Genomic DNA, 288,358 nt, shown 5'->3' with positions numbered 1-288,358 from the left:
GGAAGAAGAACAGCTACATAAATATAACCAGAAAGGATCCATGGAAGGCATATGCCAAAAGCTAAGATAGGAATTTGGTGATACAGAAAAGGGAGAGATAATGATGAATCTCAAAGGAAGCTCCCACTAACCACTGGAATACAGAAAATGCCCTTGAATAGTTGGAATTATTGAGCCACTGGGCCTGCACTCATGACCCATGCCACTGCCTGCAAAAATAACATGAGGGCAATGCACAAATGAAGAAAAAATGGCAAGAAATTGTGTAATTCACCCTGATCCACCTCTAGTCCAGCCCCTAGCAAAAGTTCCTCTATAAACAAACAAACAAACAAATAAATATATGTGTGTGTGTATGTGTATGTGTGTGTGTGTGTGTGTGTGTGTATAATTTTTAATTTTTTTTGGTACTGGGGATTAAGCCCGGAGGCACTTAGCCAATGAGCCACATCCCTAATTCCTTAACCCATTTTATTTTTTATTTTGAGACAGGGTCTTGCTAAGTGGCATAGGGCCTTACTAAGTTGCTGAGGCTAGCTTTGAACTTGAGATCCTCCTGCCTTAGCCTTCCAAGTAGCTGAAATTACAGGCATCTGCCACTGCATCCAATCTCTTTATAAATATTGACACCCCACACCAACAGGTTGCTGCTTCTTCCTTTGGAGATAGCCTGTTTTCTCTCTTCAACTTTTTAAAAATTTTTTTAGTTGAACATGGACACAATACCTTTGTTTTACTAATTTATTTATTTTATGTGGTGCTGAGGATTGAACCCAGTGCCCCAGTGTGCAAGGTAAGTGCTCTGCCACTGAGCCACACCCCCAGGCTCTCTTCAACTTTTTATTCCTGCTTTTACTGCCCCCCGCCCCCACCCCAAAGTGTCTCTCTCTCTAGACAGTTTATGTTGTCCCTGGAACATGCCTCTTCTTTTCTAAATAAACCTGTCTTTGTTGTGTGCTGAAATTTCATGTATGCCTAGAGCCCCACTGGTCCTGAGTCGAGTTGCCCCTTCTCTCCAGGAACTCCCTGGACTCTTCTTCAGACACTTCTACACCAGAGATAATACTACTAAATCTCACCTGGCTTCTACCCCTTTGGGGGCCATTACTCACTATTATCCTACTTTTGAGTTTCTGGCTCTGCCTATTTATGCATGCTTATACGATTTTCATTGTCCAGACTTCATTTCCAAGTCAAGCTGAAGCTTGCTGGCAGTTTTCAACCCGTTCCAGACCAGAAGCCTATATTGCAAATCTTGTCCCCCTTTTTAGATCAGGGAGTGAGATTTGATAACCTCCAAGGATAGGTAGGATTGACATCCACGTGTCAGCCTGAAGCAATTACAAGAAGACACAGACCTCTGCCCTTTTCCCCTTAAGAATAAAGAAGATAAAAATCTCTCAGTGGGGAATGAGACAGACAGAGACCAGAACAGGGGACAAAAGGGCACATAAACTCTCAGGCCTTAATTCATAAGCTGTTACTCTGTAAAAATCTCTCCTTACTCCCCCACTCTTTCAACAAAGTGTGGACCATGCCTTCTCCACCCACCTGTTCTTAATCACATCAACCACAAGCACCAGGCACAGGATGACACCAGAAAATATTATCAGAATCTTCCATAGGAAGAAAATCCTTTACAAAATCAGCACAAAAATGAAAGACCCTTCCCCACTGTAGCTAGTCCCTTCCTTTGTTCAGGGGCAGCCTGATCTCTCTTCCAATCAGTGCTGCCTCTCTTTTCTTTTCTTTTTTTTAAAATGTACTTTAATTTTTTTTTTTAAAGAGAGAGAGATAATTTTTTAATATTTATTTTTTAGTTTTCGGCAGACATAACAATTTATTTGTATGTGGTGCTGAGGATCGAACCTGGGCCGTATGCATGCCAGGCCAGTCCACTACCACTTGAGCCACATCTCTAGCCTGTTGTCTCTCTTTTCAAGGTCAAACCCCCTTTCATTTTCCTCCTCCAATAAAGCCTTGTGCTCACTTGACCTCGATTTTACTGATGCCAAGTCAGAAGTTCCCATCTCCACTGTCAAAAGTCCTTCATTTATTATAGGTAACAGACACCTTTGAACCAGTATCTGAACTCTGACAGTTTCACAGGTACAATAATAATAAAGTCCTTGGCTTCTAAAAACATGGAACTCATTAAGGAAACTTAGGCTTTTTTTTTTTTTTTAAGATCTGTTTCATGACTAAGTAGGCAAATCTTGTGTAAACGGGATTGTTCATTTCAACTTTCTGAACCTAAGGCTTGAGCTAGCATAGCTCCATAGTATTCATCACATGCCAGGCACAGTAGTGGAAATAAAATAGTCAAAATAAAATATAAAAAGAAATGGGGATATACCTCAGTGATAGAGAGCCCCTTGTTTCAATCCCCGGTGTCACAGAAATAAATAAATAAATAGAAATAAATACAAAAATAATGGTGTATGACATAATTTTTTTTTTTTTTTTTTTTTACTGGGGAGAGTGGTGCATGCCTGTAATCTCAGCGACTTGGGAGGCTGAGGCAGGAGAATCACCAGTTAGAGGCTAGCCTCAGCAACCTATGGAGTTCCTAAGCAACTTAATGACAGCCTGTCTCAAAATTTAAAAATAAAGGCGGGGGATGGGGGACGGCGGGGAGCAGCTGTAGCTTGGCCATAGAGCACCCCCGGGTTCAATTCCCAGTCGTCCATCCCCAATTTATTTTTTTTTTTCTTTTAGAGCACAGATAAAAGCTTGGTCAGTTTGGTCTTTGGGTTGTTTTTATTTTCTCTAGTTATACCTTTCATGCATACCAAGAACATAAAACCATGTACAATAGCAAAATGAGCCTTGAGAACTATAAAAACTCTCAGCACACTGTTCAAATCCTTGCCCTAGGAGACTTGAATGTGGTTTCTGGAAGCATAGTGCCGCACAACCACTTTTCTTTGTAAAGCACCCAGCATCAGATATTGTGTTATAGCAACACAAAATAGACTCACAAGCATACTCTAAGGGTAGGGCTGAGCCAAAGTAACAGAGAGTCTATGGTCTGAAAAGCCTAAATATTTACCATCTGGCTTTTTACAGAGAAAGTTTTCCAGCTCTGGTAATAAACAGTTCCTGATAGACATGCCAGTTACTAAATGCTACTTTTTCAGCATGGTGTCAAATGCCGGACTCTGGCTGGGCACAATTCAGGAGCCACTTGTCAAAAGAAACAAACTTTATTTTTAGAACTACAAACACCAAACAAAACAGCTCCTCAGGAAAAAACCCTCAGAGCCCAACTGCCACCACCGGCTTCCCACAAGCCTCTCACCCACACAAGCCTCACCACCTCCCACAATCCTCCTGCTCTTGAGGCCGATTGGCTGGGTCACGTGGGCAGAGCCAAAGAAGTCCCCCAATGAGCAGCTCCGTGGTCTGAAAGGGCAGGGAAACAGCCCAATGAACATCACCGCAGAGGAGCCAATCAGCTAGATGTTGCTGGGCCGCTGTGAGCCAATCATCAGCTTTGCAGTCTGAAGGGCAGGGAAACAGCCCAATGAACATCACCGCAGAGGAGCCAATCAGCTAGATGTTGCTGGGGCCGCTGTGAACCAATCATCAGCCGGCAGCTGGAAGTTTGCTGGCAGCTGGAAGTTTGCTGGGGCCCCTTTGGCTGTGGCTCTCAACAGTCAAATATCTTGTTTCCACCATCAGATGATAAAAAAAAAAATCACTTCTTGGCACATTCTTCTGGATTAGATAAGATAGTTATTACAGTATCTGGCAAATGCTATGTTTAATCACCAAAAGTGAAGAAAGAAGTTCCTGACTTTCTAAAGCTGAAACCAAAGCAAAGGCTTTCAGAGCCAAGAAGGCAATGTTGAAAGGCCTCCACAGCCAGAAAAAGATCTGCATGTCACCTACCTTTCAGTAGCCCAAGACATCAAGGATCTTGAGGCAGCCCAAGGATCCTCAGAAAAATGCCCCTAAGAGAGACAAGCTTGATCACTATGCCACCAAGTTCCCCTGACCACTGAGTCGGCCCTGAATAAGATTGAAGATGACACACTTGTGTTCACCATGGATGTCAAGGCCAACAAACACCAGATCAAACAGGCTGTAAAGAAGCTCTGGGGGCTGGGGATGTGGCTTAAGCGGTAGCGCGCTCGCCTGGCATGCGTGCAGCCCAGGTTCGATCCTCAGCACCACATACCAACAAAGATGTTGTGTCCGCCGAGAACTAAAAAATAATTATTAAAATCTCTCTCTCTCTCTCTCTCTCTCTCTCTCTCTCTCTCTCTCTCTTTCTCTCCCCTCTCTCCCCCCTCTCACTCTGTCTTTAAAAAAAAAAAAAAAAAGAAGCTCTGGGACATCAGTGTGGCCAAGGTCAACACCAATGTGGCCAAGGTCAACACCCTGACCTTAGAGAGAATAAGGCATATGTTCAACTGGCTCCTGATTAGATGTTGCCAACAAAACTGAGCTAATCTAAACAGAGTCCAGCTGCTAATTCTAAATATACATTTTTTTTTTTTTTCAACATTAAAGCAAAGGTCACTGGGCACAGTGGCTCTCACCTGTATTCCCAGTGACTCGGGAGGCTTAAGGCAGGAGGATTGCAAGTTCAAGGCCAGCCTCAGCAACTTAGCAAGACCCTGTCTCAAAATTTAAAAAAATTTAAAAAGGGCTGGAGATGTGGCTCAGTGTTTAAGAGCACCCCTGGGTTCATCCCTGGTACAAAAATAAAATAAAAATGGAAGTACATATAATTTAATTAATTCTCACAAAATAAACAGATTTGGGCAAAAAATACATCATTGTCCCTTATTCTGCCTCTGCGGTCTCTACCCCTCTGCATTTCCTAAAGGTAACTACTATCTTGACTTTTTTCTGTGGTACTGGGAATTGAACCCAGGGATGCTCTACCACTAAGATAAACCTTCCCCCTTTATTATTTTAAATTTTGAGACAGGGCCTGACTAAGTTATCAGGCTGGCCTCAAATTTATAATCCTCTTCCCTCGACCTCCCAAGTAGCTGGGATTACAGGTGATTGCTCACAAGCCCACTTAATCGTCTTGACTTTTAACAGCACAGATTAGTTTTGCCTACTCTGAACTTTATATAAATGAAGTTTTAAAAATATTTATCGGGTATCTGACATTTGTGCAAAATTGTATTTGTGAGATCTACTCATTTATTGTGTGGGGGGCTATGTTTTTTTTTCGTTTTTAATTGTTCTTTACTATTCGTTGCTTGTCACAGCTTGTCCATTCTACTGCTGAAGGGCATTTAGCTTTCTAATTTTTGGTTATGTATTTGTAAATAATGCTGCCATAAACATTTTTAAAGATGTCTTTGGGAACACACCTGCATGTACTTCCATGGGTATGCCTAAAATGTGAAATTGTTGGTTATAGGAGTTCTATAGATACCACCAAAGCAATTTTCTGAAGTACTTGTACCAATTTGTACCTAATAACCAGCAGGGTAGGGGATGCAGTTGTCTACCACCAGTCTTTTTAATTTTTGTTATTCTGATGGGAATAATAGATGTATACATTGTGATTTTAATTTGTATTTCACTTTTTAAAAAAAATTATTGTTCTCACTCTTTGGCTTACTTTTTACTTTTTTAATGGTATACATGGTACTTTCTTTCATTGCAGAGACAAAATGGCTCCTAGGCATTCTGGGCATCTTTTTGGAGACAAGACTATGTCTAAAGGAAAAACTGCAGACAGATCAAGCAGACAGGCCAGAGCAGAGACCTAGCAGGCCCTGCCTGCAGTCCCAGACCAAGTGCCAGTTACATATAGAAACAGCAGATCATAAAGACCAGAACATCACCAATTCCCTCATCTGATCCAGTACTCAGACCTCCTGGGCATGCATGTGCCCACACAGCAGTGTGCACACAGCCCCTGGGCAAGCCTGTGCTGTTGGGTCTCACAGTGCCATGCAGCACCCTCCAGCTGAGAAGGCAGGAAGGAATCAACTGCCTGAGCCTGAGGGTAGAAGGGCAGCCCGCCACACCCCTCACTGCAGGGTCCTGGGATTAATCATGCACAGCCCTGTTGGCTGCTCTACAGTCTCATAGCAGGACAGCTGTCCCTCATCCCCAGTGGCCAGGTGGGAGCCCAGAGAGATTCTGCTGGGCCTCCATCTGGTGGGCAGCACAGATGGTTGTGGGACAAGCTCTAGTTCTCCTTCTGCATATGTAAAGGACAATGGAAAAGCTCCTTAAACTCAACAAGCCCAAACAACCATTTACCTGTCCGAGATTTTATTAGCAGGACCATAGCGGCCAGTCGCAGAAGAGAAGGGAGAAGAGAGAGAGAGAGAGAGAGAGAGAGAGAGAGAGAGAGAGAGAGAGAGAGAAGAGAAGAGAGAGGGGGAGAGAGAGAGACAGGAGAAGGGGAAGAGAGAGAGGAGGGGGAGAGAGAGGAGAGGGGGAAGAGAGGGGAGGGGGGGAGAGAGTAAGAAGGGGAGAGAGAAGGGAGGGGGAGAGAGAGTAAGAAGGGGAGAGAGAGGGGAGGGGGGAGAGAGAGTAAGAAGGGGAGAGAGAGGGGAGCGGGTAAGCAGAGGGGAGAGAGTAAGAGTAAGAGCAAGCACGAACAGGGTATTGATATTTAAGGGCTTAACACAGGATGAGGAGGAGCAAGGCCAGTGGGCTGTTAACTTCTTCATTGGCTGAGAGTTCGCGCCAGTTCAGGGACTGGAGGTGCGCCATTCAAAGTTCGCGCCATTCACAGGGATTGGAGGTGAGGGTTCGCTCGCCATTCAGTGGGTCATGGACCTAAGCTCTTGGAAGAGAAGCGCTCAGCGCCATCTTTACCAACAGCATCTATTTCCACTCCCTGACCTGACCACTTCCCTCTCACCTTAGGTGGAAAAATGCTGGGATCACAACTGTTCCTGCTGCACTCCTGCCTCACATCAAGCCCCCAATGAGGCCTAAAATGTGAGGCACAGCTGGTGTCACTGTGGCCTCTAGGGATAGAGATCGATAGCACTGCCCCATCTCTGCAGATCTTTACTTTCTTTGGGAAAACATTCCTCCGAACTTAGTCTTGTTATTTCTCTGATAAGGTTCAATATTGTGTGTGTGTGTGTGTGTGTGTGTGTGTGTGTTGCTGGGAATTGAACCCTGGGCCTTGCGGGATGTGAGGCAAACAAACACTTGACCAACTGAGCTATATCCCCAGCTCAAGGTTTGATTGTTCTACTGCACTGAATGTTGCCTTTTAAAAAGTTTGAAAACAAACAAATTAACAAGGGTGCCAGTCCAGCCTGGCGTGGTGGTGCAGGCCTGTAATCCCATTGGCTCAGTAGGAAAGCCAGCCTCAGCAAAATCAAAGAACTAAGCAACTCAGTGAGACCCTGTCTCTAAATAAAATACAAAATAGGGCTGAGGATGTGGCTCAGTGGTTGACTGCCCCTGAGTTCAATCCCTGGAACCCGCCACCCTGCAAAAAAGAGTTCATCCAGAAATTGGAAATGAAGTCAAAGAGGAAAACTTTTTTTCTTTTTCTTTTTTTTTTAACCATACCAGATCACTGTCTCAGAAAGCCCTCAGGATCACTTGACTTTTAGGAAAATTAAACATGCTATTTACCACAGATCGAGCCCAGTCACAATCTTCAATAATACTCACCAATTCTGTAACCAAACCAGCAACTGTATTTTAGTATTCCTTTTATGCATTCATTACAAAAATCTGGCATTGTCATTCTAGTAAGTCCTTTTTCTTTAAATATTTATTTAGTTGTCAATGGACCTTTATTTATTTATTTATTATTTATTGATATATGGTGCTGAGAATTGAACCCAGCGCCTCACACATGCTAGGCAAGTGCTCTACCACTGAGCCACAACCCTAGCCCTCTGTTAAGTCCTTTATTAATGAGCTAAATAACATGACATGGACTGTTTGCATGAGAATTATACTTCTGTCACCTTTTGGTGGTTTTTGGATTTTTTTTCCTTCCTCCTGCCACCCTGCCCCCCCAGGGCCGAGGACCAAACTCAGGGCCTTGACCTTGCTAGGTAAGTGTTCTGCTGCTGAGCTAAATCCCCAACATTGAGAATTATACTTCTAACATTTTGGGAATCACACATGAATGGTTGGTCAAAATATTTTTCCCAAAAAACCATGTTCAGTTAACAAAATTTGGAAAATATAAACAAGCATGAAAATACAAAAATAAAACCTTGTAATCCTCCTACTTGGTTCTAAGTACTATTGCTTGTTTTTGCTGTATGTTGGGTCAGGCTTTTTTCTTTCTTTTTTCCCCCCTCTATTCTGTACCATTGGTCTTACAAGTCTATTTTGGTGCCAATACCATGGTGTTTTTGTTACTATTGCTCTGTAGTATAGTTTAAGGTCTGGTATAGCAATGCCACCTGTTTCACTCTTCCTGCTAAGGATTGCTTTAGCTATTCTGGGTCTCTCATTTTTCCAGATGAGTTTTCTATTTCTATGAGGAATGTCATTGAGATTTTGATTGGAATTGCATTAAATCTGTATAATGCTTTTGGTAGTATGGTCATTTTGACAATATTAATTCTGCCTATTCAAGAATAAGGGAGATCTTTCCTTCTTCTAAGGTCTTCTTTAATTTCTTTCCTTAGCGTTCTGTAGTTTTCATTATAGAGGTCTTTCACCTCTTTTGTTGATTCTCAAGTATTTTATTTTATTTATTTATTTTTTGAGGCTATTGTAAATGGAGTAATTTTCCTAGTTTCTCTTTCAGAGGCTTTGTCACTGATATACAGAAATATCTTTTATTTATGGATGTTGATTTTATATCCTGCTACTTTGCTAAATTCATTTATTAGTTCTAGAAGTTTTCTGGTGGAATTTTTTGGGTCTTCTATGTACAGAATCATACAATCAGCCAATAGTGCTAATCTGAGTTCTTCTTTTCATATCCGTATCACTTTAATATCTTTCATCTGTCTAATTGCTCTGGATAGTGTTTTAAGAACTATGCTAAATAGAAGTGGTGAAAGAGGGCATCCCTCTCTTGTTCCAGTTTTTAGAGGGAATGCTTTCAATTTTTCTCCATTTAGAATGATGTTGGCCTGGAGTTTAGCATAGATAGCTTTTACAATGCTGAAATATGTTTCTGTTATCCTTAGTTTTTCTAGAGTTTTGAACATGAATGGGTGCTGCATTTTGTTGAATGCTTTTTCTGCATCTATTGAGATGATCATATGATTCTTTAAAAACATTTTTTTTTAGTTATACATGGGCACAAGATCTTTATTTTGTTTATTTATTTTTATGTGGTGCTGAGGATTGAACCCAGGGTCTCACAAGTCGAGGCGGGCGCTCTACCACGGAGCCACAACCCCAGCTCCACCCCCATCATATGATCCTTAAGTCTGTTTATGTGATGAGTTACATTTATTGATTTCTGTATGTTGAACCAACCTTGCATCCTTGGGATGAACCCCACTTGATCATGGTGCACTATCTTTTTGATATGTTTTTGTATTGAATTTGCTAGAATTTTATGGAGAATTTTTGCATCTATGTTCATTAGAGATATTGATCTGATGTTTTCTTTCTTTGATGTGTCTTTGCCTGGTTTTGGAATCAGGGTGATATCGGCCTCATAGAATGAGTTTGGAAGTGCTCCCTCTTTCTCTATTTCATGAAATAATTTGAGGAGTATTGGTATTAGTTCTTCTTTAAAAATCTTGTAGAACTCAGCTGTGTATCCATCCAGACCTGGGCTTTTCTTGATTGATAGGATTCTGATGGCATCTTCTATTTCATTGCTTGAAATTGATCTGTTTAAATTGTGTATATCATCCTGGTTCAGTTTGGGCAAATCATATAACTCTAGAAATTTGTTGATGCCTTCAATATTTTCTATTTTATTGGAGTACAAATTTTCAAAATAACATCTAATTATCTTCTGTATTTCTGTAGTGTCCATTGTGATATTTCCTTTTTAATCATGGATGTTAGTAATGTGAGTTTTTCTCTTCTTCTCTGCATTAGCATGGCTAAGGGTTTATCATTTTTATTTATTTTTCAAAGAACCCAACTTTTTGTTTTGTCAATTTTTTCAATTGTTTCTTTTATTTCAATTTCATTGATTTCAGCTCTAATTTTTTTAAAAAATATTTTTAAAGTTGTAGATGGACATAATATCTTTATTTTTATTTGTTTATTTTTATGTGGTGTTGAGGATCGAACCCAGGGCCTCAAGCGTGTGAGGCACGCACTCTACCACTGAGCTACAACCCCAGCTCTTTAGTTCTAATTTTAATTATTTCCTGTCTTCTCCTACTTTTGGTGTTGATTTGTTCTTCTTTTTCTAGGGCTTTGAGATGTAATGTTAGATCATTTGTTTGTTGACTTCTTCTTCTTTTAAGGTATAAACTCCATGCAATGAACTTTCCTTTTAGTTCTGCCTCCATAGTGTCCCACAGACTTCTATAGGTTGTATCTGTGTTCTCATTTACCTCTAAAAATTTTTTAAATTATTTTTTAGGTGTCGATGGACACAACACAATGCCTTTATTTTTATGTGGTGCTGAGGTCCCACCCGTGCTCAGTGAGCGCTCTACTGCTGAGCCACAATCCCAGCCCTCTAAGAATTTTTTAATATCTTCTTTGATGTCTTCTGCAACACATTTGTTCATTCAATAGCATATTTTTTAGTCTCCAGGTGTTGGATTTTATTTTTAATTTTATCATAGATTTCTAATTTCATTCCATTATGATCTGATATAATGCAGGTAGTATCTCCACTTTTTTTTGTATTTGCTAAGAGTTGATTTGTGAAATAATATATGGCCTATTTTAGAGAAGGATCCATGTACTATTGAGAAGAAAGTGTATTCACCCATTGATGGAAGAAATATTCTACATATATATGTCAGTTAAGTCTAAGTTATTGATTGTAATATTGAGTTCTATAGTTTCTTTGTTCAGCTTTTGTTTGGAAGATCGATCCAGTGGTGAAAGATGTGTGTTCAAGTTACCCAAAATTATTGTGTTGGGGTCTATTTGACTCTCGAACTTAAGAAGTGTTTGATGAATGTATATGCTCTATTCTTTGGGGCATATATATTTATAATTGTTATGTCTTATTGATGAATGGTTCCCTGGAGCAGTATGAAATGTCCTTCTTTATCACTTTTGATTAACTTTGGCTTAAAGTCTACTTTATTTGATTTGAGGATGGAGACCCCTGCTTGTTTCCACAGTCCATATGAGTGGTATATTTTTTTCCCAAACTTTCACCTTCAATCTGTGGATGTCTTTTCCTATGAGATGAGTTTCTTGGAGGCATACTCTTTATATTAATAACATATTCTTTAGTCTCCAGGTGTTGGATTTTATTTTTAATTTTATCATTAATCCAAACTGCCAGCCAATGTCTTTTGATTGGTGAGTTTAGGCCATTAACATTCAGGGTTATTATTGAGACATGGTTTGTATTCCCAGCCATTTTTGTTTATTTTTATATTTAACTTGACTTGGTTTCTCCTTTGATTAGTTTTTCCTTTAGTGTAATCTCTCCTTCTGCTGATTCTCATTGTTGTTTTACATTTCCTCTTCATGGAATATTTTGTCAAGGATGTTCTGTAGTGCAGGATTTCTAGCTGTAATTTTTTTTTAACTTTTGTTTGTCATGGAAGGTTTTTATTTTATCATCAAATCTAAAGCTTAATTTTGCTGGATATAAGATTCTTGGTCGATATCCATTTTCTTTTAGAGCTTGGTATATATTGTTCCAGGATCTTTTAGTTTTTAAGGTCTGGGTTGAAAAATCTGCAGATATCCTAATTGTTTTCCCCCTATATGTAATCTAATTCCTTTCTCTTGTGGCTTTTAATAGTCTCTTCTTATTCTGTAGATTGGGCATTTTCATTATAATGTGACTTGGTGTGGATCTGTTGTGATTTTGTACATTTGGTGTCCTGTAAGCCTCTTGTATTTGGTTTTCCAATTCATTCTTCATGTTTAGAAAATTTTCTGGTATTATTTCATTAAATAGAGTGTTCATTACTTTGGTTGTATGCCTTCCACTATCCCAATAACTCTTAAATTGGTCTTTTTATGTTATCCCATATTTCTTAAATGTTCTGCTCATGGTTTCTTACCATCTTCACTCTGTGATCTATATTCTTTTCAAAATTATATATTTTGTCTTCCTTGTCTGAGTTCCTGTCTTCCAAGTGGTCTAATCTGTTGGCAATGCTTTTTATTGAGCTTTTAATTTGGCTTATTGTTTCTTTCATTTCAAGGATTTCTGGTTTTTTTGTTTGTTTGTTTGTTTGTTTTTTCAGAACCTCTATCTCCTATTTGAAGTAATCTTTGGCTTCCTGTATTTGCTTATGTAGCTCTTTATAGAAATGATCTTTTGCTGCCTGTATTTGTTCTCTTATATCATCTTTTAATTCACACAATATTTTAATTATGTACATCCTGAACTTCCTGTCTGTAATTTCTTTTGTTGTGCTAGCCATGGATTCTAATAATGATTTGATTGGGGTATTTTTTCCCTTGTTTTTCATGTTGTTCACGTGTCTTCCCTTCTAGCACTGCAGATCCGAGGCATTACCATTTTTACCCTATAGGCTTCTGGTGCCCTTGCAGGGTTCTGATACCTCTCCTTTGAGGGGAAGAACAATGTGAACAGATCTCAATATTAACAATATACAACCTTAAACCAAATAGTTGCTATTCAGATGTTTCCAGTTTTGTCACAATATAATAAATGGTAAGTTCAATTTTTATCTACAATATAAACAGTAGGTTTGCAAAAGGGTTTACAGTTTCTGATGGTGGACAAAGAACAGGGGGTGAGGTTTAGGATGAGATGTTAAGGGGGTAGGAGGTGAGGACATAGAGTTATTAGATCTTGGAAGTGTGAAAGAGAATCTAAAGAAGATGGTTAGTAGCAGGAGAAAAGTGAGGAGGTGATTTTTGGGGACACAAGTAAGTGGAAAGACAATAGAGTACATAAAACAAACACACATAAGTATTAAGAAAAATAAAAAATGTAAAAATAGGAGATAAAATAATATACAACACAGTAATATACTATTCAGACATCCCAGTCCTCAATATCCTAATTCATGCAAAGTACTTGGTTTCACAAATGTTGGGGATGTGAGGGTAGGAGAATGGAGAGATAGAAAAAAGAAAAAAAACTTGAATAAACAAGAATTGTTTTTGTTGGAGATCAGTATCTTTCCTGCTTCCCTTCTCATCCAATAGGTGGGGTTGTCTGTTTTTTTGCTGGTATCTCCACCCTCAGGATGGTGAAGGTTATCAGGGTGGGAGGGTTGGTCTTGGGTTCAGGGCACATGGAAGTGAGCTATGGCACCAGCTAGTCCCCTATGGGAGCCTGTACCCCAAGGATCTCCTTTGTAGCCTGTAGCTTGTGGGATGTGGGTGCCTGGTCTTATCTCCTAATATCACCTGTAGACCTCACAGTTTCTGGTCTCTAGTCTCTAAACTACATCTCATTCTCTCCCTTTCTTCTTCCTAATTGGGGACCTTTCTCTCTGGAGGGCTTGTGGGTTGCACTCTGGGGGCTGCACACCTGTCTTAGAGAGCTGTTTCGCATTGGGCAGTCACTGTGCTGGGTTAGCGACTACAGGGGAGAGAGGGGAGTTGGGGACTATCGGTACCTGCCCCATCAGTGCTCCAAGCCAGGAGTTGCCAACTAAAGATGGAGAGGAAAGTGTCCCAAGATGGAGGAGGCTGCTTTCAGCGATGGAGTGTTAGGTGTGTGTGTTGGGGGGTGGGGGGTGGCATTGGATGATGTGTTCAGAGATGCAGCTCTGTGGCATGCAACATTGTGGCTGTTGGCTGTCTCTGGACCCAGCGTGGGTCAGCGGGCCTATTCTGGGCCTGCCTGGTCACCAAGGGTGTCAGTGGGGCTGTCCTGGGCCTGGTCAGTCTTTTTTCTAGATACACATTCCACCCTCCCCTTCTTTCTTTCCTTAAAAAAGGATAAAAGTATACAAGTTGCTTCTTTTTTTTTTCTTTTTTTGGTGGGGGGGTATACTGGGAATTGAACTCAGAGGCACTCAACTACTGAACCACACCCCTAGCCTATTTTGTATTTTATTTAGAGACAGGTCTCACTGAGTTGCTCAATGTCTCACTTTGGCTGAGGCTGGCTTTGAACTTGAGATCCTCCTGCCTCAGCTCCTGAGCAGCTGGGATTACAGGCCTGTACCACCGTGCCTAGCCTGCTTATTTTCTTTAGTGATGTGTTCTTACATTTACTCTGCTAATTCTCTCCCAGGTGGTTCTGTAGGGCTGCAGAGACCTACCACAGGGCTGTGCTCCCATTTATCTATTCAACACCCTAAGGTTTTTCCAATTTTGATCATAAAGCATTCTGTAGTGAATATCTCTGAGACCACCCAGAGAACCTGCTGTTTTAGCTCTTTTCAGGGAAACTGGATACTCAGGGAGATCTTCATAATAGAAAGAGCTTAGAAGAAGAGGACCAGTCCATCAGTGTCGTTTCCGAAACTAGGGCCTGGGGGCCAAGGCCAGCAGACTAATGCTATTTCTGAAAGGTCCAGACTTCTACACTTCCTGGCAGTGGCCCCAGTCTGGCGTGTCCCCAGGGCCCAGTGCCACCAACAGCACTGAGTACAATTTTTTAGTTGTTTTCAGGAAGAAGTTTTAGAACCCTCTAGCCAAATAGTGCCAAAGCCAGAGTGTTCCCTCCCATCTCCTCCCCTCTCCTTGAGGTGGGATTTCACTTTGTTGTTCAAGCTTCCTTGAATTCCTTGGCTCAGGTCATCCTCTTGCCTCAATTTCCCTTAGAACTACAGGCACACACAGCCACCATTACTGGCTCAGTTTCCTATTTTAATTACTAAATTGTGTTCCAATAATGGATGTATCATGGTGAAGACTGAATCATTATCAACAAGAAATAGTTTGAAAAGCTTCTGTCAAAAGATAATGAGTTGAGAAAGAAACAGATCCCAGAAAGGAAGTTTTAATGAACCATGAGATGGAGGGAAAAGCAGGATCTGAGTGGGTCCCTGGGCTCTTCAGGGATTTGTGGTTTTCAGGGACAACTGGCATTCATGGGAGGAAGGAACCTTAACTGGTTCTTGAGATAATTAATGAGAAAATATGTAACAAAAAAGTATCAAAATCAGATTGAAACTACTTGAAAGTTTTGCCCAGGGCTAAGTCCCAGCATGTGTGTGTGTGTGTGTGTGTGTGTGTGTGTGTGTTGCATTTCTTTGCTCAGTACATTCTGCCTCATCACAAGATTCACACAGGAGCTGGGCGTGGGTGGTGCCACCTGTAATCCCTGCAATTTGGGAGGCTAAAGAGATGTGCAATTTCTAGGCCAGCTCAGCAATTTAGTGAGGCTCTAAGCAATTAGCAAGATCCTGTCTCAAAATAAAATAAATAAAAATAAAAAGGTGGTAAATTACATTGGGTTGAATTCTCAGTACCAAAAAAAAAAAAAAAAATCAACAAACAAACAAACAAACACCCAAGAGTCACACAGGAAAGGTTTACATTTAGATTTAGATATCTTTTCTTTGAATTTACTTATTTATTATTTGTTCTAATTAGTTATTCATGACAGTAGAATGCATCTTGACACGTTGTACACAAATGGAGCATTACTTCTCATTCCTCTGGCAGTACTCGGTGCTGAGTCACACCAGTAATGAATCATACGTGTATATAGGGTAATAGTGTCTGTCTCATTCCACCATCCTTCCCATCCCCACAGCCCCCACCCCCCTTCCCTCTGCACAATCCAGAGTTCTTTTTTGGGTTGATCATCAACTCCTTGATGATCTTCACACTGGAAGGCATAAAAGGGTGGAAGATTATATAATTTGCCTAAGTAGAACACTTTCTTCTTCTTTCTTTTCTGGTATTGTGGATTGAACCCAGGGATGATTTACCACTGAGCTACATCCCTAGTCTTTTTACTGTTTTTGAGACAGGATCTCACTAAATTGTTGAAGCTTGCCTGGAACTTTCCACCCTCCTGCCTCTGCTTCCCACTAGGATTGCAGGCATGCACCATCACGCTCAGCTCCATCACTTCTATTTCATGGCTGTCTCATAGGCAGAGTGACTATTCAGTATACAGAACTGATTTAGAGTTTCTATCTTACTGTTTCTTAACTCTAATTGCACATTAAAGTTGGCTACAAATTATTTTGTTTTGTTTTTTGGTACTAGGGATTGAACCCAGGGGCGCTTAATCACTGAACCACATTTCCAGCCCTTTTTATTTTTTTATTTTGAGACAGGGCCTCACTAAATTGCTTAGGGCCTCGCTGAATTGCCTAGACTGGTTTTGAATTTGGGGATTACAGGTGTGCGCCACCTGGCCAGGCTGTTGGATTGTTTATCAGCACGGTGGTGATCCTAATGCACAGCCAGGCTGCTGTACAGCTGACATTGCAAAGTTAAGATCGCCCACCAGATGGAGACAAAGCACTTCTTAGCTAAAGGCTCCACACGACTACCCTCATTCTCTTTACATCTCCCTCTTTACATCTGCACCAATTCCAATTTATGTAATATACCAAGCAGGGCAAAAATGTGGGAAGGTAAGTAAAATTATCTTTGGGATTGTTGCTTGCCAACCAAAGGAATTCTTGCCCCCACAGTGGAAAATTTGAGAAACTAACTCAAAAAAATAACGTGGCTAAAAATATTTTATTTTCCCAATTACTTGAATTTGCATATAAAAATATTTTCAATCATTTTCCCATTTCACTCTTATAAAATAGATCATATAAATTGACACAAAGTCTGAAAATAGCTGGGGATGTAGCTTAGTGGTAGATTGCCTACTTAGAATGTACAAGGCCTGGGGTTCAATCTCCAGCAACAACAACCAAAAAAAGATAGCAGACTGGGGAATAGGGCGCTCAGTGACAGGGCACTTTCCTAGTACACATGAGGCCCCTGGGTTCGATCCCCAGCATTGCAAAACTAAATAAAACAAACAAATAAACAACACCTGAAAATAGAGAGGGGATAATACTTTTCAAATATTACATAGTGGAAATTTTTGAAATGAGATCACCCCAGGAATTATGTAAATAGAAGTCAACATCTGCAGAAGTAAATCAGCTTAACATATGTTGCTCACAGGATTTCAGAAAATATGCAGATGTAATGATGTGGTTCAGACTTATTCTTAAGTAACTGATTGGCAATTCCCACTTTCAATTTCTTTCATATCTCTTGCTCACTTGTGGATTTTTATTATTGAGGTGCTGGAGATTGAACCCAGGGCCTCATGTGTGGTAAGCACACACTCTTCTACTGACCAACAGTACCCCCAGCCACCTTTCCCTCTTTCTTGTCCAGCTCTATCATGGAAACTATAAAGGCTGCAGACTCCATCTCTCTGCCTTGTTGTAGGTGGAGATGGCCAATGAGATGCAGGTGGAAATCACTGGGGATGCTCACCTTCCTGAATCAAGTGGCAAAGCCTTACTGCAAGAAATATCTTACCTCCCCTGTCCCCCCTGCTCCTCTCCCCCCATCTTTCTGGAGACCTGAAACTTGCAATTGGAGCAGCCTTCACCATGATGGCAAGTGTGAGGACAACAGCCATTGTAACTAAGGATGGCAGAAAGGACAGGCAGGAGGATCCCAGGTCCTCCATTGATGTCCACCCTGAGCAGCTGCTATGATAGGAACTGTCTCTAAGCTTGTTTTGAGGCAGGAAAGCCACAGATCAGTCTTCTTGTTGTTGACATACAAATGTATTCCTAGCTGATCCATCACTGAAAGTTACTATATTAGCACATGGACTATAGTATAAAATAATTATAATGTTGACTTTTATTTTGCAGTGCTAGAAATCAAACCCAGACCCTTGTGTATGTTAGGCAAACACTCTACCACTGAGCTATATCCCTAGTCCCTATAAAAACCAACTTTAGACATTATCTTTTCTAGCTAAAACAGCCCTGTGAAAAAGCTAAGATTTTAGAAATTCAATTTTGTTCTTATTGTCGTTATTATTTGTAAAAACTTTGTATTAAGTGTCTAATTATAAATACTAGGCAATCAGCCAAGAGTTCCTGCCCTAACATTTTCCTTCCTTCCTTTTGCTTTTGTTTCTTTTGTTTGTTTGTTCTTGTTTTTGTTTTTGTTTAGATGTTGGTGATTGAACCCGGGGTGCTCTACCACTGGGCTACATCCCCACCCCTTTTTCTTGTACTGGAGATTGAACCCTGAGGCATTAACCAGTGAACCCCATTCCCAACCCTTTTTAATTTTTGAGACAGGGTCTCATTAAGTTGCTTAGGGCCTCACTAAGTTGCTGAGGCTGGTCTTGAACTTTTGCTCCTCTTGCTCTAGCCTTCAGGGTCACTATTCCTCCTTCTTTTTTTGAACCTGAGTCTTGCTATGGTGCCCAGGCTGGTGTAACTCCTGGACTCAATTGATCCTCTGCCTCAGTTTCTGGAATATTGGGACTACAGGCACTTGCCACGGAGCTGGGCTTCCTTTTCTAGCACATGAATTCAATGCTATAAGGTTCCTTCCAGCAGTGTGTTTGCTACATGTCACAAATTTTGATAAGTTATATTTTCATTTTCATTTACTTATTTTTTAAAATTTCTGTTTGACTTTGTTGACCCATGTGTTGTTTGAAAGTATGCTTAATCACCAAATATGTGGGGGTTTTCCACTAGCTTTCTGTTTTTTGTTTGTAGGATTTCCTTTCTTTTAAATTTGCTAGTGTTTTATGCCCCAGAATATGATCTATATCTTGGTGAAGGTTTCATCTGGGTTTGAAAATGACAAGAATCTCCTGAGACATTTTGGATGAAGTATTCTATAAATGTCAATAGATCCAGTTGATTAATGGGTCTGCTCAGTTCTACTATATCCTTACTGATTTTCTGCCTGTAGATTTGTCAGTCACTCTTAAAAAGACTGCTAATGAAGTATCCAGACCTAGTGGATTTGCCCATTTTTTCTTGCAATTCTAGGGTTGTTGCCTCATATATTTTCATGTTCTGCTGTTTGATTCATACATATGAAATTGTCTTTTTGAAGAATTGACTCCTTTGTCATTTCTTAATGCTCCTCTCTATCTCTGATAATTTCCCTCATGCTGGCTCTGCAGCTGAAAGACTGAGTTTGTGCACTCTGAACCCTGTCCCTGAAAGCTCCCATCCCTTTGGGGAGGAGATGGATGTGGGGTCCTGTGAGGCTGGGTCAAAGCATCTTGTGATCCACAGAACAGCAGCTAGGGACTAGTGATAAAGTGCAAAATGTCTGAGGATTGAACCCAGGAGTGCTTTATAAACACTAACCTACATCCTCAGCCCTTTTATTTATTTATTTTTATTTTATTGAGACAGGGTCTGGCTAAATTGCTTAGAACCTAAGTTGCTGAGGCTGGCCTCGAATTTAAGAGTCTCTTTTTTCAATACCCCCTCTAACCTACCCCCTCTAACCTTCCCCCTCCCCCGCACCAGGGAGGGGATCACAAGCTTGTGCCCCCCCATGCCGATGCCGGCCTCCTCTACCGTTTAATCTAACAGGGTGAAACCATGGGCCTTTTCCTCTTAACTGTATTCGGCAATAGCCTCTGCATCTGGAGGCAGCCTCTAAGATCTCTTTTTCCTTGTTGAGCAATTTATAAATGAATTTTTCCTTGCGCAAATGTCTTTCCAGACTCTCCAGCGCTTCCTCCAGCTCCACAGAGTCCAGGAGCCGGGGCCTCAAGCCTCCAGCCCAGCATATCTGGCCAAGGCTGGCAGGTGGAGCACTCAGCTGCGGCCAGGTAAGGGATTCCAGGGCCGTTACCAAACCGCCATCCAGAAAGGAGTCACGATTTGAATTTTGTCAAAAATGGATATTGCAGAAGGACTGATTCTCATTTGGGTTACCTACTTTGCTCTGTTTAATATTTGATGGAGGGTGAGTTTTTTTTTTTTGTTTGTTTGTTTTTTTTTATTCTGTACCAGAAAGTGAGATCCAATTCCTAGTACTGAATCTGCCCCAGACTTGTGGATGGGCAACTCGTTGAGATGACAGAAGCACTAAGGTCTTGTGGTTCAGGATGTGGGCTTAGACTTTACAGCCAGACACACTTGAATTCTGAACTGACATTTATTACTTATGTGATCTTAATGGCAATTGTTTCCACTTAATGTGTTTAGGCTCCATTATGTCTACACAAAGAGCAGATGGCTCTTGGTCAGTTTAGTTGTTCCAGATGTTATTTCATTCTTTTTGTGATGCTGGGGACTGAACCCAGGGCCTCACACATTTAAGGCAAGAGCTCTAGCGCTGAGACACACCCCCTCCCTGGATATCATTTCATTGATTGAGCAAATCACATGTTTAGGCCTCTGGTATACCTAAACTGGAAGTCGTTTACCTCCTTAATTCTGTTTGTTTACATAGTAAGTAATACATGTCATTGTAAAGATTTCAAAACAAATGGAAGAAAGTAAAGGTGGCCTGAAACCTGCACCCTAAATTAAGCATCAATATTCTGGCAGCCTAGAGGACGAAGGGGCCAGAGGATGTCACTCTGTGCTCTCACTTGTCCCCTTGTTTTCAGTATAGCCTCATTTCCTTGCTGGAGTGACTTGGGTCCTAAAGTCTAAAGCTTTGCTGAGTTGACATTTAGTACAGAGAGGACATGGGCTTCTAAGCATAGGAAATTCAGACTTCGAATGAATCCCCCTGTGGTTTTATTGTGTTTGTTTCTGTTTTTTGTTTTGGTACTGGGAATTGCTCCTGCGGGCATTTTACCACCCAGCTACACCCCCAGTCCTTTTTATTTGTTGAGACAGAGTCTTGCTAAGGTGCTGAGGCTGGTCTTTACTTGCAATCCTCCTGTCTCAGCCCCTGAGTCCCTGGACTTATAAGTGTGCCACCACTCCCCGCCCCCTCCCCCCACCTGTGTTTTCATCCACCTTTTCTGCCACAGGTACCTGATGCCTCTTTTTTTTTTTTTTTTTTTTTTTTTTTGGTACCGGGGATTGAACTCAGGGGCATTTAACCACTGAGCCACATCCCCAGCCCTTTTTTTGTATTTTATTTAGAGACAGGGTTTCACTGAGTTGCTTAGTGCTTCACCATTGCTGAGGCAGGCTTTGAACTTACGGTTCTCCTGCCTCAGCTGTTGGAATTACAGGTGTGTGTGCCCATGCCCTGATACCTGATGCCTCTTGATCAGAGCTCTTGAGGGATCTGCATCAGGAATGAGCTGCCCATAGTTCTTCCCTGTAGGCTTAGACTTGGACTTTCTCATGTTTACTAAATACTCATATGTCTGCATTCTTGCCTCCAATACTGTATTACAATTGTCTCCTTGACACATGTGTTTATTTTGTGGTTTGACTTTTAAAATTATTCCCTTGTCCTCTTTTCTTTTAATATGCTTATTTTTTATTTGTAGTTGGACATAATACCTTTATTTTATTTATTTATATGTGGTGCTGAGGATCGAACCCAGGGCCTCACACGTGCTAGGCGAGGGCTTCACCTCTGAGCCACAACCCCAGCCCCTCCCTTGTCCTCTTAATGGAGTTATCCAAGGGAGTAAAGGTAAATGGCCATGTTCATTCTTTGATGATTATTGGAAAGTGCCTCATAGATCTTCCCCCGACACCCCAGAACTGGGAATTGACCGTCAGGGTGCTTTACCACTGAGCTATGTCTTCAACCCTTTTTGCTAAGTTGCCTAGGCTGGTCTTGAACTTGGAATCCTCCTGCCTCAGTGTCCCGAGTAGCTAGGATTACAGGTGTTCACCACCAGGCCTAGCTCTCAAAACTTCTTGTACACATTTTATACACTATGTAAATTTAATCTACTTTCGTTCTAAGAAGTAACTGTTTTATGCATGTGTGATTTGAGGATAAGAGGGCATCAGCACTAGTCTTATGTGCTCTGTTGAACCTTAATTTTATGTGATTACTCTATTTAATCACATATTTTAATCTCCTTTATTCCCTTGCCTCTCATAAATAGCACAAGTTTTAAAATTTGTTGCTTCATACATTAAACCAACATCAAAGTTCTTTCCTTTCCAGAAACAAAAAGTATTTGCACTGTATGGAATTTAAAGATTTTTCAAATTATAGCAAGACCTCATTCTTTTTTTTTTTGTTAAACATACTTCTGTCCCATTTACATACATTACATACATAGAAAAAACTAAAAAACTAAGAAATAATTGTAAAAAGTTTATTGAAGCTCTCACAAGATGGAAAGTTATAAAAGTCTACAATCATTTCCTGACTTGGTCCCCATTTTGTTCTCCTAAGACTTACGTACAGGAGCCCAAACAAGTACAAAGGAGTAAAATTAACAACATCAATTAACATAGGCTAAGTGCCAGGGGTTAGTGTTGTTTTGCTTTGTTTTTGAGCTGGTATCTTGTTCTGTTCCCTAGACTGGCCTTGAACTCCTCCTGGGCTCAAGCCTTTCTCCTGCCTCAGCCTTAGGGGTAGCTGGGACTACACTGGGCAGGGGCTGCTACCATCTGATGCCCAGAACCACCTGCTCCCACACTGGCCTTGAGGTTAGCACATGCGGAACCACTTTGTCCTGCTCATTCCCTAGCCCACAGACCAAGAGATGAGACAGTGTGGGACCCAGGTTAGTGCTAACCAAGAGAAAAGCAAGAACAGGGAGCTGGTAGTGGCTGCTTTCAGACAAAAGCCTGTCCTAGAATGGAGAATGCTTAGTGTCCCAGGCAGTGTTATGCTCGAATTTGAGACCCCCAAAAGACCACCAGAGACCCAAGATCGATGTGAGCAGCGAAGAGGTGTTTATTGCGAGCTAGCTCAGTCCTCCGTGCACACACAGCAACTGGTGACGCTGAGAGGCCCTGAGCCCAGGGTTTGCAGCAGTTTTATACATTCTTTGGAGAAGGCAGGGACCCCCACATACATCATAGCATCTCTTAGCAAATCATCACACACCGCGGGAAAATCAAATAACAACTCTAAAACATGATTAGCACATTCACTGGCGGGAACAAGTCGGATAGGGGTGATTGGTATTCATTTGAACTGATTGGTTTAAGCCAAGAGGGGTGTACGTGCTGAACTACATGGTTTCCCAACATGTTATCAACCACCATAAACTACTGGGAGGGTCATCTGGCATCCCAGGTATTTCCCTGACTCATGCTGATTGGTGGCTGCTAGGGGGTTGCTATGGGTCCCCACCTAGCCTGACTGAGTCAGGGACACCTGGCGCAGCAGATCTCTCCTGTTATTTGTAGATAAACAATTTAGCAGGGTGGGAATGTGCCTAGGAGTGCTCTGTGGGTCTTTCCAAGGACAAAGGTGATGTCCCTTCCTTGGACAGGCTTTGCTCTGAGGTAGAGGCTGGTTTTTCAGCAGCAGGGAGACAGTGCAGTCTCCACTCTCCACCAAGCAGGGAGGAAACATGGTGGAGGGGCTCAGAGCACACGGGGAGCTTTCTCTTGGCCTGGAGCTTTCCAGATCCCCTGCCCACCTTGGGGACCCTACACTACACACGTTCTGGTGGCCGACTCCACCCGGAAACAAGCTCTGATCAACAGTCCAGTTGTGCCCGTCTGATGTGTCTGTTTATTTTACAGAACAAAGCGGAGCGAAGGCTGGAGGCCCCTCCTTTCGGCAGGCAGGCGATGGGGACGCAAGAGGCGATGCTGGGAAGGCCACGGAGGTGCTGGCTGTGCATTTCCATGGAGCCCGTGGGGAGGCTGCTTGGGGCTTGCTACGTGCGTGGTCCTCCAGGACCTTCGGCCAGGCTCCTCTGGGCTCATTGTTCTAGTGCCAGCAGGCGGCCATCTGCTCACCTGCTCGGCAGACCCCCGGAGCTCGGGATCCTCAGCCCCACCCACAGCGCACTGAGCTGGCTTGGCCTCTGGGAATGACTTCATTTTTAAATCATTTCCTCCACTGGCCGCCAAGGGCGGTTTGTAGTGTCTTCCCTCTGTCTTTGCTTTCAGGTTCATTCAGGTTCCTCTGGAAAACCTGAAGTAGATTTCTTCTTGTAAATGTGAACCTGAGTCCAACAAGGCGGCGGGCGCAGAGAGATCAAGTCTCTGACCTCTTCAGCTGTGCAGGCATAGGGAGTCGTAAACAACCTAAATCTGTTTGCTCAGGATCACTAGGCAATGCTGAGCTGACGTGGATCTGGAGCGAACAGTCTGGGCCTCTCAGAACACACACTGAGCCTGGATCGGCTGAATTCAAGCTCCCGTTTGCCTGCTTCCCGCAGACAAACAGCTGTGACTCAGCACTAATCCATCCGGCTGAAACAACTGGTCAGCCCTTCTCATCATACGAAGGTAAATGCCTACCGAGCCTTCATAGGTAGTGGCCACAGGTTTGAAACGGGGCTTGGGAGAGACAGTAAGGACCCACCCGTTGCATTGGTCACCCGGCAAAGGGAAACCAACTGTTGCCATTTGCAAGAGATACCACCATGGCAGAGAACTGACGTCATCAGACTGCGGCGGAGGAGATAACTTCATTGAAACCTGTGGCTACAGGTGTGTAATTCCCTAGCCTTCCCTCTCCACACATCGGGGAAACCTTAAGGGCCCTTCCCAGCTCTCCCGTAAGGGCCCCTCCCAGCTCTCCCGGGAGCACGATAGCCAGACCCAGGGAATCAGAGGTGGCGCGGGACCCGTGGCGCGGAACTACCGCTGCCACCAGTGCTGACAGCTGAGGTCTCTTGCACCAGCTACCAGAAGCGTGGCTACCGGAGGGCAAGTAAAATTCGCTGAGGATACTCAGCCCCAAGCTCTACAAACTTAGGGTCTGAGGGAAAGGCAAACTGGAAGAGTGTGCCCAGTCGTTCATGAAAACAGGGCTCCCGGGAGCAGCAGACCTGGCGTGTAGCCAGTATTGTGGTGAGCGGCACCCGTGAGAGGGGCCTGGCTAGAGGAAAAGTGGGAAGTGACAAGACACAAGAGGAGGCCCTAGGCACTCAGGATTGGAGACTCGCCCAGTCTGGGAGGAGGAGCTGCTGCACAGTGATTGGTTCCCGCGTATTGACAGGAGAAACTTGGCCTGGTGGGCACAGCGCCACCTACTGGAAGAGAAGTTAATCAAACTCTAAGACTGCATTTATTAGTTTTTTTTTTTCTTTTCTCTTTTTTTTTTTGATTTGGGTTTTTCTTTCATTTTCATTTTTCTTTCTTGTTGTTTTTTTAAAATTTTTTTTACTATTTTTTTTAAATTTTTTTTCTTCTAATTTTAATTTTAATTTTTTAATTTTTTAATTTTAATTTTTATTTTTTTTAAAGAGAGAGTGGGGGGGGAGAGAGAGAGAGAGAGAGAGAGAATTTTTAATATTTATTTTTTAGTTCTCGGTGGACACAACATCTTTGTTGGTATGTGGTGCTGAGGATCGAACCCGGGCCGCACGCATGCCAGGCGAGCACGCTACCGCTTGAGCCACATCCCCAGCCCTTTATTATTTTTTTTAAATTTTTTTTCTTTTTTTTATTTCCTATTTTTTTCTTCTTTTGTCTTTTCATTTCTTTTCAATTATCTTATCCCCCCTTCCTTGAATTCTACCTGCTTACTCTCATTCTCTTTAGTGACTTCTTCCCTTCCCTTCTAATAACTTTCCTCCCAAGCATCTAATAAATTTATAGGAGTAAACAGTAATTCATCAGTCAAACAGAACAATAAGTAACATGAGCAGCTTCAAAAAGCAAGGAAGAAAAGGAGTACAAACAATGCAGGACAGCCTAAATATTCAGGAGGACCTAGAGTCATCAGAAAAATGGTCATATAAAGAACTCAAGGAACATCTTAGACAGATGGAATGGAACCTTAAAGAGGATACAAGACAGCAAATTCAAGCAGCGAAAGAACACATTGAGAATGAATTACATAAACAGATAAAAGAAGAAGTTAAGCATCTCTATCAGGAGATAGAGATTATAAAAAATAATCAAACAATAATTCTAGAAATGAAGGAAATGATAGACCAAATTAAAAACTCAATCGACAGCATCACTAACAGAGTGGAGCAAGTAGAAGCCAGAACGTCAGATAATGAAGACAAAATATATCATCTTGAAAAGAGTCTAGCCAACTCAGAAAGGCTGGTAAAAAATCACTAGAAAAACATCCAAGAGTTATGGGATAACATAAAAAAACCAAACTTACAAGTCATCGGGATAGAAGAAGGTACAGAGATTCAAACCAAGGGAATGAGTAACCTGCTGAATGAAATAATTACAGAAAACTTTCCAGAAATAAAAAAGGAAACAGATATACAAATTGAAGATGCATACAGGACACCGAGCACACAAAATCACAGTAGACCAACGCCAAGACACATTGTTATGAAGATATCCAATATACAGAACAAAGAGAAAATATTAAAAGCTACAAGAGAAAGGAGACAGATTACATTCAGGGGTAAACCAATAAGGTTAACAACGGATTTTTCATCACAGACACTGAAAGCAAGAAGGTCATGGAACAATGTATTTCAAACACTGAAAGACAATGGATGCCAACCAAGAATTCTGTATCCAGCAAAATTAAGCTTCAGGTATGACAACGAAATAAAAATCTTTCATGATAAACAAAAGTTAAAAGAATTTGCAGCCAGAAAACCAGCATTGCAAAGCATTTTGAGCAAAACACTACACGAGGAAGAAATGAAAAACAATAACCAAAACCATCAGTAGGAAGTGACTCGGTAAAGACAGAGGGTGAGGGGAAAGATAATCATGGAGAAACAAACTAAATTTTTTTAAAAAAGGATAAATAATCAAACATGGATGGAAGTACAAACCATATATCAATAGTAACTCTGAACGTTAATGGCTTAAACTCTCCAATAAAGCGACATAGGCTGGTATCATGGATTAAAAAAACAAATCCAACAATATGCTGCCTCCAAGAGACACATCTGATTGGAAAAGACATACACAGGCTGAAAGTGAAAGGATGGGAAAAAATATACCATGCACATGGTCCTTGTAAGCAAGCAGGGGTGGCCATCCTCATATCGAATAAAATCGACTTCAAGACTAAGTTAATCAAAAGGGATAAAGAAGGACATTATATACTGTTAAAAGGAACCATTCACCAACAAGACATAACAATTATCAATATTTATGCACCAAATAATGGTGCTGCGACATTCATAAAACAAATTCTCCTCAAGTTCAAGAATCAAATAGACCACAACACAATAATTATGGGTGACTTCAACACACCTCTCTCACCATTGGACAGATCCTCCAAACAAAAGTTGAATAAAGAAACTATAGAACTCAATATCACAATCCATAACCTAGACTTAACTGACATATATAGAATATATCAACCATCATCAAATGGATATACTTTTTTCTCAGCAGCACATGGATCCTTCTCAAAAATAGACCATATATTATGCCATAGAGCAACCCTCAGTAAATATAAAGGGGTGGAGATAATACCTTGCATTTTATCTGATCATAATGGAATGAAACTGGAAATCAATGATAAAAGAAGGAAGGAAAAATCCTACATCACATGGAAAATGAACAATATGTTACTGAATGATCAATGGGTTACAGAAGACATAAAGGAGGAAATCAAAAAATTCTTAGAGATAAATGAAAATACAGACACAACATATCAGAATCTATGGGACACAATGAAAGCAGTTTTAAGAGGAAAATTCATCGCCTGGTGGTCATTCCTCAAAAAAAGAAAAAAACCAACAAATAAATGAGCTCACACTTCATCTCAAAGCCCTAGAAAAGGAAGAGCAAACCAACAGCAAATGTAGCAGAAGGCAAGAAATAATTAAAATCAGAGCGGAAATCAATGAAATTGAAACAAAAGAAACTATTGAAAAAATTAACAAAACTAAAAGTTGGTTCTTCGAAAAAATAAATAAGATCGACAGACCTTTAGCCCTGCTAACGAAGAGAAGAAGAGAGAGAACTCAAATTACTAACATACGGGATGAAAAAGGCAATATCACAACAGATGCTACAGAAATACAGAAGACAATTAGAAATTATTTTGAAAACCTATATTCCAATAAAGTAGAAGATAGTGAAGACATCAATAAATTTCTTAAGTCATATGATTTGCCCAGACTGAGTCAGGAGGATACACACAATTTGAACAGACCAATATCAATGGATGAAATTGAAGAAGCCATCAAAAGACTACCAACCAAGAAAAGCCCAGGACCGGATGGGTATACAGCAGAGTTTTACAAAACCTTTAAAGAAGAATTAATACCAATACTTTTCAAGTTATTTCAGGAAATAGAAAAAAAGGGAGCTCTTCCAAATTCATTCTATGAGGCCAACATCACCCTGATTCCGAAACCAGACAAAGACACCTCAAAGAAAGAAAACTACAGACCAATATCTCTAATGAACCTAGATGCAAAAATCCTCAAGAAAATTCTGGCAAGTCGAATACAAAAACACATCAAAAAAATTGTGCACCATGATCAAGTAGGATTCATCCCTGGGATGCAAGGATGGTTCAACATACGAAAATCAATAAATGTTATTCACCACATCAATAGACTTAAAGATAAGAACCATATGATCATCTCGATAGACGCAGAGAAAGCATTCGACAAAGTACAGCATCCCTTTATGTTCAAAACATTAGAAAAACTAGGGATAACAGGAACTTACCTTGACATTGTAAAAGCTATCTATGCTAAGCCTCAGGCTAGCATCATTCTGAATGGACAAAAGTTAAAGGCATTTCCTCTAAAATCTGGAACAATACAGGGATGCCCTTTATCTCCACTTCTATTCAATATAGTTCTCGAAACACTGGCCAGAGCAATTAGACAGATGAAAGAAATTAAAGGCATAAAAATAGGAAAAGAAGAACTTAAATTATCACTATTTGCAGATGACATGATTCTATACCTAGAAGACCCAAAAGGGTCTACAAAGAAACTACTAGAACTAATAAATGAATTCAGCAAAGTGGCAGGATATAAAATCAACACGCATAAATCAAAGGCATTTCTGTATATCAGCGACAAAACTTCTGAAACGGAAATGAGGAAAAACACTCCATTCACAATATCCTCAAAAAAAAATTAAATACTTGGGAATCAACCTCACAAAAGAGGTGAAAGATTTATACAATGAAAACTACAGAACCCTAAAGAGAGAAGTAGAAGAAGATCTTAGAAGATGGAAAAATATACCCTGTTCATGGATAGGCAGAACTAACATCATCAAAATGGCGACATTACCAAAAGTTCTCTATAGGTTTAATGCAATGCCAATCAAAATCCCAACGGCATTTCTTGTAGAAATAGATAAAGCAATCATGAAATTCATATGGAAAAATAAAAGACCCAGAATAGCGAAAGCAATTCTAAACAGGAAGTGTGAATCAGGCGGTATAGCGATACCAGATTTCAAACTATATTATAGAGCAATAGTGACAAAAACAGCATGGTACTGGTACCAAAACAGGCGGGTGGACCAATGGTATAGAATAGAGGACACAGAGACTAATCCACAAAGTTACAACTATCTTATATTTGATAAAGGGGCTAAAAGCATGCAATGGAGGAAGGATAGCATCTTCAACAAATGGTGTTGGGAAAACTGGAAATCCATATGCAACAAAATGAAACTGAATCCCTTTCTCTCGCCATGCACAAAAGTTAACTCAAAATGGATCAAGGAGCTTGATATCAAATCAGAGACTCTGCGTCTGATAGAAGAAAAAGTTGGCTCCGATCTACATATTGTGGGGTCGGGCTCCAAATTCCTTAATAGGACACCCATAGCCCAAGAGTTAATAACAAGAATCAACAAATGGGACTTACTTAAACTAAAAAGTTTTTTCTCAGCAAGAGAAACAACAAGAGAGGTAAATAGGGAGCCTACATCCTGGGAACAAATTTTTACTCCTCACACTTCAGATAGAGCCCTAATATCCAGAGTATACTAAGAACTCAAAAAATTAGACAATAAGATAACAAATAACCCAATCAACAAATGGGCCAAGGACCTGAACAGACACTTCTCAGAGGAGTACATACAATCAATCAACAAGTACATGAAAAAATGCTCACCATCTCTAGCAGTCAGAGAAATGCAAATCAAAACCACCCTAAGATACCATCTCACTCCAGTAAGATTGGCAGCCACTATGAAGTCAAACAACAAGTGCTGGCGAGGATGTGGAGAAAAGCGTACACTTGTACATTGCTGGTGGGACTGCAAATTGGTGCAGCCAATTTGGAAAGCAGTTTGGAGATTCCTGGGAAAGATGGGAATGGAACCACCATTTGACCCTGCTATTGCCCTTCTCGGACTATTCCCTGAAGACCTTAAAAGAGCATGCTACAGGGATACTGCCACATCGATGTTCATAGCAGCACAATTCACAATAGCTAGACTGTGGAACCAACCCAGATGCCCTTCAATAGATGAATGGATAAAAAAAATGTGGCATCTATACACAATGGAGTACTATGCAGCAATAAAAAATGACAAAATCATAGAATTTGCAGGGAAATGGATGGCACTAGAGCAGATCATGCTTAGTGAAGCTAGCCAATCCCTAAAAAACAAATACCAAATGTCTTCTTTGATATAATGAGAGCAAGTATGAACAGAGCAGGGAGGAAGAGTAGGAAGAAAAGATTAACATTAAACAGAGACATGAGATGGGAGGGAAAGGGAGAGAAAAGGGAAATTGCATGGAAATGATGGGAGACCCTCATTGCTATACAAAATTACATATAGGAGGTTGTGAGGGAAATGGGAAAATAAAAAAGGAGAGAAATGAATTACAGTAGATGGGGTAGAGAGAGAAGATGGGAGGGGAGGGGAGGGGGGATAGTAGGGGATAGGAAAAGTAGCAGAATACAACAATTACTAACATGGCATTATGTAAAATTCTGGATGTGTAACCGACGTGATTCTGCAATCTGCATTTGGGGTAAAATTGGGGGTTCATAACCCACTTCAATCTAATGTATGAAATATGATATGTCAAGAGCTTTGTAATGTTGTGAAAAACCAATAAAAAAAATGTGAACCTGAACTTGTTGAAAAAGCTCTGATTGGCCCCCTGCTGGCTAAGGCGGTTACCATGGGGTGACCTTGGCAGAATCCCCAGAGCTAGCACAGGTCAGGGCTGCTCTGTAGGGATGGAATTTCCTTTGGACACACCCCGCAGAAACTAGTTTTTCCCCCCCTGGGATCCCACCATCTCGGTAGACATCATGGGTAGAGAGAGAGGCCACAGAAAGGGCTTAGGGGCTGTGCCAGGCAGTCGCACCTCACAGCTATTCATCGTGGGACACAGACCAGACCCTGGCAGGTTAAGCTGACTTTACCTTCTGGATGGAGGTCTGGTCAAGGTTGGCTCCGCACAAAGTGGGGTGTTCCTGCTCTGATGTGTGCTGATAAGGTTACTGGTCACAGAGGTGACAGGGTGGTCTTCTCTTTAAGCTGGCTAGGGCTAGCTGGCACATATGCTGGGCTGCTTGTCCTCTGCCCTGTCTCAGGTCCTCTTCAGGATCTGTGTTGCTCTTCTGAGTATTCTTAGAGTGGCAATGAGAGGTGGGGATGGCAGGCTGGAAAACTCAGCTTTAGGGGATTGGCAGAGACCTAAACTGTTACCTAGTGGGATGGGGAGGTGTGCCATTGGTCAGATCAACTGAAGGGCAGGGCTTCAGGTGATGGAGTGGCTCTCCAGCGTGGATCTGTTAGAACTCAGTCGTAGACAGAAGCAACCATTTTGTTCCACTTTTGCCCTTCAGCGACACCAGGATCTCTTCCTGTCTGTAACCCATGGGTACCATGAACTTAGTCTGCCTGGGGTCTTTGTAGTCAGGAAGTAACTCAACTAGCACTTAAATTCTTCATGTTCAGAATCTATATTCATCCCTGGATCCTTCATAATGTGCTCTAAAGTGCCTCTCTTGCTGGGACTGAGAATGACATTTCTTGAGCAAGTCTTCAGCCTCCATGGGCTTATAGGATGAATACATTCTGCTCAATACTCTTTTGGCAGCTCCTTAAAATTCTATCCATCAAAAGGCAGATATCTGCTTACCAGTGCATATGATACCTAGATTCCATGTATCAATCAGATCATACTCTTGGTCCTAGAAGATTCCAACGGGACAAAAGGAAGACTGCCACAGAAAGTATCCAGCTTGTTATAAAAGGTGAGCTTGTTGCTGAAGCCAAAGTCTCATGATGTTCCTTCAGTATCCAAGAACAGTTTTTCTGCCTTTAAGTCTCTATGGACAGGGCTGGGGATGTGGCTCAAGTGGTAGCACGCTCGCCTGGCATGCATGCGGCCCGGGTTCGATCCTCAGCACCACATACCAACGGAGATGTTGTGTCCGCCGAGAACTAAAAAATAAATATTAAAAATTCTCTCTCTCTCTCTCTCTCTCTTAAAAAAAAAAAAAGTCTCTATGGACATAGCCCTCGGGTAGCAGCTTGCACAAGAGACACTATTTTCTTTTAAAGAGAGAGTGAGAGAGGAGGGAGAGAGAGAGAGAGAGAGAGAGAGAGAGAGAGAGAGAGAGAGAGAATTTTTAATATTTATTATTTTTTAGTTTATTTTTTTAATATTTATTATTTTTTAGTTTATTTATTATTATTTTAGCGGACCCAACATCTCTGTTTGTATGTGGTGCTGAGGATCGAACCCGGGCCGCACGCATGCCAGGTGAGCGCGCTACCGCTTGAGCCACATCCCCAGACCCAGAAGAGAAACTATTGATGAATTTGCCTCGAGTCTGTTTTCTTTCCTACCACCATGAGGCAGTAGGCACTCAAATATCTTTCTTCCACTAGCATACTTCACAACAAGGCAGGATTTTTTTTTTCAGTCTTGATCACATCAAATATTCCACTCGGTTCAGGGTAATCTGAGCCTCCATGATTCCTACTTCGCAGATGGTCTTTGGAGGCTGGAAGAGTTCTGCTGAGTCTCCACCATGAACTTCATGCCTACTGCTTTCCCAGGGAGGATATGTCGAGCCAAGTTTACCTCAGCCAGGGTTGGCTGAGGGTCTCCAGGAGCCTAGTTGCCAATATGAATCTCTTCCTCAGCAGATATAACCGAGAGGCCCAGCAGCACATTGGACTTAGTGCCAGGCTTGGATTCAAGGTGTACCAAGGTCAATTTAAATTTGGGAGAAACTGGTGAGAGCTGGCTCAAAAGAAACTCTGAAATTCACTTGATGAACTTATCTTAATAATGGAATGAAAACACAATACTGGAGAAAATTTTAAATAAGCAACACATTTAAAATGAAAAAAAAAATGATTACAAAAATAAACGGAGAAAAAAGAATTAGAGGGACTGATAAACTTGGACCAGTTAGGGACTTCTATAAGTGCTTGCAGTGCTAAAATAATGGCTTCAGATGAGGTTATGGGAAAAAAAAAATAAACCTATTGACCAAATTGGAGATAATCCACAGTGATTTTGCTCAAGAACACTTTACTCTCTTTTAAAAAATATATTTTACAGTACCCTAAAAAGCTTTTTGTTTATGTGGGTTATAGTTATGAAAATTTATCTTATTAGAAATCATAACATGTAGGATGTTTCTGTGGCCTTTTCATTTCTAATTTGAAAAGGTATCATAATTTTTGGCTTTGAAAGGGCTCATAATAGCTACATTCGAATACACCATTCTTTGTAAACTCTAAACATTTGGTTTCAAAATGATGCCACAACTGAACCGGCATTATGATACTATGCAAAATTGTTCTGTTGTATAAGATGCAATAAAGTAACATCTTGATTAGTAATGCCTATAATACTTAGGGGAAGATCACTTTCATATCATATTGTTTATAGCTTTTTCACAGTTTCTTTGGAATGGATTCCTCCCTTTCAAGAGCATTTCCATAGTTTACATGAAGCCAGGTGCAGTGGTGAGTCCCTGGAGTCACAGCTACTTAGGAGGCTGAGGCCAGGAGGATTGCAAGTTTGAGGCCATCTTGGGCAACATGATGAGACCCTGTCTCAAAAAATAAAAAATTTTAAAAATGTAGAGGAGGTCGTAGCTGTGAGTAGAGAAAGTGTGTGTTCTGCCCTTTCTTTTTAAAGCCAATAATCCATTTTTCCCCTTGCCCCTCTTATTCTGAGTGGGATAGGTGTACCATTAGTATCTCAAGGGACAAAACCAAGATGCCCCTTCATAATTTTTAGAGAAAATTTTTAGAAGTATGACATCAATACAGAAAAGTACACAAATTGTCAGCACATGGTAACTGCTCACAAATTCTATTTAACTAGCATCCAGATGGAGAAATGGGGCATTACATCTTCCCAAAGTTCTCCTCTCCCTTCCCAGTCATTCTCTCCCCAGTAGTTGCCACTATTCTGTTTTCTAGCAGTGTAATTGTGCTTATTTTTGAGATTTACATAAATGGAATCCTACGGTATTGAATTCTTTGATTCGGTTTCATTTGCTCAATATTTTTGTGAGATTCATCTATATTGTTTATCATTCTAAATGCTCCCTGGGAGACTATAACAATTTGTTTATCCATTTTACTGTTACTGGGTATTTGGGTAGTTCTTGGTTTTTGAATACTAAGCAGAGTTCTGCTCTAAATGTTGAAAATACACATGGTTTTCTGTTGAATATGTAAATTAAAGAGAGGAATTGCTGGGTTGTGAAGTGTTTTTAGTGTTAGTACAACTGAAAGCAGTTTGTACCAATTTACACATCCATCAGGAGGATAGGAGACTTGTGTTCCTCTTGTAATACCTGGTATTGCTTAGCTCTTTAAATGGTAACCTATCTGTGGGTGTGTGGTGGTATAATATTGTGGTTTTACTTTGCATTTCCCTGATGCCTAATGATGAAATGGCTACTGCCCATTTCCTTTTCTGTGAAGTGCCTGTTCCTGTCTTTTACCCATTTTTTTTCAATTAAATTGCCTGTGTTTTTCTTATTGGTAGGTATTCTTTGTATATATAGTCTATGTCCCTGCATTCCTCTTCTCCCCACTCATCCCTGTTATCCTTCTGATGCCACCTCCTACTGTTTCACCCCTTGCTCATCCCTTTCTGCCATTGGGCTTCTTGTTTCTTGAACATGCCAGACACACCCCCACCCTGGGCTATACGCTGGCTCTTCTGCTGGGACATTCTCTCAGATATCCATATATTTCTTTGCCTACCTCCTTCAAGTCTTTTCTCCCAATGTTACCTTCTTAACGAGGCTTTCTTGGATCTACCCATTTGGCCTCATAATACCCCTTGCATATCCCATCTGTTACCCCATCCATCACTTTCTTAAAACAGAAAACTTTTTACTATGGGACTTTCAATTTTGCAGGGTTATTGTGAGAATTCGATAAAATGTGTATAGTGTCTAACCTCTACTATACTCTCAGAGTGGCTACTAAAAATAAGCAGATAAAAAGGTGTATAGTAAAGAATTTGACCTTGCCTTAACAAAGGTATGGCTCTTGGTTTTCTGGAGATAAACCCCTAAACCTTTGGAATTTCTTGAGTGACATGAATGTCTTTGTTATTTATGGTGATCCTCAGCCATGTTATTATAAGGGATCCTCAGCCCACTCCTGATGTTTATGCTAAGCAGGTAACTCATGACAGGACCCTAGGCCAGGTGATCTCAACCTGACCTTTAGGGAGTGGAGCTAGGGATAGAAACTGAATTCAATCATTTGAACAACAGATCCATCACCCACATCCTAAGTAATGAAGCTTCAGTAAAAACTCTGGACACTGAATCTCAGATGACCTTCCCTGGTTGACGATATTCTATTGATGTTACCGTCAGTATTGGGAGGGTAAAGCATTCTGAGGACAATAAGAATTTCATATTTAGCACCCTTGAGACTTTGTTCTCTGTATCTTTTCCTTTGGTTAATTTTGATCTGTATACTTTCCCTGAAATTAAAAAAAAAAAAAACAACTGTGAGTATAACAACTTTCAAAGAGTTTGTGATTACTTTGGGTGAATTATTGAACCTTAGGGTAACTTTGGAAAGTTTCTCAAGTTGCAATTGGATCAGAAGTGAGGGCAGTCCTGAGACTGTGCTCTGTAACCTTGTAGTTGGATCCCATCTCCTTGCAGATGGTGTTAAAAGGCTGGACAGATTTAGCTCTGGTCCTGAACTGTGTCCCCCCAACTTCAACTGTCTTCAGGTAGTGACAAGTGGGATCCATTAAATTGTCTCTGATTCCTAAAGCATGGCTTGCAAGAGAGGGCAGGGGTTGGCAAAACTTTGATTCCTGGATAGCCATGAGGTCATCCATGGAATGAGGTGATTGCTTTGTTGTGATCAGTTATTAGAGTTAAAAAGTTATCAATGGAATTTAGATGTGATAAGCCTAACTCCCAAGGAAATGCATAAGCAAAATATACTATCCCTTGTTACCTGTATTAGCTAAATGAAAATACGGGAAAATGTTAGGGCAGATACCAACACTGAACCAAGCTTGGATTCTGGTTAGTCTCAGATAAAGCCACTTCTAACAGTGGTCCACTTTATGCTTTGAATATAACCCTTGCTCCTCTGCCATATTTAAAATGGACATGTTTCTTTCTCTTTCTCTCTCCCTGCTCCTCCCTATTCTGTTCCTCTCTCTAATCTTAGGGAAACAGGATTATCTTTCTTCCCTGGCCTAGGCTGAGTTATCTGTCCCCAAGTACATATCAACCGTAGGAAGGAAGTAATCCAAATTTTGGGGATGGTACCAGAAGATCTCAGAAATGACTATTTCCAAAATTAACAAGTGAAATACAACTCCAGCAGAGAACAAGTGGAATGTAGCCTTTGAGTCTCCTTCTTAAAAAGCCCCCTGTTCCTGCTGATGGGTAGAATCACAGCCTCGGGGACAGGAATTCCCTGTGTTTCCCCTTTGTTAGCAAAGCAATAAACTTTCTTTTTCCTTTTCCCTAAAACTGTGTCCTCATTTCTGGATTGGCATCGGGGACAATGACCAAGCTTTCAGCAACACACTGACCTCAGAGTCTCTTCCAATGGGAAAAGTTTTGCTGCTAAAACACCAGATCACAATGAGGACTGGAATGACTCATGAGAGAATAGGGCAAAGGAGGGACAGAGAAAGTGGAAAGTCAAGGGATTCATCTAAGCAGAGTATTATTTTTTTTTTAAAGAGAGAGTGAGAGAGGAGAGAGAGAGAGAGAGAGAGAGAGAGAGAGAGAGAGAGAGAGAGAGAGAGAGAGAGAATTTTTAATATTTATTTTTTAGTTCTCGGCGGACACAACATCTTTGTTGGTATGTGGTGCTGAGGATCGAACCCGGGCCGCACGCATGCCAGGCGAGCGCGCTACCACTTGAGCCACATCCCCAGCCCCAGCAGAGTATTATTTTTATTTTTAATTTTCTGGTGCTGGGGATAGAACACAGGAGCTCTTAACAACAGAGCCACATCCGAATTCCTTTTTAAAATTTTTATTAATTTTTTTTAGTTAGGGTCTCACAGAACAGAAAGTAGTACACCAATTTGAACCTCTGAATCATTTCTTCAAGCCAAGGAAACACACTTTACAGTTCAGGATGTTCAGCCCAGGGCAGAGAGAGATCCTCAGAGTAATAGTTTGGTCGATTTGGAGGACCACTGGAATATTTGCCATCTAAAACAGGTAGATAAGGGCAAGAGGGCTGGTTTATATGGCTTCACCAGTGTCTGCTTACACTCAACTGGGGGTTCAGAGAGGGTCCCCACCAGATATTTCCCTCTACTTCTCTAGTGAACTTGGTGGAGAGAATATTGGAGATGATGCTGCACAATTTCTTCCCTCAGTGGGATGATGCAAGTGGGACTATCTAATTCTTCCCATGGCAGGACGATGGTGGTGGGACCATCTTTATCCGCCCCCCCCCCCCGCCCCAGCTCCTCAGCTTTCTTCTTTTCCTACCATACAATAGCAGGGATGATTCCTAAGCAAGAAACTCTCGTTATCTTTTTAAACCTCTATGGCTCCATTTCTTCATCTGAAAATCAAGGAGCTAGGGGCAAAGATCTCTATGTCCTGCCATGGAAAATGTGCCTAAATGCAGGCTACAGTCCCATTTCTGACTGAGGACATTCAGTACCAACTCTTAGCATGCTGGCTTTGAGATAAAGCTGCAGCAAAAATCAGGACAAAGAAGTGCCAGTATGACCCACATTCCCCCACACTCTCGTTTAGAGAATGTTGTGATGTATTATGAATGAGTCCTTCTGAAGTATGGTTTGAACACTTAGTTAAATAATAATTCATTCTTGGATATGAGACATTTTGAATGATAGGCTCTAATAGAATAATATTATGAATTGCAAATTGGAACATTAAATTAAATATGACATTACATTATTTTCTGTCATGTCGAGCTTTCTTATTGGAAAAAAAAAATGAATTTCTATGGAAAGCAGAAGTTCCTGAGCTTTTTTTTTTTTTTTTGGGGTGTCATTAACAAGCTAGTCTTTGTGGGGTGGGAATAGGAGGAGAAACAGAATCCTGTTGCAGAATTTTTATTCACATATTAAAACCTGACCCTCTGCAAATGTCTTAGTCTGTTTAGACTATTATGATATCTAAAGTACCATAAACTGTGACTTAAATAATAAACAATTTACTTTTCCCAGTGTGGTAGCGTATGCCTGTAATCCCAGCAACTCAGAAGTCTGAGGCAGGAGGATCATAAGTTAAGACCACCCTCAGCAATTTAGTGAGGCTCTAAGTAACTTAGTGAGACCCTGTCTCAAAATTTAAAAAAAAAGAAAGTGGGGAGGACTAGGGATGTGGTTCCATTACCAGTACCAACGCATATACATTATATAATTATAATTATTTAATATAATATATTAATTATATAATACATTATATAATACCTTATTAGATTATATATATATATATATATATATATATATATATATATATATATATATATATATTGGTACTGGGAGTAGAACCACATCCCCAGTTCAATATATATAATATGTATATTTCTTACAGTTCTCAAAGCTAGGAATTCCCAAGATCAAGGTATTAGCAGGTTTGATGTCTGATGAGGGACCACCTGATTTGCACATAACCTTCTTCTCATTGAATCCTGACATGGCAGAGAGCAGAGAGAGGAAAGCAAGCTCTGATGTCCCTTTTATTTTTATGTATTTATTAATTTTTGTGTTCCTGAGGACTAAACCAGAGGCACTCTACCATAGAGCTTTATTTCCAGCCCTTTTTATTTTATTCTAATGTTGTGTCCCTCTTTGTTTCTAGTGTTACTTTTTGTCTCAAAATCTACTTTGTCTCTGATATTAATCTAACCACTCCAGCTCTCTTTGGGTTATTTACATAGTTTATCCGTTTCCATTCTTTTACTTTCTGAGAAGTTTATTTTTCTCTCACTGTTCCCACCCCCCGCACCCTGCCCCCAGTGCTGGGGATCAAACTCGTGGCCTCAGGCATGCTAGGCAAGTGCTCTACCACTGAGCTACACCCCCAGACTTTCCTTTCACTTTTGAAGGATCATTTTACAGGATAATAATTATATGATTATAGATTGGCTTCCCTCTCCCCTCTACACTTTAAGCATTTCATTTCATGCTATTCTTTGTATGCATGTGTGTGTGCATGCGTGTGTGTGTGCGTGTGTGCGTGCGTGCGTGCGTGTGTGTAAGCACCCACATGCTATTGGGAATTGAACTCAGAAGTGCTCTGCTACTGAGCTACATACACCCCAGCCATTTTAATTTTTTAAAACTGTATTTGGCTCTGGGGATTAAACCCAGGGGCAGTTTACCACTGAGCTACATCCCAGCCCTTTTTATTTTTTATTTTGGGATAGGTTCTCACTAAGTTGCTGAGGCTGTCCTCAAACATGTGGTCTCCCTACCTCAGCTCCCTGAGTCTCGGGGACTACAAGAGTGTGCTACTCACCCACTTTTTTTTTAAAGTTGGAATGGACCTTTATTTTTTATTTATTTAAATGTGGTGCTGTGGGGTTGGGGTTGTAACTCATGGTACAGCGCTTGCCTTGCGTGCGTGAGGCACTGGGTTCGATCCTCAGCACCACATAAAAATAAAGAAAAATAAAGATATTGTGTCCATCTACATTTTTAAAAAAATTTAAGGGGGCTGGGGATGTGGCTCAAGCGGTAGCGCGCTCGCCTGGCATGCGTGCGGCCCGGGTTCGATCCTCAGCACCACATACAAACAAAGATGTTGTGTCCGCCGAAAACTAAAAAATAAATATTAAAAATTCTCTCTCTCTCTCTCTCTCTCTCTCTCTCTCTCTCTCTCTCTCTCTCTCTCTCTCTCTCTCACTCTCTCTTTAAATAAATAAATAAATAAATAAATAAATAAATAAATAAATAAATAAATTTGGTGCTGAGAATGGAACCCAGTGCCTCACAAGCGCTCTACCACTGAGCCAGAGCCCTGGCCCGATTCTACTCTATTCTTGCCTGCATGGTTTCTGCAGTAAACTTGGATGTAATTCTGTGCACCTGTACAGGTGAGGTCCTCCCCCCACCGCCTTTTGGCTTCTTTCAGTATTATTCTTTATTGTTGACATTCTGTAGTTTGGAGGTTGTGTGCCTACGTATAGTTTTTTTGGCACTTGTCCTTGTTGATGTTGTCTGAGCTTCCTAGATCTGTGAGTTTGGATTTGACATTAATTTGGGAAAATTCTGTCACTGTTGCTTCAACTGTCATTGCTTCAAATATTTCTTCTTTCCTTTCTCCCTTTCTTTTCCTGGTGTTCTCACAATGTGTCTAGTTGTCCCACAGTTCTTGAATATCTTCTTCTCCTCCTCCTCCTCTTTGCCTTCTTCCTCTTCCTCCGCCTCCTTTTTTTTTTTAAATTAGTTGTTGATAAACCTTTATTTCTTTATTTATACACAGTGCTGAGAATCGAACCCAGTGCCTCACACATGCCAGGCAAGTGCCCTACTGCTGAGCCCCAACCCCAGCCCCCTCCTCCTTCATAATTTTTCTTTTTGCTTTTCAGCTTTGGAGATTTCTATTGACATATCTAAAATATGAAGATTCTTTCCTCAGCCAGGTCCAGTCTCCTAATGAGCCCATCAAAGGCATTCTTTCATTCCATTACAGTATTTTGGATCTCTGATGCTTCTTTTTGGTTATTTCTTAAAATTCCACACTCTGCTTACATTCCCCATCTGTTCTCTTTCCCTTTTTTATTTTTTGAAATGGAGATCTTGCTATGTTTCCCAGGCTGGGTTATAACTTCCAATCCTCCAGCCTCAGCCTCCTGAATAACTGAGATGTGAGGCGTGCTCCACAACATCTGAGTTTCCCATCTGTTCATGCATGCTATTACTTTAAAATACCAGTCTGATAATTTCCACATCCCTGCCATATCTGAGTTGTTTTTTTTTTTTAATATTTATGTTTTAGTTTTAGATGGACACAACATCTTTTTTTTTAATATTTATTTTTCAGTTATCGGCAGACACAACATCTTTGTTTGTATGTGGTGCTGAGGATTGAACCCGGGCCGCACGCATGCCAGGCGAGCGCGCTACCGCTTGAGCCACATCCCCAGCCCCAGACACAACATCTTTATTTTTATGTGGTGCCGAAAATCGAACCCAGTGCCTCACACATGCTAGGTGAGCACACTACCACTTGAGCCACATCCCCAGCCCGGGATTGTTGTTGTTATTGTTGTTGTTTTCCTAGAGATTGAACTCAGGGGCACTCAATCACTGAGCCACATCCCAGCCCTATTTTGTATTTTATTTAGAGACAGGGTCTCACTGAATTGCTTTTTCTGAGGATGGCTTTCAGCTATGAACTCTTGCCTCAGCCTCTGGGATTACAGGCGTGCGTCACCATGCCTGACCTGAGTCTGTTTTTTTTTTTTTTTCTTAAATATTTATTTTTTTAGTTATTGGCTGACACAACATCTTTGTTGGTATGTGGTGCTGAGGATCGAACGCGGGCCGCACGCATGCCAGGCGAGCACGCTACCGCTTGAGCCACATCCCCAGCCCCCTGAGTCTGGTTTTAATGGTTGCGCTGTCTCTTCAAATTTTTTATTTTTTAAATTTTTTGTCTTTTAGTATGCCTTGTGATTTTTTTCTTGCTGGTCAAACGTGATATATTGGATAAAAGGAACTGCTATAAATTGGCTTTTAGTGAAGTGGTGCTAAGATGTGGGGTAGGAGAAGCATTCTAGAGTGCTATCACTAGCTCTCAGCTTTGTTTATTTGCTTTCTTGCAGTGCTAGGGATTGAACCCTGGGCCTTGCACCTGCTGGGCAATTGCTCTACCACTGAGCTACACTCCCAGCCCAGGTCTTACTCTTGTAGAGTCTCAAAACTCTCAAAACCCAGAAAATTGTGGGGACACTCACTCCTCTTCAAGTTACTGCAACCCCCTGGAGCTTTCAACTCAGACTCCACACTGAGCCTCCTGCAATGCATCACTTCCAATTTCCTTCCCCCAGGTGCTCCTTCCTGAAGCTTGAGCTTCTACCCCAGTGAATGGTGAATTGTGATTCCACCTGCCTGTGTCTCCGGTTTGGGGGGCCGCGGTTTGCCCGTGTCTTCTCTTTACAGATCTATGAAGAACTGTTGGTTTTTCAGTGGGTTCAGCTCTTTACTTGTTGTCAGATTAGAATGTTGATTTCCAAGATCCTTACAAGCCAGACCTGAAAGTAGAACTCCTCGCTCAGTTTTTTAACTCTTATATGCGTTTTCAGCCTGACTTCCCGAGGGACTGCCCTGTGTCTGCTTCACTTAGTGACCCTCCATGGATGTGGGCAGAGGTTGTGTTTAAACATCTTGAGCCCTTGACACTTTTGCCCTCTGCTGGCTGCCACTGCGTGGGGCACGGAGGGCAGAGTTACTGGGGTTCTCAAGTCTACTGCGGCTTTCCCATTTCCCTGTGTCTCCCTGCACATCTGCGGAGTTTCCTAGTCAGCCAGAGTCACGCGGAGAGCTTATTTAGACCTTCTCTTGCTCTATCATTTCCAGAGTCTTCCTATTAAATTTCTGGCTGACTGATCACTCACCCCACTGGGGCCACAGCCTCAGGCCAGCAGAGCTGCAGGATTCTATGTTCATTTTCCACTGAGCTGGCTACTTCCACTGACGATGCTCTCAAGCGCACACTTTTCACTCTTCATTCCAATTCAGGTTTGCCCCCTCTTGCCACCACACTGGCTTTCTAGTCTTGTCCTGCCCTGAGAAAAGGACTAAAGCTGTCAAGCTGGGCAGGGGGTAGGTGGGTAGGAAACAAACACCAGCAAGAAGACTGGAGATTCCCACTGTTCCTACCCAGAGTTCCAGCAGCTTTGATTGATCTCCAGAGCCCTGAAAAAATTTTTTTGAAATGGTCATTTTTGACAATTTCCCCCCAGTTCTGCTCTTGTTTAGGGGGAGAAAACTTGTGTTTGTGTTTGTGTGTGTATATGTGTGTGTGTGTGTGTGTATACACACATACATATATATACATGTATATATATACACATATATGTATATATATGCATATATATTATATGCATACAATTTTATATATTTTATATAATCATTTTAAAATATTATATAAACATTTTATATAATTTTATATATATATAATTTTTTTTTGTATTGAGGACTGAATCCAAGGATGATGCTGTACTGCTGAGCTACATCTCTAGCTCTTTTTTTTTAAAATTTCAGTTAGGGTCTTGCTAATTTGCTGAGGCTATTCTTGAACTTGTGTCTCAGCCTCCTGAGTTGTTGGGATTACAGGCATATGCCCCTCATCTAGCTTGCCTACATCTTGATATTGCCATAGTTGATGTCCCCATTTGGCACATTTTAAAGTTTTTAATCCCTATAGTCAAACATCTCTCAAAAGGCTTCACTTTGTACCAGCAATATTTAAAAAGGAGACAGACTTTAATATTTTGTCCTAGTCCTAGCGATACAGACCTTGCCTAGTACTAAAAAGGACTTGTATTGTTTTAGTAATAATACTGTTGCTCTTTAATGGCAGGATAGAATTACTCATTTGCCTTTCTTTAAGTATTCATGGAGCATAAGTGGAAATCAGAGAATGAGTTTCAAATAATCATCAATCAGCCAATCAATTTTCTTTGCTCCTCTGCTTCTCCTTCCTGGTCTCTTATTTTTTCGTTTCCATGGAAATGTGGGTTTGGGAAGAAATCTAATCACACTAGCACATGTTCTTAGCTTGGAGAGATAGGAACATTAGGTAGGGAGGAAATGGCTGGAAAAGAGCATATCAGTCCTAGGAAGCTTTGGTAAAATGAGCCCAGATTTTGCAAGACAAATATATTTTGGTAGCTTAATAACATTCTAAAGATAATGCATTCACGTTATTTTAAAAATCTCAACCAATGCCAAAAATATACATGGTAAAGCATGAGTCTTTCTTCCAACCTTTACTGTCAGGCTCCCAGTTCCTCACCCCAGTGGCAACCACTATAATCAAATGCTTGCATTTTCTTCAAGAGATAGCCAATGTAAGGCAGGGATGTAGCTCAGTGGTAGAGTACTTGCCTAGCATGTGTAAGGCCCTGGGTTTGATCCCTAGCACTTCCACAAAAAAAAAAAAAAAGCTTATATAAATTTAAGTACATGAGTGTGTATATTTATCACCTTATCTTACACAAAGGGTGACATATTTCTTTATGTGACTTTTCCCTTGCTTTTTTACTCAATAATATATTTTAGAAGCTGGATGTGGTAGTGCACACTTGTAATCCCAGTGGCTCAGGAGGCTGAGTCAGGAGGATTTGGAGTTCAAAACCAGCCTCAGCAAAAGCGAGGCACTAAACAACTCAGTGAGCCCCTGTCTCTAAATAACATACAAAATAGGGCTGGGAATGTGGCTTAGTGGTTGAGTGCCCCTGAGTTTAATCCCCAGTACCATCCCCTCAAAATATATAATGTTTTAGAGACAATTACCAATCCATATCAGTACTAATGAGCACTCTTGTTTTATTTTTAAGTAAATTTTGAATTGTGAAGTAACATAAGGCTTAAAAATAATATTGCAGGCTGGGGATGTAGCTCAGTAGTAGAGTTCTTGCCTAGCATGCACAAGGCCCTGGATTTGATGAGTAGTACTGTTTAAAAGAAAAAAAAATACATAAATAGTACAAATAATTCCAGTATATCCATTCCCCAGCTTCCCCACATGTTAACATCATACATAGCCACAGGACAATTACCAAAACCAGGAAATTAGTATTGACATAACACTATGAAGTAATCCACTGACCTTATTAAAATGTTTCCAATTATCTCACTAATGCCATTTCTCTGGCTCAAGATCAAATCCAGCATCATACATCACATTCAGTTTTCATGTCTCCTTAATGTCCTCCAGTCTGATAGAATTCCTCAGTCTTTCATGACCTTGACGCTTTTGAAGAGCACTATCCAGTAATTTATAGACCTCATACATGCTAGGCAAGCACTCTATGGCTGAGCCACATCCTCAGCCTTTCTTTAATTTTATTTCAAGACAAGGTCTCTTTAAGTTGCCCAGGCTGGCCTTGAACTTGTGATTCTCCTTCTTCAGCCTTCCCAGTTCCTGGGATCACAGGTGGCATTGCAGGTGTGCACCACCGTGCCCAGTCAGATTGTACATTAAAACCACAATGATGCTGGGGTTGTGGCTCACTGGTAGAGTACTTGCCTCGCACGAATGAGGTGCTGGGTTTGATCCTCAGCACTACATAAAAATAAATAAATAAAATAAAGATGATGTGTCTATCTACAACTAAAAATATTAAAAAAAAAAAAACCACAATGACCACAACCATAAAACCCACAGAAATGACGCTGTGCCTTTCTCATTGTATCGTATCAGGAGGCAGATGATGTTGACATGGCACATTAGTAGTGATGCTCATGTTGTATAATTAGTTAAGTTGGTATCTGGGAGATTTTTCCAATGTAAAGATGCTCTTTTTTCCTTTGCAAGTACCTTATGGAGGTATACTTTAAGTCCTGTTTCTATCATACATCTATCCACTGATTTTAGTATTCATGATGATTCTCGAAGTCTGCTTGGGCTACTGTTACAAAGCACCACAAATTAGGAATATTATAGATAACAAAAATTTATTTTTCACAGTTCTGGAGTCTGGGAGTCTAGGAGCAAGATGCCAGCAGATTTGGTGTCTAGTGAGGGCCCCTTTCTGGTTTATAGAGGGCAACTTCTCACTGTCCTCACATGGAAAGAGCAGGGAAGCTCTTAATAGACTCTCGTAAGAGCAATAATCCCAAAGCCCTCATAACTTAATCACCAACCAAAGGCCTCACCTCCTAATACCATCACACTAGTGTTAGATTTCAACATAGGAATTTGGGGGGACCTAAACATTCAGTTCATAGCATCCTGGCTTATAATAATTATTACTGTAGTTGTTTTATATTTATATTTTTTCTTCTGTTTTTATTAATTCAAATCCTATTGAAATAGTTTTCCCTTCTCCAATATTTTAAAATTCATTCAACTATTTGCATCACTGAGGACCCATGGATATTTATTTTTCTGTGGGAAGGAATCCATTACCATCGATATTTCTTTTGTTGCTCAAATTGTACCAGATTTGACCACTGGGAGCTCCTTCAGGGTGTCTCTTGACCCCAATGTTTTTCCGACTTTAAATCTCCTAATGATTTTAAATCATAGTTAGAGTAACTTAAATATGCATTTGATGATTTCTAAAACAATTTCATAATTCTGTCGTGTGATCCTAGTCAGATAAGGTGTATTATTCGGGCATGAGATGCACTTCATTGCCTCCTCCAGTCAAGCCTCATCCAGGACATTCTTGCACTCTTGCAACCACTGGACTAGTGAGGATACTTTAGCCAAACTGAGCCAATTCGTTTCATCTTGAAATACCCTAACACATATGCAATAATCAAACGTCCTCAGGAGCTGAGTTGAAAGACCAACAGGTCACATTGAGCACTCAAATTGTGAGGTCAGGGTTCTGAGGAAAGAGAATGGAGCAATCCTATGAGAAGTATAACCATTCAAAAGACACGCTTACACTGCCCCGAGAGAGACAAATGGGAGAAAAGTTTCCCCAAGCCCTACTCTGCTTCACTTCTAGTACTTGGCCTCTGTGAGCTCATCCCACCTCCACACTCAGTCCCAGCACATTTACATTTGACCTGGATTGGCCAGGTGTGGTGGTGCACACCCGGAATCCCAACGACTTGGGAGGCTGAGGCAGGAGGATTGCAGGTTCAAGGCTAGCTTCTGCAACTTAGCCAGGCCCTGTCTCAAAATTAAAAAATAAAATAAAAAGAGCTAGGGATGTATCTTCCTGGTAAAGTGTCCTTGAATTCAATTCCCAGTACAAACAACAACAACAACAACAAAAAATTAACATTTTGCCTGATTTGGCTTAAATTGTAATAGCCTTCTCACATCTTAAAGTCCCTAGAGTGGAATAAACCCCACTTGAAAGTGGAAAGCCAGGGCTAAAGATGTGAAGTGCCTTGATTTGAACTCTACAGCTATATTAAACTACAGAGTGAGAACCCAAGTCTGGACTGCTATTCTGTTCTCCTCCAGTCTCCAAAATAACATGCAGGAATTCTAGAGAACTCTTTCAAAGTTCTGTGTTCCTCTGACCTGGGATGTAGTGAGGAAGTGTGCAGGTACTGGGAATTTTCCTCAGCTAAACCTCATCATGAATGTTCTCTTTTGGAAAGACAACCACAGGGCTGCAGATGTATCTCAGTGGTAAATTACTTGCCTAGCATGCTCAAGGCCCTGGGTTAGAGCTTTAACAATGCCCCTCCAACACACACACAAATTGAAAGACAACCATGGGTCAAGTTAATTAACAAGATTCAAAGAGAAAATTTTGGTTTTAAAGATATGATAGGTTCAAAATATTTCTATACTGGTGATTAAGCCAGAGAAGTTTTTTGATTTCCAGTACTGCCAAAGTTTATCTCCTTACATAGGATCCAAGGGTTGAGTCACAGGATTTGCTCCTGGCCAGCCAACTGGTGAGACAAGGAGGTGATCCCACTGCAGAACAGAATAGACTCAGCTAGGTAGGTACATCTTCCTGTCCCAGGGTATGGCATGATCCCCAATTCACCCTTCCCAACTTTCCCCATTATCAAGCAACAACACTAAAAACAAATAAAAAAGAAAGGGAGAGAATAGCAGCAAGTCATGGTCCAAAAGGAAAATGTTCCGATTATGAAAATGTCCTGCATCTTGACCTGGGGTTGTTCTAATAAATAAGGCCTACTTAAACCATGAAGCCAATCTAGGAACATTTTAAGTAAATCATAAATTTTGTCCGGAACTTATTTCCCCAACAACATAATTAATCCCCACTTCATAGATAACAAATATTGAAGCAATTTGTCTATTAGTAAGTGGCAAAGGAGGGATTGGACCCCCAAAACCTTAAACATGCTTTTACCCATAATACCATGTTTATTGTACCAAACCAGCTAGTGCTTACCAAACCACCTCTCTTCATATTAGGGAGAGAATGTGAGGTGTGTGGTGATAGCACCTCTGGTTTCAATCCTTTTCTCATACATATTGTTTTTATAGATATTTTACACATATACTTGTAGTCTTTTTCATTTCACACCATATCATCAACACTTTCCCAAATAAATACTTCTTGTAGATAAGATTTATTTTTCTTTTTTTTTTGTTGTTGTTCCAAAAATTGAACCCAGGGTGCTCAATCACTACACTACACCCACATCCACCCCTCCACACCCCCCCCTTTTTTTTAAAGAGAAAGAGAGAGAGAGAGAATTTTTTAATATTTACTTTTTAGTTTTCGGCGGACACAACATCTTTGTTGGTATGTGGTGCTGAGGATCGAACCCGGGCCGCATGCATGCCAGGCGAGCGCGCTACCACTTGAGCCACATCCCCAGCCCCTCACACACCCCTTTTTAAAAAATTTTTTGAGATAGGATCTCACTGAGTTGCTTGGGGTCTCACTAAATTGCAGAGGCTGGCCTTGTGATCCTTTAGCTTCAGCCTCCTGACTTGCTGGTATTACATGCATATACTACCACACTCGACTATAAACAAGTTTTATAATACCCATATAATAACACCTCCTTAGATGATGCTCCATCTTTTCCCCTGACTTCCTTTCCTTTTTCAATGACTCAGAATATTTCTCTGCTAGCACTTGACTATTTTTTATGGTTTTATTATGAAATAGAAAAGTCTAAATAGCACCAAGGTATAGTTTAACAAATGATTTGAGGTGAGCTCTCTTATAACCACTCCCCAGGCCCAGAATCAGATCATGATGAGCCCCCAGAGTGTGCTCCCTTTCTCCTCCTGATTTTCAGCTGTGACATTTTAAAAGGTCAGTGTAATATGATGTTCATGATCTAATGACTTTGTACCCAATTAGAAGTGCAACCTTTGTCCAAGAAGGGATATATCCTTTTCCTGAGTTTTGCATATAGCTCAGGGCATCTGGCCACCCAGAATTGTTAAAAGTTGCACATCTCTTGACAGTCATTTAAAACACCATAACTTTTCCTAACACTCTTTTCCTTTCAACCTTTTCTAACGACCATTTCCAGATGCCTAGATCTGCTTGTCCTGCAATCCGATCACATTCCTAAAAATAGCTTCCTTTCATGTTTTATCCTGGCTTTTCAGATCTCCTCAGAAGTCTCTCATCTGGGCTCTTGCCTTCTGTCTAATTACCTCTGCCCTGGAACTTCTGCCAAGCAATTCTCCCTTCTCTTGCAATGCCAACATTGACCCACTTTAATGCCTGCTAATAAGAACTTTTCCCCTACCCCAGGCAGACAGGGATTCTCTCAAAATCACATGGAATGGGATACAGGGATTTTGTTCTGCTTCCTTACTCCCAAATATTCCTCCTACTCAGAGAAACGATGCTCTAGAATTATACCACTGGGGGATTATTCCCTTCAGTCCCGAGGCCTTTGATCTTTCAGGATTTTTGTAGTGCATCCAATACTCCTGGGAATGTAAATATCCCTCAGACACAGGAGGGAGCTAACCTTAAGCCCAGTGTGCTGATGGAGGGGACCACACTGCCCCAGGTCCTTAGAGAAGACACACAGTAAATGTCAGAAACAAAGCTTCAGTGAGATTATCCATGGAAACCAGGTAGCGGAATCAAAGAGATCAGGGACAGAGCAAGAGTAGCAACAATTTTCAATGAGATGGAAAATAAAAATGAAGAACATCTGTGAACAATTTGGTAACAACCCAGGACACGTCTGCTTGTGGTATTTGACACTGATACTGTCAGGGCCCCCTAAGCCCAGCCATGTTCTTATTCTCTCCCAGTCAAGTGATGTTTAGATCAGGGTTGTTTGAGGTTTCATCCTTGGTAAAATTGTTTTTTTAAAAAAAGCATTCAAATTAGAATCATTTGTCCCTGGCAACATCCTGCCTAAACCTGAGAGTGTTGAAGGGGTCATCTTCCTTAGGAGAACCAGTGTTCATAGAATGGATGCTGGTAGGGGTGAAAATAGGTAGCAGATGTCCACTTACGAGCTTGCAAACACTAAGCATACTGCATCAGAGTGATTGCCAAACTCTAATCCATGGGTTGACTCTCAGATGCACCTGGACTCCTGCTGTTTGAAAATTCAGGAACTGGAGCTGGGTGCAGTGGTGCACACCTATAATCCCAGCAACTCAGCAGGCTGAGGCAGCAAGATTGCAAATTTGAGACCAGCCTCAGCAACTTGGCGAGGCCCTAAGCAATTTAGCAAAACCCTGTCTCAAGATTAAAAAAAAAAAAAAATTCAGGAAATGTCTAGTCATGGGGCACACACCTGTAATTCCAGGTGCTTGGGAGGCTAAAGCAGGAGGGTAGCAAGGAGGCCAGCCTGGACAATCTAGTGAGGCCCTTTCTCAAAACAAAAACAAACAAATAAATAAATAAAAACGGGTTGGGGATGTATCTCAGTGGTATAACACTTTTAGCATGTGCAAGACCTGGGTTCAATCCCCAGTACTGTAAGGAAAAAAAAAGCAGAGACCCATTGAGGCAGGCTGTCTGGGGGCAAAGCTTTGCAACAAGTCCTTTTATGACACTTCCTCATTGATTCTGTGAGGTTGTGAATTATTGCCACAACACATGAGGATGGTTCAGGACCAAGGATAGCGGTCCACACGCCCTACTCTGACAGCCCATCTGTGGGCCTGGATGCAAAGAGTAGCCAGGTTTCTGAAGGGGCAAAAAATGTTCAAAAAGGTCCTCCTTATAGAAGACTCCTGTTGAGGCAGGGCCAGATGAAGGCAGGTGGGGCTGCCCTCCTTGGCAGTTCCAGTGTTCATGTCACTCTTTTCCCATTTTGGAGCCTTTGTGTTGTCAAAGCCAGGTTCTTGCTTTGTCCCCTGGCACCTGGATTCAAGCCCTGACAAAACTTTCATCTTCATCATCCCCTTAATATAGCAATGAATCTATAGCTGATCCCTGGGAGAGAGGCGCACTGAGAAAAGGAACGCAGCTGCTGGCTTAGCATCCCTCCATTGTCCAAAGAGTTGTGTAAGAGGAGAGGAAAGGGTTTCTAATGTTCAGCAGTTTAAAAAGATCAAGGATTTTACAGCAAAAGCTTCTCTCAGATCTTCCAGGTGTCAGAAGCCCCTGATAAATCCAACCTAGAATGAAAAAAAATTTGTTCTTGTGCCAACCGGAATTGTCTGTCTACGTGCCCTGACTGCAGATGGGGGAGGCAGGCTGGCGGAGACTGGCCAGTGCTGGCATCCAGGGCTGCCCACATGGGCTCTCCTAGAATCCATTTCTCTTCCTCCTGAGAGCAGCAACACGTACTTCCTCTTGAGAAATCATGAGCTCTTCCCTGTGGGGAAAATTATCAGGGATTAGGTGTTCATTAGGGGCTCTGCTGAGTGTGCCTCAAATTGTAATATGCACAGATCTGGGGGGGTCTGTTAAAACGAAGATCTGAGTTCAATAAAGTCAGGGTGCATTCTGCAATTGTGCATTTCTAACAAGTTCCCAGCTTCCCAAATTCCCAATGCTGCTGGCCTTGGTGTCTGTTCTCAAGAACTTGGCAGTTCAATGTTTCCTCCCTGGAACTAGAATCTCCGTAGTGTATTGAAAAACAGCAAAGCCTAGGCTACACCTTGCTGCTCTTAGACTGGGTTCTTGCCTTTGTCCAGTATATGCCTGCGGGATCCTACCTATTTCTGTTCCAGGCTCCCCAGCTAGCCCTCCTCCCCTGCCGCTGACAACCTGCCTGCCTGCTTCCCTGCCCCTTTACTTCAATCTGCCTCTCTTGTTTTCTGAGGATGTAAACCAGAAAGCCTAAGTGACTTGATCTCTGAGCCCCAGTTTCCTAAGCTATAAGAGAGATAGTAATCACTGGTGGGAGGATATTCATTATATATGTGTGTGTGTGTGTTTGTGTGTGTGCATGTATTTTAAACCCACACACAAAACCCTATATTTTTAGTTGAAAAATTAAACACACCAGGCTGGGGTTGTGGCTTAGTGGCAGAGCTCTTGCCTAGCATGTGTGAGGCACTGGGTTTGATCCTCAGCACCGCGTATAAATAAATAAAAAATAAAGTTACATCAACAACTAAAAAATATTTAAAAAAGAAAATTTAAACACAGACAATTGTGGTTTTAAATCTGTGATACTTCCAGGGTCTCTTGATCAGCTGGGGGCCACAGCAGGCAGGAGAATAAACACAGAGGCCAGTCCAGTTTGTCTGACTCAAGACCATCACCCAGAACAAGGGATTATCTGATTCAGTCTTGGTCTGGACTATATCTCTTTACACTATATCTCTACCACATGCAGCTTGGGCTTATTGTTGGGGCCTGTGGGAAACTTCTCAATCTTTTTAATCACAAGGAATCTATTAATGGTTTTTCCAAGCACTACAAATGCTTCCCACCAAGCCAATCACACTTATAGCATGTGATGAAGAACTGGTGGTTATTTGCACTGGGACCACTGCTTACCATAGAAAGAGGCCTGGAGCCAAGTGTCTAAGTTTAAATTTTTCATCAGCAAATGGCCCCCAAGTAAATACTGACAACTCAAGTACTACCTCCATTAACAATATCTCTACCCTAAATCATGAAATCCTTTATGACTACGAGGAAGGTGCTCCCCCTTTGTTTCCTATGGGCACCCCATCTTTTCTGAATTCTCCAGTACAGAACTGCCTAAAGTTCTTGGTGGTCTTAGGTACAATGTCTGCAAACAGCTGCATCTTCATGTGACCAACTTCCTGGTTGAAAAAGCTGACATCAAAGAACACAATGTGTTGACAGAGCTTGAATTTGCCACCACCATGTCCGTGACCCCAAAGCAGAAGGATATTCATGATATTAAATTGCCAGGATACAGGCCCTGCCTTGGGGTGTTGCCAGTCCTCACAAGGTCCTAAGTGGAACCCACATACTTCTGCTCTGTCTCCAGCTTCTGCTTCAGGCCAGAGGATACAAGAGCAAGTGAAACTGCTAACACTTTCAGCCAAGGGGTGCTGGGGTAGGGCAGTGGGCTAGCATGCATGCCACACAGGGATCAACCCCACCAGCACTGCAAGAAAACAAAACAAATCGAGCAGAACCCCAACATATACAAAACACAACCTTTCAGCTAAGAGATTGATTTTTCTAATTACTAGTTAATGTCTTCCTTTTGGGGCCTCAGAGAGCCTGTTCACAACTATTTAAAATGCAAATTATTTGAATTTTCTCATGTAACTAGCTCAATATAAAATTCTCCACACACTAAAATAAATTTTCATTAACTGACCTGTCTAGTAGAGTCATTGGCTTTAAGTGATAATGATTTAATTTCTCTTAACTAATTGGTATCTTCTAAATTAATCCTATTTTTGCTTTCTCAAAAAGCAATGTAAATTATAAGGACCATTTATTAGTTTTATTGATACAAATAAAAATTAAAAGTTAATATTTAATGAGTAATTAAGTGTACCAGGCAAAAAGCTAAGCATTTTATATATTTAATTCTTTTTTTTTTTTGTACCCTGGATTGAACCCAGGGGTGCTTTTTCCACTGAGTCACATCCCCAGCCCTTTTTATTTTTTGAGACAGGGTCTTGCTAAGTTGCTTAGGGCCTTGCTAAATTGCTTAGGGCCTTGCTAAATTGCTGAGGCTGACTTCGAACTTGTGATCCTTTTACCTCAGCTTCCCAAGTTGCTGGGATTCCAGGCGTGAGGCACCACGTCTAGCTATCAATTGAAGTTTTTATAAGCAGCATATAATATTGGTGAAAAGAGGAGAGAAGAGGGCAGGGCAGAAAAAAAATACTTTTCATTTTTTCCTGTTTTGTTTGAAAATTTAAAATCATAATACATAATACTGTCATAATTTATTTTTATAAATAATAGACAATAAATTTATATTGTATATATGGTATTTTTAGAACCCATGGTATTCTGAGGCTTTCTTAGTTTGTGTCTAAGTTGGCAAAGTAAAAACCTACATGGAATTTTATTGTTTCTCCAATTTCCTGCATTTTTAGAAAATGATTATATTCTGCAGAAAAGGTCAGGTTTGTCAGTATCCAAAGAAAGTCAAATTCTAGGAGGAGAGAGTAGGATACAAAAGAAATCCTCCATTTTCCTAAGCTCTATATTCAAAAGTATAGGCAGAATTCAGGAAATCTAAAAGAGCTTGGTAACCATGGCATGTAAGGGAGTATATTCTCCAATGTCATTTTTGGTAGGAAGTGTAACAACCTAAATAAAAGGAGAATCCCTTCTCGATGGAATCCAGGAAACAGACTGGGAAGCTGGACCCTCCTCTGTGTTTCCCTAACCAGCAAGCATGAGGCCTGGCCACCATGCCTTCAAGCTGGGGGGACATATAGGATAGGTTGCACAGCCACTGTACAGGTGGGTTTCCCCAGATGTTTTATGAGCAGCACATTCTTTTATTTTATAGCCAAGGTCACTTTGATTTGATCCTCACCTGAAGATTGTAGATAAGGGAAGTGGCCTGCTGCTCCTCTCCATTTCCCTTATTATCACATTCTGTGGTGCTGGGGATTGAATCCAGGACCTTGTGCATTTGAGGCAAGCGCTCTTCCAACTGAGCTATAGCCCCAGCCCTTGTTATCACCTTCTTTAGAGTCCTTACCTCACTGCAAGCTTTCCTAGGCACTGATTAGTGTTCACCCCAATAAAAATTTACCCACAATGTAGACTCCTAGATGGATATTGGACTCTAATCTTTTTTTTTTTAAGAATATTTCTATGGGCTGGGGATATAGCTCAGTTGGTAGAGTGCTTGTCTTGCATGCACAAGGCCCTGAGTTCAATCCTCAGCACCAAAAAAAAAAAAAAAAAAAAAAAAAAAAAAAAAAAAGAATATTTTTAGTTGTAAATGAACACAATAACTTTATTCTTTTTATTTATTTATTTTTTATGTGGTGCTGAGGATCGAACCCTGTGCCTCACAAGTTGGAGGCAAGCACTCTACCACTGAACCACAACCCCAGCCCTAATCTTTTTAAAAAATATATATATTTTTAGTTGTAGATGGACACAATAACTTTATTTGTTTATTTTTATGTGGTGCTGGGGATCGAACCCAGTGCCTCACATATGCCAGGCAAGCACTCTACCACTGAGCCATAACCATGGGCTCTAATCTTGATGTCATCATTTACAGGTTTACTAGCCTTAGCTAAATTACTTCACTTCATTTAGTTCCCAATTCATCATCCAAAAAATAGGTATAGTTATACCTAGTTCTTAGAGGTTTTATGGGGATAACGAGTGTAAATTGCTTAGCAAAGTTCCTGATACATGGCAAGCAATTAACAAATAATAGCTTTAAAAATTGTGTTTAGGGGTCCGGGGTGTAACTCAGTGGTAGACTGTTTGCCTGGCATGCATGAAGCTCTGACCTTGATTGATGTCCAGCAACACACACACACACACACACACACACACACACACACACACACACTTGCATTTTCCCCCTTGGCTTTCCAATATTAAGGTGGAGAGTAAAATACCTTGATATCTTCTCTATTGATTGGAATTAACTGCAGAACAAGACAAAACAGTGAGGAAAGAAACACCACGAACTTCATCTTTGAGGAAATGTAAATCCAAACTGCTCCATATGAGGACAGAAAGCAGATGATGGAATGCAACCAATTTAGCAGAGAAAAGAAAGACAAGAATGCAAGCAGGTGGAGATGGGAAGCTAAGGAGGCAGTCTGGCAGGCACGGACACCTCAGAAGATGGGGTGAGAACAGTGGGCACTTAGACCCACACCACCTCCAGCAACCACACAGGCTCCCTCCTTTACCCCCACAGGACACCAGAGCTGTATTCTTTGGAGAAACAGAATGTGAGAAACTCAGGAGTTAACACAAATCATGAGGAGGATAGCAGAGAGCACTAGATTGGAAACAGGAGCAGAGAAACACTGCTGTTATTGGTCAAGGAGAGTCAGAAGCCCCTCCTCTACCTCACCTAAGAACACCTGTAGCTTGGCCTATCCCCCTGGCAGTAGATTAGAAGATTGTTTTGGAGAAATATTGAGTGGCTTGAGATAAAAGAGAATATTAGAATGGTTTATAGAATTCAGTTCTTAACTCCTCTGTAATAGAAGTTCACATGCCTATCTTTCTCATGGCCTCATGTTGGGGAGAATATACTGCTTCACCTCTTGGCTTTACGGCTGACCATGTGAATTGCTTGGCCTTGTTAGCAAACAAGAAATATGCAGAGACTTGACATGGGTTTGCATGGTTGGTTTGGTCTCTTGTTCTGTTTTTTATCATGAGAAGAATATACCATGTGTATATATTGGTCTAAGGTAGATCAGAGGCATGTGGAGCAGACCTGAGTCAAGCCCAAGAGAGCCCTGCCTGCAGATGGGGAAAGCAAGAAATAAGTGGTTACACTATATGCCACTAAAATTTTGTGGTTTCTTGAAAAAGATGACTTACTACAGATCCTGACTTATGGATACTTTCCTCATAAGAAAAGCTGGCTTCTTACACTTTCCCCCTACAGTGAAGCCCACCAATTGACAGTGTCTCATCCCTATAGAGCCCCCAGTCACCTTTTTAGTGCTTTACTCTTTTTTGGGGGTGGGTATCTTGGATTGAACTCAGGGGCACTTGACCACTGAGCCAAATCCCCAGCCCTATTTTGTATTTTATTTGGAGACAGGGTCTCACTGAGTTGATTAGCACCTCACTTTTACTGAGGCAGGCTTTAACTCATGATCCTACTGTTTCAGCCTTCCAAATTGCTGAGATTATAGGTGTGTGCCACCATGCCTGGCTTAGTGCATTACTCTTAAATATGGAAGGACAGCCAAGGATTACCAAGTACTTGAAGCAAAGAAATAAGGCAGCACAAATGACAGAATAGAAGGACAAGGACAGGTTGCTACTGCTATATATATATATAAAAAAAGATGTAAAATTCAGAAAATAATCAAGCACTCATGGGAATTCAAAATGGACAGCCAACATGGAAATTTCTGTAGAAGAGCTGGAAGTCATGTTTTTGAGTAATTAACATAAGAGGGAAGAGAAAGAACCATTAATTGACATAAATTTCACACTGAGGTAAACAACTAATCAAATCTGGACCCGTAGCAGGGTACAGAAAAGCTTAAAGCCTTTCAGAAATCTCAAGTTGTTAAATTAAATTAGTGATTGATTGTATTCACAAGTAAATGACTTCTTATAAAAGTAGTTCAAACTCCACAAGGGCAGAAGCCACATCTTCTTTATTAAGGTAGCACAGGATCACCCACAGTAATTATCCGTGGACTCAATGAAATGGAATATTTGTTCTAAATGCTAATCTTTTCTGATTTTAATATATTATCTCAGGATTTTAGTTAGCTGTATAGCAGTAGATGTTTTCATATTTGCAAGTGAGAAAATAGTTTCAATTTGAATTATCACTGTCAAAATAATACAAAAATCACAGCTGCTTGATTTATTCAGCCAGTCATGAAACCCTTGCTACTTGCCTCCTTTTAGCAGTCTGTGGACAGAGGCAGCACATTAGCTGCAACCTCAACAACCTTTGTTAAGAATTATATCATATAGTGAAATGCTACTCTACTCCCACCAGAATGGCTAATGTTAAAAACACTGTAGGTACATGTTAGGAGAGGGTTGCCTCTGGGGGATATATTGACTGGGAAGAGAGAGGTGGGGGGAGGGAGAGAGAACTGCTCTTTCTAGGGAGATGGAAATTTCTAAGTGGTATAGATGGTAGTCACACAGAAGTATATATGTATGAAAATCCACTGAGTTGTTATCCTTTAAGGATTTGTATTTACGTAATTAAAACTCAGTGAAAAAAGAATGACACCCAATTTAACATCAGAGCTATGTGGTGGTTATTATAGCCTTGCAGAATGAACAAATGAAATAGAATAGAGGCACTCAACCACCATGTTCTCATCGGCTAAATGCGGGATAACGAAGAATAAAGAAGTCAACAGAAGACAAGTACACAGATCTTGTCCTCAGACGAGTCCTCTCAGAAAAAAGCAGTTGAAGCTGGCCTTCTGCTCTGAATGCTCTCTTGCTCTCCGCAGTCCTTGAAGAGCAACTAAATAAAGATTTCCCATAAAATGGGAGGTTTCAGAATGCCCACTTATTAAGTTACAGTGATAACTACAGCTCTTTTGCAGGCATAAGGACAGGCTAGTATCCTTGTGGCTCATAATCAGCACATTCTCACCTAGTGATCAAATTTCAGGAAAGGCAAACAGATCATTTTACTAATTCACCATGGTTGCCAGCAAGACCAGGATGAAACATACAAGACACAGGCAGTGTCTCCTAGGGACTGGTCTCTGAAAATCTGAGGTGCCTGGTGGACATGGTATTAGAATAAGAGGAACAGCAGAGTTCCAAAGTATTTTAACTTCAGGCTCAGCCATCCTCATGCTTCCGTCACCATAGGGATGCCCTTGACAATTGAATCAGAAATACTTAAGGTTGCCAGGCATGGTGGTACTCACCTGTAACCCCAGCAACTTGAGAGGCTAAGGCAGAAGGATTGAAAGTTCAAGGCCAGCATTGGCAATTAAGTGAGACCCTGTCTCAAAACATTTTTTAAAAAGGTTGGGGATGGGGCTGGAGTAGTAGCTCAATGGCAGAGCGCCTGCCTTGTACATGTGAGGCACTGGGTTCCATTCCCAGCACCACATATAAATAAGCAAATAAAATAAAGGTCCATCAACAACTAAAAACAAATTAAAAAAAAATTTGGGGATGTAGCTCAGTAGAACACCCCAGAGTTCAGTCACCAGAACCATAGTGATGATGGGGAATACCTGAGGTTAACCTTTTTAGATGCCTCATGCCAGTGACTAATTGTTATCACTAGGCTTCTCAGTTATCTATTTTTGCATAACAAAGTACCCCTTTTTGTTTTGCTGGAGATTTTGTGGGTAAGGAACTCAGGAAGAGCTTAGTCAGGTGGTCTCTGATCAATATGGCATTAATTGGGGGCTCACTCACAAAAAGGTGCTCCTTTTTCTTCCTCTCCCTCTTCCTTTCCTCCTCCAATCCTTTGCTCTCCTCATGTAACTTCTCACTCTCCAGGGACTCTCCACACAGCTTGGGATAAATCTGAAATGTCACTCTTTATAGATCTATATCTATCTATCTATCTAAAATATCTCTCTATAAATGAAGGTACTGACAGTTAAATATTCAAGTTGGGAACTTTGGGGAGCAGTCTTGGCTAATGATGCAAATTTGGAATTTTCATATTATAGATGATAGATCACCTGATAGATGGTCAGGGGTCTAGATGAGTTCACCTAGGCAGTGTAGAACAAGAAGATAGAGCTAAGCACTGAGCCCTTGGATTCTTCAATACTTACAGGTAAAGAGATGAAGAAGATCCAACAAAGGATACTGAGAAGTAGCAGCCAATGAGGAAGAGAAGTCAGTGAAGAAATGGTTTCAAGAATGGTGGAGCTAGGGGCTGGGGTTGTGGCTCAGTGGTAGAGCGCTAGGCTAGCATGCACTGGGTTCAATCCTCAGCACCACATAAATATAAAATATATTATGCCAACCTAAAAACTAAAAAATAAAACTTAAAAAATAATATACTTAAAAAAAAAGAATGGTGGAGCTGACTGGGTCAAATGTTTAATATATCTCAAGTAAGGTGAAGACCAGGAATTGACCTTTGGATTTAGCAATGAGATAGTTGATGATTTTGATTAAAACAGTTCTGGTGGGGCTGGGGATGTGGCTCAAGCGGTAGTGCGCTCGCCTTGCATGCGTGCGGCCCGGGTTCGATCCTCAGCACCACATACCAACAAAGATGTTGTGTCCTCCGAGAACTAAAAAATAAATATTAAAAATTCTGTCTCTCTCTCTCTCTCCCCCTCTCCTCTCACTCTCTCTTAAAAAAAAAAAAAACAGTTCTGGTGAAGTATAAGGGTAAAAGTATGATTGAAGTAGGTTCAAAAGAGAATACCCCCTCAAATTCCATCAACTAATGAATGAATAAATAAAATGTGGTATGTTCATGCCACATTGGATATTATTCAACTATAAAAAAATGAAGTACTGGTACATACTACAACATAGATGAACCATGAAAGCTAAGGAAGGTAGCCAGACACAAATGGCCACATATCATATGATTTCCTTTATATCCCGAATAGGTTAATGCAGATGGAAAGTTGATAAGTGGTTGGCAGGGACAGGAGGAGGGGTAAACTCAGACTGCTGCTAGATATGGGGTTTCTTTCTGAGGTGCTGGAAACATTCTGGTATTGGTGGCAATGGTTGCACAACTCCATGAAAATACCAGTATATTTCTGCTATGCAGTCTTTCCAAAACTCCCATGTTGAAACTTAACAGTGTGATAACATTAAGAGGTGGGTCCTTTAGAATGTGATGGAGTCATGAGGGCAGAGCCCTTATGAATGGATTAGAGACCTTACAAAAGAGTACAAGGGAACATTTGCCCCTTTCTGCCTTTCAGAATACCTATTATTATTTTGTTTGCCAAGGATTGAATGCAGGGGTGTTTAGTCACTGAACCATATCCCCAGCTCTTTTATGTATTTTTTATTTAGAGACAGGTTCTCCCTAAATTGCTTATGGCCTGACTAAATTGTTGAGGCTGCCTCTGAACTGGCTATCCCCCTGCCTCAGTCTCCTGAAGCCACTGGGATTACAGGCATGTGCCACCACACCTGGTTTATTTGCTTTTGTATTTTAGGAGGATGCAGCAATATGGTGCCATCTTGGAAGCAGAAAGCAGCTCTCACTGGATACCTAATCTGTCAGCTCCATAATCTTGGATTTCCGATTCCAGAGTCCGACAAATTTTTATCGTAATGAAGTTACTCAATCTCAGGTATTCTGTTATAGCAGCAACAGATTACAAGGACTTCAGTATCAGGGACTGAACTGTATGCTTTAAAATGGTTAAAAAAAAAAAAAAACCCTCTCAAAGCAGGCTTATTCACTATTCTACTCCAGGATTTAACATAGCTCCTAGGATGTAAAAGTGGCCAACAAACATCTGCTAGAGTAGTTTATGTTGCCTGGGCATGCTCTTACCAATAAAATGCTTGAAGCTACATGGGTTGACCAGATGGTCTGTTACTTGTACACAAGACTTCTATAGGTATTCAGCTACAAACCCTTCCTCCCTCCCTTTTTGCCTAGTTGATTAAATAAGATTTAGTCCATCACTTTTTGCATTTCTGATGAGCATGGGGAGGAGTGACAGCAGAGAAACAGCAAATTTTGATTTCAGAGAATCAACAAAAGCGATGAACAAACCTCTATTATCAGCTAGAACATGCATCTAGTACCTTTCAACTTCAGGCCATTTCCCTGTTAGCCTCTCAGAGAGAGGTAACAAAATTACTTAGATCCAATGCAATCAATCCCTTTAGCATTTATTTGACTTAGTCATTCCAGAAGATTCTATTTCAGAAACTTAAGTTCTCAGTATGTCAGAGGAAGCACTTTGTGTTTCCAACTCACTTGACTACTTTGTAAAATTCCATGGTACAAGACCACCACAATCCTTGCCTAGTTACTTATCTAATCATATTCAGTTCAAGAGGCTCTGAGGAAAGGAGGAACATATGTTAATCACTACAACTCACTTGGAATTTAGGCTAGCCTGATTACCAAAAATTAAGACAAATGCCTTTATACTTTTTAAATTGCAGATTATTTTTATATTGAGAAGTCTCACTAGAATTCTGGTAACAAATTTAAAAACAATTACATAGGCAGGTACAGAATTAATGAATAGTTCTGGGATTTGTTCAACAGACAAAGAACACCTAGAGAACATAAAAATTCTTTATTCAACTTAATCCAGCCAGTATTGAGATAGTCCGCTATATTATATTAAAAACAAGACATTTGAAAAAATTACAGCAGAATTAGCAAGGCAGTGACTAAGTCACTAAGTTTAATTTTATATTCTTCATAGTCATTTGATAATCATGTAATGATGAACAATATTTTCAGCCACTTAAATGGAGATAACTTCTGCAAAGAATAGATTTCTAATAGTTGTTGAATTTTATAAAAGAGGTTTAAAACATTAAAGTTTCTGGAAATAACAAAAAAGCAATATGAAAATAAACTAGAAAACAAAATATACCCATCCATCTCAAAAGGCTACATCATCTCTTGAATTTGTATTCTGCTGCCTTTCCTTTACCTCTTCATTCTCTTTTCCTAGAGTGTAAAAACAATAACAATTAAGAAACTACTCCTTAGGGGGTATTTTGTGCTCAAAGTGCCTCTGTTCCCTTCTCAGTTAATTGCAGATAGTCTTCTAAGTATTATCTGCATTTCAGTATGAAGAGAACTGTGGGGAAGAAAAGTTAAGTTACCTGGCAAAGGTCATATGCAGTTATGAAAAGCTGAATTAGGATCTGAACTCAGGTCCATCCAACTTTCAGTTTGCCTACATTCTTTGTTGCTTCATGGCAGGGCAGGCTACCTTCCCGGAACAACTGGCACATGGTATTTCTTAAGCTAAGGCTCTGTAAGTGTTCCATTCCAGGTCTAGAGGTCACTCTGGTCCCCAGGCACTTGTAGTTCCTTCTGCATAGCCTTAGAAACACCTCCCTCCTGCCCTCAAAGGATTATAGTTGTTGCTTCTCTGGCCCTCCAGGGCCTTGATGCCAATAAACCCAAGAAGTTATTCTCCATCTTGGGCATTAAAGGAATAAATGGGGAACTGTGTGCTTGCGTAACATTAGTAAATGCTGCCTAGAAGCTGTTCTGTATAACAAAACTATGCAGGAAATGTCTATTTAATATATCTTTTCATATTGAAAATTAAAGAAAAGCCAATATATTTTATAATTACAGCTATATAACCTAAGATTTTATATATAGTCATAGATTTTATATTTCCCCTTCAGAATGGTAGCAGTGTTCTTAATAAGACTCACTCAGTCAAATCTTCTTTCCTCCCCAAATAATTACAACTTTTAACATTCAACATCCATTCACAAAAATGCCATACAACTCAAAATTAAGACATTTATACTACAGAATGATACCAGTCTTTAATTACTAAAATTAACAAACATTATTACAATCTAACATAGCTCAACCTATATATGCTACACTCCTAAAGGAAGTGGCCACTTATCAGTAAGAAACATTTACTATTATCATGCATTAGATACTGTGAACAAAATAATAATAAATAGGGTTTTTATAACTACCTTTAAAAATTAATTTTAGCTAGTGAAAATAATTGAAAGACCACTCAGATTGCTGGACATTAAGATGGCCACTCTATTGAAAATGACTTAAAATAAATAATTACTTTTGAAAAGTGAACACAAAACTACTTAAACAATGATTATTAAGGTGCTAGCCTCAAATATGACAAGCAATTAAAATCTAAAAACATTAGTATTGGTTTTCTATAATAAACTGACAGAGTCAAAAACAGTGACCTCAATATTTACTCAGGACTTGTTTTCGTAATTATCTCCTCATTGACTGATAGTAAAGCAAAGAGTTCAAGGGCTCACCTTGGTATACTCACTGCTGTTTTTCTATCTGCTGACACTAAATTATAAACACTGTAAGAGCTAGGACCAACTCTCTTGTTCACCACTGTATTCAATAGCACTCTGTATAGTGCCTGGGGTAAATATAAGGTGATCAACAAATATCTGAATCAATGAAAGAGGAGAATAAAATAATTTTGACTTTTTTGTTTTCATTTTTTTGCAAATCATTCTGTTTAAACTACTATAAACTGGCAGCTCTAATTTCTACAAATATGGATTTAAAAATCTTACTCCAGAGATCAAAGGATCTGATCTCTCTCTCACACACACACATCCTCTCTCACAGACACACACAAATATACACACACTATAATCAAGACTACATGAGTCAAAATTACATTATGAATTATGAGATGTCAACATTGTACAAATAAAATTTAATAGTGAAAAAGTGATCTGGAAGCCCTGTGAACTTTTACCCTACACATTTGGAGGACATCACATGAGTTAAGGAAAACACAACAAAATTTCATTTGTTCAGATAATTATTTGATGTTTACATACATTTTTGGTTTGTTACTTATTCATAACTAATTTACATTTCCTCAAATTAATATGTGTTCCTGTTTCGCAAGTAATCAAATTATGTCGGTGAGAAAAATCCTCATAGTACCTTCATTAAGTTGCTGATTCTAAGAAAACACTGAACATGAACATGTACAAAAGAGGCATTAGAATAAAACAGCATGTGCATTTTTAATATTTGTACAGTTTGATCTTTACATATCTGGAGAAAATATGAACAAACTCAGGTTTACCATGCTAAGATAATGGTTTAGATGACTGCCACAAAAGAAGTACATACAAAACCATGAAAACGAATCACATCCTTAGGTTCCGTGATTACTGAGAGGATTTCCCCTGCCCTAAGTGCTTTATTATATTTCTTAAAAATATAGGAGCAGCAGCTTATAACAAGTCTCCACTAGTGCATTAATGATGGAATCAAAACGACACAACAGACTCATAAGGATGAGAGGACTGCAGAACAAACAGAAGTTACAGTTTTATGCTTCTTCTTGCTCTGGATAATTTAGAATTTTGCGGTGTGCCTGACGTAAATATTGCTGCTGTTTGAAGTAAACCTTAAATGCTCCTTTTATGGCAACAAAAGCAATTCCACCCTAGAATAAAAAGGAAAATTAGCTTTTTATAATGCAGATCTAGACAGTAAAAAGAATTTTATTTAGATCACCAAAGACATAGGTTTTTATGCTAACCTAAATCAGGTGATTGCAAGTGAATGGTTATCTTTTCTAACAGGGATTGAGAGAGAGAGACATTATAAAAGTAACAGAATATGGAAATGCCTTCCCCATTATCCTACCTGAGTAATTTTCCTTCCATTTAGTTCTACATCCATTCTGATATAGTAAGAAGAATGTCAAGGCACTATGTGCAAAGTAACAGAGGGGGAAAATGGAATAATAGTAATGAAAACAAGGGGCTTGGGGTTTGGCTCAGTGGTAGAGTGCTTGCATAGCATGTTTAAAATCTGGGGTTGATCTGAGTCCTCCCCTATCTCCAAAAAGACAGTAAACAATAGGAGAGCTTACTATGTGCCAGTATTTACCTGATTTAATCCTTGTAATTATTCCAAGATAGCCACCCATTCTACAGGCACAGAGAAGTCAAGAAATTTGGTTTATGTTTCATAGCAAGGCTATTTCTGGGTTAGGATTTAAATCAGGATAGGGCACAGTGGCACATGCCTGTAATCCCAGTGACTTGGGAGGCATCACAAGTTCAAGGTCAGCCTCAGCAATGTAGCAGGGCAATTCAACTTGGTTGAGACCCTGTCCCAAAATAAAAAAATAAAAAAGACTATGGCTAGGGACTGCTCAGTGATAAAGCAGCTGTAGGTTCAAACCTCAGTACAAAAAAAAAGGGAAAGAAAAAGCATTAAACCAGGCATTCTGACCCTACAGCAGAAGCTCTTTACCATAATCCAGTTTTCTGTAATTTACTTTCAAAATAGTTCTAGAAAGACAGAACTACTATAGCGGCTTTTTTTTTTTTTTTTTTTTTTTTTTGGTGGTGGTGCTGGGGATCGAAACCAGGGCCTTGTGCATGCGGGGGAAGCACTCTACCAGTTGAGCTATATCCCCAGCCCTCTTTCCTTTTTTATTCCACTCAAGCTAGTGGATGACAGTGTGATGCTTAAGGCACAGGAGCCATGAATCCAATATTTGTATACCCTCTCCTCTTTAAAAGCAAATATAGTTAATTGTCTTTTGTATGTCACTTGAAAAAGTAACAAGCATTAAAGCCATCTTACCAAGATTGTCCTTTGTAAATTAGAGTTAACACTACTGAACATCAATTTACCAACTATTGTCGCAATAGTAGGAAAGACAAGGGCTCCACACAAAATTCGGGTAGCAGAGACATGATCTGCTAAAGGATTAGCTTCGGCTGGAATTCGGGGAACAGGACAACCAATTCCTATAGAAAAGATGCAGTATATTAGTGCTAATACTTCAGAATAGCTACAAAAAATCTTCAAACATTTCTCTAAAATGTTATGTTCTTTTATAAGGTCAGTTTGACAGAAAACCTTATAATCAAAATTCAGGACCTTACCTGGAAATATACTGTTCAAAATTTGTAGTTTATTTGAGTATTTGCGCCATAGTCTAAGCACATAATCCTCCCAGCGAATCATCTTGCCTAATATCAGCATGACAGGAATAGTAGGAAGTCCAATTAAAAGAAATAAAGGATCAGCTCTCTCCATAACATCCAGCCCTTCTTTATGGCCTACAACCTATGAAACAGTTAACATTTGTTAGAATCGTTTTCTTATCAAATGAAGTGGTGCATGTTTGAGAGTTTAGTTCACTTTATAGGAAATGCTCAATTTCAAAAGATATAGAAATAAATATTTAAAATAAACTGGAAAGCTACTGGTCTGGATTTTTTAAAATAAGAAATCTCTTTATTCAAGGAAAAAACAAAGTCCATGCTGTTTCATATTACACTGAAATTAAAAATGGCTGATTACATTTCAGTGGAGGAGCGGGGGCTTGGTGTTTGCTTCTATTTCTCTTTTGATTTTGTTGGAGTGGGATAAGATTCTAGGTCCTATCTGTCTTCAAAGAACATCTGTATTCCTGCTATTCCTTCTAGGAGGTAAGCACAGTCAAGAGAAGGGGTAGGACTGGTTGTCTTTGAGAGATGGCTAAAAACTCACTTCTTCAGTGATAGAACATGTGCTGCCCATGTGCAAGGCCCAGGGCACAGTGGCACATGCCTATAAGCCCAGCCACTTGGGAGTTCAATCAGCCTGGGCCACATAATGAGATCCTGACTCAAAAAACAAAAACAAAACAGCAGTAGCAACATAATTAAAAAAAAAAAAAAAGAAGAAATAAAATTAAGTTCCAAAAGTAGAAACTAGGCTGGATGTTAAGGTTCCTCTGTTCCAGGATGAACTGCTTCAGCTGCCTGTGTTCAGATTAAGAGATAGGAGTCCTAATGCTTCTTTCTTGCTATATAGCACTGGACATGTAAAATCTCTAAGCTAGTAAATTAGAAATAACAGTTTCTTTGTCACAAAATTGCAATTTGAGAAATATCATGAATGCAGAGGAATAAATTACAATAGGTAGTAAGTAGCTGGTAAGCTTCATGGAGAAAGAGTAGCTAAGCCTATAAGGAAGGTTTAGATTTGGGTAAGTGGAGAAAAGACTGGAAAGGCAGGCAGTAGGCAGAGAAGATGACATAAGCCAAAATACAGAGGTAAACTAGACAAAATAAGGATGGAGGGCTGGGGATGTGCTCAAGCAGTAGCATGCTCGCCTGGTATGCGTGTGGCCTGGGTTCGATCCTCAGCACCACATACAAACAAAGATGTTGTGTTCACTGAAAACTAAAAAATAAATATTAAAAAAATTCTCAAAAAAAAAAAAAGGATGGAGTGGAGGACACAGGTCAATAGGCTTCAAAGTAGGATGGCGTATGACTGTGGAGGACTCTGCATTTTTTCCCAAGTCAGTGAATCTCAACTTTTTTTTTTTTTTTAAGAGAGAGAGAGAGAGAGAGAGAGAGAGAGAGAGAGAGAGAGAGAGAATTTTAATATTTATTTTTTAGTTTTTGGCGGATACAACAACTTTGTTTGTATGTGATGCTGAGAATCAGGCGAGCACGCTACCGCTTGAGCCACATCCCCAGCCCTCAACTTTTATTGATTATAATCATGACAAATGATGTTTTACTATTTGTGATTCATTCCAGTGACTATATCTAGATTTTTGGGATGCCATCAACATTTTATGAAGAAGCCTCATAATACTTTATTTCACCATGATTATTAATGGAACAATCATAAAGACTGCTTACTATTCATAGGTCAATGCAACTTTTAGAATATTAGATATAACTCTGTCCCTTTTTATGCCATGCACTCTCTATATTATAGAAAAGCAAATTACATCATTTACAAACCTAAGTGTGTTAACTACTACTGGGTTACTTATGAAATATTTAATCAACTAGATGTGTTGGTGCAGGCCTTTAATCTCAGCAACTTGGGAGGCTGAGCTCAGCAGAAGGATCAGAAGTTCAAGGCCAGCCTCAGCAAGGCCCTGAGCAACTTATTGAAATCCTGTCTCCAGGAGGAAAAAAAAAGGTTTGGGAATGTAGCTCTGTGGTAAAGTGGCGCTGGGTTCAATTCCTAGCATCAAACCACACCTCCCCAAAAAACCAAAACCAAAACCTAAAATCCCCAAAAACAAATACTGGGGAGTAAGCTGTTGAAGTTGAAGGTACTTTAAAAAGATTCATTTGGAAGGATGGATAGAAAAGAATGAAGTCAGAGAAATCAATCAAGAGGGTCCTTTAGCCATCTAGGTATGATGAAGGATTGACAAAAAGCCAGGTGGTAAAGATTATAGAAAGAAAGCTATAGAAGCAAGGCCAAGGCCTATCAAAACAGAAAAACTACTTAGACTTGGTTAGTGGATTGGATAGGGGGCCATCAAGTAGGAAGAGCAAAGGCAATCTAAGATTGTAGGATACAAGCTCAGAATGGAAAGACAGTAGGAATCAAAGAGAAGTTATAATTTGGAATAAATTTAGGTTTCCAGACAAGTCTGGAATCCTCTGAAAGAGAAATTAGGAAAACTACTTCATTTACAATAGCCTCAAAAATAAAACACTTGAGAATCAACCTAAAAAAAGAGGTAAAAGATCTCTACAATGAAAACTACAGAACACTAAAGAAAGAAATTAGAAAAAGCAATCATGAAATTCATCTGGAAAAATAAGAGACCCAGAATAGCCAAGGCAATCCTTTGCAAGAGGAATGAAGCAGGTGGCATCACTATCCCAGACCTTAAAACTCTACTAGAGAACTATAGTAACAAAAACAGCATGGTATTGGCACCAAAATAGACTTGTAGACCAATGGTATAGGTAGAGGACACAGAGACAAACCCATGTAAATATGGTAATGTCGTACTAGACAAAGGTGCCAAAAATATTCACTGGAGAAAAGATAGCTTATTCAAAAAATGGTGCTGGGAAAACTGGAAATACATATGCAGCAAAATGAAATTGAACTCCTATCTCTCATCATGCCCAAAACTCAACTCAAAGTGGATCAAGAATCCAGGAATAAGACCAGAGGCCCTGAGCCTAATAGAAGAAAAAGTAGGCCTAAATCTTCATCATTAGGCTCTCACTTCCTTAAAAAGACTCCCAAAGTGCAAGAAATAAAATCAAGAATCAATAAATGGGATGAATTCAAACTGAAAAGCTTCTTATCAGCAAAAGAAACAATGAGGTGAAGAGAGAGCCTACAGAATGGGAGCCAATTTTTACCACATGCACAATAGATAGATCTCTAATCTTCAGGATGTTTAAGAACTCACACAACAACAACAAAAAACAAACAAAACAAAAAACCCAATCAATAAATGGGCTAAGAAACTGAACAGACGCTTCTCAGAAGAAGTTATACAATCAATCCATATGAAAAATCTCTAGTAATTAGAGAAATGCAAATCATAACTACTCTAAGATTTCATCTCACTCCAGTCAGAATGGCCATTACCAAGAATATAAACAATAAGTGTTGGCAAGAATGTGGGGAAAAGGTACATTCATGTATTGCTGGTGGAATGCAAATTGGTGCAACCAATCTGGAAAGCAGTGTGCAAGCTCCTTAGAAAACTTGGAATGGGCTGGGCATGGTGGTGCACACCTGTAATACCAGCCTCAGAAGGCTGAGGCAGGAGGATCATGAATTCAAAGCCAGCCTCAGCAACTTAGTAAAGTAACTCTGTGAGACCCTGTTTCTAAATAAAATACAAAAAAGGGCTGGGATTGTGACTTAGTGGTTGAGTACCCCTGAGTTCAATTCCCAGTACCAAAGAAAAAAGAAAACTTGGAATGGAACCACCATTTGACCCAGCTACCCAACTCCTTGGTCTATATCCAAAGAACTTAAAATCATCATACTGCAGTGACGCAGCCACATCAATATTTATTGCACCACAATTCACAATAGCTAAACTGTGGAACCAACCTAGATGCCCTTCAATAGATGAATGGATAAAGAAACTGTGTTATATATACACAATGGAATATTACTCAGCATTAAAAGAGAATAAAATTATGGCATCTGCAGGTAAATGGATGGAGTTGGAGAAGTAAGCGAAGTAAGTCAATCCCAAAAAATACCAAAGGCTGAATGTTTTCTCTGATAAGTGGATGATGATCTATAATGAGGAGAGCGGCATAGGATGAATGGAGGAACTTTGGATTGGGCAAAGGGGAGGGAGAAGAGGGGACGGGGCATGGGATAAAAAAGACGGTGGAATGAAACAGACATCATTACCCTAGGTACATGTATGATTGCAGAAATGGTGTGATTCTACTTCATGTACAACCAAAGAAGTGAAAAATTGTGCTCCATTTGTGTACTATGAATTGAAGTGTATTCTGCTGTCGTGTATAATTAGAACAAAATTTAAAAAAACCCAACTTAACTGCAAAAACAAACAAACAAACAAACAACAACAACAACAACAAAAAACCTAGTCTGATTTTAGTTATGTCTGAAGTCAAAATAGGTCACTGAAGAAGACAGGTTAAGCTGCAATTACATGACTAGAAACAGGATGAGAGGCTGATCTGAAAACACACACACACACACACACACACACACACACACAGAGTAAAACAAGACGATAGCTGAATATCTTTAAGGAAGAGATGAAAAAGAAGAGAATCAAGTGCTTGGGAATGAATCTTGAAATTTTAAGTCTCTTTAATCTTCAGAAGTTACTGATTGTAGCAGTTTATAATAACATAAGATTGGAAGCAATTAATTGTCCATCAATAAGAGACTGGTTGATAAACTGTTGTAATTCCATACACAGAATACTAAATTTCTGTATAGTCATATAAAAAGACCCCCAAGAGGGGAGGACTGGGGCTATAGCTCAGTTGGTAGAGTGCTTGCCTTACATGTACAAGGCCCTGGGTTCAATCCCCAGCACCACAAAAAAAAAAAAAAAAAAAAAAAAGAGCGCAGCCAAGCCAATTACAGTGAGTGAAGTAGCAAATACCTGTAATCCCAGCAGCTCAAGAAGCTGAGGCAGCTGAGTTCAAAGCCAGCCTCAGTAACTAGTGAGACCCTGTTTCTAAATAGAATATAAAAAGAGCTGGAAATGTGTCTCAGTGTCCCTGAATTCAATTTCTTGTACAAAAAAAGAAAAAGGGCTACAGGTGCTGGGGATATAGCTCAGTGGTACATGCTTGCCTAGCATTCATGAGGCCCTGAATTCAATCCCCAAAACCACCCAAAAAAAGAAAAAGAAGAAGAAGAAAAAAAAAGCTACAGTTATATTTCAGGAGATAGGAGAGAAGAGCAACAACAACAAAAAACCTGTTTGTTTTTTCTTATACATAAAGTCAAACTGGAGAAATATACATGAAACTAACAACAGCGGCTACCTAGAGATGAGATGGGACCTGGACAAATGAAGAACAGGAATAGGAAGACTTCTCACTAGATAGCTTTTTATATCTTTTCTTATTTTAAGTCACATCATTACTTATCCAAAATAATAAATTAAAAATATTTAATAGATCTTCACATCAAAGGTAGTATCACTGAATAAAGTAAAATAATAAACCTGCATCACTGTTACTGCTCCGTAAGTCACAGCTGTCCAATAGATAGAGCCAACCATTATTCCTGCTGCAGCAAACGGACAAGCTTTTGAGATCAGTCTATCTGCAAGATCCAAGACATAAACAACTGGACCTGTAATAGGAAAAAAAAAAAAAAAAGTTTCAACATAAGGTGGATTTTTAAATTGACTTGTTCAATATTTCCTATAGATCTAAAATACTTTTATGAAATCTTATATTCTGATGTTTTAAAAATTTGGTGGAAACTCAGATTTGAACACTTTAGCATTTCTCAGTCACTTGTATGAATAGCAAATATTACTTCCTAAATTCTGGGAAATAGCCTGTTCAAATTTTTATCTTTGTTATTGAACCTATAATTAGAGCCTCAAATACAGCTGCTCCTTATGAAAGAACAAGTCCTCTTACTTCCATTTCTTAATCACACTGGCTACTGCAGAGTGAAAGGGCCATTTTAGCTTGCTCTTTTCAAATAGTTCCTGGCAACCATTAAATTCTGTAGTACTTGGTAAGAACATCACTTTCTCTGGCTTCCCTCATTGTGTATCTTGGTACAGTGTGGAAAGGTAACCAAGGCTATTTTCTTGTAGCTACACACTTTATTTTACCTGATTTTCAATATGCTATATTTAGTTGAATATTATTCTTGAAAAAGCTTCTTTTTATGATTACGATGCTGGTTTTTATGGCTTTTGAACAACTTTAGATGCCAATTATGCTTCTATTATGTGCTTACTATTTTGGAGATATTCTTCTAACTGCCATTAAGTCAATAATTTAGCTCCAGAATTTTTTATAGAAGTGGAAAGGTCTCAGGTTTGTTCCACACAAGACCAAAGAACTGGATAGCTAAATTTAACCAAAGGTAAAGGAAATCTCTTGATTTAGTCATCATTATATCTATTGAAGATTTCCTCTATATACAAACTTACTTCAGACATTTTCTTAGAAATGTATTAGAGTTACTACCTACCTTTGGGGGTTTTAAAATCTAAAGGAGACTATACACAAAAGAAGTTATCTTCACCATACAAAAAAATTAACAAAACAATCTGGTAAAATAATTCAACATTTAAAAATAAAGTATCTTGTGGATCCCTTGATCAAGATTCCCCACTGACTGCAGAAGCCAGTGATATTGTAACTGTATAAAGAGAGACTATGATGTGGGGCTGGGGTTGTGGCTCAACAGTAGAGAGCTCGCCTCTCACATGTGAGACCCGAGTTCGATCCTTAGCACCACATAAAAATAAATAAAGAAAATAAAGATATTGTGTCCATGTATAACTAAAAAAAAAAAGAGAGAGAGAGAGAGAGAGAGAGAGAGAGAGACTATGATGTGAAGGGAATATTAGGAGAGATGTCCAAGGACCTTTGATTTAAATGTAGCATATTAATTTATCATTGTCAAGTTTTAACTTAAAAATGTAAAAACTATGATAAGGTTATCTTTGGGGACCAAAGAGAAAGTAAACCTAATTCAGTGCCTACTGACTAACAATAGGTAGCATTTTTTGAGTGACTCTTACAGAATACCAGGTGCACACAGGCATTACATGCATCATTTAATCTCATAAAATAGTTTAATTCTTGAAATACATAATTTTACTGGGTTAAGTTTATAATTCCCTCAGAAAGTACAATAAAAATCATCTTAGTGAGTTACCAAAGATCCCTCAAATGCTAATACTAGAAGACCATGGGTGTACATATATAACACCTCTACATTTCAACTGCCATATTCTTTTTCTTTTTTTGATATTGAGGATCAAGCCCAGGGGTGCTATACCACTGGAGCTATATCCCAAACTTGGTTTTATTTTTCATTTTGACACAGAGTCTTATTAAGTTCCTAAGATGGGCCTCAAATCTGCCTTAGACTCTAGAGTTGCTGGTATTACATGAGTGCACCGCTGTACTGGCCTTTCAAATTCTTTTTTTAATATATATTTTTTAGTCATTGATAGACCTTTATTTTATTTATGTATCTATATATGGTGCTGAGAATTGATCCCAGTGCTTCACACATGCCAGGCAAGTGTGCTACTGCTGAGCCACAGATCCTCAAATTCTTTATTGAAAATTTTTAAATCAGAAAATTGAAGCCACAAAAGAATATCTAGAGACTCCCCAGCACATGTACCCATCTGCCCATCTGCCAATATTCCATTTATTGAAGGTCAATTCCATCACTTGTAAACTATATTTCATCACCTTACCAATTCTTCCAGGTCTCAGTTCTAGCCAATTCTTTCTGACTCTCTACATCATTTCCCCCCTACTTTTTAGTGGTTTACTTCCATCAAACAAACTTGTTATTATTTCTTCTGTCTTAATAAAAGAACTCTTGACCCTTCTTGACCCCTTAAATATATTTCTTTGCTCCTTTGTAAAAAAAATTCCTCAAAAGAATTGTATCCTTCCTTTAAATTCTCTCTTGGACTCACTCCACCAAAACTGCTCATAGCAGTTTCACAACCTCCACATATCTAAATTCAATGGTCTAAGTTCACTCCTCCTCTTATTTGGCCTATCAGCAACATGACACCTTTAATTCCTAACATATGGTTCTTCAATTCACTTCTAGGACATCACCATCTCTTGCTTTTTATCTTACCACTTATTTTTCAACTCTTTAGTTGGTTCCTCTTCTTCTTGACCTCAGGAAGCCCAACCTCCTAATCCCTACTTCATCATACTCCCTATTCGATTACTTTGCTTTATTTATATTCTCTTTTTCCAAAAGTGCTTACCATAATATACTCTAATTTACTTATTAAATCTACTTCCACTTACTATAACAAGGGTTGAGTAACTATTACCTGTGGGCCCAATCCAGCCAGATGACTTTTGGTAAATAATGTTTTATTGAAACATTCCACATGCAAAGTTTAAAATAATACTATCTGGTTCTTTACAGAAAGGGTTTGCTGATTATTACATTAGAACATAAGCTCCAAAGGGAAAAGGATTTCTTTGGTTTTATTTACTTAAAATATTTTTTTTTAGTTATGCATGGATACATATCTTTGTTTATTTATTTTTATGTGGTGCTGAGGATCGAACCCAGTGCCTCACATGTGTGAGGCAAGTGCTCTGCCACTGAGCCACGATCCCAACCCTGGTTTTATTTATTAATGTATCCCAAGTTCCTATGATTCTCAAATAAAATGAATTTTCTATTGAGGTACTTATAGTAGTTGGAAATATCTATTACTGAAGTGATAGAATTTCTTTAAAAAAACAACCCATCATAATACTTTTATCTATCACAAACAATGGCAATCTAGATTTTTGAACTGTTTTTCCTTAAAAGATTGCAGAGGGCTTTCACAAAATGAGCTCATTGCCCCCCAGTCCCCTGAATCACTGGGTATCATTTTTTTTTTTTGTACAAGAAATCCTTTTGGAAGTTTTCTGTGCATTCCATGGGTTGAAGATTTGCCAAATACATACAGACTGCATTTTATACCACTGAATTCTAGTTTGTTGACAAAATTCTGCCTTGGCTTTTGCCTTAAGTTTACTTTGCCTAAATCTTCATTGCACTTCCAGACATACCATTCCAAGATTAGTTTAATATTTAGAAGGGGGTGGACAACAAAAAACCCAGTGTTAAACATGCTATTAGAATAATAAATTGCCACCAAAGGGAGGCACTTTTGAGAGCTAACGATTATATAGGCAAGATATTTGGTGACTAAGAACAATCACTAAAATCCTCTTGATAACAGTCTACCTAACTCATACTCTTCTTATCAGGGAGCTTATGTGCCCTATCCTATGGCTTAGGGCCATAATCTTAGGAAAATAACAACAGTCACTAGCTGCTTCTTATTGTCAGATTATAGCATAAATAATTATGGAAATAAGGAAAGGCAAGACCCTAGCCCTTGAAAAGCTCCATTCTAATGGAGCAGCAGCATAAATATATGTATCATGAAAGGTAAAAATCTAGGGGCATACTAATTTCATTATTTTAAAAAGGCATTATTGGGGGAAAAAAGACATTATTGAATTTTTAATGCTGTGGTGGGCCTTACCACTTATTATACTCTCCACAGAAATGATGACTAAAGAAGTTTTATGTAAGTTTTGAAAATCCAATAATTTAAAGGGAAATAAAGAAGTCTACAATTAAAAGGAAGTCTATTTTGTGAATTCTTTTGTACAATAAAGAAGCTTTTGCAAAGATAACTATATCCTAATATTTTGGGTAAACTCAAGATTTTTACATTTCAGATTTCAGTGACATCAAAAAGTAAACTGAAAATATTTTGGAAACTCATTAGTTCATGTCTATTAAAAAAAGAAACAATCAGTTTTGTCTAGCAGATACTGCAAAAGTAGACTTTTGAATGACAACTATTTTTTTTTGAATGACAACTATTGTCATTGTCATTCAAATTCAAGTCTATGCATGCATGGTTGTTAAAGGTACGTTTTGGACTGTGTGCAGTGATGCCAAACTGTAGTCCCAGCTACTCAGGAGGCTGAGGTGGGATGATCACTTAAGCCCAGAAATTTGGATCAGGCTGGGAAACACAGTGAGACCCTGTCTCAAAAAACAAAAGAAAACAAAAAAGCCAGGTCTTGTGCACACCTGCACTTCCAAGGACTCCCAAGGCTGAGACAGAGAATCACAAGTTTGAGGCCAGCCCTGTCTCAAAATAAAAAGGATGTTAGATGTAGTTCAGTGGTAGGATGTCCTTGGGTTCAATTTCCAGTACCAAAAAAACCCCAACAACTAAAAACCCCTAAACAAACAAAGAGTACATCTTGAAATTTAAGAAATTAGAGACTGAAGGGCAGGTTGTTGATAGTGTTCAACATCTGTTGGCACAGCTTATAATAATACCCAGAATTTCCAGGGCCTATTTCTGGGATACAAAGAATATCCTCAAAACACCTATGATCAATTCTTGAGAAATGTTATCACTGTGACTTGTCAGAGTGCAAAAGTCTCTTAAAACACAGCATGATTTAATGAGCACACACAGGTGCTTCACAAGACAACCTCATGTAAAGTTTCTGTAAAGACTGAACAGCTCCCATGAACTCCAAGGTTTCTGGTAAGTGGCCAACAGTTTATCACATAGATTTAACAAGTAAAATAGATAGCACACAGAAGCCACTCAAGTTCCTGTTTTTTTTTTTTTTTTTCTTTTCTTTTTCTGCTTTGCACTGAACTGGTTTTGACTAAGACCCAAACTCAAATGCCAACCAGCTAGGATAAGAACACCAATCCTATTTTCAGTGCTATCCACAAGTGCAGATTTTTGAGGTCACTAAGAGTCTCACAATATAGTTCTAAACTTTTCTCTTTGCTCCAAATCTTTTTGTAGCATTCTATGTCTGAAATGTTCTGTTCCTAACATTGATTAAATCTGTATGAAAACTCAACTTCCCAGCAAAAACTAATCTAACTTGATAAAGGCTCACTGGTTTCCCTGGCCCACCCTGGTCATATCCCCTGAGGCTTCCTTTATATACTACTCCACAAAATGCACTTACCCCTTTGCTTGTACATAATATTAGTACTTTATGTTCTTGTTCAATGTTTGTTCAGTTGTCTCAATATCCTTTATGTCTGTCCATGTCAGCATCATCTTAAGACTGAAAACTCCCAAGGGACAAGGGCCATGTCTGTTTAACTCGTTTTGTACAGTGCCTAGGACAGAACCATGTACAGATAGGTGCTTAAAAAATGCTTTTTGATGATGATTGACATCACTCTCAAGGACCCTCTAGGCCACAGCTATCTCAGAGCATCAGCACATGGTATTTGGCTGTATGTTGGAGCACTTTGGTCTACTCCACAGGGCAATGGAATATAATGGCATAGGACCTAGCTGCAGTACCCCGTGGCAAGTATTTAACTCAATCTGTTATTAAAATGGACTTTTTAAGGCTGGGGCTGTAGCTCAGTGGCAAAGCACTTGCTTAGCATGGGTGTGGCATTGGGTTCAATCCTTAGCACCATATATAAACAAAGGCTTATATTCATCTAAAACGACAAGAAATAAAAATTAAAAAATGGGCTTTTAAAAAAAGTAGTAATTACATGGTCAACAAATGTGGATTTTATTGAAGACATGAAATAATACCAAACAACCAACTGGATTAAAAGTTCAAAGTAGCTGGGTGCATTTGGCAAACGCCTATAATCCCAGTGCCTCAGGAGGCTGAGGTGGGATGATTGCAAATTCAAAGCCAGTCTCAGCAACTTAGTGAGATCCTGCCTCAAAAATAAAAAATAAAAAGGGCTCTGCATGTGGCTCAGTGGTTGAGTACTCCTGGGTTCAATACCCAGTACCAAAAAAACAAACAAACAAACAAACAACAACAACAACAAAAAGAGGTGGGGAAGTATATGGGAATGTTGATGGGACAAAAAAAGTTTTAATTCTTTAGGACTGGATTCATCACTATCTTAAACACTAGACCTTTGGATGCTACATCTAAGAGTTTATTTAAGCTTCATTTTTGATTGCTCTACTTGTAGGCTGAGATTTTTATCATCTTCATGCAAGAAAAAACATCTGTGAATTCAGGCTGTAAGTTGCTTTGCTTAATAACAAGAAGTCAGTCATTAGATTATATAGAGAGAAGGGTTAATTTTATTAGGTAGTTTTTTTGATAACCAAACTAATAGTAATTGATTAAAAAACTCAAACAACCCCATAGAATGAAAGATCTAGGGTATGGTACTCATCTACTTTGACCCTAGGTGTACATTACATTGCCATAACTAATAACTAAAAATCAATATAGTAGTTATGATTATTATAGTTTGTGCCAAGGTAAAGCTTCCATTTTTTTTTTCCCCTCACAAAAACAGAATAGACCATAGAATACTTGTGGGCTATAAGGTCAAGTACTAGGAATTTATTAGGCATGGAATATACAACAATTTCTCATAAATATTCTTTAAATAATTGAAAAATCTTATAGCAAAATTAAGAAATGTATGATAGTATGGTAAAAACTATACAGATTGTTAAGGTAATTTTAGGTAAAGATTATAGAGGGGATAAGATCAGAAAGTTTTTTTAATTGCTTTTTTTTTAAGTCTCTGATGTGAAAAAGGAGGCCAATTCTAAGCAGAGAATGAAAAGTACAAGTAAATAAAGTCAAAACCAAACAGGGTTGTCAAGACCCTTTTAATGAGAGCTGACTGCTGAAAAAACCTTTAAGGTGTGATAATCACCACCATTGATTATCTTTAATTAATAAATAAAAACAGCACTATTTATTATGGGAAGCAAGCCTTTTCCAACTAGTACTCCCCCTTCATGTTTTAAAGTAATGCTTTTTTTTTTCTTCCCCTTTTTGAAATGAGATCTTACCCTGTTTCCCACAATGGCCTCAAACTTCTAGAGGCTCAAGTGATCTTCCTGAGTAGCTGGAACAATTGGTATGTGCTACCAAGCTGTTTAAGTAATGCTTCTAAATTTAATGTATATAGAAATCAACTGATGATCTTATTAAAAATGCAGATATCAATTCAGTAAAATCGGGGAGTGAGTAGGTGGTGCATTCTGAACAGCTCCCATAGGATGCCAATCAATGTTGCTCATCCTCAGATCATATTTTGAATACCAAGGTTTTTAAGTCAGTACATGTGTACAACTGGCTTACCTCACTAGAAAAAAAGAAAGCAAACCCCAAGATGGGGTTGGGGTAGCAAATAGTGAGAAGGATGCAACTGAGCTTCCTATCAACAATGAAAACATACATTCAACATCATTTATTCATTCATTCCTGCCACCAATAAGTCCTAGAAAAGAAGCAGAATTGGCCAGATAGCCAGTCAGAATGAAGCTAAATCCATATGAAAACTTAGGGGGGAAAACAACAAAAACAAAAAATTTCACCCCCACCCCAAAACACAGACATCATCCTGTAGAATGTTAGCTATCACTTTTTCCTTTCTGCGTCTTTTCTTGTCTCCTATTCCTCTTTCTAGTTAGTGCTCCTCAAGTGTTATTTAGGGACAAATAGCAGTTCCTGGTAATCTATTAATTGATTTACAGACAGTTTTAAGACGAAATGATAAGAGTTTTGACCCTGAAGAGATCTTTTTTTTTTTTTTTCTTTTGGTGGTGCTGGGGAACGAATCCAGAGCCTCAAGATGCTAGGGAATTCTCTACCACTGAACTACATCCCCAGCCCACATTTCACAAATTTGAAAAGATTAATTAGGACTTTCAAATAAATTATTTTAGGTTTTTAATTGTTGCTATATTGCAAGGGACATCCAAGATTTACAAGAATATTTAATAATATTCACAATAAATGAATCAATAACTCAAGAATATTAATTCAAAGAGTAAAAATGAAAATTACATTTAACTCACAACGTCATAAATGATAATAGCATGCTCTTAGAATGAAGACTGTAATCTCAGAGTGAGCTCTAACCAGTGAATCAGAAATAATTAGTCTGCACTAGAAAATATTATTGTTTCTATTGTATTGCAATACATTGTATTACATATACCAACAGGAACAAGCCACTGAAGTATTCACATAATTTTCAACCCCTCCAGTAAATCAACCTAGTCTCTCTTATGAATTTTGTCATTAGAAGCAAAGATTAAAACTATAGTCAAGGTATTTGATCTTCTTTTAACAAAACAAGTATAATTACTGTCAGCTGTAAAACTAATGACAAATATACTAAAAAAACAGAACAATATACTGGCAAAATTCTAAAAGATGATAACAACTGGACATTTTATATGTCTGTGTTAGTTTTGTATCACTGTGACCAAAATACCTGACAAGTACAACTTAAAAAAGGGAAACTTCATGGTTTAGTCACAGATGGCTAAGTGCATCGCTGTGAGCCCAGAGGAAGGAAGCACAGCATGGTGGATGGACACGGCAGAGAGAAGCTGCTCCATGTATAGCAGCTAGGAAGCAGAGAGGGGAAGAAGCCACTGGGAAGATAAACCCTTCGAGGGCACACTCTCTCCTCCAGCCATGCCCCACCTGCCTACAGTTAATTCAAACTCTGATGGACTGATTAGGTTACAGCTCTCACAATGAAATCATTTTACTTCTGAACATTCCTGCATTAACAAAGGAGCTTTTGGGGGACAACTCATATCTAAACCATAACAATGTGTTATATAGTGAGGAAGAGTAATTACCACAGATCTATGCTTTTAGGTATTTGTTTTATGGCTGCATGAAACCACCAGTGTACTGAGTTTGGATCAACCTTTGGCATATCCATTTATAATATGTAAATCAAGAAAAACTGACAACTTTTTTGGGGGGATGGAACCAGGCCCTTGAATATGTTAGGCAAGTGCTCTAACATGGAGCCAGCACCCCCAGACCCCAAATTTTTAATCCTGATTATCGAAAAACATGATTGAGAGGGATTTTCTGATCCAATAACTATTTTTAAACCTTGTTTTGAAAAGGTATACTGGGATCAATATAGCCAGGGCATTAATTATGGGGGTAACAAGGAAGACCCGCTAAGAACAAATTCACACGACTTCATTTATTGACCACAGCTGACATTTAACAATATTCCCTCATAAATCAGTATTAAAAAGACTACAATGGAAATTATGATGTAATTCAAATTATCCTTGAACAGGTATCTTCATGAAAAAAGAAAAGCAGCAGCAAATACAGATTATGCTTCTCTATCTTGCATTCAGACTCAAGATTTAAATTTTATGACATTGCTGTAAAATATTTCTATGATTTTAAATAGTTTCAGTGCTGTATCTACATGACATACACTACAGTGAATAGCTTGAACCTATTATTTGGCATGAAATAAACAATTTTTTTTTGGTGGGGGGTGGTACTAGGGATTGAACCCAGAGGTACTCTATCACTGGGCAACTTCCCCAGCCCTTTTGATTTTTCATTTTGAGACAAGGTCTTACCAAGTTGCCCATGCTAGACTTGGACTTGCTATCCTCCTGTCTCAGTCTCCTGAATCACTGTAATTATAGGCATGTACCACTGCACACAGCAATAACATTTTTTTCCCCCAGTACTGGGGCTTGAACCCAGGGCCTCAAGCATATTAGGTAAGCACTGTCACTGAGCTACATCCCCAGCCCGAATAATATAATTCTTAAGGATAAAATAATATAGACCCAATCATGATAATCTCTTTGGCCTAGCCAAAGAGTTTCACTCTTTTCCACATAGCATCTAGGCATTTTCCTTCCTTGTTGTTGTAGAAAGATATCAATTAAAACCACATTCAAGTTGGGTACAGTGATGCATGCCTGTACTTCCAGAAACTCAGGAGGCTGAGGTAGGAGGATCTCAAGTTCAAGGCCAGTCTCAGAACTTAGTGAGACCTTGTCTCAAAATAAAAAATTAAAAAGGCTGGGGATGTAGCTCAGTATAAAGCACCCCTGGGTCCAATCCCCAATACCACAAAAATAAAACAGAACAACCTTGCTCCCGGCCAGAACCCACAATTACTGCCTGAAAACATATATCCTAAAACTGAACTCAAACAAAAGGATAGATCTACCCTACTACCATCTTCCAAACTGAATATTAAGCTTTCCTGTTAAATGGCATACATCTGTCAACTTAGTACCTGATCAAAGACCACATGTAGATTTTAATAATAATTCTTATAATAATTTTTATGTTCACCATCTGAATATCTAAAACACCCAAAAGAATCACCTTATATTTACAACTTTTCTAATAACTTATAACTAAAAGGTAAGCTTATCTCATTTAGTAGAAATAAAAGAGTAAGAAAAAAACCCTGGGTTAAGTATGAAAATCTAACTCTGACTTTGTAAGCCAGATATAAACATGGTGAGAGACTAAAGCAATAACTGCCTTTTACTAATGTTCAAGTTTTTTGCAATACTGTTTTGATTTTATAATGTAAACATTTTAGGTCATTCCTTTGTGTTTATCTAAAATTGGTGATGATTGTGAAGACCTATCATGGGTCCAAAAATTCCAAATATTTGAGAATACTATTTTTCCCATTACTTAACTTTCTTTTCGTACGAAGCTATAATTTCTTCTTATGCATCATGTTAGAGGAAAAACAATAAGGGAAATTGCCCTTATTAATAATCTTTTTGCATTAGAAAAGCATTTCATAAAAAAAGTATTTCATTATCTGCATTTATAATACCTCATTTAGAAAAAATATGGTTTGATTTCAGTAGGAACGACACTTACAAAAACCAATATATCTAATAATTTCTAATTTCCCCAATCCCTCCCTAAAATCATTCTTTCCTTTGGACCTTCCCAGAATCCAGACTGTCTTTCTATACCTCTTGGTTATAACTAAGGGTGATATCAAAAGCAATTACCAGTTATCATGGCATAAACACCAAAGAATGATACCAGCTCATAAACGTATAGCTATACTGGAATAGGTTCACTAAATATTATCCTTAGTTACAGCTTCTTTTAAGCAGTCTGCTATACTTTTTCCATGCTTGCCCCATTCTCAAAGACCTTCGGTTATTCCTTGACTGCCAATTCCCAGAAAGAGATAGCAGTTTTCAAGAAAGACAACCATATAATTGGATTCCAAACATAAATTTAACTCAATATCTTATTAAATCTTTAATTTCCCTACATTTATTCCTTAACAAAATAATTAAGGAGAAGTATTAGAAAGAACTGCTTTCTTTCTCTTTTAACAACTTTCTTAAGAGAATGTGGTTCTTTAAGTCAGCTTTTTATTATAGCTTTGTTATTTGATAATATTTACACAATTAGATATTCATGTTCTTTTTCCTCTCAACCACATGAAAATAGTTAACACATAGATAAAGGAATGATTTGGTCATATATTAAGGATGCTGTCAACTGTTAGCAAAATAAATGTCTGACATTTAGAGAAGAAATAACAGAAAGGGATTGTAAAAATTCCCAGAATGCCAAGATGGGTCATTTAAAAATAAATCTGAGGGGCTGCGGTTGTGGCTCAGCAGTAGAGTGCTTGTCTAGCATGTGCAAGGTCCGGAGTATGATCCTAAGCACCACATAAAAATAAATAAATAAAATAAAGGTAATGTGTCCAACTGCAACTAAAAAACAAATATTAAAAAAAATAAATTTGAGCTCATAGAGTTATGTAATAACATCAAATGTTATTTTTAAAGACATTCTTACCCAACTTTGGAAAAACTATTAAGTATTCAGCATTGCACTGAGGGCATGCCACTCTGGCTGTACTGTTTCCTCTTTGTTTTTCATCAACCCAGCGCTGCAGACAAGCCTGATGAACCCATTTGGTAGATCCTCGGCACCTGCATGGTCTCACCCATTCAGCTGTTCTATCATCTTCATCAGTGGCAAAACAAACCCAGCAACTTCTGTAAATTAAGAGAGAAAATGATGTTTATTTTTAGGATTTCAGTCTCTTCTACACTGTAGCGCTTACTTAAGGGGATGAACCTACTTTGTTATATGATAGAACCTCAATCCTGCTGAAAGACTATGAATACAGAACAATCAGTATATTCCCAGTAGAACGTCTTTAATTTTTGTTTTTCCTCATCATCTTCTATAACATCTTTTTTCTGAAATTTGTTATTATGTAATTTCCTCCATCTTTCTAGAAATTCTTCACTCTCACCAGTGAACCAGAGTTCAAACAGACAACCCTTAAGCTGCTTTTGTTTTACATAAGACAGGATAGTTCTTTAAGGACTGGTAAACACAGGAATGTGAGATTTAGTGTTCTCCCTATTGTAACACTAACCTCTTCTGTGTATTTGTGTGTGTGTGGGGGGGGGGCAGCGGGTAATGAGGATTGAACTTGGGCCCTCTACCACTGAATATATTCCTAGCTCTAAAAAGTTTCCCAAGTTGGCCTCAAATTTATGGTCCTCCTGCCTCAACTCCCCAAAGCGGTGATTATAGGCATGTGCCAGCATGTCTGGCTAACACCAACCTCTTGAATTTGGAAAAAAAAAAAAAAAAGTGTTACACAAATGATTTCACATAATTTCATTCAATTTTCAACTAAGGGAAAAAAACCCCACTATTTTCCCTTTTTGGTAAAGTATAACTATAATGTTTAAAAATTTATGAAACTACAAAGGATAAGAAGACAGGAAAAAATGTAGTGATGATAAATTTGGGACTAGTCTACATGTTTCCATTGTAGGTATGTTTGGTTTTCCTTTTTCTGGAATTAAATTATATTATTTATATTTCAAATCTAGAAACTTTAAGTTGGAGATGCTTATGTTTAAAAAAAAAACCTATTGCACTGATTAATTCAAAAACATTTTTTTTACTTTTCTTTAAAGGTACTTTATGAAGTCTGATTTTTCTTGTAGGATAAGGCTACAATTCCTTATTATTATTTTTTCTCCCAATTAATACAAGTTTTGACATTGATTTTCACTAGGGTAAATACAGTTCAATTCAATGAGACCATTCTCTTCCCCCCTTCATCCATTAAAAAGTTTGTGAAAATGGAAACTGCAAATTAAAGCTTATTATCTACTACACAATTTTTACTTAGTTAGATAAGTGGTTCCTATCAGAACTACAAACTTAAACTATGCTCAGAGATAAAGACTGTACAGTCAGCTACCAAAGATGGGTAAGGTCTCCAGTTTTTGAACAACAGGAATAGAATAGGGAAAATAATGAACTGAATCCATGGCAATAATACTCAAAACTATAATTTTATTCAGCTTTCAAACTGAATAACATTTGCTTAGCACTCTGACCCACTTCAGCTAAGCTGTTTTGGCCTTCATGCTACTTTCATTTTTCTTTTAAAATATGATCGTAGCCAGGTGTGGTGGCGCACGCCTGTAATCCCAGTGGCTCGGGAGGCTAAGGTAGGAGGACTTCGAGTTCAAAGCCTGCCTCAGCAATTTAGCAAAGTCCTAAGTAACTTAGCGAGACCCTGTCTCTAAATAAAAAATACAAAATAGGGCTGGGAATGTGGCTCAGTATAGAGTGCACCTGAGTTCAATCCCCAGTTCCCTCCCTCCACAAAAAAAGAGGGCTGGGGATGTGGCTCAGAGTTTAAGCGCCCCTGGGTTCAATCCTCAGTATCAAAAAACAAAACAAAAAAAAACCCAAAAACAACAACAAAAAAACAAAAACAAAAAAACAAAAACAAAAACAAAAAGCCAAAAACCCTTCAAAGTTCATCCCCTGCAAAGGAAAAAAGAGGTTATAAATTTCTGACCAAACTTTTAAGAGTTTCTCTTTTTTATTTTTTGTCCTTCTTCTCTCCAATGTCTCTCAAAGGTCAATGTGATTAATTCATAAGCATTACTTAAACTTGTTAGAAATGGGATTATCACACCCACCCCCCAAACCTACAGAATCAGAAACTCTTTAGATGCCTGACATTGTTTTAACAAGCATTTCTCAGGTGATCCTACATCTAAAGTTTCAGAGGTCCTGCTCTAAGTCTGTCTTCACTTTTTCATTATTTCTTCCCTTTGTAAGTCTTCTTAACTCTCCATAATATGAAAATGAAATTCCATTTTACTATAAAAATTTAAAATTTTATGAAACTAGAAAGGATATGAAGACAGGAAAAAACGTTTTAGGAAAGTGATATGATAAATTTGGGTTAAATACCACTTAACTATAAACAAAAACTATTTGATTTTTAAATTTAACAGCAAGTAAAATGCTTAAGGTTTTCTTTTTTTAAAAGGAAAAAATGCCAAACTAGTTTCTGGAAAAGATTGAGTTCAGGATATTCTAGCTGGTTCAAGAACCTGGACTTTGATTTTGAGTTTATATAAAACAGTCTTCCAGAAAAATTGACAAATACCCAGGTGTTAGTTTCTTCATTTATTTTTTATTTTATTTTTGTAATGCTGGGAATTGCTTTCAGGTCCTTGTCATGTTAGGCAAGTGATCTACCACTAAGCCATATCCCCAGCCTCTCTTTGTTTATTATCTTTAATCACAGACCTGATGGGGAATTGGAGATAACATATAAATATTTCGCTAGTAAAGCTGAGTTGAATTATACATTTGTTAGAGATTTTAGTAGTGATTTAGCAAGGGGTTTCCCCCACCCCTTGCTATTATATTCAGCACATGTGGAGGCTTTCCTATTATAGCATCTATTAGAAATTACATTAAATACTAAGTTAATCCAGACCTGCATAGTTGTCCTATGGTATTGATAAAGTCACCAAAGAAAATGTATCATGTACAATTCAGCAATACAGTAATTGTCAATACAGTTGAGAATAATAATGGTAGTTTCTAATACTCTAGAATTGGAACTTACCTGATATATTATATATAATCTCATCATTACTTGTAATATGAAACTGGCTTGAGCAGGACTCTACTTACTTGCTGACTACCAGACATTTCTAAACCAATTGGTGTTTGTGAGTTTTGAGAATCTACACTGAATTTTACTTTTGGAAAAATCTGTTTGTAAAAACCGAGTCTCTGAAAATGTAACTTTTCAAAAAATACTACCTAAACTAAAATAAAATGTAAACATGCCTGGTATGTGAGGTTTGTTTCAGTGATGTGTCTGGCCTCCCCGTATTAAGATATACTGCTGAATTAAAATTAGGCCCCTTACAGATTTTTTTTGTTACTTCTATCACTTGAATTTAAATTTATGTTAAAAGTAAAATAATGGGATGTGGCTCAAGAGGTAGCGCGCTCGCCTGGCATGTGTGCGGCCCAGGTTCGATCCTCAGCACCACATACAAAGATGTTGTGTCTGCTGAAAACTAAAAAAAATAAATATTAAAATTCTCTCTCTCCCTCTCTCTCTTAAAAAAAAAAAAAAGTAAAATAATAATGGGTTGATGGATGTAAAACAAGTCTTTTGAACCAGATTGCCTAGATTCAATCCTGGTTTACCACTTGTTATATGTTTAATGATAGAATCTCTTTCACAAAGTTGTTGTAAAGCCAAAGTTTGTTTATGTTTTGTGATGCTGGGGATTTAACCCAGGGCCTGGCACATGCTAAACAAGTGCTCTTATCATTGAGCTCTGGCCCCAACTGGGTTCAATGAAAACTTTAAGAGGGTTGGAAAATTTGGTAGGAAAAATATTAGATGTTTATTTTCACTAAACTGTAAATAAAATTTAGCTCTTTTCTTCAATGATGAATCAAGCAAACTATCTGCAGTACAGCAATTAGAAATTAGTACATGAAGCAACCAGAAATTTTCATATTATTTTACAGCTGCACAGATCCCAAAATAATACTTGGCCCATCATTAATTTGAAATCAGTTATTAGACTGATAAATCTTGTATTTGAATGTGTTACAACTCATATTACTATACAGATTTTTAATATTTTGATAGCTGTATTTTACTATAATTGGTTTAATTCCTAAGCATATATATTGTTTTATTCTTTCAAAAACATTCTGAGAAGGAACCCATAGGCTCAATCTGACTGCTAAAGGAGTTTTCAGGATAAAAATGGTTTGATTTTGCTGGGTGCAGTGGAGTATGTCTATAATCCTAGCAACTCTGGAGGCGGAGGCAGGAAGATTACAAATTCAAGGCCAGCTTCAGCAACTTACTAAAACCCTATTTCAAAATAAGTAATAAAAATAAAAAGGGCTGGGGATGTACCTCAGTAGTAGAGCATACCTGTGTCCAACCCTAGTACCATACCACCCCTTCCCCAAAAGGTTTTCATTTTAAGGTCCCCTACTTTAAAAAACTAAATATATGCTAAAGAAACTGCTTAAGAATTATCTGGCACACAAGTATAGTGGTGCATGGCTGTAATCCCAGCAATTGGGAGGCTAAGGCAGGAGAATCACAACAAGTTCAAGGCTAGCCTCAGCAACTTAGTGAGGCCCTTAGCAACTTAGTGAGATCCTGTCTCAAAAAATAAAAAGGGATGGGAATGTGACTAGGTGATTAATGCCTCTGGGTTTGCTCTCTGGTACAGGAAAAAAAAATTACCTAGCATATATATAATCTCCAAAAACACTGGCAATAACATTGATTATGATAGCAATGATCATGTCAACTTTACATCTATGCCTAGAATTTATGGATGCAATTTTCTTACCATTCTACTTGGCAACTTGGTATTCAGTGGAAAAAATCCTGGATTTTTTGTTATCTCCCAATTTTTCAACATGCCCCACCTAACATTACTTAAGATATTCATTCAAACTCTTTCAATGTATTTTTTTTCATTCTTCTTTCTTTCACTTGCTCTTCTAAATGCCCCCTGCTTGCTGATAAATACACCATTTACTCCCACACCATGCCATCCACCAAGTTGGAGCACAGTGGAGTAAAGGAAGATACACGAAGAATCATGATTAGCTTAGAGATCAAAGAACAAATCACTATTATTGTATGAAGATAAGAAAATAACTGGGCACAGTGACACATACTGTAATTCCACTGACTCAGGAGACTGAGGCAGGAAGATGGCAAGTTTGAGGCCAGCCTTAGCAATTTATCGAGATTCTGTCTCAAAATAAAAAATTGGCTAGGCCAGGTGGTGCATGCCTATGATCCCAATGGCTCAGGAAGCTGAGACTGGAGGACCAAAAGTTCAAAGCCAGCCTCAGCAACTTGCAAGGTCCTAAGCAACTTGGTGAGACCCTGTCTCTAGATAAAATACAAAATAGGCCTGGGGACATGACTCAGTGGTTAAGCAGCACTGGATTCAATCCCTGGTACCAAATAAATAAAACAAAAAATGGGACTGAGGGATATAGCTCAGTGGTGGGGCCCCTGGGTTCAATCTCCAGTACAAACAAAACAAAACAAATACATAAAAATAAAAACCCCAATAAACCCAACTAAAGGAGACATATCTAAAGAACATTATCCCTGCTGGACATGGTGGCACACACCTGTAATTCCAGCTGCTGCAGAGGCTGAGGTAGGAGGAATCTAAATTCGAGTTCAGTATAGCCTCAAGATATAGCCTTAATATTAAAAAAATAAAGGGCTGGGGTGTAGCTCAGTGATAGAGCACTTGCTTAGCATATGCCAGGCCCTGGGTTTGATCTGAGTACTGAAAAAAGATAAACAAGCAAAACATCTTTAGAATAAATGTATAGGCTTACTGATATTGCAAATATCACTAATGTGTATGTATAACCTGTCATCCTTTTATATTTTGGTGCTGGGGATTCAGCCCAGTGGCATTCTACCACTGCGCTACATCATACATCCCCAGTTCTTTCTTTCTTTTTTGAGACAGTGTCTTGCTATATTATTGAAGCTGGCCTTGAATTTGTAATCCTCCTGCCTCAGACTCCTGAACAGCTGGGATTATAGGCATGCGCCACTGAGCCTGCTATAATCCCTCTGAATAGCAAAGTTTATATATGTTTAAGGAATGTATACAGCTTGGTCACCTTAAATCTAAGATTATTTAATTTCTAATCAACTTGAGTATCTGTTGCCACAAGAAACAATATTTACAAAACTTATAGTCTAGTTAAGAAAAAAATGTACATACAAGGATCAAACAAGTCCACCACATAAAACATTAAATGCTAAGAAAAGGCATTAGAAATCATAAGTAATACAAAAATGTGATGAGAGTAAGAAATATAGGATAAAACCATTTAAGTCTCATGAATCTCATGTAAAGTAGATAACCATAGAGGAGCATACAAGCTGACTGGAAAGAAAAAGGATACTTAAGAAAAACAGCAATATACAAGATTAGAGATGGAAATAAGCATATGTTCATGGACCAATGTTGTTGGAGCAGAAAGGTTTTATTAATTCAGATACTACAGCCCCTCAGATATTACAGGCAGCCCATACCTGTAATCCCAGTCCTCCAGAGATTGAGGCAGGAGGATTATAAATTTGAGATGCATACAAGGTTTGTAAAACCTCAGATATTTAGTGAGACCCTGTCTTGAAAGAGAAAAAAAGGGGGGGGGGGCTGGGGGTGTAACACAGTGTTAGTGCACTCCTGGCTTAAATCCCCAGTACCATGTGCAAAAAAAGCAAGCTAGATATTACCAACCAGTAGGAAAAAGATAAATAAATAACAAAGACAATCTTACATCATAGGGTTCATTTGTGACTCAACCAGTTTATCTGATGAAGTTAATCATAACTTTTTTAAAGTATAAACACAAATGCTTGGGATTATTAATAAATAAAATTATTAATAAAACACCTCTTTACGGGCAAATAAATTAACTAAGGAAAACAAGTATGATTATCTAAAAAACAGCTGGCAGGAATGCCTTATCTCTGTAGACTCAAATTACAAGTGTTTATTTTAGATTATTAGAAAGATTTGGAAAATCACAGGCTCCTGCCCCAGAAATCACTGTGATAAACTGGAGTGTAGCATAATACATTCTAGAATACAGGAGAGAGGAACAAGCTTGAAATTGTTTCTGTTACATTATATATGGTGTTATAACAATGTACTTGCATGACTCCTTTAGGGAAAGAAAACTAGCAGTCCTTAAGTCAGAACAGACTTAGAGATGTGCACTCTGGATAATGCAAAGAAGGCCCTATTCAACAATGGAAAACATTGCACATTGCTTGTCTTATTCAGGATTAAAAAATTCACATCTCATGTATTCTGGAGCAGGAAATTATATTGTAGACCAAAAATCCCTTCCACGTTATTTGTCCAAGTAGAATGAAAGTTAAAGACTCTGAATCTATCAAAGAGATAGAATCACAATCATGACACATTACCAAAGTGCAAAGCTGAAGGAAAATATATCACAATGAAAGCAGTAACTTGTTGTGTGTATATTCATGTGTACCCTTTATTTCTGATCTTCACAACTCTGAAAACACAACTAGTTCTATCTTAAAGAAGGAAGTAAAAGCCTAAAAAAGTTAAGGGATCTGTTCAAGGCAACACAATAAACAGAGAGGCATGGATCCAACCCTAGGCCTCCAAAACACTGTTTTTTTTTTTAATTGTACCATGCTGCCATATGTGTATTCTGAGAAAAAAATTTCCATTTCTTAGAATATTACACCTAGTTCAAGAAATTATGTGTTTCATTTTTGCCAGGGTACTTTTAAGCAGCCATATGGAGCTTCCTCCAGAAATCCAAATTCCTTCCAGTTTACTCTGAAGTGCCATGTAAATATTATCAACTTCTATGTGAACTGTGGCATGTAGAATTAGAAAGCACCAGAGAGGAATTGCTACATAATCCTGGAGAACAGGGGAAAGTATTCTGGCTGAAATGGTCAGAAAAACTTTATAAAGTAGAACCTTTATAAATAAGGTTCTTTGAAGAATGGGTAGAACTTTGAAATAAGATGCTCAAAAAACCACCATGTGTTTGAAGAAAAGTGAGCAAACCAGTTGGCTTGGGCAAAAGACTTATAAGTCTTCATAAAGAGAAGAAAGGCATTTAAAGGTAGTCAATGCTAGCCATGTGCTCACGGAGATTGGACCTAGGGGCAATTATCACCAAGCTACATCCCCAATCCTTTTATTTTTAGACAGGGTCTTGCTAAATTGCTAAAGCTAGCCTTAAACTTGCAATCTTCCTGCCTCAGTCTCCCAAGTTGCTAGGATTACAGACATGTGCCACCATACCTGGCTGAATATCTTAGGGAGTATGATAAATAAATGTGAATAATGATGAGATAGTGGGACATCCTAAAGATTAGGCTAAAGAATTTGAATTTAATAAAATAAGAAAATACAGACGGTTTGGAGCAAATTAGATGATTTTTTTAAAAGTTGTTTCTACAAGATTATTCTAAGCACTGATAATGTCATAAAGAATGGAAAGAGCTGGGTGTGGTGGTATACCCTTTTAATCCCAATGACTCAAGAGGCTGGGGCATGATTGCAAGTTCAAGTCCAGCCTGAACAATCTAGCAAGACCTTGTTCCAAAATAAAATTCTAAAAAGGACATAGGGATGTAGCTCAGAAGCAGAATGCTTTGGGTTCAATACCAAGTCCTGAGAAGGAAAGAGAATGAGATGGACATGGAGAGGTAAAAGAAAAAACATACTGTGATTCAAAAGAACGTCTCCTGTGGCTGGGTGCGGTGGCACACTCCTGTAATCCCAGTGGCTGTGGAAGCTGAGGCAGGAGGACCCCAAGTTCAAAGCCAGCCTCAGCAACTGCAAGGCATTAAGCAACTCAGCAAGACCCTGTCTCTAAATAGAATACAAAATAGGGATGGGAATATGGCTCAGTGGTTTGAGTGCCCCTTGTGTTCAATCCTCAGCAAGCCCCCTCCCCAAAAAAAGAATGTCTCACATATACTGTCTGTGTGGTAAAATAGGAAAAGAAATATAGGCAGTTTCTGTTCTCAAAAGAATTTCCAGTTAAACACATGTGGAAATGGTGGTAGAGGGTGTGTTGTGTGTGGAATGCTTTAAGACATGTGATGTGAAAAAATAAATAAGGCCTGGGGATGTGATTCTGTGGCAGAACACTTAGCTAGCATGCACAAGGCTCCAGGTTCAATCCCCAGCATTGGGGGTGGGAGGGTGGTGGTACACACATGTACATATACAATGACATACTATAATAAATGAATAATGGTTCTATGGACACACATTATTATTAACTCTAAATGGGGTAGCTGCACGAGGCATCAATGTGATGATTTGAGCTAAATTCTAAAGACGTGGTAAGAAATGGCCAGGTGTTAAGAGGGAAGAAGGCATCCAAAACAAAACTGAGATGAAATAGCAAGATAAATTCAGGCGACAATGAAAATGCAAGGATACATTAGGCTTTTGAAAGTTTAGAGTTCTGTTCTTATCAGTGACAGAGACTGGTAGATTTTCAAATATGGAAATGGGATGATAATCATGTCTTGGCCAATTGTGGTGCTACTAAGCCAAAGTGAACAAAGAGAAAAACTGGTGCCAGGGTGGTGGGGTAGGGAACCTACACTATTTTGATAAGTGAGTAAATTTGGAAAGAAGAAAAAAAAAAAAAAAAAACAGGCTTAGGTTTTACAGCTGGTGAACTAGAAGAATGGCCATATCAAAGATTAAAAATTGAGAAGTAAAGATAAGTAAAAGTTGGGGAAGAATCAGTTTGTTTTAGATAAATGGTAATACTGGGGCTGGGGATGTGGCTCAAGTGGTAGCGTGCTTGCCTGGTGTGCGTGCGGCCCGGGTTCGATCCTCAGCACCACATACCAACAAAGATGTTGTGTCCGCCGAGAACTAAAAAATAAATATTAAAAAAAAAATTCATTCTCTCTCTCTCTCTCTCTCTCTCCTCTCTCACTCTCTCTTTAAAAAAAAATGGTAATACTGTATTATATACAAACAGAAATGTCCACTGGGTAGCTAGAAATGAGGTACTGAGTGGAATGAAGGAAAGAGGTCAGAAATAAAGATAGATCTGAGAACTCACTCAAATAGAGATAGAAGCAAGATAGTATACCTTTTCAGAAAGATAAATGCAAAGGACTGAGCCACACTTAAGAATTAAAGAAAAGGTGAGACAAGAAGAAAAAGCAAAAGAAACAGAATGGTATAATAAAACATAGTTTCAAGAAGTAAAAGGAAGCCAGCCATGATGAAGCAAACCTAGCTACCTAAGAGGCCAAGGCAGGAGGATCACAAGTTTGAGGCCAGCCTAGACAACTCAATGAAACCCATTCTCAAAAATAAAAACAGTTGGGGATGTAGCTCAGTATTTGAGTGCCCCTGAGTTCAATATCCAGTACTGGGACAGGGGAATGGGGAGGAGGTGCTATCAGCTTCATTTCTATTACATACATGTCAAGGATGTGAGGACAAATAAAAAATCTTCACTATACTGATTTAAGAAATTATTGGTGACCTTTGGGATACATTAGTACAGCTAAGGACAGGAAAGGGAAATGAAAGTCAAATTATACAGAGATAAGATGAAACAATAACCTAAATGTCTTAACAGGGAAATGGATTAAGGGAAAAAAATGGCATGCTAATACTTTTATATACAAAAGTATTTATCAGAAGACTGGAGAATAAAAATTGACTTTATGATATTAGAGCGGGGTTGAGAAGACTTGAGAATAGGGATAGTGGTCAATGGAGTTTTTATAGGTAATGTTTCTACTTTTTACTCATAGATGGAAGTAAATATAATGAACTAATGGTTTTCAATTCCAGGTATTGGTCTGTAATTGTCAAAATGAGATGGTGATATGACTGAGGAAAAAAAATGTCACCTAACAAAGAGAATGTGAAGTTGTTCTAATGGAAACTAAGACACAGTTACCCATACAAAGCAAAAAAAGATTTAACGCTTCCATCAACATAGTGTTCCTGGCCTCTAATGGAATATACATCTGTGGAAAATAATATGCTCAAAGAGTGAGGATTTTTATTCACTTTGCCATTGTGGGAGTAGACCATACTCCCCGCTCTTTCTCCTATCTGAATGTTCGAGGGACACTCTAGATACATTCCTGGCGTTATTTGTTAAAAGCAAGTAAGTGATACAAAACAACCTCAACAAATTCTTGATGGCTTATTGTGAGATGGGGGAAGCAAAAGTCCAGTTTCCAGAAATATCTCTAAGCAGGCCCAGACTTCAAATCTGAGATCCACTCCTACAGGATTTTTTTTTTTTTAAAAAAAAACAATATTCCTTGTATTGTCTTTATACATTTAATTGAAATTTAAGAGAAAAATGAGAACATAGGTGGTGATAAAGCAATATATAATATACTTCAGCTGACCAAGTTTCCAAGGGTCTGATACTAAGGGTTTAAGCTCATGAGTGGTTACAATTTCAGTTTACTCCGATGTTCCATGTAAATATTATCAACTTCTATGTGAACTGTGGCATGTAGAATTAGAAGGCCCCCAAATTTTTCATGGCTCTAGAAAAATCACTTCCTTTCCAACTATTCTCAAACAATTGTTCACCCACAAGAATTTACAAAGTTTGATAAACAAGTGGATTTGGAAAGAAGAAAGTAAAAAATAAAAGAAAAAAAGACATTTAATGATCAAGATGGGGAGAAGCTAAATTCACAAAAAGTTCTGGGCCCTAACAGGCTGACGTATTTTGGTCTGTTGGGCCTATCAGCTTTCCTCAAATGAGGCATGTTGAGTATCTTTGAGTTCGGTTTTTATGTAGGGCCAGTGCAGACTAAGATGATAGTAAATATGAAGGAGATGGAGGGAAATTGCCACACTGGTTACGGTAGTCATAAGTACTTTCTGTCTGCCTAACATATATGAATAGTGTTTTATAACGATGCTTGGTCTTCTTTAATACAATCCTATGGGAAAGGATATTTCCATTTTATAAATTAGGCTACGAAGCCTCAGAATACAAAATCCAACCTATTCAAATAGTTATCAAGTGACAAAATTACAAGCTAGTTTCACTAAATAATACTACCTCATATTGTGAAATTATCCCTTAGGGTTTAGGGCAATTGTTTTTACACACATCAGAAACATCTAGAAGGCCTCTGAAAATACAGATGCCCTGGCCCTGTACTCCAGAAATTTGTGATCTCACTGGTCTTGAACAGGGTCCAAGCATCGATCCATAGTTTTAGATGTTCCTCAGGTGATTCTAATGTAGAATTAGGTTGCAAACTACTGACTAGGCAATACATCTTCTAAAGTCATGTTAAGTAAGAATCTACCTTTAGGGCAGGGAATGTAGCTCAGTGGTAGAGCACTTGCCAAGGATGTGGGAGTCCCGAGTTCAACCCCCAGCAGTGCAAAAAAACAGAACTAACTTATTGTATGCCCAAAAGGCAAAAATGTGAGTGTTACAGTCACCTGCTTCATGGCAGTCAGAATTTCTGTTACTGTGAAGTTTGAAATGCTTCATTAGCACTACTTGACTTTTTGCTTTTATGGAAATCTGTAAAAATTGTATGAAAAGCCAGGACAGCTTTTGGATAAGAATTTTTCTAAAAGTTACCACATAAAAGTAAAAATGAAAGGATTCTTAGAGGAAAAAAAATTCATTACAAAATATCCTGCAACAGACCAAGGTCTCATTTGATGGCAGGAGACAGCCTCTGGCATATTTTAGTATGCCATAATTTAGTGTGCTAAATTACAATGAAGGGAAAACATGGTAAATGATCAGATCCCTAAACAATTTGGAAAACTGACATAAAAATTCATCCAACAAAAACTTCCTGAATGGGGCTGGGGTTGTGGCTCAGTGGTAGAGCGCTTGCCTAGTGCATGTGAGGCACTGGGTTGGATCCTCAGTACCAAATCAAACTGAAACAAAGATATTGTGTGTCCATCTACAACTAAAAAATAAATATAAAAAAACCCCAACTTCCTGATTACCTGCTGAATACTGTTCAGCAGGTCTCTTTTAAGATTTAAAATAACAACGAATAAGTTTTGCATTATAAAAAAAGTGGTGCACAGAACAACTGTTGGAATGTTGATCTGAAACAAGGGCTGCACAATTCCCAGTCATCCCAACTGAAAAAAAGTCAGTGACATAATTTCTATCAACTTAGATGTCTCAAAATTCTAAGCTCCAAAGGAAATGCCTGTCACTCCGGGAGGTGCATTACTCTTGGTGATTTTTGTTCTGGGTGTGGCAGACCCAAACAACTTTAACAGGGTATAATCTCAATTAAGGGAGGATCTTCATTCAACACCTTACAATTGGACCTTTACTCAGCACAAAAAAGCTGTACCACCTGCTGAACAAGGTGGCCAGTGATGTCCACTGAGCTCTGTAAGCAACCACAAACATTATGAACTGGCTTGTTCAATTGGGCCGCGACAGGAAGCAAGACTTGGCTAGGAGAAAAACTGGATTTAGTCTCCAAAAACTCTGGTAGAACCCACTGACTAGAATTTGAACAGCAGAGGGCGGTGCAGCCGACTTCACCAAGCAGTTTTTACTGATTGGAGCCCCCCAGGAATGGGACACTGGCCCCGGTAAAAGCTGAAACTTTCTCAGAGAACTCAACGATCATCAAGTGTGCTAAGTGTTTGGTGTTAGACTCATGTGGCTGTTTTCCATAACCTCTACTCTGGTATGACCGTTAAGACTCCCTTGCGGATACTCTGACCTAAGTTTGGGGGTGGGGATGGGATGGGATGGGATGGGGGAGGGAGAGAGGAGTGAAATCAGCCTATCAGGCTTTCCAAAAGAATGCTTATCCTTGGTTTTTGAAAAGAGGCTTAAAATGATAAGGGGCTCACTCCCCAGAACGATAATCTGGTGGTTCTTCCCAGGGACCGCTGACAAACACTTTACAACATAGTTGCAGGGAGTGGAGATGGTTTAAGAAAAAGAAACTAATTCTATGGGTTTACACCAGCACCTTTCGTTTCAAAACGCTATTCCAACAAAACTAGAAGCCACTCTTTAACTAAGTTTCTAAATCTATGACCCAGGCCTCTTGCTCTGGCCTCCCGCAAGTGCAGACTCCAAACTTTCTGCGCCCCTCACCGCCAACCAGCCGTGGAACTCTTCCCCGTACACCGGGCTCAACTCACCAAGAGCCTCGAGGCCCAGCGCCGGTGGGGTCAGAGCGAGGGTCGCGGGCCCCGTCCGCCCCCCAAAGCACCCTGTACCTGTCCAGCATCTGCTGTAAGGCTTGGTCCGGCATCTTCCGCGGAGCCGGCGCACTTGGCGCTCCCCAGCGGACCGGGTCGGTGCCCGGCCCAGGGACAATAGCACTGAGAGGCGGCGGAGTAGGCCTCAGTCCCGCGGCAGCCGCGGACCCGCCACCCAGCCTCCCGGGGCGGCTCCGCAAGGCCGGCGGCAGCGGCGCGCGGCCAGCGGGCGTCCGGAGGAGGTGGTGGGCAGCGAGGAGGAGGAGCCTGGGGCGGGGAGGCGGCGAACGCGGCCCGGGTTCCTGCCCGTCGGCCAGGGGTTCCGGTCCATGGACCACGGGCGCCGAGCTGCTGCCGGCGGAGGAGCTACCTCTGTGAGGTAAGAGTCGCCGCCTCCGTGCGCGCCGGGGTCACGACGCAGGGCGGCCCAGAGCAGCCTGGGAGATGTAGTCCTCGGACCGTCCCCGCTAGAGGCTGCACAGCCCGCCCGGACCACCGCCGCCGCCCGGCCGGCGCCCTCCCGTTTCCTTCCTCCAGGGGGAAAAATGTCCTTCGGGCCGCTTTCCGGGAAGCAGCAGGATGTGCCGCTCCACTGTCAGTAGCAACAAGGTCAGTCCTCCCTGCCTGTTTCTTTTCCCCTCAGCTCTCGCTCTCAGGTGGGACGGAGCCAGGTGAGGGGAAGGGGCTGAAGGGCCATTTCTCGTCAAGGTCCTCAGTCCCGGTTGTGGCGTCGGGGCGGGCCGGGGCGGCGGGGGGAAGCCCCCCGCTCTGGAGCCAGCCTCTCCCACGTCAGAGCCGGTTTGGAGGGAGTTACACAACCCCGGCAAGGGTCGGATGCTTCAGTGCGTGAGGTTATTCCCAAGGGGCGGTGGGTAGGGGCTGCCGCGACCCGACCGTTTCCACCCGAGCGTCGGTGTGTTTTGAGGGTGGGGGGAGAAAAGACGATTCTCTCCTCTGGGAGCCTTCTCAAATGCGCCTTCAATGAGCTTTCAAGGGCTCGCCGACGGTCTCCAAATGGAACACGTTCGTGAATAAACAGCGCTTGCTTACTCAGCTGTGGGTTGTCAGGGATGTTTGTTTCTCTTTCTGCTGCTGGTCACTGTTAACCATTTCTTGTCTCCTTGACACCTCTAAGCAGGTGGATGGCGGGGAGGGGATAAAAAGAGAGAAGTCACAAATCACTCGATGGGCTATTCTCTGACGTTCTAGGAATAGCTTTGGTGGGAGGGGAAGAGCAGTTGACCAAAGCGAATGCGTATTTTGGGCTACCTGTGGCGTTCTTTAGTGGTGTGATTGGCAGGACATTTCATAGCTTTTGCCTTGACTGTGCCTAATTTTTGCTGCAAGATGTTGGCTTTTTCTTTAAATGAAAATGTGTTTTTCACGTTCTTATTTAATGTAGAATTTTATAATCAGGTCTTAATTAATGTGTTCGAGGTTTGCTCTCTGAATATATTTGCAGTAGAGTGTACATTGCCAGAATAAATAAATAAATAACATATGACTAGAAGTTTATTTGTTCCCCAATTTCTGAAATATGCTTTTATGAAAGCATATTTCAGCATATGCTTTTATGAGTTTGGGGTATTATAATTAATGTTCATCTTTTCATCTTTTTCTCAAGCCCACCCTAGAGAAGGAAAATAAGTGTTTAATCAGGATATATAATATTTAAATATTAAAATAAGTGTTTAATCAGGATATATAATATTTAATTTTTTTTCTTACTTTCTCATTTTTCCTCCTTCTCCTTTTTCTGTTTTTGTTTTTTTTCCATTTTCTTATTTGATACAGAGTCTAAGTTGCCTTGGCTGGCTGGAACATTTAATCCTCCTGCCTCAGTCTCCTAAGTAGCTAGGCTTACAGGTATACACCACTGCGTCCACCTAAAATTTTAGATTCTTATTTTTTTTGTTCCTTGTTGTGTGTAAGCCCTCCTCTGCTGTGTTTATCTCTTAAGCAGTTGTCAGCCATAAGGATTTGTATATAGACATCTGACTTAAAAACAGAATTTAACCTAGTGCATTGATTAGACTAGTGCAGACTCCATTTAGCTTGATGATTTACACTAAAAGGAATTTCATCCCAAAATTTCTATTTGACCCTACATTAGAAAATACAATATAATTATGCTAATAGAAAGCCTGTGCAGATTGGCCTTATTATACCAAAAATGAATTTTATATTTGCATTTTTATGAAAAGTCAGTTTCCCCAGCTATTTCAAAAACTCCTTGAAGTAGAAAAAAAATCTGTTATAGGGTGTTGAGGGTGTAGCTGAGTGGTAGAGTACTTGGCTAGCATATATAAAGCCCTGGATTTGCTTTCCCCAGCATCCCCTCCCTCCAATTCTGTTATTCACATCCAAGACATGAAAATTCAAATCCATCAACTGATAAATGGATAAGATACATGTAGTATAGCAATATAATATAATATTGTTTAGACAATAACAAGGAATGAAGTTCTGATGCATTCTATAACCAAGATGTTCATGGCATCATTATTCCTAACATCCAAGACATGAAAATTAGCCCCTGTCAGTTGATTCATGTCTGTAATCCCAGCTACTTGGGAGGGAGGCAGGAAGATCATAAGTTGATGGCCAGCCTGGGTAATCTAGGGAGAAATTATATATACATATATGTGCATGTGCATAGGTATATTTTTAAAGGACTGGGGATGTAGATAAGGGGTTGATAAGTGTAGATAAGTGGTACTCACTTGCCTAGCTTGTATGAGGCCTTTGGAATCCATGGCACTTCAAAAAATAATAATAAGAGTGAATGATCAGCTCTGACATAGTAATTTCATGTCTAAAGATCTCTCAGGAGAAATGAAAACATATATCTACACAAAGATTTGTTTGTGAATGTTCATGGCATCATTATTCCTGACATCCAAGATATGAAAATTCAAATCCATCAACTGATAAATGGATAAGCTGCATGTAGTGTAGCAATATAATATAATATTGTTTAGACAATAACAAGGAATGAAGTTCTGATGCATTCTATAACCAAAAAACAAACAAACAAACTTGAAAAACATTATGCTAAGAGAAAGGATTTAGCCACAAAGAAGACATATTGTCTGATTCCATTTATACAAAATGTCAAAAATAGGCAAATCTAGCTGGTCATGGTGGCTTGGGAGGCTGAGGTAGGAGGATCGAGAGTTCAAAGCCAGCCTCAGTAAAAGTGAGATACTGAGCAACTTGGTGAGGCTCTGTTTCTAAATAAAATACAAAATAGGGGTGGGGATGTGGCTCCATGATTGAGTGCCTCTGAGTTCAATCCCTGGTACAAAAAAAAAAAAAAAAAAAAGGTAAATCTAGCCAGATTTATGCCTGTAATCCCACCAGCTCGGGAGACTGAAGCAGGAGGGTTGTAAATTCTAGGCTATCCTGCTCAATTTAGGCAAAATCCTATCTCCAAATAAAAAATTAGAAGGTGGGGTGATATTGGCCAAACAATATCATTATATTGTGTATATGTTTGAATATGTAATAACAAATCCCATCAATATATACCACTGTAATGCACCAATTTTTAAAATATGGAAAAAAGTGAGAATTACTGAGGGTGTAACTTCATGGTAGAGAAGCCATGGGTTCAATTCCCAGTACAAAAAAAAAAAAAGTAAATCCATAGAGACAGAAAGCAGATTAGTGCTTCTATAGGGCTGGATCGGTTGGGGAGATATGGGCAATGACTGTTAATGAATTTCCTTTTAGGATGATGTAAAGGTTATACAATTAGATAGTGGTGATGTTTACATAAATTGGTAAATTATATCATATTTAAGATAAAGCAAAAGAAACTTTTGGTGATGGTGACTTTGTAAATATAAATCCCCAAACCATTGAATCATACATTAAAGATGGGCAAGCCAGGCTCAGTGGCTGGCTCCAATAATCCCAGCTACTCAGGAAGCTGAGGCAGGGATTACTTAAACACAATTTGAGCCCAGCCTGGACAACATAGTGAGACCTTGTCTCTGAATGAAAATAAGCTGGGGGGCATGGTGTATACCTGTAATCCCAAAGGCATGGGAGGCTGATGAAGGAAGATCACCAAGTTTGAGGCCAGCCTCACAACTTAGTGAGACTCTGTATCAAAAAAGGGTTAGGGATATAAATTAGTGGTAAAGTGCTCCTGGCTTAAGTCCCAGTACCCACCCCTACAAAGAAAGCAATGGGGATATAAGTCAGGGGTAAAATACTCCTGTCTTCTATACCTAGTACTGCTAAATAAATACAGGGTGAGTTTTATAGGACAAAAATTACATCTTAATAAAGCTGTTGAAAGTAATTAGATTCACATAAAATGCTTATGAGGACACATAAAAAGAAGTTGATAAACATAACTAGTAATTATTATTATACTTTGTATTTTTATTAGTATAGGCAAAAAAATCATGATTGATAATGAAGTAAATGAAATCAATCCTTGCATTTGAGATGGGTAGGTAACACATATAGCCTGAATTTCAATATTGTCTGTCAACTTTATCTTCTATGACACTTGCATTTTCCAATAAGACTTTAGAGATTTGGAATTATAACTTTTCTGATATTCAAGGGAAAAGTATTAATTATGTAAATTGAATTTGAGCAATTGGGTACAGTGTTGCATGCCTGTAATCCTGCTACTACAGAGGCTGAGGGAAGGATTGCAATTTTTTTTTTTTTTTAAAGAAAGAGTGAGAGAGAGAGTGAGAGAAAGAGAGAGAATTTTTTAATATTTATTTTTTAGTTCTCGGCAGACACAACATCTTTGTTTGTATGTGGTGCTGAGGATCGAACCCAGGCCACACGCATGCCAGGCAAGCACGCTACCGCTTGAGCCACATCCCCAGCCCGGAAAGATTGCAAATTTAAGGCCAGCCTGGGCAATACTGAGAGACCCAGTATCAAAAATAAAATAAAGCCGGGCGCTTTGGTGCACGCCTTTGATCCCAGAGGCCGGGGAGGCTGAGACAGGAGGATTTTGAGTTCAAAGCCAGCCTCAGTAACGGTGAGGCGCTAAGTAACCGAGTGAGAACCTGTCTCTAAATAAAATACAAAATAGGGCTGGGGGTATGACTCAGTGGTCATGTGCCCCTGAGTTCCATCTACCCTACCAAAAAATAAATAAAATAAAAAGTACTGGGGGTATAATCCAGTAGTAGAGCATTCATATGTAAGGTTCAATCTCCAATACAAAAAAAATAAAGTTTTACTTTAATATTCTTCCAGGACCTTTGATTTGAACTGTCTACCAAAAGGGGCCCTGAAGATATTCAATACAGAAATACTATAATATATTTAAGGCACCCTCCAAGGAGAATTGTCAGTGACCAAATTTGGTAATAAACTTCAAGCTGAGTACTTTTTGCAGGCTATAGAAAGTTCTTCCTTAATTCCTTTAGCAGATGTTTTCAGAAAATTTATGATGGATTTGGGTACTTTAGTAGCAAATTAAACTGTAACTACCCTTTAGGAACCCTAAAAAAGTTTGTATTTAGAAAAATACATATGAAATATTATATAATGATAAAATGGCAGCATATGAGAAAGTGCCAAATCAATGGTATACAAAATGATGTAGAAGTTCAGAGGAGACTCGTTTGGGCTGGCATGTTGAGACGAACATCCTCATCTCCAGGAGAAGGATTATAGAACTTATTGAATTTCTGGAAAGATTAAAAAATTCATTCAAATTGTTCAGTACAAGGCCAAACATATGGTTAGGAACTCAGTTGATGTTAACTCTTAATTATTATTACTGAGAGTAAAGATGTTGTGCAGGATTGAAAATAGAAGTTAGGCCTGCATTAGTCTCAGTTAACTTGGCCATGGTCTGTAAGCATTTTCATAAGTTTATTTTATTACTCTAGTAGTTCTTGAAGATCCTTAGATACACTAAGGACATTTTTGGGAAGACTTTGATCCTTAATATGTATTTTACTGGTTTAGCATCTATAGAATTACTTTTTTTTTTTAAAGAGAGAGTGAGAGAGGAGAGAGAGAGAGAGAGAGAGAGAGAGAGAAAATTTTTTAATATTTATTTTTTAGTTCTCGGCAGACACAACATCTTTGTTGGTATGTGGTGCTGAGGATTGAACCCAGGCCGCACGCATGCCAGGAGAGCGCGCTACCGCTTGAGCCACATCCCCAGCCCTATAGAATTACTTTGAATTGGCTTTGTTTTCTTATTCTAGTTAGAGACTTCACTGGCCACTCACAGAGGATGGTGTAAAAGTCTATTTAGAATGAAATCTATTCATCTTCATTTGTATCCTAAAGGATAGAATTCTGTCTGCATGCACGCACGCACACACACACACACACACTCTCTCTCTCTCTCTCTCTCTCTCTCTCTCTCTCTCTCTCTAATTGGGGAAATATTTGCAGAAGATAAATAATTTTACAAATAGTCATCATTGACCAATTTGCTTTCTCTTAAATATGGTTGAAGATTCTTTCTAGGTTTTGTTTCCCTGGGATATGCAGCAGTGTGTCAAAGGGCAAGGAAAAAAAAATCACAATAACATGTCATATTTCCCTTTCTGTGGCTTGTTCTTGGAGTATCAATTATATGCAAAAATGTATATATACAAAATTATTTTCCATTTTAAACAAACATGGACCAGATATGGAGGTGCACACCTGTAATCCCAGTTACTCAGGAGGCTGATAAAGAAGGATCTAAGTTTGAGGCCCACCTCAACAATTTAGTGAGCCCATCAGCAATTTAGCAAGATCCTGTTTCAAAAAATGAAAAGAACTCGGGAGATGTGGCTCATTGGTAAGGTGCCTGGGTTCAATTCCTAGTTCCAAAACAAATAAACAAAAAAACCATAGATTTCATATAGCTTCAATTCTCAAAATGTAGTATTACAGACTCTAGGGCTTCCTGAGACCTTTTCCAGGGAGCATGGGAGGTCAAAACTCTTTTCATAATTGCAGCAAAACATTTTTTGCATTTTTACTGCATTAGCATTTACACCGATGGCACAAATGATAATAGATTAAAAAACAAAAACAAAACTTTAGTACCATTTAAGGCAATGACACCAAATTCTAGCTACTCAGGGAACTGAGGCAGGAGGATTGCAAATTTGAGACCAGTCTTGGCAACTGAAAGAATGAAAAGGTCGGGGAATGTAACTCAGTGGTAGAGTGCTCCTGGGTTCAATTCCCAGTACCATACATATATACAGGCAACATAATAATAATTTTAAGAGATAAATAAAAATGGATAAAGGATCTGAATAGACATTTCTCCAATGATACACAAATAGTTCGCTCATGAAAAGTCATTATCTATTAGCCAAACGTTTATAGATTGGGGAATTTTTTGTTGTTGTTGTTGTTGTTACCAGGGATTGAACACAGGGGTGATTAACCAATGAGCCACATCCCCAGCCCTTTTTGTTTTTTATTTTAAGACAGGGCTTCATTAAATTGCTTAGGCTGTCTTTGAATTTGTGATCCTCCTGCCTCTGCCTCCTGAGTTGCTGGGATTATAGGTGTGCATCAATACTGCTGACTAGATCAGGGAATTTAAAATTTTTAAACCTGAAATTTTTAGATTCCTTAATGATCTAGGTGGTGATGGCTCTTGGGTTTTTTTTTTGTTTGTTTGTTTGTTTTTTTTTGTGTGTGTGTGTGTGTGTGTGTGTGTGTGTGTGTGTGTGTGTGTGTGTTTGGTGCTGGTGATTGGGCCCAGGACCTTATATGTGCTCTACTATTGAGCAACCTCCTCAGCTTTTGTTTTTATGTATCCAATTCCCCCCCCCCAACCCCTCCTGGGGAGGTTCTCAACTGCAAATTGATTAATAGCTGTTGCTCTTGGAACTTGACTTTCAAAGATTGCTATTACCCCAAACCTGTGTTGATCCCAAGTCTTCACAGAAATTAATAGTGGTGCCTGTTTTTAACAATGGCAGTTTTTAACAATGGCAGTTTTTCCTGCTGGAAAGAATGAAGGTGGCAATGAACCTGAAATATGAAGTGCTCTAAATAGACATGCACTGGTGTACTATGAAGGAAAAATGAAAGTGGATTATCAAAGGGAGAAGAGAAGAACACACATTATAACCATTGTGAATTAGTGAGAAATCAAATAGGAATAGAATTTGCCGAAAAATAAGAAAAATCAAAAAACATTTTGGGAATGTTTCAAAAATCAAATATTGAAACATTTTTGTGCTCTAAGAAGCTGAAGTCAGAAGTTTTCTAATCTTTCTTTGCTTTCTCAGTACTGGGGACTGAACCTGGATTGCATTTTTACCACTGAACTACATCCCAGTCCTTTTTATTTTTTATTTTGAGGCAGGATTTTGTTAAATTGCACAGTCTGGCCTCAAACTTGAAATCCTCCTGCTTCGGCCTTCTGAGTAACTAGGATTATAGGCATGTGTCAGCTCTAACCTATTATTTTCAATCTCAGGTTTCTTATAAGAAGAAGATTAAAAAGACCACTCAACTAGAAATTCTAGTCTTTTTCTTTAACCTGATAAGTGTATCTATGAAAAATCCATAGCCAATATCATGTGAAAGACTGAATGATTCCCCCTAAATCAGGAGTAGAACAAGGTGTGCTCTTGCAACCTCTATTCAACCTTGTACTGGAACCAAGACGATTAAGCAAGAACAGAAATTAGTCTTCCACATTGGAATGGAAGAAGTAAAGCTATCTTGATGACCTAGTATTTAGAAAATTCCAAGGACTCACAAAAAACACAAATAACTATTAGAACTAATAAACAAGTTCAGCAAGGTTATAGGATATAAGGTCAATATGCAGAAATGTTGTGTTTCTGTACATTAGCAATAAATAATCCAGAAATGAAAGTAAGGAGAAACTTAATTTATGAAAACATTAAAAGGGATAAAATATTAATGAATAAATTTAATAAAAAGTATATAATCTATCTAAAAACTAAGAAACATTATAAAAAATTGAAGATCTAAATAATTGGAAAGAATCTCATACTCATCAGAAATTCAGTGCAATTTTTACCAAAATCCCATCTAGCTTCTTTGTAGAAAATACAAGCTGATCCCAAATTCATACAGAAATTCACATGATCCAGAATAGCCAAAAAATTTTTGTAAAAGAATAAAGTATAAGGATTTACACTTCCTGATTTATAAAATGAATTACAAAGCTACAGTAATCTAGATAGTGTGGTGGTGGCATACAGGTATAAATTTATGTATTTATTTATTCTAATTAGTTATACATGATAGCATAATGCATTTTGATTCATACACAAGTGGAGCACAACTTTTCATTTCTCTGATTGTACATAATGTAGAGTTGTACCATATATGCAGTCATATATGTACCTAAGTTAATGATGTTCATCTCATTCCATCATCTTTCCTGCCCTCATGCCCCCTCCCCTCCAAGGTTAAAAATTTGGATCAGTGAATTAAGAGTCCAGAAATAATCAATTTCCATTATCAAAAAAAAGTTAAATATAGAGTTACCATCTAACCCAGTGATTCCATCTCTAGATGTATAACTAAGAAAATTGAAAACATACCTACCCAAACACTTGTACATGAATATTAATAGCAGCATTATTCATAACAGCCCCAAAGTGGAAACAACTCAAATGTCCATTGACTGATGAATAGATTTAAAGAGGGTGATATGTCCGTATTTTATTATTAGTCAATAATAAAAAGGAATAAATGTGATACTACCACATTTGTGAACTTTGAAAACATATTGCCAAATGATGGGAATTGCAGAAGATCACATGTTTTGTAATTCCTAGGTAAAACTATAGAAACAAAGTAGATTAGTTGTTGACCAGAGATGGGGAGAATTTAACAAAAGCAGTACATAACATATCTGAAAACTAAGGAACATGTAATAAATTAAAGATCTAAATAATTGGAAAGAATCTTATGTTCATCAGAAAACAATATTTTTAAGATGATAATACTCCCTAAAGTAATCTGTAAATTCGGTGCAGTTACTTTCAAATTTTCATTGAGCTTCTTTAAAGAAAGTGACAAGCTGATCCTAGAATTCATATGGAAATGAGGTTTAGGGGTGACAAGGTATGTGGGGTTTCTATTTTGGGATGAAAATGTTCTAAAATTGATTGTAGTGATGGATGGTTGTATAATGATATGAATATACTCAAAACCATTGAATTGTGACAAAAATACTACCATGAGTGAGTTATATGGTATGTGAATTACTTTTCCATAAAGCAGTTATTTAAAAATAACACCAGCTGGGCATGGTGGCTCACACTTGTAATCCTATCCAGCAATTTGGGAGACTGAGCGAGACGATTGTAAGTTCGAGGCTAGCCTTAACAATTTAGCAAGACCTGTCTCAAAATAACAAGTAAAAAGGGTTGGGGATGTGGTCCCTGGGTTCAATACTCAAATACAAAAAGAAAAAAAAAATTAACACTAGGTACAACATTGCTTGTAGACTGATTCAACTTACAACATCTATGTAATATAATATTATATAGCTCAGTAATTAAACAAATGAGAAGCTGCATGTGGTGGTGCACGCCTGTAATACTAGCTACTTGAGACGTTGAGGATTGCAAATTTGAGGCCAGCCTTAGCAATTCAGTGAGATCCTGTCTCAAAAAATAAAAAGAACTAGAGATATAGTGCAGTTGTAGAGCACACTGGGTTTAATCCCCACTACTGCAAAATATAATAAATAAATAAATAAATAGAAAAAGTCCTTGGTACAAGTGAAGGATGATTCAAAAACTTCTTAAAAACTCACAATATTGTGGTGTTTTACTTATTTTGGAAAAGAAGAAAACAGCTGACTGGAAATTGTGACCTGTAATCATTCAACAAATATTTTTTTAATACCTACCTTAGCTGGGCATGGTGGTACATGCCTGTAATCCCAGCTACTCAGGAGGCTCTGGCAGGAAGATTGCAAGTTTAAGGCCAGCCTTGGCAATTTAGTGAGATCCTGTCTCAAAATTAAAAATAGGGTTGGGGATGTAGTTCAGTGGTAGGGTATCCCTAGATTCCATCCCCAGTACAAGAGGTTGGAGAAAAAAAAACTCTACCTGCTTTTAATCTGTTTTGGAAAGATGAAGTATAAATAAAATATCAAGAGCAGCCAGCTGTGTGTGCGGCATTATGTTCTTTTACTGGGAGTGAGTTGAGTCTTGAAAAAGATGACAAGTGCCTCAACAGGCACTTGTTGGTACTAATTGAATATCTGCTATGGGCATATGCTGGGCTCCAGACATACATTATCTATAGACCTAACAACAACTTTATGAGGTTATCAGGTAGGTGAATATGTCTTCCATTTCATAGATGTGGAAATTGGAAAAATGAAATCATAGAAAGTAGGGGCCGGGGTTTTGGCTCAGTGGTAGAGCACTTGCCTCGCACATGTGAGGCACTGGGTTTGAGCCTCAGCACTACATAAAAATAAATAAATAAATAAAGGTATTGTGTCCATCTACAACTGAAAAAAAAATTTAAAAAAAGTAAATGGTATAGCTGTAATTTGAATCCAGGTATACCAGATAGTATGGGATAATGGTGTATAAATATGTAGCTAATAATTAAAAATGATTTATTTTGCCAGGCACAGTGATAGACTTCTGTAATTCTGGTGGCTTGGGAGGCCAAGGCAGGAGGCCCACAAGTTCAAAGCCAGCCTCAGCAACTTAGTGAGTTCTTAAGCAACTTAGCAAGGCCCTGTCTTAAAAAAAAAAGGGGGGGGGCTGGGGATATGGCTCAGTGGTTGAGTGCCTCTGGGTTAAATCACCAGCAAGCCCCCCCCCCCAAAAAAAATAAAAGATTTATTTCAAGTCAGTCACAGGACTACAAATAATTAATTTTTGAAGAATTTTATAGATTAGTCCCCTAGGAACTCATTGAAGGGGAAAGAAATTGCTACACATTGCAGTGGTTTGGGCAGGCTTCCTTCTGCATGTGTGGTTTGAATTTGCATCTTGAAGGTATGTATGGATGTGTAAAGAAAAAGGCAATGTCAGTCTGTTCTCAATACCTGCTTGGGATTAGAAACTTCTTACCTATGCCCCATAGCTCCATATGAGAGGTGAGGAAAGAGAGGCCTTGCTTTACCATCACCCAAATTAATAGGTGTTAATTTTTGGCAATATGATAGATGTGAAGTAGAATTTTATTGTTACAGCCAAATATTTACCTTTATTTTTATAACTCCTATGTTTTATATTTTAGATGAATGGATTGATAGAAGAAAGAATAAATAAAATATATATATAAACAAACTGATAGGCCAAGACACACCTTATTGGGAGATTATATATTTAACAGAAATAGTTTCCCCCTACTTAGGGAGTTATAGGCTTTTTTAAAAATTTATTTTTTAGTTTAGGTGGACACAGTATCTTTTTTTAAAAATTTTATTTTATTTTATTTTTTTAAAGAGAGAGAGAGAGAGAGAATTTTAATATTTATTTTTTAGTTTTTCAGCAGACACAACATCTTTGTTTGTATGTGGTGCTGAGGATCGAACCCGGGCCACACGCATGCCAGGCGAGACCGCTACCACTTGAGCCATATCCCCAGCCCAATATCTTTATTTTATTTCTGTGTGGTGCTGAGGATCGAACCCAATGCCTCATGCATGCTAGGTGAGCAGTCTACCACTGAGCCACAATCCAAGTCCTGGAAATGTTAGGCTTTTATGATGGTGTAATGTCTAATCTGGGACCCTACAGCTGAAATTGTGGTAAGTTACTTGCCTGCTTAAAATCTTATGTGACCTATTTAAATTCTGGTATAGTAGTTGAAAGCATAAATTTAACAATTTTAGAGAAAAAAAGAAATAATCCATGAATTTGCCTTTTAGAATCTAAACTTCATGAAGGCAGGAATGAGACATGTCTGTTTTGTTTGCTACTGTATCCCTAATGCCTAGTACAGAGCCTGGCCCATGGAGGGTGTTCAGTAAATATTTGGTGAGCTAAAAAAAGAGAGAGAGAGGGCTGGGAATATTGTAGCTGGGGGTGGGGGGCGCATAGAGAGAGAGACAGGTATTGAGATTGATTGATTTCTAAGGCTAGAATGAACCCTGTGGTGTTGATAGGAATTGGAAGTATTACAGTACAAGCTTGTGAGTTTATAGATACAGATATATAGATGCACACATATTTGTGTATACATATACTTTCTAATTCTTATGAAAGGTATAAGGCATTCAGAACCAATGAATACAATTAGTACTATCTCCAATAGAGGGAAACAGGGCTCTTTGGAAGAATTGCTGATTTTCAGATTGTGGCAGGAAAAGTATCTAAACCTGGAACATCTTTGAATCCAGAAAGGAAACTGTTCAAAGATCAATGGGTGGGAGGGTGGTGGTGGCTGGGATTATGGCTCATCAGTAGAGCACTTGCCTAGCACGCGCGCAGGGTCCTGGGTTCAATCCTCAGCACCACATAAAAATAAATGAATGGAATAAAGGTATTGTGTCCAACTACAACTAAAAAAATTAAAATAAATAAATAAATAAATAAATAAATAAATAAATAAATAAGAACAATGGGGCTACATTGAAAGGACTAATAGCCAATTTATAGGGACTCCAATGGCCAAATCAGGGATAATGGGTTTTGTTTGTTTTTGATATTGGAAACTGAGCCCAGGGGTGCTTTACCACTGATCTGCATCCCTGGTCCTTTTAATTTATTATTATTATTATTTTTTTGAGACAAGATCTTGATAAATTGCTGAGGCTGGTCTTGATCTTGTGGTTTTCCAGTCTCAGCCTCCTAAGTCACTGGATTGCAGGAGTGTGCCTCTGGGCCTGGTGCAAATCAGGGACATTTTAAATAACAAAATAAATGATAATAGTAATGGATTATAAGATATAGAATAGGTATGAATCCATGGGTCTATACTGACAAGAATGATAAGTCAGGGAAGAAGGAAAAATTCATCTTTATAATAGTGATCCAACTAATATAGAAGGGTTGATAATAATAGAAAAGCAACATTTGTAAACACCACAGGAATAATGATGCAAGTAAGAATCATTAAAGGGGGCTGGGGATTTGGCTCAAGCGGTAACGCGCTCGCCTAGCGTGTGTGCGGCCCGGGTTCGATCCTCAGCACCACATACAAACGAAGATGTTGTGTCCGCCGAGAACTAAGAAAAAATAAATAAATATTAAAAAATTCTCTCTTTGTCCCCCCCTCTCTCTCACTCTCTCTTAAAAAAAAAAAGAATCATTAAAGGATGCTAAAATTAGTGGGTGAATGTTAAGAAAAAATATTTATGTAGTAATCATGTAGCTCCCCCAAGATTTCTAAGATGCAAAAAATAACTGTTTTATGATGCAGAAATCTGGTAGATGCTATATACACATTATTATTATTATTATTATGGTGATACTGGGGATTAAGCCCCGGGGCACTTTGCCACTGAGCTATATCCTCAGCCCTTTTTATTTTGAGACAGTGTCTTGCTAAGTTGCTTAGGGCTTAACTAAGTTACTGAGACTGTCCTTGAATGTGCAATCTCCTGCCTCCTGCATAGCTGGGTCTGGCAGACACTATCTTAATCAAGTGATTAAAGTTAAATAACCACAGTGGTACAAATCTATATCATGTGTCTTCTGATGTAATAAAATAAAAATGATACGTTACTTCTGTGGTGTTATTGCCAAAAATGACCTGAATTTGATCAGGAGGAGACATCAAGTAAACCAAAATTGAGGAACATTCTACCAAATATTTGCCAGTGCTCTTCCAAGGGCCAGGCACAGTGGCACATGCCTATAATCCTAGCAGTTTGGGAGGTTGAGGCCGGAGGATCATGAGTTCAAAGCCAGCTTCAGCAATTTAGCAAGGCCTTGAGCAACTTAGCAAGACCCTGTCTCTAGATTAAAAATAAAAGGGCTGGGAATGTGGCTAAGTGGGAAAGCACCCCTGAGTTCAATCCCCAGTACCAAAAAAAAAAAAAAGCATTGCTGCTTTTGGTGACAAATGCTTGTATCCTAGTTAGTTATTCAGGAGACTGAGGCAGGAGGATCACTTGAGCCCAAGAATTCAAGGCCAGTCTGGGCAACATAGTGAGACTGGCTCTCTTTAAAAAAAAAAAAAAAAAAAGACTCAAGTTTAATTACCACCTGGATAGAGACTGGAACTTCTTTGTATGTTATTAGTCACTTTTCTAGCAGTATTTAAAAGACATGTTTCCAAATATTTGAACATGAAAACTCTACTTTTAATAAGAAAATACTATGTACCCACAGTAAAATTATATATTCCATGGTGAAAATGTTTGTTTTGCAGTACTGAAGATTGTACTGCCCAGGGCCTCTTGAATGAAAGTCAAACACTATGGCACAGATCCATAAATTAGTGTTTAGTATTAGTTAGCATGGTAATTAGCATATTTGTACTAAAATACTATAGTATTTTAACAAAAATACATGTCGGTAAAATGCTCTTATCATGATAAACATTAAACAGTTAAAACTGGTTATGAGAATACCTGAGTAATCCTCCATAGCAGATACTGTGGTGTTCCCAATTCTCACCTCTTCTGGCTGATGTACCTATCCCTCAGTTGCTGGGACTTTAGATGTTAATGCATGAAACTTTTTTTTTTTTTTTTAATGCTGAGATTGAACCCAATACCTTGTGCATGCTAAACATGCCTCTACCACTGAGTTACACCCTCAACATTTCCCCCTCTGTTTTTGTTTTTGTTTTTCCCCACCCTGGGCATTACCTTAGTATGTAGAGTATTGCCTCACCTGAGGTTTTGCTCCTAGTCCATCAGCCAGTGACTAGATGTTGCAGGGTACAAAGACCTTACCTCATTTGAAAACAGATCTGAGGTTTGAAAATATTCTAGTTCCAGAACTTATCACAGGATCAACTGAGGACTCATTTGCAACCACATTAGGGTATCTTTCTTTTACTAATCAAGTCTTCCTGATTAATTTAGCCTTCCCCAGTAAATCACCTGCAATGCAAATCTTGGTCTCAGAGTGTTTCTAAAGGACTCAACTCATGAAACTCTCAATTTACTCTTCCTACCCCTGAAGGTTTGCATCATTGCAACTTCTTTGTGTGTTTTTTGTTTCTTTTTTCAAACTTTTAAAGTCTTAACAAATATATTAAAAAGTGCCCAAATTAAAGATACTTGATGAACTTTCAAAAATTCTTGGCAATATTTTGATTAAAGACAAAACAAAATGAGTATAGATGGTTTGAGACCTAAGTTTATAACTTCCTCATGCTGAAAACTTTTGAGAGAAAGGTGTTGCCAAGGGAAGTTAGAAGTTTCTCAGATTTTAAAAGGCAAACAGTTATATTTTGGTTGACTGTAGCACACTCTGAAATGAGAGGAATACATTTTGAATATGTTTTATCATGCATTAGGTGAAAGGAGGGAAATAACCATTTCCCTCCATTGAAGGGAGAGAATCATTTCACTAGAAAGTGAGAGGGTAAAAAAAACCCTCCTCCTGAAAGTCAAATATCTATAAATCAAACATGTCAAAATATTGCTAAAAATTCAGCTAATCGAGATTTTCCTGTGAATCAAACTTATGCTATTTATAGTTCAGCCTCAGTTCTTTTTACAACTATTTGGATTTTAAAGTAATATTTCAAGAATCTTTCCATGATCTTGTTCCTTAGTGGTAAATACAGCTTTCACTAAAAGTGTTCACTTTTTGATCACTTTTTTTCCTTCTCTACCCCACCACCCTTGCCTTCTCTTGCCTAGATGATAATAATAACCACCTTCCTAATCTACTATCTCTGTTTCCACTCTGAGCCCCATCACAGTCTGTTCTTCACACTCTGTATGATCTTTTTAAAGCATAAATCCGGTCATATCATTGCCCCTTCTTAAAATTCTCCAGGGGATTCCCTTCTCATTTAGGAAAAAAGTAAAAAATCTTAATAGCCTAAAAGATTTCCACCCTGTGCTCAAGCTCCTGTCTCATCTTGTATTGTTTTTCCTCTTGCTCACTTGCTCTTTAGCTGCAGTAGATTAAAAGTTTCTCTGAAGCAGGGTTTTGTAAACTAAGGCAGAGGTCAGATTTTGCTGGAGACCTATTTTTATAGTTCCAGGGAATTAAGAAGGCTTTTTTACATTTTTTACAGGGTTGTAATATAAGAACAACAAGAACAGAAATGAATATGTAACAAGAGACCTTATGTGCCTTGCAAAGCCTAAAATATTTACTATATGACTCTATAGAAGAGGCTGCCAACTTTGCCTCTAAGGCTGCTGCTTTTTTTTTTTTTTTTAAATGGTGCTGGAGATTGAACCCAGGACCTTGTACATGTTTGGGAAACTCTCCACTACTGGGCTATACTACTGAGCTAGCCTCTTCAAGGAGGCCTTTTATGATCATTTACTCTAAATACCCCCATTATTCTCTTAATCACATCACCTTTTATTCTTTGTACCACCTATATCTATCTAATATTTTCTTCAACAACCATCCTTTTCTTTACTCTTCCCCTCCTTGCAGGAAAATCTTGTCTTAGTACTTTTGAGTATTCTCTGTCTCTCTTTTGGGTGCTGGGGATTGAACCCAGGGGCACTTTCCCACTGAGCTGCATCTCTAATCTGTCTGCCTGCCCCTCCCTTCCTCCCTCCCCCCACCACTCTCTCTCTCTTGCTCCTTCCCTTCCTTCCTCCTTCCCTTCCCTTCCCTTCCTTCCTCCTTCTCTTCCCTTCTCTCTCCCCCCTTCCTTCCTTCCCCCAACCCATCTCTCTACCTCTCAATGGAGATTGAGCCCAGGGGTACTTTACCACTGAGTCACATCTCCAGCCCTTTTAAAATTTTTTATTTTGAGATAGGGTCTCACTAAGTTGCTGAGGGTTTGCTAAATTGCTGAGACTGGCCTTGAACTTGAAATACTTGTGCCTCAGCCTCCCAAATAGCTGAGATTACAGGTAATTTTGAGTATTATTGATTATGTGGGTATATGGAAGGTAGGAGGAATAGTGAGCATTGGACTATATCACACAGTAGACATTCAATAAATGTGTTGAATGAATGCATTTGCAGCTTGTTTCTGCATATGAACTTTAGAGCTTGTGCTTTGTTGTTGTTGTTGCTCTTATTCTCTCTGGAAAGACTTATAGTGGAAACTGCAATGATTTTAGAAAGGAGCCACTCTACGAAAGGAGATACAAAACAAAACCTTTCACTTAAGAGAACAAATAAACTTCTCTTTTTCCTCCTCTTTTTCTCTGGTAGTGGCCAAGAATGTTTAAAGTTGGATGTTTCCAAGGGATGCCTTAAGGGTTTCTATTTTAAAATAGAAAAAAAAAAAAAGAAAGAAAAGAAAAAACTTTCATCTTTTGAGAGAGGAATTTTGCAGAATGATAAGACTAATTGATAGATCTTTGTTTCTAAGAGGCTCTGAGGCTTTTGGGTGGAAGACTCTGGGAGATGGACTTGAATCTGAAATACTAAGAAGAGGCAGTCTTGGTCTCAAAAGAATAGCTAAACCAGGCACAGGATGCACACCTATAATCCCAGTGACTTGGGAGGCTGAGTCAGGAGGATTGCAAATTTGAGGTCAGCCCCAGCAATTCTATTATTATTATTATTATTATTATTATTGTTATTATTATTAGCCAGGGATTGAACCCACTGGTGCTTTAGTGCTTTACCATTGAGCCACATCCCAAACCCTTTTATTTTACTTTTTAAATTTTGAGACAGGGTCTCATAAATTGCTCAGTGCCTGGTTAAGTTGCTGAGCTGGCTTTGAACTCAGGATTCTCCTATCAATCTCAGCCTCCCAAGCCACTGGGATTACAGGGGTGGCCTCAGCAATTTATTGAGGCCCTAAGCAATTTAGCAAGACTCTGTCTCAAAAAATAAAAAGGTCTGGAGATGTGGCTTGGTGGTAAAGTGCCCATGGGTTCAATCCCAGTGCCTCTTGCCACACCCCCCAAAAAAGAGAGAAGTAAGAACAGTATGAATAGGGCTTGTTTTAAGGTGCTCAGATCTGAGGCAGGGAAGGTATAAGAGCCTCAAAACCACAGGTCTTAGATTTTTCAGGGGTTTAATTGTTTTAAATTTTAAGACCATATGCTTCAACATTTTTGGTAGTGGGAGTTGAACCTGGGGGTGCTTTACTACAGAGCTACATCCCAGCCCTTTTTATTTTTTGAGAAAGGGTCTCACTGAGTTGCTTAAGGCCTTGCTAAATTGCTAAGGCTGGCCTTGAACTTGCAATCTTCCTGCCTCAGCGTTTTAAATTGTTGGGATTACAGGAATGCACCGTCACTACTGCCTGGTTGACCTTTTTTTTTTTTTTCTTTTTTTGGCACCAGGATTGAACCACGGAGCCATGTCCTCTACCTGTTTTATTTTTTATTTTGAGACAGGGTCTAAGTTTCTGAAGCTGATCTTTAGCTTGCAATCATCCTGCCTCAGTCTCCTGAGTCTCTGGGTCTACAGGCATGTGCCACCATTCCTGACCTGGCTTAACTATTGGTTTGGAAAAAATACAGTCACAAAAGGAACAGCTAGAGGCAGTCAGAAGCCTTATTGTAAGGAGGATGTAGACACTGGTGTTAATTCTGTGAATTGTTCTTGGGTGTGAGAGTAGGTGAGGGAAAAGAGTTAAGCTTTGGAGCCAAGGTAGATGAGAACTTATTTATCCATTAGTTATAATTATGTCACCTTTGGCAATTATTTAACATTTATAAGCCTGGGTTTCTTTATCTGAAAAATGAGAAGAATAATAGTTCTGTTAGTATTGGAGAATTTGTTGATAAGGCATGAAAAATTCTCATCTAGAAACCTACACAAAGTGATCAGAGAATCCTAGTCAGTATAATATCATTACCAGATGATGAAAATATTCTCTCAGGGGGCTGGGGTTGTAGTTCTGAGGTAGAGTGCTTGCCTACCACATGTGAGGCACTGGGTTCAATCCTCAGCACCACATAAAAATAAATAAAGAAAATTAAGGTATTGTGTCCATCTACAACTTAAAAAATATTTAAAAAAGATATTCTGTCAGTACACAAAAATTTAAAGCAAATACTCAACAAAAGGGCTGGGGATGTGGCTCAGTGATAGAGTGCTTGCCTAGCATGCACAAAGCTCTGGGTTTGATCCCCAGCACTGCCAAACATCGATTAGAGCAACAACAAATCTGCATCTTATAGCAGTTTAAGGATATGTCTATTTTCATAATTGGGAAACAGTATAGAAAGAGGAAGGATAAGAAATATCTGGATAGCATGATCTGTTTCTCTAAAGAGGATGGGTTTAGCACAACTCATTTGACTCCAGATAAGTGGAGACTAAGTATAGAATTTCTAGGCCAGATCATCTGCATGTGCATATTTACTTTGGATTTCATACATGGACCTTCATTGCATTACAGTTCACTAAATATGTTTTTGTACACATGAATATAATTTGATTGTTTAGGTAGTGCCACTGTTGTGTATTGTCTCCATTTTATTCCAGACAAAACAAAACTGAGAAACTGAAAACGGGTTTTAGAGTCAGTTTGTAATTTAGAGAAAGTTCCTTTACTTTAGCTTCTGTGTCTTCATCTGAGAAATGGGAATAATGAAGGTATAGATCTCTTAGGGTTCATCACATAAACAAAGTATGTGTCATGGAAAGTTGTATGAGTTTAATTTAATATTTGTAATTGTTATCACTCAGGACCACCCAGCTAATAAGTGGTGGAACTTATTAGAATTTATGCTATGGAAGGCATTACCACTGAGCTACACTCATTCTGAACCTAAATTTCTACTGTCAGGGATCCTAGTAGTCATCCTCAGTGCTATCACCTGTTCATATATTCCCTTTCTAGAAATTTGGAAGAACTGCCTCTTTTTTTCAGTCAGATGTAGCTCTGTAGTAAGGTTCATGAGCTTGGTGAGAAAAGCTTTGGCTACATTTCAGTCTCTACTCTCCTTCTTGGCTACCCTTCTGGTGCTGGTGCATTATGTAATCTGTGAAAAGTGAAGATGAGGGGCCTGTCTCTACTAGTAATCTATTCACTGTACAGGTTGTTAACATCAAATCAGATAATAAAAGTGAAGGAGTTTGGTAAAATCTAATTCCATCTGTGAAGGTAAAGTACTGGTAACTCACAAACACTACTTGATTTGAGATACAAGAATCCAAAGGCTATCAGGGTAAACACAGGGACATTGCCCTTCCCTTTGTTCTGATGATGCCTATGACTCATCAGCCTGTATAGAACCTATTAACTGCTGGTTGTTAGAGCAGGCCTTCTGGCAAAGAAAGGTTTCCTCCTTTACTTCTGGCATGTACTAGCCTTACTCTCTGGATCTACAATAACTGAAATCAATTCTTTTGATGAGTCATTTTTTTTTTTTTTGGTTCTGGGGATTGAACCCAGGGATGCTTAATCATTGAGACACATCCCCAGCCCTTTTTTAAAATTTTTTATTTTGCTTAGGGCCTTGCTAGCTAAGTTGCTGAGCCTGGCTTTGAACTCATGATCCTCCTGCCTAGTCTCCAAAGCTGCTGGTATTATAGGCATCCACCACTTGGCACCATGCCTAGCCTGATGAATCATCTTGTTTTTTTTAAATACCTTTATTTTATTTATTTATTTTATGTGGCACTGAGAATTGAACCCAGCCTCACATGTGGAGGCAAGCACTCTACCACTGAGCCACAACCCCAGCCCATGAATCATCTTCTTGAGGATAGTCGTACTGCTTTTAAGTGGTGTGTAACTGGATCTTGCCCACAGGTGGAATTTAAAGCTTATCTTTGATTATCAGGCAAAGGTCATTACATAAAAGCTTTGTGTCAATGGAAGACAAGTGAAGTTGCTAAACCACAATTTGCCCTCTCCATATCTCTGAAGCCCAAGTTGTTTCCAGGGCTTTATGGATCAAATAGGAGAAGAGGACCATCTTATATGTGTCACTAATTAAAACAGCATTAGAGTCAAACCTGAAATTAAGCCCTAGTTACACTACTTGTTTTGTGACTGTGGGTGGGCAAATCACCTAAGTTTTCATTGTTGTCTTCTATTCAGGACAAGAACAGTATTTGCCCCATAGGTTTATTGCATTGATTAAGTGAATTACTATGTGGAAAGTACTGAGGATTATATCTAGTACACATTATATGTGCCATAAGTCTTAGCTGCTATCATTACTAAGTCCTAGGCAATATACTCTACCTGACCCTAAATAAGAAAATAAGTAAATTATAATGCTTGCCCTTAAGGAGGATACAGTTATATTTGGGGATTGACATAATTATACAAGAAAAGGTAAATACAAAGTAATAAATATGAAGTATAAATAGATGCTGGGCTCTGAAGAAAGAGATTAGGATAAATAGCCTTTAGGATGTACTTCATCTGGGGTCTGTAACATCCCAAGGTTCAGGCTATGAGTAGACCAGTTTTCTTGAAGAAGTGGAGATAATGCTATCTGGGAACACAGGTTGTTAAGATTTATTGAAGGTGCTTTAAATACTAGAGTTAAGTGTTTGAATTTTGTCCCATAAGCAATGTGAATGATATGATGAAACTTGTACATGTGAATGTCCATCAGACAGTTGGAGAGCTCATGAGAAAATGCTCAAAGTTACAGCTAAAACTTTTGGAATAGAAGCTAAAATTGTGAAAGTTGATAGCTCTAAGGCTTCCAGCACCTGATTCCAGTTTTGTGAGGATAGCTTTTTTTTAAAATATTTTTTAGTTGTAGTTGGACACAATACCTTTATTTTATTTATTTACTTTAATGTGGTACTGAGGATAGAACCCAGGGCCTCGCACATGCTAGGCATGCGCTGTACCGCTGAGCCACAACCCCAGCCCCTGTGAGGACAGCTTTTGAACAGCATTTAAAATGAAATATTTAGCTGGGTATACCTATAATACCAGTGATGGTGGAGATTGAGGTAGGAGGATTGTAAATTCAAGGCCAACCTTAGCAATTTAGCCAGACCCTCAAAACTTAGCAAGGCCCTTTTTCATAAATAAATAAATAAGAGCTGGGGATGTGGCCCAGTGGTTAAGTGCCCCTGGATTTAATTCCCAGTACCAAAACAAACAAACAAAAAACACCCAAAACACATCTCACAAAATAGATTTCTCAAGTAGTATTTGCAACTAAAAAACTTATGTTAAATATGAGTAACATATGCAGATTTACAACAGAAAAATTCTATGCTCAGTCTGTGTTGGTGCTACCATCAGAAATTCAGAAACATATGTATGTTCCTTAGAAGAAAGAAATTTGCCAATTGTTATCATTGAAGTTTCATGATGGGAACCAAGATAATTAAAAAACAATAGCATGGGCACTCTTTTACTTAAGAGTACAAATTTAGATGTTGGTGAATTGTATGTGTGTGTATGTTGGGAGGGGGTGGTTCTGGGGATCAAACCTGGGCTTTGTGTATGTTAGGCAATAACTTTATTACTGACTTATACCCTCAGCCCCATCACAATTTTTGACACACAAAATCTTTATATAAGCCAGGCATGGTGATGCAAATCTGTAATCCCAGCACTTTGGGAGGCTGAGTCAGGAAGATCACAAGCCAGCCTCAGCAATTTAGCCAGGCAACTTAGAACACCCTGTCTCAAAATAAAAAATAAAAGGGGCTAAGGATGTGGCTCAATGGTTAAGCGTCCCTGGGTTCAATTCCCAGTACAAAACAACAAAGTCCTTTACATAAAAATATATAATATACTTATCATTTTTGAGATTCAAAATGAATACAGCCAAGGGCTAGGGGTGCAGCTCAGTGATAGAGCACTTGACTAGCATATGGTGAGGCCCTGGGTTTAAGCTCAGTACCTCTAAAAATGAAAGAATAAAATAAAAATTTAAAAAGAAAGATGAACAAAAATATGTGAAACATATAAACTCAGGTTTGTTTTTTTTTTTTGTCAATTTTTTAGTACTGGGGATAAAACCCAGGGATGCTGTACTACTGAGAGACATCCTCAGTCTTTATTTTCAGACAGGGTCTCACTGAGTTGCTGAGGCTAGCCTCACTGGGATTATAGGCCTTGTCACCATGCTGGGCAATTTTTTTTTCCCCTTTTTTGCAGTGTTGGAGATTGAACCCAGGCCTCATGCATGCTAGGCAAGCACTCTATCACTGAGCTATATCCCCCTGGTCAATAAATTGTTATTCAGCATCTCTGTTTCAGACCCAGTGCCTAGTTTATAATGGTAACTGTCTCAACCCCAGAGCTATTTTAGGAAAGGCAGACATGTAAACATATAATTACACTTGAATATGAAGAATATTAGAGATATGTGTGTATTGTAGAGGTCTATGAAGGAGAGAATGGGTAATTCTGCTTATATGGTCAGGGAAACTTGGAAGAACAGATGTTTGTACTGGGTTCCAATGAGTGAATAGTAGTAGTTTTCAAGAGATAGAAGGGTATTGGGTAGAGGTTGTAGCTCAGTGGTAGAGTGATTTCCTAGCATGTGTGAGGCACTGGGTTCGATCCTTAGCACCACAATAAAATAAATAAAATAAAGGTATTGTGTCCACTGACAATTAAAAAAAGCTATCTTAAGAAAAGAGATAAAGAGGTATTTCATGTTCAGAGGCATGATGGTAGAATAGCATGGTTCTTCCAGAGAACTGTAGGAATTTGTTATGGCCGGGACAAATAGTAGGAGTAGAAAAATTAAGTTTATATTGTATTCTTTGAGAAAGAGAATCAAGTCATTAAAGTTTTTAGGAAGAGCTTAACATGGCAAAACTGGAAGGCACAAGTGTTTGGAAGGGTACTAGATGAGAGATATTAAATTACGTCCATAGTTCAGGGGAAGTATTATACTGACTGTGAGTGATGAGGAGGGAATGCAATATTAACAAGTTAGTGATCAGTTAGATTTGTCTCTTGGTGCAGAATGGGAAGTACAGAATCATGTCCAGATTCCTAATCTGAGTGATTAGTTTGATGGTGATTCCATTAAATAGGATAAGTCAGCCAAAAATAATGGAATAAGCACATTTGTGGAAGAATTATTGTAGGATCCCCAGACAGAGAAGTTGTTAGTTCAATAGTGGTTTGCAGTTTAGCAAAAAGATTTGACTTGGAGACAAATAGTAGGGTCCATGAATTGCCTAGGGAGAGTATGTAGAATTAGGACAACCTAGGGGAAGCTTCATAGAAGGGGCAGTAGTAGACTGTCTGGTTTTTTGAATTTCTGAAGTGAACATATCTGTGTAAGAGCACATAATTTAAGAAAGTGTATCACCAGAGTCCCATAAGTCCCATTTTATTTTCTCCTTTTATCTCCCCTGCCAATCACCTTTCCCTGAAAAAACCATTCTGATTTTATTTTGCCTTTCTTTGATGATAAGTCAGAACACATTTTTCATATGCATTTTTGTCATTTAAGTATTTTTTGTTGAAGCCTCTCATTCATTTTTCTTTGGGATGTCTGTGTGTGTGTGTGTGTGTGTGTGTGTGTGTGTGTGTTGGTAGTATGGGGATTGAATTCAGAGGTGCTCTACCACTAAGTTATATTCCCAACCCACTTTACTTTTTATTGCAAGTCAGAATCTCACTAAATTGCCTAGGCTGATCTTGAATTTGCAATCCTCCTGCCTCAGTCTCCTGAGTTGCTGGGATTACAGGTGTATGCTACCATACTGGCAGGGATGTCTTCTCTTTTTGTTTGTTTATTTTGTTTTGTGGTACTAGGGAATGAGCCCAGAGCCTCTCATAGGCTAGTCAAGTGCTTTACTTCTCAGCTACATCCCCAGCCTCAGGAGTGTCTGCTCTTTATTTATTACTTTGTAGGAATTCTTTATATTTTGGTTACAAGTCTGATTGAAAAAATATGGAGACATATTTCATATATTTTTATCCCATTTCTGTTATTTTTTATTCTACACTTTTTTTTCTATTTTGGTATTGGGCATTGATTCCAAGGGCATCATCAGAGCCACAGAGCTACATTCCGTCCTTTAAATTTTTATTTCTTTTCTTTTGATACATGGTCTTGCTGAGTTGCTTAAGACCTTGCTAAATTGCTGTAGATGGCCTCAAACTTCCGATCCTCCTGCCTTAGCCTCCCAAATCTCAGGGGTTTCAGGCACATACCACCTCACGCAGCATTGATTCACTTTAATTGTATCTTTTGGTAGATATTTGCAATTAGTCCAGTTTATTAATGTTTTCATTTATGGTTATTGCTTTTGTGATCTGTTTAAGAAATTGTTGGAGCTGGAGGTTAGTTCAGAATGTGTATTTAGCATGTGTATTTGGCTTGTGTGAGGCCCTAAATTCAATCCCCACCATAAATAAGTAAATAAAACAAAATAACCAAAACTTAAAAGGAAGAAAAACTGTTGCTTGTCCTAATGTCATAAAGATAAATTCCTGTGTTATCTTTTAAAGGCTATATTATTTACCTTTTCCATTTAGACTTATAATCCATCTAGAATTGATTTTTGTGTATTGTATTATAAGGGTAAAGTTCTCTTTTTTCCATATGGATTCTCAGTTGATCTAATACCCTTATATCCTTTATTGAAAAGACTGTCCTTTCATTACTGCCGTGTTACTGCTTTCATAATTTTAGTGACTATTCATATGTAGCTCTGTTTATGGACTTTTAATTTTGTTTCATTTGTCTATGTGCTTATCCTTATATGACTAACCGTACAGTCTAATTACTATAGCTTTATAATAGTTCTTGATCTCTGGTGATGTAAGTATGCTAGAGATTTGTTGTTGTTTGTTTGCCACCCAAATTCCTTGGCTTTCTTTTTTTCCCCTTTTTTGGGGGGCGGGGACACCAGGGGTGATTGAACCTGGGGTTACTTAACTACTGAGCCACATCCCCAGCCCCTTTTATTTTTTATTTTGAGATAGGATCTCTGTAAGATGCTTAGGGCCTCCCTAAGTTGCTGAGGCTGGCCTTGAACTTGTAATCCTCCTGCTTCAGCCTCCTGAGCTGCTGGGATTACAGGCGTATGCCACTACATCTGGCTTTCTTGGCATTCTTGGCCATTTACATATAAATAGAAATTTAATTCAAATATTTATTTATTTGAATTATATAAATTTATATAAATTTTCTTGGTTTTCTTATATTTGGGATTGCACAGGGGCTCACCTCTGTCTTTTGCAAACTAAATGTATTTTTATTATGTGCTAGAAACAAAGATAGGTATTGGGAACATAGCCATCAAAAGAAGCTACACATGGTGTACACACCTATAATAGTGACTGGGGAGGTTGAGGCAGGAGTATTGCAAGTGAGACCTCATCTCAAAAAATAAAAAGAGGCCAGGCGTGGTGGCATACACCTGTAATTCCAATAACACAGGAGGTTGAAGCAGGAGGATTCCAAGTTCAAGGCCAGTCTCAGTAATTTAGTGAGACCAGCTCAAAATAACAAGTAAAAAGGGCTGGGGATGTCGCTCAGTGGTAAAGTGGCCCTGGTTAGATCCCCAGTACCAAAACAATAAAAATAAAAAATAAAGAGGGCTGAGGTTGTAACTTAGTAGTAGAGCCCTTCTAAGTTCTATATCCAGTCCCTCCCACCCCAGACACCCCAAAAGGCTTGATCCTTTCTTACAGTTGGAAAAACCACTCACATAGGGTGAGATGAGAAAAGAGGGCCAAGAATGGACTCCCAAGAAACTCAGTATTAAAAGTCAGCAAATCTTGGTGCAGTGGCCCATGCCTGTGATCATAGTTACTTGGGAAGCTGGGGCAGGAGGGGATAACAAGGAGGCCAGCCTGAGTAATTTAGCAAGACCCTGTCTTAAAAAAAAAATCTGGGGATGTGGCTTGGTGGTAGAGTGTTCCTGGGTTCAATCCCTAGTACTGCAAAATAAATAGGTTTAAAAAAATAGCAAGATGTGGTGACGTATGCCTGTAATCCCAGTTACTGGGGAGGTTGAGGCAGGAGAATCACAAGTTCTGGGCCAGCCTTACCAAATTAGTGAATCTGTCTCAAAACATCAATAGCAAACAACTTAGAGAATGTAGCTCAGTGGTAAAAGGCCATGGATTCAATGCTCAGTACCATGATACTGATGATGATGATAATGATAAAGCTAAATAAAATAAAGTCAGTTAGCAAAGAAGACAGAGGTGAGCCCCTGTGCAATCCCAAATGTAAGAAAACCAAGAAAGGACAACATGAAGGAGGCAAAGGAAAAGGAGTGTATTCAGAGAGTGTGGTCAGTTATATCAATGTTGCTACAAGGTCAAGAAAGACAAAACATCCATTGGACTTAGCTCAGAGTGCCACCTTGGAGAAGCAGTTTCTGAAGGGGTGTGGGGTGTGTGTTTTTATTAGATTATAAGTCTTGGATTGGAACAAAGTTCCCCATTCATTTAGTTTAATTAATGTTATTTCATTGTGATAATAAGATGATCTGCATACTACTGAATATCATAAAGGCCAAAATGTTTTTCTCTTTTATGTCACTCCCTTTCATATCCATTCTTACAACTGATGGAAGAATGTTCTTCTAAGTGAAGTATGATTTAATACTCAAACTTTGGTTGTTTTAGATAATAAAAAAATATATCTATTTATCCTTTTATGCATATCAGCAAGCATTTATGATAGCACACACCTGTATTCAAAGTGATTTGGGAGGATTGCTAGAGTTCAGGAGTTATAGGTCAGCTTGGGCAACATAATGAGCTCTTGCCTCAAAACAAAACACAACAAAACAAAAAGCATATATAGAGCAATCACCAACTACCTAGACTTATAAGCTCTGTGCTAAGGGTATAAGTAGGGAAGGAAGAAGGAGGAAGGAAGCCCAGAAAGATGTGTTTGGCCCATATATATATATTGGTGAGTTAACTCTGCAAATTATTTTACAAACTTTTTTTTTGTACTGGGGATTGAACTCGCAGGCACTCAACCACTGAGCCACATCCCCAGCCTATTTTGTATTTTATTTAGACTTAGGGTCTCACTGAGTTGTTTAGCATCTTGCTTTTGCTGAGGCTGGCTTTGAACTCGAGATCCTCCTGTCTCAGCCTCCTGAGCTGCTGTGATTACAGGCATGTGCCACTGTGCCTTGCAGACTTTAATCACTGCTCAAAAGGGTTTTATAATTAAGTTATGTGACCTGAAAACAATTTCAGAAAGTGAGCAGGCATGGCAACACATTCCTGTAATCCTAACAACTTGGGAGGTTGAGGCACGAGGATTGCAAGTTAAGGCTAGCATTGACAATTCATCGAGACCCTGTCTCAAAACAAAAATGGCTTGGCACATAGCTCAGTGGTAGAACACCCTTAGGTTCAGTCCCTGGTACCACACACATACACACACAAAATTTATTTTTTAGAAAGTTCCTCCTTCTTGGGTAGATAAAAATCAGGATTTCAGTAGAGAAGGGCTTTTGTCTTTGTTGAAGGTCCCTCCCTAATTTGTTTTCTTGGTTTGTATTCATACTTTGGTATATATGTTGGAATTATCTTCTTTCTTTTAATTTTAATTTTAAATTAGGGTGCTTATTTTAGGAAAGGAAGAACAGAGATTAGTTCATTTTCATATACAATAAAAACTTCATTAAGTATGGGCAGTGCTAATTATTTATCATTTATCAAGGGTCAGGACCAAAGCTTATCTTTCTCTATTGCATGCATTATTAGACCAGCACTTGGGTTCAGGTGGATTAATAGAGGTTCAAGTAAACCATTTCAAGCACATCTGAATAACTTACAAATTTCTGCTTTACTGATACAGTATTGACATATTAATTTCAAATAATTTTAAAAACATGTTTCTTAAAGTTAGGATTTTATGAGGATACTTTTTTTTCTTTATGTTGAGAACTTGTAAATGTACTAGAAATTTGATAGGCTAGCAGAGTCTTCAGAAATAAGATTAACCTTGAGTTGATTCTCCAAGACTCTGGAATGCAAGGTGAGTCCAACACCTTGTCAAAAGTGAGGATGGGAAAGGGGGCTGGGGTTGTATCTCAGCGATAGAGCGCTCCCCTAGCACATGCGGGGCCCTGGTTTCAATCCTCAGCATCACATAATAAATAAATAAATAAATAAATAAGTAAAATAAAGATATTGTGTCCAACTACAATTGAAAAATAAATATTAAAAAAAAGTGAGGATCCCCCTCTCCCCGCTGGTAATTGAACCCAGGGCATTGTTCTACCACTGAACTACACCACCAGCTCTTTTAATTTATTTTTAAAAATTTGAGACAGGGTCTTGCTAAATTGCTGAGGCCTGTGATCATCCTCCCTCAGCCTGTGGGATCACTGGGATTCTAGGTGTCACCTCTGTTCCCTGTTACAAGTGAGGAGGGGATGTCTTTCCTTCCTTCCTTCCTCCTTTCCCCTCCCTCCCTTCCCCCCTCCCTCCCTTCCCCCCTCCCTTCCCCCCCCTCCCTTCCTTCCTCCCTCCCTCCCTTCCTTCTTCCTTCTTCCTCCCTCCCTCCCTCCCTCCCTCCCTTCCTTCTTCCTTCTTCCTTCTTCCTCCCTCCCTCCCTCCCTCCCTCCCTTCCTTCTTCCTTCTTCCTTCTTCCTCCTTCCTCCTCCCTCCTTCCTCATGGTGGTGGAGGGGATTGAACCCAGGGGCATTTTACCACTGAGCTACATCTCAGCCCTTTTATTTGAGACAGGGTTCTGGCAGAATTGTTGGAGGTCTCATTAAGTTGCTGACATTGGCATTGTGAGCCTCCTATCTCAGCCTTCCCAATCTCTGGGATTACAGGCATGTGCCACATACATTTACAGGTGACACTTCTTTAGGAAGACAGAGGAAGAGAAAAAAAAAAGGGAAATATAAGCTTATAAATTATGGTCACAGCAGTAATAAGTGTTTAGTTATTTTACACAGAGCTTTTGGCACATTCATTCAGAATGATTCTTCTTTGATTTGTTAGGTTCCCCCCCTCCCGCCCCCCCCACAGTGATAGAGTGGAACAGTATACTTACTGGCCTGTAATCCTAGCAGCTCAGGAGGCTGAGACGGTAGAATCACAAGTTTGAGGACACCCTCAGCAATTTAACAAATCCCTAAGTGCCTTAGTGAAACCCTGTCTCCAAATAATAAATAAATAAATAAATAAATAAATAAATAAATAAATAAATAAATAAATAAATAAATAAAAGATTGGGGGGATCAACACACCAAGACCCTGAATACAGGTGCCAAGGTGACCCAGGTGCAGGAAGCTGCTGGGACCAGTGGCAGGGTTTAGGGCAGGAATGAAATAGTTATGTGCCAAGGCCTTTATCTCATTTAATTTCTTCAAGCAATGCTTGAAAGTAATATTTTGCCCCATTTTACAGATGAAGAAACCAAGGCATGTATCGCTCAAGAGGTGATTAGGTGATTTTCCGAAGGTCACATAGCTGGGAAGCAAAAAAAAAAAAACTGGAATTTTTTTTTTTTTTTAAAAAGGTCTTAGGCTGTAGCTCAGTGGTAAAGCACCCCTGGGTTCAGTTCCCAGTACCAAAACAAACAAACAGGAAAGAAAAATATTAGAGGCAAAGACTACTAAATGGGGCAAATTAGTGGTCTGTGGTAATACTTTAGTTCTAATTGGTGAAGAAGGAAAATAAAAAATTAAGACAGTTAAAATGATGTTTAACATTTTCAGCTCCATGTTCAATCAGCATAGTCATCAGCTGACATTTACTCTGAACCCCTTGGGTGAATGGCACTAAACCAGATTCCACAAGAAATATTATCTTCTGCCTATATGAGCAAATCAGCTGTTGAACTATTGCTCTTATAAGCTATAGATTATAACAATTGATGTTAATATATTGTGAGATTTCAGCCTTAGAATCATGAGGTTAAAATACAAAAAAATACCAAAAATTTTTAACAGAAACTACCTACTTTTTGTACTGAATAAAGAAGTCACTATCCTATGAAGTGAAATACTTACTAATCATGCCAAGTTATTAATATTTCAACAAATATTATTTTAGTATGAAACTGTTGAATTTTATTTGATTAATCATTGTATGAATAATGCAAGGTAAGCTTTCATTTTGACAAGTAAAAATAAGGAGGTGAGTTGATTTAGAGCACATTATGTAAAATCTTAAAATAAGTGGTGCCTGCCTTGAAAATTCAAAAGAAATTTTGGTGGATGTCAAAAATTTGTTATTAAAACCTATTTTTACCTGACCTCTGAGGTTAATATCACATTTTGTATTAAGATGCTTTTCATTCTATATTAAAAAATGTTTCCTTTAAATATGATTAGATTTTAAGTATTCACCATTCCCCATCCCCCACACCCTTGTTTATTCCTCCTCACCCCAATCTCTTTTACTCTGGTAGGGTGCCTATTGCTGGCTACCCAGTCATTAATATTCTAATACCATTTAAGGTAGCTCTGCCGGGTATATTTATTTTGAATCCTACAATCCAGTTTCTCTTTTAACCTGGCTTCCTAAATCAAGTTGATAAACCAGTTTATTTTTCTTCCTCTTCATTTCAACAACTCATGATTTAGATTGGCTAGGAGGATATATGTAATCCCGGAACAACCTCTTTCCCTTGCAATCTGTATTTTAGAGGCTTCCTCCTTTCCTGGCTGAACGTGCTGAAGTCAGGCAGAGTACCTTGTGAAGGACTTCAGCCCCCACAGTTCCCTGTGTGCGCATGCCCTCTCTTCTTACAGTTGTCAAAGTGCTTTTGCCAGAGCGGTCACATAATCAACCTGAAAGAAGAAAATAAATACCGTATACTTTAAAATTTTATCGATCCTTAAAAACTGGACACTCAAAGGTAACTGCTACTACAAATTTGTTACTTGAAATTGGGTTAATGCATGTAAAAGCCGATCTATTGTGTGTGTGGTGGGGGAGGGGAAGGAGGTATCTATTTCTCAGACTTTGCTGTAAATAAGCAAAATAAACTCCAAATCAAACAAACTATACAGGCAGTTATTGAGAGACATTGCATGTTAACTTTGTAAATTTCATCTTAATCTACCTTTTGTTTAAAGGGTCTTATTTATTAAAGGTGGGTCTTGACCTTGACAGTGTGAATTTATGCAGAAAGTGAAATTTTTATCTTTAAGGAGTATTGAGAAATGTGTTCCTGGTATAACATTTCAAAAATTCAATGAATATATTAATATTAATTACAGCCATTATGAAATATTTTTATTCCAGTTTACTTCTTTGCCTTTTTTTGCTATAATACAGCATTAATTTTTTCATCGATAGCATGTAGTTTAAACTGAAGGTATTAACAAAAAGCATTGGATCCAGAAAAGCTGGATGATATTGAAACTATAATCAATGTGTATTTCAGCCATATGATGATATGGCTATTATAAAGGCAGTTCAAAAGCTCACTGGAAGCAGCTCAAAAACCAGAATTATAATGATTTACTGCAGCATTGTTTAAACCAAGTATGAAAATGTCTCCTTCTATGACCATCTTCTTTGGCAGTGATAGAACTTTGTGCTGTCTGAATCTAAGGTTCACTTGCCTCTTTGTGTTGTATTTTACAATACTGATCAAAACCATTATTTTAGATCAAGAGAAGTGAGGAACATAAAAGCAATTTTAAGTAGGTTTTATTGGTATTATCTGGCAAAATGTGATGTATGGTATATTGATTGGGATTCTTTTTAGGGGAAGGGGAGAAGCAGGGATTTAGAAGTAGAAAGAAGAATCAGGTGGCTGTGAAGCATTTGCTTTTGCCCACTTTTTTGTGTATGAAACTTTGACATGAAATACCAATTAAGCATTTTTGATGTCTTTAATAAAATAGTGGAGCTACTTTTAATGTAATTTCTCAGTTGGACATCTTTTACTTAATAGTTGAGTAATAATATCTCCATTTTATAGTAGGATATCCAAAGGCAGCTTCTATGTGTATCAAAATGCCCTTTTACAAATGTCCTAAGAAAGATGTTCTCCAGTACATGTTAATTAAGTAACTATATTAAATATATTAATAACTTTGTTGCAATTGTACCGAATCATCATAAAATAATGATATGTTTGGTCATATGCTCGTTTAACATTTCAAAATATTTGTTTGCACAGTCTCATCCCTGTAATATTTGTATATTTAAAGTAATTAACATTCAAGGAACAAGCTAACTCAATGGTAACTACATGTATGGAAATCTCTTGGTTTTGAGCAATTACTATTTTCATCCTTGAATAAAAAAACAGGCTGTATGATAGAGGTGAATATAATTCTATGCGAAATGGAAAATACCATACACTCCTTATATGGCTAAATGAAGCAGCGGTGGCAATGCACTATAATTACAATGTATGAGAATTTGGGACTTTGTACTCCTCTATTTTTAACACTTTTGCTAGCATATGGTAATTCAGGGTCATCAAACCATAGTCTTCCACTGCTAATACTAGAGATAAGAGAATAGATTCTAAATTTGCCAATCTTGTGACCAAGGAGGCAGCAGGAGGATTCAAAAATGAAATCTAGCAACCCAGAATTATCTTGACTGTCTACTTAAATCTCAGACGGATTTTTAAAGCCCCGCCCCCAGTCCATCTCACAGTCGCCCTCCCTCCCCACCTCCCCCCGCCCCCCCCCCATGCTCTCTCCCTCTCTCTCTGACCTCAAATCCAACTAGAAGCATTTCTCCACTCTGCAGAGAAATTCTCAGGCTCCTGTTGAGACCTGAAGCACTGAGAAGCCAGGAAATCCTCTTGTGCGGCAGAATTGGAAACAAGAAAATTGGAGATTAAGCAGAAAAACCATAATCCTTAGAGTAACAAGAAGCAAGCACTTCCAAACGTTTCAGTAGGTTTCACCTTTTTAAAAGCGGTGATATAATATATATGTGTGTATATATATTATTTTTATAAAATGTCTCCCAACAAAATGGAGTAGCTGCAGAGAATGATTGTGCAGCTGAGTCCTTCTAACAAATGCCAAGGATTTCCTCCCTCGTGCTGGTTCGCTGTAGCTAAATGAAACAATTATCGAGGCAAGAAAGCAGTTTGTTAATCAAGAGGTTTAAGACGGCCGTTTTCTTTAAAGTGCTCGAGCTGAGGAAGGGGGAAGAAAGGGTCGTGTGTGTGGTTGTCTTTTTAACCTTGCTGAAGGACGCAGCAGTATTTATTGACGTATGCAAATAACTGGGGGAGGGTGGTGCTTGGGAAAAAACAGGAACCAGAATCAGTTTCTTATTGCAGGGTGAACGCTCTGAGTTCCGGTAAAGGGAAAAGAGACGTGGCGAAATTGCTGTCTTTCTGTCTTATAAGCACATCTCTCACTAATACAGAAAAGGAACCAAGACATCAGAAAGGGTGAAGACGCTCTCACAGTATTTTTAGAGACCTTGCTTGTGTTCCCTCTCCCCAGCCCGACCTGTTAAATGGGAGATTATGGATTTGCTTGCAATTGGCTAATAGCGGTGGCACTGGATTTTCGCAAGTAAAACACCGCCCGCTTTAGCGAGGGGCATTAAGGATCACTTTGACAATAACGCATCTCTCTTTTTTTCCCGTTTCAGCTGCGCAAACCATGCAGGATGATTTACTGATGGACAAAAGCAAAACCCAGCCCCAGCCCCAGCAGCAGCGGCAGCAGCAGCAGCAGCCCCAGCCCGAGCCCAGCGTAGCCGAAGCCCCGTCCACGCCCCTCTCCTCAGAGACCCCCAAACCGGAGGACAGTAGCGCAGTGCCGGCCCTTAGCCCCGCCGCGGCCCCGCCGGCCCCCAACGGCCCGGACAAGATGCAGATGGAATCGCCGCTCCTGCCGGGCTTGAGTTTCCATCAGCCCCCACAGCAGCCGCCGCCGCCGCCGCAGGAGCCCACCGCGCCGGGCGCGTCGCTGTCGCCGTCGTTCGGCAGCACCTGGTCCACCGGCACCACGAACGCGGTGGAGGACAGCTTCTTCCAGGGGATCACCCCAGTCAACGGGACCATGCTCTTCCAGAACTTCCCGCACCACGTCAACCCAGTCTTCGGAGGCACTTTCTCCCCGCAGATCGGCCTGGCGCAGACCCAGCACCACCAGCAGCCGCCGCCGCCAGCACCGCAGCCAGCGCAGCCGGCGCAGCCACCCCAGGCGCAGCCCCCGCAGCAGCGCCGGTCGCCAGCCAGCCCTAGCCAGGCGCCCTACGCGCAGAGAAGCGCTGCCGGGGCTTACGGCCACCAGCCCATCATGACCAGCAAGCCGTCTTCGTCTTCTGCCGCTGCGGCCGCAGCGGCGGCCGCAGCGGCCTCGTCGGCCTCATCCAGCTGGAACACGCACCAAAGCGTGAACGCCGCCTGGAGCGCACCGTCCAACCCGTGGGGTGGCCTGCAGGCAGGCCGGGACCCTCGGCGAGCGGTTGGCGTAGGCGTGGGCGTGGGCGTAGGGGTACCCTCCCCACTAAACCCCATCTCGCCGCTCAAAAAACCCTTCTCCAGCAATGTGATCGCGCCTCCCAAGTTCCCTCGTGCGGCTCCGCTCACCTCCAAGTCCTGGATGGAGGATAACGCTTTCCGGACCGATAATGGTAACAATCTGTTACCATTTCAGGTAATGCTCGGGTGCACCTGCACCCGTTTTACCCCTACCTTTCTTCTTCTCCTTCTCTGCCTTTTAGTCGCCCCACCCGTTTTTACTTAAAAAGGGCAGCAATGTCCAGCTCCCCGCAAAGCCTCCTATTAACTGGGGCTGTTCTACTCCCCAGGGGCGGGGATTGGGGGAGATGAGGTGGAGGGAACATTGTGTCTGCTCCGGGAATTGTGTATGTGCCTGTTGGAGTAGAAAAGAACCTTTTTCTTTTAGTTTATTTTCTCTTTCACTGTGATTATGCTTCTCATTTGACCTCCTTTGACAAAGCTGCAAGTGTATGGCAAGGTGCCGGCATAGTCCCAGGATGAGTAGGCTGAGATTCCCATCATTTTAAGTGGCTACACATTTCAGGTTATGCAATCTAGGCTCAGGGTGCTGCCTGAAAACCATCCACACCCAACCCACTCTGGCCTTACTCTTAAAGAGGTTAACAACTCTTTAGTGGTGCTATTTCAGATAGTTGCATATGCTCAATTAAACTAATGTGAACACATGTGTTTATGTCTCACTGTGGTGTGGGAATCATTAATAACAATCGGCATATTTCCCCTGCCGGGAAAATTATGAGTGTGAGATTCCAATAAACACCCAGAACTATATCCAGACTGAGGTGGAAGAGTGTAAATTCTAGGGACAAATATTTGCATGTTACCTAGAAGGATTTAGAATTTTTTTCCTTTGCAAAGGAGACAATAGGACACGACCTTCAGAGCCATATTGCAATGGAGTCTATTTGCTAGCTAGCACTGAAATATTTAAAGCTGCAGTGTCCTTCACCAGTTGGGTTATTTAAGAAGACAATGCAGATCAATTACACTATTTGAAACAGCAAAGTGAAAGTCTTGCAATTTTAATGAAAAATGAGTCTTGTATCTTGATATTAAATGCTAATGAAAAAATCTAGGAAGTGCTCCAGACAAAAAGGTTGAATGGAGAGTGTCCTTATTTCTGTTCTTGCTTCTGATCCAGTTCACAGCCACAGCAGTTGGCAGTATCCTGGACATCTTGGGTCAGAAAGGGGTAGTGAGGGGGAAGATGTGTGTTCACTGGGGGCATATGCTCTCAGACACTTACCCTTCACTTATGAATTGATTTGTTTGTAGACTTTTAAGCTCAGTTTTAAAAGAAAGAGAAATGGAGCTAGGATCAGATTGGGCCCAATTTCAGTGGTCAGAGAAATGAAATGGAAATCCTTTGACCCATGCTGAAAGATGACAGAACTGACAATTTGACAGAAATGAGGTGTTATGTACTCTTCATTTTGTTGCTCTTTACATTTCAGATGTTTAGGGTGGGTCCCATTCATGAAGGAGGAGATAGGATTATTGATTACACCCCTCTCTAGGCTAAAGCAAGGATTTTTCTTGGAATTTCAAGGAAGTCCATGAAACCTCTATGTTGTGTAAAGGAGAGTTTCTAATGGAAGAGGATCTTACCAAATTTTCACAGGGATCTTTCCAGAGTGGGGGTTTTTAATATTAAGGTATATTTCTTTCCATCATTCTGAAGTTGGACTATTTTAATAAAATGAAGAGACACTGCAAGATATGATTAGTTTGGTAAACAGAGGAAAGGAGGAATCTGCTTTCTAGAATTTATGTTTTCTTTTGGGGGGGGAGTATGGCAGGGGAGGCTGTATTTGGTAGGCAGAGCCAACTGATTTTAACAATTACTCTTTTTATTCTCATGCTCTCTACCCAAGTTCAGTCTCAGAGGATAATCTGAATACAGTTTCTTTTCCTTTTTTTTTTTTTTTTTGTTGTTGTTGTTTAAGATGGAATCTTGTTATGTTGCCCAAACTGGTCTTGAACACGAGGACTCAAACAGTCTCCCTGTCTCAGCCTTCCCAGTAGCTGGTATCGTGTGGCTGGCTATTGAATATAATCAATTTTGTATTATCTCCTGAAAAGGGGATTGGGAAGAAATTAAATCCACAAAATATCACCAAACCTGATCTTGACTAGTAGTATGGGCATTTCCAATTGTTTCTCAGCAAACCATTTACCAGTGATGCTAGTAAGAGCCAAATGCACTGGATTGAGTTTCTGTCTTGTCTCTTCATCTCTGATGGTACTATTGGCTAGGCAAAAATGGTCAAAAGATTTGTAAGAATGATTTGAGTGAAAATTGAGCAGTATTTAATTGGTCTCAGGAAGAATTACATGCACTGTATGTCACATTTTGGTTTCTTACTTAAAATGGAACTTTAAGGTTTTGAAGCAATATTAGAACCAGAGGATCTGGGCTTGGTGGCACATGCTGATATCCCAGCTATCAGGAAGGCTAAGGCAAGAAGGTGGTCTGAGCCCAGGATTTCTGAGCCAGCCTGGGAGTATATTAAGAACTTATCTCTTAAAAAAAAATAATGGGATGGGGTATAGTTCAGTGGTAGAATGCTTGCCTAGCATATGTAAGACCTTGGGTTCAATCTTCAGCACCATACAAAAATACAAAATAGTAAAATAAAAAGAAGCAGATAAATAGTTGTGCTTTGGATTAGAATTTTATCAGAGTTGGTTTGTGTCAATAACTATAGTCAAGTATGTTAAAAAAATAAAATCTAGTATCTTACATGCAGAATGTTATGTGTTTGTGCATTTATTTGAATCATTTTTCTAGGGCTGGGGTGTAGCTTAGTGATAGAGTTTAGCATGCAAAAGGCCCTAGGTTCAATTTCAGCATATAGACTCCAAATGATTTTTTTAAAATAGTGAGAAATATCTTAAATATTTCTGATGACTTTTTTTTTTTTTTTGGTACTGGGTATTGAACCTATAGGCACATGACCTGAGCCACATCACCAGTCCTTGTTATTTTTTTATTTTGAGATGGAGTCTTGCTAAGTTGCCTAGGGCCTCATTAAATTGCTGAGGCTGTCTTTGAACTTGCAATTCTCCTGCCTCAGCCCTCCTGAGCCTCTGGGATTATAGTTATGCACTACCACGCCTGATGACTTTTTGAAAATTCATTATTTTGGCAAATATGATTTTTTTCTTTAAATTGAAGAGTTTATTTCATAGTATACCAACTTTTTATACACACACACATCTATATAAAATTTTAAAAATATTTATTTATCTGGTTTGGGGACAGAACCCAAGGGTGCTTTACCACTGAGCTACATCTCCAGCTCTTTTATTTTTTTGAGACAGGGTCTTGCTAAGTTGCTGATGCTGTCCTCGAACTTGTGGCCCTCTTGCCTCAGCCTCCTGAGTTCCTGGGATTAACAGGTGTGTGTTACCATGCCTGATTTAGTTTTATTTCTTATTTAGCATACTCTTTTGAGCTAAAAAAAGATTTTAAACAGTGATCTAATCTGAAGTATCTTACTATATTTTTTTAAGTCCATGCCTTACTCCAGTGCTTCTTCATTTTCTTTTTGCTATTTTCTACCAACACAGTAGATTGGAGTTTCACATAAGTGGTTTATATCATATTTTACTTTCTTATTCTAATGAAGTTGATTGGTTTCCCCAGGTTGGAATAACTACTTCCTTAGTGATTACTTATATCTAAAAACTACCTCATTTTTATAAATAAGGAAACTGAGGTCCCAAGAGGTAGAGTGACTTGGAACTCTAACTTTGTTATTCTGTGCCCTTAACTTCCCTGTAGTACCAGTGTTGTCAGGTAAAATTTTTACTTTTTAATCAGGTTCTCTTTGGACTGTACTCAAAGGAATTTAGTGATAGATGTATCAGGCTGATTCCTCCTGGTGATGTACGAGTTGCCAAGGCTGGCCATGAACTTGCAATCCTCCACTTCTGCCTCCTGAGTAGCTGGGATTATAGGCATGTACCACTTCACTTGACTGTTCTCCTTTTTTAAAAACTATATATCCTGGAAGTAATATAAATTGTCTAGTTTTTGCTTGCCTTTGAATAAGGATAGTATGACCTAGTTTTAAAACTGAAGACTTTTCTCTAATTGGTTTCTGAACTACTGCTCTAATGCAGAACCACTTAAGGTCCAACAAACCTCATAAACTGTTTCAGAACTTATTATGACATTGTTGATATGAGTGGCAGCAGAGCCACATTATCTATATTCTACTTAAAAGAGGGTTGGTTGAGGGGCTGGGGCTGTAGCTCAGTGGCAGAGTACTTGCCTAGCATGCATGAGGCACTGGGTTCGATCCTCAGTACCACATAAAAATAAACAAAATAAAGGCATTCTGTCCAACTACAAAGAAATTTTTTTTTAAATGGGGTTGGTGGGGCTGTGGTTATAGCTCAATGGTAGAGTGCTTGCTAGCATGTTTGAGGCACCGGGTTCAATCCTCAGCACCACTTTAAAAAAAAAAAAATAAAGGTATATGTCCATTTACAAGTAAAAAAAATTTTTTTTACCATACGATTTATTTTTATTTTTTTTAGTCATACATGACAGCAGAATGTATTTTGACATATAATACATACATGGAATGTACATACATCAATCATATTGTCGATTCTATTCTGCTGCCCTTCCTATCCCCCCTACTCCTCTCCTCCTCTCCCATCCTTTCTCTCTATCCAATATAATGTGACACACTTTTTTTTCTTTTTCTCATCACAACATCATATATATATTCTGTATAACAATGAGGTTCTCCTTTCATCTTCTGTGCAACTCCCCTTCTCCCTCTTTTTCCCTCCCACCTCTCTTCCCTATTTAGTGGTAGTCTTCTTCTCATGCTCTTCCTCCCTATCCCATTTTGAGTCACCCCCCTTATATCAGAGAAGACATTTGGCATTTGTTTTTTAGGGATTGGCTAACTTCACTTAGCATAATCTGCTCTAATGCCATCCATTTGCCTGCAAATGCCATGATCTTGTTATTTTTTAGTTCTGAGTAATATTCCATTGTGTATAAATGCCACATTTTTAATCCATTCATCTATTGAAGGGCATCTAGGTTGGTTCCACATTCTAGCTATTGTGAATTGTGCTGCTATAAACATTGATGTGGCTGTGTCCCTGTAGTATGCTCTTTTTAGGTCTTTTGGGTATAGTCCGAGAAGGGGAATAGCTGGGTCAAATGGTGGTTTCATTTCCAGTTTTCCAAGGAATCTCCATACTGCTTTCCAAATTGGCTGCAACAATTTGCAGTCCTACCAGCAATGTATGAGTGTGCCTTCCCCGCTGCCCCCCCACATCCTCGCCAGCACTTATTGTTGTTTGACTTCATAATGGCTGCCATTCTTATTGGAGTGAGATGGTATCTTAGAGTAGTTTTAATTTGCATTTCTCTGATTGCTAGAGATGGTGAGCATTTTTTCATGTATTTGTTGATTGATTGTATATCCTCTTCTGAGAAGTTTCTGTTCAAGTCCTTGGCCCATTTGTTGATTGGGTTATTTGCTTTTTTGTTGTTTAACTTTTTGAGTTCTTTGTATACTCTAGAGATTAGAGCTCTATCTGATGTTTGAGGGGTAAAAATTTGTTACCAGGATGTAGGCTCCCTATTTACCTCACATATTATTTCTCTTGCTGAGAAAGAACTTTTTAGTTTGAATTCATCCCATTTGTTGATTTTTGGTTTTAACTCTTGTGCTATAGGTGTCTTATTAAGAAATTTGGGGCCTACCCCCTCATGATGAAGATTAGGGCCAACTTTATCTTCTATTAGATGCAGAGTCTCTGGTCTGATTCCTAGCTCCTTGATCCATTTTGGGTTGACTTTTGTGCATGGTAAGAGAAAGGGATTCAATTTCATTTTGTTGCATATGGATTTCCAGTTCTCCCAGCACCATTTGTTGAAGATGCTATCTTTCTCCATTGCATGGTTTTAGCACCTTTGTCTAATATAAGGTAGTTGTAATTTTGTGGATTTGTCTATGTGTCCTCTATTTTGTACCATTGGTCTACCAGCCTGTTTTGGTGCCAGTACCATGCTGTTTTTGTTACTATTGCCCTATAGTATAGTTTAAAATCTGGAATTGCGATACCACCAATTTCACTCTTCCTGCTTAGAATTACTTTAGCTCTTCTGGGTCTCTTGTTTTTCCAGATGAATTTCATGATTGCTTTTTTCTATTTCTGCAAGGAATGTCATTGGGATTTTGATGGGAATTGCATTGAATCTGTAAAGTGCTTTTGGTAATATGGCCATCTTAATAATATTAATTCTACCAATCCATGAGCAAGGTAAATCCTTCCATCTTCTAAGGTCTTCTTCTATTTCTTTCTTCAGGGTTCTGTAGTTTTCATTGTATAGCTCTTTCACCTCTTTTGTTAAGTTGATTCCCAGGTTTTATTTATTTATTTTTTTTGAGGATATTGTGAATGGAGTAGTTGTCCTCTTTTCCATTTCAGAGAATTTGTCACTTATATACAGGAATGTTTTTGATTTATTGGTATTGATTTTATATCCTGCCACTTTGCTGAATTCATTTACTAGTTCTAGAAGTTTCTTAGTTGAATTTTTTGGGTCTGCTAGGTATAGGATCATGTCATCAGCAAATAGGGCTAATTTAAGTTCTTCTTTTCCTATATTTATGACTTTAATTTCTTTCGTCTGTCTAATTGCTCTGGCTAGTGTTTCAAGAACTATGTTGAATAGAAGTGGTGAGAGAGAGCATCCCTGTCTTGTTCCAGATTTTAAAGGGAATGCCTTCAATTTTTCTCCATTTAGAATGATGCTGGCCTGAGGCTTAGCATAAATAGCTTTTACCATGTTGAGGTAATTTCCTGTTATCCCTAATTTTTCTAGAGTTTTGAACATAAAGGGATGCTGTATTTTGTCGAATGCTTTTTCAGCATCTATCAAGATGATCATATGGTTCTTATCTTTAAGTCTATAGATGTGAATTACGTTTATTGATTTCCATATATTGAACCAGCCTTGCATCCCAGGGATGAATCCCACTTCGTCATGATGCACGATCTTTTTGATATGTTTTTGTATCCAATTTGCCAAAATTTTATTGAGGATTTTTGCATCTAAATTCATTAGGGATATTGGTCTAAAGTTTTCTTTCTTTGAAGTGTCTTTATCTGATTTTGGAATAAAAAAATTTTTTTAAAAGAGAGTTGGTTAGGAAATATTAGGTTTTCTATGCTACTGAAAACATTAATATAATAATATAAACTGTTTACTTCCGAACTACATGTTGAAAGGTGGTTAGCTTTATATAAACTGTTCACAACCTCATGGCCTTACAGTTAGTTATATACAAGTATGCTTCAGAAATGTAATAATGTTAGATGTCCTCTGATAGGGACACAGTGTTTTACTTACATGACTTTCTTTGGTTAGCCTGTTTTGTTTACTTTCAAGGGTTGCACGAGTATTGGAACTAGTTGTCATCACTTAGGCGATTTTTTTGGTATTTGATCAGCAAGTATCAAAAGACTATGTGTTTTTGGCTGCAATATGGAAAATTTGATTAAGTCATGTGGATTTTAGAGAATTAGATGGTGGGAAGCATAGAGTAGTGAATGACCTATGAAACTCGGAATGAAGAAGACACTGGTCAAAGCCAGTGATTCTCTGTCACTGGTGATAAAGGGACAAGTCTCTTATATAGTGATTCTTCTTCCTTGTCTGCAAAAATGGAGAGAGAAAAAAAGCATGCCTACTTTCTAATTTGATTTATGAGAGAATGTAATAATGTTATGAAAATTAGATACTATTATAGGAATACTTTTATTACTCTTGGATGCTTGCCTGTTATACTTGTAGTCAGAGTTAGAATTTAATAGGAAGAATATCATTGATATCCAGTAGTTCAGAGTTAAATACTAGCCAATGGTATATGGAAGTGGGGAGGTAGCAGAGATACAGGAGTATAAAAAGGCACTTTGTATATTGCAGCTACCTATTTTAGACAATTAGTCATGGTGTTCTGAAGGCTAGGGTGTACAGACTTATGCTTAAAAAATAATATAGGTTTATAACTACTTGTTTCTGCTATGACTGACTCACCAATGCAAGCATGAGAGTTTTCCTGTTCTAAACATTTTAATTGGTGAAGAGGGAAATGCTTAAACTCTTAATTTCCTGACTGCTACAAGTGTTTAATTTTGGTAGTCCCAGAGATACTAAGGTTCTAATTTTTGAAACTCCTTACTACCACTTTCCAGGAGGCTTTTCCTGGCTCTCTCTAGGAGTGGATGTGTTGGTTAGAGATAGAATACAGGAAAGAACCCCAAGTTTGGAGCTGAGAATTGAGGTAATAAAGCCATGGACTCAAGGTGGTTTCCTGGGAATTTTGTTGTACTTGTAGTGGTAGCCAGACTCGCAAGGAGTTTTTCACAGGTGGTCCTAACAACCTTGTGGGTAGCTTGTTACGTTGGGAATCAAATGTCCTATTTTACCTGTTAGACTTTGGTTCTGCTACATTTAATTTTGACATATTTTAAGTATTGTTTATAGGTGCTAAGAAAACTTCTTAATGTGAAACCATTCTAATATTTGTCTTTTTATTCAACTTGAAATACAAAAGTACTAGTGAATTAAATACTTAGCAATTGGAACTAAAGCCTACCATTCTCTCCCAGGAAATATTATCGTATAATTCTCAGAAATAATTAATATGATACAAATTCATGTTGGCAGAACTCATAGGTGAGAAACAGAAATGGGCACCAAACAGCCTTTATGTTATTTGAGATGATCATAGAATTAATACACACAAAGGGAAGGAAACATTGAATACTGATTGTGTATGCATAATGGATAAATGAAAGTTTGTTTATACAGCCAAACAGCTTTATTCCTCAAGCATTCAGACTCATTTCAAGACCAATATCAAATATAGGAGAAAAAAAATGTAGACTATCTTTAGTAACTCAAAGCAACAAATTAAATGGTCACAGCTACCAAGTAAACCAATAGGCAGACGTGCCCGATACTTAGTGTGTCTTCATGAATGGATAAATGAAAGTTTGGGGCTTTAGCATATATTTAGAATGTGCAAGGCCCTAGGTTTAATTCCCAGCACCACAAAATGAATGAATGAAAATTTAAACCCAATTTGTTAGTTTTGTTTTTTATCCCTATAGTATTATATATTTATCATTTTTGAGACAGATTCTCCATTCTAGTATTTCTGTTTCTCTGCAAGGTATCCATGGAATACAGAAACAGGTTAATGCATATAATTTCCTGAGGGACACCTACAATTTATAAAAAGAGAAAATATTATATGTGTTTCTAAACTATATGCACACCCCCATGGTTGCTAATCTGAGACTCTGTTGAGTGTTGGGCATGTTAAGAGATAAGCAACTTTTTGTTTTCTTTCTGTTTTTTTAGTGTTGGGATTTGAATCCAGGCATTGTACACACTGAATACTTGCTCAACCACTGAGCTTCATCCCAACCTTTACAAGCAATATTCTTGCTTCGACATAAAAGACAGTCAGTAGATGGAGCACTGGATTATATCCTATACATTAAATTTTCCTTTCCTCTTCATTTTTTTATCAGCTTATTTTTTTGGAGTTAATTTATCCTTACATGATGGTCAAGTTTGTTCCTGATGTCCCATGTCAAGTTATTAATAATAGAACTGACTAAAACAAGAGTCAGTATAACTCTGACAATAACAATTTAGAAATATTGGGCTGGGGATGTGGCTCAAGCGGTAGCGCGCTCACCTGGCATGCGTGCAGCCCGGGTTCAATCCTCAGCACCACATTCAAACAAAGATGTTGTGTCCGCCGAAAACTAAAAAAATAAATATTAAAAATCCCCCCCCTCTCTCTCTAAAAAAAAAAGTTTAGAAATATTAAGGAGAAAATTCTCTGGTTTAAGAGGTTGGCAAAGAGCAAGTTATAGTAGGTCCATTTAACAAGTCATTCATTCTAGGCATGTTAAATTGGAAAGCAGAGATGAAAAGGGCAAAATATTTTCAATCTTAAAGGTGTAGTAGGGTTTAAAATTCCTCAGAGGAAACATCTTAGTGATCTGACAATCTAATGCCCTACTCAAACTATAGGAGTCCTAGTTCTTAAGTTTCAAATAAGCTGCAATTGAAGGAGGCAAGAGGTAAATATGCCCAGAAGCCCCTCTTTTACAATCTGGTGAATAAATTTATTTCTTCCTGTGGACCAGAGAAATATAACTTAGATATATAGAGGATTAAAAATAGTGAAGACCAATAAAGTTCATGACATATGAGGAAAAGCTAAGAGATTATTTTTAGATTTATTATAAATCTGTTTTTATGTTTGCATTTGATTTTATTATTAGTAGACTATTCAATCCTTTGCCACATCATTGTTTGAAGCAGTTATAACCATTAATAGAATCTTGAGGTAATAGTTAAAAGGAGTAGCTTACATTTTTTTTAATATTAGAGATTGAACCCAGCACTGCTCTACCATTGAGCTACCTACCTCCCAGACTCTTTTTATTTTTTATTTTGAGACAGCCCTGGCTAAGTTGCTGAGGCTGGCCTCAAATTTGTGATCCTCCTGCCTCAGCCTCTGGAGTTGTTGGGATTACAGGTATGCCCCTCTATACCAGGTTAGGTAGTATTTTTGTTAATTGTGTACCTCCTACAGAATTCCCTGATCAAAGGGATGGATTGTTTCTTTCTTTCTTTCTTTCTTTCTTTCTTTCTTTCTTTCTTTCTTTCTTCCTTCCTTCCTTCCTTCCTTCCTTCCTTCCTTCCTTCCTTCCTTCCTTCCCCTTCTTTTCCCTTCCTTCCCCTTCCTTCCCCTTCCTTTCCCTTCCTTTCCCTTCCTTTCCCTTCCTTTCCCTTCCTTTCCCTTCCTTTCCCTTCCTTTCCCTTCCTTTCCCTTCCTTTCCCTTCCTTTCCCTTCCTTTCCCTTCCTTCCCTTCCTCTCCTCCCTTCCCCTCCCTTCCCCTCCCTCATTCTAGTTTCTTCAACTTTCTCAAGTAGGGACATTGAAGACTATTTAAGATGGGAAACAGCTATGGTAAGGCTTTTAACTTGATGAATGAAGTGACTACTTCTTGGTTTCAGGAAGATTACACTGGTAGATGGATTGTCTGGAACCAAACAGAAGGAAATAGGGTAATGTGTGAGGACCTAAGGTGATTGAAAGGAAGGGACAGACTCAAGAAATAATTTAGAGTATAGTACAATAGTGCATGCCTGTAATCCCAGCGACTCAGGAAGCTGAGACAGGAGGATTATAAATTTGAAGCCAGCCTCAGAAACTTAATGTGAGACCCTGTCTCAAAAAGAACACAAAAATAACAACAACAACAACAAAAAAAACAAAACCAGGAAATAATTAGGAGGCCCATGGAAGCACCTGGTGATTACTTGGATGGAAAGAATAGAGGAAAGAATGACTCTCCTGTGTTTAGATAGCTGGGGAAGATGATCTAGAGGTGAAAATGCTTAACAGTGGTGGATGAGAATTTTCATGACTCATAAGCCAGGTGAATTTCAGAGTGGAAGAATTTCAGAAGGGAAAGTTGTGTGGGGGATATTTGAACAAATGATTTGACATTTCTTACCCACCCATGCTTTTGTGTGATTCTTTACTTGTGGGAAGGAAAGCCTTATTAGGATAGATTAGTTTGTGGACAACTTAGTAGAACACTACATCTGAAAGGAAAAATAACTACCATTCTAAGTCAGGATGTTTTTGTTCCCCCTTACCCTGATCTTATTTTATTATACCCCAAGAATTAGAGTCTGTGTTAGCTGATTAATCATCTTGTTAGTGGGATGTAGCCTGGCATTGCAAAGGACTATAAAGAATTGCTAACTAGAGCCAGGTGGGGTGGTGTACACCTATGAATCCAGTGGTTAGGAGGCTGAGGATCATAGGCTCAAAGCCAGCCTCAGCAACGGCAAGGTGCTAAGCAACTCAGTGAGACCCTGTCTCTAAATAAAATACAAAAATAGAGTTAGGGATGTGGCTCAGTGGTCAAATGTCCCTGAGTTCAATTACTGGTCCAAAAAAAAAAAAAAAAAAAAAAAAAAGAAAGAATTGCTAACCATATGGGAGGATCATAGACAATATATTAAAAAAATGAAACTTGGCATCCTTAAATTGAATAAACTCACTGAAAAATGAGTAGAGGTTCTTAGCTAATCTAAGGTATCATTAATAAGGTCTTAGCAAAGTTGAGATTAGACCTATGGAATTTAGCTCTTTTACACTAATACAAGTTTTTTAATGGGTATAAACATGATGAAATGTTTTGAAGCTTGGGATTCATAGTAGACTCATAGGTTGGTGAGTGTTGGTGGAGCGGTGGGGGCAGGGGTGGTACAGGAGTCACTAGTTGTGCTGCATGTTATGTATTCATTTCTAGGTACAGAGGTAGGCTCTAGCATTCATTAAATTTTCAAAAGGCCCCATAATTAAAATATAGTTAAGAGCCACAAATATAGAGCAAAAATACTGGCTCTTAGTAAAACTTTAAAAGGTTTTTCAAATTTAGGTATTTAATTTTTTTAATCTTTTTTTCCATACCTGAGGAAATTCCTTCCTAACTCTGAGAACTTTTTAAACAAATAAATGCCAGTCATAGTGGCACATATCTGCAATCTCAGCAACCAAGAAGACTGAGACAGAAGAATCAAAGTTTCAAGGCCAGCCTCAGCAACTTAGCAAGGCCCTAAGCAACTTAGCAAGACCCTATCTCAAAAGAAAAAAAAAAAACTGGGTGGGCTGGGGATATAGCTCTGTTGAAAGAGTGCTTGCCTTACATGTACAAGGCTATGGGTTTAATCCCTAGCACCACAAACAACAACAACCAAAACATACACATACAGACACACACACACATACACACACACACACACACACACACACACACACAGGACTGGGGATGTAGCTCATTAGTAAAGAGTCTGTGTGTTAAATCCCTCGCACCAAAAATAAATAAATAAATAAATAAATAAATAAATAAATAAGTGACCTGGTTTCTCTTTGATCTTTTTCCAAAGCATTCAAATTATTTTTCATTAAATCAATTGTTGGCATTCATTTAATTAGTTTACATATATTGAACTAAATTACATAGTTAAATACTTCTGGTATTATAAAGATCTGGGGACAAACCCTTACAATCCAGGTAAACTTGCAGTTTATCTGGGGACAGAGATTTATAGACTTACTGGTCATGGTGTTGAGTATTCTATGGGACATTTTTTTATAGAGTAGATGGAACTCATGAATTAATCTGGAAAATCAATTAATGTCTTAGATGGGTAATTAGTACATAATAGAAATATTATTTCTCACAGTTCTGGAGTCTGTAATGTCAAAAATTAAGGCACTGGCAGATTTGGTATCCGGTGAAGGCAGACTCTCTGTTTCATAAATGGTACCTTTTATTTTTTTGTTGTTATTGTTTATTTGTTGTGGTACTGGGTTTTGAACCCAGAGGAGATCTACCACTGTGGTACATCCCCAGCCATTTTTATTTGTATTTTGAGACAAGAGTCTTTCTAAGTTGCCCAAGCTGGCCTCAAACTTTTAGTCCTCCTGCATTAGTCTCCCAAGTCACTGGGATTACAGGCATGCACTACTATACCAGGCTAGATGGTGCCTCTTGCCTCATATGTTGGAAGGGGTAAACACATTCCTTTCAATCTCTTTTATTAGGGCATTAATTCTATTCATGAGGGAAGATCCTTCATGACTCAATCACTTCCCCAAGGGCCCCACCTCTTAATACTATCATATTGTGAATTAAAGTTCAACATTCAGATCATAGCAGCAAAGCTTTCACAATAGTAGTTGCTTATTTGCTTATGTAAATAAACTAGAATGTCCATTTGATTCAAGAGAGGTATTTTGTTTCTTTTCTGGTATAGGAGATATAACTTAGAAATATGGACTTCTCCAGTGTTACTAATATAAAAACAATTTCCTCAGAGGAAATTTCCACTCTCCCCATTCTCTTATTTGGTTGCTGCTATGACCTTAGTAGGTCTGTTCCTACTATTGTAATCTAATTAAAGGAGTAGAAAGTAGAGCTGGGGGAGAAGGGAGAAGTAGTGGGCTTGTGAAGTATGTGTGTGTGTGTGTGTGTGTGTAGGGGGGTGGGGGGCAGTTATGAGGGTCCTAATCCTGGGTCTCAGTGGCTGACATCCAACTCACAGAAATGCACCAGACCTTGAGGTTTTTTAATATAGAACCAAATTTGATTAGATCATGTAGACTTTTTTGTTTAACTTTGTAACCAGCTAACTATTTAAAGGTTAGTGTGGAAACTTAACTACCACCTATTACTTTATTTCCACTAGTAAAAAGCCCAAGTAACAAAAGAATATTTTGCCCCAGGGGTCTGGAAATGGAGGTCAATGGTAAAGTGGTAGAGCACTTTCATAGTATATGTAAGGCCCTAGGTTCCATCCCTAGCAACTAACACACACACATGACAGATGAACCCTTTGGAATGTAATTTGACATTATGGCCTGGTAAGAACAATTGGCCAGACTTTTGCATCCCAGCCCTTTTTATTTTTTATTTTGAGACAGGATCTTGCTAAATTGCTAAGGTGGGCCTCAAATTTAGAGCCTTCTGCCTCCACTTCCCGAGTTTCTAGGATTATAGGCCACCATACCAAGCCAGCGTAGCTGTGTGGAGGCAAGTGAACCATGTAGGCATAACACAAGATTTTCATTTTAAAATATAATAGGATATTTGATATTCTGATATAGGTTGAAATTCTGTTAAATATAAAACATGGACTTATAGGAAATTATAGCTTGATCTAAAAAATTCAACATCTTGGTTTAAGAGGAAAGGAAGAAAAATCTCTTCAGTGAATATATTCTTTCATATTGTGGAGGATAAAGCAGACAATGGGACTGAGGTGACACATTCTGTTAGAGGAACATAAATAATAGAGAATGTATTGAATACTGAGATGTCAAAGGACATTGAAAGACAGCAAAGAAGATTTCAGCAAAGAGGACAAAGCTAGGTAAAAGGATGCTTCAGTTTTTGTTACAATAATTAAATATTCAAAAAGGCAGCCATTTTATACTGTCCAGGAAGTTAAGCAATTGATTGCTCATTTTATATTCCCCCTCCCTTTTTTTAAGCAAGCCATAAGCAAGCAAGCTGACATCAGGGATTTATATTAAGAAATTTCTTTTTATGGAGTGTTATTAGCAAGTTCAAAACCTAATCTTTTAATCTCCTGTGGCATGATCATAATATTCATGATGCCCCTAAGACACTTCATGTTTGTTCTAAGCCATCAAAGAAAAGAGGACAGTGTGTTCAGCATAATTTGCCTTGCATATATTATGAATGGTCTAGTCTGATGACTTTTCACAGAACTCATTATTGTGAAAAGACAGCCAATTTAGAACAAGTTTGCACTTTCTATGTTCTGTAGAGGTCATCTATACTCTGTGTATGTACGTGCACGTGCGCGGTGCCAGGCATTAAACCCAGGGCCCTTAACCACTGAGCTACATCCCATCCCTTTAAAAAAAAAAAAAAAGATTATTTTGAGACAGGGTCTCACTAAGTTGCTTAAGGCTTCACTAAGTTGCTGAGTCTGGACTTGTACTTGCAATTCAGCTGTACTGTTCTTACAAACTCTTTTTATATAGTTTTCACTTTATTATAAATCAGTCTGTATATTTTTTGATACAGGGTCTTGTGTTCTCCAGCTAGCCTTGAACTTACTGTCCTTCTGCCTTAGCCTCCAAGTTGGGGATTATAGGCATGCACCACCATGCTTGGATTATTATAAATCTATAGAGATTCATATGTGTGTTATATATGGCAATGCTGTGAATTGGAATTTCAATTTAGTAAATGTTTGCAGGTACATACCATGTCTTTGTACTTGTGTTAGATATTGTAGATAAGACAAATCACCTGAATCCTGTATTTAGGAACTAACATACATAAGACATCTTATGAAAGTGAATATCAGATGTATGATATGTTTGACTACCATGAGTAGTCAAAGAGGGGCAAGAGTAATTTGGCCTATAATGGTGAAGGGAGGGAGGAAGAAGAGAATTTCTGTGGCTTGATTTTGAAAGATAAGATTTGGTTAGATAGAATGGGTACCCAGTAGGGAAAGAAGAATGAACAATAAATGGAATTATTGAGCAGGCCTTTCTGATTAGAGCAGGGAACTTTTAATCTGAGAGATAAGGATGGATTATTTTCTTTAGGATTGAAAAAAACAGAGGCTGGGGTTGGTGGCTCAGTGATAGAGTACTCGCCTAGCATGTGTAAGGCACTGGGTTCAATCCTCAGCATCACATAAAAAGAAATAAAATAAAAGTATTATGTCCATCTATAACTAAAAAAATAAAAAACAAGACAATAAATCTTTTTTTTTAAAGAGAGAGAGAAAGAGAGAGAGAGAGAGAGAGAGAGAATTTTTTAATATTTATTTTTTTAGTTTTCGGTGGACACAACATCTTTGTTTGTATGTGGTGCTGAGGATCGAACCCGGGCCACATGCATGTCAGGCAAGCGTGCTACTGCTTGAGCCACATCCCCAGCCCCAACAATAAATCTTAATATACTAGATTCCACTTATATTTTTTTCTCTACTTGGTTTTAATAGAGCATTTAAGATGTTTTTGTACATGTTACACTGCAAGAGAACAGATTTGAAGAAGGGAAAAGTAAATGAAATAAAAATGCAAAAAATGCAAAAAGCACATAACTCAAAATAATTATTTAGCCCTTCTCACCAGCCTTCCTACAAAATGGAGTCTAGAATTAGTTTAATACTGATGATGCTTATTATGACAGTGGTAGGATTTAATTAATTAATTAATTAATTAATTATTTATTTTTTTGGATTAAACCCAGTGGTGCTTTACCACAGAACTACATCCCATCCCTTTTTATTTTTTTTTCATTTTGCTTAGGGCCTTGACAGATTGCTGAGGCTGGCATTGAACTTTCGATCAACCTCCTCAGCCTCCTGAGTGGCTGGGATTACAAGCATGTGCCACTGTGCCTGGTACAGTGGTGGAATTTTCAGTGTGTGGTTTAGGAATGTGAATTCTCCTGAAGGCAATAAATAACCCTGAAGGTCTGAGATCAGGGTAGTGGCACAATAAAAATACATGTTTAGAAAGACCAGGGGTATGAATTGGAGAAGTTTTTGTGTCTGCCACAGTATCACCTGGGGACAGGGAGGCTAGTGAGAAAAGGGTTATGATGATATTTTGGAGTTTTGCACAGATCAAGCAAGGTTTAACTGTGAGGAAGCCTTACAAAGGAAAAGACTGCTGCTGATGGTGTCGAATGTGTGAAAGTGCTGAGCTCTATTATGCTTAAAACAGTATCTACTTATAGGCTGTTTTATATTCTTCTTTTCCTTATTTCTCCTTTCCTACTTGACTTTGACCCAGCTAAAATTTGGTAGCACTCTTTTTTTGTACTCCATTCTTCCTGGAGGTCCTTATCCATGAAAAACATTGAGAGGGAAGAGGAGAGGATGGTCTCTTCCTTTCTCTTTGGAAGGGCCAACTGCTGCCTCCTCTCCAGATTTTACCATTTGAAATCAAAGATGTTAAAGCTGATGTTGCTTATTCGTATTCTCAAACACTATTAGGATGTTTTCACATTTTGGGGGGTGGTGGTGGTGGTGGTATTTTTAAGGATCAAACATAGGTCCTTATGAATTCTAGGCAACTGCTCTGCCACTGAGCTATATCCGCAGCCCTTTTTATTTTTCATTTTGAGTCAGGGTCTCACTAAATCGCCCAGGCTGGCCTCCAACTTGCTATCCTTTTTCCTGTCTTTTGAGTAGCTAGGATTACACGAATGTGCTACTAAGCCTGGTGAAGTTAGTATACTTAAATAGGGTTTGGAGTCATGGAGTGGTTTTAGGACAAAACTCAGTAAATAAAATTTGGATAATTATTGGTTGAATTTGTAAATTGGCCTAGTTGTTGGAATAAGTTAGTGGTCTTAACTTTGAAATACAGAAATTCAAGCAGTAACTGTTAAATCTATTTGTCTATCATAGCACTGCCCAAATAAATAGACTTCAAGCTACATTAATTTAAAATTTTCTAGTAGCACATTTATAAAGTGAAAAAGAGCTGGACATGGTGGCGCATACCTGTAGTCCCAGCTACTTGGGAGGCTGAGGCAGAAGGATCACTTGAGTCCATGAATTTGTGACTAGCCTGGACAAAGCAAGATCCCCATCTCAACAACAATAACAAAAAGTAAAAAAGAAACGTTAAATCATTTAATGCTGTATTTTATTTAACGGAATATATCATTCGACATGTGATGAATATAAAAACTAATGTGATATTTTACTTTTTTTTTAACTAGGCCTTCAAAGTACAGTGTGTATTTATACCTTTAACACAACTCTATTTGTTATAGCAACATTTAAAGTGATAAGTAACTACATGTGGATAGAAACTACCATATTGGACAGTGAAAGTATGTAGCTTTGTCTTAGAACACATAGGTTTGAATGAACTGTTACTTAAAACTAATTGAGCACAGTTCATGTCCATATCATGATTTGGCAGTTTGTCGGTACAAGTCAAAGTATAGTTTTGCAACTTGTGGTTTCTGTTTCATTTCTCACTTTCATGCATAAATCTTTTTCCCATTAGCATTATTTTTAAAATATATTTTTAGTTGTAGATGGACACAATACCTTTATATTATTTGTTATTTATTTATTTTTTTAATGTGGTGCCCGGGATAAAACCCAGCACCTCACACATGCTAGGCAGGTGCTCTACCATTGAGCCACAACCCCAGCCTCCATTAGCATTATTAATAAACACATTATATAAAGAGAAATATAATCTGTTATTTACAAAGAGAGTTTTAAGAGTTGTTTTGGGTACCTGGTTGACTGTCTACCAGACTAAGCCTTTGCTTCCAGTAGGTAGGATGTTTCATCAAATTTTCTAAAGCTATAGAGTGTTTTGGACATTAGCAACAAAAATTGTCCAAAAGTGATGAATGCACATATTGTCATGCTACTGTTTTTATTAATTTTATCTGGTATTTTCTTTACAGTTGACAAAACCATTTTACATTTATTTTCATTTACTTGCTTGTTTTGGTACTGGGGATAGAACACAGGGGTGCTTAACTACTGAACCACATCCCCAGCCCATTTTATTTTTTATTTTGAGACAGAGTCCCACTAAGTTGCTAAGGGCCTTGTTAAATTGCTGAGGTTGGCTTTGAACTTGCAATCTTTCTGCCTCAGCCTCCCAAGTTTCTGGGATTACAGGCATATACCACCATGCCTGGCTATGTTTATGTTTTAAATGAAATTATTTTACATAGATGAGTGGTCATCAAAATATTGACATTATTATTCAAATGAAATTTTGTTTTTTTGTGTGTGTGTGTTTGTTTTCCTGCAGTGTTAGGAATTGAACCCAGAGGGGTTTTACTACTGAGCCACATCCCTACCCCTTTTTATTTTTTATTTTGATACAAAGTGTTGCTACATTTCCAGGCTGGCCTTGAACTTGAAATCCTCCTGCCTTAGCCTCCTGAGTTGTTGGAATAACAGGCATGTCACCACACCTGTCTTGAAAAGTATTTTTAAAAGCCCTATGTAGCTGTTGACATTTTGATCATAATTTTAGCTTTTCCAAGAGACTACAGGTTGTTTAGGAGTGTGTATATTGTACATGTGTGTTTGTGTGCGTACTATTTTCTCTTGGTTTCTAGCAACTTCTCTATCCTACATTATTTAAAAAAAAAATCTCTGTCAATTTTTCATATACATTTAGTTCTACTTAGTTGAATGAAATTTATTTGGCAATTGCATAATTTGCTGCCTATAAATCATGCCTGAATTTTACCTTGGTTCATTATTATTTCTTCATGAAAACAAAATTGAAGTTCTTTCTGAACTTCTGTATGTATCTCATGATAACCATGTATAGAGGGCATTATTGTTACATTTTCATGTGAGGAAACTGATATATAGGGTGATTAAGTAGCTTGTCCAGTTTTGTCAAAATTTGAGTGCTTTTAATGTGCTGTGATTTATATATTTTTACTTTTATCTAACTGCAGAACAGCAGAGCATTATAATTCTGGCTGTCATAGGTCATCTCAGTGAAAAGCCTGATTATCTAGTGTATACAGTTGTATAAATAGCAAATTCTTTCTGCTTTTTCCTTTTCATTTCTTCTTAGTTTCTAACTGTCTCCTCTCTTCTTTTGAAATATTATGTATGTATCTGATGGTCTTATTGAAGGTTGAAAGAAGATAACAATAACACTGCCAGGACTGAACATAGGGGCTGTTTACCACTCACCTATATCTCGGTTCCACATATTTTTTTTAACTTTTGAGACATGGTCTTGCTAAACTTCTGAGGCTGATCTTCAACTTGAAATTCTCCTTGTGCCTCAGCCTCCCAAGTAGCTGGGATTATAGGTGTTCACCATCATGCCTAGCTACTTTTTGCTTATTTTGTTTTTTCTCTGCCTCCAGAAAGGTTTAATATAGTCCAGTCATAGTTGGGTCCAGAAAGAGTAATATACATGTACTTATTATTTTTAAAAAATATTTTTTAGTTGTTGCTGTACCTTTACTTTTAATTTATTTATATGTGGTGCTGAGGATTGAACCCAGTGCCTCACATATGTTAGGCAAGGGCTCTGCCACACACTCTGGACAAGTGCACTGCCCAGCCCCACATGTACTTATTCTTAAATATGTATTTATGTTTACATATTTATGTTCATAGATTTTTTTCACATAGATATCTTCTTAGGCAGCAAATGTTTCCATAACATTTATGGAGTATATTTCAGTTCTGTAAATTGAATCCATTTAATAGCCTTCAAACAGGGTTTGGTAAACTACATCCTTAAGGTTAATAGTTTTCAAGGATTTGTTAAATATATTTTTACATAGAAACAATTTGCTATTTATAAACAAACCTTATCTGATAACTTACTATACTTTGATATACAAGCTATAAGTTAACAGATGAGGTTTGTTTGTAAATAGCAAATGGAATCTCTGTTTGGTTCTTTTTCTTGAGGAACTTACCTTTGGCCTCCCTTTCCTGGAAGCCTTTTTTGGCTTCCCCCTTGTTTATGCTCCCCTTATTCCTAGCACATAGCTGTATCATTGCATTTACTTCATTATATAATAATTATCTGTTAACTAGATGGATAGCTTCTTATAGTTAGAGACTATGCCTCATTTATCTTTTTATCTTTAATGCTTGGCATATTAAAATTCCCAATAAATATGTGGAATAAATGAAGAAAGAGTAAAACAGTTCTCAGCACATTTGGCAAAATTTTGTTAGCACTAACATTTAAAAGTGATTAAAAAAATCTGTTTCTCTTTGTAACTCCTCCCGTCCCCCCATTGAACCCAAAGGTGCTCTACCACTGAGCTTCGTCCTCAGCCCTTCTTAAAGGGTCCCACTACATTTCCCAGGCTGACCCTAAACTTGCCATCTTCCTGTTCTTAGCCTCTTGAGTAGCTGGAATTACAAGAAGTCTGTTCTTTTAAAAAATATTCTGACCAGGCACTGTGGAGCATGCTTGAAATCCCAGCAATTTTTAAGGATGAGACAGGAGGATTTCGAGTTTGAAATTTTTATCAGGGCCCTAAGCAACTTAGCAAGACTGTCTCAAAATTAAAAAATAAAAAAGGCTTGATGTGGCTCAGATATTCAATTTCTGGTGCCTGAAAATATTCTATGATATGGACATTTTGGAAATTCTAACTGAATCTTCCTTAATCTTATTGATTACTTTATAATTACTAAATATCTTACTTTATAATTACTTTATAATTTCTAAATATCTTAAAATATTATTACTTGAGTGGTGAAGCTTTATTTTAAAGTAAATTTTATAACCTTCTAAATACCAAAATTTTAACAAATTTAGATGCTTTGCATTTTAGATGCTTTAACATACTCATCTGTTAAATGTGGTAACATTTAAATGGAAGATTAGGCTATAGACTTAAATACTCTTTTCTTCCTTGTGCTCACATGATAAATAATTTATGTGTGGTTGGCTTTCTTCAGGGATACCTGATTTGTATTAAGGACTGAGTTTAATATTTCTTCATTTGTAAAAGAGGGTTTGTAATAATACTTGTCTCATATGACTTTTGTAAAAATTAAGTGAGGTAATTCAAGTTAAGTACTCAGCGCAGGATTTGGCACATATTAATCACCGATTACATGGTAGCTATGAATCAATCAGTTTTACAGGACTTATTATGGAAAACAATATATACACCCATTTACCTTTCCCAGTGGCAGTTTAGTAGCTTTATTTTTTTCTTTCTTTCTTTTTGGGAGGAGTGGTACTGGGGATTGAACCCAGGGATGCTCTACTATTGTGCTGTTTCCCTTGCTCTTTTTATTTTTTATTTTGAGACAGGATCTCACTAAATTGCCAAGACTGGCCTTGAACTTGTGATCCTCCTGCCTCAGCCTCCTGGGTGGCTGGGTTTACAGGCATGCACTACCACACCTGGCTCAGTTTTCTTTGTCTCATTTTTATCTGGAATCAGAACAGTTCGAGATGTAGGATTTCTGTTTGTTTGTTCAGTGTTTTTCTTCCACCAGAAGAGAGGAGTTTTTCTCAGGAAACTGAGAACTAGGTTATGTGCCTCTATTTCTCTGGTCCTAGATGATCAATTTGGAGTGAATTTCTTTGTTACTTACCAGGTTCTTTGCTTTAAAACATACACATACGTACATTGGTGACCTCTCTAGTGGTGGCCAGGGAGTAACAAGGAAGAGCTATAATCTATAATCCGTAATCTGTGCGTACCTGAGCTGGCCATTATCACTTGGATCCTGAAATAGGGGAGAACCCTAGAACACTGTTAGTCCAAACTGGCATATGTTGCTTTATGGCTTTCATTGCCATAGGACTTTTTGCATAAAACCAGCTACTCAGTTCCTAACTCTGAGGGTCAAGAGGATAACAGGGGGCCACAGCAGAAGCGTTCACGTCGCGGCCCCTGTCAGATTCTGATGAATCTGCGAATTCTGCTGCACATCTCGCCCAACCACTCAACTCAAATAACAGTTGAAATAAACAGTAGCAAGGTAGACTTATAGGTATTTTTTATGTTCCAGTAATGCTTCTAGGTGGATACTAGATTATTTTAAGTCGCTCCCTAGTCATAAATGGGATGAGCTGAGTCACTGAAGAACACACAACATATACATGTGTGTGTATATATACATACACACACATTTATATACACACATATATATATCAAAAATTTGTCTTTTATATATTTATACTATATATATGTGTGTGTATACACATACACACACATAAATTATTCATCCATCAGGAGCAATGGGAGACATAAGAAGATGCTGTTTATAGATAATATGTTCAGTAATTATCCATAGATTCCTGAAGGAGTTTGAAGACATCCTCAGAAATATGGCACACATAAAATAGATGACATTAGTTATTTGGCAATAAGGTTGCTTTTTGAATTTTACTGCTGTCTGCTTTAGGTTTAATTACTTGGGTCCTTTAGTAGCTCCTGAATGGAACAGCTAGAGCTGGTCATGGTGGTACATACCTGTAATCCCAGCAATTTAGGAAACTGAGTTAGTAAGAGGATTGCAAGCTTGAGGTCAACCTCAATTTAGCAAGACATTGTCTCAAAATAAAAAATAAAAAGGGCTAAATATTTGCCTCAATGGTAGTGCAGTGTTGGGTTCAATTCCCAGTACCCCCTCACACTAGTACGCACAAAGTAATTAAGTCTTATATCCTATACATAAGGTTGATGATTAGTAGGTAGTATCATGGTTTCTGGTAAAACATTAAAAAGGCTTTAAAAAGTAAATTTATTGATATAAGTTTACCTTTAAAAAATTTTTTTTTAGTTGTAAATGGACACAATACCTTTATTTTATTTGATTTGGTTCAGGGGATTAAACCCAGTGCCTTACACATGCTAGGCAAGTGCTCTACCATGGAGCCAAAACTTTGGCTTCTATGTTTTTAAATTATAGAATTATGTGTATTTATAAAATTGTGCCTCAAAATTCAATTCTGGACCTATGTTTGTCACCCCAAAAAGAGACTCCATGTTCTTTGCAATCAATTCTCACTAATCTACTTGCTATCTTTATCAATAATTTGCCTTTTCTGGACATTTCATGTAAATGGAATCATACAATATGTGATCCTTTGTGATTGCCTTCTTTCATGTATCAATGTTTTCAAGAAGTTCATCTATGTTATGGCATCATAGTATCAATACTTCATTTGTTTTTTTTAATTTTAATTTTTAAAATTTGTTTTAATTAGTTATACATGATAGTAGAATGCATTTATGCGTAGATGGGATATAGTTTATCATTTTTCTGAGTGTACATGTTGTAGAGTCATTTTGATCATACAGTCACATATATACGTAAAGTAATAATGTCTGTTTTGTTCTACTATCCTTCCTATCCCTATATCCCCTCCCCCTCCCTCTATTCACTTCCCTCTACCTAATCTAAGGTAACGCTATTCTTCTCTAGTGCCTTCCCCCACCCCCACCACACCCCCGCACATCTTTATTGTGATTTAGCATCCACATATTAGAGAAAACATTCAAGAGGTTGTGAGGGGAATGGGAAAATAAACAAGGAGAGAAATGAATTACAGTAGATGGGGTAGAGAGAGAAGATGTGAGGGAAGGGGAGGGGGGATAGTAGGCGATAGGAAAGGTAGCAGAATACAACAATTACTAATAGGGCATTATGTAAAATTGTGGATGTGTAACCGACGTGATTCTGCAATCTGCATTTGGGGTAAAATTGGGAGTTCATAACCCACTTCAATCTAATGTATGAAATATGACATGTCAAGAGCTTTGTAATGTTGTGAATAACCAATAAAAAAAATTTAAAAAAATTAAAAAAAACCCAAAAAAACTATAAAAAAATGAAAACATTCAGCCTTTGATTTTTGGGGATTGGCTTATTTGGTTTAGCATGTTATTCTCTGACTATCCATTTACTGGCAAATGCCATGATTTCATTCGTCTTTAAATTGATTATATATATAAAGAAAATGTGATATAAATATTCATCTGTTGAAGGACCCCTAGGTTGCTTCCATAGTTTAGCTCTTCAATAGATGAATGGATAAAAAAATGTGGCATCTATACACAATGGAGTACTATGCAGCAATAAAAAATGACAAAATCATAGAATTTTCAGGGAAATGGATGGCACTAGAGCAGATTATGCTTAGTGAAGCTAGCCAATCCCTAAAAAACAAATACCAAATGTCTTCTTTGATATAATGAGAGCAACTATGAACAGAGCAGGGAGGAAGAGCAGGAAGAAAAGATTAACATTAAACAGAGACATGAGATGGGAGGGAAAGGGAGAGAAAAGGGAAATTGCATGGAAATGAAGGGAGACCCTCATTGCTATACAAAATTACATATAAGAGGTTGTGAGGGGAATGGGAAAATAAACAAGGAGAGAAATGAATTACAGTAGATGGGGTAGAGAGAGAAGATGGGAGGGGAGGGGAGGGGGGATAGTAGGGGATAGGAAAGGTAGCAGAATACAACAATTACTAATAGGGCATTATGTAAAATTGTGGATGTGTAACCGACGTGATTCTGCAATCTGCATTTGGGGTAAAATTGGGGGTTCATAACCCACTTCAATCTAATGTATGAAATATGATATGTCAAGAGCTTTGTAATGTTGTGAACAACCAATAAAAAAAATTTAAAAAAATTGTTTAGCTATTGTGAATTGAGCAACTATAAACATTGACATGGCTGCATTACTGTAGTATGCTGATTTTAAGTCCTTTGGATATAAATTGAGGAGTGGGATAGCTGGGGCAAATGGTGGTTCCATTCCAAGTTTTCTGAGGAATCTCCATACTTCTTTCCAGAGTGGTTGTATCAATTTGCAGTTCCACCAGCAATGTATGAATGTGCCTCTTTCCCCACATCCTTGCCAACATTTATTGTTACCTGTATTCTTGATGTCATTCTGACAGGAGTGAAATGAAATATTAGTGTAGTTTTTATTTGCATTTCTATAATTGCTAGAGATATTGAACACTTTTTCATATATTTGTTGATCAATTGTGTTTCTTCTTCCAAGAAGTATATGTTCAGTTCCTTTGCCCATTTATTGATTGTTTTGGTTTTTTTTTTTGGTGTTTTTTGAGTTCTTTATATATCCTAGAGATTAATGCTTTATTGGAGATGCATGTGGTAAAGATTTTCTCCCAATCTGTAGGCTCTCTCCTCACATTATTGTTTCCTTTGCTGAGAAGAAACTTTAATTTGAATCTATCCCATTTATTGATTCTTGATTTTACTTCTTGTGCTTTAGGAGTCTTGTTAGGGAAGTCAGATGCTAGGCCAACATGGTGAAGATTTGAACTTATGTTTTCTTCTATTAGGTGCAGGGTCTCTGTTCTAATGCCTAAGTCTTTGATCCACTTTGAGTTGATTTTTGTGCAGGGTGAGAGAGGTTTAATTTCATTTTGCTACATATGGATTTCTAGTTTTGCCAGCACCATTTGTTGAATAGGCTATCTTTTCTCCACTGAATATTTTTGGCACCTTTGTCTAGTGTGATATAACTGAATTTATGTGGGTTTGTCTCCGTGTCCTGTATTCTGCACCATTGGTCTACAAATCTATTTTGGTGCCAATACCACGCTGTTTTTGTTACTATAGCTCTGTATTCATTTGTTTTTATTTGGTGAGTAATATTTCATTATATGAATATACCATAATTTGTTTATCTGTTCCTTGGTTGATGGGCATTTGGGTAGTTTTTGGTTCTGGGAAACTATGAATAAACTTGTTTTATAACTTTGTTATAAACACCCATGTGCAAGATTTTACGTGAACACGTGTGTTTATTTATCTTGGGTAAATACTTAGGAGTGGTCTGCTGAATTTTGAAATTAAGCTTATGTTTAACTTTATAAGAAACTGATAACTGTTTTTCCAAAGTGGTGGTACCATTTTGCATTTTCACCAGCAATTTTTGAGAGTTCTGATTGTTCTGCATCCTAGTCAACTTTTGGAAATGTCAGAGTTTTTTGGATTTTTAAATTTTTAATTAATTAATTTATTTTTTGGTACTGGGAATTGAACACGGGGCGCTTAACCACTGAGCTACATCCGCACCCCTTTTTATTTTTTTAAAATTTGAGATAGGATCTCACTAAATTTCTTAGTGCTCCACTAAGTTGCTGAGACTAGCTTTGAACTTGTGATCCTCCTGTTTTAGCCTCTCAAGCTGCTGGGATTACAGGAGTGCACCACCACACCCAGCTTGGATTTTTTTTTTAAAAAAAGCCTTTATAATATATGTGAAATTCTTGTTAGTTTCAAGTGAAAATTATGCAAAATAAAATCACCAGAATGACAATTTAAATATGAAACAAGCATTTACTATATATCTACTGTGTGCTAAGCTCTTTTGTAGTAATGGGAATATAGAAATAAGACATACCTCTGCTGCCATGGGACTTACAGTTTGTTGAAGGTGACAGGCACGTAAGGAAGTAAATATGATATACTAAGTTAGTGCTGTTACCTGGAGTCATGTTATATGGGGTGGAAGAAGTGTTTAACTGGATGTGTTTAGCTGGATGTGGTCCATGTTGTAGAGGGATTTTGATGTTTATGATCAGTAAAAAGAGGAATATGAAGAGCCACATGTACTTTCGCATGTTTAAGGTTAGCTTTTGGTAGCAAAGGTCAAGCTCCCTTTACATTATTATATCTATAAATGCCTACTAAGCTACTTGTGATAATATCCTGCTGGCTAAACTACACAATGACTTCAAGTGACATCAGCTAATTACTTTCTGAAGTCACACTTGCACAGTAACCAGGGGAAGGGAAAACTTTAAGTTGTAGTCACTGTTTTCTTTTTACCTTTATGTATCTTTCTGTATCTGCTCATCTCTATCTTTTACCTAGCACACTGCCAAACCCTATAATCATTCTTTTAAAAAAAATGCTTATGTACTACTCAACTATGCACTGTTTACCACAGTCAGTAGCAGCTGCCTCAGACATTTGCAATTTTTATACAGTTGACCTCTCTAGAATTTTCCCTGAGGGATTTGGCCTCAGTATGTAGGGTCACTTCAGGTGAATAAGGGATTCCAAGAGCTGTGTTTCCCCTGTATCTGATATACAGAGCCTCTTATCTGATCTGCCTGACCAAAACCAATGTGAAGAGCTGTGAAAGAAGATTAGGACTATGGGGAACGGGAAGAGACAAGACAGAAATGTGCTTCCAGTTAAGTCATGCTCATCTAATTTTTGAGCATCCTTCAGAGCAAGTGAAACTATTCTCAGTTTTTTTAATCTTTCCAGAATCTTAGTTAGCTTGGTTTGTTATTACGCTGCAAGGAAAAGTGTAATCTGATAAAGAAAGGTTAGGTAATATGAAATTAGTCATCCTCAAGCAGAAAAAGATGGGACCAGGGTGTGATGATGCATGCCTATAGTCCCAGCATATCAGAGGGCTAAGGCAGAAGGAGTGCAAATGCTGATGCTATAGTTTAGTGGTAAAGTACCTGTGAGTTCAATCCTTAGTACTGCCAGGAAAAATAAATGAAGGAAGGAAGGAAGGAAGGAGGAAAGGAAAGGAAAGGAAGAAAGGAAGAGAAAGAAAGAAACATGGGGACATGCCTAATCTTATTCCAAGCTGTATTAAGGGTTTGTGAGTATTTTTATTGCATTGAAGACAATGTTTAACAATTTTAAGGAATATTAACATTCACAGCAAATTTAGATTATTCTCTCCACTCCCAACAGAAAAGGGAGAAGTTTCAATTTCATAAGGACTTTAGGTTAGACTAAGGAGCACTTGCTTGCCCTTGTGTAACTGAAGGAGAGTATAGATTCACCTTTTCCAGAGGCCTGTACTTTATTAGTAGTCTCACTGGGGATAGTTAAAACCCTCATTCCTTTTTGTTTTTTGCATTCCTTTTTATTTTTTGCCCTTATTTTTTTTTTTTTTTTTTTTGAGATAGAGTCTAAGTTGCTGAGGCTGGCCTCAAACTTGTGATCTTCCTGCCTCAGCCTCCTGAGTGCCACCATGCCTGGCTACAATATACCATTGATTGAGGACTTGATACTTGAGAAGAAAATCTACATTTGAGAAGCTTTTTTCCCTTCCCCTCAGGTTAGTGAGGTTAGGTTTCCCCTTTATTTGGAAGCAGTTTTAATGTTAAGGCAAACGTATGCTAGGCTGCTTGCTACTTCAGCAAAGTTCAATTTGATATAAAAACCTCTTGCTTTTGACAGGTTGTGACAGATAACAGCAGTAATTGATTTAGAAGTACAAATTCCTAGACTTCTGCTCTGCAATACTTTGGAAGTTTGTTACTACTGATCTAATATAAAATTCATCGTGGAATCCTGTCTGTTCTTTTGGTGTTCCTAAACAAATTCTGTGCTTGAAATCACTTCATGTTGAGCTTTGGAGTATTGCCTCTTTGGTGAGGCAATCAGGGTGACAAGTTCCACAGATCCTTTTCTTTCTTTGTTAGAGATATCCTTCATAGAAACTAGGGAGTGAGGAACCGTAGTGCCAAAGTGGTGGAGGACATAGAAGAGATGCAACTAAAGGCCTCGAATAGAAATTTTGAGAAAACTGAGGGATGGGAAGAAATTTCAAAATCAAATTATTTTATAAAATGTGTAGTTGGATGATTACTTGATTTCTCTTAAGGAAGTTAACCTTGTATTTACTTGTAGGAAGGATATGTCCTTGATAAGTGGGGGAGATACAAGTACATATCTATTATTGGTTGAAGAAAGCAAGTTGTACAACAGTATGCCCACTTTTATGTTTACAGGAAAAAAAATATAAGACTGAATGTATTTTCTATAGGTACGTATACAGAAAAAGAATCCCTTGGTATCCATGGGAGTTGGTTCCAGGATCTCTGTGTAGATACCAAAATCCATAGATGCTTAAGTCCCTTGTATAAAATGGCATAGTATTTGCATATAACCTGTGCATATCCTCCTATACTTTTTGTTATCTCTAGATTACTTATAATATATAATATAATGTAAATGCTATTAAATAGTCATTATGCTATAATGTTGGAATAATGAGAAATCTGTAGATGTTCAGTACAAATGCAGTTTTTTTCAAATATTTTCAATTTATGGTTGGTTGAATCCATGAATGTGAAATCAATACATATAGAGTTCCAACTCTGCATTTTTAAATATTTGCAAGAATACATGCCAAATATATATAGTGATATGGAAAGTGGAAGAAGACATGCAGCATTTTTCAAATAGTATGTACTATGGTAGAAAGTAAGAACAGTAGGGTAGAAACTTAGAAATGACTAGTTATATGAGTTCTTGGTGTTATAATCATTTAACTTTGAAATGTTTTATCTATGTATATATTAAAGCCTTCCTTCAGGAATTCCTCTTTTTGTTTTTCTGTATTATTTTATAAGCACATCTGTCCTTTCCTAGCCCTTTCAGATATCTTCTCACCTTTTGATTTTTGGTCTATTCTATGTCCCATTCTCCCCAACTATGCCCCCAAGGTTCATGAGACACACTGCAGGTAATCAGGGTGGAAGCATTGGAATATTATTGGCATGGACATGAGAATCACAGATAGGTTCATATCCTGATTTCTGATCAGCTTTCTGACTTTGAGCAGTTATATAACTCTGTGAGCATGTTTTCTCCTCTGTGATTCAGAGATAATACCTACCTTGCAGGGTGGTGTGGTGAGGATTGAGAAGCCATCATAGTTAATCTTATCATTTAGTTCCAGTCCTACTTTAATTTTTGCAGATACTGTTGATCTTTGCAGTCTTTTACTTCGTGTCTCTAGGAGAGAAAAGACCAGGGTATAAGCCAGAAATTGTATAAAGAGGTCCTGGATTCCTCTCCCAAGTAAAAGGCAGGTAAACTGGGCATGGTGGCACATATTTGTAATCCCAAGATTTAGAAGGCTGAGGCAGGAGGATTGCAAGTTCAAGGCCAGGCTCAGCAATTTAGCAAGACCTTGTCTAAAAATAAAAAGGACTGGGTATGTAGCTCAATGATAGGTACCCCTGGATTCAATCCCTAGTATTGAACATAAAAGAAAAGAATGAGTAAATGGGATGGGCTAGTAGTACAGGTAGACTCGGGCCGTGCTGGTGAGTAGATCAGACTGCTTCTTGAGGTTAATTGTCACTTGAACAAGAGTAATTCACCAAGGGCAAGTGATAGATTGCTTATATGGCAGAGTGAAGTCAGAGAGACCTCTATGGATCATGTTAGGATTAGGCTAAAGGGAGTGAAGGGGTGGGGTATATGTGTAGAAACACTTAATACTGAAGAGAGTAGGAGGAAGTCAGGAAGGTGGTACAGTAAAAGTCCTTAAGAGCTTGTCTGGATTTGACTAAATTTGAGCCCTGCCATTTATTCGCCCCATTACCTTCAGCCAGTTACTTAATCTGTCCAAGATTTGCTTGCTTAATTTATAAGATGGTGCCAAAAGTTACCTCCTTTATAGAGTTGTGAGGTAATTTTAAATTCTTGACAAATTTATTAATATTAAGTCAAGCTGGGAAAGAAAAAAAAGCAGTGATTATATAGTGGGAGTGGGCTGCTCCTATATGTATAACTAACTGATAATGTCTGCCATTGATTATCTTTAAAGAAAAAGAGTCAGTAATGGGATCTATTATTTATAGATGTCCTAATGCTTCTTGGTGTGCTTGCTTGTTAAAAGCAAACAAACAAAAAAAGAGAAATATTTTCTTTTTGCTTATATTGGGAAACAAAACTTACAAAAAAAAATCTAACAGGTAAGTTGCTACTTATGACTTTTATAGTTGAATGCTAAATTGTGGCTGCCTTTTCTCTGTACATGATTTCCTTTGAATTTCACTACAGATTTTTCAGTTTCTCTGTACTTTCTGTTCTGTGTCTTGCTGGATTCCTGGTTAATAGTTATTTCAGCATCGTTTAGTACTTGTAAAACAAAAAAGATGAATGGTATGCAGCAAATATAAATTGATGAGGCATGAATGGAATTAATTTTAATGAGAAACTAAGTCTCTTAGAGGACTGGAGTTTTCTCAATTAAGAAGCCTATGACAATTCTGTCATGCTTTTCACATGGCATATGTCTTTATCTGTTAAACATAAGTGAACTCTGCTGGGTTAGCATTGTGACCTTCTGAGGATTTAAATCTGTGTTCCAGTGTTATCACAGAAGTCTTTTTAAATTATTCCTACTATTATAGTAGGTACATAGTACAGATGCCTTGTTGTACGTTCTATCTTTTAGTACTGAAAACAACCATGAAGAGGGAATTATCATCCCCATTTGGTAGATGAAGATGACCAAGGCTTAGAAATTTTTTCAGTGACATGTCAGTTATTTGGAGAGGCAGAATTTGAAAATCAGATTTTGATTCCAGTTTGTGCTTTTTTTTTTTTTTTTTTTTTTGTGGTACTTGGATTGAACTCAAGGGTGCTTAGCTTAGCCTCAGAGCCACATTCCCAGTCCTTTTTATTTTTTTATTTTGATACGCTTCACTAAGCTGCTTAGGGCCTCATTAAGTTGCTGAGGTTGGCCCCAGGCTTTCGATCCTCCTGCCTCAGCTTTCCACCCGCACCTTGCCAGTTTGTGCTTTTAAAATTTAACTCACCAACTGCCTGTCTCATCCATAATCAGAAAACTACAAAGCTGGCTTTCTGCAAAATGGCTAAGTTTGTTTATTGATGCTGCTCCTCTTCTATTCCCTTCCTTCAATTTACTGCCCAAGTGTACTGAATACAATCATATGTAGAAAGACTTAACTTGAAGAATCACCCAGTCTAATGGTTCTCAGCAAGTCATAAGAATCACCTGGAACATTTATTTCTTTTAAAATTATGATGAAGTGGTTTTAGCTGGAACCCAGAAACTTGTGTTTTTAACCTGAGCTACCTGTTATTTTGACGGTCTCCTTGGTTTGGGGACCATTTCAGTTTAGACACATAAATCCTCCTCCCATCACTTTTACCAATTTTCCTGACAGGTGGTCATCTAATCTCTGATATCCTTTTGTGACAGGGACTCACTGCCACCTTGCCAAAAGGTCATTTCATCCACAATTAGATGTAGTACTATGTTTCTATAATTTTCATTAACTACCCCATATGGATCGAATCAACAATTTTGGACAGATTTTTATACTCTTTGGGCTTAGCTTTGAGTTTAGGTCCTGGTTTTAATCTTTTCTAACCCTTGCCTTCTTTATATTTAAAATGGGTATGTGAAAGATTATATTAAGAATTAGATGAAAAAATAGAAATGTCCTGACTGGAAAGATTGTTGAATGCCATCGGTCTTGTCTTACAGTTTCCTTTCAGCCTGTTCTGAAAGGATCTCATATATACAGTTAGGAGTGTATTCTAGTTAGAAGTGTGGTTATGATAGAAGGCGCCTAGATATTCATTATGGGATTGTCAGTGCCAGAAATAGGTTGTCATTTTGCCTCCTCATCAGCATACTTGTTTACTTCTGGCTTTTTCTGTGGAGAAAGAATATGATACTTCTTATGGGGATAGATAAGCCTGCATTTCTGGAAGTTCAGCTTCACTGCTTAAGTAATTAGAGCTTCCACTGATAATGTAAACCCAAAGCAAAACAAATGATCTGTCAGAAGACCTTAAAGGTAAAAGAAAAAACCTTGAGTTATATAGAAACCAAACTGGAGAACAGCTACAAAAACCTATGTTTCTTTCCTATCCGAGGATAAAGAAACTAATGAGTGCTGTTCATTGGAGAGGGGTAAGTGATCTAGTGCAAGGCTGGATAAATTGTACACTGTAGTTTGATTTGATTTGGCTGTTGAGATGTATGTCTTTTTTTTGTTGTTGTTGTTGTTGTTTTATTTTTTCTTGGTAGTACTAAGGATTGAACCCAAAGGTCTCTTACTACTGAGTGATACCCCTAGCCCCCCCTTTTTTTTTCTTTCCTATTTTGAGAAAGGGTCTTGTTAAATTGCCCCGGCTGGCCTTGAACTTACAGTCCTTCTGCCTCAGCCTCCCACGTTGCCAGACTCTTGCCTTTCTTAAATAAAGCAATCAAAGTCTATTTTATAGAATTACCTTAGGCCATAAACTACACTTCCCATTAGGTTTAGACTTGAAGAACTTGTAGCTTATGGTCTCTGGTGGGCTGGAGTGAAATATGGTGGAACTGGTTTTTTTGTTTTTGTTTTTGTTTTTCCCCCTTTTTCACTTAGTTTGTAGTAGCTTTCCCTTTTCAAATTGTTTTTTACTTACACATCATGGAAATACTACTTTGAGTTAAAATTTTTTTTATTAGTGCTTTTCTGAAGGTAACTTTAGTACTTTGGTCACATTTTTATTAGTGTATCTGAAGTATGGAATTTGTCACTCATAATATTAAAGATATCCATTAAATTACATTAAAATGATAATCACCTTTTCATTCTCAGAGAAGTGAGTCTGTTTGTAAACTGAGTACTAGCATTGTGGTTCTCCTCTGGGGGTGGGAGAAATTTCTATTCATTTAACAATGGAGGCATGGGGTGGAAGGTAGAGGGCAAAGCTAATTCACTTGACCCTTTTGAATTTACTTTTTCACTTCATTTGAGAGAAAATCAGTGTCCATTAGTGAGGCATTGACTTTATAAAATATTAGGGAAGAGGATTCAATTTAATTAATTTTGGAAACTAGAATTAAATATAATAGGCCAAATCATTAGTCTTAATGAAAGGAAGGACTGTGTTTTTAGAAATATTTTTAACTTTCATTCATGTCATCAATCCACAGCAGGAAGCAAATGAATTGGTATTTACTTTATGAAGTAATTTTATGTATCGTCTTGTTCTGTGTTTTTATTTTTAGGACCGGAGTAGGCCCTATGACACTTTTAACTTGCACTCGTTGGAGAACTCCTTAATGGATATGATAAGGACTGATCATGAGCCTCTGAAAGGTAAACACTACCCTCCCAGTGGCCCACCAATGAGTTTCGCTGATATAATGTGGAGGAATCATTTCGCAGGTTAGGAATATTCATATGTCCATTCCTTGCTTGGTGTTTTAAGCAAAAATCAGCTTTTTAATAATTGTGATTTTTTTTTGTTTTGTTTGTTGTTTGTTTTGTTTTGCTTCTGTAAAGCTTTGTGGAATGTATTTAAAATTGATTTTTGTTTTTAACCTGGGTTCAGCTACCTGCCATAATTAAGGTTGATTGCTTTATTCAGTAATGTCTGGAAGAAGCATGTGTGGGGTAGCTGAGGTCATGGTTATAGCATGAGACCAGAAGATAAATTTTTTGAGCTTTGGGCATTTGGAAACCTAAATTTGCATAGTTCATTTAAGTCAAGGTATACTGCAAGGAAGTATGAGATTTAGTAAATCAGTCTTCAAAGACTACTTCAGAAAGCTTTGCATAAAAGGATTCCTTTTAATTAGAGTATTATCACTTTCCCATAGGAAGTATTATAACACAGATTTAAGAACAGCCAGTGACCCTTTGCATAGTTTGAAGCTAAACCACAAGAAAGATGTCTTAAAGTATATAAATGTTTTGGGTCAAATATAAGGCAGAGTCTCAAGGTCAACAATATTAGGACTTCCTATTTTAGAGTTCATATAAATTTAGGACAGATGTTGCATTCATAATTACATATCATTCCTTTTATGGATTATAGGATTTTTTAAGTACCCTATAAAATTTTAAATACTAATACAAATTTTCTGTGGAAATACCCCACTTAGGTTAGGACCTAAATATATCTGAAAACTGTGAAGAGTTTGCCACAGGGATGCCCATCTAATGTGAACCTTGGTTCTTTCTAGGCCTTTATATAGGGTGTGACTGACTATGAACATCTGAAACTTCTTCAAGACACATCAGAAGTCCATTCCATCATTTTCTTTTTATACTTATGATTTTCTGCTGATTTTCTCAGTTTCCAGTGAAAAGTAGTAGTTAAGAGTAGATTATAAAGAAAGTAAAAGATTTTCAGAAAAGCTAGATATATATTTTTAAATATTTTTTTGGGGCTAGAGATGTGGCCCAAGCGGTAGCACGCTTGCCTGGCATGCGTGCGGCCCGGGTTTGATCCTCAGCACCACATACAAACAAAGATGTTGTGTCCGCCAAATACTAGAAAAATAAATATTAAAAAAATTCTCTCTCTCTCTCTCAAAAAAAAAATATATATATATATAATTTAAAAAAATATTTTTTAATTGTAGATTAACACAATACTTTTATTTTATTTATTTGTTTATTTTATGTGGTGCTAAGGATCAAACCAGTGCCTCACATGCACTAGGCAAACACTCCACCACTGAGCTACAACCCCAGCCCCAGAAAAGCTTTATTTTAAGGCCTTCAGAAGCAGGAAAAAAAAAACATTATTATGTTTAGTTATTGTTACCACATCTTTCTTTAGTTAAGATTAAGTACCTGGTAATTTAAAGCATAATTCACTTAGAAGTGAGAAAGATGTTTAAAACAACAACAACAACAACAAAACATTCACAGTCTATTTTGCATTTTTAGAATACTCTAAGGCTACATATGTCATCCTTCTCTACTATAAATAGCTATAAGCCTTTCCTATTTATTCTAAAATATTCAACTCCTGTTCTTTTATGCATACATGTTTTATTATGGGCTGTATTCTTTTTGACTTGCAGTAAAAGATTATGAAAGGTTATTAGATTGTAGCCTAAAATAATTTACCAGAATTTTGTGTACTTAGGTTAAGCAGAAGCTATTATGTTCCGTTGAGCAGTTCCTTTCATCGAACTGGCATTGTGTAAGGAGGGAACCTCACTGTGGGGTAATATAAATACCTGATTCCATTTGTGGTGGTCTTTTTTATTGCAGGCCCAACTACCTCTGCATAGCCTTCCTTACTAGCAGTTATGAGGTTTTGTCTATAAAAGCTTGCTGCACTGTGCTTATAATAAATATATCCTAATAAGTTGAAAGACACTTCATGCACTCTTTTTTATAGCCTCCTTATGGTTGCAGTTTCCCAGTTCATCATACTAACTACCACAGTGATTTCATATAAATGGACTACTTTCTTGTGATCAGTGATATCAGTATGTCATTGTCCTTTGTGCTTCGGGGTGTTTGGGCTTCCTGTTTCCCCTTTATAGCCAGGGGAGTTTTAGATCTGATTTATAGCATCGAATTTGATCCTTATCACCTATTACCATAATGAATGATACTTGCACCTTAAAATGTTTTAAGTAATTTTAGTTTTAAAAAGTAGCGAAAACTGTTAGAACTAAAAGGTAACTAACTAACTAAATAAATAAATAAAGCATTGTGGCTAGCCATGGTGGCTCATGCCTGTAATCTCAGCTACCCAGGAGGCTGATGCAAGAGGAACACAAGCTCAAGGCCAGCCTGGACATCTTAGCTAGATTCTGTCTCAAAATTTAAGACATTAAAAAGGACTGGGCTGCCCCATACTCCAGGAAGGAAGAGGGGCTACAGTTGAGTTGGTGCCAATATGGGGAAGCCTCCAAAGATACCCCTGAACTATAGGATTGGAGAGATTCCAAACTGACATCACACTGGAGTGGCCCCCAAGATGGCTGCCTGGAGAAGGATGTTCTGCTCCCCTTCTGCCAGACCTTACTTCACATATGTCTTTGGCTATTCATCTGTATCCTCTTATTATATCCTTTAATAATCTAATAAACTTGTAAATGTAAAAAAAAAAAAAAAAGGACTGGGAATGTAGCTTAGAGATAGAATGTCCTGTGTTCAATTCCCAGTACTGCAAAAAGAAGGAACGAAGCAAGCATGCATGCGTTGTGATGGTGTGTCCTTTAGTTTTCTATTTCCCATATAGTAAGTATTATCCGTGTTTCTCTTTGATCTTTATAATTTCTTAATAGGACTTATATTGGGACTTGTAGGTTGTTTACAGTTTTTCCTTTATTATAGATAATGCTACCATGAATGAGTTCAGACATATAGCATGTCTTTAAGGTAAATTCATAGTGATGGTCTTTGGGTCAAAAAATGTAAACAAATACATGGATTAAGCTTTAAGAGAAGTACGGGGGCTGGGATTGTGGCTCAGCAGTAGAGCGCTCGCTTAGCACGGGTGGGGACCCATGTTCGATCCTCAGCACCACATAAAAATAAAGGCACTAATAAAAAAATTAAAAAAAATAAATAAAGGCATTGTGTTGTGTCCATCTACAGCTAAAAAATAAATATTAAAAAAAAGAGAAGTACAATAGGCTAGGGTATCTATTGTGTGACTTCTCTATGGGCACGTCCAGAAACACTTTTCTCTATTCCATCTTATCTTCAGTGTCTCCTGCCTACACTTCAGCCTAGAGTCTTCTTATTCCAGTTGAATATAGGAACACTATTTTAAGGGTCTCAGATCTCAAGTACAGGGTGGTGGAGTTTTGTTTTCTTTGTTTTTGTAGCACTGGGAATTGAACTCAGAGCTTCCCACATGCTAGGCAAATGCTTTACTACTGAGCTTACACCCCCAGCCTTTTTAATCTTATTTTGAGACAGAGTCTGACTAAATTATCCAATCTGATCTCACACCTGTGATCTTAGTCTTCCAGGTGGCTGGGGTTACAGGTGTGTGCTACTGAGCCTGGCTAGTAATTGTCTTTTGTATGTTTCTTTGTCTTGGTGGTTTTTTTCCCCTAGAGCTCAATTTACTTTTTCTTCAGGGGAGAAAAAAAAAAAAAAAGAAAAAGTGCTGGTGATTGAATCCAGGGGTACTCTATCATTGAGCTACATCACTAACCATTTTTAAAAAATATTTTTATTTGAGACAGGGTCTTGCTAAATTTGCTGAGGCTGGCCTTGAACTTGCAATCTTTCTGCTGCAGCTTCTGGAGTTGCTGGGATTACAGGCATGTGCCACCATACCCAGCTGATCTCTGCTCTTATTTGTAGTAGATTGAAGGGAAAGCCAACTCTTCTCATAACTATGATGATTAAGGGGATTTCTAGTGTTGAAAGAAGTAGGATAGGAGAGGAAAAGGGCTAGGGATAAAACTCAGTGATAGAGTGATTGTGAGCATAGATTTCATCCCCAGAACCCCCACCCTCAAACATACACACACATACACAGAGGTGATGTAGTGGCTCACATCTGTAATCCCAGTGACTTGGGAAACTGAGGTATGAGGATCACAAGTTCAAGACTAGCCTCAGCAATTTAGTGAGACTCTTAGTGACTTAGAACCTTTTTCAAAATTTAAAAAGGGAGGCATGTACCAGAGTGGTAAAACTCCCCTGGGTTCACTCCCCACTACTCCCCTGACCAAAAAAAAAAAAAAAAAAAAAAAGGGGGGGGGTAGAGGGAAGATTCATCTCTATACAGTCTTTATAGTTGTCCCCTGACTTGAAAACCTGATTTCATTAGTCATACTCTCCGTACTCTAGAATAATAAGGGAATACCAACTTCAGTGTGCTGGCAGAGTTGGTGATACTGGGAAGCAAAGATCCTATCCTCTAGCTAGGGAAGCACTACATCTAGTCAGAAAACAGGGAGGGAGTCACTTTTGCTTTATCCTGAGCCATTTCCTTAAAATAAAAGATCTGGCTGACTGGGAGTAGGGCCTAATGAAGAGTTTTAATAATATATTTGAATTTTCTGTTCCTTTGCCATTTGTGAAACTTGAAAAATGAAAAGAGCAGGTATCAGTTAAGAACTGATATTGAGGGTCTTGCTTTTCAAAGGTATACTAAAACAGTCTGAGGAAAAACCAGCGTATCTTCTGGTAATAGTGCTTTAGGTACGTTTAAATTGACAGAAACTTGGAAGGAGTGGATGCTATCCCTTTGTTGTTATAAAGGCATTTTTATTCATCACAATTTAAATTTAGTATTATAGAGACTTTCACAAAATTGTCCCCCTGTTTTGGAATTTTGAGATTTTCTTGTGAGAAAAATGCATCTTCATTACATTTTGATGACTGACTTCCTGGATGTTCCAGAAAAATACATTGTCTCTTTACTTCTGATGCTTGAATCATTGCTTAGTTTTATTTTTGTTATCTCTCTTTAGCCTATCAGTGCATCTTGTATAAAATTAGCAGATTCCACCAGTGGTAGAGCTTTGCCAGTAAGCATGAGGCCTTGGATTTGATCACCAGTACCATGTATAAGTGCATGCAAGTGCACATGTACAAATATATACATGCGCATGAGTGCAGGTGCGCGCGCGCATGCGCGCGCGCACACACACACACACACACACACACACACACACACACACACACACCAGATTCTGTAAACTATTAGGGGACTGGTTCTGAATCAGCAAGAAGTGATTTTTCTATGCATTTTTCAACTTTTTTTTTTTTTTTTTTTTTTTTTGGTACCAGGGATTGAACCCAGGGTGCTTAACCACTGAGCCACATCCTTAGCCCTTTTTGTTTTTTTATTTTGAGACAAGGCCTTGAATGCAGCCCATGCCCATCAACTTTTTTTTTTTTTTTTTTTTTTTTTTGAGACAGAGTTTTATTTTGTTGTCCAGAGTGGCCTCAAATTTCCTGGGCTCATGCAATCCTCCCATCATAGCCTCCTAGGTAGCTGGGACTACAGATTTACACTACCTTGCCTAGCTTTACATATAGCATTTTAATCATCTGACAGTTCTAAAAGAAAAGGATTTAGAAATTCTGATTTATTGTTCTGAAGTACAATCTTAAGTGAAACAGAGGCACAAAAGATTTAACAGTTTGCTGAAGCCAGGTGTGACAGCATTGTGAGATTGAGGTGGGAGAATCACTTGAACCTATGAGTTTGAGACCAGCCTGGGAAAAATGCTGAAAATTATTCATTACTGGTAGGTGAAGAAACTAGGAATTAAACGTAGGCCTAAGCCTTTTACTTTGCTGATTAGTCTTTTGGGACATCTTTAGAATATATAGTACCAGAATTTAATGATTTCCTTTAGAGAAATTTTTTAATTTTTTTTTCTATATTTTTACATATTGTATCTTATAGATACATTTTCTTTTTTATGAATGTTTTCTTAAGGAATATGTTGCCAAATTTTTAGAAAAAAGTGGTGGGAAATAACATTCAGTAGAATATACATTTTACCTTATAATCTTTTCTGGAATATAGCGCTAATATGTTGTTATGTAAAGCTCTCTGAAGATGGTGATTAGAGGAAGGTACAGCAGTTTTTCCCCAATTTATAACGTATTGCACAAGTAAAGAAATGACTTTCATCATTAATTTTGAATTAATAAAAATTCCAAGTTTTATTTTGGACACGTTCAAGTTTAGTTTTAGTTGAACTCTGAAACTTTAGTTTTAATAACTAGATTTTAAAATATAAATGAATTAAGCTTATGGAACTGATTTTTATAGTATAAATAACCATTTGTAACCCTTTTCTCTAAATTCTCCCTTTATCCCTTCTCAACCTTATTTATCAGGTGCTATGTAGTAGGCAAAGTGGGACATAGTCTCAGATTTCCACAGCATCATTTAACTCAGTAAATCCAAGTATGCCTTCCAGTTTTTGAAACCTTATATTTTGCACTAAAAAGATAGCTAGCTGACAAGAACAATTTAAAAATAGCAGACCATGGACAGGTGACAAAATGTCACACTGGCAGCACCAGACTGAATTAACAAAAATCACCAGATGTCACACACTTGATTCTATTTTCACAGCTGATTAAACAGCAGTATTTGTTGGACAAAAGGAAGAAAAAAGAAATGGCCTCATCCGAATTTGGAACTAGTTTTCCTTTTGCTGTTATATATTTTCTTTCTTGTCTGAAACCCCTTAACAACCATAAAAATGAGTACATACAACATATTAAGACAGAATATATAGAAAAATTCTAGTCTTAGAAAAGAAACCATCCCATATGCACACTCCCTAAATTGGAAGAGTATAAATCAAAATGATAACTGTGCTTGTCTTTAATGATATAAAATCTTCATTTTCCTGTACTATCTAATGTATCTCCAGTGAAACTGTTGCATTTTGTAATCTAAACATTAATTTTTGAAGAGGTAACTAGCTTGCAGAAGCCATAAGTGAATTGATTGATTGATTGATTGATTGATTGCAGTTCTGAGGATTGAACCCAGGGCCTTACACTCGCTAGGCAAGTAATCTGCCACAGAGCTACAGCTCTGACCCATAAGTGATTTTACCAAAACAATACAAAACAAAACATAACAAAACAAAAATTACATTTAATTGGAGGGAAAAATTAAATTATATTTAAATAATTGGTTATATCGTTCTGGCATTGACCCCAAGTTTTTTTAAATAAAAGCATGTGTTGTTAGCTTTCATCCACAGATCCATTGAAGTCAAACAGAATTAGGGAGAATACCAGGAAAAGTAAAAAGTGCTTTGCTTTTCAGCAATTAGTGATGCCTTCCATCTGCAAAACAGTGCCTAAGGCTCTTGTTTTTCTTCCTTAAGAAAGATGAATTGGAAGTAATCAGTACAGGATAGAGAATGATAATTAGAAAATAACCCAGCTTCCTTCCAGTTCAACTTTCTAAGCTGAAAAGTTCTAACCTCTTATGAAAAGAGTCAAAAAGGATCCAAGTTTTGAGTGATGAAAGCAGCACCCCTTTAATTTTGAGAATATTTGTCCATCCAGAAATATACAAAAATTGTTATTTGGTGTAGTGGCTATAAACTAGATAATTCTTTCCTACAAACGTAGACATACGGAATAAAAGAAGTTGAATGAGGATCCGTTGAATTTGGGTTTACTTGATTTCCTTGATAACCCTTTATTATTCTAGTAATATTAGGGAACCTAGCTTTGTAGGAACTACACCCTTCTCTGAGTCACATCTAATATTCATGTATATTAGTATTTGGTAGTCAGGATTATCTGGAAATAATGGAGGAGAGAACACTGGTATAGCTAATTGATGCCAGAATGTAAATTGTTCTTACTGAGTCAAAACCCTGTTCTGGTGACAGATTCTTCTATAATAGTTTCTGATGAAGGTTATGGTAGGAGATAGCACTCATTACATATAGTATGAACCATAATGTTCAGGGACTTTAAAATGACTTAAAAATCAGAAAACATAACAAGGCATATGGAACATTTGCATATGTAGATACATTAGGTGTGTCTTCCAACAATGGGGTACTTTTTGAAATTTCTAATAATTAGCTTCTAATAAATACGAAAAGTTCTGAAATCTATAAAAATAGGCATGGATTTTCTGTCAAAACCATTATAATGGATTCTGAATAGGAATTTTAGTATATTATAAATGCTAGCAAGATAGTCTCTACAAAACTAGGATAATTGCAATATTCTTTGTCCTAATAAGATTTAAAATAATAAAAACAAAATCATTTTTATTGAAATCCCTGTAAAATGCTTACTGGCAAATTAGAAAAATTTTATTAGAATTCATAAATTGTTGATGATTTTTCTGTTCTTACACACACACACACACACACACACACACACACATATCAATGCAAGTGATACACCTACACTTCTGAGGGATTTGATTTTTATACACTTTTTGTTGTTTTGAGGGAGCTGAGAATTAAACCCAGGGCTTTGCACACACTAGGCAAGTATTCTTCCAATGAGCTACACCCCCAGCCCTTCACTAATTCTTAGTATGAAATGACCTTTCACAAATTATCATAGAATATTTAAGAAATTAGGATGTTTTGTTTAGGTAAAAAAACATAATTTTTTTCCTAGGAATTTATAATTCCTCCTTTTTATTCGAGGCAACTGCTCTGTTTCTTCTTCTGTGATGCTTTTCTTTTGTGCCAGAAGAGCTTGATGATGCTGTTTTTCCTCTAATCTTCAATAACAGAGTTTAATACCAAGTAATAATTGTCTCTTTTGCAATTATGTATAAAATCATATTCATTGTAAAAATCGATCGATTTTACTTTATCTCCAGCTTTCTCTGTTAATAACTGTTTTCTCCCCACATATATGCTTGACATTTTTAAATTTATATAGTGGTTGTGAAATAGAATTAACATTTTCTGAGAATTTCATAATCCTTGACATAACTGGACATTAAAACCTCAAAGAGCTAGGTATAGTGGTACATGCCTATAATCACAGCAATTTGAGAGGCTGAGGCAGGAGATTGCAAGTTCAAGGCCAACCTCAGCAATTTACTGAGGCCCTAAGCAACTTTGGGAAACTCTGTGTCAAAAAATTTTAAAAAGGGCTGGGATGTAACCCAGTAGTAAAGCACCCCTGGGTTAAATTCCCAGTACCAAAAAACAAAAACAACAAAAAAAAGCTCAGTGGTAGAGTGATTCTTTGAATTCAGTCCTCAGAACAGCAACAAAACAAAACCTTGTAGAACAAAGTTTATACATATTAGCTTTAAAAACTGTTGTGTTAATAACTATTTTGTTGAAAGAATTGGTCAAAAAATTTTACCAAGTACATTTTCCCCCATACAAGATACTGTTTAATTTTTCTATTGATATATCCACTTCTTGGTCTCAAATAACAAATGAAAAAAAAATCAAATATCTACATCTTTCACTTTTATCCCTGAGGGTCATTAGTTGAAACTTCTGATTCCAGCTCATCATCTAGTAGACCAGAGGTTTCGAAACTCTGTGAAGGGCTAAAAAGTAAATATTTTAGGCTTTATAGGCCACATGGCCTCTGTCGCATATTATTATTTGTTTTTGTTTGATTTTGCAACCCTTTAAAAATGTCAAAATAGTTCTTAGCTCAGAGACATACAAAAACAGGCAGCTGACCAATATGGCCAAAAATTTTCAACTCCTGTAATAATTGTAAGAATAAAGGTCTGGAAATTAATATTATGCCCAAGGTCATAAAACTAGTTAATGATGGGGAAAGCCTAAAAAGTCTACATATTTTTAAACCAGTAATTTTTTCCCCACTCTGTTACATAAATTTCGCTATCTTTCTTCTGGTTGCCATTCTAATAATTATGTTGCAATTTTGAGTCATTATGAAACCTGTTTCTTTTTATTGTCTCTAAGCTTCAAGTTTATATACTTTTTTTTTTTTGGCTGCTTGAATTTGAAAGGCACTATGAATGATTGTTTAAATTAAATTCTTAATACAGGGAATTGGCATGTTCAAATTGGAATGTGGAAGATGTGAAAATTTCAGACTATTATAACAGAAGCTTCTTTTTTGTTTTGTTGTATTTTATTTGTATTGAGACTTTGCCTTTGTTTTAAGACTTTTCATGTGTATGTTTTATGACTTGATTTACAAAGTTGTAATTGCTTTGGCCTTTGGTAGCATTTTTGTTATAGATTGATCTGTTTTAACTTTTTGTAATGTTAATATTTTATAATGTGTCTGAAATTATTATATTGAGTTTTCTTTTCTTTGGCTTAAAATAAAATTACTTTATTTTTTAGGTCGCATGGGAATAAATTTCCACCATCCGGGAACAGATAATATTATGGCACTTAACAGTAAGTCCTCATATGAAATATTCTGTAAAAGCAACAATCATGTTTGCAACATATGATTTCCACCTTTCTTATTAACTGTTCATTATATTTCAACCTTTCATTGAACGTAGTGTCGGCCATTATTCTATACCAGTAGTTCTCAAAAGTGTGGTCCTTAGGATTAACACATCAGCCTCCCTTAGGAAATTATTAAAAATGCAAAGTTTCCAGCTCTTCTACATACCTACTTAATCAGTTTAAGGATGGGACCCAGAAATCTGTGTATTAAGAAGTCCTGTACATGATTCTGTGTGGGCTAAAGTTTTAAAATTATGACTCTGTGGCAGAGTTGGCAAACTATAGCCTAGTAAGTCAAATCTGGCTTAATGCCTGGTTTTTTATTTATTTTTATTTTTTAAATTTGTTCTAATTAGTTATACATGACAGCAGAATGCATTTTGTTTCCCTTTTTAATATATATATTTTTTAGTTGTAGTTGGACACAATACCTTTATTTTACCTATTTATTTTTATGTAGTACTGAGGATCAAACCCAGTGCCTTGCATGTGCTAGGCGAGTGCTCTACCACTGAGCCAGGATCCCAGCCCTGCATTTTGTTTCTTAGTGCCTGTTTTTGTAAATAACATTTTATTGGAACATAGTCACACCCATTCATTTATAGATTGTCTGAAGCTCCTTTCGTGCTACAAAGCAGAGCTTACAAAGCCTACCCTATTTACTGTCTGACCCTTTTCAGAAAATATTTGCCAACTCTCACTCTACATCATTAAAGTGGGGCAATGAAGGAAGGAGATTAAGGGGGAGGAGTAGGGAAGAGAATGTGAATGGATAAATCAATTAATTCATACATAACTCAGAATCTTCTCGTTATGGGCAAATAGCTGACATGTATTTTAAGCTGAACATCCAGGGGTCTCCCACATTAGTGAAATTTGCATGTTATAGGTGTCAGTAGCTTTGTAGGTTAAAATTGGTTTTGACTAGTATAATTGTTGGGTTAAGTACTAGAGCAACAAAAATTATATACCAGAAAGTCATGATATATTATGTATATAATATAATATGTATATTATATCAGTTATTATGTATTATATCAGTTAATACTGGAAAAAATATCTAGCTAGCATCAAGTCTCTTTCTAGTGTTGTAGACCAAATAGCTTTACAGAAGAATAGTCTCTGAATAGAAATTGACAGTCACAAGGACCATTGAATATCTTAGAATTGAAATTTTCTCTTCTATCAAGTGAGTGAGATCAGATTGTCCTCTCTCATCCTCCCAGATAGTCAAACTGATTTATATACATATGGGAGAAACACTTGGTAAATCTAAGGCTGTGTTATTCCTTTTCCTTTTTTTTTTTTTTTTTTTTTTGGTACTAGAGATTGAACTCAGGGGCACTTGACCACTGAGCCACATCCCCAGTCCTTTTGTATTTTATTTAGAGACAGGGTCTCACTGAGTTGCTTAGTGCCTCACTTTTGCTGCGGCTGGCTTTGAACTCATGATCCTCTTGGTTCAGCCTCCCGAGCTGCAGTGATTACAAGCATGTGCCACTGCACCCAGCTCCTTTTCCTCTTGATTAAAGATATTGAGATACCAATGAAGTTCCTTAAGACAGATATTTCCAAAATATGTATTCCACATTTCCTTTGTTCTGAGATGCATTGTGCTTACCAGTGAGCACTGCTAAGAACCACTGGCAAGGCTTTGTGTTGCAGGTTAATCATTTTAAAAATATAAATATATAGCTGGTATCCCCTCCTTTGGAGGGTCTTAGAAATAATAAAAATTCTGAAGTATTTAATTCTCATTTTTGATTTTTTTTTCTTTGGTTTTGATGCTGGAGATAGAATCCAGGGCCTCAAACATGCTAGGAAGGTGCTCTACCACTGAGCTATTTCCCCATCCCTTTTTATATTTCATTTTAAGACAGGATCTTGCAAAGTTGCCCAGGCTGGCCTCAAATATGGGATCTTCCTGCCTTAGGATCCCAAGTAGCTCGGATTCAAGGCGTCCACTGTCATGTTCAGTTCATTATCTAATTTCTAAAAGTAGGATCACTTTACATTTAGATTATGCTACCTCTACTTTTTTTTCTAAAGGGATGGAATTAATAAGCATACTTATCTTGCTGAGTTTTAGCAATAATTAGTTGTGAAAATGCTTCAGTTAGATGATTGGATTTAGAGTTGAATATAAAAAAACAGTATGGTAGTGTGTCTGCCTGAAGCAATTAGTATGTATATGAGAAAAGATCTAATTTGACATGATGTAAGCCTTCTTTTGCAAGAAGGAGAGAGTGTAATTTGTGACATTTTGGGTAAAAAAGAAGCTAAAAGACATTTTTCTTCTTAAAAGGTTTTGATTATCTTTGATTTGATTTTCTTTAACTCTCTGCTTTTAAATAAGATATTTCATTTAAGTCCTTTCCATTTTGTACATGTTGCTCAAATCACCCTTTTAGCCTCAATTCTCTCATCTTTGAGAGAAGAGGATTGATTAGGTAATTTTAATGCCTGCTTTCAGCATGTATCTTCTGTGGTGGTCTGATATATTTCAGAGTACTAAAAGGGCCATTTTGCTGTTATCTTTATCAAATGTTGATGAGCTCCACATGGTTGCAGTAGGACGGCACATAGAAAAGGGCATCAATATTCACATGGTTCTGTGGAAAGACATCAATATTCACATGGAGCCCTGTTGGCTGCTCAAAATACACCATAAAAACAACCAGAGTTTGGGCTGGGGATGTTGCTCAATGGTAGAGCACTTGCCTAGCATGCATGAGAATCTGGGTTCTATCCTCAGCACAACAAGAAACAAAACCAAATAAACAGCAGGCACAGTGAGTGGCACATGCCTGCAATCTCAGGAGGATCACAAGTTCAAGGCCAGCCTCAGCAATTTAGCCAGGCCCTAAGCAACTTAGTAAGACCCTGTCTCAAAAAATAAAAGGGCTGGGAATGTAGCTCAGATATTCAATCCCCAGTACTGGAAAACAAAAACAAAAATAAAACAACCAGAATTTGACATTTGCACTGCTTACTGTGAATTTTCTTTTGAAGTTTGGCTCTAACTTGAGGTGATCATAATCCTCTTTGGGAGGTACTTCTGGGATTTTCAGGCTTTGACATATTTGCTGTGATAAAACTTTTCTCCCCTTTTGTAGAGTTAAGCCCAGATCATGTAGCAATGTATGTAGCACACATGCACACATACATACTTGTGTAGTTTTTGTTTCCTTTTTCTGTCTTCTATCCTGTGACTGGCCTGTTTTCCTTCCTTTCCCTCAAGTTTCATATAGAAATAATTGAGATGAAGTCAGATATTAAAACTTTATCCAGAATTTGTGATTATTGGAAGGGACTCGATTGAAGTTGAGCCATACTTTCAGGAAAGCAGTGGCTGGTTAAGAAAATTGAGGATGCTTTTTTTTCCATAGAGAAAATAGGCTGTTATAAACAAGTAAATATTAGAGAGTTACTTGATGTGTACAAAATTAAAAACAGAGGAGTAGTGTGGTTTAAGTGATAGTATCATTGGCTCAAAGAAGGTTTCTTCTAAGCCAGCTGGAACGCATGTGAGACCTGAAGAGAAAACAGTGAAGTAGCGTAGCCTTGAAACACATGTCTGGAGTCAGGCAAATCTGACTCTACCTCTTATAGCTATAGGACCTTAGGGCCACATTCTTAACTCCTCTTTGCCTTTGGTTTCTTCACTTGTAAAATGGAGGGCATGATCACTTTGCAATATATCTATATCTTTGTGTGTATGTGTGTGATACGGGGATTGAACCCAGGAGTGCTTTATCACTGAGCTATATCCCCAGCCCCTTATTACGTTTTATTTTGAGACAGGGTCTCACTAAGTGCTGAGGCTGGCTTTGAACTCGGGATACTTGTGCCTCAGCTCTTGGTAACCAGGCCTGGCAGCTACATATAATGTTTTTTTTTTTTTTTTTCTTGGTACCAGATATTGAACCCAGGGGCGATTTATTTATTTATTTATTTATTTATTTATTTATTTATTTCAGGTGGACACGATATCTTTATTTTATTTTTATGTGGTGCTGAGGATCGAACCCAGTGCCTCACGCATGCTAGGCGAGCACGCTCCCACTTGAGCCACATACCCAGCCCCTTTATTTTTTATTTTGAGACAGGGTCTCACTAAGTTGCTTAGGGCCTCACTAACTTGCTGGGGCCAGCTTTGAATTTGTGATGCTCCTGCCTCCTGAGCCGCTGGGATTACAGAAGTGTGCCACTGCATGTGGCTATATATAAATCTATAAAGCTCAGCATAGTGCCTGATTTGTAGATAATGCTCAAGTTAGCTACTGTTGTAGTTGTTTACATCAGTTTTATTGCTGCCTTTTTAAGATCTTTTTTTTCTTTGCATATTAGATTTCTAAAACATGAATGTATCATACACCATTTATATTTAGATAGATGTTTTCTTGATGAAATTTAAGGGCGCACACCTGTTAATCATCTTGTAAGGCTAGAGTGACTGTACTGGGATACATTCCCATCTGTTTGGGGTGAATCTTTTTTTTTCCTGGATGAAATACTTTCTGTCACCTGACTTTGGAATATGTGTCTTCTTTGGGTCCTATAGCCCCTTCACAGCTGTTACATCTCTTGTGATATTCGCACTATTTATGATAGCTCCAAAAGGTAAATAATTTAAATGTCCCTCAACTAGAGAATGTATAAAGAACTTGTGGTACATCCATACAATGACATCGTATTCAGCAATAAAAAGGAAATGGACTGTTATGACATACAATTAATTATATTAACAGCTCTTAAAATAATTATGCTGAAGTAAAAAATAAACTAGACCAATAAAAGTCCATATTAGATGATTCCACTAACATAAAATTTTAGAAAATGTAAACTAAACTACAGTGACAAGACAATAAAGCAGCTTCAAGAAGGGAGTTTTTGAAGTCATAGTGTCCTCTTTTTTTCTTATTATAAGTTGCATCTAGTTGAGTGAGTCTCTGAATCTCCTTAAGCCTTAGTTTAAAAATCTACACGTGGACATTTAATGATTCTCACCCTAACCACGTCATTGTTTTGTAAGATTCAGATGAGCTAAGGCAGATATACAAATAAAATATTTTACTGCTACATTTGGGAAGTATTCAGAAAAGATATTGTCAGAAAAAAACAGGACAGAGGTTCAATATTGTTTAAAAGTTCATGCCATTTTTTCCTCAGATCTTTCAGATTGTAATTAGAGAATATTACACGGTAAGAGGTAAATAAGAAATTTGAAGTATTACTTCCCCTCTGACAGGGTGAAATGATTATTTACCCTCATTCTTCCTTATCAAACTGTCTAAAATATTTATAAATTGAAGCATCCAAGAATAAAACTGGAACAATCTAAAAGACTTAAAATTTTAATTTCTTAAAAAAAAGGCAAAAACCAAAAAGGGCTGGGTTTGTTGCTCAAGCTTGCCTAATTTGTAGGAGACCCTAGGTTTGATCCACTCCCCCCCCCCCCCAAACACCAACTAAACAAAACCCTAAGGACATTCATCTAGTTTGAGGAGTTCTGAGGTCGTTGCTTGATAAACATTTTATTCATAGCTGACACACCAAGAAACTTGTAACTTAAGGTTATGCATCTTCCACATTTTTCTCTCATTGATTCCTTGAAAGTATTTTGGAAGGTTTTGATTTTATTTCTCTTTGAATTGAAAGCTGCCAGTGCATTTTTTGAATCAAAAGAGGAAATGTGAAAGGGCATTGGTATGAATATTTGTGTTGGGCAGATTCCTGTGTGACTGCAGAGTTTCTTCTTCACTCTCCCTTTAGGCTTTGCTGAGTGTGAACTCCTTGGGGAGAGGTTCAGCTGAGAAGAAGTGGCAGAGAGGGAGCTGACACATGATGCATTTATGCCAGAATGGGAATAGAGCCAGCTTTGCTGGAATTCCGAGTGGAATTTTCCAAAATTTGAAGAATACATTCCCCCCCCTCACTATGATTGGATATAAGTAAAAAATTTCTTGGCAGAATAATAAGATAGTGGTGGGATTATTTTTAAATTCTCAGATTGAAAATATTTTCTTTGAGATTTTGAAGACAAAATTCAGTGTCATTTCTTCTATCTGAGCAGATTTAGAAGTAAAATTAATATGTAGTGGTTATATGAATACATAGTAACTGGTGGGTAATTAAAAAATGAAAAATACTAATTAAAGGAATGCATAATATCATGTGAGTTTAAAAAGTCAAATTTGAGCCAGGCATAGTGACACTTGTCTATAATCCCAATGACTCTGGAGACTGAAGCAGAAGGATCCCAAGTTCCAAGATAGCCTCAGGAACTTAGGAAATACCTGTCTCAGAATAAAAAAATAAAAAGACTGGGGATGTGGCTCAGTGGTAAAGCACTCCTGTGTTCAATCTTCAGCACCAAAAACCAAACCAAATCAAACCAAACAAAAAACCCAGACCCTCAAGTTTCATACCAATGCTGTATATGAATGTAGTAAGGGGCAGTAAGGGGCCTAAGACATTGTTGTTTCATTTTGACCTTCTCATTTTACATATAAGGAAAGCTGAGATTCTGTGTATATGAACCAGGAGTGGAAACTTTTGCTTTAGATGCTTAATTGTTAAAAGAGGTTGTATTTTTTTTCACTGATTTAACTCAAACATGCAAATTCAGTGTCTTTGGGAAAATAGATCTACTGTTATTACTTGTTCTCTTATACATTTTTTTTTTTTTTTGGCATGAGGTTGGTACTGGGGATTGAACTCAGGGGCACTCAACCACTGAGCCACATCCCCACCCCTATTTTGTATTTTATTTGAAGACAGGGTCTCACTGAGTTGCTTAGCACCTGGCCATTGCTGAGGCTGGCTTTGAACTTGTGATCCTCCTGTCTCAGCCTCCTGAGCTGCTAGGATTACAGGCATGCACCACCGCCCCCAGTATATATGTTCTTTTCTTGAAAAATAGAATAGTCAACCTGGACTACATAGCCTGATACTGAACATTGTAAATAAGTGAAATTTGAAATATTCTTGATTGACTTCGTTGGAGTTTTGAAAGAAATTCTGTGTGTGTGTGTGTGTGTGTGTGTGTGTGTGGTGTGTGTGTTATGAGAGAGAGAGAGAGAGAGAGAGAGAGAGAGAGAGAGAGAGAATGTCTTAAGTGACAGGAGTTGGGTTGTCTCAACTCAGTAATAAAGAGGCAGGAAATTAGAAAGTTACTTTTCCCTGTGGACTTCCCAGATTGTTTTTTCCACTTATGTAGGCAGTATAACCTGAATTTCCTATTTACAGCACTCACCACACTTGTAATGAATTTTTTTTTAATTTCAGAGTTTAATATTTTGAGTGTTTTAAAGTCCAAGATAGACCTCTAAATATCTCAAAATGCCAATTTTAATTCAGCAAACATCAACATAAAAATATTTTAAGAAATTCATCTTTTTCTCTGATGTTTGTGACTGGAAAAAGAAAACTTGATTTCTTTCAATTGACACAGTGTATGTAATATACATAATAATTGTACATATTTACAGGATACAATATGATGTTTCAGTACATGTATACATTGTGTAATAACTAGGCCAGGATAATTAGTATATTCATCATCTTAAACATTTATCATTCCTTTGTGGTGAAACATTCAAAATCTTCTCATCTAGCTATTTTGAAATGTACAATACTTTATTGTTAAGTTTAGTCGCTTGACTGTGCAATAGAATACCTGCACATGAAAGTAGACAGTCAGCCAAGTAAAGAAACAGTCCACAAAATAGGAGAAAATATCTGTAACCTGTACATCTGACAAGGGGTTACTACCCAGGATATATAAAGGACACAGTTCATAGCAAAAACAAAACAACAACAAAACAATTGAAAAATGCATATTCAGCATTTCTCAAAAGAAGACATACAAATGGCCAATATGTATATGCAGAACTGCTCATTGCCAGATACAGTGGCACTTGTACATAATCCCAGTGACTGGGGAGGCTGAGACAAGAGGGTCTCCAGTCTAAGGCCTTCCTGGGCAACTTAGTGAGACTCTCAGCAACTTAGCAGGATCCTGTCTCAAAAAAAAAGCACAGATGATGTAGTTCACTGGTAAAGCACCCCTGGGTCAATCCCCAGTACCCCCACCCAAAACACACACACACACACACACACACAAGCTCATTATCATTCGTCATCAGGGAATTACAAATCAAAACCACAAGGAGATATCACTTCATTCCATATTGAGTGGCAATTATCAAAAAGACAAAGGGTAACAAGTACTGGTGAGGATGTAGAGAAAGGGAACCCTTATACACTGTTGGTAGGAACATAAATTAGTATAGCCATATGGCAGATGGTTATGCAGATGCTCAAAAACTTAAAAATAAAACTACCACATGACCCATGACCCAGCAGTTCTACTACTGGTATATATCTGAAGGAAGTGAAATGAGTTTCTCAAAGGGATTTATGTACTCCCATGTTTATTGAAGGCACTGTTCACAATGATTAAAATAACTAGGTTTCTGCAAGTTTTTAAGAATGCTCCATGGTTCATTTTTTTAGAATATTTTTTTAGTTGTCAATGGATTTTTATTTATTCATATGTGGTGCTGAGTATCAAACTCTGTGCCTTATACATGCTAGACAAGTGCTCTACCACTGAGCCACAACCCCAGCCCTCCATGATTCATTTTTCTCTACCATTGTGATACTTTGGCAGAAAAATAATTTGAGAGTGATGTTCTTTTATTTGATCTTTTTTTAAGCTCTCTTTAAAACATGGTAGCATCTTCATTTTCTAATAAAGGTAAAACAACTTGCTGATTTAATAGAGCCAGCAAATAACCATCTAAGACTTGGACACACAGATTATTCTGCCTATCAATCCCTTAATCTAGTGTATTACTATTTTTTCTTCTTCTGTGAAGTGTCTGTTCAGTTCCTTAGTCCATTTTGGATTGGGTTATTTGTTTTTTTGGTGTTAACTTTTTTGAGTTCTTTATATATCCTAGCGACTAATCTCTCCCTGATACCAAAATCAGACAGACACATCAAGGAAAGAAAACTTCAGACCAATATCCCTGATGAACATAGGTGCAAAAATTCTCAATAAAATTCTGGCAAATCGCATACAAAAACATATTAAAAAGATTATGCACCACGATCAAGTGGGATTTATTCCAGGGATGAAGGGTTGGTTCAACATATGGAAATCAGTAAACCTAATATATCATATTAATAGACTTAAAAACAAGAATCATATGATCATCCCAATAGATGCAGACAAAGCATTTGTCAAAATACAGCACACCTTCATGTTCAAAATACTAGAAAAACTAGGGATAGTAGGAACATACCTCAACATTGTAAAAGCTATATATGCTAAACCCAAGTTCAGCATCATTCTAAATGGAGAAAAATTGAAAGCATTCCTGCTAAAAACTGGAACAAGACAAGGATATCCTCTTTCACCACTTCTATTCAACATCATCCTTGAAACTTTTAGCCAGAGCAATTTGATGAAAGAAAGAAATTAAAAGGATACACATAGGTAAAGAAGAACTGAAACTGTCACTATTTGCTGATGACATGATTCTATATCTAGAAGATCCAAAAAATTCCACCAGAAAACTTCTAGAATTAATAAATGAATTCAGCAAAGTAGCAAGATATAAAATCACCCATAAATCGAATGCATTTCTGTTCATTAGCAGTGAATCCACTGAAAGATAAATTAGGAAAACTGCTGCATTCACAATAGCCTCAAAAAAAAAAAAAACTGGGAATCAATCTAACAAAAGAGGTGAAAGACCTCTACAATGAAAACTGCAGAACACTAAAGAAAGAAATTGAAGGAAACTTCAAAAAGATGGAGAGATCTCCCATACTCCGGATAGGCACAATTAATATTGTCAAAATGGCCATACTACCAAAATCGTCATACAGATTTAATGCAATTCCTATTAAAATTCCAATGACATTCTTCATAGAAATAGAAAATCATGAAATTTATTTGGAAAAATAAGAGACCCAGAATAGCTAAAGCAATCCTTAGCAAGAAAAGTGAAGCAGGAGGCATCACAATACCAGACCTTAAACTGTACCACAGAACTATAGTAATAAAAACTGCATGGTATTGGCACCAAAATAGACTTCTAGACCAATGGTACAGAATAAGGGACACAGAGACAAACCCACATAAATACAGTTATATCATACTAGACAAAGGTGCCAAAAACATTCACTGGAGAAAAGATGGCGATCTAACAAATGGTGCTGGCAAAACTGGAAATCCATATGTAGCAAAATGAAATTAAACACCTCTCTCTCTCAGTTTTCAAAAAATCAACTAAAAGTGGATCAAAGACTTCCACACTAGAACAGAGACCTGTGCCCAATAGAAGAAAAAAATAGGCCCAAATCTTCTATCATGTTGGCCTAGGATCTGACTTTCTTAACCAGACTCCTAAAGCACAAGAAGTAAAATCAAGAATCAATAAATGGGATGGATTCAAATTAAAAACCTTTTTTTCAGCAAAGGAAACAATAAAGTAAGGAGAGAGCCTGGGTTTAAATCTTGAATCTATTACCTATTTGCTAAGTGATCTAAGGGCACATTATCTCAGGGCACATTGCCTGTGTCTTTTTTTTTTTTTTTTTGTAAATGGACACATTAACTTCTTTACAAATGCTAAGATTAAGTATGTAATGCTTTTCACTGTATCATCATATCTGGCAAGAGAGTAATTTAATTGGTTTCGAATGAAAGGTGGTTATATGGAGGATAGGTGAAGGGTGGATGGGAAGGACCAGAATTAGAACTAGTAACCTCTTGAGACATCCAGTGGCCTCCACCTTCTGCTACTGTCTATCTAAGCATGAGGAAACCAAGTAGAAATGCAATACTGTGCATTCTTGTATTCTTTCCTTCCCTCAAGGTGTAGTCTGTTCTTATTGTTCCCTAAAATTTTTTCAAGTTCAAGACAAAGGAAAAATCTGGTTTTGAGGGGCCGTGCAGGGAGGGAGGGAATGAGTAGCTTCTCCATGCTGCTGGAGCCTTTCCCAAATTCCCAGGTTTTTCCTCCATGAAGGAACTCTTCTTCCCACTTGAAAGGGGTCTTGTTGATGGGGAGGAGTTAAGGAACTTGACTGAGAGGCCCAACATTTGGTTCTGTATAGCCTCCTGAACACACCACCATCCATTTTGCTCACCTACTCTTCTCTCTGTATAATTCCCTACATTGTTTTGGGGTTCATAAATTTCTAATTGGCCAGTATTGGCTGTCCTGACTAGTTAGAAATTGATATTTGTATAAAGTTTGAAGATACCTGATGAGATTTTGGATTAGTGGTTCAGAGATGATGGTTTGTTGAAAAAAGCTGCTAGATATTTACATGCATACCTCTGCAACAGGCAGCTACAGACCTGATTTGGACAGATCAGTCAGATAAAACACAAAATACTCTGTTATGTGATTAGAATTCTTAGGACTTTTCTTACTCTCTCTCTCTTTTTTTTTTTCTCTTGTAATGATAGTCGTTTTGGGAATCAGATGAGACATATTAAACACAGTACCTGGAGCATAATCAATTATTAGTAGATTATTTTCTGTTTTTTTTAGCAGCATTTCTCAAGATTGAAGATATTTTACTTTAAAGGATTCCTTGTTCCTTATAAAGTATCTCAGTCTCTATACTTTATATTTCAGTATTATGCTTGTTGATTATTAGTGTTACTTTTTAGGTTTACAAATGAAATGGTAAGGAGATTTTTCCTATGAAAAATTACTAAGAAGCAAAGAAAAAATGGAAGGGAAAGAAAAATTTAAGTGTCCAAGTAATTTATATGGATGTAGCAGGTAAAAATGTATTACATCCTTGTAAGCATCATTTTTACCTGTTATATTTATGTTGTTTATGGAGAAATTGATCTTCTCAATTATAATTTGCCTAGTTTGAGAATTATTGGGCTAAAATCAAGAATCAAAGAGGAAATGGAAGGAACTTACTTTAAGTAAGGTATTTTCATCAGGCACAGCATTCCAGGTGTTCTGCTTAAGTTTTAAAAACTATTAGGATCCATAATAAAGTGATTGTGTCTGTCTACCTAACCATACCTTTCCTTTTGCTTTCTCCTTCCCCCTCTCTGTCTTTTCTTTCTCATTTTTTGAATCTCTGTGGTAGGATATGTGTATGATTTTTTTTTTGCTTAGACTTTGGCAAATTCAGATGAATTCATGTAACAGAAGAATGAATTTTGATTTATAAACTAGGTTAGCAGTTTGGCAGTTCCCTAAAAAATTAAACATGCATTTACTATTAGATCCAGCAGGTGCATTGTTCGGTCTTCATACAAAGGAGTTGAAAACACATCCAACTAAAACCTGCACATGGATATTCATAGCAGTTTTATTCATAATTGCCAAATTTGGGCTGGGGATGTAGCTCAGTGGTAGAACACTTGTCTAGCCCCTGGGTTCAATCCCTAGAACTGACAGAAAATAATTAAATTAAGATAAAAATCTTGTTTTCATAATTTCCAAATCTTGGAGGCAACCAAGATGTCTTTTAGTAGGTCAATGGAAAAATAAACTATGATTAATCTAGATAACAGAATGTTATTCAGTGCTAAAAAGAAATGAGTTATCAAATACAGAGGAACCTTAAGTGCATATTATTCAGTGAAAGAAGCCAATCTGAAAAGGCTCCATACTGTATGATTCCAACTGTATGGCATTCTGGAAAAGGCAAAACTATGGAGACAATATCAGTTGCTGCTAGAAGCTAAGGAAGGGATGGGGGGAACATAGAGGACTTTTTCTTTCTTCTTCTTGTGGTATTGGAGGTTGGAATCAGGAGTGTTCTACCTCTGAGCTACCTGCCTCCAGCCATTTTTTTTTTTAAAGAGAGAGAGGAGAGAGAGAGAGAGAGAGAGAGAGAGAGAGAGAGAGAATTTTTAATATTTATTTTTCAGTTCTCGGCGGACACAACATCTTTGTTGGTATGTGGTGCTGAGGATCGAACCCGGGCCGCACGCACACCAGGCGAGCGCGCTACCACTTGAGCCACATCCCCAGCCCCGCCTCCAGCCATTTTTATTTTATATTTTGAAATAGAGTCTTGCTAACTTGCCCAGGTTATACTTGAACTTTTGATCCTCTTAGCTGGGATTACAGGTCTACACCACAGTGCACAGCAACACAGAGGCTATTTAAGATAGTGAAACTTCTCTATATTGTACTGTGATGATGGATGCATTTGTTGAAACCCAATTACCAAGAGTGAACCCTAATGTAAAGTATGGATTTTTTGGTATAGATGATTAGAACCCAGGGCCTTGTGCATTCAAGGCAAGCACTCAACCATTGAGCCACATTCCCAACCCTTTTTTGTGTTTTATTTCAAGACAGGGTCTCGCTGAGTTGCTTAGGGCCTTGCTAAATTGCTGAGGCTGGCTTTGAACTTGCAGTCCTCCTGTGGTCAGCCTCCCAAACCGCTGGAATTATAGGCATGTACCACTGCACCCAGCCACTGGTCTCTCTTATTTTAAAATAATACTTATTTCCAAGGGAAAGCACTGCTTTTTGAATCTCCATGTTTCTTTCTTTGGTGTTTATTATCTACGGGAAGAGTTTGATCTAACTGTACTATTTGCAGATGATCTTAAATCTGAGCAACTTTATCAAATTTTAAACTATCATCAGAGTAGGCCTACATTCGAAAGTCTGTTACCTCATGTATCACTCCCTCCCTGGATTGTACACTCAACTAATAGGGTATTTGTTGAGTACCAACTTGGAGTAGACCTTTCTGCAGGTTTATTAGAGGACATAAAAGGAATACAAGATATGAACCTTGCCCCGTGTAATTTAATACTATAAAAAAGTGTGGACTCTGGGTCATACTGCTTAGCTTCTTATTCCAGATCCCTTACTTCTACCTATATGATTTTGAAAAGATATTTAACCTTTCTCTGTCCCTTTTTCTTAATCTGAAAAAACGGTTAATAAGAATACTTATAAAGTTGTGTGATGTATTAATGATATTAACATGCATGATTATTGTTCCTGGTATGTAGAAAGCATTACATACCATAAAAATGATCACTACAGTAATCATAAATAAAATACTCAAATCAGAACCAAGGTATCACATAATTAAATTACACAATGAGGGTTGAAAATAAATCTAGGCTGTTCATAAATTGACTGTCTTTTCCATATGCCATCCTGCCTCCTTAAATATCAAAGTCTCAGGCTATTTACAGTCTTTGTTCAGAAATGAGAAAAGATACAAACCTGTAAAAATCCTGAACTGTTTAAGGAAATTTGGTTAAAACTTCCAGGTAGGTCTTCCTCTCCCCAATTCAGGGTGTTCCTTCCCATACTCAAGCCTGTCTGCATCTGTTCACTTTGTGTTCTGTATTACACAAAGTGAACAGAATGAATGTTTGGCATGAATAGCATTCTCATTTATCCTTTAAGGATGCTAAGATCCAATGAGTCAGTTTGTACCTTAGTATTGCAATCAAATTATTTTTCATTGATTATTTGGCCAAAAGTCAGACTTGATGAAAAAACAAACAAAAAAGTGGAAATTGTTTAGAACAGAGATGAGTAATTTTGAACAGAGTATTTTATTTGCTCAGTAGAGATTTTTCAGTGGGTGTCAGGCAGCATGACATCATTGGGGATGGGAGGAAGGGACAAAGAGACAAATGATAGAATGTCAAAATTATTTCTTTTCTCCTTAAGTGTTGTCTATTTTAATTTATTCCTATTATTATAGTTGAAGCAAAGTTTTTCCGGCTCAAGCTAGGACGCTAACTTGGATTCCAAATAATAAAAAGCATAAAAGTCCCTTAAATTTTTTTGGAATGTACCTCCTTTGTAAATGATGCAAACAGTAATAACTTTGTAAATTCAGAAGAGATTTTTTTCCCTTGAGGGCTGCATTATGGGAGTAGTCAGGGAAAAAATAGGACTTGAACTGGATGATTGTTTTTAATATGAATAGTAGGAAAGTGAAGAGATTAAAGGGGTGAAGCTGAGGGCAAGTATGATGTCTGAAAAAAAGTAGAAAGTGGTGGAAGATGAGATTGACATAGTAGTATTTCAACCTTGTGGCTGAAAAAATCAGATTTTTTTCTTTAGAATTAGTTGTTTTACTGCTTACTATTTTACACTATAAGTTTAATTTCAAATTATCCTCCTTTTTCAGTGTAAGCTAATTTTATGTCATGCTTTAAGAAATAGACTAAATGGAATTCTTGTTTATAGAATTTGGTTTTAAATTTGTCTTTCTACTCTGAAAATTTTAATTTATTTTTATACTAGGGATTGAACTCAGGGATTGTTTCCTACTGAGCTAGACTTACACCCCAGCCATTTTTTTTTTTTTTTTTTTTTAGTCTCTCAGATCTGAAATTTGTATTTCAAAGATGAGCTAGGCAGGACCCATTTCAAAGCTTGATTTGCTATTGATTCAAATGGGCATTCTCAAACTACATACAATAGAATGTCAGTTTCCCAAAGATAGGGGACAAACCCAATAGGACAGCTTTGTGGGTCTAATCTATAGATATAAAAATTAACACAAAATTTCTATATTTAGATTTTAACAACTTCCGTTTAACATCTTTTTTGTGTATTGGGTGTTATTTTGAAGTACTTTATAAAATTTTCATCATTAAAACACTGTGAAGTAGGTATTTACCCCATATTACAAATGGGAAAAAATAGGCTCAAAGTTACTGTTTCTATAGAGCCAGGGAAATGGGAAGCCCTCCACTAGGGTATGCATCTGAAATACATTACCCCAAATATTTTAATGTACTAAGTCACCTAACACCTGAAAACAAATTTTCATTTTATGATCAGTGAGAATCTTGCCAGGTAAGGTAGTGCACACTGTAATCCCAGCCACTCACAAGACTGAGGCAGGATTGCAAGTTTAAGACCAACCTTAGCAACTTAGCAAGACCCTAAGGACATAATGAGACTAAACAAAACAAAAATGGGATGGGGACATGACTCAGTGGTTAAGTGACCCTGGGTTCAATCCTCAATTTTCTTCTAAAAGAAGAAAAAAACAAAACCTTAGGTAATCAAGATAGTCAAACCATCAACAAAGACTTCTGTAGATATCTAGTCTATAGATGATCAACTTTCACTAATAACTCTTATATCAATTTACAAGTTAACTGCTGCCTCCTCAATAAGCATTCCTAAAATAAATGCTATCCCCTCTAAAATACAAATCGTAGTGAAATTTAGATTAGTCAGGGAATATCACAGCCATCTTAAATACTTCTTAGGCTAGTTATCTGGAATTCTAAATTTAAGATCCGAGATTTCAGATATAATTCAAAATCTACTCGGGTATTCTACCTTGAACTTAATAAAAAACGAATTTTTTTAATTTTTTAAAAAAATCAAATATTTACATTTTAGAATTTACCATCCTAGCTACATAAAGTTTCCTAAGGCCAGAGTGGGTGGGGGACAAGTTACCTAATAAATGAATATAACTATCAAGCACACAGTGTAATCTTTCTTTGAAAGTTCATGAACTTCTTAAAGTGTATTAAATTGCAGATCTGAATTTCAAAATTTAAAACATTTTACCTCACTCTACTGTATCTAAGAACTATTGGGCATAAATTTTTTTAAAGGGAAAACTAATTCAGCGTATTAAGACAAAGACAATAGAAATAATATACATGATTTTATTACATTTTTTAGGTGTAGTTGGACACAATGCCTTTATTTTATTTACTTATTTTTTTATGTGGTGCTGAGGATGGAACCCAGGGCCTCGCACATGCTAGGAGAGCACTCTACCACTGAACCACAGCCCCAGCCCCACAATTAAAAAAACAAACAAAAAAAACCCCACCAAAAAACAATATCCTAAAAACCCCCAAATTTACTAATTCCTACCAGTTTGCTGTGCTACCATACACAAGAAATTAAAGAAACCATTAAATATTTAGGAACATTCAACACCAGAAGCTTTAAAATATAACTGTATGTAGTAGCCCTTCAAAAAGCTACAATCTAAATTTTTAAAAATGTATTTCCTCTACAAAGAATCTTAGCCACTATACAAAAATCTGTATACAGTTTTATACTGAAGCTAATATTGAGCTGCACTTGAATTCACATTCTTAGCAAAACAATTGCCTGAACACACACACACACACACACACACACTCCACACACATCATTACAGGACAGCCACTAATTCTTCATCTTCTCCTCTTCCTCATCATTCTTCCTCCTCCTCTTCTTCCTCCTCTTCCTCTTCATCTTCTGGTTAGAGTTTTGCTAAGTTGCCCAGGCTGTCCTTGAATTTGAGATTCTTCTGCCTCAGCCTCCTGAGTTGCTGAGATTATAGGTGTGTGCTACCATGTGCTGCTGGAAATCATTTTAGATGACAAGTTCTTTAAGCAATATGTGATACCATAGTCTAGCTCTGTTAAGCATTGTAACAATGAATTCTGTAGGCCTCCAGTTTTGAAGGCAAAGAAAACCTTCAAAGTACTCTATTATGAAGGCCTGAGATGAACCCAGTTCTTTAATTCCTTCCTACTTTTTCAGTTTGTTTTATAGATGTACATGGTAATGTTTTCTCCCGTTTGTGATATGTATGGAAATTAATGGAGAAAATAGGAGAAACTTCACTGAAAATTTTGCAGAAGCACATTCTATACAGCAAGAGCCAGTTGTATTTAAATTTCCAATGTATTTTCCAGAGGCATCTATGAAGTGTGTGTGTGGGGGTGGGGGTGTGGGTGTGGGTGTGTGTGTGGTAAGAGATTCAGAAAGACTACCATATGCCACAATTTTTAGTTATTTAGAATGCATTTTTTTTCTTTGAGTCATGTCTGTTGGAAATATAAAGTGCAAATGAATATTTACAAATCAAAATTTAAAAAAGAAACTCTTATCTATATCTGATATAGATAATAAGCCCCAATATAAATCCTTATAAGACATATGAAACTTGAAAACCCATTGTTTCTGTTCCAGTGGCTGCTACTTCCAGTTGAATTTCTCTTTAATATTGTGTTATATCTTGTCTTACATAAAAGTATTTTTTAAATATAGTATGTTTATACTCAAGTTGAACAGTATCTCCAGATTAATAATTCCAAAAATTCTTAAAAGAGGTTTGTGCAGATATATATATTTTTTAATTTCTAAATTCACCATTTTGATACAAATACCCATGGTTTTCTTCTGTGTTTACATGCAGCCAGGAGCTATGGGCGGAGACGAGGTAAAAAAAAAATTTTTTTAATGAGATCTTTTGCTTGCCAAATTGTGAGTAAATATGAGTGTGTGTGTATTTAATCCCTGTGTGTATAAAACAAAAATTGTTATATGGTGTGATGTTTTAACTTAATTATTTTAGCAAAGTAATTAATTTATTACTTTCATTACAATGACTTTTACTGTTTGTTGGTAATTTGTTCTTTTAAGCCTAATAAAGGTATGGAGAAGATTTTTTCTACCTAGAAATTTTGTTTTCTGGCTTATTTTGAATAAATGTGAGGAAATAAAAGGCCAAGCATATGTATTTTTTTGCCTTGTATTCACTATGTTCTGTTCCTTTTTTGAGTTGGGGGTACACTGGATTGAACCCAGGGTTGCTTTACCACTCACCTACATCTTCAGTACTTTGTATATTTTGAGATAGGATCTTGTTACGTTGCTGAGGGTTTCGCTAATTTGTCCAGGCTGGCTTCAAATGTACAGTTCTCCTGCCTCAGCCTCAGTTGCTGAAATTATAGGCGTGTGCCACTATGCCTGACTCAATTTGGTTCTATTTTCAAACTACTTAATACTACTTAAAAGACAGAGGGTAGGTTTTAGAAGGTGTTTTTGATCTCAGGTTGACTGGTGATTTATTTATTAACTTATTTATTTTGCCACATCCAAGAGCAAATTTACCCCAAAGCTTAAATTTTAGGGGCTCTTATCTGCAGGGGTGAGTGCCTTTCAAAGTCTTTACCTATAATGTTGTGTTATTTTACTTAAAGAGGTGTATCAAAATGGGCTTAAGTCCCTATAAAACCTGTGTTCTTTCCTGGTAATTTCTGAATGAAGCAATTTAACTTCGATTTGTGTAATGCTGTAGCCTTTCTAAAGCATTTCCATATCTGTATTTTTTTTTCAAGTAAGTTTAGGAAGTAGCTAGGGAAAGCTTAGTGTAATGGAAAGAATATAGGAGAACATCAGGCCAAACACCTACGTTGTAATCACTGCCTTATCACTTAGATCTGGTGTCTTCATCAGTAAATTATGAAGTAATAAAACCAATCTTGTCCAACTTCAGAATATCAATGAAGTTCTGGTTTTTAAAAAAGGACAAGAAAATAAATCAAAAACATTTCATAAATGTAAGATGCTTTGGCGCTCATTTGCAGAAGCTGGGGAAGTAATTTACTTGCTGTGTGACCTCAAGTTAAAACCCACAGACAAGATTGAAATTTGTGTTTTGATTCCTTATTTGCTAAATGTTTACCATTTATCAGGCTGTCTCTGACTTCATGGTTGTCTCAAAGAAAAGATAATGATGTTAAATTTATAGTATTGTATTATTATTCCATGGTAAATATTTGTTGAATGTATGTTAGAACCATCTAATTGCTTTGCTTTTCAACATCATCATGTGGAAAAATATTTCTACTTTTTGTTATTTCTCAACTGTAGAAATTAATAACATTAAATTTTTTGCTTTTCTTATTTTTAAATTTTAAAAGTTAAAGCTAGAGATATTATTAAAATCATTCTGTACTATGCTTTTTTTATGCTAGAAAAATGATCACTGTTAAGAAGGAAAAGGAAATGGACCATTTCACTTGGAAAATAAACAGGGACTGGCCTCTCCTCTTCTCACATATTAATCAGTCACCAGATCTTGTTAAGATTTCACCTCTAGTTTCTCCAGCCTTGTGCTTCTCTTTTCTACTGCTTTTGTTTCTGCTGTTCCATTTCTAGTGCCTAATCTGTTTTGTCCATATCACCCATATTCTTCCTCATTCAGGGTTCCCGTGATCTGGTCCCTCCCTATTTCATTATCTCTCATTTTTACCTCCTTCTCGTCCCCCTGACCAGTCCATGTTTTCTTACTTTCTGGCATACTCTCATCTACTTGTATAACCTATTATTTCACTAGTTTAAGCCCAATTCAGGATTTATGCTTTCTAGGAAACTTTGCCAGTGGCCTTGAGGACAGTTTTTTCTCTCTCTATGTTGCTTTGGACTTTTCTTTTCTATGCCCTGACTGTTCAACTGGAGATAAATTCTTTGATAGACAGTTGTCTCTTATGCCTAGCACTATGCCCTATGTATATTAGCCTATATTAAATGCTCATTCATTAGAATTATTTTGAAATAACAAACACCCTTACATCTATGTAGAACCGAGTTTAGCATCATATTTTTAGTTTTAAATTATATTTATTATTTATTTATTTAGTAGTATTGGGGATTGAACCCAGGGCCTCATGAATGCTAGACAGGTGCTCTATCACTGAGTTATATCCTGAGCCCAGTATCATAAGTTTTTAAAAATTATTTTATTAGCTGGATGCAGTGGCATTCCTTGTAGTCCCATCTACTCCAGAGGCTGAGGCAGGAGGCTCCCTTGAGCCCAGGATTTGGGGCTAGTCTTGGCTACATAGCAAGACCCCTTCTCTAAAACACAATAATAATTATCTTATTTTTGTAAATAATAGCACATTAGATTATAGACATAAAGAGTATAAAATCAGGGCTGGGATATAGCTCAGTTGGTAGAATGCTTGCTTCACATGTACAGGGCCCTGGGTTTGATCCCCAGCAACACATACACACATACAAAGTATAAAATTGTGTAGTTTCCAAGCTCCTGAAAACAATTACTTTTGTTTTGTTTTGTTTTTTTGGTACCAGGGATTGAACCTAGAGGCACTTAACCACCGAGCCACATTTGCAGCACTTTTTATTTTTTATTTTGAGATCCCGTCTCAAAATAAATTCCCGAGCCACTGGGTATTCTTTTTTCTGTATTACCTTCTCCACATGTATTTGTAAAGTTTGACTTAATTGCTTTCAAATATCATATTTTTATTTTCACAAAACACTATACTATGTATGTCAATGATGTGATGTCTGCTCTCTATAAGTCTGAAATTTGATAGTTATAGATCAGCCAGGGAATGGAGACAGAAAGAAAGGAGGAGGGGGAAACATTGAAAGACTGAATTTTGAAAGTGAGAATGTTTGTTTCATGCTTAGTAAACCCCCAAATCTAAAAAAGAAGAAGAGTCATGTTCCTTAAATATAATAATGTAGCCACTTGGGATGGAGCACATACACCTCATCTCTAACATTCTCATTCCCTAAGATATACTCATGTGGACTCTGCATAGTGTAATTTTGATGAACTGACAGGCTTCCTCATGCTCATTTATTCAGGTGATCAGGATTAAAATGATGTTTGATCTTTCTTCCAATTACCTTTTTTGTTTTGTTTTGTTTTGTAACAGGGATTGAATCTAGGGGCATTTAACCACTGAGCTACATCCCAGGCTCTTTTTATTTTTTATTTTGAAACAGGGTTTCACTAAGTTGCTAAGGGCCTTGCTAAATTGCTGAGGCTGGCCTTGAACTTGCTATCCTCCTATCTCAGCCTTCTGAGTATTTGGGATTACAGACATGCACCACTATTCCCAGCTTCTTCCAATTAACATTTAGACTTGCACCAAAAATGTATAAAAAATAAACTTGCTGATGTGTTACTTCATTCTACCTATGATTAAGACTAGAACTCATATTCTATGTGTTACACGTGCTTATAAATCTTTTAGGAATAGAAAGTAATGGAAATATATGTGAAAGTTTTGAGTTCTATCAGCAAGAATTAGGCCATTGGAATCTTACGCCTTACTTGATAAACCTGGAAAAAGTTTCCTGAAATAGGTAGAATTTCACGAACTATTTGGATGATGGAAGAGGAATGTGAAGCAAGCATTCTAGTATGTTATTCAACTGAGAAGAAAGCTTTAGAGGTGGGATTGGCATGACCAGATGCTTGGAGCATATGTTCCTGAGTGTGTGCATGGGGCCAGCTGGAGAGGACAAGTTGGCAGTGAGAATGGTCTATGCTTCCTTGATGAATGGTTTTTGAAACAAAGGATGAGACTCTTGGACATAGACATTGAAGGCTTTTGAACTAGAGTTTCCTGCCTACACTGCAGGAAACTTGGGCATCAGCTAAAGACTTGGATGGAAGTGTTGAGGGTGCACACCAAATACTTGTAGTAATATAGGTAAAATAGCAGTAGAGAAGGAGAATAGATGTGAAAGTTAATATCAGCTTTATGTATTTATTTAGTTTTTTCATTGATATCCATTTTTATTTTGTTCCAGAAGATAATTCCTTTTTGTTGCACCAACGAATCTCAGCATTTTCTTTTAGGAATATTCTTTCTTTAACAAGCTTTAATATGTGTTCTCATATACAATTGTAATCCATTTTGAAACAAGTCTTTTGAGTAGTGTCATCCAAGATCTTTGTGTACACATTTAATATATGTTGTATTTTTCATTTCACATGGTGTGAGATTTTTTATTGTTGTTATTTCTGTATGACTCTTGTCTGTATGTGTGTGAACTGAACATGTTGGCTGTGCCAGTGATTTTTTTCTTTTTTCTATTTTGGTGCTGAGGACTGAATCCATGGCTTCATGCATGCTAAGTGTGTACCTGCCCTATACCAGTGCTCCTGATATTGAATGGGATTTCCTAGTTATAGAGCAATAAGGAAAATATAATTTTTTTGAAATACTGGAGTACACATGCTAAGCAAGTACTTTATCCCTGAACTACATCGCTAGCCCTAAAAGATCCTTTGAAACAATGTACATCAGCAAATATAAAGAGTTATTGTTACAAATGTGCTTCTGCATATACTTAGTTCATGAAAATCTACTGATATTAATTAATGACTTAATTGATAATTAAAGTTCTAAAGTACAATAAAACAAACTTGTATACTGAGTTGAGGTCAAGTCTTTCTGTCAAAAGTCTGCTCAAGGGAGGAATGATAAGTTATTCTGAAGAGATCATGGTACAAATATGCCATCCTACAAATTCAAACCAGTTATTTGAGCTTGTTTATTTAAAGATATGGATGGTTCTGGAGTAAAACATGGACATAATTTGAAGAGCTTCCTGATTGTTCATGACTGTAATATCTTAAAAATGGTACTGCTCATCCTAGTAATAGGAAGCTTTGAGCACAGAAGATAGTGAGGGGAATAAGATCACTAGTTTTTCACTTTTGTGGGAGGAGCCAAAAGAAAGAATGAAGGGGGAGTTCTAGACCTTCCACCCAAAGTCCATTCATGAAGTGTTTGTATGCCTACACTGTAATCTCTAAACATTGTCTCTGGCCTTTTTCAGTGTTCACTCTAGTAAAAGAAAGAATCAACCCAAATAAATGAAACAAGTATTTTTATTCTTAAAAGTTGTAATAAGTACCAGGCAAGAAAGAGTGGAGGAATTCCTTTAAGGAAGGAAAGTTACCTCTGAAGAGGTGATACTTACACTGAAACTCAAAGGATAGAGAGACATGTGTCTTAAATTTATTTTTATTATGGAAAATTTCAAACATACACAAACAGAATAGTTTAGTGAACCCTGTTGTACCCATCACTTGGCTTCAATGATTATCACTATTTTTGCCCATTTTTCTTTCACTTATTTGCTCTTCCTTTTTTCCCTGGAATGTTTAAAGGAAATTCCAGGCATTATAATATGGGTATTTTAAAAGGGAAAGATTGAAGGAACTGCATGTGTTAAAGGATTGAGGGAAGGTTGTGATACATGCTGCAACATAGATAAACCTTGAAAAGTTTATGCTAAATCATAAAAGGTTACATATCATGTGATTCCTTTTATGTGAAATGTCTAGAATAGAAAAACTATGGAGACAAAAAGGAGATTATTGGTTGCCTAGATGTTGGGGGAAGATGGAGAGTGACTGCTGGTGGTTTCAATTGTGAATTGTATGACACGTGAATTATATTTCACTAAGACTTTCTTTTTAAAGGCTTGAGGCAAGAAAGGGTTTCCTTTAGAATGACTGAATCTTGGTGGATGAGGGAGGAGGGTGTCTTAAGATGAGTTTGGAGGAAGGAAGGGAATTTGATCTTGCTGGACTTTAGCTTCTGGTAAGGATTTTGAGCTTGGTCCAAGTACAAGAGGAAATCTTTAAAGCAGGGTCAAGTGATTGGATTTATGTTTTTGAAACAGCAGTCTGATTGCTGCTTGGAGTGGAGTGGGAAGAAAAGTGGGTTACCCATTTAGGAGATGATGTCAGTAGTCTAGGCAAAAGAGAATGGTAGTTAGCATAGAGTGATGGCAGTGTGATTGGAAAGAAGTAAACAAAATAAATATTCTGAAGAATAGAATCAACAGTGGTACTTAACAGATGACATAATTTTGATGAATGTGACAAGTAAGAAGAAAACTAAAAAATTGAGGTTCTGACTTGAGCAATTTTAGACAAATATGATGCCACATATTGAAACTGGACTGGGAAAGAATAGGTTGAGGGAAGATATCAAGAGTTCACTTGTAAATACATTAGATTTGTGGTGTATACTATATATATTTTAATACAAGATAAGATCTAGTTTTTATTCTTTTGTGTGGTACTGGATATTTAACCCAAGGGAGTTCTATCACTGAGCTACACCCTTAGGAACCCCCCTTTTTGAGATGGCGTTTCCCAGGCTGGCCTCTATTTTTTTTTAATATTCATTTTTTACTTGTAGTTGGACACAATACCTTTTTTATTTATTTATTTTTAATGTGGTGCTGAGGATCAAACCCAGGGTCTCACATGTGCAAGGCAAGTGCTGTACTACTGAGCCATAACCCCAGCCCTGGTCTCCAATTTTCAATCCTCCTGCTTCAGCCTCCCATGTTGCTGGGATTACAGGCATTTACCACCATGCCTGGCTAAGACCTATTTTTGTTATGTAAGATTTCTGTGTGATATGGGGGATTCTGCTGTCTTCAGAGATTTGAAAGCCTTTCATCTAGTTCAATTGTGTCATTATGCAAATACAGATAAGTTGACTGTCTTGTCCAGAGTCACAGACTAGAGCTAGGCTGAAACCTGTTTTTACTTTCAGGAAGATTTTGTTTTGATTTTTTTCTTTGTGTGTTTTGTTTGTTTTGAGGGAGTCATGTCTCATAATCCATTTTTCTTAAACCCAAGTAACTGATTTCTGAACTACTTGCTAGGCCAAGATGAAAATGGTCAGACTTAGAATGGAAGGGTTAGGCCAGAAGTGCCTTGGAGCTGCTGGAGTCGTAGCAGGAGCTCAGAGGTGCATTTGAGCATATTTGGCAGCACAGCATTTATTTTCCCATGATTTGCTATAGGCAAGGGAGACTTTTAGGGAAGAATTGTCTTGGACAAGGCTTTCCTTAACTAGTGCTTTGTAGGTCTTCTGTGCAACACTTTTCTTCCAAAGCTCTATTAGTTTTAAGTCACCACCACATTCAAAGAACATTTGTCCGGAGGCTGAGGTTGTGGATCAGTGGTAGAGCTCTTGCACCGGCATGAGCTGAGAACCTGGGTTTGTTACCCAGTAACAGGGGGGAAAAAAGAACAAATTGGTCATTATCTTTGATTGTTAGTCCAACTTCTGGATAAAAGATTACATTCTGGGTAGCAAGTGAGAATAGATATTAGAGAAACAGATCATTTGTGGAAAGTTCAATGACCAAGTCACAGCATTTGAGAAGTCTTTTTCCTCCTTCTGTTGAATATAAATATTTTCTGTGGCAATATCTTGAGGTTCTAAAGCAAACTTATATACTCTGCACGTAAGAATATAATTTGGGGGGTAAGTAATGTGGCTTGTTTAAAACATTTTGGTCTTGGGGAATGTTTCCTTTAAAGAAAAGAAATATGCCAGAAAAGCACTAGTTAGTACTTTAGGGGCATAATTTAGGTGTAGCCTCTTAACGTTTCAGTTACTAGTAACACTTATGTGGGAATGAATTTTAGCAGTCTTCCAAGGGATGATTTATCTTGAGGATGGCTTTTGTGCCAACCAAATGAATGTGTGAACACCAGCTTCACAAGGTTCACTGGACAACTCAGAATACCAATGTGTTAATTTATTGTGGAGATTGATTTATATAGAAGCAAAATTTGTCACTAGTTCAAAAGTAACCCTTTTATACTAGCAAAGTGCCAGATTTATTCACAGAATAGCCTCTCAGAAGCTTTTAATTAGAGCAGAGAGAAATAGATGGTTTTTAGGCTATGGAAATATCAGATGAACTAGTATTCTGTTTTGCAAAGGAATCATCCTACCCACTATAGTAAAGTTCTGCAATCTCCTATTTGTTTGTACTATCAATTCGTGATCTACATTTGTGTTGTTGTTGTCATATTTAGAAAAAAATATTTTTTTATGGTTCTGGGGCCTCTTACATGCTATGCAAGTATTCTACCACTGAGCTATAATATCCTCTAGCTCTCATTTCTATATTTTAATGCTTTCTGTAGGCTTTAACTTTTTATTCCACTAGCACTTCAGGCAGTCATGTTATAGTAAGGTTGATTATGTTATACATTTTACATTCTAATTGTGAGAATATGCTTTCCTTAACTTAAATGAACTTGGATGTTGAGAAAGACCCCATATACTTCATATAATATCTCATTCAGTGACTGCCCTGTTGCAGACAGATGGATATTAATCCATTTAATTGGTTCTTAAAATTGAGCATTAAGAATCTTTGGGGAAATTTGTGAAAATGCAGATTTTCAAGTCTCACATCCACAGATTCAGTTTAGTAGATTCGGGGGTTGGGCTCTGAGACCTATATTCTTTGTTCCTATTCACAGAGAAACATCATTTATATGTTAATTATTATCAGTTTCATTTGCAAGGGCAACTTTATTGCTAAGGTTTGTAGTACTCTAAATACTAAAAATAAGACTGAGGTTTATAAAATCTTGGGAAGTGTCTTAACTACCCATAACCAATTTTAAAACTGTCTACAGTTTTACAACTCTTGCTTTTACTTTCTTTGCCAAAATACTCTGGGGAAGCTGTGGTTTGTTGGTCATGAGAAAGGTTTTCTTTGTTCAAGAATGTCTTGAACATCTGCTGCTGTTCCTTCACTATTCTCGTTCAAGACTTCCTCATTTCTCATGGATGGTCAGTCACAGATTTCTGCAGAATCCATCCCTCTGCACCCGCCCCCCGCTTCCATGTGTTGGAGAGGGGTTCCAAATTACCAATGAAGGTGACAGAATCTTTGTAGGATTTGGGATTTAACCTGTCAGAGGTATCTCAGAGAAATCATTTTGGCAGGACAGAAGATGGACTCAGTGGGAATATCATAGTTCCCAGGGAGTGAGTGTTAATCAAAAAAGGCTGATATTTCAGCTAGAAATATTGAATTTGAAAGCGGGAAAATTGCCTATTGCTTTTGTAATACAAAGCATAGAGCATAATGCTTGAACAAGTAAAAGTGATAGGAAAGGTCTGTTTTCTAGGACATGGTCACATCTCTTTCATTCTCACGCCCCTCTATTATTTTGAGCATATACTTGTTGTGGCATGTTTTTACACAGTGTTGTCCTTCCTTGATTGCCACCTTCTTCTAAATTGGTCCCTATCTTAATGGAGCTTATAGTTTAATGGGGTTGGAAAAAGAGATACTCAATAAAAATCACACAATATAGAATGGCATTTGGGGAAGTATTAGGAAGCCGTATTATAGGATGCTACGCATGGATAGAAGACAGTATCTAATCTAATCTAAAGACTCTGAAATGTTCCACCTGAGAAACTGACTTTTCAGCGGAGACCTGAAGAATTAGTGGGAATTAACTAGGAAGCTGGGTATTTGAGAAAGGAGTTTTTGTTTAGAGGCTAGAGAGAACACCTTGTCCTTAGCACCTGTGGTAAGGAAGAACAGTCAGGAAATACAAAGGAGGTCTGTGTGACTGGAGGCTAGTGAGCGAGAGGGAGAGGCATCAACTGTGGTGCAAAAGAGGTAAGCAGAGACCTTGCCCTTCACGGTGAAGTTTTTGTCCTTTATCCAAAAAGCACTGAGGAGTCATTTGACAGCTTTTGAAGATGTGAGTATGGAGTGTAATTACATGATCCAATTAATGTTTGAAAATGGTGACTTTGGCTGTTTTGTGGTAAAAACATTGTGGGGTACAAGGGAGAAATTAATGGAGTGACAAGGCTGTGTGTGTATGCACCTTAGACTGGGAGTCCAGGACAGCGATGATGTTGATCTGCCATTAGTACTGGGGATGGAAAGGACCTAAAGGAAGATTTTCTTTTGGAGCTTTATTGAAAAATGGGTTTGACATTTTTAACATTTGGAATATAAGAGGGGCCAGAAGGTGGGAGAGAGAGAGGGAGAGGTGTGTCAAGAATGATTCCTAGACTTCTCTTTTGAGTCAGGTTTGGATAATAGTTTTATTGAAGTTTTAGGGGATGCTCAAGAGGAGTAAGTTTGGAGGGAAAGATTGAGACCTCTTTTTAAAGGTCCTTTCTCTGTAGATTATTTTTCTTTACCTCAGAATTTCCTACCCCCATAAGATTCTGCTCAGAATTGCCTTCCTGTGAAATCACTCTGCTGGTCTTCCCCCCTCATCTTCAGGAGAGCAGTAAATTGTGCTCTAGTATTACGTGACCTCTTTTCATATTTCTCTCTATTTTATAATTATTCTGTACTTGACTATTTCCCTCAGCAGACTATTACTCCTTTGGCAGGGAAGTATCTCATTTGGGGCTCTTGGAACATGAATCAATATTTCCTCTAGTGTTTTCCATTGTGTTTTGTATTTATGGACTTCCTTTATCTTAAATCCGAGTAATGCTGAAGAAGCTTAATGTTTCTTTACTGCAGAACTGTTCAAAGCCTTTTATTTTCTAATGTGAGTTGGAAACTCTGGGAAGGGAATAAAGTATGCAGTATTTTCCTAAATTATTTAGTACCTCCTCCTGACCCAGTTTGGTCTTATGATCATCTCATGTCACTAGTGTGGAGAATAAAAGGTGGGAATACAAACATTCTGTAGGAAATGCTGACCTGGACATGAATTTGATACTAAGTCTGTCTCTTTGTAGCTAAACTGGGAAGAGCTGAACAAAAAAATTCTATAGGTACCCCCACATTTGGCACTTTTATTTATTAACTCATAACATGAAAACAGTGCCTTTCTTGCACCACTTGGGTTGTTCATAAAGTAAACACAGTTATATTAGCAACTTTTTTTTTTTTTTGTAAAAGAAATGTTTAGTATTTTTCTCAGGTTGTTAATATTCTGTTTCATAGCGAGTTGTCTGTTGTGGTATAAAACCTAGGTTTCAGGGAGATATAGACAGGATAGACTAAATGTGGAAGAGATTTTTTTTCTTGTTTTTTGAAAAATATGAATTTATTTTAGAAGGACATTTTTTTCTTTTCTTTTTTTCAAAGGTTAGAGTTCTCAAGATAGTTCATTCCATTTGAACCTAATGGAAAGTTTCACCAGGAACTGACAGATTCAAACAGGAAATGTATTTGTTTTTAAACTTAGATTTTATTTTGCAATGCCAAGTGGCATTATTATGTTATACTTATTAACAGAACCTAACTTCTGATATCTTCCTTATAGTCACATGGAGTGGGTAGATGCCTTGGCTCTACAAAATTTACTTGGCTATGGAGTTAATAGTGAAAATAATTCTGTAGTCTATTTATTTTGAGTGATATAAAATACAGCTTAGATTAATAAGGTTAAGATATCCTTACCATATTTATATCTTTATTCCCACATCTTAATTTATATGTGTTCATTTAATTGCTTTGCCTTATATTATTGCACAAGTTTGTTTTCAAATTGAAATAGCTTGGGATGACAGGGAAACCTTGATCTTTAGTTCTGCTATTAGATGAGAAGTTATTAGCCTCCATCATCAGTTTAATATTCCCTTAGCTATCAAGGCCACTCTTTATAACCTCTGAGGTCACTACCAAAAATAGATAAAAATCTGTGAACAAATATTATATTTTCTTTTTATTTTAACAAGTAACTGCATAAAAGAAAAATAACTGCTAAATATATTCTTAGCAGCTGTGATGGTGACCATAGGAGTAAAGTGTAATGAATTTTTAGCAAGGAAAACAGCTGCAATTTTGATGCTTCTTCCTTAGTATCAATCTAGTATTCTCCATGCTTTATATCCTTACACAAAAATAATGATTTAAACTTTTCTACATGGGTACTCTTCAGTTGTATATTCTATTGGAAAAGCAAACAGCTCAGGACACACTCGAACTTTGGGCTTCTAATAAAGCAATGTAAGAAAGCTTTGTGTAGAAAATCATTCTAATTATAGAAACTCCTACATTGATTTCAGGTCGATCTTCTCTCTTTCCCTTTGAAGACGCCTTTTTGGATGACAGCCATGGTGATCAGGCCTTGTCATCTGGCTTAAGTTCTCCTACTCGATGTCAAAATGGGGAAAGAGTGGAACGCTACTCCAGAAAGGTGTTTGTTGGAGGCCTTCCCCCTGATATTGATGAAGGTACGTTGTGTACAGACTTTATAAAGGCTGAATTATGTCATCTGACCCTGACTCTTTTCTTCAGGTTAGTTTTTGGTCATTTGTATCTTAAATGTGTTGGAGGTGAGAATGTTTGATAAATGAGGAAGTAATAGATTACATACTTCAGGGTCTGTTGTTCATATGTGGCAATGCAGCCATCCCCCAACAGCTTCCACTTCCTACTTACTAATTTGGGCTATATATTAAAATAATAATGAGAATCAGTACTTATGACACTCCTACTTTAAGTCCATCATTGTGCTGAGTATTTCATAAGTAAATATATCTTATTTCCATTTTATAGATGAGAAAACTGAGAATCCAAGAGAAATAATTTGTCCAGGATTATGTAGGTGTAGTTAAAAGGGTGTGGTTAAAACTTAAAATAAGTCTGAGTAAGGAGCTTTTGTTCATGTCCATCATACCATCATATATATATATATATATATATATATATATATATATATATATATATAAATTAATCAAAAGCATATTTCCCTTTACCTTTTTATAAGAGTGAAGACAGATTAACATTTTTCTTAACAATAGTTTTGAGATACTACCAGCTCAAAAGAAAAATAATTTTTCATTTATGCCTAAACCAGTGAAAATATTTATTTTATCACATAATAGTTGTAAATAAATGTTTGTTAAATTACAAATGAAATGAAATTGTGACATAGCTAACTTAAAGGAGAAAAACAACTCTAGTTCCAATAGGCTTCAGCTCTGTTATAAAAGAGTTATTAAAACAGATTTGTTTTGCAAGCATTATTCTAGCTATGATTCTTCTGTAATTTATCATGATTTCCTTTTTTTCATAATTAGAGAAAAATCTCTAAAAATAGTTTTATTTTAGACTTACTGCATTAAAGTTGTACAGATCTAGAGACTTATTTTCCTCCAAAATGTTTTCACATCTGTGTTAATAGCATCTGTCAATTAGATTTCCTTTAAGATAAATTTTTATCATGAACTAAGAAATTGGCAACCTAAACCTTAGGAGGAACCAGGTTACAACCTTCTGCTCTGAGTCAAATATCAGAATAAGATAAACTTGAGCTTGAACATACTTTATAAACAACCAGAGATATGAAAAATTATTCTCTATATGTGTAAAAACAAATGCAATTTATTCTGCTGTCATTTATTTTAAAAAATCAATTTAAAAAATTTTAAAAATAAAATATATAGTATGCAGGTATTAGAGAAAAAAAGAAATCTTAAATGGCTTTTAACATTTTCTTATTACCAAATAGTTACCTACTTATTGCCCCGATCTTCATCAAAGATTCATATTTATTTCTAATATAATACTAGCGAATCCATACAAGTGAAAGTATATATTAAATATTTTCTGTACCTTTGCCTTTTTTCTAAAAACAAAAAACATTCCTATTTTTAGATTCTTCTTTTTACTTGACAGAGGAGTTACCTTAGTTAATACTGGATTTTTTCCTTTTGAGTTCTTTATATCAAATTTATTGGCAGTAGAAGGTAGTGAATTATGGTTAGAAACACACTTTACATGGTAAAAAGTGAATAACCAAATATTTACTCAAGCAGTGGTATTTCACTTAGTAGGTTTGACTTCTTTAAAAATGCTTTAGAAAGTAACTCTCAAAACTTGTTTTTTTTTTTTTTTTTAATAAAAAGACGTGTTTTGGGCTACTCTGATTGTAATTCTTTTTTTTTTTTTCTCTCTCTCTTTTGCTAACATTCCTTCTTTATTTTGTAGATGAGATCACTGCCAGTTTTCGCAGGTTTGGACCTCTCGTGGTAGACTGGCCTCACAAAGCAGAAAGCAAGTCATATTTTCCTCCTAAAGGTAATGCACTTAAATGTCCCCACTGTCAGCCTCTTACAGAGGGACTCTGCTAGTTTAGGGTAAGGCAGCCTTTTAACTCTTGAAATAGCCTTTTTTTTTTTTTCCTAATTAGGAAAACATTTTAACATCGATTATCTTTTTGTGTCTCCCACTTGAAAACTCTTCCCCCAGGAGTACACTGATTGTTTCATGGCCCTATTTTATTGAAAGTGAGATTCTGTGAATCTGTTGTGAATGAGCTTTCTGCTAACTTTTCATTATTTTGATAGTAAACATTTAGGATTTTGAGTAATATCAGCAATGGTAGAGGAAAAGATTGTTAAGATCAAATTTTTTTTGTGTCTCACAGTTCTATGGTTTTATAAATCTTATAAACTCCAAACTTGAAAACCTAGTGGCTGAAGAATGGCATTGAATGAAATTATCTTTATTCATGTCTCTATCTTAAGTGACTTAGCCTGTTCTATGGGTGGAAGATGAACTAGCAAAAGATTCTTCATATGATCTTTCTTCCCTTGTTTGGGGTAGGCTCTTTTGATAATTGATGAGGGATGAAAATACATTGCTTTGTCTGTTCATGGTTTATAATTTCTGCAGAAATTAGGGAACTCTTTTGGTGATAGTCACTCTGAGCATGCTCTTACATTTATAAAGAAGAGTACTTGGAGTTAAAGAGAAAGTTTTCTTCTGGGTTGTGTTCTGTAGATCTGTTTGAGTGATACCTTTCATTTCTAAAATGTGGCTTTTTGTTTGTATTATCATATAACATTACTCACCACAAGAAGGTGGCATCAAAATACTCTCCTTCCTATACCTTGTACAGGAATCAAATTAGAGCTTAACTGAATAAGAGCCTGGGCTACTTAGTGATACTCGGTTTCAAATAAAGTGAAAAATAAAAGGGCTGGGAATGTAGCTTATGATAGACAGCTTGCCTAACATGTGTGAGGTCCTGGGCTAGATCCCCAATCCCACAAAAAAAATAAAAATAAAAAATGAAGATAACCTGTTTTGTGTCCTAATGGTAAGCCCAAGTTTCTTTGGAACAGCTTGGTCCAATATAATAGCCACACATAGCTAATGAGCACTTGAAATGTGCCTGTTTGAATTGAGATATGGTATAAGTCATAAAATGTACAATGTAGGGCTGGGGTTGTGGCTCAGAGGTAGAGTGTTCACCTAGCATTGTGAAGCACTGGGCTCAATCCTCAGCGCTACATAAAAATAAAATAAAGACGTTGTGTCCACCTGTAACTAAAAAATAAATATTTAAAAATACATATATATACACAACAGACTTCAAACATTTTGTTTTTTAAAATGTAAAAGATCTCATTACTAATTTTGTTTATGTGTTAACATAATTTTTGATATATTGGATTAAAACATTAAAATTAGCTTTGCCCATTTCTTTTTATCTCTAAGTATAGATTCTGGAAAGTTTAAAATTACATATGTGATTCATATTTCTTTTAGACAGCTTCCTCTAGAACAAGGATAAATAACTACCTGTTTTGTATGGCCTGTGAAATAAGGATTAATTAATTAATTAATTCATTCATTCATTTATTTGGTAATATTAGGGATTGTACCTAGGGCATTATGAACTAAGCCACATCCCTAGACCTTTTTATTTTGATTTGAGACAGAGTCTCACTATATTTCCCAGGCTGGCCTCAAACTCAAATTAGAGTTTAACTGAAGAAAGGCAACAGATCACACATTTGAGCCTCCCCAGTTGCTAGTATTATAAGCCTTGTGTCACTGCACCCCACTTGGTTTTTACATTCTTTAAAGGATACACATGGTCCTTAGATCTCCTTACAGAAAAAAGTTTGTTGATTCCCTCTCTAAAATGGCCCATGAAATTGCTAAGTTAGCTTCTGAGACATTCAGTGACAAAGGAGGCAATTTATTTCAGAGGAAGTCAATACATCTGTAGACCTAATTAAATGTTTTTCATCTATTGTGTCACGTGCTTGCCTGCAGTCTTTACCCGTCGGTTGGTGAAGTTTTATGAAGAGGAACAGACCAAGTCATCATTGTGACATTCGTCTCTTGGTATTTAAAAGACGATCAGATACTCTTTTCCAAACTAAATATGTTTGCCTCTCTCATTCATACCTTATATCTAATGGCTTCTGGATCACCATTCTTACCTACCTTCTCTGTTTATATGTCAAATTCACAACATCTTACTTAAATTTGTCATAGAGCATTGAAAAGAGAATGTTAGAGTTGTTCTGAGTGATATAGAGTTTAGCAGCTCTACAACTTCCATAGTTTTTTTTTTTTTTTTTTTTTTTTTTTTTTGTGGTTCTGGGGATTGAACCCAGGGCCTTGTGCATGCAAGGCAAGCTCTCTACCAACTGAGCTATATCCAAGCCCACAATCTCCATAGTTTTTGATACCTCTCCTGTATCATTGTATAATAGTATAGAACTATAGTACTTTAGTGCTGGTGTGCTCATTTTATAGCTGAGATTGTGCTGAGATGGACAGTTGAAAGCCAGACCAAGAAGAGAATGTAATTTCCTGATCCTCTAAGACCAGATTGCCTTTCTGGTGATTGAGGTCAGGGAAGAGAATTAATTACTAGACTATTGGCTCCTATTGTGTTTTACTCGAAGCTAATGTCTGAGAGTTGACCTATTTGGGGAGAACCTAAAGATATTTGGTATTATTCCAAGACTGAAGTAACTTTGGCAGTTCTTTCCCATGGTTTATAATGTTGTGAACATGTAAGTTGTTCACTTTAAACTGTTAATGCCTTCCTACTGATGCCTCCTCTTGCTCATTGTATTTTTCTTTAGGTTACAAAGACCTAGGTTGGCCATAAAGTACAGTTTGGTTGTGTGTTTTAGGTGTATATGTAAGTAGAGAAGAAAACATGAGCCATCCACCTTTGACCCCTTTGGGCTTTTTCTCAGAAAGCATATGTCTAATGAAAAAGACAAGAACATACATTCATCCAGCAGGTTTACTTATATTAGTTTGAAGTAGGGTTTGCAACACCATGACCATTTTTCAGTGGATTATGAGGTGCTTAAAATCCATGTGGCAAAACAGGGGTCAGTTGCATCAACTCTTCCCTTAAATGTTGTTGAGCTAACAGAGTAGGACATGGAACAGACTGGGGCTCCATGCAGCACAGTGGGCAGAGGTATTTGAGGATACGCGGAGCCCTCTGAATTCAGTTTGCCTGTAGATAACAGGCAAATGCTTGGTACCTCCCCAGAGCACCACTGAGAAGATGGAAGGTGTAGAAGTCGGCATGTTTGTCTTTATGATGTGGTCCCAGACCTCACAAATTTATATTCCTGGTGGAGATAAGCAGTTAATGAAATAGTCACAAAAATGAACATGATTTCAGGCTGTGGTAAGTTCCTTAAAGGGAAAATAAAAAGCACAGTAAGGAGTCAAAAGAGAGGGGATACCATGTAGATTGGGAATATGGAGAGTAGCTTCTCAAGAAAATGGCATTTAAGTGGACCTGAAATTGAGGGGTTAGTTATAAAGTACAGGGAAACACATTCCCAGCAGAAACTATTATATGGGAAAGACTGAGTCTGAAAAAGGCCTTAGTCCTGTAAAGAGAGAAGTGTGGGTGGAATGTTGTGAGGTAGGAGAACATGATACAAAAGGAGGGCCTTGAAGAGGTAGAATTTATTTGTTGGAGTTTCCCCTAAATTGATCTAGTCTGCCAGAGAGTAAATATGAAGGTATTCATGTGGCATTTATTTTAGGAGTAAAGAAAATAGAGTCAAGTCAAATAGAAATATCAGTTTAAAATACTTTTAAAGAACTAGTTGTAAAATTGAAACAAAATGTTTTCTGTATTTAGTTCTGAATGATGAGAAGAAATCCAGCTATTGTCAAAACAGTAAGGAAAAGTTTCCTGAGATGATGTTCACATAGCTTCTTGTAGTTATGGAATAGGAGAGTTGAAATTATGAGTCCTAGAAGGAGAGGTTCTCCTGAAGGTTAGGGCATGAACCAAATGATCATGCAATGTTGGGAATATCAGTTAAATATTTGTTGTGCATCAGTCTATGTTTGGTCTTGTAAGGAATCTAGAGAAGACACTACTATTTTTTTTTTTTTTTTTTTTTTTTTGGTACTGGGGATTGAACCCAGGGGAGTTCTACCACTGAGCTACGTCCCCAGTCCTTTTTTACTTTTATTCTTATTTTATGTTTTAAATTTTTTTTTTTTTGGTACTGGGGATTGAACCCAGGGTTACTTAACCACTGAGCCACATCCCTAGCCCTTTTTATTTTTTATTTAGAAACAGTGTCTTGCTGAGTTGCTTAGGGCCTAAGTTGCTGAAATTGGCTTTGAACTCATGATCCTCCTGCCTCAGCCTCCTGAGACACTGGGATTATAGGTGTGTGCCACCACACCTGGCCCTTATTTTTTATTTTTGAGATAGGATCTTGCTAAGTTACTTATGGCCTCACTAAATTTCTAAATTAAACCTTGAATTGGCAATCCCCACCTCAGCTTCCATATGCTGGGGATTATAGGCATATGCCACAAATCTGATGAAAAGAATCTATTCTGTTTTTTTTTTTTTTTTTGGTGGGATAACTGGGATTTGAGCTCAGGGACACTTTACCATTGAGCTATACCCCAAGCTTTTTTTATTTTTTACTTTTGAGACAGGACCTTACTAAGTTGCTTAGGGCTTTTCTAAATTGCCGAGGCTGGCCTTCAACTTGTGACCCTTATGCCTCAGCCTCCTGATTTGCTGGGATTACAGGAATGTACCACCACACCCAGCTAAGATACTATTCTTGATTAGAAAAGGCTACAGTTTCCTAAAGGAATCTTAAAAATACAAATGTGAAACATTAAATAATGGTAAAGAACATGGATTCTGGAGCCACACTTGCTGGGCTCCTCCATTTAGTAGTTCTATGGCCATAAGTAAGTTGTTCAACCTTTCTGGGCCTTAGTTTCATCTCCTGCAAAAAAGATAATAATAGGACCTGCTTCATAAGGTTGTGATGAGGATTAAAATGAATAAATTCCTATTCAGTGCTTAAAACACTTCTGGCAGCTAAGTGCAATGGCCCATGCCTGTAATTCCAGCTTTTCAGGAGGGTAAGATAGGAGGATCACAAGTTCACGGACAGTTTAGACAGCTTCGTAAGGCCCTGTCTCAAAATAAAAAATAAAAAGAGCTGGGGATGTAGCTTGGTGGTAGAGTGTTCCTGGGTTCAATCCCTAGTACCAAAAACAAAGCAACAAACAGAAAAGACCCTGCATATGGTATTTTGAATAATGTTATTTTTATTAAATCAACCTTACAGTCAATGACAAGTGAGCAAAAAATATTCTAGGCAGGGCTGAGGATGTAGCTCAGTGGTAGAGTGCTTGTTTAACATGTGCTGAAGTCCTGGGTTCCATCCCCAGCACGACCAAAAATAAATTTTAAATGGAATTCTAGGCATTCAGAAAAGAAACAGATGACTATGGGCTGTGTAAAACTTGATCTTTGAAGGTAGGTGGAAAAAGAATAGGCAGAAAGTGCAAGGGGGGTGGAATTATAATATTTAGGCTGGCTGGTGTTTACAGATATCTTGCAGTGGGCCAAGCAGTGGGTCACTATTTTCTGTGCTTAATCTCATTTAATTTTCCCAATTCCACAAGGTAGGTGCTATTATTATTATCATTTTATAAAGGTAGAAATAGGATTAAAAGAGGGTAGTTTGTCCAAGGTCATGGGAGGATTAGAATTTGAGCCCAAACAGGCTGACCTCAGTGCCCAAAGTTCTTAATTGCATTGTACTAGTCTTATTTAGGAATAAGAATAGCCCAGAGATAGACATGTTCAAGACAGTCTTTAATTAAGTTTGGGTTATGTGGGAATCTGACTGCCAGGCCTAAGACTTGATCTGAGTAACCAGTGATCAAGCACACAAACTCTGGAGTAAACTTCCTGAGCTGAATTCTGTTCTATATCTTGCCACCGTTGTGGCCAATTCTTAATCTTCCCAAATCTCTATTTTTTCATTTCAAAAAAGCGGGGCAAAATAATGGTGTCTACATGGGATTTGTTATGAGAGTAAGTAAGAAATTACACATAGAATAGAGGTCTCACTAAAGGCATTTATTTTTTGAGCAAGGAAGAGATTGAGTTTTTATGTATGGTTTTATTTTTTAAGACTGGGTCTGTTGGAAAGACCACTTAGGAGATTTGTGTAATTAAGCTTACAAGAAGTTACAAGGAATATGAAGACCTGGGATACTAGCTGTAAGATACTACTAGATGGTGGGGTGGAAGGGACTTTTGGCTCTTAGTGGTAGAGTAGATCATGATGGTGGCAGATTCGATGGTAGGGTCTTGCTAAATTCCTCCCACTGAATGGGAGATTTGTGACATTGTTGAGTATAGGGTAGCCAAAAGAAAAATGTAGAGATGGTTTGATGTAAAGTTTGGTATATCCTCACATCTGATCTGAGAGGAGATACCTAATAGGCAGTTGGAATTAGGTGTTTGGGAGCAGAGACTGGGGTTGAAGGTCATATTTGTCCACAGAGTTATCTTTATAAAGAAAAGGGATAAGTAAATGAAAAACATAATAAGTAAATTTTTATTAGTAAATAGGAGGAAGAAGAGGCTATGGCAGTGAAGGTGTGGGTGAATGAAAGCTTGGAAGTATGTTCACGGTAAACTAAGGAAAGAAACTTCAAGAAAGAATAGTCAGCACCAGAGTATATGGCAGAGTTTTGAGAAGATTATGGATTAGACAACAATAAGGTCCTCTTATCAAATACCTGATCCCAGTCATTCATTGTTATCCTAATTCTAGACTTTAATATCATAAAGAAGTAATAGAACCAGAACAAAGCAATGTTCTGCCTCCCCAGCAGAACCAACCCTCATCATTTTTCTGTTTCCTTCCCATCTTTATTCATACATCTTTGTGGGGTGGGTTGTAATAGCAGAGATGCAATTTTGTATTCATTTTTTCCTCTCCTCTGCCCTTTTTCTTTTTGGTATGAGTTATTGAACCCCAAGGGGTTCTTAACCACTGAGCGACACCCCCAGCCCCTTGTTTTATTTTATTATTTTTTAAAATTTTGAGACAGGGCCTTGCTAAATTGCTGAGGTTGGCCTCAAACTTGCAATCCTCTTACCCCGGCCTTCCAAATTGCTGGGATTATACTCATGTGCTGCCATGCCTGGCTCTCCCCTCAAGTTTCTATAATTTTCACAGACTGCCAACCTGTTGGTATACCCTAATTTATTAGCTTGTTGGTCATTTAGGCTATTAGAAATAATGTTTATATATATTCTTGTCTATGGACTTTTCTTTCAGATTATTTTTTAGGCTAAATTAGAAGCTACTTAACTAGAATTAAAAGAGATGAGAATCTTAATGACTCCAGATTTGATGCCACATGGCTTCCCAAAGCAGTTTCTTTATGAAGTTTATGCTAATTTGGATATCTGCAGCAAGTTTCTTTGCTTAGTTCATAGTCAGATAAGTGGAACATTGCAGCTGCAAGCTTAAGTTTTTGCTTCTGTGTTTGATATATAATGGGACCCCTGCAGAAACTTGGTACCACACTAGTATGAATCTTGTATTTGAACATTTAAATCTTTCTTTCTCAAGTCTTACCTATTAAATTTTGGATATTTTTGAGCATCATTGCCTATCAGTTTCTCTCTTCACCTACTTTGGTCACACTGATTTTTTTTTAAATATTTCTTGAATAGAACAATTAAGGTCTCTCAGAGTAGTAGTACTACTTCTTCTGAAACTCTCATCCCCCAGATTTCTGAATAGAGTGCTCCATTGCCTCACTTAGACCTCTGCACAAATATCACCTTAACAGAAAAGTCCTTCCTGACTTCTTTATAGCAGCCCTCTACCCTTTACCCTCTTACTCTCATTTTATTTTGTTTTTGTTTTTACCTTTATCCTATATTTCTTTAAAGTACTTGTCATGGCCTGAAAAATTACATGCATTTTTCTGTTTTCTAGACCAGATGTAAATTTTATGAGTATAAGGTGTTTTTAACATGTAGTTCAGTGCATTCCTGGCCCAGTGGCTCTCAAATATTTGCTAAATGAATGAGTTGTAGTTTGCAAATGATGAGTTCATTATTTGCTCAGAGCATGAAACCAACCAAATTTTAGAATTGAAAAGTTCCTTAAAAGTCATCTTTTTTTTTTTTTCTTCAGTGCTGGGGATTGAACTCAGGGTCATTCTACCACTAAGCTGTGTCCCCAGTCCTTCTAATTTTTTTTTTTTTAATTTTGAGACAGGGTCTTGTTAAATTGTTGAGATTGGCCTCAAACTTGCAATCCTCCTGCCTCAGCCTCCTGAGTCACTGAAATTGTAGATGTGTGCCACAGCACCTGGCTTAAAGATCATCTTATACTAGCCAATCTTTATTTAAAACTGAGATTCAAAGGGAAATATCTTTTCATAAGTATAAACAGCTTTTACTAGAAAGACTTGAATCTGGCAGACCAATAGTTTATACTATTTATCTGATAAATAATAAAGGAAGTGATTTTTTTTTTGCTTATGTGTATTGTTAATGAAAAAGGAAGACAGAATTAAGCCATGTATCTGATAAATTATGCTGTTACTTACAAGACTAGATTTTATATAAAAATCAGCAACATAAGCTATATGACCCCAGGTATGTTTCCACAGCTTTTTATTTTTTATTTTATTTTATTTTGGTACCAGAGATTGAACTCAGGGGCACTCGACCGCTGAGCCACATCCCCAGCCCTATTTTGTATTTTATTTAGAGACAGACTCACAGAGTTGCTTAGTGTCTAGCTTTTGCTGAGGCTGCCTTTGAACTCGTGATCCTTCTGCCTGAGCCTCCTGAGCCACTGGGATTACAGGTACAGGCGTGTGTGCCACTGTACCTGGCTGTTTTCACAGCTTTTTAAAAACCAAAGTGGCACTTGTCTTTTTTCTTAGTCCTTGTATTCTGTTTGTCACACTCACATAAGTAGAATATTTACAAAGAGATGGGTTAAGCTGGGTTTGTAAGTCTGAGCTGCTCTTTAGCTGTAGGTTAATCATAAGATTCTGCCTCTTGGGTGATATCACACCATTTCTGGATCTGGATAATTTGCTTTGTAGTTGAGTTCTTGAATTGCAGGAATCAGAATTTCTGTTGTACTATATCAACTCAGGGGTGTGGTTGTGAGCGATGAAGGAAGCTTAAGAACAGGAGCTGTAATAGAATCCCAGGTGTCATGGAGGTTGTGTTAGGGAGTGACAGGCTTCAGGGATTTGAAGAGTGGAAGCTACTAATTTTCCTTTGCTAATTATCAAGACTTGATCAGATTGTTTTCATATTTCTAGTTGAATTCCAGAGAGAGGAAATCTCATTGGTCTCGTTCATATTTTAATGCTTAGCTATTAAAATAGGTCACCTAATGATAGAACCCTGGATTCTTTGCTTAACAAAAGAAAAGCTTAGTTCTGTTTCCTTGACATGGGGCTATCAATGCAACAGCTAGGAAGATAAGTTGGGCATGACAAACTTGATAACAGACATGTTTAGTATAACCTCCCTCCCTTCCCTCATTGGCTCTTAGAAGAATGTCCTATGTCCTCAGTTGCTGTCACAGAGCTACAAAAACATATCTATCTGCTCTGAACCTTCTAACCTTGGTTCTGTGCTATGCAGCTGTTCCTTGTATTGCTATAGTCTAACTTCTCATGGGGGCACAGAGAATGTGGGGCCAGAGACAGAAGCTGGCAACTCCTGGGCAGGGAGCACAGCTGCACTACCACTGTTGGCAGAGGCCTCTGGGCACAGGCAAGGATAACAGCCAACTGCAGATGTTGGACAGGAGATTGGCCATGTGGCTCTGAAACTGTCTTCAGAAGTCAGTGAGGCTGGCAGTGGAATGGAGGAAGCTGTCATTTTCAGCTTCTTTGGGCAGCGAGTGTTAGTGTTGGCAGCCCAGGCTTACAGGGTCCAGGTGCACAGCTATGTGTGCAGGAATTGTCACAGGCATACAGCTTTATGCAAGAGTGACCCAGACCTTGCATGCTGATGATCCCCTTTCACTTTAGTTAAGTATGTACTACTGAGTGGCTGTTTCAGCTGTTGATCATGTATTTTCTCTGCACTGGCCAGTCTGGCTTGCCTGCCTGTCTTTGTGACCAAGCATGCAGTTCTGTAAGTTTATATAATACCAACATGGTTTGTGAACCTGGCATAAGGCAGGCCACGTGGGATTCAGATTGACTTTGAGCCAACCGCTTAAGAAATCCTGTTTGAGGGACAAGAAAAAGGACTTTACTTTAAATGTGCAATAACAGGTCATTGTGTAGCTTTGCAATCTGGCTTTGGAAAGGAAAGTTTTCAAATTTCACATTTTTTTTCCCCTTGTAGTATTATTTGAATGGAAATAAGTCAGTGTTATTTTAGGCCCAGATTCCAAGTTTTTCCACCTTCTGAGTTACGTAAGATGATCAGTTGGGAAGCCAAGGATTTTAGTATGTACTTAACCTTTTGTAGTTTGTAATCTTTTAAGTAATTTTCCTTTTTTTTTTTTTTTTAAATACAGGTTCTAGAGTTTAGTGCTCGCACTTTTTGGCAAATTATGAATTAAAAATATTTTAATAGTTTACTTGGTTATAGTTTTTGTTCCAAGGAAGGTTTTTCTTATAAAAATGTGGAAGCTGCACTGCATAGTAGCAAGGGTGGTTTCTTTGTCTTGTTCTGTTTTGACAGATGGAGCAGCATCTATTTTTGCTTTTAAAAATCTGAGCACACACTTCATTTAAACTTACTAAACATCCATGTTTTTTAGTGTTGTATTGAAGATGAACTTTAAAGTTAGTTTTAGAGACTGTATAGAAAGGAGAAGGCATAGGGAATATACAGGCCACAAGGACAAAACTTGCGCAGCTACATAAGTAACAGAAACAGTTTATACAAAGTTACAGCAGTGTATATTATGCTGTACCCAGACAGAGGTGCCAAGAAGGGGTGGCTGCTTGTGAAGTTCAGAGAAGCCATGACTACTCCTGATGAGGACTTTCTTTGGAAAGGGTAGATTTCAAAAACTGAAATGAAAGGTGTAAATTTGGCAGGGTTAGATAGAGAGGATGTTTTAGCTATGGTCAGGACTTGCTGGGAGAAATTTTATAGACTAAGCTTATAAGCAAATGTGACCAAGAAAGGATGTGTTAATTGAAAGAATCAGAAATGGGAAGGATTTGATGAAAGTTTATGAAAGCTGAGAGCAGACCTGAGTTGTCTTTTAAGATGGAATGGATGACTTTAGTCTTGATAAGAAGAAACTGTGGCACAGAGAAAACTCACTGCAGCATCAACAACTGATCAGAGGAATGTTAAAGTCCAGGGAAGAGAAGAAATTAGACTATCAAAGCTCAGGCAGTGTATGAGCAGGCCATAATGAAGTTTCATCTATCTATAGGGGGTGTCTGCTGGATTAAGTCAGAATTCCCCAGTCTTTTGAAGCCAAATGAAGGAGAGTAACAAGCAGTGGGATAAGAGCTAAGTTTGTGGATGCAAACATTGGCACCAATATTTACTTGCTAAGTGACACTGAGCAAATAGTTTAATCTCTGAACCTCAGTTTACTCATCTGAGTTGATACTTCGCATTAAGTTATTCAGAGGATTATGTGAGACTGATGAAAATGTAATGCTCAGTAATAATAAAATTGTCCAACTAGTTTGACGAGTTCCCTCCCACGCCCCCAGTCTGGTCTTAGTTTTCTTTGGTCAGGCACTTGTTAGAACTGACTGTGACTAGAATTGATAGATTGGCAGACTTCACAAAGATCTCTTTATTTTTTTTATTTTTTAAATATTTATTTATTTTTCTAGTTTTCAGCGGACACAACATCTTTGTTTGTATGTGGTGCTGAGGATTGAACCCGGGCCGCATGAATGCCAGGCAAGCGCGCTACCACTTGAGCCACATCCCCAGCCCCACAAAGATCTCTTTATATAGGGAAAGTGTGATTATGTAAACAGAATAGATTTTAAGCCCAAATGCTCCAGGTCACTGCCCTGGACTGCAGAAACTTCACTAAGAACACAGGAAGTAGATCGCCGATTTTCATCTCTGAGGTACTTCTATTTAGCCAACTTGTTCATTCCCAACTATCCCCATCCCTGCTCACTAAGCAGCAAGCCCACAAAGAAGTAGTAATTGGTGTAATAGAAAACACAAATCAGGTTAGAACTGAAATGGTAGAGTCTTAGCCCTATTTAGTAAATACAGTAAAAGAAGTGTTTATTCTAACTCCAAGGGGAATATTTAGGAATCCATAGATGATATTCTATCTGCAGAGTCATTTACATTTTAACTTAAGCTAATTTCTTCTATGGGAATGCTTTCTCCATGTTTTAACCCATGTATATCACTAAGGTCCGGCCAATATGCAAGCACCTACAAACTTAATTTCTTCATCCGTATCTTACTTACTGAAAGTAATTTCTCTGTGAAGTTCAAATTATTTTTTTCCAAAGCTGGAAATTGAACCCAGGACCTCCAGCATACTAGGCAAGTATGAGCTATATCCCCAGCCCTGAAGAACTTTTAAAAGTATGTTTAAAAAAAAATAATTTCTAGGCCAGGTACAGTGGTACCTGCCTGTAATTCCAGCTACTCAGGACACTGGGGCAGGAGAATTGGAAGTTTGAGGCCAACCTCAGCTATTTATCAAGGCCCTAAGCAACTTAGCGAGACCCTGATTCAAAAAAAAGTCTGGGGATATAGCTCAGTAATAAAGTGGACCTGGGTTCAATCCCCAGTACCCCAACTGCAAAATAAGAAAGAAAAATAGAGCAATTTATCCATGTCTTATTTACTGAAAGTAAATTATTTACTGAAAATAATCTTACTGTGAAGTTAACATTTTTGTGTGTGTGTGTGTGGTGCTAGGGATTGAACCCAGGGCCTTGTGCATATGAGGCAAGCACTCTACCAACTGAGCGAAGTTAACTTTTTTTTTAATAAATATTTTATTAATTGTTGATGGATCTTTATTTATTTATATGTGGTGCTGAGGATCAAACCCAGTGCCTCACACGTGATAGGCAAGTGCTCTACCACTGAGCCACAACCCCAGTCCCTATGAAGTTAACTTTTAAAAACATATTTTAAAAAATAATTCTTAGGTGGCACACACCTGTAACCCCAGCATCTCAGGGGATTGAGGCAGGAAGATTGTAAATTTGAAGCCAGCCTCAGCCATTTAGCAAGATTCTCAGCAACTTAGATCCTGTCTTGAAATAAAAAATAAAAAGGACTGGGGAGGAAGCCTAATGATAGAGCACCCATAGGTTTAATCCTCAGTATCCCCTCCAACAACAACAATAATAATAATACAATTAATTTAAGATTTTTAATGCATTATTTCTCTATGTACTTATTCCTCATAAACTTCTTGTACTAGCATGTATATTATATACCTTGATAACAAGGATTTGTTCCTGTCAGTTTTTTCCCTGCAGTGCCTTGGGCACATAATGAGAGTTAATACATATTACAGAACAAATGTTCTCATCCAAGAGGAAAATGAATAAGAGAACTAGTTTATAGACCTACGGTGCTTTCCAGGCATCAGGCAGGGGATTGGTGAGCTGATTATTTACTCCTAGTTCTAGGTGCTAACCCATGACTCTATTCAGTGTTCTCCAAGTGAGCCAGTCCTTGGGCCTTTCCATGCCATGGCCTGTTCTTTTCCTGAACTTGGAATACTCTTACTTCCTGAAAAGTAATCATCCCCCAGCTTAGGGGCATGATTTGGCTTTTGCACTATGACTTTCCCTGATATTTGGATAAATCTACTCCATTTGTTTCTTACTTGTGTTCCGTAGGACATACCCCTAACATAATACTTTTCATGTTATTAGTCATTTATTTACAGGCTGAATTTTTCCAGGACAGGGTTTTTCTTTGGCTTGTTTATCTTTGTAGCTTCAGTGCCTAGCATCTTGCCTCACACTTCCTAAATATTTTTGGTTCTTTTGAATTGAATCCAAAGACAAGTCTCCTGAGGCAAACCAGGTAAATCCTCTGACCTGAAAGCCAAGGTCAAAAAGAATGTTTAGAACAGAGTGTGCCAAAAAAGTCTGAACTCAGGCAGTGCTAGCTGGGGAGATGTCCTTCAGACCTCTCTAGGAAGGTCATTGGTAATTAGGGAGCCTGGACTTTGTGAGAGGAGAGAGCTTGCTGCCTGTCCAGGCCAGCCATGGACCTTTCCTTCAAGGGCTGGTCTGTCTTACTCAGAAACCAGTCACCCCTTGGTCTGTTGCCATTTTATTAATGCAGCCAGGGAACAGCCCCATAAGCTGGAATTGTTTTCCCATTTGTAGTTGTTACTTGAAACATAAATCACCAATAGCATTTGTTAACTTTAAGTCTTTTTTTTTAATCAAACACCTTTTTATGTAGTGAGGAAGTATATTACCTTCTTCTGAAAAATCTTGCAGTTTTATCAAATTTTTTCACTAATTTTTACTTTGATGAATTCTAGACCTACAAAGAAGTTGTAAAAACAGTGTAATGAATACCTATATAGAGTCTTCTTCCAGATTTACCAGTTGTTAGCGTTTTCCATATTTACTTTGTCTTTATTGTTTTTCTCAGTGACCCATTTAAGAGTATGTTGTAAATGTCAAGATCCCTCACTCTTTAGCATGTCTTGTGAGAACAAAAACTATCTAGATTGCTCCAGTAATGTCTTTTAGCACTGTTTAAAAAAAAAGAAAAAAGAAAGAAAGAAACCAAGATCCAAAGTCTAGACTTGGCAGTTAGTTACTTGTTGTATCTTTTAAATTTTTAATTTGGACAGATCCCTCAGCTTTTTGACTTTTATATCATTTGAAGAATCCATGCCAGTTGCTTTATAGAATATCCTTTCATCTGATTGTCTGATTGTCTCCTCACATTGAGATTCAGGTCAAACAATGTTAGCAGAAGATCAGGATGCACTGAAGACACAGTGCAGGAGTCACCTGGTGTCAGTTTGCCTTTTATTGGTGATATTAAATTTGATCATTTAGTTAAGGTGGTGTCTGCCACATTCTTGATTGTAAAAGTATCGTTTTTCTTTCTTTGTAAATGTTGATTTTTCTGTGAAGTGATACTTTAAGATTATATGAATATCTTGTTTTCTCCCCTTAAATCCGCCTTTTTTTCTTTTTCCTTTTTATTGGTGTATTATAATTATACATGGCAGTATGATTCATTGTTATATATTCATACGTGCACACAATATAACAGTATAATTTGGTCAATTTCATTCCCTAGTACTGCCCCTTTTCCTTTCCTCCTCACCACCCAGTGGTTTTGGAATCCATTTAAGATTCTCTGGCTGGGGATACTATGGGTCAGTGGCTGAGTACATGCTTAGCATGTCTAAGGCCCTGGGATCTGCTCTTTAACTTCCTGAAGAGCCTTCATTTTATTTATTTATTTATTTGTTTGTTTGTTTATTTATTTAGTTGTAGTTGGACACAAAACCTTTATTTCACTCATTTATTTTTTGTGTGATTCTGAGGATCGAACCCAGGGTCTCACGCGTGTGAGCCACAACCCCAGCCCTAGCCTTCATTTTAAATGCATGATTTAAGAATTGAAAATCAACAATCAACTTTGCTCAATATAACTTTGATTGACCTAAATACAATTACATGGGGCTGGAGTTGTGGTTCAGTGGTAAAGTGCTCAATTGGCACATGTGAGGCACTGGGTTTGATCCTCAGCACCACGAAAATAAATAAATGTACTGTGTCCATCTACAACTAAAAAAAAAAAAGTTTTTAAATAAATAAATAAATAAACTAAATGAATCCTCCCCTAGTTATTTTGAAATTCATGATTTCAACTCTACATTATATAGTTTTTGTGGATTTTGGAGCTATTAACTCTAAATAGGACTTAAATTATAGGACTAAAGCATAGGTGACTTACTCTAACACTGTCAAATGGTCACTGTCACAGGAACATTTTAAAGGCAAGTCCTTTTTTATTAGTGACATAAAAATTTTTATCTAGCCATTTTTTAGGTGAGACAGTATAAATTAATGGATATGAGTGAGGGCTCTGGATCCTGACCTACGGCACTCCACCACTGAGCCGTATCCCCGGCCCTGTTTTGTATCTTATGTAGAGACAGGTTCTCACTGAGTTGCTAATCACCTTACTTTTGCTGAGGTTGGATTTGAACTCGGAATCCTTTTGCCTCAGCCTTCCAACCCTCTGGGATTACAGGTGTGTGCCTCTGTGCCTGGCTGACCTAGGTTTTAACTCCAAATTCAATCCCTAGTTTTAATCAGAGTCCTTTAACCTCTTAGAGCTCGAATTTCTTCATCTATAAAATGATAATAACAACTATATTTACCTCATATTGTTATTGTGAGGGTGAAATGAGCTCACACATATAATATGTGTTTTAGCAAAGTGCCTGGAACAGGGCTGGGGATATAGCTCAGTTGGTAGAGTGCTTGCCTCACATGCACAAGGCCCTGGGTTCAATCCCCAACACCACAAAAAAAAAAAAAAAAAAAAAAAAAAAAAAAAAGCCTGGAACATTGTGAGCACTTAGTAAAGTTGTTGGTGATTGTTATTTTTACTATGGATTAAATATTTTGAAAAATTATGTATTTAAGAACTGAGGAAGCTTTTTTTTTTTTTTTTTTTTTTTAAAGGCAGCCAAGAACATTTTGGAGGTTGTTATTCTTAATGTGTTCCCAGGTATTAAGAGAAAAAAATTTTAATTAAATTTACCCCTCAAAAATGTGGCCAAATAAAATGGAATTATCCTAATTAAGTTTTTTTCCCCAACTTTCCTGTGCCTTTTTCCCCCAAGAAAATTGTACTTGTCAATCATTCTCATCCTAAAGTCCCTTGCTGTTCTACCCTTCTTCCTCCAACCTATTTGGTACCAGTGAGAAAACAAGGAATTTCCTTCCATCCATTCTACTTGTCAACCCAGGGTCATGATACTGACAGTGGGCAAGAATTCCTCTTGTTCCCTCTAAAAGCCATGTCTCCTCCCATAGACTGTCCCTAGGCTAAGGGCCTCCCACAGCTCACCACATTTCTGAAGCCCCCACACACTCCTCAAGTCACTATTTCTGAAATTGGAGGAGTTTTATAATCCTATTATCTGTTACTGGCTCAGAGTTACAAGGGAGAACTGAGGGAGTTGACAAGTTTTGGGTCAAGTGTTCTATTTTGTTTTTTATGCCTTCCAAACTAATAGAACAACCTGCTATCAATAGAATGATTAGAGAAGCTGTATTTATAGGTATAATCAGCTTTTAAAGAATGTATTAAAATTAGCAAATAATACTACCCCTGACAGTTCTCTCTTGGTAGAAATGGCTAGGAATATGTGAAAGTAGATATTCAGTCACCTTATTGTTTGTTTATGGTAATATTCAGCATATCTTCAGAATCTTTAATTAGGACTTTTCTTCAGTATCTAGGTTACTTCCCTTTACTCACCAAACACTTATAGAGGGAAAATAGAAAGTGCACATCATTAGTTTAATTCTAATTTTTATAATGAGACCATATGAAATAACCCAGTTTTAATTTTATATATCATACAAATAATTGAAAGTGCTGAAAATGAAAAATCAACACTTGTAGGACCCCCTAGTTCATATAGCACCTTTACATATATTATCTTACAACCTACATTTCTGTAAAATAATCAGGACAAATACTTAATTTCTTCATTTTATAGAGAAAAGAGCCTGAATCTCAAAAATGTTAAATTAATATTCAAGATCATGGTACTTGAGATTAAACTCAGGGCCTCACGCATGCTAGGCAAGTGCTGTATCATTGACCTAAATCCCCGTTTCTTTTGTTTTGTTTTGTTTTGTTTCATTTTATGACAGGGTCTTACTAAATTGCCCATGCTGACTCTGAAGTTGAAGTCCTCCTCCTCAGCCTCCCAAGCAGTTGGGATTACAGGCATGTGCCCTCATACCCAGCTTCAAGTTCATGGTACTTTCATTTAATAGATGACTTCAAACAAGACACTTGATTCCCAGTGCAGTTTTCTAAACTGTAATAAAACAATTAAAATAGTGTCTCCTTCCATAGGGTGTGTGTGAAGATGAATCGAGTTAATACATACAAGGCATTTAGGTCAGTGCCTGGTGTAAACATTCAATAAATGTTAGCTGTTACTATCATACAGTTAGTAAATGTTAGGACTTTAGCTAAATCCAGCCCTCCTGACTCCTGATCCAGGACTCTTCTTGGATCAGGAGTACCGTGTGGAATTTACTCTTTAGTAAATCATTGATTTAATTTCTACCTTACAGTGACCTTGTTATTCTTGAGGATATCCTTTTGTCCATTAGTTACTTTGACCTTATATTTACTTGTCAAGATCAAAAGGGAAATGGGTTTGAAGAATTCTTTCTTCCTGAGTTTAAAAAATTCTGTAATTTCTCTTGTCATCAGGATATGCTTGACCATGAGGTATCAAGCATTTTAGTTAGGCAAGGTTTTCGTGGATGGCTTATGGGTATTCTGGTAAATTTTATTTTGGTGGGAAGAAAAGTGGAAGGAAATTGTTAGATTACAGCTCAGAGGGGTGTTCAGACACATCCTTTATCTGTAGTCCTAACAGATATTATCATTATAGAGACTTTGGAAAAGATGAATTGTTTTGACACAAAATTATTTGTTGTAAAATAACCATCCTGAAGAAATTGGTAAACTATGATGGACTGTTACCTGGGAAAGGTAAAAAAGGTTTTTATATGTCTTTTCTCTTGGTATTAATATTTGTAACAGGCTTTTACTTGTGAGTCATAGTTGTTTTTACTTGTCTACTGCCAGTGTAGACATCTATGGCTATGATATAGGTCTATGTGAAAATCTGCTTGCTTTTGTGGTAACTACTTAGGTGCTATGGAGAGACAACTTCCCTTTCTCTGATGCTCAAGGGTGACTCAAAACTGGAGTTGATGTGGGAGATAGCAGAGAAGGTGAGCAGTGGTGTGGAAGAAAGGTGCTGTCAGCTGGAGGCCTTCCAGAGGAAAGGAACTGGAGAAAGCCCCAACTCACTGAGTACTGTACTACTCAGATACACTCCCTTCTCCTTATTATGTTTTATTTTGAGGTAGGGTCTTGCTAAGTTGCCAAGGTTGGCCTGGAACTTGCAATCCTCCTGCCTCAACCTCCCCAGTTGCTGGGTTTATAAGCATGTGTTGCCATGCTTGGCTTCCAGGCCTTTTTGAGATGACTGTGCATAATGTACAAACAAATGGGCTCCTCTCCAAGGGTAAGATGCTCAGTATACTTCCTTATGACCTTTGTGGAAGTTCTGTACCAGAATTTAGCCTGGTAAGATAGGAGGTTTAAGGGGACTTTCCAGACCTCCTTTTTGTGATATTTGCATTTTTTTAACTCACTCATTTCTAATATTCTCTAGACATGTAGAATTAATGTTCTTACACTAAATTAAAACACTGAATTTCTAATAAAGTCCCCAGGACTTGTTGATAGTTTGATACTGTTTGCAAAAGAGAGGAGAAAGAAATGATGTATTATCTTTTCTACTTTTTCAGTTAGGTTTTATTTTTCCTGCCTAGTCACCTACTGAATCTTTTGACCCAGCTAGCCTGGGAGCAAAGTCCAGAAAACAGCCCTAAGTCCTAACACTAGAAAGCCTCTTTCTTGTAGCTGCCAGCCCACCCATTCAGCTAGGTGCATTCGCCTGTGTGCTGGCTTTTGCCTGTTACAATGGCCACTTCCTGGTGTTTTGTGAAGTAGCTCATCTTTTTCCTGCTGTGCTTACCTGAATACTCTCTATGTGGATGAAGGTTTGAAGAAAAGTCTAAATAAAAGAACAGCAATTACCACTGCTGCTGTCATTATGTGATGATTTTATTACCTACCGGGACACAAGAGGACTTTGATTTATAGCCAGTTGATTGTGAATTAAAAATCTTTGTATGATGTATAAGAATCTTCTGTATATTAGGGTTCTTGTCCTTCTCCACCATTTACATTGTTCCAGCACACAAAGCACCAGAAAACAGTATTGGCGATGATTTTCTTTGAGGTCAGTAGCAGGACTGGGAATTGGGGTGACAGCTGAGAGATTTAGCAAAGCTATTAGGGTTGTAAAGAGGATGAATAGTTGAGTAATCAGGCTTAGAGTTGCTCATGATGGGCCTTTGCTCAGCTGCCATTCATGAATGCCATTGTGGCAACAAGTGTCAGAGTTGGCCCCCTGAACATCTGTTGTTCTCTTTGAAGTCTTTGCCGATTCTCCTAAATCAGAGTCCTCACTCCTCAGGGCTCCTGTGGCACTGCCTCCGGCCCACCCCACTTTTCTCCCTCAGCTTTGTAGTTATAGTTTTTTCCAAATATCTGCTTATTCTGCTCCATAAGTCTCTTGACTTCAGGAATCTGGTCTCACTCATTTCAGTGTTCTCATAATGCATAGACCATGTCCCACTTTTAATAATTAATCAATAAATCTTACTGAATTAAACTATCAATAGGTTGACTATAGTTCACAATGAGTTGTTTATTTTTATTGGTGTTGGGGATTAAATCAGGGCTTCTCACATGTAGGTAGTGTGCTCTATCACTGAGTAATACCCTCAGCCCTATATATTTTCTAAAGAACTAGGATAGAGAAGTTTAAAGCTTCCCAACACAAAGAAGTGATAGCTGTTTTAAGGAGAGGAAAATGCTGATTACCTGTATTTGATCATTATACATTATACATATATATCAGCTTATGACACTATGCCCCTAAATATGTACAATTACTATGTGCAATAAAGGATACAGTTTTAAAAACTGTGTCCAGGGAAATCCTGCAATTAATGTTCATGTTTATAGATAATATATTATGCTAGGAAGGTAACCCTAAGAAAAGTAGCAGTAGTAGCAGTTTTAATATGTAAAAACCAACTTTGTTGAGGTGTAATTCACATACTATACAGTTTACCAACTTAATATGTATAGTTCATTGTTTTTTAGGATGTCCACAAAGTTTTATAACCATCACCACAGTCAATTTTAGAAAAGTTTTATCATTCCCAAAGGAAACTCTGTGTCTGTTCCCTCCAGCCCTCCAGTTACAGGTACCACTAATCTATTATTTGTCTTAATTTGCCTATTCTGGATATGATATTTTGGTCTGGCTTCTTTCAGTTAGCATAATATTTTCAAGGCTCATCCCAGTTGTATCCTATAGCTTGGTGGAAATTGGAGGCAAGTGATGCTTATTTCCTGGCTGCTAGTTGTGGTTCATGCCCAGGGTGAATCTACCTGCCCTCATTAATCATGATGAGACCTAGTTAGAAGAAATTCCATAGAGGTGTTCTGAGCTTGCTCCCCTGAGTAAAAGGTAATGTTGGAGCACCCAGCTAGCTCAGTCAGGGATGTTTAAGCAAGATAATGTCATGCACACCTAGCATAGTGCCTGGCACGTGGGGGTCTCAAGTCTCTTTGTCCCACTTGAATGTCTTAAATTTTAGTAAAAATTTGTCAAAATGAAGCAACAGACAGATACTTTGAGTTTAATTTACTGATTCCTCCCTGTCCTTTTGTTTTTGTTCTCCCCAAGGCTATGCGTTTCTGCTCTTCCAGGAGGAGAGCTCAGTACAAGCCTTGATAGATGCCTGCCTAGAAGAAGATGGGAAACTGTACCTGTGTGTGTCAAGTCCCACCATCAAGGACAAACCGGTAAGTAATATGCAGTCACCTGGTGCTTTTCCAGAGCATGTATGCAATTGGAATAACTGACCACCTCCTCCTTATATCAGGAACGCTAGTAACTGCGATTCTCTTACCTGGGTTGACCTTGCTGTGCAGTAGAGCTTGACTATTGCTGGTGATGGGAAGCTAATAACAAATTGTTCCAAATTTCATGTTATACTTTTGGGACCACACAGAAAAATATGTTCCCTTGTCATCTACTTTACAACTCTGATAAACTAATTCCTATTTAAAGAACTCTGAATCAGAATAAAAATAATGTTCTTAGTGGTCTTTGTAGCTGGTTTCTGTCATTATTTCAGATCAAGGACAGGAGTAATTTGTTTTAAAAATATCATAATTGTTAATGTTTATGAGCCTTTGAATGTATGGCTTTGTATCGAATGATACCCATAGCTGGGAAAATGAGCTTTCTGGGCCAGGAGCTTACGCTCTAAGCTAGAGGATTTCAACAGGGCAAGAGAGAGAGAGAGGATGGAGATTATGGAGCTGAAACCATAAATTAATGTGTACTTATACAGAATTTGTGGTTAAGAGATTGTGGCTCTTGAGCCACAGTGTGAGTAAATCATTAGGTGAAAAAGGTACTAGTAGAGAAAGAATAGGACTATGTTCAAAACAGAAGAAAAGAGCTTGGTTTAATTAGCAGATCCATGGGAAGTTGAAAGGGCAGGGTGGGGTCAAGGATTGGTGCTAGCATAGGAAATAGAGTAAAAATGGTGATACAGAGTAGGCAAGAGGATGAAGCTACATTATCACTGTAAACTTGCATCAAAGGTATAGGGCTTGCTTTGACAGCTCAGTATATTCTGAGACATGTGTCTGGGGAAAGATTTGGGGTTTGACCTTGAAGTTCCCAGTTTGACTCTTGACTCTATCATTTAAATATCTCTTGGCTCAGAATAGTCATCTGATCCTTGCTGAATTGTAGTTTCCTCAGATAGTAAATAGGAAGAACATTCATTCTTCTCTGGATTATTGAGAGACTCGAATAAGAGGAGGATGAATGTGAAAACATTTGGTTAAGATCAGGTACTTGTGCAGATGTAATTGGCTATTGTTAATCAGTCCTATATCATGCTCTGTGATTCAGGAGACCAAGGTTAGAGTCCAGCTACATCTTTTGAAAAGAGCAGGGTTTACAAATGGTTGTGAAACAATGATATTGAGAGTTGGTCACCTATAAAGGGGAGAGTGCAGCATATAAAGCAGAAGAGGGAATTGCTGAAGAATGGGGATATTGAGTTATAAAAGAGTGATTAATGCTGAAAAAGAAACAAGGATTTTAACCAGTGGGAAAGTGCCACTGTAATTTTCAAATTCTGGGACCATTGCCAGATTTTTGGATAACAACAGTGACTGCGTTGGATAGGGTAGCTATACAGGTGGGGAAACAGCAGGTGGGGAAAAGAGTAGGGAACCTTTGTTATCTTTGCTCTTTAAACAGTCTGGAGGGGTTGTATATGATGTGGGAGAAGTGAGGAATGACAGAATGGAGTGTGCAATATTTCATCTGAATAAATAATAAAGCCAAAATAACTTCTTTTTCTTTTGAGTAATATGAACTTAGAAAATGTGTGCCAAATTCGATAGGGTCAAATGTCTGAGAGGTAAATAATCAACCTCCAGAGAGCTTTTGCCACTGGTGGAAGGGCAGTGGGAATGAAGTAGGAAGGGTTAAGATAGAATTGGTCATGTGCAATTAGGAGAGGATTAGAAATATATTTTTATATTAAAAAAGACAAAGGTATACAGGTGTACATTGAGGTAATTATGTTTACAGTAGAAGAAGCTATTAAATTGAGGTGAAGAAATTGGAAATGAGCAGGCAAGGCTTATAGACCTTGGATGAGTCATGTCACTGGCTCTGTAGGGGAAGGAGAACAATGTGCCTTACAATCTCTCACGTGGACAGGACTATCTTGAGCAGGGAGCAAGCTATAATGGCTGCAGATGTAGGTGGTAGGAGGCAGCACCATTGCTGCTGGGTATTTTCACTCTAAACACATGTGTTACCCTTAGTTTAAAAAACTTTTGAAGATAATTAGTTTAATTATCTGTTTTGGAAATGTTTGTGGGGAAACTAACTTTCGTTGTTTGTGTGTCTGCAAAACTCTGCCTTACTGCATTTTTCATTTTCTGAGCTCAAGTGAAATAGTTTTATTGGAGCTTGGTGAATTCTCAATGGTGGATTGCCAATCACATATTTCTTAGACCCAGGCATACTCAGAATTTCCACCATAAATAGTTTGTATAAAATTTAGGATGGGAAAAAACATCTCTAGACACCTGTCATTTTAACAAACTAAATCCCATTTTTGGTTCCAGCTCTTTTGGTACCATATTTGATATCCCGTTCTTGGCGTTAGCTCTATATCCATCCACCACTCCAAGCCTCATTTGGTGAAATAGGTTGTGGTACATTCCACTTTTTTGTGAATGGTCCCACAGAAAGTGAGAGCTGGGTTGAACCTTTAGGAGTACATGAGGACCTTGGAGAAAGCCATTGGAAATTTCCAAGGAAAATTCAACCTTTGTAGCTCATTCACTAAACTTTTTGAGCTATGGCTCTTTCTTATTCCTTTATCTTGGCTTGGCTAGCCTTTATTTGCTAGCTTCCAGGATCCCAGTGCCCTCATTCTTACCCTCCTTGGATTTTTCATTGGAAACACAACATGTTCCAAAATGGCCTAAAGATTTTCTGTACTTTATCCTTCTCTCTTACCCTTTCCCCTCAAATCACACTCCCATTCTCTTCAAGTGGGTCAGATCAGTTAGATTGTTTCCCTAATGTAGAAGCTGATTGCAAAGTCCCTTCTAACTTATCTTGTCCAGAGTCATGTTTGTTTGTTTGTTTTTGTTGTTGTTGTTTTGTTTGTTTTTTAACTCAAATGAATCCCAAATTGATGAATTTTAGGTTATATGGGGAGATATTTTTGGTCAGTGATTATCTTCCATTAAATGGAAGTCTACTCAGACTCTCCCATTTATAGGACTGATCCTAAAAGATGGCAGAAGGAATTGTATTTTGGGCCTGATTAATTGACTTCTCGGTCCCAAAGAATGGGAAGAGAAATTGGCAAGAAAGGGAGCTATTGCAAAACTTCTAGGTATGTGACTTTTTTCACTCCTTCAGTGAGAGAAGTTCCATAGGACAGGTGTCCCAGGCATCCCAGAAGACAGCTGTGTCTGTGTGCTTCCAGTAAAGCAGCCTTTGTGTGAGTGTTCCCTCTCCTCAAGGTGATTCTACTTTTTGAATGTATGAATAGATGAACCTGAAGGTTCAGGACAGTAAGCTGATAGAGCAAGAGATCTAGCAGGGTCTAGCAGAGATAAGAACTGAAAAAGAGTAAGCTTGAGAAGAAGGCAAAGGAGATGCTAATAATTCTTACCTGCTAGAACACTGCCATAAGAGATGTGGGATGGCAAACACCTGGAAGGAGTATCAGTGAAGTTTTCTGCTTCCTTGTCACAATCTAAAGCACAATCACAATTTATATGAAATATGACAGATTGATTTTGCTATATGTTTAAAAACTGGATTACTGAATTGAAGTGTGTTTATGTAGGTTAGTTCTTTAGCTTATAGCTCAGGGAACATAGTCATTCACCTAAAACTTGAAAAACAAAAGTTGAAAAAAGTGGGGATAAAGTAAAGAAGCTGGAAATAGAGGCTGGTTTAATTTTTCAGTTTTTAATTTTGCCCAATCTATCTATTATTCTGGTTTCTCTTGCTCCTACTTAAACATACATCAGGGAGATCTCTAGCACTTTTAGTCATTCCTCCTTGGTTATGAAAACAATTTAGATCCTTTTGCTTGGAATTAAGACCTTCCCAGTTGATCTTTAAAATTTTTCTAAGCTTATCTTTTTCTGCTTTTCTTCGAACCCCATATTCAATCAAAATGAAATATTTCTACTATCTCAAATTCTAAAGCCTACCCTAATTTCTAAGACCCCTCTTAAATGCCATCTCTTTCCCTCCTTGATTACTACACTGTCTGTAGTGAAGCATACCTATTATGATAGCTGTCTCCAACCCCACCATCTTTTCTGAATAGTGTGCCTTCCATGTTTGAGTGACTACTGAGGTTAAGGCAGAATACTGGTTACTGTGAGTCAGAATGGATATGAACCAACATAAGAATCTGTGCTCAAAAAGATAATAGTATAACAGGTAGATAAAACATGTATATAAATATAGAAAGTATTTACTGACCCTGGCATGTATTCTCAAATATTTGTTGAATTAATAAAAATGACAAAAATGAAAATATGATACACATTGTAGACTTTGGACAATTCATTTATACCTACAGGAATGAAAGAAAACTTCCTAGCTGAAGTGCCATTTGAACTAGGTCTTCAAGGATGAGAATTCGGAATTGCCAGGATAAGGGTAGATGTATGGGGAATAAATATTTCAGGGAAAGGCCTCAGCATAAACACAGAAATGGGAACTTAAAAAAAAAAGAAATGGGAACTTTTGTGATATTAAAGGAGGATGTGTAGGTTAGTTAGTTGAAGCACAAATGTATGAAAGGGAACAGAAAGAAATTGGGGAAAAAATAGATAGAGTCTAAGTTATAGAGAACCTTGATTGGTTGCTTGTATCTTTTTTGTTCCTGGTATTTTTACTTAGACTTCATTCTCTACTTACTGCCTCCTCACACACAACATTAATTTTATCTTAGCCTGGTTAAATCTGCCTTTGTGTGTCTATCTTAGAATGTATGGGTAAGCCATATCATCATGTGTATCATATGAAATCTTCAGCATCTTTTACCTTCTTTATTTATTTGTTTGGTCCTTGAATTCTTAGTCTGAATTCACCATTTGGGCATTTTCCATCACAGGAATTTTTCCAAAGCAGGAATTTCTCCTCTAAAATGAAAGAAATGCCTCCAATTCATAATGAATCGTATTTTTGGCTCTTAGTCTCATAATTTGCAAAAGGTCCACAGTTTCTTAGAGTTTGAGACTTTAGAAACTATATTCCTTTTCCAGGAAGGTCAAGAAGATATTGCAGTTCCAGTGTACTGAATGGAAGTTGGTGAGCACATAGCCAATGCTGTCCCTTAAGGGATCATTTAGTGTTTATTAGAGTGTATTCCGAAGGACACTTGTTCCATCTGACAAGTATCTCAAAAGGATCATAGATGAAAGGTCTACTCATAACAATAATTATTGTCACTTATTGAGCAGTTGGTGCATTTTATATCCATTTTCTCCATTAATAAAAGGTTCAATAGACAGGAAACATTTAGGAAACATTAGTATATTAAGGTTCTGAGAAGTCTTACAATATATAAATTTGTGTAATATCATTTAATCCAGCATTTTATGTACCTGTTTTGGGGGTGATATTTGTACAGATTTCTTTAGAATTGGTTATTCCATGAAGTTCATTCAAAGAATAGGCTTCTTTCCAGGAAAAACTTAGGTAACCTGAACTTTTATGTGTGCATTCCTCTCAAGAGTTTCAGTAATCAGCATGCCAGTAACAACATCCTTGTCCTAGTACCATGGAGCTGAAAATACACATTTATGTAGACAAAATGGTCTGGCTGGAATACAAGAGTGCCTGAGGCCATGAACCTGGAAGTTAAAATAGCTGACTATACTTTTCATTGCTAAGTTGTTTTTCTGGAGCTTTTCTAACTGCTGGTTTTGTTAGTAGTTCTAAAAAAGAATCTGTTGGCCATTTATTTTCTGGTTTTGGTCAGTGCTGAGTATTGAACCCAAGGCCTTGGGCATGCTAGGCAGATGCTCTACCACTGACATGTATCCTCTAGAAACTGTTAATGCGTTGAATAAGTTTGGAGAGAGTAGTTAATCATTTATAAATAAAATTGCATTTTGAGACCATGGGGATGCTTTTACTGGCAGCCAGTAGCCTACAGGATGGAAACCTTGCAGGTGAATAGCATGATTATAATGGAAAGAGGTTGTATGGGCTTTGGGTCTGATAAAGCTGGAAATCCCAATAGGTTTTCCCTCTTCCAATCCTTAGATCTCTTATCTCTTATCTTAATTTTTGCAGTAAAGAGTTGGGTTGAGGTTCAAGTGTAACTATATAAAAATGCCTAGCACATGATGCACGTACAAATGCTCAAAAATTCTAGTGGTTTCTTCTTCCTTTCAGGATCATAGTTAGGCTTTATAAGCAATGTGAAAGAATCAGCAGTGGTGATCAATGCTAAGTAATTTTGATATCTAATGATATCAGAAATTTGCATTTATTAAGCCCAATCCCTAAGGTACCCACTGGTGACCAAACACACTATATTCCCATGCCTCTGGAAGGTGGCTGTCAATGGAACGAGTAATCTGGGAGCTGTAGAAGGGCAGCTATTAGAAATGTTCCTGAGGTACCAGTATGAGGTACCAGTATGTTTGGTGAATGAACCTGTGTTCATTCACCAAACCTGCAAAGAGCATCTACTAGGGGTTGGGCACTATATGGGCAACTGGGACCCATGTGGTCTCAGTCTAAGAGGACTCTAAAAGGAGCCACAGGTACTCAGAGCTACAGTATTATAGTGAGTAGTTGTGGTGGGGGAATGGTCAATGGAGAGAGTGGTCAGAAGTTTCTGAGATAAGTCAGGAGAGCCTTTACAGAGAAAGTATTGACTTGAGTCTTCTGGCTATAGCATTTAATGGATGATAGTTTTATTAAATCAAGCACAGTGCAAGTATATACATAACATTTTGGGGATAACAAGAGATTGAACCCAAGAGCTCTTTGCCACTGAGTTATATCTCCAATCCTTTTATTTATTTATTTATTTTTTTTGAGACAGTCTGCTAAGTTGCTGAGGCTAACCTTCAACTTGGGATCCTCCTGCATTAACCTCCCAAGCTGCTGGGATTACAGGCATGTGCCACAGCACCTGGCATACATGCTCTATTTCTATACTAAGTGCCCTTATGAAACAGTATAAAGAGTGCTGTGCTTGAATCCGTCATCAGTAGCTGAAGGTCCCAGAGGGGCTGTATAACCTTCCATCAGGTAGGCTCTGCAGCTTGGTGCAGGTAGTAAGGGTTTTTCTTTTTATACCTGGACAATTTCCTAAGGCATGTGTTAGATCTGGAGTATCCTAGAACATGAAACAATTTCCCAGAGTTACTTTTGGCTGCCTATCTAAAAGGAATCCTGGCTCTTTTGATGAGGTCCTTGGGGGGGACTACTTATATCTAAGGAATAGTCTGAGTGCCAGAGTTACAACTTTTTGCCTTGAGGTCAAGAGCTGCCTAGGATACAGAATGCTTATCTAGACCAAAAACTTTGATCACCTACCAGGTTCCTTTCTATTTCCCCCAGAAGATACTGGGATGGCATCTCCTTTTTTCTCTCTGTTGGTTAAGAAAGCAGCACTTGAGAATGATAGATGGCATCTAAATTCCTAGAAACTGGCTAATCTGTTCATTAGGGGGTTATGAGGTAAAAAGCAGGTTAATGATTATTCTTTGAAGAGTCCAAACCATAAATTTGCTGCTGTGGCCATTAGTTTTGATGATTAATAATAAAACAAACTCCTTATACTATGGAAGAGATAAATATGAGTTACAAACCACAAACTAGTTTATTTCTGATACTGCTAGGGCACTCTACTCATTTAGTGAGTTATGTGATGCTTAAAATAGAATTGCTGACAGTAGGGGATGGGTCTGAGTTCATTACCACGACAACTAACCAGTTATAGCTGTATGTCAGTGGACATGGGTTTAGCTGACTCATCCTGGCTTTTGGGATGAGCAGGGATGTTCCTGCTTGTTGGAGAGAGCAGTGCTCAGTCCTGATGGTTCTGCAGTATTGTTTTTCTGCTTCATGCAAAATGAAAGGATTATAAGATTAGGGAGAGAAAATTGGTGACTTTTTCCTGAAGACCCTGAGTAGGAGTTTGAAGGGTACTAAAAAGAGGGAAAAGGAAATAAATAAATGGGGAGGAGAGGGATAAGTTGGGGGTGGTATCTGAGTTGAGTCATGTGCTTAATGGTAAAGAGCAAATGGATAAATGGCAGGGGAAGGAGTGTTGGCTCAAATAGTTCTCTGACCTGACCACCAGACTGTACTATTGTATTGTATTGTACTTTGAATAGTTTGGTTGCTTTTTAGACCTGCTTTGAGATGGACAGATGAAAATGAAGCCACTATGCAGTAGGATATTCATGTGATGCAACGTTTTGTAACCTAAGGAGGTTACCAGACAGGGATAAAATATAGGGTGAGATGTTCAAAATGATCTCAAGACATTATTTATTGGTGGATGAGCATCTAAAAACTAAATTGTGGTCTAAACTGAGAGAATTCTAGAGCCGTAGGGAGGCTAGGTCGTGTTCAGAAACTTAAAACCCTGGGGTTTGATTAAAAAGTGCTCTTATAACTGGGTATGGTGGTGCATCCCTATAATCCCAGCTACTTCAGAGAATTGAAAGTTTCAGGTCAGCCTGGGCAAGTTAGCAAGAGCCTCTCTAAAAATAGAGTTAAAAGAGCTGGGGTGGGGGGGGTAGCTTAGTGATAGAGTACTTGCCTTTTATGAGCAAGACCCTGAGTTCAATCCCCAGTACTACCAAAAAAAAAAAAAAAAACTGTTATGAAACCTGTGTTTTCTCTTTTACTATAATTAAAGATACAACAAAAATGCCCCCCACTTTTAAATTAGGGATTGAATCTAGGGGCACTTTACTACTGAGCTACAATCTCAGTCCTTTTTACTTTTTATTTTATTTATTTATTTTTTTTTTAGAATTTTAATATTTATTTATTTTTTCTTAGTTCTCGGCAGACACTACATCTTTGTTTGTATGTGGTGCTGAGGATCGAACCCGGGCTGCACGCATGCCAGGCGAGCGCGCTACCGCTTGAGCCACATCCCCAGCCCCAATTTTTTTTTTAAATATTTATTTTTTTTTAGTTCTCAGCAGACACAACATCTTTGTTGGTATATGGTGCTGAGGATCGAACCCGGGCCGCACGCATGCCAGGCGAGCGCGCTACCGCTTGAGCCACATCCCCAGCCCTTATTTTTTATTTTAAGATAGGGTCTCACTCAGTTGCTGAGGGTCTCTCTCAATTGCTGAGGCTGACCTCAAACTTGCTATTTTCCTGCCTCAGCCTCCTGAGTCACTGGGTTTATAGGAGTGTGCCACTGCACCCAGCAAAAATATATTTTTATATTGTAATTTTAAACTTACAATATAAAAATATATTTTTATATTTGTAAATTTTCATTGAAATCTTTTTTAGCAAATAATGCTTTTGTATGCCTGTTTAAAGAAGTGACCCACATTACATTTCTTAATATTTTTTCCTACCACTTGGCCTAATCTTATCCCTATTAATGGCCTTTAGTTTTAAGTGTGATGAAACTTTAGTTTTCATATAGATGTATAATTAGATATTTCATTCTTTATTGACGACAAAATCATCAAATTGGTTTGCTAACATATTTTAATGCAGTTCAGTCAGAAAACTTTCAATTCTTTGAACAGCTAAAATTTAAACTTACTAATATTAAATTTACTCTTAAGTATTTAATGTTAGTTTCTATAAAAGCAAACCTTTCAGAGCAATAGCAGGAAATAAGCAAGGAAAAGGTCTAGGCTGGAGTGAAGCTTCTGCAACATTTTGTTATGTTAGTCATTACCTTAATATGTATACACACACACACACACACACACACACACACACGATGGTGCTGGGGATTGAACCCAGGACCTTGTGCATGTGAGGCAAGTACTCTGCCAACTGAACTATATCCCGAGCCTTAATATGTTGTATTTTGATAAACCACTTTAAGGGTAAAATAGAACAGGGCAGTATATTATACAAAGATATTAATGGGTGTTATGTAAAAAAGAAAGGGTTCCATGGAAATAACTTTTGAGATGCTGAGATAAACAGTGAACAAATTTCTTGCCTATAGAATTCCTCAGAGTCTTTTAAATATGTCAGTGGATACTGTGAAACTCCCAAGGAGAAGATAATCTGTAGCTTTTCCCAAATACTACTTGTCTGGTATATCAACAGTAGGGACCTGTGTTCCATAGAATGCATTTTGGGAAACTTTGAAAAGGAAAATTAGTACTTTCACTAAAAACTATTGATTTTATTTATGTTACAGTTGTTTAGATTTTTTTGAAGGCTGATGTTATTAAAGTCTTGGTGTGGTATGGTATTTATATCAGCAAGCTTTGTGTTTGATTTTGCCTTTATTCCTAAAAAGATTTTACCTTTGGAGATAAACACTTATACATGTTTTAATTTAAAAGATAAAATTTGAGAAGATACAGAATTCAGCCCAAAGTAGGTGTCCAGGTCCTCAGGAGAGCTTCCATAGGAATACATACTTAAAAAAGAAACTAAAGAAAAACTATTTTTGTATTTTCTCTTGTAAATGCTATGGAAGAGAAAATTGCATTGTGAGCTATGAGATAACTAAATCTTTCAAGCCAAAGATCATAGACCAGGACCCACAGGGTAGATCTGGCACTTTGTTTCACTTATACAGTGATTTTAACCGTTGAATTAGTTCCCAACATTTTAGAATCTTGATGTTTCACATAAAAATATGATTTTATAGCCACTCTTTAAGAAAAAGGACAACATTCTCATAAAAGGTAGCTACTTGCTGGAGCTCAGAAGTGCCTGGTTCCTTAAGGAGTGGTTTCCTCCAGTGTATCACTGCCTGCCTGCTAACAGTGTCCTGGTGTCATGGTGCGTTTATTCTACAGACTTTGAGCTTGTGTTGTAAGGACATAGCATGGCCAAAGGGTATGTGCCTCCCAAATGATATAGCAGCACCTCTTCCTAAAGTCATCTTTATAAACAAATGTGATTGGGTTGCTCCAAGAAGGATTGTTGGGATTCTGTTAGCTTCATTTAGGGGACTCTTCACTATTTCTGCATGATATCACTACACTTGTCCCCAGAATGCTGAGTCTTTACTGTGTAGAGTAGGGCCTCTTTGACAACACACTGGATGAGTCACTTCAAACATATACACATACAGAGCTGTCCCTATATATATAAAAGTTGTATGGCTGGGGGAAATTTATATTGAATTACGACAAAGTTCTAACTTCATTCATTCTCAAAAATGATTATTGAAGAAAAAATATAATTGAAAAGCAGTTCTTTTATTTATACTTAGCCTTTTCATAGAATATTTGTATCAGCTTATGAAGTATATGATATTATAATACAGAAATAGACATAAAAATCAGGATCATGCTGGGAATGTAGGTCAGTGGTAGAGCTCTTGTCTGGCCTGTCCAAGGCCTTGGGTTCAATTCCCAGAATCAGCAAAAATAAAATAAAAATCAGGATCAGAAAGTATATCCACAGAGTAAGTCCAGATGAGACATTTGTATCTGGCCCTGAAGTCTAAAGCTAAACCTAAGAAGATGGAGAAATATGCCTTATGAAAAAAAAATTTCTTTTTCAGAGAGAAACCCCAGTGTAAGTGGAACTTCTTAAGTCTTAAGTACTTTTTAAGTACCACCTTGTTACTTTTGCATAGTGCGTGTATAGAGGGTGCTTATGTTGGCCTGTGCTGACATTTTTCTAGTTAGAAGTGCCAGCTTTTGAGCAACAGTTTTCTGGTAGCAGCTGGGAAATACAAGTTTTGTGCCTATGGTTAATAAGCACTGTGTCCTGAGCACTCTTGCTGTATTTTTATCTAATCTGTAATACCAAGAATATGGTAGAGGAAAAGGTTGTGTGTGATGTGATGAAGTGAGGGTGGAGGGAGGGAGTGTGGGGGGAGAAAAGGCAGTGATGGAGCTCTCAACAGGAAGGTGTGAGATCTTCTGCAGGGTTCCTTTGAACAGTGGTAACCTACTGCTATTACAAAAGAGTTTGGTTTGATTAATGAAAACAGATCACTATGGATACCCCACAGCAACTGTTTGTTTGTTTGTTTGTTTTTGCTGTGGGGTGGGATGTAATGGGGACTGAACTCAGGGATGCTCAACCATTGAGTCATATCCCCAGCCCTATTTTTTATTTTATTTAGAGACAGGGTCTCACTGAATTGCTTTGCAGCCTTGCTTTTGCTGAGGCTGGCTTTGAACTCACCATCCTCCTGTCTTAGCCTCCTCAGCTTCTGGGATTTACGGCGTGCACCACCATGCCTGGCTGTTTTCATTTTCCAAACAAAGTGATCCATGACCAGCTGAGTACAGTGGTGTGTTCTTACAGTCCCAGCTACTTGGGAGGCTAAGGCAGTAGGATCACTTGAGTCCACAAGTTCAAAATCAGCCTGGGCAACTTATCAAGACTTTGTCTCAAAAAAAGGCGGAGGGGGGGGGGGGTGAAGTCCATGACAAATCTCAATTAGCATAAGGTAATTGGAATCACCTAACTGGGTCCCGAAGTTGCTTAACTGCTTTATTAAGAATAAGACTAGAAGAAGAGAGGATTCTTTGTAGAAAAACATAACACTCTTTTCCTTTAATCTGTGATATTGGAATTGTTTTTGTAGTACCAGGAAATTATCATGTTTTTAATTAAAAATTAGTAATGGGTCCTTATGAAGACATTTAAAAGTGATGCTTTATAATGCTGGTGAATCTGCCTTTGTGGTAAATATCAAGGGAATGATGATTTAGCCAAACACCAAATTTTACAAGGAAAGAGCTGGATTTTTTTTCTTTTCATTTCATGCAATAAAGATGGAACAAATGTTTGAATGTTAAGAAAATTGCAGACAGGTCCAGGTTTTCAGTCTAAGGAAGAAATTAAGCTTTTGTGGCTTCTGACTGACTGGTAAGGGCAAAAATGTCATAAAAAGCAAAATATTGGGTGAGGGTGAATTGACTAGCTTCTTAAGGGATGTATAGACTGTTTCTAAAGAGCAATGCCAGTTTTAGAGTGAATACAAGGCATTTTGAAAGTGCAATTGGCAAGCTGAGCACAGTGGTGCACACCTGTTATCCCAGCTAGGTTGGATCACAAATTTGAGGCAACTTAGTGAGACCCTATCTCAAAATAAAAATAGCTGGGTGTGTATCTCATTGGTAGAACTCTTGCCTAGGGTGTGCAAGGTCCTGGGTTCATTCCCCAGAACAAAAAAAAAAAAAAAAAAAGAAAGAAAGAAAAAGAAAAAGAAAAAAGAAAGAAAAGAACTGTGTAAATCTTGTTTAGCAAAATCAAGTAAATTAATCAAAATTGGATGACACTCTACATGCTTCATTTTTGATATCTCTGATAATTCCTTGCTAACTTGATGAGTGTTAATCTAAGTTAAATCATGTTGCTAAAAGATAAGTACTTTAAATTTGGGAGGTTGATAAGAATTAAAAAGCCAGACATAGAGATAATACTTAGAAAATATTTCTAATACTCCTGTTCCCTTCCTTTTAAATGGGCTTTAAAAAGCTAAATGGTGTACTGTGACAGGTTGTAAAGAGACTATGATATGTTAAAATGAATCTGGTTCAAAACCCAAAACCTGCCAAAAGGCTGCCTTTAAAAACCAAAAAAAAAAAAAAAAAAAAAAAAGTCACCCATGGTTTTCTGAAGGTTTCCTGGTATGTGTCTGGAATGTTGAATAACTTCCCCAAGCGTTCTACATAAAGTCACTTCCTGCAAATTACCTTAACTAATTAACTGGATTTTGTTTGGGTCCTGTATGTTGTAAAATAAACAGATACGTGTTTGTCTTTAGTCATCTTATTTTCATTTGGGGTTGATGGAAATGAAGTAAGGACCAAGTAAACGACTTTTTTTCAGGTGCAAATTCGACCATGGAACCTAAGTGACAGTGACTTTGTAATGGATGGTTCTCAGCCTTTGGACCCCAGAAAAACTATCTTTGTTGGGGGAGTTCCACGACCCCTTCGAGCTGGTGAGTGGAAATAGTAACACCACAACAACAAAACCAACAACAAAATCCCCAATGTATTTCATCCTAACAATGTTCTAGGTTTCCAGTCAGCTCCACACAATCTCCAAGAGAAGGCTGTCATGTAGTTTTTCACTGAGCTGATTTTTTCACAATTATTTTCTCCCCAAATTCTTTATTTTTTTTTTATGGTGCAAGGGTGAATTTCATTAAACCATCATGTTTCCTATTTAACTATGTTTAAAATATATATGTATAAAAATACATATATATGTATATATTTGCAGGGTGGCATTCTTATGACAGTTTGCATTGCTATGTGTGACAGAAAAAGAAGTCACCCATCAGAAATCTGTCCAGTGTGTCTGTGTGCCTACTCAGTGATGAGCCAGACCACTGCTGGAAATAATATTCCTGAGAATCAAACTGAATTCTTCCCAAGTGAGATAGATTCCTATTTTTGCTCATGGACTATAAGAAATGAATTATGGACTTTGGCATTTTTGTTATAACTTTATAAAAGCCTCCCTACTTTTTTTTAATTGTTTCTAATGATGTGATGAACTGTGCTGCTGAGATTGAGCAGAATCATAATTGCCTAAGAGCTTGAAGTGATGTGAACTGAAGACTTTAATATTTATTAAATCCAAAGACAAATCTAAGTAGCTGTGCATCAGCCTCCTGATAATCAATATTATTGCCAGTGGGATATAATAAATTTATTTCTAAGACTAAGTTTTTAGAGCACTTAGAATAAATGAATTTAAAAAAAAAAAACAAGCCAAAAATACAAGGTTCCATTGCCCCTACAGTTGCAGAAACACATTATCTCTGTGTTATTTGTAAGTAAGTAGTCTTAGTTCTACCTAAAATATAAAACAAAAAGCAAATCATTAAAATTAAGTCATGAAAACAGAAATGTAAAAGATAACCTATAGTATTTGGTTCTATGACTTTGATGACTAATTTTGAAAGTTTCTGAACATTTGTAACATAATTATTCAAATTTCAATTCCAGTTCACACCTAAAAGATAACTTTAGACCTATGTAAAGATATATTCATAATTCCATTTTGAAGGACTTTAAAGTTATAATTATGACTCTAGAGTTTATGATTTTACACTATTTCAGAAAGTCAAATAATTGTTGAGTCTTACTTCATTCTAGTGGAAAACTGTGCCAAAACAAAGAAAGCAAAGCAGCAAAGATGGCCCCTCTTTATCTGCTATAAAGAATAACGTCTAGGAAGAACAAGCTCACTTGGGAACTGCAGTCCTTAGTTTCTAACTTAAATGTGCACTTTAAAAAAAAAATTATGAATGGTCGTGTTGTGGAATATTCCTGACTTTTTCTAATGGATGTTATATTTAGAAATGGAGAGGAATAAAATATTTTTTGGTATTCTTTTAAATGCATATGTATTCTACAAATGGACTTTCATTGCTAATATTCTTGGTATTCCTTTTTGCAACTAACTACAGGTATAAATTTAATATTCTAGTCCCTCTCCTTCTTTCTTAGATGGGAATCTGAAAAAAATATTCTGAAAGAAAAAGACCTACAATTACAAGTTAACAAAACGGAATTTAACTCCTACATCTATGTTTAAGTCACAGAAACTCCAGTTTATAAACTAAATTCCCTTTTATATTACTCATCCGTTATTCGGTCTGTTTGAATGATTTGGAAGGGTAGATATATCATTTTTCCTCCATAAATTCTATGAAGATGCATTTTCACATTTGCTGTACTATCTCTCTGTCACCAAGACACAAAATTATATTCTTTAACATTTAGTGTCTGCAAGATGCTACAATTTCTAGGACTAGACAAGAAATATATTTAGTTACCTAGTCAGACAAGGGATTTGTGGGTTTTGCCTAGAGAAAAGTATACCTTAAAGTCTGTAAGTGTTGAGGTTCTCTTTTTTTTAAAACTAGAATTTTTTTGCCATAAAATTGTTTTGCTTTCGTAGTTATTTGGGTATAATCTAAAAATCACTTAATCTAGTGGAAATGTTCCCCCCTTGCCAAAAAATCTCATAAATGCAGCAAGTTTCCAAGTGGCTAGATCATCTATATTAGTGTCCTATATTTTACTTTGTCTCCCAGAATTTCCAGATTAGAAGCCATGTGATCTAAACAAAAGAGTTATTATCTGTAGCTTTTATTCATGTGCATAGAGTTATGTTTCTTTGCAACACACTGAGTTTTGTGGACTCTTGGAATAGAAGACTATTTTTAAAGGAATTCAATTTGACTTTGCTATAAAATCTTAAATCAGTTACAATGTATTGACTTGAACAATAAACATTTATTAAACATCCACTGACAAACAAGCAAGTTGCATGTCATACCAAACTGAATGAACATCCCATCATCATGTTAAACAGGTCATCATACTTACAAAGTCAAAGATTTCGGAACAGAATAAACAATAAATGCATCAATAGAATGCTAATTTAGGATTAATGGGAGGCTGATTTATATTCTTTGACATAATGATTCTTAGATCTTGTTTGAACTACTTCAGTACACTTTTTATTACTTCCAAGAGGTATTGTAGTAATAAAATTCTAAAGTCTTAAAACTATTTTAGTCACTAAATCAACGAAACAGATGAGATTTTTTAGATGTTAACATGGATTTTCACTTTATCCTGGCCCCAAAATTGTCCTTTACCAAGTCAGAGTGACTCAAAATGTTATTACTCCAGAGTTATTCCTTTGGATTATGTGAGGATTTTTGTTAGTTTGTTTTTGTTTTTAATCTTTGAAATTTCCCCACTGTAAGTCCAGGAACCTTCATCACTAATAGTTATTCTAAATACAGCCTTTATCCCTCCAAACAGAAACTATAAACAGAAATACAGGAACAAGGCAACCTGTTTCAAGCAGTATTGTCCTGAGTTTAGGTTATATCTTCTGGTCCTTTCACCAGCCCTCCTTTTTAAAATTAAGGTTTTGGGAAAAAAGCACAGGTCTAGAAAAATTAACCAGAAAATGGGAAAATATCAAAGGAAAATCTAGATTTAGATGAGTTTTCTTATCACCTTTGATGAATTTCTCTAGGTCATATAATATATGTTCTTATCATCTCATCTGTCAGGGACTGTAGCAAGCCAAAGATGCAGTATAGTGTTCCTTAGATCTTTATTTCTCTGTATGTATGCCCTACCTCATCTCATCTCCCTGCTGGGAAAGGCTGTATGTAGATCCACCATGCCACCTTGTGGTTAAAATTTTTACATTCTTTGGAGAGTTGGTACAGGGAAATGGTGCTCTACCTGCTGCCACCTGGAAGTAGTGCACATTGAGCAATGTGTCTTCCTGAATGTCTATGAGAAATAGCCCTGTTGCATATCCACATGACATTAAGACCTCTCCAAAGGCACACCTCAGCTGGGGGTCATGAGGAGACCATCAGGATAAGGGGAGAATCAAATATCTAGTCCCCACATACTCCCCCAGTTTATTAACATGTGTATTTCTCTGATTCCAGCTTCTTGGCTTAAGCATCTGATTTGAAGACTGCTGTAGTGACCAGGCTTTGTGATCCACCCACTCCTGACCTTGATCAGGCTTGAAAAGCCCTTGTTCTTTCTAATCAGAGGCATGTGAGCTGTTCTTTGACTTCACGACTTCCTTCCAACATTTTTTTGGACTAGGCTCTGCAGAACAAATCAATCTTGAAAGATGGCTTATCTGAACCCTTGGAACCTACCATTTGCTTGATCATCCTTGGATCTCCTATCTTTCCTGACTATTATTCTGATAATTGTTTTCTTTCTTTTTTTGCCCTACTAATATTCTTTGATGTATTCTGAAATTTCCTTCTCTAAGCTCCCCTCCCTTGCTCTATTATGAGGATAGCTTTTCTGTGGGATGTTTTTTGTTTTGAGGAGCTGGGTCTCATGCATGCTAGACAATCCCTATTCCTAGCGCTGGGAGGTAAAACCTTCTGAGGTAAATATTCAGTGATACATGTCATATATGGGGAGAATATGTAGCATGAATTTTTCTAAGATTATTGATTCCACACATTCTGTATAAACATTACCTAATTCATATAAATTGGGAAGCATCCCAATTTGTGATTTAGGAAAGAGGAGTATTGTAACCACACTTTTTGTTGTTGTTGTTCTGTGAAGTAGTAGCACGCCAAAATCATCCTGTATCAAATTTCTCAACAGCAGAATTTTTTTTTTTACCTAGTCCAAAGTTTGGTATGAAATGTCCCAAATAAATTCCAAATTTAACACACTGGTTCAATTAGTTGCATTTGTCTGTAGGGCTAAGGACTTTTAATATTAGTATGTGGTTTTGCTCTTCCCTCACCCAGGGCTGCTGTCAAACTTTGTCATATAAGTGACGGATTGAGAAATATTAGCATAAAGCCAAAGTAAAGCTGGGGGATGAATTGCTTTGTATGGCACAGAAACCAGGCGAGCTTGATGTTAAGCAAAGATTTATGAGTTGAGGGGGAAAACAGCCTCTGGACAAAACTAAACATTGGAGCATCAGTCTACTAGGCAGTGTGCCTGGAGCTCTCCTTTATGTTTAATCTTCATGATAATTCCATGAGATTGTAAGCCGTGGACTTTGCATTTTAGAGATGAGAAAGAGTTCACATGGAATAATCGGTCTAATGTCACAATAAGTGAAAAAGATAAGAGTCATTCTTTAGCTCTCCACACTTCAAATTACGGGTTCTTTGTACAGAAGGAAGCTGCTTTAGCAAGCTGAGATCTGGGATGTTGTCTCAGTAACAGTCACCTTGGTATCAGTTAGATTCAGTCTAGTTAAGTACTCTTTGTTTGACTTGGTTGTTCCTACCATCTGTTTAAAACTATTAACTTCCTAACATCTGATGCAGAATAGAAGCATCTAAGCACGTTTCCTTTTTTTGATGCATGTGAACTGTTCTTGTGAACCAATCCAGGAACTGTGGGAAATTTAGAAAGTTCCACTGGTCAAGTTCAATCTTCCTTTGTTTCAGAACTTCATACATCTTTGTCATCCTGAGGTACCCTGTGCCTCTTTGCCATGTGTGCTGTCCTTATTTCCAAAATGAAGAAATGGGGCTTCTAGATTCAGTTTAGAATGTGTTGATATTTCCCTGGGAAATCTTGGGTTCTCTGTCACTCCATTTGGCTCTCAGTGTCTCAGACTGGGTTTAAACTGTAATTAAATGATAAGAAATGACCCTGGGGTAGAACAGACTGGAGGAATTATGTTTTCTTCTCTGGTGAGTGAGGTCCTTTTCCATATTTCTGAAGGATCAGGAGCAAGTCCGAGAAATTATAATTGCGTTCAGATTCAACTTCAGAGACAGAGTCACAACCCAGAAGAACTTGTGGGGATGTGTTTTGCTCTACACAGCTGTAGTATTCTTGTTTCCTTCTTTAGTTTATGGCACAAGGAAGCTCATCACAAGAGCTACTGTGTGGATTAAACCCATAGTTGTGTTGCTGCTACCGTGGAAGTTGGTCATGAGATGACTTGAGTTGACTTATGAGTATGGAGCTTTTGGTCCAAAGTATAGTGTGTCCTTGGACATGATTGCCACACCTGCCAATTTCCCATCCCTGTGGTGATCAGACCCTGAGAACACTGTCTAGATGGGAAGGAAAAATTGAAAAGTGGTTTGGAGAGTCGTGACTTCTTCATGGACCCTGCTTGTTGTCACCTCTGTGTGTACTCCAGACCTCTTCATCTGCATGCCCAGTATGATCTGGTACCCTCATATTCTTGGGGTAAATGTTAATAACATGCTCCTGGGTGCTACTCTTTCTCTTCCATCTACAGAAAGTGAGGATTTATTTACAGTGAGAATTCACTGTCACAGACTTAGTGACTTTACTAAAGTCCCATTAACACACATCTTTGGGCTGAGGATGTAGCTTGGTGGTAGAGTGCTTTCCTAGCTTATCCAAGACCCTGGTTCAATTCCCAGTACTTGAGGAAAAAAAGAAGAAGGTACTTCCTTTATCAAGGATTCAGATTTCATGAGCAGGGTTGAGCTCACAAGATAGAGATGAACCCGTAAAGATTTTACTTGACTCTTGATAGACCGTTTTGCTTTCTTTCTGTTTTTCTCTCCACCCTACAACTAGTCTTCTCATGTCTCTTGTCTTCCATCAGAGGGAGATGACTTTCCTATATTAACTAATGATTCTTACTCCAAAGAAGCCTTTAAAATCTAGCTTCTGAAAGTAGCTGTACATTCTGACATTTGTTGGTAACTTTATACCTTCTATTAAAAAGAAGAAAAGTCTCAGGTTGGACATTTGTAGGACTTGAGGAAGGTTTGCTCTGTGTTTTCATCAGTTGCATACATTAGTGGATGGATTAAAGTAGCTCTTTTTAAAATGCTGTTTTTATAGCATTAGAAATATTGAAAAAAACATGCTTATAATCCCAGTAGCTCAGGAGACTGAGGCAGGAGGATGGAAAGTTCAAAGCCAGCCTCAGGAAAAGTGAGGCACTAAACAACTCAGTGAGACCCTGTCTCTAAATAATATACATAATAGAGCTATAGATGTGGCTCAGTGGTCGAGTGCCACTGAGTTCAATCCCTGGTACTCACCCCCCCCCCAAAAAAAAAAGAAGTATTGGGAAAAGGTGTCACTTATTGGAAAATTGCTTTCTCAATAACTAGAAACACTGTTTAGTACTTAAATTATATCCCTCTTGTGTTCGAACCTAGAACGAAGTCAGTCTGCAGGAAGTGCTGAGTAAAGACTTACTAGTCAAATATAAGACCAAATATAAACAGCAGTTGTTTGACTGTTATTTACTTTTTCTTCAAGAGTGATGAGAATATTAGACTTTCTATAGTTAAAATACAGATTAAGGTAGAGAAAGGGAAATTTTCATTATCTTGTCCATAAAACTCTTCCTTTAGTCATTTTGGGTTCTTCTAGTTTTTCAACAAATTATCCTTCCCTTAAGTGAGACATTATTGGCTCATATGTCTGCAGACTTTTTGCTGGCCAAGAGAATGACTGTATATAAACTCATAAATGGAAATGATTTTTTTATAATCAGTTTTCGTAAAAGCATAACTGTATGAACATTTCTGCTCCCTTTCAAAAGTACTTAACTGCTAGCAGCATCAGTCATGATGTAATGTTTGGCACATGAAGAAGATTTTCTAGCAGGTAGAGTCACAAATAATGGAATGTTTATGCCTGTGGAAGGTGCCTTCTCTGTCATTGGAGGATCCCTAAGATTCTTTTGGAAACCACTAAGGTATAGAAGGACTTGTGGTTACAGAAACTGTCCTCCTTAACTGGAGTTTCAAGCTTACCACAAATGTGCCTTCTTATCAGATGCCTTCTTGTGTCCTTCATATTGTGGAAGACACATGTCATTTAGTCCCTTGCCAGCATTCTTTTCCTGGATACTCATGAGGCTTGGGAAGTGTTCCCTCCCTTATTCTATTCCATGGGAAACCCTGTCTTCAGAATATTAGAATTTAATTTCCAGGGCCCATTCTACCAATAAGGGAAATTCACAAATGACTGCAATTGAGAATTTAACCTACTTTGAATTTCTTGGTCTCTGTTATGGGACTAACATTAGCTATATGAGGAAAAGCTTAAGTCATCAGAGATTGTTGGGATGCAGTGTGAATAACCATTGAACTTTGGTATTCAGGGTTTGGGTACAATTCTTGTTGCATCATCCAAATGAATGGGATTCCAGGATCCTTCCCAGACTTCAATAGAGTCCACTTGGCTCTAATTCAGAGCTCCCTTGACTGATATGATTCAATACTTCTGACTATAATAGGATAATTGGGATGACTTTCTGCTGCTCTATCTTTAGTAGCACTCCCTCTTAGGCTTAGTTATTGCTAGCTTAGTTTCTTCCTTGAAAATTGCCTGTTGGTTACAGGTTATTCTTCCTATTAAAAATAGACACTTAGAAAGTAGTCACCAATATAAGCAGTTTGATATGGAAAGAAATTTCGAAGAAGTAAAAAGATAGTTTTTCTGATATGATGACACAGTTTTTCTTGCCATCTCAACAGTCTTGAATTAGAGGAACCAGTAATACTTGGCTCTCCCTCTATTTGTAGAAATCTTGAGGCAGGGCAGTTCTTAAACCGTTCTGCCCTTTAATCTGCTGCAGAACTCTCCCCCCATCCCACCAGGTTATGGGACTTTCCTTCTCCCCAGATACTGATTTTTGTGGAGCTCTCCTGTGGCTTTTGCACAAAGGCTGTAGCCCATTTCATCCTCCATTTTCCCTATCTTCTCCTTTCCAAATACCATATACAGGTATTGGAGGGAAATGGGTGTTTGAGTCACTTCCCAAAGGTAGAGCTGAGTCTTTTGGATTTATGCTATGGCCTGAAAAGAAGGAGGTGCTATCCAGTATAAATCCAGTAAACAATTATCTTCAGGCAGTTTAGGATGCAGGTAAGTGTTACATGTCTCTCCATGATACCTGTATGGTGGAGATAACCTTTGGAATGGTCCATTTTCTAAATGTCTTCTCTAAAAGTGTTTTGTAAATATACCAATACAAAGGCAAGAAATGTGGCAAGGAGAGCAGATCAGACCTTTGGACCTATAGCAAGGTACAAGATTGGCATGTTTTTACTCCTCATGTAGCAGTTCAGTGCTTCCTAAAGCTAAGTGCTCAATAAATGTTCATTGCTTCTATTGTCATTATTAGTATTATTATTTAGACTTTTATGTGAGAGGTTATCAGTTCAAATGAAATATACTCTAAATAAAAATAGAGACTTGCTTTAAATCTGTAAACTTAATGTCTTTAGTTAAAATGAGGAGTTGATTCTTTCTGTATCTTAGTCTTAGTATAGCAGTGTGATATTCATAAGTGCTTTCAGTCTAAGAGATCAGTAAATAGAACTTTTTCTTTATAACTTGTTATGGTATCATGACATTTTTTGCCTACCTGGGGCCTATTCCAGATACTAAGCTGTTAGAAATTAGAACAGGATTACTGATAGATCATTCCTTCTATATTGTAGCTTTAAGTTCTGATTATGTAAACTTGTGTATAATTTTTTTTCATTTTATTTTAAAATATCCTGTGAGTAGCTTCCCTACTTGAGTTGTAAGACTAATGAGGACATTTTTCATGATGCTTAGCATGGGTTTTCCTTTTCTTAATTACATTGCATGTTCCTTCTTTTCCTGGGTGAGAGTACTTTCCAAATATTTATACAATCCATGTTTATTTTCTTGCAGTTGAGTTGGCAATGATCATGGACCGTTTGTACGGTGGTGTCTGCTATGCTGGCATTGATACGGACCCAGAGCTGAAGTACCCCAAAGGTGCTGGCCGTGTGGCGTTCTCCAATCAGCAGAGTTACATTGCAGCCATCAGTGCACGTTTTGTGCAGCTTCAACACAATGACATTGACAAACGGGTAAGCAACCACTAAGGGTGGAGTTGCTATGGGAAAGAAATGAAGATTGTTCTGTGAATCTCTGGGAAGAAAAGCACCTGGTGGTCATAAGTAGCAGCTCTACCTTGCATGGCATTGCTCTGTGAGTCCATCTAGGCTGCCTAAGAAAGAAAGCCCTCTTTCAGTTTGAGGTGTTAATGGACCTTCAACTTCACCTATCCCTAGGGTGATGCTACACTTAGTCTGCAGAATTTAGCACACAAGACTGGTGTTGTTCAAAGATGTGCTAACAGTGGGTTAACAAAGGCTAAGAACTGATGATATGTATGATCTTTATAATGATCTTAAACAGGCTTGGATTGACATTTGTATGTTAAGGAATATACATAAAATTCTGAACTTCTAATTTTTTTAAATTACATCACACATAGTTGCAATTTTTTAAACCTAATAGCTGCTGTCTCCCTTTAGTCTCTTCTTTAACTCCCTATAGTTTCATTGCTTATGAAATATATGTACATGTATTATCTGCCATTTTGCTCACTGATGTTACCTGCCTGGTCTCTGGAGATATTGAGTATGTTCCTGTGATCTGAAGAGGGGAAGTGATAGAGTTGGGATGTTCCTTTTGTTTGGCAGACAGGTACGGTGTTTAAATCCCTTAAATTCAACCTCTATCCCTATTTGGAAACTTGGGGGAATGGAAGGTGGTAGGAGCTAATTTGGGACCTATCTTACTAGATGTAAAGAGTAAATAGCAGACTAAGGATCTTCTTGAGGCATGCACTGGACTAGAATTAGCAAAGTAGTACATATGTCCTAGTATGAAGTTTCACCTATACTCTGTACAGTCATCTATGGCTCATTTTGTATAACAAACAAATTTATTAGGAGGTGAAAATTTAGTTGGTGGTGGATTTTTCCTATTCAGCAAGATGATGATGATGATGATGATGTGTGTGTGTGTGTGTGTGTGTGTGTGTTTTGCTGGGGATCAAATCCAGGGCTTTGTGCATGCAAGGCAAGCACTCTACCCTCTACCAACTGAACTATATTCCCAATCATTTATATATATATATATATATATATATATAGAGAGAGAGAGAGAGAGAGAGAGAGAGAAAGAGAGACACACACACACACGGGGGGGGGGGGGGGACCTTTATTTTATTTATTTATTTATATGTGGTGCTGAGAATCAAACCCAGTGCCTCACACGTGCCAGGCAAGCACTGAGCCACTACCCCATCCCTCAAGATTCTGTTTTTGTTTAGACATGTATCTGATGGAATCACAAAGGGCTATGCTTAGAATAACATTCTATGGGCTCCTTAAGAGTAAGGGGTAGTGGGACTGGGGTTGTGGCTCAATGGTAGAGTGCTTGCCTAGCACGTGTGAGGCACTGTGTTTGATCCTCAGCACCACATAAAAATAAATTTAAAGAAAGGTATTGTGTTCATCTACAATTAAAAAGAAAAAAAAGTAAGTGGTAGTAAGTAAAGCCCAGTGGTGCACACCTATAATTCCAGTGTACTTCAGAGGCTGAGGCAGGAGGATCTCCAGTTCAAAGCCAGCCTCAGTAACTTAGCCAGACCCTGTCTCAAAATGGTATTTTTTAGAAAAATTAAAATAAAGGAGTAAGTTGTAGTGATTTGTTTGTTTTTTAACTAAAATGAATCAATTATTTTCAGAATTTTCAAATGCTTTTTGAATTAATGGAGAGTCAGATAGGTAATAATGATTCAACTCCACTCCTGGTTTTCAAGTATCCAAAGCAACCCAAACTTCCTCTTTTATAATAGTAATCCCCCTGCTAGACTGTAAGCTCCACAGGAATGGGCATAGTATCTGTCTTATTCTTTCCCTGACCCCCAGTGCTTACCCATTGCTTGATTTGGTCTGAGATGCCTGATAAACTTTTCTTAAATTAATATGTGGTGCTGCTTGGAGGGTTTCCTAACTTCTGTTGCTGGTGGACTTGTTCATGCCTGTATATTTGGCAATCTGATATGGCAGATTCTTTACATTGGCATTACTATTGCACCTATCACTAAAACCCAAACAAAAAAACTTAACCAGAAGAGCCTTGAGTTATATGAAAGAAGCTTTCTTGGTTCCCCTCTGAAGCTAAAGTCAGTGACTGTATAGGAGGTAGATTCTGGGGATGACAAAAGAGAACCTAGGGGAGGGCTCCATTTCCCTGAGAGTCATCTGAATGGGAGACCTGATGAAAGTGGCAGAGTTCCCTATATTCCCCTTCCTTGCCTCAGGGCCTGGAGGCATGAGCTTTGCTTTCTTGTGCTGTGTCTGTCTTGACCAGTATAGAGAACATTTTCTTTATTATCAGATGTGGAAGCCAGCTTCCATCTTGAGTTGGACCCATTTTTCATTATCCATTTATAAACATTATACTCTCTTCCACTAAACTATTATTCTGTTCTATTGTGTTTTTATTGAATACACTCAACACAATATTTTGTTCTCCTTGGCATTTTGAGCCTCTTTTAACTTCATATGTGCACTTTAGGTTCATTAATAGTTTTATTTTTATTCATCTTTCTGCCAAAGCTTTAATTTGAACTTTCCAGAGAGTTTCTGTCATATATACCAAGCACATTAGTACTTCCTTCAGTAATGCCATTTTTCTTTCTCAGAAAAAATAATTGTCTGCTCATGATGGTCAACAGAGAATTTTTGTCATTAAGCATATCTTTATTTCTGAATAACCCTTCCAGATTTTAGCAACAGTCATAGTGAAGATTCTGAAATATTCTGTGTGTCAAGGGCCAGTGTCCACCTATACCTACACACTCTTTTATTTGCTATTGAAAATTCCTGTTATTCTCTCCTTCCTTCACCTGTGACCCTGGAGTTGCCTTTAAGCCAAGACCATGGCTATTTTAAATAGCATAAACATTTATAACCTTTCTACTCAAAGAAGCCCTCTTTGATCTCTGCAACATTATAAATGGAGATTCAGTGGAATCTGAATTTTTTTTTTACTATCCCTGGCATTTTAAGGGTTTTGTTTGCAGTCTATCCCTTTTTCTCTTTCCCAGAGAAGAGTAGGTGAGACTACCTCTGTGCAGCAATGCCTAACCATCAGGCCAGACAATTCATTTAAGTGTCTGGAACCATAGAAGTCATAGGCTATCTGAGTTGTGTGCTCTCAGGTTGCACCTTTCCTGTATAAACAGTGGAAGGTACATGCAAAAGAAATTGACTGGTATATTTTCTCTACTTCTTTTGTGTCTAACCAACTTTTTTTCAAAAGAGACATCTTTTTTTGAGAATTTCTTTATTTATTATTGTTGCCCCACTCTTAGATGGAGTAGTTTATAGGGAAAATGCAACCTATATAGACTTGATTTCTTTGTACAATCTTAGAGACTTTTGTGTGAATACAAAATAATATGTTTTTAAAAATTCTTTTTTAAAAATTATTTATTCTAATTTGTTTTCATGACAGCAGAATGTATTTCAATTCATAGTACACATGTAGAGCACAATTTTTCATGTCTTTGGTTGTACACAGAGTAGAGTCTCAACATTCGTGTCTTTATACATGTACTTAGGGTAATGATGTCCATCTCATTCCACCATGTTTCCTACCTTCATGCCCCCTCCCTTTTGTCCTATCCAAAGTTCCTCCATTCCTCCCATGCCCTCACCCCCACACCCCCACTATAGATTAGCATCCATATATTAGAGAAAACATTCGGCCTTTGGTTTTTGGGGATTGGCTACTTCAATTAGCATGATATTCTCCAACTTCATCCAATTACCTGAAGATGCCATGATTTTATTCTCTTTTAAATGCTGAATAATATTCCATTATGTATATATACCACATTTTCTTTATCCATTCATGTGTTGAAGGGAACCTAGGTTGGTTCCATAGTTCAGCTATTGTAAGTTGAACTGCTATAAACATTGATGTGGCTGTGTCCCTGTAGTATGCTGTTTTTAAGTTCTTTGGGTACTGAGGAATGGGATAGCTGGGTCGAATGGTGGTTCCATTCCAAGTTTTCCAAGGAATCTCCATACTGCTTTCCAGATTGTTTGCACAAATTTGCAGTCCCACCAGCAATGTATGAGTGCCTCTTTCTCCACATCTTTGCCAACACTTATTGTTGTTTATATTCTTTTTTTTAAAATATGTATTTATTTATTTTTTAGTTTTCGGCAGACACAACATCTTTGTTTGTATGTATGTGGTGCTGAGGATCGAACCCAGGCCGCACGCGTGCCAGGCGAGCACGCTACTGCTTGAGCCACATCCCCAGCCCTATATTCTTTTTTAAAAAAAAAAAAATATTTTTTAGTTGTAGTTTGACACAATACCTTTGTTTCACTTATTTATTTTTATGTGGTGCTGAGGATCAAACCCAGGGTCTTGCATGTGCGAGGCGAGCGCTCTACCGCTGAGCCACAACCCAGCCCCTGTGTATATTCTTTTTTTTTTTTTTTTTTAGCAATATATATATTTATTTCCTGAAAATAAATTACATTTTATTACACATAACACTTCTAGAAGACTTAAACCTTGGTTTCAAATGAAACCTCAAACATTAGTAGAAAAAATCATAAAGCCAAATGTTTTCTTAGTTGCAAATCAAATTAAAATATTTTCCCTTGGATTTATCATGAATTATGCAATATCAGTAGAACAAAGGAAGCTGAGAGAGCTTTAAAAATAAAAAATTTTAAAAAAGCTTTAGACATTTGAGAAAACATTTGAGATACTCAATAAACTCCAAATATGGCCAAGTTCATCCAGCCTTAAAAGTAATTAAGAGATAGTTTTAATCCTTTTTATTTGAATTAATATCCTCTTGAGTGTGCGCTATAGTTTTCCTTTCCCAGAAAAATATAAAAAGTCCTCCTGACTGTAAATGAAACATATATTATTAAGTTTTTTGCTTCTTTCTTTCCCTCTCATCATCGGCCTTGGATTCCAATAACAGGGGCATCTGGTTGTTGGTCCAGCAAGCATTACACTACTGTCAGTCCACTCGGTCTAGCAGAACATTGATTTTTTTTTTTATTATTTTATTGTTGGTTGTTCAAAACATTACATAGTTCTTAATATACCATATTTCACAGATTGATTCAAGTGGGTTATGAACTCCCATTTTTACCCTGTATACAGATTGCTGTGTCACGTCAGTTACACTTCCATTGATTTACATATTGCCATTCTAGTGACTGATGTATTCTGCTGTCTATCCCATTCTCCACTATCCCCCCTCCCCTCCCCTCCCCTCCCCTCCCCTCCCCTCTCTCCATCCCCTCTGCTGTAAATCGTTTCTTACACTTATATAATTTCTCTCCTACTCCTCCTTTCCCCTTATATGTAATTGTGTATAACCCTGAGGCTCACCTTCCAATTCCATGCAATTTCCCTTAACTCTCCCTTTCCCTCCCGCCTATCATCCCTGTTTAATGTTAATCTTCTTCTCCAGCTCTTCGTCTCTACCCTGTCCTTGGTTACTCCCCTTATATCAAAGAAGACATTTGGCATTTGTTTTTTAAGGATTGGCTAGCTTCACTTAGCATAATCTGCTCTAATGCCATCCATTTCCCTCCAAATTCTATGATTTTGTCATTTCTTAATGCAGAGTAGTACTCCATTGTGTATAAATGCCACATTTTTTTAATCCATTCATCTATTGAAGGGCTTCTAGGTTGGTTCCACAATCTTGCTATCGTGAATTGTGCTGCTATGAACATCGATGTAGCAGTGTCCCTGTAGCATGCTCTTGTTAGGTCTTTAGGGAATAGACCGAGAAGGGGAATAGCTGGGTCAAATGGTGGTTCCATTCCCATCTTTCCCAGGAATCTCCAAACTGCTTTCCAAATTGGCTGCACCATTTTGCAGTCCCACCAACAATGAACAAGTGTACCCATTTCCCCGCATCCTCGCCAGCACTTGTTGTTGTTGGACTTCTTAATGGCTGCCAATCTTATTGGAGTGAGATGGTATCTTAGGGTGGTTTTGATTTGCATTTCTCTGACTGCTAGCGATGTTGAGCATTTTTTCATGTACTTGTTGATTGATTGTATGTCCTCCTCTGAGAAGTGTCTATTCAGGTCCTTGGCCCATTTGTTGATTGGGTTATTTGTTATCTTATTATCTAGTTTTTTGAGTTCTTTGTATACTCTGGATATTAGGGCTCTATCTGAAGTGTGTGGGGTAAAGATTTGTTCCCAGGATGTAGGCTCCCTGTTTATCTCTCTTATTGTTTCTTTTGTTGAGAGAAAACTTTTTAGTTTGAGTAAGTCCCATTTGTTGATTCTGGTTGTTAACTCTTGCGCTATGGGTGTCCTATTGAGGAATTTGGAGCCTGACCCCACAGTATGTAGATCATAGCCGACTTTTTCTTCTATTAAACGCCGTGTCTCTGATTTAATATCGAGCTCCTTGATCCATTTTGAGTTAACTTTTGTGCATGGCGAGAGAAAGGGATTCAGTTTCATTTTGATGCAAATGGATTTCCAGTTTTCCCAGCACCATTTGTTGAAGATGCTATCCTTCCTCCATTGCATGCTTTTAGCCCCTTTATCAAATATAAGATAGTTGTAGTTTTGTGGATTGGTTACTGTGTCTTCTATTCTGTACCATTGGTCCACTCGCCTGTTTTGGTACCAGTACCATGCTGTTTTTGTTACTATTGCTCTGTAGTATAGTTTGAAGTCTGGTATCGCTATACCGCCTCATTCACACTTCCTGCTTAGCATTGTTTTTGCTATTCTGGGTCTTTTATTATTCCATATGAAGTTTCCTGATTGTTTTATCTATTTCTACAAGAAATGCTGTTGGGATTTTGATTGGGATAGCATTGAACTTATAGAGAACTTTTGGTAATATCGCCATTTTGATGATGTTAGTTCTGCCTATCCATGAACAGGGTATATTTTTCCATCTTCTGAGGTCTTCTTCTATGTCTCTTTTTAGGGTTCTGTAGTTTCCATTGTATAGGTCTTTCACCTCTTTTGTTAGGTTGATTCCCAGGTATTTTATTTTTTTGGGGGATATTGTGAATGGAGTAGTTGTCCTCATTTCTGTTTCAGAGGATTTGTCGCTGATATACAGGAATGCATTTGATTTATGCGTGTTGATTTTATATCCTGCCACTTTGCTGAATTCATTTATTAACTCTAATAGTTTCTTTGTAGACCCTTTTGGGTCTGTTAGGTATAGAATCATGTCGTCTGCAAATAGTGATAATTTAAGTTCTTCTTTTCCTATTTTTATGCCTTTAATTTCTTTCGTCTAATTGCTCTGGCCAGTGTTTCGAGGACTATGTTGAACAGAAGTGGTGAGAGAGGGCATCCCTGTCTTGTACCAGATCTTAGAGGGAATGCCTTCAATTTTTCTCCATTCAGAATGATGCTGGCCTGTGGCTTATCATAGATTGCTTTAACAATGTTGAGGTATGATCCTGTTATCCCTAATTTTTCTAGAGTTTTGAACATAAAGGGATGCTGTACTTTGTCGAATGCTTTTTCTGCATCTATCGAGATGATCATATGGTTCTTATTTTTAAGTCTATTGATGTGGTGAATAACATTTATTGATTTCCGTATATTGAACCAGCCTTGCATCCCAGGGATGAATCCTACTTGATCATGGTGTATAATTTTTTTGATACGATTTTGAATCCGATTCGCCAGAATTTTATTGAGGATTTTTGCATCTAGGTTCATTAGAGATATTGGTCTGTAGTTTTCTTTCTTTGAAGTGTGTCTGTCTGGTTTAGGTATCAGGGTGATGTTGGCCTCGTAGAATGTCTTTGGAAGTTCTCCCTCTTTTTCTATTTCCTGAAATAGCTTGAAAAGTATTGGTGTTAGTTCCTCTTTAAAGGTTTTGTAAAACTCTGCTGTATACCCGTCCGGTCCTGGGCTTTTCTTAGTTGGTAGTCTTTTGATGGTTTCTTCTATTTCTTCTATTGTTATTGGTCTGTTTAGGCTGTCTATATCTTCCTGACTCAATCTGGGCAGATCATATGACTTAAGAAATTTATCGATGCCTTCACTATCTTCTATTTTATTGGAGTATAAGGATTCAAAGTAATTTCTGATTATCTTCTGTATTTCTGAAGTGTCTGTTGTGATATTGCCTTTTTCATCCCGTATGCTAGTAATTTGGGTTCTCTCTCTTCTTCTCTTCGTTAGCATGGCTAAGGGTCTGTCGATTTTATTTATTTTTTCAAAGAACCAACTTTTGGTTTTGTCAATTTTTTCAATTGTTTCTTTTGTTTCGATTTCATTAATTTCAGCTCTGATTTTAATTATTTCTTGCCTTCTACTTCTTTTGCTGTTGTTTTGCTCTTCTTTTTCTAGGATTTTGAGATGATATATGAGATCGTTTATTTGTTGGTTTTTTCTTTTTTTTAAGGAATGCGCTCCAAGCAATGAATTTTCCTCTTAAAACTGCTTTCAATGTGTCCCATAGATTCCGATATGTTGTGTCTGTGATTTCATTTAACTCTAAGAAGTTTTTAATTTCCTCCTTAATGTCTTCTATAACCCATTGATCATTCAGTAACCTATTGTTCATTCTCCAAGTGATGCATGATTTTTCCTTCCTTCCTTTTATCGTTGATTTTCAGTTTCATTCCATTATGATCAGATAAGATACATGGTATTATTTCTACTCCTTTATATTGTCTAAGAGTTGCCCTGTGACATAATATATGATCTATTTTTGTGAAGGATCCATGTGCTGCTGAGAAAAAAGTGTAACTACTTGATGTTGGGTGGTATATTCTATATATGTCAATTAAGTCTAGGTTGTTAATTGTGTTGTTGAGTTCTATAATTTCCTTATTTAACTTTTGTTTGGAAGATCTGTCCAGCGGTGAGAGAGGTGTGTTGAAGTCTCCCATGATTATTGTATGGTGGTCTATTAGACTCTTGTACTTGAGAAGAGTTTGCTTGATGAACGTAGCTGCACCATTGTTTGGGGCATATATATTTATGATTGTTATGTCTTGTTGGTGTATGGTTCCCTTGAGCAGTATGTAGTGTCCCTCTTTATCCTTTTTGATTAACTTTGGCTTGAAATCTATTTTGTTTGATATGAGTATGGACACTCCTGCTTGTTTCCACAGTCCATATGAGTGGAATGATTTTTCCCAGCCTTTCACCTTCAGTCTATGTATATCTTTTCCTATCAAATGCGTCTCCTGTAGGCAACATATTGTTGGATCTTGTTTTGTGATCCATTCGACTAGCCTGTGTCTCTTAATTGGTGAGTTTAAGCCATTAACATTTAGGGTTATTATTGAGATTTGGTTTGTTCCTCCAGTCATATTTGTTTATTTATGTTACTAAACCTGATTAGTTTTCCTCTTTGATTACTTTCCCCCCTTTACTGTCCTACCTCCCACTGATGGTTTTCAATGTTATTTTCAGTTTCCTCTTCCTGTAATGTTTTGCCAAGGATTTTTTGAAGAGATGGTTTTCTAGCTGCGAATTCTTTTAACTTTTGTTTATCGTGAAAGGTTTTAATTTCATCTTCCATCCTGAAGCTTAATTTCGCCAGATACACGATTCTTGGTTGGAGCCCATTTTCTTTCAGTGTTTGAAAAATGTTATTCCAGGATCTTCTAGCTTTCAGAGTCTGTGTTGAGAGATCAGCTGTTATCCTGATTGGTTTGCCCCTAAATGTAATCTGCTTTCTTTCTCTTGTAGCTTTTAAAATTCTCTCCTTATTCTGTATGTTGGGCATCTTCATTATAATGTGTCTAGGTGTGGATCTCTTATGATTTTGCACTTTTGGCGTCCTGTAGGCTTCTAGGATATGGGATTCTGTTTCATTCTTCAAGTCTGGGAAGTTTTCTCGTATTATTTCATTGAATAGATTGTTCATTCCTCTGGTTTGGAGCTCTGTGCCCTCCTGTATCCCAATGACTCTTAAGTTTGGTCTTTTAATGTTATCCCATAATTCTTGAATGTTCTGCTCATGGTTTCTTAGCATTCTTGCTGAACTGTCTATGTTCTTCTCAAGTTGAAATACTTTGTCTTCATTGTCTGATGTTCTATCTTCTAAGTGATCTATTCTGCTGGTAGTATTGTCAGTTGAGGTTTTAAGTTGGTTTATTGCTTCCTGCATTTCTAGGATTTCTATTTGTTTGTTTTTTATTACTTCTAACTCCCTGTGAAATTGATCCTTTACTTCCTGGATTTGTTTCTGTAGTTCCTTGTCAATGTGATCTTTCATTGTCTGATTTTGCTGTCTCATGTCTTCCTTGAGAGTCCAGATCATCTGAAGCATGTATATCCTGAACTCTTTATCTGACATTCCATCTGTTGCAGCTATTACCTCTTCTAGAGTTGAGTTGACCTGCATTGCTTGTGGTCCTTTCTTTCCTTGTCTTTTCATGTTGCTTGCGTTTCTTTCTGCTTGGTGAAACTGTTGTGTTTTTGAAATTTTTCCCCCTGTTTATTTATATTGCTCTTGTATAGTTGGGATATCTCTCTTGTAGGGCGGGTAGTGGCTGTGCTCCTCCTCTAATCAGGGTGATCTATCCACTACGCTGGTTGGTCGTAGGTCTGCCCACCCTGCGGGCACGGGTGGCTGCTCTACTCTGCCCCCACTCCAATTGCGGTGACGTTCCTACCACGTCCTCGGATCGTTGGTCCTGATCCGGATGTGGGCGGCAGCTCTTCTCCACCCCTACTCCAATTGATGTGACGTGTCTACCACGCTGGTCGGCCTCCAAGCCTGTTCCGCCAGTGGGTCTCAGATCTGCCCACCCTGCGGGCCTGGGCGGCAGTTCTGCTCAACCCCCACTCCGTACCTAACTGCCTCTCCAACGGGTCTCTGGGCTCCTTCCGGACGCTGGCGGCAGCTCTGTTCAACCCCCACTCCAACCAGTGTGACGTGACTGCCTCGATGCTACTCGTCCACCCCACTTGCAGGCTGCCGAGCCTGTCCTGCCAGTGGGACGCAGGACTGCCTACCTTGCAGGATCAGACGGCGGCTCTTCACGACCTCCACTCCAAGTGGGTTGACTTGGCTACCCTGCCGTCGGGTCGCTGGTCCTGTTCCAGGCGTGGGCGGCTACTCTCCTCGGCCCCAGCTGCAGTTGGGGTGTCGCGATACCACACCGGCGGGACCCTTAGCCTGCTCTGGGCACAGGAGGCAGCTCCACTCTGCCCCCCAGGCCCCCGCAGCACCCAGCAGGACCCGGACCAAGAAGCAGTCCCTGTAGGATCCCCAACCCTGAGCCAGAGCCGCTTCGGGAGCCAGGAGCCGGTCTCTCCAATCCCTGCCACGTTCTGCTAGGAGCAGGCTCCTCAGAGCAACCGCCGCGGGTTCCCCAATCCCAGGCCAAAGCAGCCCCGGGAGCCCAAGCCTGGCCGCACCAGACTCTCCCTGCTCGGTGCCCAAGCCTGGCCGCACCAGACTCTCCCTGCTCGGTGCACGCTCCGCTGGGAGCAGAGTCTAAGACGCACTTCCCGCGGGCTCCCCAGCTCCGGGCCAAAACTGTTCCGGGAGACAGAGTCCCGCTGCCCCTCGTCGCAAGTTTCACTTGTGGCTGGCCTCAGCTCGCGGTCCCCGCAGGCTCCACGGCCCTGGGCTCAAGCAGCCACGGGAGCCAGAACCCAGCCTCTCCGATCCCTGCCACACTCTGCTAGGAGCAGGCTCCACAGAGGTACCCCAGCCTCAGGCCCAAGCATCCCCGAGAGCCCGAGCCTGGCAGCTCCAACCTCTCCCAGCTCAGTGTACGCTCCGCCAGGGGCAGGGTCAAAGACGCAGTCCCCGCGGGTTCCCTGGCCCCAAGCCAAAACTGTTCCGGGAGTTAGAGCCACGCCGCCCCTCAGCGCACAATCCACTTGTAACTGGCCTCTGCCCGGAGTCCCTGAAGGATCTCCCGCCCTGGGCCAAAGCAACCCGGGGAACTAGAATCTGGCCGCTCAAAGTCCGGCGCCCGCCTTGCCAGGGGTGAGGCCCGAAGAGTATTCTCCTCAGGTTTTCCAGTCCCGAGCCTGAGCGATCTGTCTGCGCGACGCAGGCAAATACCAGCCTGGAATCACCTGTTCCGTAGTTGAACAAGCTGAGATCAGTAGAAAACAGGGATGATTGCATCAGCTCTCCATGATGGCAGCTGCTGTCCTCCTCCGTGTTCCGACCGGTGTCGGGAATCGAACTGGACCGGTTCTCTCCTCTGTTTCAAAGCTGGAACTCAGCACTCAGCGCGGCCAGTGTGCCACTGGCAGGAGCCTCCAGAATCCGCTTCGCTGTAATCCCGGGCGCGTCCCAGACTCCATCCACGGGGCGGTCCGCCGACCAGGTACTGCTTCCCTCCGTGCGGAGAAATCGCCCGCGACCAAGCCCCTGCAGCCGAATCCCGCGCTCTGGAAATCTGTCCTCTAGATTCTGGAGCACCTCAATTTCACTGGGGATTCCCACCAAGGTAGCCTTCAGCCGTTTCACCTCGTCTTTCTCCCGCACAGTGGCGCAGCGCACTGGGGTGCTGCACTCCCTTCGCCGCCATCTTCTCCGAGTCCAGCCTGTGTATATTCTTAATAGCTGCCATTCTTACTGGAGTGAGATGAAATTTTAGAGTAGTTTTGATTTGCATTTCTCTGATTGCTAGAGATGTTGAACATTTTTCATATATTTGTTGATCAGTTGTATATCTTCTTCTGAGAAGTGTCTGTTCAGTTCCTTGGCCCATTTGTTGATTGGGTTATTTGGTTTTTTTGGTGTTAAGTTTTTTGAGTTCTTGATATATCCTAGAGATTAGTGCTGTATCTGATGTGCATGTAGTAAAAATTCGCTCCTATTCTGTAGGCTCTCTTTACCTCATTGATTGTTTCTTTTGCTGAGAAGAAACTTTTCAGTTTGAATCCATCCCATTTATTGATCCTTGATTTTATTTCTTGTGCTATAGGAATCATGGTAAATCAGTCAGGGCCTAATCTGAAATGATGAGCCTCCTTTTTCTTCTACTAGGCTCAGGATCTCTGGTTAAATTCCTAGGTCCTCAATCCACTTTGAGTTGAGTTTTGTGCATGGTGAGAGATAGGGGCTTAATTTCATTTTGTTGCATATGAATTTCCAGTTTTCCCAGCACCATTTGTTGAAGAGGCCATCTTTTCTCCAATATATGTTTTTGGCACCTTTGTCTACTATGAGATAACTGTACTTATATAGGTTTGTCTCTGTGTCCTCTATTTTGTACCATTGGTCTACAAGTCTATTTTGGTGCCAATACCATGCCGTTTTTCTTACTATTGCTCTGTAGTATAGTTTAAGATCTGGTATAGTGATGCCACCTGCTTCACTCTTCTTGCTAAGGATTGCCTTGGCTATTCTGGGTCTCTTATTTTTCCAGATGAATTTCATGACTGCTCTATTTCTATGAGGAAATGTCATTGGGATTTTGATTGAAATTGCATTAAATCTGTATTGGGCAATTGGTAGTATGGTCATTTTGACAATATTGATTCTGCCTATCCAAGAACAAGGGAGATCTTTCCATCATCTAAGGACTGCTTTAATTTCTTTCCTTAGCATTCTGTAGTTTTCATTGTAGAGGTCTTTCACCTCTTTCATTAAGTTGATTCCCAAAGTGTTTTTTTTTTTTTTTGAGGCTATTATAAATGGGGTATTTTTTCTAGTTTCTCTTTCAGAGGATTTGTCACTGATGTACTTATTTATGGGTGTTGATTTTATAGCCTGCTACTTTGATGAATTCATTTATTAGTTCTAGAAGTTTTCTGGTGGAATTTTTTGGATCGTCTAGGTATAGAATCATATTGTCAGCAAATAGTGATAGTTTGAGCTCTTCTTTTCCTATCCATATCCCTTTAATTTCTTTTGTCTGTCTAATTGCTCTGGGTAGAGTTTTAAGAACTATGTTAAATATAAATGGTGAAAGAGAAGGCCTGGGGATAGACCTCCGTTGGTAGAGTGCTTGCCTTGCATGCACAAGGCCCTGGGTTCAATCCCCAGCACCAAAAAAAAAAAAAAAAAACAGAAGTGGTGAAAGAGGGCATCCCTGTCTTGTTCCAGTTTTTAGAGGGAATGCTTTCAATTTTTCTCCATTTAGAATGATATTGACCTTGGGCTTATCATAGATAGCTTTTATAATGTTGAGATATGTTATCCCTAGTTTGTCTAGTCTTGAACATGAAGGCATTCTGTATTTTGTCAAATGTTTTTTCTGCATCTATTGAGATGATCATATGATTCATATCTTTAAGTCTATTGATGTGATGATTTACATTTATTGATTTCCATATGTTGAACCAACCTTGCATCCCTGGGATGAACCCCACTTGATCATGGTGCACTATATTTTTAATATGTTTTTGTATTGAATTTGCCAGAATTTTATTGAGAATTTTTGCATCTATGTTCATTAGAGATATTGGTCTGAAGTTTTCTTTCTTTGATGTGTCTTTGTCTGTTTTTGGAATCAGGGTGATATTGGCCTCATAGGATGAGTTTAGAAGTGTTCCCTCTCTTTCTCAAAATAATATATGTTAATATGCAACATTTATAGGAACAGTCAATCCTGTGAGTTTTAGCATTTTCATCTCTGTTATCATTTTACCCACACATAATATGGTACTTAAGAAAGAGATGGTTTGTAACGGCTTTATTCAGCTCTTTTATGGTAATCAAATAACATATAATTCACTCTTTTGAAGTATACAATTAAATATTTTTAACACATTTACATAGCTGTGCAACCATCATCACAATCGATTTTAGAACATAGAGGTATTTTAACAGAGCTTTCAAATGTGCCATAATCAACTTACAATACCACAGTGCAGGAGGGGCACATGTTTTTTCACTCAGCTCATCATAGAGTGAGTATCCTTCTTATTTAAGCTGTCATCTTCAAAATCAGAGAAACAGAATAACCCAGGCTCTTGGGGCAAACTTCTGAATCCTGCTATAGTGTGATTTGAGTCCCCTTGTTGGACGGGTTGATAAGTCCTCCAACGTATCAGTGACTTTCTGCTGTGGCATGACTAACTGCAGGAGGACTAACAGAGGTGGAACGGGCTTCTTCTGGTAGTTCCTTATAAAGCTGCCATGATCTTGATTCTGCCACTTGTGCCCAGAGGTCTGAGTGGAAATGCTTGGCACACAGCAGGCATTCAAATATGCGTAGAATAAATTAGGGTGATATATGGAACAGCAAGGACTGGAAGCAGCCATGGAAGGCTGTCAGGGATACTGGACATCTAGTCATCTCCTACCTGGACATTTACTAGTTTCCCTGTTGGTACCCCCATCGGTTTTATCCCATCACCAACTCATTCTTTTCAAAGCAGAGTCATCTTTTAAAATCCTGATTTGAAACAAGTCACTCCTCTCCTTTAATAAACCTTTTGATTCTGTTCTACTGCCTTTCAGATAAAGGTAAAAAACCCTTGAATTTCCCAAATAACCTTCATGTGCTATATACTTCGCCTCAGCTCTCCCTTCTTCTTTCCTTATCTTAAGCCAATCACAATGGCCTTTTTCTTTCTCAGGGTCATTGTACTTATTACAGCACTGCCTGGCTAATACTCAACTTTTCCTTCAGGTATCAGCTTAATTATGATAATTTAGGAATCCTTCTTCCACTGGAACTTATACCTCCATAAATTATCATATTGCCATCTATTATTCCTTTTGTGGCATTAAATATCACTGTAATGAAATACTGTTTAATGTCCATCTACTCTGTTAGAATATACAGGAGGACGGTGACTATATTTTTTCAGATTAGTAACTGTATACTCAAAATGTGATATGTAGTAGATAAACTTTGATTATTTTTGAATAAATGAGTGAGTGATTTATTGAATGAATAGCTGATAGTTTGAGAGATGGCCCAGTGGGAATTCTTTTTCTACTAACTCTTGGTGCATCCATCTGTCCACCAGAGTGCACTTTGCAGTTTTCCTTTTCTATTTGGTTAAGAACATTTGCTTGTGTAATAAAAAATAAAATTTTAAAAATTTGGTTTGGCTATTTAGAATATCAAAAATTGTTCTTTGACACTTAATAATACACTAAAGCTGGACTTAACCTTAGGCCTAGGAGCTGGGGATGTGGTTCAAGCGGTAGCATGCTCACCTGGCATGCGTGCGGCCCAGGTTCGATCCTCAGCACCACATTCAAACAAAGATGTTGTGTCCGCCGAAAACTAAAAAATAAATATTGAAAAAAAAAAAAAAACCTTAGGCCTAACCTGGTCCAAGCCTCTTTATTTTGCAACAGAGGAGAGAATTTAGGAGATATTTGGAGATGTTCTCAAGATTCCTACCTAACAAATAAGGACAGAGCTGCTCCTACTCGTGGGACTCAGCTGTGCTGCCCACGTAGGGCCTGATGTTTCTTCAAACCCACTTCTTCCATGGAATCCTTTTTCTACAAGCCTGGGTGAGGAGTCTCTGAGATCATAGGCTCTTTGTTGCAGTTTATGTTTCAGTATTTCATATAACTTTTCAGGAACATACACATTGCTTAGAGCAAGTCACAAAGGAGTTATCAGTAATTTCCAGGTGTCTGTAGATCATTTTGAACATTAACAAAATGAGTTTGAATTTTTTCTGTGATTTTTGTGTTTCTTTGGCTTTTCAAGTTTATGAAGTCTTCATGTAGAACCTTGTTCAAGTTGGTGTGAACCAAGGTAACTTCACTGGATTATAAAGCGAAAATATTTGTCATTTTCAGTGTCATGATGACCCTTAGAAAATTATTATTGTAAATGACATAGAATGCATGCTTCAGTTTTTACTTCCAAGGAAAAATGAACACCTTGAAGTAAGTTTTCTTTTTTTTTTTGTTTTTTTTCTTTTTTGAAGTAAGTTAATTAAGGATTATATTGTCTAAATTTAAAGGCTCACATTCACTACTTATTGGCCAATTAGTCAGTTGACAATATTGAGGTTGTGTAGTGCTCAGCACAGCATTTCCCAGTGTATCTGCTGCTGCTTCTGCAGATGATACACTCTTATGAGTAACAGATGCTCCCTTGAACACTAATTGGGTGGGGCATTTATGGCATGACCATTAGAGTGTTAGAGGGGATAGACCCTATGCCCTTCTCTATCCCCGCCTCCCAAAGAACTATTACTACAGAGGAGGAAAAAAAAAAGTACTGGCTTAAGAATTGGGAAACCTGAATCTACTCTTAGCTTTTCTCAATCTTGGTGTGACTTTGGGCTGGCTTCTTCCTTTTAGGGGCTCAATTTCATTGTCCTATTGTAGTCAGAACACTAGTGTAAGTTTATTGCACAATAAATAGTTGAAGAAGTGCTTGGGAAGTTCTTGGGCTATACAGATTACTTTGTATTATTGCTGAGTCTGATCTATTTAAATTGTGCTATTGCCTAACCATCTGTTCAAGGCTAATTGTTGGCTTCTTTTAAAGTACCTACTCAGCCCCTTAATATAAAGATAACAAAATAGTTGAAGTTGGCACTGAAAAAAAAATAACATATGTGCCAGTCTACTAACATACTGTTTGGATGTTAGCCAAGACACACACATGTAGAGACTTAAAAGTTACTTTTATAGATGTAAGCACCTAGATATTTTCTGTTTAAAGGATTGAAAGATTTTTTTTTTTTCATATGGTCTCAGTGGTACATTCGTGTAATTCCAATCACTTGGAAAGCTGAGGCAGGAGGATTGCAAGTTTGAGGCCAATCTGGGCAATTTAGTGAGACCCTGTCTTGAAAGAAAAATAAAGAAAGGCTAGGAGATGTAGCTCAGTGGTAGAGCACCCCTGGGTTCAATCCTTAATACTGGATGGTGGGTGGGTAGGGATGGAAAGGATTGAAGGATTTTTTTTTCTAGTCTAGAAATAAGTGTTTTTTGGGGGCTGGGGATGTGGCTCAAGCGGTAGCGCGCTTGCCTGGCATGCTTGCGGCCCAGGTTCGATCCTCAGCACCACATACAAAGATGTTGTATACGCCGAGAACTAAAATATAAATGTTAATAAATTCTCTCTCTCTCTCTCTCTCTCTCTCTCTCTCTCTCTCTCTCTCTCTCTCTCTCTCTCTCTTTAAAAAAAAAAAGAAATAAGTGTTTTTACCAGTATCTTTCCTCTGATAATGAAAAGATTTTGCACCTGAAATGGAATAGAAGTTAGGATTAATTTTGCTTATATTCTTTGGAATAGTGGTTCTGTGGAAAACTGGAACAGTTAAAAATATTTAAATACAACAAGAGCCAAAGATGGCTCCTGCACTCATTCTGTCTGTTTTAGTGATAGTTTTAGAAGTAATGCCAAATGAACACTCTAGATGTGAAAGGTCTGTTAAATCAAGTTTTCTTTGTAACTCAAGTCTGGGTCACTATGTCTGAAAGATTTTTATAGTGTGAAAAACAAAATCATTGAAAATGGGTAATCTTTTTACATAGCCATTTTCCTATTCCTTTGTCTACTTTGTGAGGTCATAAGAAAATTTGTGAAGGGTAGAGTCAGTTGACTTTCCCTTAGTCTAGCCAAAACACTATTATATTAAAATAAACAATTTGCTTATAAAAATTTGAGACTCCCCCCAGCTACTCATTAACACTTATTGTCATATTGTCATAAGAGTCACATTGTCTCCTAGAAATCTGCACATTAGGTTTTTATAATTTTAAGTGCATCATGTGGTAGATATTGATTATGGTCTCCTAATTCAGCTCATTGAAACCTTTTTACTGGTAGAAGAGATACTAGAGTAGAATCAACCAATCTGGGATTTTAGTCTCAACTGTACCATTTGTGATATATCTTGAAGGAAGAAAAAGAACAGACACTGAGAGAGAATGAAAGTGCTTTTGAAAACTAAAGCATTTTATCAATATATGGTAGCACTGATAATACAGTGATTTATGTGAAACTATGAATGATTAATATTTGAGATGTTCTAGAAGATGTTTATTAAAGACAATTTATTGGTTCAGGTGAGTAAGGAGGTTAAATATTTCAGGCAAGATAGGGGTAAAGATGGTTGATTATTTGAGTATTTTCAAATAAGGAGAAGGAACTTTCAGAAGGAAATCTGTCTTACCTGGGAATTTGTTCCTAGAACTAGTTTCCCCTAAGTAATTATTTCCCAATGTGTGCTTCCTAAAACATGAGTCTTTGGGATTTTAATACCTAGTTTATTTTTAAATATGTTTCTGAGTTAAATGAATTTAAAAGTGCTTACTTAAAGAAAGTTAGGCTGGTTTATTTTAGGACATATTAGAATTTTTTTACATATTAATTTTTATTGTAAAGATCCAGAAGGAGACAGTATGCAATTTTCACCAAGTTTTTTGATCATAAAATTCTTCTGAAGTGTACATGTCTTGAGAATAATGTCCTAGAGAACCCAGTTGAGAAAATGCTGCTTTCAGCTTTTTCTACTTTCTTTTTTCTTTTCCATCTTTCCTGCTCAGATTACATGAAAGCAGCATACAGTTGAATAAGTAGTTGATTGTTTTTTTTTCTTCCTCAGTCCCTTTTTTCCAAGTGTGTCCCACCTACTGTATCTTTTCTGTCTACAGAAGTTTTGGGGTGGGGCATGGAAACAGCAGCAACCTGTGATGGGGTGTGAGGCTGTAGCTGGCAGTCCTGGAGTAGTTATGTGTGTGTGTGTGTGTGTGTGCGCGCGCGCGCGTACTGGGGATGGAACCTAGGTCCTTGCACATACTGGGCAAGCACTCCACCACTGAGCTGTACCCCAGCCCTATATTTTTAATTCCTTATTTTTTGACTAATCGAGATTATCTGTTGCATCTTTCTAAAATATCATCTACAATGTGTCTATATAACAAGAAAAAATAGGCTTGAAATGCCTTTGACAAATAGTGTTCCCTTGACTCTATTTTAGTTTAATATTGAGGCCCAGAGATAGTGGCTTTCAGTTAGCCAAGTTGAGGCTTTCTGATGCTTAAAGAACACTGTGATAACTAAGCCACAGCATAGGACATTTGCTATGATTAGCATGCTATTTAAATTTTCCAATTTAATGAGATGTTATCTTTTGTACCTTTCTTTGCCAGCACCTTAATCTTCATATATTTAATTGTCATCTTTCCCCCTCCCTCCCTCCCCCCCCCCCCTCTCTCTCTCTCTCTCTCAGAAACACATTGAGCCTGAATTTGTAAAAACTCTGAAAGGTGTTATATTTTTAGCCTATGTGAAGACCTAGCAACCTACTAACAGAAATATTGATAATATTACACTTTGTCCTGGCCACAGCTAGAATAGATAGGATGATTAAATAGCAACAGGAGTGAGGGCTCTGCTGACTCATCCCCCCACTGTTAGTACTCCTAACCTTGGTTGGGACTCCTACAACCCAGCCTTTGTCCTGTTGCTGTCACCTGCCCTGCCTGATCTGGCTTGAAAGTGTCCTGTGTCTATAGTTGGGTTTGACTTGACACTTGGGAGGAATGAATACCCAGAAATAAGACTATCATCTGAACTAATTCTACCTGGGCTTATTTTGAAACACTGGGCATCTCATAGCCTTTGACTAGAAATAGTTTTTTAAAGGAATTTGGGTCATCTAGAGAAAAATCTTCTTTGAATGGAATGGGACATTTGTGTCAAGGCCCTCCTTCCTAGTTGTGAGTCCTGATTTTTCCTGGCCTGTTCTACCTGCTTTGTTGTGTGTCCTCCCTTGGAATTATGAGCAATCTTTAATATAAAAATTCTTTTAGAGTGGTTACAATATTATATTTTTCCTCTCCTATCTGATCATAGAGGTTGTTTGTGAAATAAGTCTCTATTTTCTATGTAATTGCCTCAGAAAAGTCAGCGTTCTTTAACCTCAGATGTTAGTTGGTATCTGTCAGTTAGCAATTTCTTGGTGAGTGCTGCTTATTTGGAGGAGCTGGTCCAAACTGAGGCCTGTGAATTGTGACCTAGCCATGGTGCTGTGCTTCTGTACACCCTGACAAGGAGCTGACACAACAATTACTCAGTTAAGATTTTTAACCATTTTCTAACCAATTGTTCCTCATGATACACTCTTCTGTTACTAGCACTTGGTTGTGAGCTGATTAATCACTACATCTCCAACCCCATTCCCAGTCAGCACGGAGGAAACTAGGTGCAGGAGGGTCAGTCTGCCCTGTGCAGGGTACTGTCAGCTGACCCATCAGTTTTCCAGAAAGAGAAATCTTCAGGCTAGAGTGCTCACAGATCTCTGCACTCTGTAAACATATGGAAGAGGTGTTGACACAGAATCCTGCCACACAATAAGCATATTTTGAACTGTGGGAAAGGAACAAGGATCATTTCAAACCTTTCATTCCCTACCATCTCAATGAATGAATAATGGTAAGGCCCATCCTCTATAAATTTTTGAAAACAAAATCCAAACCATTTTCCCTATGGATTAAAAAAAAAAAAAAAAAAACTACCCTAGTTGGAGCTGAAGCTCAGTGGCAGAGCGCTTGCCTAGCATGTGTGAGGCACTGGGTTCAATCCTCAGCATCACATATAAATAAACAAATAAAAGCACTCTGTCCATTTACAACTGAAAAACAAACAAACAAAAAAAAACTACCCCAAGTCACTTCTAAAATTAATAACTGAATTTGCCATATCTGGAAGGTTGTGCATAACTTCGTTGCTAGGGAAAAGCTATTTTCATGTTGCTACTTTGATTTCGTGTGATCTGTCATCTTCTAAATAGCAGGATTTTGGCTCATAGACAGATGGAAAAACCAAAAACGCATGTTTATGTTAGACGTTCTTAGTATTGTCAGCTGCTGGAAGACCTCCTTCAGCAACTGGAAAGATGGGTTGAATGGGAATGTCAGTGAGTCTGCTGTGATTTTTAGGCCTGGATGGATGTACTCTGTGACACATGCCAAGAAGATCATGTTTGAAAGCTTTGAGCACTCCAAATTAAATGTTTTTCCAAGAAGCACCATTGTACCAGGTGATAGGAAATGGCCTGCTTAGTGAGCCAGGATCACACCAGGGTCCAGTGTAGAAATAGGGACACTTATACCCTGCCCTTAACTTTTTAAATGCTTTTTCTTTAAATAAGTAAACAACTTTAAGTATTCAATGCTACTCTTTCCCTAGCCATTGCATAGTGTATATATGAACAAAACTTTAATGAATTATTACTGATGTCCATCTGATTTAACTACAAAGAGACATACTTTGTGGCTTTGGTTGATCCAGTTTTTTAAAGGCCAGGCAGAATCCAGTGTGAGTTAAAACTATGACTTGTACAGATTCTAAAGGGACTGCTGGCTTGATTCTCAGGGTCCCAGATTAACTATTTAAATGTAGCTGTTAGGGAATTCAGCATTCTTATTTGAGGTGACATGTTCCCTCAGATTTTCTTAGACCTTAGGAATTTATTTTAAAAAATAGTGAATTTAGATTGAAATTTCTCCCTATTAGCTGGAAAAAGTACTCTAACATTTCATTTACAAATACTCTTGTCTAGTAATGTATTTGCAACCCACTTAACTAATACACTGATTACCCAACATGGATGACGTTATCTGTCCTGGCATATGGGCTCTGGTCAGCGTGTGCTAGACTTAGCACTGTTAGGTTGCCTTTAGCTATTAAAGATTTTGCATCAGCAGCTTCCTGATGTTATCATTAACTGATTTCTTGTGTCTCTTTATGGCCACCATTTGTGGTCTGATCTCTCCAAGAAACCTAGTAAGTTAAAAAATTCAAAGAAATTAAATTCCTTATTATCAAGGTTTAGTTCTCCCTTTAACCTATATAGCTCACACATGGTGTGTTGGGCTCACACTGAACAGTAATCTGTTAGGCAGCTCCAAGCTGCAGTTGCTGCTTCTTATCCCAGAAGTGCCGTGAATGTCTTGGCCGAGTTATAGATGACTCTACTAAGCACTATGGCCTCAGCAGTGTCACATCGAGAGTCAGGTCCTTCTGACAATGTGTCCTTCTGAAGTGTGGGTCTCCGAATGGAAAACCAGAGTCAAGGTTTCTTTGCCAGAGGACAGCTGATTATCCTTTCCTTTGGTCCAAACATGTGCCTCTGGTGATAAAACCTGACATTGCCATAGTGCTCTTGGCATTGACCCTGGATCTCTGGGCAGCTGGAGAGAGAAGGCACAATCACTCAAGCCCTTAGTGTCCAGTAGTTCACCCGAAATGTGATGATGAGAGCCCCTCCCTTGAAGTCAGGAGAAGGAGATGGTATGAATCTTTCAGTAACCTCTATCCTACTTCTTACCCACTCTTCTTTCTGGTCATCACCTGGAAGCAGTATTCTCTTACTCAAGGTGTGTGTGCTGTATTTATCTTAAGAACAGAGGTGCCCCTTCTTTGTTTCTTCCCCCCTGTAGCGTGGCTGTTCTGTACATCTTCTCTTCTGCCTTTCCCATCCACAGGCTCCAGCTCATTTTTTTCTTATAATCTGATCCTTAGGTCAGGTTTGTCCTTTCATTGGACTCCTGGTGAGTGATTCTTGGAGTTAAAGCCTTGCTGGTGTATGCTACTGTTTGACTACCTCTCCTTTACGCCCTGGCTTACAGCATGTATTTGGGCTGTGAATCTGTATGAAGAGGTGCAAGCCTTACTTTTCTTCCTATCAAATTACAGCCTTCATTTGGCTTCTTTTTCCAACTTGTCTTTTCCAAATCCATTATTTGAAATGGCTGCTTCTACTTGGCTTCCATCTACCCATAAGCATGCCTTACTTGCACTGGGATGGTTTATTTGGTTCTTCTCTTCAAAGGGCAGACTATATCAAGGGCTGGTCTTTGATTGTCCTTAATATGGCCTTTAGCATATAATTCAAACCGCTCCTGACATTGGCCAGTACCTCTCTCTTATTTCATGTCCAAGGACAGGAAATTCTGCACCTTGAATAGTGTATGGTCTCTTGATGTACTCTCTCTGCCACTGAGAGTTGTTCAGTCATTGTTTTTATAAACTCTGGGAGGTCAGTTTGTTGACTGATAACAAAATGACCGCAGACAAACATTTCTCTAGCTTGTTAGAAATAAAAAACTTAAGTGTGAAATCAGTTTTATTTAGGTATGACTTTCTTTTTGTCTGTATCATTTTAAACATATTATTCTCCTTGTCTATCTTCTGTAGCCACTTGTCCAAGCTCTCATCAGTCCCACTTATCCTTAGTGGTCATCAGCTCATCAGTAAATTATACATGCTCTTCAGTATCCTTGGGCATGACCACCTCCTTCAGGCATGTGGGATAGTAATCCATGTATCTCTGAAGGTAGTTATCATTCCTGTGCCTGCAAGTCCCTCTGAAGGAAAGGGTCAGTTTGGCCATGCAATTGGCTTTGCATGGGCCTGGAGCCTTTGGAGTTTTATATAGTTCAGTAATGAGATTCCCACCAGACTGATGTTTCCAAAGTGTCATGGCTTGATATTCCAGGTGATTTAGGTGATGAAAAGAGAAACCAGTTTTTATTTTGTTGTATTTATTTATTAGAAAAAGTGGAATTAATTTGGATAGTCATTTAATATATCTGGTAATGGTCCAAGTGGCATTGGAATATGGCAAAAACTATGTATGGACGTTTAGGACATCTCTACTAAGAATTATGGCCTCCCTTCAACAGTGTCACGTAGGATCTCCAAGTGAGTCAGGTCCTTCTGAAACTTGAAGAAACTGTCCTAGGCCATAAATTATTTCAGGGAAGAACTTGTGTCATCTTCTGTGTTTCATTTCAGTTTTAATATAGGGTCTGGCAAGGAATAAGCAATCCATAAATACCAGTCATGTGAGTAAATCCACATGAGCCAAAATAATCACCCTCTTTTAGTGTGGGACAGCCTAAAGAGTATGCTTCATGTAGTTGTTCTCTTTAATTTATGTAAATTTGCAGAGTCAGCTTGGCTGTTGCCTTCTGAGAGGTTGCTGTAGCAGCCTTGCACATCTGGGTTGGGATCATTTTGAGTCATGGTGTGTGTCATCTTTGGGTGATCAACACCTAGCATCACTTAGCCCTCAGGAAGTGTCCAGGAAAGGCCTCGGAGAGTGCAGCAGCACTCCAAAACCCACATCCTTTATTCTGGGGCTTTTAAGAGTCATTTGACTGGCATTTAGTGTGCCCCTTTTAGTAAGCTTAATGAAAATGATTGGAAATCACAAACTTATACAGGGGGTTTGAAAGGTGTTATTGGACTTGACAGCAGATAGCAAGATTCTAAGGGAATGAAAGCAAAAGTGAAAATCACCCATGGCACTTCAAAGAACATCCATAATGTCTCCTGCTTAGACTGGGGCAGGATGGATAATATATTTTAGTAAGCTTTTCACCAAAAAATTCAAAATTCAAGATGTTTAAGCACCAGAAGGGGAAAATGTCTGGCCTCTGGGAAAAGTAATTTATGAGGAATCCATTACTCACTCAGGAAGCTGATCAATAAGGCATCACTGTGTCTCTGGCCTAGAGACAGTCCTGATGGGTGTTATGACACACTTTGTTGACTAGATCCCTCAAAACTCTTGGCCAGCTGGGGGTGGGGGGTGCAGGCTTATTATCCCAGTGGGTCAGGAGGCTGAGGCAGGAGGATTGCACATTCAAAGCCAGCCTCACCAACTTAGTAAGACCCTATCTCAAAATAAATAAATAAATAAAAAGGGTTGGGGAGATGGCTCAGTGGTTTAGTGCCTCTGGGTTCAGTCCCTGGTGCAAAAAAGAAATCCTCATCCAGTAACAACACAGTAAGCTTCAAGCTGTCTATTCAGCTGGAACCCTGAATAGATAATGCCCTGCCTGCCAGTCTTCAACCGCTGATGCAGACACTGCAACATCACATGTGTATAAATGTTACACCTGTTTTACAGTTATCCAGATAAAGCCAACAAAAGCACAGAGAGGTCAAGAATTTGCCTAATCCCACACAGCTAGTACACCCAGGAGCTGATTCCAAAGCCCACCGTCTTGGCTACTGTCCTTATTAGTGGAGTTCCAAGTGGTGGCAAATCATTAAGCCGCTTCTAAACTCTCAACAGGGAGAAATATGAAAAACATTGCTAACCCATTTTCCCCTCTCTCCTCTCTGGGTCCAGGTGGAAGTGAAGCCATATGTGCTGGATGATCAGATGTGTGATGAGTGCCAGGGCACACGCTGTGGTGGGAAGTTTGCCCCGTTCTTCTGTGCCAACGTCACCTGTCTGCAGTATTACTGCGAATACTGCTGGGCGAGCATACATTCCCGTGCCGGGCGGGAGTTCCACAAACCGCTGGTGAAGGAGGGAGGCGACCGCCCTCGTCACGTCCCCTTCCGCTGGAGCTGAGCCCAGGGCCGACCCAGCCACAAGTACTGGAGTAGATAACAAGGAGGGAAAAGAGAGGGCACTGCCTCAGGGCTTACAGCGTTCTGGAAATCTGTGCATTCGTTCTCGATTTTTAAAGAAGAAATGGGTCTTTTTATTACTATTATTATTATTTACAGTCATATTACTGAACTCAGTGTCCAGTATAATGCAAAACTGCAGAGTGTATAACGGTACTGATTTGCACTTTGATTCACACCTTTGTCTGCTTGGTACCTTAATTTCTTACACCTGATTTGTCACTCGTGACTGTATGTAGACTGCCATTCTCATCAACGGCCATCACGTTGACATCTGTGATTCTTTTGTTTGTTTTTGTTTTGATTTTTTTGAAACTGGAGCATGCACTTATTTTCAGAAACTTAGAGAGTTGCCCCTAGGACAAGACTTACCAAAGGTAATACTCGTGAGTAGGTGGCAGATGTAGCAAAACCTTCACAATTCAGCAATCATTAGTTGGGGTCATTTAGAATAAGGATAACCCTAATGAAAATAAGCCTTTAGTTGCTCTGTATTTTGACTTGTAAGGATACCTCATAAGCTGGATCTTTATTTTCCCTTCATGTTTGATTTTTGTTTTGCTGAGGATTTTGGTTAGATCTTTTAGTGTTATGTAAATTTATGCTGCAATAGCTTTTGCTGCTATTAAAATGGTATTATTAATACCATAATACTCTATTCAGGCTAAGGTATCAATTAAAACAAAAACAAAAACCCAACAACACACTCTTATGATTTAGGGATAGAGAGTCAGCTGCCGAAAGAAGATCAGAATAGACTTCAGAAAGCGTCAATGGAAGGTCACTACTTCTGACTGCATGTTTACTTAATCAGGTTGCTGCATGCAATAAATTTTATATCCAATGTCTAGTATAAAAACCTTCCCACAATGCACAAATTAAGAATCTATATAAGCTATAAAATACTCATTTTTTAAAACAAGATTTTTTTCATTCAAAGAATTGGTAATCGATCGGAGGAAGGCATGCCTCAATAAATGGAATGCTTCTGAATAGGAGGAGCCCATAACAGAATGACCTATATTACAACCAATATAAAACCTAGGTGTAGGATATTCTTAAAGCAAATTTGTGGATGGTAGATGAAGTACTTTGCGGTGCTCTGTTATATATTGTGCAATTTATTTTATATAGTAAAGTGATTATGTCTAACTGTGATCAAACTTAACTGTTTAAAGCCTCTGTGTCAGACATTAACGAACTTGACAGTTCATAACTGGTATAATATTAAGTAACACATGAGCTCTTAGTTACAATCTCCTAGTGCTTGCACCATTTTACATAGCTTCAGACCTTGTCCAGAAAACCAAAGAGCTCATCTTAGCTTACAAACACTAAGAATATATACAGTATCTAGAGATAAGTTGTCAGATTGACAAACTAGGCACATCTTTAAGAGAGTTCTGTGATGGTGATGCTAAAGAAATGTCTGTATAAAATAAGATGGCCTGGGCAGAGTTGGTTGTCTGGGTGAGAAATTAACTACTTAATTCCCTGGATTTATCCTGTAAAGCTTGAATAGAATTAAGACCTGCTAGTACTACCGTGGACATTTTTTTAGCATTCACTCTTGGGCTGCAGATAGTAATATATAAACACATACAATGATTGCGAGACTATGTAAATCTTTTTTTAAATCTTCTTCCTGTTTTGGAATTCTGGGGACAATCTGACTGGATGTGACACTGCAGAATAGACTTAAGTCGCTGTTTTATGTGCTGTGATGTCCTTGTATTGTCTTGAATTAGTATTGCTTGTTTTTGTTTTTTTTTTTTTTTTCTCCAGTGTTTAGTTGCAATTATTGGCTCTCAAGCTATAGTTTGTTTTCAAAAAGGAAAAACAAAATAGTTTTTTACTGGATTAAAAATGCTTATTAGAATCCTCCCCAATTGAGGTGACCTCTGGGCTTTTTGGTAATAATTGCTTTTTTCCAGCCCAGGTGTGGTTTTGTTTGTTCGTTTGTTTTTTTCTATGTTTGTGGTTTGGTTTGGTTTTTCATCTGTATAAGAAATTTTGTTATGCACTACTACTTTTTGTATTCTAGACAGTTTTCAAAAGTTGGCTGAAGATTTTTTTGTTTGTTTGTTTTTAAGGAAAAAGGCATGCTTTCTGACTGACATGATCTTTTGCAATACCTCAATTTTGAAATATAGGAAAGAAAATGATATTTTCTAAGTAAGTTTATTCAGAAAAATATATATTAATTTAATTCTGCAAGAAAATGATTTAACAGATGGGTAACTTTATTTTTTTCATGCTTATTTGTGTTTTTTGAAAATGAAGAAGTTAGAGCTTTATAACTATAATATTAAAGATCATATCTAACCTACAGTAATCTACCTAATTATGTGAAAGAAGCAAAACTTTTTGAAGAAGCACCCCTCTTTCATGTACTAAAATAACACTGAGATTAAAAAAACACTAAGCTGGAGGATTGTACAGCATAAAGCTAAAGTGAAGGAAAAAAACACGTTGTTATAAAGACTAGGTTACAAAAATAAACTCCATTTGGTGCTGAAAGTTGTGAATAGATGGTGGAAACTACTTTCCCTTAATTTGTATATTTATAATCAAGCGTTGATTGTGCACGACTGACCAGGATTGTGAAAGAGTTCTTCTGTTTGTATTTTTTTAAAGAGAACTTTTTTAGTTTATTAAATTATAACATGTTCCCTTTTGTTTTGTAAATAAATGTGCCCCCAAGTTCTTAATGTTATATTAAAAGAGAGGGTCCTTCAAAAAAATTATTTTTTAAAACACAGAGGTGTTCTGACCTGCAACTTGACTGGGAAGCCCCTGGGTAACACAGGTCCTGTTGTGGCCTTTCCTTGATGTGACACTTGAACTAGTCGATTTTTTGAAGGCTATAACCTAACCTCGACTATTTGTTGTTATGTGCAATACTGTTTGTACTGTTTGTATAAAAAATAGAAAAAAAAGAAAAGAAAAAAGGCATAAATCTTTATTGCAGATTTATTTTCATTGCAAACTTTAGACATTGTGATTCACTGAAATCATTTTTCTACTGTCAAATATGTACCTTTTCTTCATGCTGGTATTTTTTCAATAGTAATGTAGCCTTTGTACTGAGACAAATTTTCATTGTTATTTTTAGAAAGATTTTTTGCTAAGAAAAAAATTAAACATATTTACATATTTTTCATTTTATTTCGTATTTTCTTTAAGGAGTGCTTTCTCAATCATTAATAGAGTTGTTTCTGGGAGGGACTTTCATATCTGGTCAATGTCATAATATTATTTTGTATTTTTACTTGGAATAAATTAATTTTATGATGCTAATTCTTTAAAAGTTTATTTTTTTCATTTTCAGTTATTTTTGAAGCTAAAACCTTTGTAATATTGTTACTAAAGTGTCTAGTTTTTTGAAATGCAAAGCTTTATGTATTAACTTGCTGATGTGGTTTACAATAGTGTGACAACGATGAAAATGGTTGGTTATGTAAAGTGATTGGAAAAAATGTAATGGATAATTGGGTAATAAAATGACAGAATGAGCAGAACATGTGAAATTTTGACAAGCCTTTTCCTTTATTAAAGTGATTTAGTGTAAGACTAGGGATGTCACAGTACAGGTCTCTAGGGATGTCACAGTGGATTTATACAACACCAGGTGCAGCCAAATCTGTGGCCCTGAAATGAAGTCACCCCTTACTGAAATCCCACTGGGTGTAAAACCTAGCTAGGTCAACAGAATGTTTCATTGCTTTCTCCCTCTAACTCTTCACTGTGTCCTGAGTGTGTGTATGTGTGTGTGTGTGAGAGATTCTGCCACCAGTTGCTGTCCGTGTATGAGACGGTTCCTTTCTGTCTGGAATCCTTTACATACATCTACAGTGGTGACGTCTATGAGTCAGTGGGGGTTGTTAAGGGAATGCCACCTTCTGTGTAGCACAGTCCTGGCCCGTGCTGTCTCTTCCCTCCACACAGGGTGGCTGGAAGCACACTCAGTCGTCACCACTGTATGTGGACGTTGTGCGTGTCAGTCCGCATCTTCCTTCACACCCCTGCCTGCTCCTGTTATGGTGCCCCTTTG

The 288,358-nt window shown here is 38.0% G+C and overlaps 2 protein-coding genes, 1 long non-coding RNA gene and 1 pseudogene across 11 annotated transcripts; 1 reads left to right on the top strand and 3 right to left on the bottom strand.

Annotated features, from left to right (window-relative positions):
• Positions 1–52,743: 52,743 nt before the first annotated feature.
• LOC308634408 (peptidyl-prolyl cis-trans isomerase H-like) lies at positions 52,744–53,265 on the bottom strand (annotated as a pseudogene). Its single transcript has one exon. The product of its transcript is annotated as a peptidyl-prolyl cis-trans isomerase H-like (transcript).
• Positions 53,266–62,273: 9,008 nt separating this feature from the next.
• Positions 62,274–98,812, bottom strand: MARCHF5 (membrane associated ring-CH-type finger 5). The gene is made up of 6 exons (XM_081268703.1): positions 98,681–98,812; positions 84,345–84,547; positions 72,179–72,309; positions 66,618–66,801; positions 66,313–66,479; positions 62,274–65,158 (listed from the first exon to the last, which is right to left on the bottom strand). The coding sequence occupies exons 1-6, from the start codon at positions 98,713–98,715 to the stop codon at positions 65,042–65,044; spliced, it is 837 nt and encodes a 278-aa protein (XP_081124829.1). The 5' UTR covers positions 98,716–98,812; the 3' UTR covers positions 62,274–65,041.
• A 318-nt stretch (positions 98,813–99,130) lies between these two features.
• CPEB3 (cytoplasmic polyadenylation element binding protein 3) lies at positions 99,131–287,834 on the top strand. Of its 8 annotated transcripts, XM_081268697.1 has the most exons (13): positions 131,294–131,404; positions 133,264–133,412; positions 133,808–133,921; positions 134,128–135,140; positions 169,959–170,118; positions 180,477–180,533; positions 198,807–198,830; positions 211,003–211,170; positions 212,930–213,019; positions 234,619–234,737; positions 248,509–248,623; positions 257,847–258,028; positions 284,018–287,834. In XM_081268697.1, exons 4-13 carry the CDS (start codon positions 134,139–134,141, stop codon positions 284,243–284,245), a joined length of 2,145 nt encoding a protein of 714 aa, XP_081124823.1. In that variant the 5' UTR covers positions 131,294–131,404; positions 133,264–133,412; positions 133,808–133,921; positions 134,128–134,138; the 3' UTR covers positions 284,246–287,834. The 8 variants fall into 8 exon arrangements, with proteins under 8 accessions (XP_081124827.1, XP_081124821.1, XP_081124828.1 ...); XM_081268699.1 differs by lacking the exon at positions 133,808–133,921; XM_081268698.1 differs by lacking the exon at positions 133,264–133,412 and having other exon boundaries at positions 131,297–131,404.
• LOC308634695 lies at positions 131,214–133,681 on the bottom strand. The gene is made up of 3 exons (XR_014019064.1): positions 133,424–133,681; positions 133,228–133,317; positions 131,214–131,336 (listed from the first exon to the last, which is right to left on the bottom strand). It is a non-coding gene; the product is annotated as an uncharacterized lncRNA (long non-coding RNA).
• Positions 287,835–288,358: the final 524 nt, after the last annotated feature.

This window comes from Spermophilus citellus (assembly GCF_964194105.1).
Source record: "Spermophilus citellus genome assembly, chromosome: 15".
Classification (NCBI taxonomy): Eukaryota; Metazoa; Chordata; class Mammalia; order Rodentia; family Sciuridae; genus Spermophilus; species Spermophilus citellus.
This window is presented reverse-complemented; position numbering and strand designations above follow the sequence as displayed.

What these genes read in the sequence shown, in the direction of transcription:
- CPEB3 (XM_081268695.1), top strand. Translation starts at nt 134,139, where the DNA reads ATGCAGGATGATTTACTGATGGACAAAAGCAAAACCCAGCCCCAGCCC. An exon ending in TCCCCCTGATATTGATGAAG is followed by an intron (nt 211,171 to 212,929) that starts GTACGTTGTGTA and finishes TTTATTTTGTAG; the next exon opens with ATGAGATCACTGCCAGTTTT. An exon ending in GTCATATTTTCCTCCTAAAG is followed by an intron (nt 213,020 to 234,618) that starts GTAATGCACTTA and finishes GTTCTCCCCAAG; the next exon opens with GCTATGCGTTTCTGCTCTTC.
- MARCHF5 (XM_081268703.1), bottom strand. Translation starts at nt 98,715, where the DNA reads ATGCCGGACCAAGCCTTACAGCAGATGCTGGACAG. An exon ending in AATAGTTTTTCCAAAGTTGG is followed by an intron (nt 72,310 to 84,344) that starts GTAAGAATGTCT and finishes TTCCTATTACAG; the next exon opens with GTCCAGTTGTTTATGTCTTG. An exon ending in GAGCAGTAACAGTGATGCAG is followed by an intron (nt 66,802 to 72,178) that starts GTTTATTATTTT and finishes ACTGTTTCATAG; the next exon opens with GTTGTAGGCCATAAAGAAGG.